The sequence below is a fragment of the Salmo salar genome, chromosome 02, assembly GCF_965601325.2.
Source record: "Salmo salar chromosome 02, fSalSal1, whole genome shotgun sequence".
Lineage (NCBI taxonomy): Eukaryota > Metazoa > Chordata > Actinopteri > Salmoniformes > Salmonidae > Salmo > Salmo salar.
This window is the reverse complement of record NC_138292.1, coordinates 61,767,268-62,055,625: the sequence shown is the minus strand read 5'-3', so window position 1 is coordinate 62,055,625 and position 288,358 is coordinate 61,767,268. Positions and strand designations below refer to the sequence as shown.

The window sequence follows — 288,358 nt, the reverse complement described above, 5'->3', positions numbered from 1 at the left end:
GACAAGGCTTCATCTCTTCTAGTGAGCCTATGGGTCAAAGTGCTAGGAGTCCACACACACACCTACCTACCCAGCCATCACCCACCTCTACAGACATCTGGGGCATCATACTGCAATTAATCAATTGGTCCTTCTAGCTTCCTAAGGGTATCACACACACACACACACACACACACACACACACACACACACACACACACACACACACACACACACACACACACACACACACACACACACACACACACACACACACACACACACACACACACACACACACACACACACAGTTCAGAGGGAACCCTAATTAAGTCATGGCCAAAACAGATAGTGTGTGCTGAAGACTGAACGCCTCCGGGAGCAGACCCCTTGAGAGAGCAGCCTCATACACGGGCTGGGGTCCCCTCTGCAGCAGCAGTGTGTGTGTTCTCATTTTATCGTGGCATACGGTATCATATAGTCACGCAGTTATTGAGAACGTTATCGGTTAAGTCTAGACTTTGTGCATGTGGAATTGTCTCCAGTATCCTATTGAAGGACAGGAGAACTTAAAGAATTAGTTATAAAAGAGAAGCCGTTTTCAATCATGTCATGTTTAAAATATCATGTTTAAAATCGAAGGATGAGTTGAAAAACCAAGTGCTAATGAAAACACATGTTTGATGACTAGAACAAGGTCTAGATCTAAGAATATCCTTTTGTGTTGTTTTATTACAAACTGTACATGTCTGAATATCTCACAGCAGTAAATCAAAGGCCATGAAAGCGTTTTATAAACCCACACAACCTTTGGGTCTCTCTCTCTTTGTCTGTCACCTATTCTTGAACTGCATAGCCCTATCAGCAATCTCACACATCTCTTCTCTTCCCTTTTCTGGCCAGATGCTGAGTGAAAATAGCCTACATAGCAGAGGAGGCTGGTGGGAGGCGCTAAAGGAGGATGGGCTCATTGTAAAGGCTGGAATGGAATATATGAAACGGTATCAAACATATGGAAAACACGTTTGACTCCGTTCCATTTATTCCATTCCAGCCATTACAATGAGCCCATCCTCCTATACCTCCTCACACCAGCCTCCTCTGTTACATAACCCTATGCCCTACAAGTGCATAGGGCTAACTCCTCTACCTACAAACAACAGAGCACCAAATCCATCTCCTTAAAACCTAACACTCCTCATCGGAATTTTCTCCAGTCCCTGAGGACCCATCTACCAACACCACCAGAAGAGTGAGAACACCCATCTACCTACACTACCAGAAGAGTGAGAACACCCATCTACCTACACTACCAGAAGAGTGAGAACACCCATCTACCTACACCACCAGAAGAGTGAGAACACCCATCTACCTACACTACCAGAAGAGTGAGAACACCCATCTACCTACACCACCAGAAGAGTGAGAACACCCATCTACCTACACTACCAGAAGAAGAGTGAGAACACCCATCTACCTACACAATGAGAAGAAGAGTGAGAACACCCATCTACCTACACTACCAGAAGAAGAGTGAGAACACCCATCTACCTACACTACCAGAAGAAGAGTGAGAACACCCATCTACCTACACTACCAGAAGAAGAGTGAGAACACCCATCTACCTACACTACCAGAAGAAGAGTGAGAACACCCATCTACCTACACTACCAGAAGAGTGAGAACACCCATCTACCTACACTACCACAAGAAGAGTGAGAACACCCATCTACCTACACTACCAGAAGAAGAGTGAGAACACCCATCTACCTACACTACCAGAAGAAGAGTGAGAACACCCATCTACCTACACTACCACAAGAAGAGTGAGAACACCCATCTACCTACACTACCAGAAGAGTGACAACACCCATCTACCAACACCACCAGAAGAAGAGTGAGAACACCCATCTACCTACACTACCAGAAGAAGAGTGAGAACACCCATCTACCTACACTACCAGAAGAAGAGTGAGAACACCCATCTACCTACACTACCAGAAGAAGAGTGAGAACACCCATCTACCTACACTACCAGAAGAAGAGTGAGAACACCCATCTACCTACACTACCAGAAGAAGAGTGAGAACACCCATCTACCTACACTACCAGAAGAAGCGTGAGAACACCCATCTACCTACACTACCAGAAGAAGAGTGAGAACACCCATCTACCTACACTACCAGAAGAAGAGTGAGAACACCCATCTACCTACACTACCAGAAGAAGAGTGAGAACACCCATCTACCTACACAATCAGAATAAGTGTGAGAACACCCATCTACCATCACTACCAGAAGAAGAGTGAGAACACCCATCTACCAACACTACCAGAAGAAGAGTGAGAACACCCATCTACCTACACTACCAGAAGAAGAGTGAGAACACCCATCTACCTACACTACCAGAAGAAGAGTGAGAACACCCATCTACCTACACTACCAGAAGAAGAGTGAGAACACCCATCTACCTACACCCATCTACCTATCTTTTCTCCCCTCCCCTCCACTCCCATTTCCCCTCCCCTCCTTTCCCCTCCCCTTCTTTACTCCCCCCTCTCCTCTCCCCTCCCCTGCTCTTTCTTCCCTCCCCTCTCCTTTCCCCTTCCCTCCTTTCCATTTCTCTCTCCTTTCCTTTCCTCTCCTCTCTCCTTCCACTCCCTTCCTTTCCTCTCCTCTCCCCTTCCCTCCTCTGCTCTTTTCTCCCCTCCCCTCTTTTCCCCTCCCCTCCTTTCCTTTCCTCTCCACTCCTCCCTCTTCTTCTCTCCCCTCCTCTGCTTTTTTCTCCCCTCCCTTCTCCTCTCTCCTTTCCCCTTCCCTCCTTTCCTCTCCTCATCTTTCCTTGCCTCTCTCCTTCCCCTCCCTTCCTTCCCTCTCCGCTCTCCTTTCCTTTCCTCTCCTCTCTCCTCCCCTCCTTTCCTCTCCTCCTCTGCTCTTTTCTCCCCTCCTCTCCCCTCCTATGATCTTTTCTCCCCTCCCTCCTCTCCTCTGCTCTCTCATTTCCCCTCCTCTCCCCTCTGCTCTGTCCTCCCCTCCTCTGCTCCTCTCTCCTTTCCCCTCCTCTCCTTTCCTCTCCTCATCTTTCCTCTCCTGTCTTCTTCCCCTTCCTTCCTTTCCTTTCCTTTCCTCTCTCCCCTCCCCTGATTTCCTCTCCCCTCCTCTCTGCTCTTTTCTCCCCTCCTTTCCTTTCCTCTCCTCTCCTTTCCTCTCCTCTCCTTTCCTTTCCTCTCCTCTCTCTTCCTTTCCCCTCCCTTCCTTTCCTCTCCTCTCCTCTCTTCTCTCCTCGCTCCCCTCCCCTGATTTCCTCTCTTCTCCCCTCCCCTTTTCTCCCCTCCTTTCCTCTCCTCTCCCCTTTTATCTCGCCTCCCCTCTCCTCTCCCCTCCCCTCCCCTCCTCTCCTCTCCTCTCCTCTGATCTTTTCTCCCCTCCTCTCCTCTCTCATTTCCCCTCCCCTCCTTTCCCCTCCTTTCCTCTCCCCTTCCCCCCTCTTCTCCTCTCCTCTGCTCTTTTCTCGCCTCCTCTGCTCCTCTCTCCTTTCCCATCCCCTCCTTTCCTCTCATCTCTCCTTTCACCTCACTTCCTTTCCTCTCCTCTCTCCTTTCCTTTCCTCTCCTCTCCTTTCCCCAAGCATCAGAAATCAGAAATAAACTCACCCAGCGGGGTCCCCGCAATTAAAATCATGGAAGGTGGGCGTAATGGGTAATTTCATGTCTTTCTGGCGGCATGTGTGTGTGTATGTTTGTCTGTGTGTGTGTGTAACGTGTGTGTTCTTGTGTGTGTGGGCACACACGTGTGTGTGTGTGTGTGTGTGTTAGTGAAATGAGGGGTTCCGTCTGAAGTGGAGGAGCAGCAGGACGTTGGTGGAAGGAACAGAACAATCAGAGAAGTCTTCTGCAGGTACTTCAGGAGAGCTCACGCCGAGCGTCATCAAGGCCTGCACTGTACACATGTCCATCTCTACTGCTGGGGCAGCAGGGGTACCGGTACTGCACTGTACTGTACATATCTCCACTGCTGGGGCAGCAGGGGTACCGGTACTGCACTGTACACATGTCCATCTCTACTGCTGGGGCAGCAGGGGTACCAGTACTGCACTGTACTGTACATATCTCCACTGCTGGGGCAGCAGGGGTACCGGTACTGCACTGTACTGTACACATCTCTACTGCTGGGGCAGCAGGGGTACCGGTACTGCACTGTACTGTACACATCTCCACTGCTGAGGCAGCAGGGGTACCGGTACTGCACTGTACACATCTCTACTGCTGGGGCAGCAGGGGTACCGGTACTGCACTGTACTGTACACATCTCCACTGCTGGGGCAGCAGGGGTACCGGTACTGCACTGTACTGTACACATCTCTACTGCTGGGGCAGCAGGGGTACCGGTACTGCACTGTACTGTACACATCTCCACTGCTGAGGCAGCAGGGGTACCGGTACTGCACTGTACTGTACACATCTCCACTGCTGGGGCAGCAGGGGTACCGGTACTGCACTGTACTGTACACATCTCTACTGCTGGGGCAGCAGGGGTACCGGTACTGCACTGTACACATGTCCATATCTACTGCTGGGGCAGCAGGGGTACCGGTACTGCACTGTACTGTACACATCTCCACTGCTGGGGCAGCAGGGGTACCGGTACTGCACTGTACTGTACACATCTCTACTGCTGGGGCAGCAGGGGTACCGGTACTGCACTGTAATGTACACATCTCCACTGCTGGGGCAGCAGGGGTACCGGTACTGCACTGTACACATCTCCACTGCTGGGGCAGCAGGGGCACCGGTACTGCACTGTACTGTACACAGCTCTACTGCTGGGGCAGCAGGGGTACCAGTACTGCACTGTACTGTACACATCTCTACTGCTGAGGCAGCAGGGGTACCGGTACTGCACTGTACTGTACACATCTCTACTGCTGGGGCAGCAGGGGTACCGGTACTGCACTGTACTGTACACATCTCCACTGCTGGGGCAGCAGGGGTACCGGTACTGCACTGTACTGTACACAGCCATACTGCTGGGGCAGCATGGGTACCGGTACTGCACTGCACTGTACACATCTCTACTGCTGGGGCAGCAGGGTACCGGTACTGCACTGTACACATCTCCACTGCTGGGGCAGCAGGGGTACCGGTACTGCACTGTACTGTACACAGCTCTACTGCTGGGGCAGCAGGGGTACCGGTACTGCACTGTACACATCTCTACTGCTGGGGCAGCAGGGGTACCGGTACTGCACTGTACTGTACACAGCTCTACTGCTGGGGCAGCAGGGGTACCGGTACTGCACTGCACTGTACACATCTCTACTGCTGGGGCAGCAGGGGTACCGGTACTGCACTGTACACATCTCCACTGCTGGGGCAGCAGGGGTACCGGTACTGTACTGTACACATCTCTACTGCTGCGGCAGCAGGGGTACCGGTACTGCACTGTACTGTACACATCTCTACTGCTGGGGCAGCAGTGGTACCGGTACTGCAGTGTACTGTACACATCTCCACTGCTGGGGCAGCAGGGGTACCGGTACTGCACTGTACTGTACACATCTCCACTGCTGGGGCAGCAGGGGTACCGGTACTGCACTGTACTGTACACATCTCTACTGCTGGGGCAGCAGGGGTACCGGTACTGCACTGTACTGTACACATCTCTACTGCTGAGGCAGCAGGGGTACCGGTACTGCACTGCACTGTACACATCTCCACTGCTGAGGCAGCAGGGGTACCGGTACTGCACTGTACTGTACACATCTCTACTGCTGCGGCAGCAGGGGTACCGGTACTGCACTGTACTGTACACATCTCTACTGCTGGGGCAGCAGTGGTACCGGTACTGCACTGTACTGTACACATCTCCACTGCTGGGGCAGCAGGGGTACCGGTACTGCAGTGTACTGTACACATCTCCACTGCTGGGGCAGCAGGGGTACCGGTACTGCACTGTACTGTACACATCTCCACTGCTGGGGCAGCAGGGGTACCGGTACTGCACTGTACTGTACACATCTCTACTGCTGGGGCAGCAGGGGTACCGGTACTGCACTGTACTGTACACATCTCTACTGCTGAGGCAGCAGGGGTACCGGTACTGCACTGCACTGCACTGTACAAATCTCCACTGCTGGGGCAGCAGGGGTACCGGTACTGCACTGTACTGTACACAGCTCTACTGCTGGGGCAGCAGGGGTACCGGTACTGCACTGCACTGTACACATCTCTACTGCTGGGGCAGCAGGGGTACCGGTACTGCACTGTACTGTACACAGCTCTACTGCTGGGGCAGCAGGGGTACCGGTACTGCACTGCACTGTACACATCTCTACTGCTGGGGCAGCAGGGGTACCGGTACTGCACTGTACACATCTCCACTGCTGGGGCAGCAGGGGTACCGGTACTGTACTGTACACATCTCTACTGCTGCGGCAGCAGGGGTACCGGTACTGCACTGTACACATCTCTACTGCTGGGGCAGCAGGGGTACCGGTACTGCACTGTACTGTACACATCTCCACTGCTGGGGCAGCAGGGGTACCGGTACTGCACTGTACTGTACACAGCTCTACTGCTGGGGCAGCAGGGGTACCGGTACTGCACTGTACTGTACACATCTCTACTGCTGAGGCAGCAGGGGTACCGGTACTGCACTGCACTGCACTGTACAAATCTCCACTGCTGGGGCAGCAGGGGTACCGGTACTGCACTGTACTGTACACATCTCTACTGCTGAGGCAGCAGGGGTATCGGTACTGCACTGTACACATCTCTACTGCTGGGGCAGCAGGGGTACCGGTACTGCACTGTACACATCTCCACTGCTGGGGCAGCAGGGGTACCGGTACTGCACTGTACTGTACACATCTCCACTGCTGGGGCAGCAGGGGTACCGGTACTGCACTGTACTGTACACATCTCTACTGCTGGGGCAGCAGGGGTACCGGTACTGCACTGTACTGTACACATCTCTACTGCTGAGGCAGCAGGGGTACCGGTACTGCACTGCACTGCACTGTACAAATCTCCACTGCTGGGGCAGCAAGGGTACCGGTACTGCACTGTACTGTACACATCTCTACTGCTGAGGCAGCAGGGGTACCGGTACTGCACTGTACTGTACACATCTCTACTGCTGAGGCAGCAGGGGTACCGGTACTGCACTGTACTGTACACATCTCTACTGCTGGGGCAGCAGGGGTACCGGTACTCAGACACAGACACGCATACAGGGTGCTCTCTCTCACACGGACAATAACACACACAGACAGACAAGAAAATATTTGCACACACTGTAAATGTAGACTAACACACACAGACACACGCAATCATACACCCCCCCCCCCAAAACCTCAAATCAACAGGACTCACTCTTAACACGAACACACACTACATCTATTTTTACCAGGAACAGGACTCACAAATTAAATTAGGAAAAGGGGTGAAAGAAGGTACACTTTCGAGAGAGGTTAGTCCAAACTGTGTGAGTGTGTGTGTGTGTGTGTGTGTGCGTGTGCATATTTAAAGGAGAGGTTATTATATAGTCCAACCTCTACCTTTATGCCACCCGTCACTGGAGTCACCCCAGAGTCCTGGCCTCTTAAACGCTCGCTTTCATTTTAACAAGGAGAAGGAGAGGTGAACTATAATAGGCAGGGAAAGGAGAATAACTTGACCTCTGACCCCTATCTCCCTTTTATAGACCGCAAGGGTGACCTTGAGGGAGGAGGATGAGATGGGAGATTGATTGTGGCCATTTTGCTTAATTAGCATACCAGAAAGTGGGGGAAAGGAGAGGGAATGTGGTGGGGGATATGACTGCGTGTGTGTGTGTCATCATTATGTCATAGCTCAAGGTAAGAAAGCAAAACGTCAATGCACTCGTTCAGTGAAACCCTCTCCATCCCCTCTTCCCCTCCCTCCTTCTCCCAAGCTTCAATTCAACCCACCATTACAACAGAGTTGAATGTCAAATTTCCTCCATCCATATGGGGCTATAAATAGACACTGGGCTAGATGATGCAGGATAGGCCGGTCTGGATGATGATGGTGATGAAAGTCCATAAATGCAGCTGACCAATAAGAACACAGAAGCAGCTGTGGTTCATATGGGGAAGGATGTGGGATTTTGAAGACGAGAAACATATAAGAGACCTGCTTCAAATTCGCTCAGTTTTAGCCTAAGATTTTAGTCACTTTATTAACTCTGCAGGGCTATGCACTTCTAATGTCCATTGCTCATGTTTCTTGGCCCAAGTAAGTCTCTTCTTATTATTGGTGTCCTTTCTTTGCAGCAATTTCACCATGAAGGCCTGATTCAAGAAGTCTCCTCTGGACAGTTGATGTTGAGATGTGTCTGTTACTTGAACTCCGTGAAGCATTTATTTGGGTTGCAATCTGAGGCTGGTAACTCTAATGAACTTATTCTCTGCAGCAGAGGTAACTCTGGGTCTTCCTTTCCTGTGGCGGTCCTCTTGAGAGCCAGGTTCATCATAGCGCTTGATGGTTTTTGCGACTGCACTTGAAGAAACTTTCAAAGTTCTTCAAATTTTCCAGATTGACTGACCTTCATGTCTTAAAGTAATGATGAGCTGTTGTTTCTCTTTGCTTATTTGAGCTGTTCTTGCCATAATATGGACCCCTACCTGGTCACAACACAACTGATTGGCTTAAACGCATTAAGAAGGAAAGAAATTCGAAATGCATTCCAGGTGACTACTTCATGAAGCTGGTTGAGAGAATGCCAAGAGTGTGCAAAGCTGTCATCAAGGCAAAGGGTGGCTACTTTGAAGAATCTCAAATATAAAATATATTTTGATTTGTTTAACACTTTTTTGGTTACTACATGATTCTATGTGTTATTTCATAGTTTTGATGTCTTCACTATTATTCTACAATGTAGAAAATAGTAAAAAATAAAGAAAAATCCTTGAATGAGTAGGTGTGTCAAAACTTTTGACCGGCACTAATATATATATATAGTTTTGTCTATTTGAGGGATTTAACCCTTTTTGGTTCTATACAGCACCATTCCATCTAGCAGTGTGTAGCCTAGTGGTTAGAGCATTGGACTAGTAACCGAAAGATTGCAAGATCGAATCCCCAAGGTAAAAAATCTGTCGTTCTGCCCCTGAACAAGGCAGTTAACCAACTGTTCCTAGGCTGTCATTGAAAATAAGAATTTGTTCTTATTAACTGACTTGCCTAGTTAAATAAAGGTAAAATAAAAACATGTAACTCAAGCATTCTTACACACCATTCATCCATCGACGAGTGCCGGCTTGAACAGTCAAGCCCAAGGCGCTCGTTGATGATCAGATAAGAGGTCGCCATGGAAACTGGGGACATTCACTTTTCAGAAAAGCTACAGGGGTCCCAGAATGTGACCGAGAATAAGTGTGAAAAGTGCTGAAACACCCAGAAAGAACACTACCGTGTGTGTGTGTGATGTACTGTAGGCTCATGGGAGCCTATCTGACCCAAGTCTATTTTACCCCAGATTGGTAAGACAAGGAGAGATGGGAATAACGGGTGGAGGGAGGGAGAATACGGGGTGCTCTCTTTCTTCCTTCTTTCTCTCTTACCTGGAGCGGGGGCAAGAGAGGAAGGAATATTAGAGGTTTAATTTCTTTCTTTCATTTTGTTACCTGGCTCGGTGCAGTTTTTCTTTTCCTCGTCCTCTTCCAAGCTGCTATTACTGTCCAATGTGTCCACCTCCTGCAGTAGCTTCCTGCCTCCCCATCGCTCATCATCATACGTGGTGGGGCTGGATGTGTCATAACCTACGAGACACAGGTAGAGGAGGCTTGAAAAGAGGTAACCAGGGCATGTTCATTAGGGCACATTGATCAAAATTCTTTGCAACACAAAATGAAAACGAGCATTTGTTATTGGACCAGTTCAGTAATACCTCCCGGTTTCTCTCTGTTTTATTCTGTTTTGTCCCTACCTAACACAACAACCATGCTCTACTTTGAAATCAACAAAAGTTATTTTGTCAGTGTTGAAGTTATATTTGTCAAGTTATTATGCACTGAGAAATGAAACGAAGGGAAAGGACTGTGGGCAGAATACATTGTATTGAATCACACAAAATGCCACTTGAATCATGAGTGCACTCTGAATAAATAACACACCTAGAGGCAAAAACGGGGTACAGGATTCATTCATTTTCTTCTTTGGACAACCCTAAACCCACTCTAACCTTTTCAGCTGGCTGACCACACGTCTGACAGACACAAAAGAGAAATGCTTCGAATCAAAATCAGAAGCAGAGGTATTCAATTGTCCTATAGTCAGACCTAGAGTCATGGCTGAACTTTCCACCTGGCATCATCACCTTTGATTCTGTACTCACAAGGCAGGCAGCGGGCAAAGGGCATCGCGTGCCAACATTCAATGTGTATTTACCTCCTCTCACAGCACACACACACATGCACACACACAGGCCATCCATACACACACATACATACACGCACACACACAGAAATAACAAGCATATCGCACCGGTGATTAATGTGTCACTGCCTGCAAGGCGTTGAGTGCTCCTCCATTAAGCTCAGAGAACATAACACACACACACGCACGCACGCACTTCATGAAGTGGATCATAAATAATCAACAGAATTAATATATATTCGGCACGTTGTTTAATAGTTTCGCAGACAGGCACACAATGGGAAGAGGAGAAATGCATTAGCTGGAGTGTCATTGTTGGTTTGAACACACACACACACACACACACACACACAGTAGTGTGTGTCCCTGTTGCATTGCGTTGTTCCGTTACCAGGATACGTACACTGACATAGCAGTGATGCACAAATCATGAGTATGAAATATGCATATTCATATACAAGCACCAAGCCTTCTGTTCCTGTTCTGTAATGGATTCAATGGGATATAAGTGACAGCTCATGAAAAGCAAATGTCGACCTCGAATAGCAAGCTGGGTGTTTTAAAGTTAAAGTGCTTTGTAGAGTAGTAGAGGAAGAGAGTAGGAGTGGACAGCTTTTGTCTCTCTGTAACCTGGAGAAGTGTTTTTAGTATACCCCTGGGTACTCTGCCCTGATTTCATTTTAGCTGCAGTATAAAACACCTGAGCTTTACAGCAGTTGTACAGGCAATGCTTCTCTGACACCTACTCATTTAAGGGATTTTCTTTATTGTTACTATTTTCTCCATTGAAGAATAATAGTGAAGACATCAAAACCACGAAATAACACATATGGAATCATGTAGTAACCAAAAAAGTGTTAAACATATTTTTTATATTTGAGATTCTTCAAAGTAGCCACCTTTTGCCCTGATGACAGCTTTGCACACTCTTGGCATTCTCAACCAGCTTCATGAGGAATGCTTTCCAACAGTTTTGAAGGAGTTCCCACATATGCACTTGTTGGCTGCTTTTCCTTCACTCTGCTCATCCAAAGCCATCTCAATGGGGTTGAGGTCTGGTAATTGTGGAGGCCAGGTCATTTGATGCAGTACTCCATCACTCTCACTGGTCAAATAGCCCTTACACAGCCTAGGGGTGTTTTGGTCATTGTACTGTTGAAAAACAAATGATTGTTCCACAAAGCGGAAACCAGATGGGATATCACTGCAGAATGCTGTGGTAGCCATGCTGGTTAAGTGTGCCTTGAATTCTAAATATATCACAGACAGTGTCACCAGCAAAGCACCCCCACACCATCATACCACCTCCTCCATGCTTCACGGTGGGAACCACACATGCGGAGATCATCCGTTCACCTACTCCGCATCTTACGGTTGGAACCAAAAATCTCAAATTTGGAGTCATCATACCAAAGGACAGATTTCCACCTGTCTAATGTCCATTGCTCATGTTTCTTGGCCCAAGCAGTCTTCTTATTATTGATGTCCTTAAGTAGTGGTTTCTTTGCAGCAATTCAACCATGAAGGCCTGATTCATGCAGTCTTCTCTGAACAGTTGATGTTGAGATGTGTTTGTTACTTGAACTCTGTGAAGCATTTCTTTGGGCTGCAATTTCTGAGGCTGGTAACTCTAATGAACTTATCCTCTGCAGCAGAGGTAACTCTTTCCTGCGGCAGAGGTCTTCCTTTCCTGTTGCGGTCCTCATGAGAGACAGTTTCATCATAGTGCTTGATGGCTTTTGAGACTGCACTTGAAGAAACGTTCAAAGTTTTGACTGACCTTCATGTCTTAAAGTAATGATGGACTGTAATTTATCTTTGCTTATTTGAGCTGTTCTTGCCATAATATGGACTTGGTATTTAACCAAATAGGGCTATCTTCTGTATACCACCCCTAAATTGTCACAACACAACTGATTGGCTCAAACGCATTAATTAAGAAGGAAAGAAATTCCACAAATTAACTTTTAACAAGGCACACCTATTCATTGAAATGCAATCCAGGTGACTACCTCATGAAGCTGGTATGAGAGAATGCCAAGAGTATTCAAAACACTTTTTTGGTTACTATATGATTCCATATGTCTTATTTAATAGTTATTATGTCTTCACTATTAAAAGAAAACCCTAGAATGAGTAGGTGTGTCCAAACCTTTGACTGGTACTGTAAATATATACAGTTAAAGTAAGAAGTTTACATACACCTTAGCCAAATACATTTAGACTCAGTTTTTGGGAGCAATTTCCAAATGCCTGAAGGTACCACATTCATCTGTACAAACAATAGTACGGAAGTATAAACACCATGGGACCACACAGCCGTCATACCGCTCAGGAAGGAGACGCGTTCTGTCTCCTAAAGATGAATGTACTTTGGTGCGAAAAGTGCAGTGCAAATCAATCCCAGAACAACAGCAAAGGACCTTGTGAAGATGCTGGAGGAAACAGGTACAAAAGTATCTATATCCACAGTAAAATTAGTCCTATATCGACATAACCTGAAAGGCCGCTCGGCAAGGAAGAAGCCACTGCTCCAAAACCGCCATAAAAAAGCCAGACTATGGTTTGCAACTGCACATGGGGACAAAGATCATACTTTTTGGAGAAATGTCCTCTGGTCTGATGAAACAAAAATAGAACTGTTTGGCCATAATGACCATCTTTATGTTTAGAGGAAAAAGGGGGAGGCTTGCAAGCTGAAGAACACCATCCCAACTGTGAAGCACGGGGGTGGCAGCATCATGATGTAGGGGTGCTTTGCTGCAGGGGTGGATGGACATTCAATGCTAGTTAAGGATACTATAGTTGTCACATTGGATTTATTAACTACAAAAAAGTTAAGACGTGTTTTTATTCTAGTGCTGCTCTGCACACACAAGCTTGTTAGCTACCTAGCTAACGTTTGAAGTGGTCCAACGTTAAACCAACTCGGAAGTTCAATGACATTAAAAGTTTCTTTGCAGAAGCCACTCCTCCATAGGTATAATTCTGTGTGCCTAATTCAGATAATGCATGTAATAACAAGATGCCCACCGCTTCAAGCCAAACTTCCTCCTCAGAATATTGCGCTCTACACTGTGACTGGCAGCAGAGTGTGTGTGTGTTTGTCTTTCATTATGATTAAACCATGCTGTTACGGCAAAATACAATTGGCTAAATTTCCTATACAGATTAAATCGCTTACCCACTCCATAGAAAACTGCTCTATGCGCATTGATTGGTGAAGTCATTTATTGTCGAGCTAAATGTAAAAATATATATATATTTCAGAGGTTTAAAAAGGAACGCCATAAACTGTTACTTTTTTGGGGTCGAACTGGTTCAGAACTTTATTTTGCTGGTTGGAATAGTGGAATGGAACGAAAGAAGAATGGTTCTGTTCAGAACGAAACCATTGGAAAATAAACTTGGTTCCAACCCGTGCTGTACATTGCAGGAAAAAACTGTTTCAGCTGTTTGAAAAATGAAAAAATCTCCAACTTCAGGACAAGGGCCCTAGCCCCCCTCTTGACCACACACACACCAGCCATCCTCACATACTTTGTGCCCCCCCAGATTTTTAAGGGTGCATGACACCCCTGAGCACACTCCAGTCCAGTTCAGAACTGTGCAAAACGAGTACTCAAAAGTAGCCTACAGTTAAAACCCAATTTGCATGATGTGCAAAATCAATGTAACATTGTATTGTTACAAAACATGGTAACAAAACAATGGACTCTATGGGCTACATAACAGCCATTATGGAACTCCCACTTCAGCATTCCATCCCCCAACAGGGGGTAAGTTGATAGGCCTACCCTCACCTGCATTTTCTGTTAGGTAGGAGAACCCCTTGACGACGAGAAGCATCCCTCCCAACAAGCATATTTGGATCAAAACCAACTCTTTTCGCTTTTTCCGTCTCGCTTTGATCTTTTTCTGGTTCAGCATCACTTGCGGCGGGCGATTCCGGGGTCGGACGCCGGCTGGAGGCATCCTTTCCGCGGCTTCTTCCTCGTCCATGTAGCCGCCGGAGTTAAATGAGCAGCAAAGCTCTCCGAGGGAATTTTACACGAACGGATACAAAGTGGGTGAACGGTGTGTGTGTGGAGGGGAGGGGGGGGGGGGGGGGGGGGGGGCTTGTAAAAGTTTCAAGTCGGTATCGTTGGATAGTCGCGAGTGTTGAGGTGTGGACTGCAGGGTTTGTTTTCCTTTTGAAGTGCCAGGGCTTCTTGCTTCTATTTCATATTACACTTTCATTTCATGCAATAGTAGGACAGGCGGCAGGAGCGCTCCCTTGATGCGACTGTGGCGTCTCGTGAGCGCAACGCCGGATTGCTCACTGATGTGTATGGTGATGTTATTGTAGGATGCTGTGTCCGACAAGAGAGAGCGAGAGAGAGAAAGATAGATCAAATGTGCAAGCTGTTTGACGTAGAAATTGCCTAGAGACAGTGAGAGAGTATAGCATAATTTTTTTTCGAGGCTCGGTACACTGCCTATCACTACCCTCTTCGAAATTTTTTTTTTGCATGATGTTGGAATTAATACATGATAGCTGAATTACATAAAGATATCTTCAAAAGTTTTTTGTGCCCAGGCCACCTTAAAGAATATTTGAGTAGGCTATGCTATTATGCATACGTTACATAATAGATCAATGAATGCATTGCTCATGAATTTCACATTAATGTCTGTCATCACATAAGATGGACTGTGATTACTTTACAGTGGGAAATATAACTAGCTTAACGTTATTTACTATCATTAGACATGCATGCTTTGAATTAAACAGGCCTAACCCAGTGAAAGGCTTCACATAATGTAAATGATATGAAATGAGGCAACTTTTCCTCCAAAGAAATTGTATTAAGCTATTCACATACAATTATGAAGAAAAAAATTATAGGTTTCTAGGATATTTATAATTTCAGGATAATATTTTAATTCTGACAAACAGTCACTCTTGATTGTTTGCGTTTTCTTAGAAATAGCACTGGAAAGTTTCCAGCAAGAGTGGAAAAAGTGGTTAGGGCTCTTAGCAACTAGGTTTCATTGTGCCTCCTTTAACCCTTTGAGTCAAGGACTGGGGGGAGGGAGAGAGAGAATCAGAGAATTGAAAGAGAAAAAAAGTAAAAAGAAGTGGCAAAAGCTGGTGTAATTGAAAAAAAAGTTGCATAATAATGCATCAAACAAGATGGTGCTTTATGTCTCAAAAGGTTTGTCCTCTCACACTAGTATCATATAAGCTACCTGACTACAGGAGGAAGTATGCCATTGTACTGTCATGAGAAAATACATGAGAAACAAAAGCCACACATCACACACAACCAAACTGTCCGTTGCGACCCAGATGTGGTTTTGTGCATAAAACCACACCTGAAATGGACGATTGCCAATAACCTGTAGAGAGGAATCCTACACTCAACCCAGGCATGGAGTTATTTAGTATACTATATAAGATGAATTCCCAAAGTCTCAGAGGTGCACAAAAGAAAAGAAAGAGGAAGAGGGAGGGAAGTGGGGTGGGGGGGCAACAAATTAAATCCAGTTAAATTGTTTTTCCATAGCCAGTGGGGTTTGGCAAGAGACTGGCTCACACATGAGAGGCAAGATAAAGCCTCCGAAAGAAAGACAATCCCAAACACTGTAGCAGTCTCAGATGTAGCAGAATGCCTGGAATTTAACCCACTTTCCCATGTCCAACTGAACTGACACCGCACCCAGACACAGCTCCAAAGGCCTGGAAGTTGATACACACACGGAAGTGCACACTTGTAGTACAGTACTGAGATCCACAATGAAACACTATCAAAGACGGAACAACTCACACACAAACTGTAGAATACCCCCCCCCCAATGAGTCATTGCCAGTAGGGACCCCAATATACATGTGGAACCACACAGTCTCAACTATGCAACACTAAAATCAAAATGGCTTTCATCACTTCTGCTGTACTGTCTTGGTTGGTATCTACATCCATAATCCAGCAGGCACTTTCCCTGTTGTGCTGAAACATAGGTCGGGGCTGTCTACTGTCTGGAGCGTAGAGCCCCCTAAATACCACAGTAGATCCAGACATATTTGGGTCATGTCTTGTCTTCTCCTCATATGATATCTCCAGAGCCTGACGTTGTTTCTCCGTTTCCTCCTGTTCTCAACCAGAAATAAACACGGAGAGAAATCTCATCCCAGCACAACGTCACGCTGCGAGGACACAGCAGCTCCTGTAGGCCAGGAATAGATGCTCTGTCAACTAAATACTGGAGTTTTGAAGGTATTTGTGTTCAATGGGAAGGTAGGTGTGTTCCTCCCTCAGACCATCCAAGGATAGCGCATGTACGCACTCACACACAGACAACAAACACAGTATTCGTCCACACACCATGTTTTCTTTTATAAAATGACAACATTTACATTGAAATCCACTAAACAGCAGTATAGCATATCATGTTCACAACATTCATAAATATCAAATATGTTGTCCTTATTATGACAAGAACTACAAAAGTAAGGTGAGAGAATGTCCTACATCTCCATCTTGTGATGCCACTAGCCCTCTCTGTCATTGGTGTCTTTGGATTTTGGGTGGAAGGTCCCATGTCTTTGAGTAGAGGATACAGTGGCAGAGAGGGTACAAGGCAGAGACTGCCAATGTTGTAGAGAAAGATGGAGAGGAAGAGGCCCACACGTTCTTCCAGGAGGACAGTCCAGAGTCACGTCTCACAGTCTCTGCAGATGAAGTCCATTTTGGCAGACTGGGCTCCTCCCATCATCAATATGGTAAATCTATAAGAAGCAACGCACATCGTTATCAGTATATTCATATATAGAACATCAATTAGCAGGTGCCATTATCCAGAGCAACTTGTCTAGGCTGTTAGTAGTATTAAGGCATAGTACCATTAGACATAGTAGCATTGGACACAGCAGCATTGGACACAGTAGTACATTTAAACATTTAACATTTAAGTCATTTAGCAGACGCTCTTATCCAGAGCGACTTACAAATTGGAGATAATGTAAATGATATGAAATGAGGCATTAGCATTAGTAGGAGTGGTGGCCGTGTAAAGAGCAGTAGTTGTGGTATTGAGAGCAGTGGGAGTCTTGCAGTAACAGAACCACAAGAACATTTCATTTAAATAGAACATTGCAGGAAGGAAGTGAGGGAAGATAGGACGAAGACTTGTCACAAAATGACTCTAATCATTCTGAGACACACACACAGTGGTGCACACTGCTCATGTTTAAGTCATAGTAAGCAAACCTCAGGGAGACAAAGTTCCCCTTTAAAAAAAATGAAGCGACAAAACTGAGGAAGCGAGAGAGGAGGAAGAGATGAGGAGGAGAGTGAGCATTTCTCTACCTTCAAGTTCAAGTCTGAGCTCGCTTATCACACAGAGAACTGCTGCCTTTGCTTTCCCCCCCGAAAGTGAAAAATGAAAACAACTCTCAATCGCTCTCTTCCCTTCCCTCCCTCTCCCCCTCCTCCCCCTATCCCTCCCTCGGCTTTCGCTCTCTGTCAGACAAAGTGGCCTTATGCAACCATCTCGGGGAGGCCTTACTGATGTCTTGCAGCATATTTACCCAACCTGCCCCCCTCTCTCCCGTCTCCTTCTCTCTTTTTTGTCTCGTAAAGTGAGGGGAGTACAGTGTCCTCCCCACCAGGGAGTCTGGGATACCACCGGAGGCTGAGTACGAAGAGCCATGAGGAACATGGAGTGTGTGTGTAGTATCTCTAAATGACATATATTGTATGTACCGTGGATGTGTGTGTGTATAATGCGTGTGCGTATGCATGATGTGTGTAAGTGTGAGGGTATGGGCATGGTTATGAAAGAGAGGATACGTCACCCAGTGATGACATCGTGTGGTGGTGTGTTCGCTCCGATGCCACACCAACTCCACCACGGGTCACTGCGTTTTGACCCCAACACGGTAAGGCATAGTCGCGAACACACCACACCACAGGCTCGCTCGCACGAGCAAGCAGGGGCGGGCTGGCGGACTAACGCAGTGACTCCACTTCTCTGTTTTTAGTAAACAAACGCTAGGGATGAATAAGAGCAAAGCCCTCTAATCCAGAGATCTGAACACTTCTATAAGAAACAGCCTCTTGGATTTCACTACAATGTCAACAATAACATGGAGCGACCAAGGACCATGTGCAGTACAACATACACCAATGTGGATTGAAGTGGTTCTATTTCATCCATGTATGTGTGCAAGAAATACAAAGAGGAAATCCAGAAGCTGGAATAAAGGACCAGTGACGTAAAGCGTTTTGTAGCAGATGCATACAGCACTAGATACCACTACTTTGACCTGACATCAACCCTCCAAAACAGAGGACAACTTTATTGGTTATTTATTAGTACATTTTTAGTGTAATTAATACAGCACTACCAGTACAGCAGGTTGGGTAACTCCAGGCTCACCGTGCTGCCCTAGGTCTCCCTCTCTGACGACACGTCTCCGTCTGCTCCACTGCTGGCGTTAGGGTCCTGTGCTCTGGGGCGCGGGGCGGCCCTCTCCCTGCCTGACTCCAAGGGTCCTTTAGAGCGCGGCTTCTCTTTCCTCTGCTGCTGTTTCTCCTGTTTAGCGAGCTGAGGGGGAAAAAAGGCCGGGGGTAAAGGGTTAAAAAGAGAAGGACAAAACTTGGATTGATCTAATGCGTTAGTAGGGACCTGAGTTGTTCGTGGTCACGTGACCTGTTTTTACTGGTCAAGTCACGTGTCCAAGAAAAACACAGGGACCTAGCTACGTATAACTGTACCAAATACTTGGCTACATAAAAACAAGAGAAGAGAAGATGAAAAGGGCAGAACAAGAAAGAGAAATAAACATCAGAGCTTTGTTTCACTGTGCTGCTATTCCCGGAAGCCATGACCATTTCGATGTAGCATTAACTGTCACACTCAGAAAGAGCCGAGTCATCTTCCCATTCACTCACCAGCTACGGTTTAGCTGCGAGGCTTATCTATTGAACTCCTCTCTGAGGAATCTACTGTTGCAGCTATCTCTGTTCTGCTCAATGAAGATTAAACAACAATCCTACACTAAAAGGTACACAACTATCCCTGAAAAGGTTTGTAAACATACATGCTAAAACTTTCATGGGCACCACAGGAAATATTTATGACTTAAATGTCATGCTAAAGCCACAACATCCCACAAACTCTTAATTATTTAAAGAGAATAAGACAAAAAAAACCACCATGTATCTAGTTATCCCTGTACAAATTCCATCGGGGTTAGCTAGCTAGCAAGCAATGATACCATCTTACCCAGGGTGTTGTGTTGCTTTGAAGACCCCCAATAAAAATGATCACATGACATTTCAGTGATTAAGACCACTGTTTCGTGTTCAAAATTACTTTCACAGAACAATAGAAACAGGATAACTTGACTTAATGGTATTGTTTGCCAGGCTCTGTTGTCCCTCTCCTACGATCCGATAAAGCTTCTGATTCATGGAAAGGAAGTGTCTGTATGTGTTTAAGCTGCTCCCCCAGTTGACTGGTGATCCTCTCAGTCTTGGCATACACCCCTCTAACTGCACAACAACATCCCAAACATCCAAAACAGACAGGATTAAAATTCGGAGGACTGCCGCTTACATCCATTGGACCAAACAGTCAGCCAAGTTTACACACACAAAGACCACGCATGCACACACAGAAGTGACTGGAATCACATTCAGGAAGTCTTCAACAATTCACAAATAACTAAAACACCACAATTTCAAATTACTAACTGTACCCCCAAACATGACTCGATACCGGTACCCCCTGTATATAGCCTCGATATTGTTATTTTATTGTGTTACTTTCTATTATTTTTTACTTTAGTTTATTTCGTACATATTTTCTTAACTCTTCTTGAACTGCACTGTTGGTTAAGGGCTTGTAAGTAAGCACTTCGCGATAAGGTCTACACTTGTATTCGGCGCATGTGACAAATAAAGTTTGATTTGATTTGAATAAAATACAATGTGAAGCGGACGGTTTAGGAGAAGCAGGGAGGGATGTCCCTACTCCCTCATGGCTGCTGCTATTTGGAGTGGACCTGACTGCTTTCTGCTAAGTTTGGATCATAGCGCGATGTCTTAAAGTAGATGTGGTGGTGTAACACATTCATCAAGGCTTTTGGTCCTTCAAATCCCTCTGTGTTACACAACAGGACTGGGAGATACTGTGGAATCAGCAGTGTTACCCAACGGTTATCCATTTGTCATGTTTAAAGATGAATACATTGCCTAAAATACACTTAAAATGACGTGAAATGACTTTTAACATAGTTTACCATTCAAAAACAGATGCCCAGTAATACATTAAGGGCCGGTTTCTTGGATCAGGATTAAGCCTAGCCCTGAAAGCATGTTCAAAGGAGAATTTAGAATGAGCATGCTTTATAGTCCAGGACAGAGCTTAATCTAGGGCCAGGAAACTGGCCCTAAGAGAGGACATCCATTATTAATATAACATTGTGGGTGAACTTATCACTACTTAGGCTACACATCAGAACTCATAAATCATTATTCCACATTCAAATATATTTCTTAGCCAGCATGGCATGAGTCGGCCCTGCAGAGGCCGTCATCATGGTAACAGAGTGCACAGTGACTCAGGAGTCAACCGATCCCTGTGGGGAGAGCGGGGGCACCCATGCGGTGGCGACCCCCACGTCGCCCTGGCCTGCCAATCATATGTTATGTCGCCCCCACACACACACACACACTTCTGACACATGACAACTCAAACCTTTCAGAGTGTGTTTTGGTCAATCAGTGGTCTTTCAGCTAGGCCAGAGGGGTGCTGGGACAGAGCAGGACAGATTCATGGGATAATCAGTACACATCTACAGTATCAGGATTGGTTTTTGTATCACGGACCAGCAAATCTATGGTTCACCTCCTTGAAGCCAGGGACTAAAATTACAACAGAAAACTGACCAACTAAATGTCTGACAGCTATCCCAGGGACCAGTAAGCCACATCTCAGGGAGCGGTGCCGGTCCACGGACTAGAGGTTGACTAACACTGCACTAAGAAAAGCAATAGTGCAGCTTTGCATGTTGATCATGGTCCGTTCTCCATCTGTTACTACAAGGAGAAGTTAGGCCTGCAGCACCACCTGCTGGAGGATAGCAGGATAGACAGTGAGTGTTGAGAGAAAGTCTGAACCACTTAGAACAAATATAGTCTAGCAATACATAGCCTAATAAAGGGAGACTCCGCAATATGACACCATCATACAACTCCCTGCTTGCAGAAATCAACAGCATCAACTGTACCTGTTTGGGGTCCATGGGAGCAGAAGGAGACACCAGTTCGATGGTGACTGGTCCGTCATTCTGAATGTGAACCTGCATGTAGGCCCCAAACTGCCCGTCTAAAAACACAAGACAAAAGGAAAATGTAAAGGTTGACCTTAATACATCTAAATGAGTCTAAAACAGTTAGAAGAACTAGGATCCTCCTTTGTTTCCCCGCCTTCCTCTATAGGCCAATATAAATGACACCACTCAACGTTTCCATCCAGTAACAGCCACTGCAGTTTGCTTATTGTGCATATTAATCTATATCAATGATTTATAAGCAGGTGGCATCTCAGTACAACAGGGACATGGGGGTAGAGGGTGTTAAGATACAATAAGACAGGAAGTTTATACTTAAAATGTTCCCCTTTGGTCCAGGTATGCGTCGATTTATTACATCATCTGCCCATGAAACCGGTGGCTGGGTGGTGTGTTCTAAAAAGCGCTGAATCATCTCGTTTCTTCCACTCAGGGGATTGGGCCTTGGCAGTGAGAAGACTAATTAGAGAGCTTGCGTCCCACTACAAGCAGGGACACAGAGTTCCTCCACTACACCTTCTCCCCAGTGGCTTGAACCAATTCCCCACCAAACACCATCACCAACTACGACCCGATAAAAGAAAACCACCCCAATGTGGAACCGCCATAACCCTTGCCCTGTGACCCATATAATTCAATATAACACTGTTTATTTCTATGCTGTGACCAACGACCGTATAGACCCAATTCACCACTAAACATGGCCTGACAAACCCACCCCCTATGTAGATGTGTGAAACCACCATAACCTTTGCACTGTGAACTATGACCTTAAAGACCGATGTATGTAACCTCTGTTTCAACAGGAAAGCAGGCGTTCCAACTGATTCCGAGCCTTTCAGGTCAGGAGTCAAGTCTTGAGTGGCCTTAAGGATAAAAGCTACTGCATGTGACCCTGTAGTCTAGGCTGTTTCACTTAGGAATGCATTGGCTTATCAACCCTAACCCTGGTCAAGCCTTAAGCTAGTGTCTCAATCCCCCAAGCTGTGAACAGCAACCCTTCTATTCACTATAGTTCTCCAGGTGTTTGTGATATTGACCTTAGGCTATCAATTAGACTGAACAAAAATAAAATGTAAAGTGTTGGTCCCATGTTTCATGAGCTGAAATAAAAATATCCCTGAGATTTTCCATGCGCACAAAAATCTTATTTCTCTCAAATGTTCTTCACAAATTTCTTTGCATTCCTGTTAGTGAGCATTTCTCCTTCGCCAATATAATCTATCCACCTGACAGGTGTGGCATATCAAGAAGCTGATTAAACGGCATGATCATTACACAGGTGCACCTTGTGCTGCGGACAATAAAAGGCCTCTTTAAAATTGTCACACAACACAATGCCACAGATGTCTCAAGTTTTAAGGGAGCGTGCAATTGGCATGCACACTGCAGAAATGTCCACCAGAGCTGTTGCCAGATAATTGAATGTTCATTTCTCTAAATCCATAGATTAGGGCCTAATGAATTTATTTTAATTGACTGATTTCCTTATATGAACTGTAACTCAGTAAAATCTTTGAAATTGTTGCATGTTGCGTTTAGATTTTTGTTCAGTTTAGCTTCACCTCTTTGCTTGAACAAATTACCTTTCGCAATCCATCATAACCCTGATTGAGCAAAACATTGACCCAATGCTATTAAATACTAAAACCACACACTTAGCAGAATGCCAATCCTTTTACCATCTATTAAATAACCAAGATAATAGTGACTATTTGGTATCAAAATTATCTCTTCATTTAGGCTTTTCCTATCTAGAGTGTCTTATGAGAGTTAATTTCTCTCCGCCCACAAACTGCCTACACAGCAAAGTGTCCTTGACACTTTTGGGTCACTGGATGTGAAATTCTGTACAATAGCAGTCTATTTTAAAAACTCTATATACGACTCATCTTGCAGTGTCTCGCTCACCCAGCCCAACTCAGCCCTGTAGATAGATATAGTGATATTGCAATATATACTGAGTATAACAAACATTAGGAACACCCTCTCCCCTTTCCCACAGAACAGCCTTTGTCAGGGTATGGATTCTATAAGGTGTTGAAAGCATTCCACAGGGATGCTGGCCAATGTTGACTCCAATGCTTCCCACAGTTGTGTCAAGTTGGTTGGATGTCCTTTGGGTGGTGGACCATTCTTGATACGCACAGGAAACAGGTGAGCGTGAAAAACACATCAGCGTTGCAGTTCTTGACACAAACCAGTGCGCCTGGCACCTACTACCATACCCCGTTCAAAGACACTTGAATCTTTGTCTTGCCCGTTCACCCTCTGAATGGCACACATACACAATCCATGTCTCAATTGTCTCAAGGGTTTAAAATCCTTCTCTAACTTGTCTCCTTCCCTTCATCTACACTGATTGAAGTGGATTTAAGAAGTGACATCAATAAGGGATCATAGCTTTCACCTGGATTCAGCTGGTCAGTATGTCATGGAAAGAGATGTTTTGTACACTCTGTGTATAGGCCTAGTGCTTGTGTAGCCTACTGTATTCTTGTACTCTTTTCACACTATCACGCTGACCTGACCTATAGTGCTGGCTCTGATATTATCTGTTCACATGGTCCTTTCCAGCATGGTTCCAGCAACTAAAGTGGAAGTGGAACCAGGTTAGCACAGCACGCATCTCCGCTTGGTTCAACTCAATAGTGAGGAAAGGAAATGGGATACCTAGCAATGTCCCCTCAAATTCTCCGGGGCACTGAGCAAATTTAAGGTCTGCTGAGCGCAAACTTGAAGGTTGTGAGAATTCTGTGCAACTTCCGGCGCGCGTTTACTGTGAACACGGAGGTTGTACCTGCTTTAAGTTACAGTTGTAAGAGTGGTCAAGTAGTCTACTGTGGCTATTTGATCATAATGTAGGCCTACCCGAGTGACCTACCATCAAAAACAATGGAGAAAATGCATCCAATAACATTTGAACATGGAAATAGCTGTTCTATCATTCAGCCTACAGTAGCAGCCAATGTGTGGTGTTCAATGTAGGCCTACATTCCATGAGACTTTTGAAAAAAAAAAACACATGCAGGGCTTGACATTAACCTGTTCATACACCTGTCATTCAGACAAGGAAGTGACTGAAAATGTTAGTTTTTTTTATGCAAGAAACCACTTTTCAAAATAAAATACATTATTTTTCCCATACCATTTATTACAGAGAATCAGTCAAATTAAGATATGCTCTGCGTATTGGCACCTTAACTTATTCAAGCTATTTACCTGACACGTTTTCAAAGATGTCTAGAAATGTACACGTTTTGTGCTCTTGTAGGAAGCAAACACTCCCCCATTGTTGACTAGAAATTAGCTATAACTGGGCTAATAACTCACTAACTAGAAAAGAATATGAACTAAAGTGCATCTATTCACGACCGCTCATACTGTAGCCTAAATACGGTCCAGCTCAAAGTGAAAGACACAGATCCATATATGGCAATGGTTATTTGCATATAGGCCTACTGCAGCTCTGATTAGTTATGGCGCACTGGTCTGTGTAGAGTATCTGCCTGTCAATACTATAGTCTTGTCTGTCAATACTATAGAAACCTACTCCAATGCGCTCTGCCTACAAGAAAATATCTTGCACAGTTAGTTTTGCATACCAAGTCTTGAATAGTTTGTTTTATGTCGGTATGTTACATTGAAATTGGATAATTAACATTGCGTTGATTCGATCACAATTCCCACAGTAGAGCGAAATGTTGATAGTGTTAACCTAAGGGGAAAACTCAAGAAAGGTGAGTGAAGTTCAAACTCATGCTTCTCTGGCTGGACGGATATTTTGTCTGCGCGGCAGTCTGATGGGAGCTGTACGCAGCTTAGAGGGAAAACTGATACCTAGTCAGTTGTACAACTCAATGCATTCAACTGAAATGTGTCTTCCGCATTTAACCCAACCCCTCTGAATCAGAGAGGTGAGGGGGGCTGTCTTAAATCGACATCATCAGCACCCGAGGAGCAGTTGTAGTTAACTGCCTTGCTCAAGGGCAGAACGGACATTTTTTTTTATACCTTGCCAGCTCTGGGATTCGAACAAGGAACCTGTCGGTTACTGTATCAACGCTCTAACCGCTAGGCTACCCACCTTTGATCATCTCAGGCTTGTTTATTAGCTCGTAATATAGTTATAGCAGCTGATATAGGCCTAGCGCGTATTTAGCAGACTGTACGCCTGCTGTGTCAGTCAGTGATGTTCACCCATAGTAACATCGTTTTCTATTTAGTCCTGTGTGTTCACCCACCTTTGATCATCTCAGGCTTGTAGGTGCTCCTCAGGTGTTCCAGGATGTTATTATAGAAGGGCTGGGACAGCTCTGCAGGCATGGCAGCATGGAAGTCTGGCTTGTTACCCTTTAATATGCACTGCAGAGTGAACTGACTGACACACAGGACTTCATATTCCTTGTCCATGACGCTTTTGCTCCACGCCCGGCCGTTCTCATCGTCAAACAGACGCAGGTTGAGGATCTTACGAACCCTGAGAAGCAGAGAAATGAACGTTGGGGCATAGAATTGATTGAAATATAGAATGAATTTATTAGAATCTTTGTGTGTTGGGGTCACAAAGGAGATGGCTATAGGAGTGAGCAAGTATTTTGTGCAGATGTTCCAACCTTTTTGGGCTAAATACAAAAGAATAGCTCTAAGTGAATGCTACGGTTGTCTTACAAATTCCTATTACAGATATGAACCTGACCTGGCCCTTATGCCCTGCCTATGTAGGAGAAGGGCTACAGTACCGTAGTGCAAAGACAATGTTTTGTGACTGAATGAAGCCACACTCACATGTAGTCAACATCCTTCTGTGTGTCCTCCATGGATATACCCAGCAACACACACAGTCCTCTGCCTATTGAGCTGATGGGCACCTCTCCCACTGTGACAACACAGGACAGAATTATCAAATCAATAAAATAATTGTCATTTTCATTATTCAGTGTCAGACACATCCTACTCAAAAAGTGTGGTTAATCTAGCACACACTGACAGTCTTGCAAGTAGTAGTAGGCTGCTACAGTACAGTATCTGGGAGATTCAATGATTGAGATAGCGTTGAGGATTATCACTAGTTACCACAGCTACAAAGTCAAAATTGTCTATATCATAAAAATTCCTGAAAACACAAATGTGTTTTGGGGTCTTAATTTCAGATTAGGCATAAGGTTAACGGTGTGGTTAAGGTTAGGTTTCAAATCACATTTGATGCAGAGAAATTGTGGAAATAAGCGGGGTTTGGGATGTTGTCGCTGTGGTAACTAGTAACAACCACTTTTAGTGTGAACCCACTTAGAGCGATTACCATAATGCCAGCATTTGGAATAGTCATTGGACATGTCAGTGCACACATCATTACATATTGGGGCAATTCAGCATGGCATACATCTACAGCTCTTTAGCCAGGTTCTCAAAAAGTGGGTTTGATATTTACAGGTGCTGACCTGTTGTACCCTGTGTGTGTGTGTGTGTGTGTGTGTGTGTGTGTGTGTGTGTGTGTGTGTGTGTGTGTGTTGTCATCTATGAAAGTTTGAACATCTTGAAGAATGATCTAGACTTAATGGCCATGTACTCTTATAATCTCCATCCGGCACAGACAGAAGAGGACTGGCCACCCCTCATAGCCTGGTTCCCCTCTAGGTTTCTTCCTAGGTTCCGGCCTTTCTAGGGTGTTTTTTTTCCTAGCCACCGTGCTTCTACATCTACATTGCTTGGTCTTTGATGTTTTAGGCTGGGCTTCTGTATAAGCACTTTGTGACATCTGCTGATGTAAAATGGGCAGTGGTGGAAAAAGTACCCGATTGTCATACTTGAGCAAATGTAAAGATACTTGAATAATTTTCTAGTAAAGTAGCAGTAAAAGTCTCCCAGTAAAATACTATTTGAGTAAAAGTCTAAAAGTATGTGGTTTTAAATATACTTAAGTATCAAAAGTAAAAGGAATTGCTCAAATATAGTTAAGTATCAAAAGTGAAAGTATCAATAATTTCAAATTCCTTATATTAAGCAAACCACACGGCACAATTTTCTTGTTTTATGTTATTTACGGATAGCCATGGGCACACTCCAACACTCAGACATAATTTACAAAAGAAACATTTGTGTTTACAGTAGTGAGTCAGAGGCAGTACAGTAGAGATGACCAGGGATGTTCTCTTGATAAGTGTTTGAATTGGGCCATTTTCCTGACAAAATGTAACGACTGCTTTTGGGTGTCAAATTGTACATAATCTTTCTTTAGGAATGTAGAAGTGAAAGTAAAACTTGTCAAAAATATAAATAGTATGGAGTAAATTGTATATAATATTTCTTTAGGAATATAGAAGTGAAAGTAAAACTTGTCAAAAATATAAATAGTAAAGTACAGATACCCCCCAAAACGACTTAAGTATTAGTTTAAAGTGTTTTTACTTAAGTAAGTTACTTTACACCACTGAAAAAGTGTTTAATAAATACATTTGATTGGATAGCCGTGCGGCTACCAAACTACTGTAGCTAACGTTAGCAATCCTCTGTGCTGCCTGCAACATGCCTACCGGTGAAGAACTGTCATTCTTTGACACTATGAGCGATATAGAAATAAAATAATAATAAGTAGATAGCGTTACTCACCTGACACGCTCGCTGTTGTCACTCTTTGAATGATTGCCTTCATTGTTTTGATTAGCTCGCTCGCCAGAATGAATCAGATTGAAGTGGTGCACGTCATACTTCCCATGAAACCTTGCTGCGTTGTCAGAGGCATCTAGCGGCAGCAGTTGGGAGTACAGTAGATCACGTTTGCTACCATATCAGACAGAATCAAAGGGCTAAAAATACCTTCTGTACTGATTGCTGGAGTTAAATTGGTGTTTTGAACATCTGTCCCAAAAACCTACGGTACTGTCATTATGAGCATTTTCAAAGGGAAGGGAGAACTGTCACAACCTCGCTCTCCACACCAAGGTGCATGAATTGTGGAGCAAAATGAAGAGCACATTCAGCAACTCCTGGAGGGCAGTGTAATACCCATTTCAGACAGAAAATCTGGTATATTACCTGTAACAAATAAAATATATAAAAGGCAATGTTGACCCCCTTTCAAACAGCGCCTTATTTACTGTTTTCTTGCAGACAGTATACTGTACCCCTTTCATACAATTGAAGTCGGAAGTTTACATACACTTAGGTTGGAGTCATTAAAACTCGTTTTTCAACCACTCCACACATTTCTTGATTACAAACTATAGTTTTGACAAGTCGGTTAGGACATCTACCTTGTGCATGACACAAGTAATTTTTCCATCAATTCTTTACAGACAGATTATTTCACTTATAATTCACTGTATCACACAATTCCAGTGGGTCAGAAGTTTACATACACTAAGTTGACTGTGCCTTTAAACAGCTTGGAAAATTCCAGAAAATTATGTAATTGCTTTAGAAGTTTCTGATAGGCTAATTGACATAATTTGAGTCAATTGGAGGTGTATCTGTGGATGTATTTCACTGCCTACCTTCAAACTCAGTGCCTCTTCGCTCAACATCATGGGAAAATCAAAAGAAATCAGCCAAGATCTCAGAAAATAAATGTAGACCTCCACAAGTCTGGTTCATCCTTGGGAGAAATTTCCAAACGCCTGAAGGTACCACGTTCATCTGTACAAACAATAGTATGCAAGTATAAACACCATGGTAACACGCAGCCGTCATACCGCTCAGGAAGGAGACGCGTTCTGTCTCCTAGAGATGAACGTACTTTGGTGCGAAAAGTGCAAATAAATTCCAGAACAACAGCAAAGGACCTTGTGAAGATGCTGGAGGAAACAGGTACAAAAGTATCTATATCCAGAGTAAAACGAGTCCTGTATCGACATAACCTGAAAGGCCGCTCAGCAAAGAGAAGCCACTGCTCCAAAACCGCCATAAAAAAGCCAGACCACGGTTTACAACTGCACATGGGGACAAAGATCGTAATTTTTGGATAAATGTCCTCTGGTCTGATGAAACAAAAATAGAACTTTGGCCATAATGACCATCGTTATGCTTGGAGGAAAAAGGGGGAGGCTTGTAAGCCGAAGAACACCATCCCAACCGTGAAGCACGGGGCTGGCAGCAACATGTTGTGCGGGTGCTTTGCTGCAGGAGGGGCTGGTGCACTTCACAAAATAGATGGCATCACGAGGAAGGGAAATTATGTCAATATATTGAAGCAACATCTCAAGACATCAGTCAGGAAGTTAAAGCTTGGTCGCAAATGGGTCTTCCAAATGGACAATGACCCCAAGCATACTTCTAAAGTTGTGGAAAAATGGCTTAAGGACAATAAAGTTAAGGTATTAGAGTGGCCATCACAAAGCCGACCTCAATCCTATAGAACATTTGTGGGCAGAACTGAAAGAGCGTGTGCGAGCAAGGAGGCCTACAAACCTGACTCAGTTACACCAGCTCTCTCAGGAGGAATGGGCCAAAATTCACCCAACTTATTGTGGGAAGCTTGTGGAAGGCCACCCAAAACATTTGACCCAAGTTAAACAATTTAAAGGCAATGCTACCAAATACTAATTGAGTGTATGTAAACTTCTGACCCACTGGGAAAGTGATGAAAGAAATAATTCTCTCTACTATTATTCTGACATTCCACATTCTTAAAATAAAGTGGTGATCCTAACTGACCTAAGGCAGGGAATTTTTACAAGGATTAAAAGTCAGGAATTGTGAAAAACGGAGTTTAAATGTATTTGCCTAAGGTGTATGTAAACTTCTGACTTCAACTGTACATATCAATTGGTAACTGGCACATTGGAAGGGTGAGGGGTTGTTAAACCATTAGGGCTGTTAAATTAGGGAGATGTTAAACAATGGAAGTGTTAATGAATTTACCTGAACAAAAGCAGAGCACCACTCACACAGACCCCGATACCTGTATTTTGGTTACCGGGTCTGTGAAAATGGAGGAATCATGACCAGGTCTTCAGGTGGCTTTTAATTTACCATGTTATTTTACCCCTTTCAGATATACAAAAAAGCTGGTACAAAAAAGCATGTATGGGAAATTAGTGTGATTTTGGTCTGTGTATGAAAGGGATATATAGCCAGGACCAAACTTATTGGCAGAAATTCAGACTGTATGAAATAAATAACTACCGTATATTGTATGCTCAAGTTAAAAAAATATATTTTATACTAATACAATTGAGGAAACTATTTTGCTTAAAATTAACAAGTAATAATATAAAAGATTGGGGTCAAAATGGCACCCTTGTTTTCAATTCTCCAGCACCCTCTTGCAAGGATAACGACACTAAGCCTATTTTCATGTCATCTGACCATAGCACCACCTGGAGTTTGCTAAACTTGGATTGGATTGGAACTGGTGCTATGGTCAGATGACATGAAAATAGACCTATTTGGTCACGCACACCAGTGGTGGTGTTGGCATTGAAACATGGAAACGTATGCAGAAAAGTAACTCAGAACTAGTGTAAAATATGGTGGTGGATCTTGGATGTTATGGGGCTATTTTGGTTCCACTGGTCTAGAGGCACTTGTTAACGTCAACGGTATCATGAACTTTACCAAATACCAGGACATTTTCGCCAAAAACCTGGTTGCCTCTGTCAGGAGGCTGAAACTTGGCCGCAAATGGATCTTCCAGCAAGACAATAACCCCAAGCACACAAGGATATCAAGGATTTGGAAAGATTTTGTATGGAGGAATGGTCAAAGATCCCTCCAAAAGTGTTCTCCAATCTCATAATTAACTTTAAGGCTCAGTGTCATTATCCTCACAGGGGGAGGGTGCTGCAGAATTGACATGGGTGAAATTAATAAAAATGTAATAAAACGCATCTTTATTAATCAGCCTTTAACCTTGATCAGGGATTAAAATATAGTAGTAGTAGTAGTTACTCTTGGTGGTATGGCTCAAGAAGCATCTGCTTTATCCAGTGCTTCATTTGTAAATCAGGAACACAATGCTGGAACACAAAACGAGCGCTAGTGCAGGGTGACCTGGGGGGGATCTGAGGTACCGCTGTGGTGATACTGATGGCTTCTCTGGAATGGATGGCTTCTATGGTTGTGGCTAGATGGAGTTCAGCTACAGACAGAAGTGACTTTGCGTAGCAGGCAAGGAGAACTAACGCAGCAGGCAAGGAGAACTAACGCAGCAGGTTAAGAGAACTAACACAGCTGGCAAGGAGAACTAACACAGCTGGCAAGGAGAAATAACGCAGCAGGCAAGGAGAACTAACACAGCTGGCAAGGAGAAATAACGCAGCAGGCAAGGAGAACTAACGCAGCAGGTAAGGAGAACTAACACAGCTGGCAAGGAGAAATAACGCAGCAGGCAAGGAGAACTAACGCAGCAGGTAAGGAGAACTAACACAGCTGGCAAGGAGAAATAACGCAGCAGGCAAGGAGAACTAACACAGCTGGCAAGGAGAAATAACGCAGCAGGCAAGGAGAACTAACGCAGCAGGTAAGGAGAACTAACACAGCTGGCAAGGAGAAATAACGCAGCAGGCAAGGAGAACTAACGCAGCAGGTAAGGAGAACTAACACAGCTGGCAAGGAGAAATAACGTAGCAGGCAAGGAGAACTAACGCAGCAGGTAAGGAGAACTAACGCAGCAGTTAAGGAGAACTAACGCAGCAGGTTAGGGGAACTAACGCAGCAGGTAAGGAGAACTAACGCTGCAGGTAAGGAGAACTAACGCAGCAGGTTAGGAGAACTAACGCAGCAGACAAGGAGAACAAACGCAGCAGGTTAGGGGAACTAACGCAGCAGGTAAGGAGAACTAACACAGCAGGTAAGGAGAACTAACGCAGCAGGTTAGGAGAACTAACGCAGCAGGCTAGGAGAACTAACGCAGCAGGTAAGGAGAAATAATGCAGCAGGTTAGGAGAACTAACGCAGCAGGTAAGGAGAACTAACGCAGCAGGCAAGGAAAACTAACGCAGCAGGTTAGGAGAACTAACACAGCAGCCTAGGAGAACTAATGCAGCAGGCGAGGGGTACAAACACAGCAGGTTAGGATAACTAACGCTGCAGGTAAGGAGAACTAACGCAGCAGTATGGGGAACTAACGCAGCAGGTAAGGAGAACTAACGCTGCAGCAGGCAAGGAAAACTAACGCGGCAGGTTAGGAAAACTAACGCGGCAAGTAAGATCTCGCGACGTGACAACTAGATGGCGCTGTACTCCATTTAGCCACAACAGTAGAAGCCATCAGTTCAGAGAAAGCATGGGGTGAAAAACATTTTACCATAATAAAGCATTGCAAGGATCTATCATCACATTTGAGTAGCGGCATAGTGTAGCCACTGCTTCGTGCTCGGGTTAGTTTTATAGTCAGATGAAAAATTGATGAAGGCTTTTATATATTTCAAAATGGTTTAGGGATGGAAACAATCAGAATGGGAATTTAAAACCATTTACATGAGAACCAACATTTTGTTTTGTATCTAGATTGTGATTGGTCACTGAATCCATACGTGGCCGTTTTGAAAATGCATTTCTATTTATTTTTCTAAAGCCTCCAACATTTTACCCTCTGTAAAACCAATCCAATCAAGCGTTAAGAAATGGACAGAGAAGAGCTGACTGAGCTAAAGGCAGAGACACGTTGATTTTATCCGGTCTTTTTTTCAATAGAGGTCTTTTTTTTAAATCAACTTTCACTACCCTCCAAGAGTTGTTGAATTCTCTCTTCACATCATAACATTTTCAACTGTCAAATATTTTACTGCTAACAGTTGCCTCCAACTAAAAAATGGTGAGTGGTACTCCCCCAATTTTATCATCCAGACACAATCCACAGGTCATAACAGGCAAACATACAAATCATTAAATCCAGACGGAAAATATTTACACAAGAAGCAACCTAATATCACACAGTCAAGCTCTCAGTCATTTAGTAAGTTCACCATTCTGCCATTCTCACTGGACATCCTCAGATAAATGGATATTACATTACTGTGATCAACACAGACGACAGCAAACATTTAATTTGCAGTTGCACCTCATTTACAAATTAAGTTAATTTGACAGAAGTTTTATTGATTTATCTTGAAGTGATGAAAATCATGCATAGGCCAGCTGTCAGACACTCTCGGATTGGACTGAATGTAATACAGCAGCAATGCACAGGACAGGTTATCACTGCCACATCTTGAAGGTCAACAGCCAGAGGTTGTCTACACTTTGCATTGAGAACGTGTGCAGTGTAGGTAGAGAGTGTTTCTGGGCTTGCAAAGGGGTTCTCAAACTGAGGGATACTGTTTTATTTCAATTCATTGTACAAGTGACAAATAATTTCAGTCAGTGTATTTTACACAGAGATATATTCAATGGACAATTTACAGTGTTAATTCCTAAGTATTTTGCTTCACACATCTCAAATGTGGTAGCCTAGGCAGGCAATGGCATCAGTTCACGTCAGCTTTCACTTTTTCACCATTACTTTGTATTGTCTTGGCTGTCAGCAGATGCAGAGTCCCGACTGAGCGAGCTGACAAAATTGTAGACCCTTGTAGAATAAGGAACAAAGTTTTCCTTGTAGACGATGGTGGTTTTCATGTGTGCACTCTGGATAGTCACTTCTCTAGGATTTGGAGGTAGTTCCTCCTTCTCTTTGACTGCAGGATGATAAGATGACGAAACACAGAATTTTCGAAACATGCAATTTTGTAAAGGTAAAGTTACATTTGTGCTGACTGCTGATACAAGTCTAGCTTGAGTTTATCAACAATTACAAGGTCAAGGACATGTAATATTGTCAACCTTTGGAAGCACTTCCATTAGAAATCATTAGCAGCTTAGTTCAATAACAGTCCATAATATAATGTGATCTGTAGCTATGGCATTGATATTTAGATAAATAGCTACCTAGACAAGTTGTGACTGATAGCTAGTTAGTTAGCTAACGTTAGCTGAGCTGCTGTGAAGCGAATAGCCTACCAGGCTTTTCTTCATTGCGCCCCATGTACTGATAATATCCGTATGTGCCAAGCATTGTCCATATTCCCAAAGCATACAGCATAGACACCCGTACATTCCACTTTATTACTTCTTTTATTTGCATGTTTAATTTTTTGGGGGAGCTTGACTGTACATGTATCGTAAATCACAAGGACGCGGCCATCTGGATTAATCCGGGGAAAAAACGAGTTGGACGATAACTTCCGGGTTAAAATAAATAAATAGATAACATAAAGAATGGAAATGTAAAACAGTAACTTAACTTAATAATATAATTACATAGGCATTTTGATATTATGGTGCGACTGATTAATAAATTCTAATAGCTATGCAATTAATGGAAAATAAAACGTATTAGATATGTATTCAACTCCCAATATTAGTCATCCTATAACTAAAGAACAGAGACTCCTGTTGCCAGGAAATCCACTAACTGCTAATGGTATAAAAACTACACAATTGTCATACTTGAGTACAAGTAAAGATACCTTAATATAAATTAACTCAAGTAAAAGTGAAAGACACCCAGTAAAATACAAAGTAAAAGTCTAAAAGTATTTGGTTTTAAATATACGTAAGTATCAAAAGTAAATGTATGTGGACACCTGCTCGTCGAACATCTCATTCCAAAATCATGGGCATTAATATGGAGTTTGTCCCCCCTTTGCTGCTATAACAGCCTCCCTCTGTTCGAGAACCCCTCTGCATTTTTGGAACATTGCTGTGGAGATTTGCTTCCATTCAGCCACAAGAGCATTAATGAGGTCAGACACTGATGTTGGGCTGTTAGGCCTGGCTTGCAGTCAGCGTTCCAATTCATCCTAAAGGTGTTCAAAGGGGTTGAGGTCAGGGCTCTGTGCAGGCCAGTCAAGTTCTTCCACACTGATCTCGACAAACCATTTCTGTATGGACCTCGCTTTGTGCACAGGGGCATTGTCATGCTGAAACAAGAAAGGGTCTTCCCAAAACTGTTGCCACAAAGTTGGAAGCACAGAATCATCTACAATGTAATTGTATGCTGTAGCGTCAAAATTTCCTTCACTGGGGGGGCCTAGCCCGAACCATGAAAAACAGCCCCAGACCATTATTCCTTCACCAAACTTTACAGTTGGCAGTATACATTGGGGCAGGTAGCATTCTCCTGGCATCCGCCAAACCAATATTTGTCCGTTGGACTGCCAGAGGGTGAAGCGTGATTCATCACTCCAGAGAACGCGTTTCCACTGCTCCAGACTCCAATGGCGGTGAGCTTTACACCACTCCAGCCGATGCTTGGCATTGCGCATGGTGATATTAGGCTTGTGTGCGGCTGCTCGGCCATGGCAATCCATTTCATGAAGCTCCCGACAAACAGTTCTTGTGCAGACGTTCGGGGCACCCGAGTGGCGCAGCGGTCTAAGGCACTGCATCTCAGTGCTAGAGGCATCATTACAGACACCCTGGTTCGAATCAAATCAAATCAAATTTTATTTGTCACATGGTTAGCAGATGTTAATGTGAGTGTAGCGAAATGCTTGTGTTTCTAGTTCCGACCATGCAGTAATATCTAACAAGTAATCTAACCTAACAATTTCACAACAACTAACTTATACACACAACTGTAAAGGAATGAATCCAGGCTGTATCACAACCGGCCATGATTGGGAGTCCCATAGGGACACAATTGGCCCGGGTTTGGCCGGTGTAGGCCGTCATTGTAAATAATAATTTGTTCTTAACTGACATGCCTAGTTAAATAAAGGTTAAATAAAAAATTTAAAATCCAAAGGTAGTTTGGAACTTGGTAGTGAGTGTCGCAACTGAGGACAGACAATTTTTACGAGCTAAGTGCTTCAGCACTCGGCGGTCCCGTGTTGTGAACTTGTGTGGCCTACCACACTTTGTGGCTGAGCCATTGTTGCTCCTAGACATTTCCACTTCACAATAACCGCACTTACAGTAGTAGGGCAGAAATTTGATGAACTGACTTGTTGGAAAGGTGGCATCCGATGACAGTGCCACGTTGAAAGTCACTGAGCTCTTCAGTAAGGCCATTCTACTGCCAGTGTTTGTCTACAGAGATTGTGCATGGCTGTGTGCTTGATTTTATACACCTGTCAGCAATGGGTGTGGCTGAAATAGCCACTAATTTCAAGGGGTGTCCACATACCTTTGTATACATTGTGTATATAGCCTTCTGTAATCATTGCATCTAAATGGTCTCTATCCTGTGAGTCCTCATGTGTACTTCAAACATACAGTATGTCACAGATGATATCTATTGTCCGCTGTGTGGGACCTCATGTATCTTTTGATGTCCAATTGGATTGAAGCCTTTGCCACAATCAGGGCAAACATACGTTTCTTCACTTTCTGAATTGTAGGATATTTTTTCAGAATCTCTTGCAACTGCAATGCTAAGAACTGAGAACAGTTTTTGGACGAAAGGGTTCTTTGATGATTATTTGGAAGGCAAGAAGGGTTCTACATAGTGTTCATCACTTAATAGGCCTAGTAAAAAGTTTAAATTAACTTATAGATTACATTAATTATTAATACTTTTTATTGTTAATGCAACTGATTCATATGTTATTATATTCATGCAATTTTGCATCACTATTGTATAAAGTATAAAGTTCTATAAAAGAAAAAAAAAATTGTATTACATTTTTTTTTATTTTTACTGGAAGAAAGATAAAGCTCCACCAAAACTCCTTCCCTAACACGTCCCGGAATGGATCCCACTCTGCTAAATGACTAAAATGTAAAAATTGTAATAAACAGGGTCAGGTCATAAGTGAGTCATATGTACCTCTGTCGACCTCATGAGATTTATACCCTTCAGAATTCAATCACATGAATGAAATACCATGCAAGCCTCAACATCACAAGTCAAAACCCCCTGGCATATTCCTTGTAATTTCCCCTTTTGATATAGTCTCTTCGTTTTCACAGAAAGATGTGTAACGCTTGGACGTCGTGGGTGTGGAGTCAGGCGCAGAAGGCAGAAAAATGTTTGGTACAATATATATTTAATAAGTACCCCAAAAGAGAAATATGCCCAAACACAACAGGGCATAACAAAAACCCAAAGTCCAACAACACGATGACCTACACAAACACAGTGAAAACACGTAACAAGCCCGCACACAGAACAGGTGGAGAGGCGGGCTTAAATAACACCACAAATTACCTAAATGAACACAGGTGCAACTAATAAAGACATAACTAACAGAAAAACGAAAAGGGGATCGATGGCAGCTAGTAGGCCGGTGACGACGAGCGCCACCCAAACAGGGAGAGGAACCACCCTCGGCAGTAGTCGTGACAGTACCCCCCCCGACGCACGGCTCCCGCAGCGCGCCGACACCGGCCTCGGGGTCGACCCAGAGGACGAGGCGCAGGGCGATCCGGATGGAGGCGTTGGAAATCCTCTAACAGTGATGGATCCAGTATGTCCCCCACCGGCAACCAGCACCTCTCCGGACCGTACCCCTCCCAATCCATGAGGTACTGTAGGCCCCCCACCCGGCGTCTTGAGTCCAGAATGGTGCGTACTGTATACGCCGGGGACCCCTCGATGTCTAGAGGGGGCGGAGGGACCTCCGGCACCTCACCTTCTTGAAGGGGACCAGCTACCACTGGCCTGAGGAGAGACACATGAAACGAGGGGTTAATACGATAATAAGAAGGGAGTTTTAATCTACACTGCTCAAAAAAATATAGGGAACACTTAAACAACACATCCTAGATCTGAATGAAATAAATAATCTTATTAAATACTTTTTTCTTTACATAGTTGAATGTGCTGACAACAAAATCACACAAAAATAATCAATGGAAATCCAATTTATCAACCTATGGAGGTGATTTGGAGTCACACTCAAAATTAAAGTGGAAAACCACACTACAGGCTGATCCAACGTTGATGTAATGTCCTTAAAAGAAGTCAAAATGAGGCTCAGTAGTGTGTGTGGCCTCCACGTGCCTGTATGACCTCACTACAACTCCTGGGCATGCTCCTGATGAGGTGGCGGATGGTCTCCTGAGGGATCTCCTCCCAGACCTGGACTAAAGCATCCGCCAACTCCTGGACATTCTGTGGTGCAACGTGGCGTTGGTGGATGGAGCGAGACATGATGTCCCAGATGTGCTCAATTGGATTCAGGTCTGGGGAACGGGCGGGCCAGTCCATAGCATCAATGCCTTCCTCTTGCAGGAACTGCTGACACACTCCAGCCACATGAGGTCTAGCATTGTCTTGCATTAGGAGGAACCCAGGGCCAACCGCACCAGCATATGGTCTCACAATGGGTCTGAGGATCTCATCTCGGTACCTAATGGCAGTCAGGCTACCTCTGGCGAGCACATGGAGGGCTGTGTGGCCCCCCAAAGAAATGCCACCCCACACCATGACTGACCCACCGCCAAACCGGTCATGCTGGAGGATGTTGCAGGCTGCAGAACGTTCTCCACGGCATCTCCAGACTCTGTCACGTCTGTCACGTGCTCAGTGTGAACCTGCTTTCATCTGTGAAGAGCACAGGGCGCCAGTGGGGAATTTGCCAATCTTGTTGTTCTCTGGCAAATGCCAAACGTCCTGCACGGTGTTGGGCTGTAAGCACAACCCCCACCTGTGGACGTCGGGCCCTCATACCACCCTCATGGAGTCTGTTTCTGACCGTTTGAGTAGACACATGCACATTTGTGGCCTGCTGGAGGTAATTTTGCAGGGCTCTGGCAGTGCTCCTCCTGCTCCTCCTTGCACAAAGGCGGAGGTAGCGGTCCTGCTGCTGGGTTGTTGCCCTTCTACGGCCTCCTCCACGTCTCCTGATGTACTGGTCTGTCTCCTGGTAGCGCCTCCATGCTCTGGACACTACGCTGACAGACACAGCAAACCTTCTTGCCACAGCTCGCATTGATGTGCCATCCTGGATGAGCTGCACTACCTGAGCCACTTGTGTGGGTTTTAGACTCCGTCTCATGCTACCACTAGAGTGAAAGCACCGCCAGCATTCAAAAGTGACCAAAACATCAGCCAGGAAGCATAGGAACTGAGAAGTGGTCTGTGGTCACCACCTGCTGAACCACTCCTTTATTGGGGGTGTCTTGCTTATTGCCTATAATTTCCACCTGTTGTCTATTCCATTTGCACAACAGCATGTGAAATGTATTGTCAATCAGTGTTGCTTCCTAAGTGGACAGTTTGATTTCACAGAAGTGTGATTGACTTGGAGTTACATTGTGTTGTTTAAGTGTTCCCTTTATTTTTTTGAGCAGTATATAACACACCTCGTTTATTCTCCTCAGGACTTTGAAGGGCCCTACACGCTGCGGACCCAGCTTCCGGCAGGGCAAGCGGAGGGGTAGGTTTCGGGTCGAGAGCCAGACCCTGTCTCCCGGTGTGAATATGGGGGCCTCACTGCGGTGGAGGTCAGCGCTACTCTTCTGCCGTCTTCCGGCTTGCTTCAGGGATTCCTAGACAGCCCTCCAGGTGTCCTTGGAGCGCTGCACCCAATCCTCCACCGCAGGAGCCTCGGTCTGACTGATGCCATGGTGCCAGGACCGGCTGGTAGCCTAACACACTGGAAAGGCGATATGTTAGTGGATGAGTGAGTTTTGCGCCAACTCAGCCCATGGTAAGTACCTCGACCACTCACCTGGCCGGTCCTGGCAGTACGACCGCAGAAACCTACCCACCTCCTGGTTCACTCTCCACCTGCCCATTGCTCTCAGGGTGATAACCGGAGGTCAAGCTGACCGAGACCCCCAGACGCTCCATAAACGCCCTCCATACACGGGATGTGAACTGGGGACCCCGATCAGAGACGATGTCCTCCGGCACCCCGTAATGCCGGAAGACATGGGTGAATAGAGCCTCCGCAGTCTGTAGGGCTGTAGGGAGACCGGGCAACGGGAGGAGACGGCAGGACTTAGAAAACCGATCCACAACTACCAGAACCGTGGTATTCCCCTGAGACGGGGGAAGATCGGTAAGAAAGTCCACCAACAGGTGAGACCACGGCCTTTGTGGAACGGGGAGGGGTTGTAACTTCCCTCTAGGAAGGTGCCTAGGAGCCTTGGGTATGCTCTGGGTGCATACCGAACAGGAAGAGACATAAAACCTCACGTCCTTAGCCAAGGTGGGCCACCAGTACCTCCCCCTAAGGCCTTGCACTGTCCTCCCCACCCCAGGATGACCAGACGAGGGTAGCGTATGAGCCCATCGAATCAATTGAGCACGGACACCAAGCGGAACGTACCTACGACCTGTAGGACAATTAGAAGGCGCAGGCTCCATCTGTAACGCCCGCTCAATGTCCGCGTCCACCTCCCATACCACTGGTGCTACCAGCTTAGAAGCTGGAAGGATGGGAGTAGGATCGATGGGTCTATCCTCAGTGTCAGAGGTGGGACAGCGCGTCAGCCTTGGTGTTCATGGAGCCTGGTCTATATGAAATCCTGAACTGAAATCGGGTGAAAAACATGGCCCACCGTGCCTGACGCGGATTCAGTCTCCGGACTGCCCGGATATACTCCAGGATCCAGTGGTCAGTCCAGATGAGAAAAGGGTGTCTAGCCCCCTCAAGCCAATGTCTCCACACGGTCAGAGCCTTGACCACAGCTAACAACTCATGGTCCCCCACATCATAGTTCCGCTTCGCCGGACTGAGCTTCCTAGAGAAGAAAGTGCAGGGGCGGAGTGTCGGTGGCGTACCCGAGCGCTGTGATAGAACGGCACCCACCCCCAACCTCGGATGCGTCCACCTCCACTATGAACGGCAAAGAGGGGTCCGGGTGCGCCAACACGGAAGCATCAGTGAACAGCGCCTTCAACTGCTTGAAGGCTCTGTCCGCCTCTGTTGACCACCGTAAACGCACCGGTCCCCCCTTCAATAGTGAGGTAATGGGAGCCGCCACCTGGCCAAAACCCCGGATAAACCTCCGGTAGTAATTGGCAAAACCCAAAACCCGCTGCACTTCCTTCACCGTGGTTGGAGTCGGCGAATTACGCACGGCATTAATGCGGTGACACTCCATCACCATCCCTGAGGTGTAAATGTGATAACCCAGGAAGGAGACGGCTTTTTATGAAGAACTCACACTTTTCAGCCTTGACGTATAGATCATGCTCCAGCAGTCTACCAATCACCTTGCGCACTAGAGACACATGCTCGTGTGGAGGAGTAAATCAAGATATCGTCAATATACACAATCACTCTCTGCCTGTGCAGGTCCCTGAGAATCTCATCGACAAAAGATTGAAAGATGGCTGGAGCATTCTTCAACCCATACGGCATGACGAGGTACTCATAGTGGCCCGATGTGGTACTAAGTGCAGATTTCCACTCGTCTCCTTTCCGAATACGCACCAGATTATACGCGCTCCTGAGATCCAGTTTCGTGAAAAAAAGCGCTCCGTGAAATGATTCCACCGCCGTAGCAATGAGAGGTAGCAGGTAACTGAACCCCACTGTAATGGAATTGAGACCTCTATAACCAATGCACGGATGCAAACCTCCCCCCTTTTTCTTCACAAAAAAGAAACTTGAGGAGACGGGTGAAATGGAGGGCCGAATGTACCCCTGCCCCAGAGATTCCGTGACATATGTCTCCATAGCCAACGTCTCCTCCTGGGACAATGGGTACACATGACTCTTGGGAAGCGCAGCGTTACCCTGGAGGTCTATCGCACAATCCCCCTGTCGATGAGGTGGTAATTTAGTCGCCTTCTTCTTACAGAAGGTGAGAGCCAAATCGGCATACTCAGGGGGAATGCGCACAGTGGAAACCTGGTCTGGACTCTCCAACGTGGCACCGATGGAAACACCCAGACACCTACCTGAACACTCCTCTGACCATCCCTGGAGAATCCCCTGTTTCCACAAAATCTTGGGATTGTGACTGGCTAGCCAGGGCACCCCCAGCACCACTGGAAACGCAGGTGAATCGATAAGAAGGAAACTAATTAGTTCCTTATGATTCCCCTGCGTTACCATGTCCAGTGGCACCGGGGCCTCCCTGACCAGCCCTGACCCTAATGGTCGGCTATCTAAGGAGTGCACGGGGAAAGGGGAATCTAACGGTACCAGCGGAATTCCCAACTTAAGGGCGAGTCCGCTATCCATAAAGTTCCCAGCTGCGCCTGAATCGACTAGCGCCTTATGCTGGGAAAAGGGAGCAAAATCAAGGAAAAAAATTAAGACAAACATGTGACCAACAGAGGATTCTGGGTGAGTGTGGTTCTGACTCACCTGGGATGAACGAGGAGTGTTCTGCCTGTCTTCGACTCCCAGAGGGACCCCCCCCCAGCACCGGTCAGCCGTGTGTCCTCGTCGACCACAATTGGTGCAGGAGAGGCGCCCTCCTCCGGTTCCCCTTGACGCGGTTCCCCCTAGCTCCATAGGAATGGGCGCAGGCAGGCTAGGAGATGGAACTGACAGGACCCTTTCTGAACGCCTGCGGGCAGCCAGCAGATTGTCCAGTCGTATAGACATGTCGATTAGTTCATCTAGGGAGAGTGTAGTATCCCGACACGCTAACTCCCTGCGGACGTCCTCCCAGACACTACACCTGTAGTGGTCCATTAGGGCCCTGTCGTTCCACCCAGCCCCAGCAGCCAAGGTCCGGAACTTTAGGGCAAAGTCTTGCGCGCTCCTCATCTCCTGTCTAAGATGAAACAGTCGTTCACCCGCCGCTCGTCCTTCTGGGGGGTGATCGAATACGGCCCTGAAACGGCGGGTGAACTCAGGGTAGTTATTCCTCAATGAGTCTGGTCCATTCCAAACAGCGTTGGCCCACTCCAATGCTCGACCCGTCAGGCAGGAGATGAGGAGGCTCACACTCTCCTCCCCCAAGGGAGTCGGCCTCAAGGTCGCCAGGTATAACTCTAGTTGTAATAGAAATCCCTGGCACCCTGCCGCTGCTCCAGCGTACTCCCTCAGAGGCGAAAGACGCAGTGCCCCAGATCCAGACGGGGAAGGGAGTGGAGGAGGTGGACTCGTCGGGTGAGCCGGAGGTGAAGGGAGAAGACCACTCCTCTCCCATCGATCCATCCTCTCCATCATCTGGTCCATGGCTGACCCAATCCGATGGAGGACGGTGGTGTGATGGAGGACCCGTTCTTTCATCAATGGTAGAGGAGTGGTGGCTGCTTCTGCTGACTCCATGTCGTAGGTGCGGGCTTCTGTAACGCTTGGACGTCGTGGGTGTGGAGTCAGGCGCAGGAAGCAGAAAAATGTTTGGTACAATATATATTTAATAAGTACCACAAAAGAGAAATATGCCCAAACACAACAGGGCGTAACAAAAACCCAAAGTCCAACAACACGATGACCTACACAAACACAGTGAAAACACGTAACAAGCCCGCACACAGAACAGGTGGAGAGGCGAGCTTAAATAACACCGCAAATTACCTAAATGAACACAGGTGCAACTAATAAAGACATAACTAACAGAAAAACGAAAAGGGGATCGATGGCAGCTAGTAGGCCGGTGACGACGAGCGCCGAGCGCCACCCGAACAGGGAGAGGAACCACCCTCGGCAGTAGTTGTGACAATATGTCCCAAAACTGTGGGTTAGTAGCATAGACTTACAGTACTAGTCAAAAGTTTGGACACACCTACTCATTCAAGGGTTCTTCTTTATTTATACTATTTTGTAGAATACATTTACATTTACATTTAAGTCATTTAGCAGACGCTCTTATCCAGAGCGACTTACAAATTAGAATAATAGTGAAGACATGAAAACTATGAAATAACACATATGGAATCATGTATTAACCAAAAAAGTGTTAAATAAATCCAAATATACTTTTTATTTTAGATTTTTAAACGTTGCCACACTTTGCCTTAATGACAGCTTTGCACACGCTTGGCATTCTCTCAACCAGCTTCACCTGGAATGCTTTTCCAAAAGTCTTGAAGGAGTTCCCACATATGCTTAGCACTTGTTGGCTACTTTTTCTTTTTCCACTTGTTGGCTGCACTCTGCGGTCCAACTCATCCCAAACCATCTCAATTGGGTTGAGGTCGGGTGATTGTAGAGGCCAGGTCATCTGATACAGCACTCCACCACTCTCCTTCTTGGTCAAATAGCCCTTACACAGACTGGAGGTGTGTTTTCGGTCATTGTCCTGTTGAAAAACAATGATAGTCCCACTAAGCGTAAACCAGATGGAATGGCATATCGCTGCAGAATGCTGTGGTAGCCATGCTGGTTAAGTGTGCCTTGAATTCTAAATAAATCTCAGACAGTGTCACCAGCAAAGCACCCCCACACCATCACACCTCCTTCTCCATGCTTCACAGTGGGAACCATACAAATCGGAGATCATCCGTTCACCTACTCTGCGACTCACAAAGACAACGGTTGGAACCAAAATCTCAAATGTGGACTCATCAGACCAAAAGACAGATTTCCACCCATCTAATATCCATTGCTCGTGTTTCTTGGCCCAAGCAAGTCTCTTCTTCTTATTGATGTCCTTTAGTAGTGATTTCTTGCAGCAATTCGATGTGTCTGTTACTTGAACTCTGTGGAGCATTTATTTGGGCTGCAATTTCTGAGGCAGGTAAATCTAATGAACTTTTACTCTGCAGCAGAGGTAACTCTGGGTCTTCCTTTCCTGTGGCAGTCCTCATGAAAGCCAGTTTCATCATAGTGCTTGATGGTTTTTGCGACTGCACTTGAAGAAACTTTCAAAGTTCTTGAAATTTTCCGGATGGACTGACCTTTATGTCTTAAAGTAATGATGGACTGTCATTTCTCTTTGCTTATTTGAGCTGTTCTTGCCATAATATGGACTTAGTCTTTTATCAAATAGGGCTATCTTCTGTATACCACTCCTACCTTGTCACAACACAACTGATTGGCTCAAATGCATTAAGAAGGAAAGAAATTCCACAAATAAATGTTTACAAGGCACACCTGTTAATTTAAATGCATTCCAGGTGACTCCCTCATTAAGCTGGTTGAGAGAATGCCAAAATTGTGCAAAGCTGTCATCGAGGCAAAGGGTGGCTACTTTGAATGAATCTCAAATATAAAACATATTTTGATTTGTTTAACACATTTTTGGTTACTACATGATTCCATATGTATTCTTTCATAGTTATGTCTTCACTATTATTCTACAATGTAGAAAATAGTAAAAATAAAGAAAAACCCTTGAATGAGTAGGTGCTTTTGACTGGTACTGTATACACTTAATACACAAAACATTAGGAACACCTGCTCTTTCCATGACATAGACTGACCAGTTGAATCGAGGTGAAAGCTATGATTCCTTATTGATGTCACTTGTTAACTCCACTTCAATCAGTGTAGTTGAAGGAGAGGAGACAGGTTAAATAAGGATTTTAAAGTCTTGAAACAATTGAGACATAGATTGTTTTTGTGTGCCATTCAGAGGGTGAATGGGCAAGTGCCTTTGAATGGGGTATGGTGGTAGGTGCCAGGCGCACCTGTTCATGCAAGAACTGCAACGCTGCTGGGTTTTTCACTCTCATCAGTTTCCTGTGTGTATGAAGAATGGTCCACCACCCAAAGGACATCCAGCCAACTTGACACAACTGTGGGAAGCATTGGAGTCAACATGGGTCAGCATCCCTGTCGAACGCTTTCGACACCTTGTAGAGTCCATGCTCCGACAAATTGAGGCTGTTCTGATGGAAAAGGGGGTGCCACTCAATGTTAGGAAGGTGTTCCTAATGATTTGTCCGCTCAGTGTAGTTAGGTTAGTAGAGATAGGCCTACCTGCTCCTCAGGGACATGCTATAAGGTTCACCCTTGCATGGTTGTCTGTCTGTGGAGGTCGTAACATTTAGGCTAATGTCACAATGACTGCAGGGTAAGATACTAGAGGATCCCAAAGGTAAGCTGCCTGCTGCTGCTCTCTGACACAACTTTAAATCCCTGTCTGTGGTGCATTGTGGTTTTCAGGATCTTGTACCCAATTTGTTACAAGGTGTGACTCAACCAGTCAGTCTTTTCTTGAGGCACTGCAAAACAAAAACGGATTAAGACTATGCGTTGTTTCAGTTTATTGTCCACTTCTATAAGGCTTGACCCATACAACCACATAACAAAGATGGAACTTCACAATGCATTACCTTGAAATGTTTAGAAGAAGCCTATAGGCCTAATCTGAAAACACATATTTATTTTGTAAATGTTAAAAGACGATTCATATAAATAAATAACTAAAAAAGATGTAGCCAAATGAATGCTATAGGACAGGTGTTCAGTGGGACCTACTTTCAACATCACCCAGAGGCCAAATGACTAACCATAGTGCATTGTGGGAGAAGATTCATAGCAGTCCTACTAAGGCTATCCTAAGGCATTTAGTATTCAACGCTATTAAAACCCGTGATTCATTAAAGAAATCAGAACATGTAGCCCCTTACCTTACCTTCATACACACACAGTTACGTACTGTATAGCTTGGATTGAACCACAAAATACATGAAAAATGTTTGTGAAGATAATTTCCTTCTCGGAGGACTAACTATTATAGTTTACTGTTTGTTTTTTTTTAAAAACAAGGACTACAAGTACGATGAGGACCTGGCACAATGTCACGGTTGTTGTCGGTGAAGGAGGACCAATACGCAGCAGGTACGTGTATGCTCATCTTGATTTTTATTAACTACAAAAACGAACATACAAAATCACAAAACGAACGAACAACTACAAACAGTCTGGTAAAGCATACGGCTTACACACAGAACAATCACCCACCAATAACACATACAAACACACCCTAATATATGGGACTCTCAATCAAAGGCAGATAGACAACACCTGCCTTCAACTGAGAGTCCCAACCCCAATCAACCAAACATAGAAACACACACACTAGACTAACCATAGAATTAACTAAACATAAACCAAAACCCGGAAATACTAAATCAAACACCCTTTACACAAACACACCACCCCGAACCACATAAAACAAATACCCCCTGCCACGCCCTGACCAAACTACAAAACAATTAACCTTATATACTGGCCAGGACGTGACAGTACCCCCCCCTAAAGGTGCTACCCCAGAAGCACCTTAACAAAAATAACTCCAAGCAACACCAACAAAAAGTCCCCTTTTCTAAAGGGAAGGAAGGGAGGGTGGCTGCCGTCAACGACGGCACTGTGCGACACCCCCCCTCCCCAACCCACCTATTTCTGGAGGTGGCTCTGGTTCCGGCCGTTCCAGGCTGTCGGGCCACTCTGGCATCGCCGGGGGGCAGTCGGGCATCGCCGGGGTGCAGTCGGGCCACTCTGGCATCGCCGGGGGGCAGTCGGGTCACTCTGGCATCGCCGGGGGGCAGTCGGGCATCGCCGGGGGGCAGTCGGGCATCGCCGGGGGGCAGTCGGGCCACTCTGGCATCGCCGGGGGGCAGTCGGGCATCGCCGGGGGGCAGTCGGGCCACTCTGGCATCGCCGGGGGGCAGTCGGGCATCGCCGGGGGGCAGTCGGCATCGCCGGGGGGCAGTCGGGCATCGCCGGGGGGGCAGTCGGGCATCGCCGGGGGGGCAGTTCAGGGCAGTCTGGCCACTCGGGGCAGTTCAGGGCAGTCTGGCCACTCGGGCCAGTTCAGGGCAGTCTGGCCACTCGGGCCAGTTCAGGGCAGTCTGGCCACTCGGGCCAGTTCAGGGCAGTCTGGCCACTCGGGCCAGTTCAGGGCAGTCTGGCCACTCGGGCCAGTTCAGGGCAGTCTGGCCACTCGGGCCAGTTCAGGGCAGTCTGGCCACTCGGGCCAGTTCAGGGCAGTCTGGCCACTCGGGCCAGTTCAGGGCAGTCTGGCCACTCGGGCCAGTTCAGGGCAGTCTGGCGATGACTGTTGACTGGCGGGCAGCTCTGACGATGACTGGCGGGCAGCTCTGACGATGACTGGCGGGCAGCTCTGACGATGACTGGCGGGCAGCTCTGACGATGACTGGCGGGCAGCTCTGACGATGACTGGCGGGCAGTTCTGACGATGACTGTTGACTGGCGGGCTGACGCACTATAATCCTGGTGCGTGGTGCTGGTACCGGATATACCAGCTTATGAACACGTACCTCCAGGCTAGTGCGGGAACAGGACGAGTCGGACTGGGTTGACGCACTTCCGGGTCCGCACGAGAGACAGGAGCTGGAAACCCAGGGCTATGGAGGCGCACAGTCGGTCTAGATCTTACCTCCTGCACAACCCACCTTGGCTGGATGGAACTAGTAACCCTGTACGAGCGGGGTGCTCGTACAGGGCAGACTGGGCTGTGCAGGGGCCTGATGGTAGCCGTGCGTAGAGCGGGAGTTGGGTAGCCTGGTCCTCGGAGGCGTACCGGCGACCAGATGCGCTGCGCAGGCATCCTCCTACCAGGCTGGATGCCCGCTCTAGCACGGCACCTGCGAGGGGCTGGAATAACACGCACCGGACTGTGCGTGCGTATGGGTGAGATAGTGCGCTCCTCAGCGAAACATAGCGCTCTCCACCCCATACGCTCCTCCATATAACCACGGGTAGCTGGCTTCCGGCTCTTCTTACGCCTAGCCAAACTACCCGTGTGCCCCCCCCCAAAATTCTTGGGGGTGCCTCTCGTGCATCTCCTTCAGCGCGTCCACTCTGGCCTCGTACCACCGCCTCTCTGCCTTGGCTGCCTCAATTTCCCACTGCGGGCGGCGATAATCCCCAGCCTGATGCCAGGGTCCGGCCCCGTCCAGAACTTCCTCCCAAGTCCACTTCTCCCGCCAGTCCAACTCGAACTCCGTCTGCTCCTTCCTCTGCTGCTTGGTCCTTTGGTGGTGGGTGATTCTGTCACGGTTGTTGTCGGTGAAGGAGGACCAATACGCAGCAGGTACGTGTATGCTCATCTTGATTTTTATTAACTACAAAAATGAACATACAAAATAACAAAACGAACGAACAACTACAAACAGTCTGGTAAAGCATACGGCTTACACACAGAACAATCACCCACCAATAACACATACAAACACACCCTAATATATGGGACTCTCAATCAAAGGCAGATAGACAACACCTGCCTTCAACTGAGAGTCCCAACCCCAATCAACCAAACATAGAAACACACGCACTAGACTAACCATAGAATTAACTAAACATAAACCAAAACCCGGAAATACTAAATCAAACACCCTTTACACAAACACACCACCCCGAACCACATAAAACAAATACCCCCTGCCACGCCCTGACCAAACTACAAAACAATTAACTTTATATACTGGCCAGGACGTGACACACAAAGCTACATGGATTTCTTAAGATACACGCAACATGTAGGTAGAATATGTATTATCTCTCAGGCTTTTCCCAAACATTGTTTACAACCACATGTCTTCAGAAGCAGCCAGGGGAACATAGTTTCTGTCTTGTCTATGCCAAGAGACAGAGTCATATGTGATTCATAGGCTACAACCCACTGTTTGTTTGTGAAGGAATATCCTTATGCACTAAATCAACACCATTAAGCATTATTTGACTATTGCCATGGAATTCATTAGAATCCCCAAAGCAATGTATTTTTCCTAGCTGGAAATGCAGTGTTTGAAGATCCCCTTTGCCAGCCAAAGTAATACCGCCGAGTGATGTTGGCACCTTGGCACCATACTTCACGCAACCTTAGTAGCTCCCAGATTTGGAGAGGGCCTATAACTGTCACCTGCTTAACACCTCAGTAGTTTTCTTAACAACTAATTGCGACTGCCAGAGAGATGATGGGAGACGGTTGAAAACATTGTGGCATGTCTCAGAATTCATGTACTATATGTCTTTTTCTGTTGGGTAACCTAACCGTTACATCCACTCCCATGTTTAAAACTAGTATTCAACTACATATCTATACTATTTTTTATCCTTCTATGCACATAGAATATATATCCCAAATGGCACCCTATTCCCAATATAGTGCACTACGCCTGACCACAACCCTGGTCAAAAGTAGTGCACTGTAGGGAATAGTCTGCCATTTGGGATACAAACATAGACACTCTTTATCCTCTCTCTATAATGTAATAGCAGCAAGGAGTGGGTTGAAATCCACAATCCATGCCTGCCTAGACTCGAACATGCCATTCTGATTTTTCTTTGCCTTCAGGTTAAGAGTTTGGGATTTTTAATACCGTCACTAAATGCACGCTAGGCCTGGGCTATAAGTTAAGACATGGTAAATCTTCATATTACGGCTGCTGAAGTGACAGCTCAGTTTAGCCCAACCAGGCTAACACGTCAAAAGAACTCTGCTAGCCATCCAACTGTCACGTATACTTGTCACGTCCTGGCCAGTATAAGGGTTAATTGTTATTGTAGTTTGGTCAGGACGTGGCAGAGGGTATTTGTTTTATGTGGTTCAGTGTGGTGTGTTAGTTAGGAGGGTGTTTGATTTATTATTTCCGGGTTTTGAGTTATGGTCTATGTTTATGTATTTCTATGTGTAGTCTAGTGAGTGTGTTTCTATGTTGAGTTAATTGGGGTGGACTTCCAATTGAAGGCAGCTGTTTGGTGTTGCCTTTGATTGGAAGTCCTATATTAGTTGGGTGTGTTTGTCTTGTATTTGTGGGAGATTGTTTTTGCATTGCGTGTTTTTGTGAGCCTGCAAAACTGTCATTGGTCGTGCTTATTGTTTTCTTGTTTTTCGTGTTCAACGTTCGTTAATAAATTAAGAAAATGAACACCAACTCTGCTGCATATTGGTCCACCTTTTCAGACGACGATTTCGCTATATCGTCCTCCGACGAAGAAAGCCGTGACAATACTCCCTCTCTGGCCTCCAGGTCACCAGACTGCTGATGATTACGCACACCTGTCACCATCGTCAGGCGCACCAGCTCTTATTGACACTCACCTGGACTCCATCACCTCTTTGATTACCTGCCCTATTTATGTCTCCTTTCCCCAGGCGTTATTGTTTCTGTGTCTGTTTTATGTCGGTGTGCTGTTCGTGTTTCTTGTTTTGTACGTGTTCGTTTATTTACGAAATGTATTCACTCCCTGAACTTGCTTCCCGACTCTCAGCGTACATCGTTACACCAACCAGTTTTTGTTGTTAGAGTCAATAAAGAGGACTAACATATAGGCCTAGATAGGATTGCAAAGAATGTAGAAAAAAAGGAAATAAATCATTGGAGGCTACTGTATATATTTCTGCAGTCCAGAGAACTCCATGAGTGTTGAATGATCAAAATGGACGCTTAACTGTCACTAAAGAATTTGACAACCCATTTCACTCAGGATGTTTCACTCAGACTTGTTCAGACAACGACACTGTCTTGTTGAAGGTACTAAAGTACAAAATCTTACAAAATTCATAGAAAGACTTGACTAAACAACAAATGAATCTTCTGGGAATCGAACAACTTGAGAGATAAGTGGGTTGCAGAAACAGGGTCGGAGTCAGACAGCTTTAGTGGTTTTAAACATCATGGAAATGGCTGTATTGGCATAAATGTCTTGCTCTCAGCCATTTTTCTTACAGTTAGGGAAAGATAAATGCATTTTTGTCAGTAATTCATGCACAGCCAATAACAACAGTCTAAACGTTAGGAGAAAAACAGGTGGGTGTGTACATGGTCGTATTAAAATCCTTTCACTGTAGAATCTCAAATCACTCCAACCTTTAAATATACATTTTTGTCTAATCACTGTAAGATCCGGATGCTTGAGGAGGGAAAACAGTGCAAATATTTCTTGTTTTTCTCAGCTACACTGGATATAAATAGAGGCCATAGTGCATTCCTGGTTCAGGTGGGAGTCTGACACCATGTGGATGTAATACACTTAAACAACAGGCCTCACTGACTCTCCTAGATTCAAGCATGCCAACAAACTCATCCGTGCAAATATACACCCTCACCTGTGTCTTATATTCAGAAGCTTTCTCTTTAGTTCATTTGTGTGATTACATGATAGATAGCCTTATGACGAGCAAGGAAGTCACTGCCCAACCAAATAAAAAAAACAAATGGCCATTTGGATACACAGTGTGGAATTTGATGCTACTTTATGATTCCCACGCAACTCAAAATAAAACACCCCATCACAGTAGCCTAGGCTTTGCACATGGACTATAAGTAGACTATGTCATATTTTTTACATTTCCAGATTTAAAAGAATGAAGTTATTTTCCTCTCTCAACTTTGCAACTCGATAGGCCTAGACTACTCACTGTCTTAACTAGGCCTAAATAAACAAAGCAAGTCCATGTTAACATTCAGAATTATCTAGGTATGTTTTAATTGTATTTTTCACCTTTTTCAACTTCAAGTTCAAATTCAACTGCATCATAGGCCATGCAGTGCAAAATGCAGAAATGTATTTACTTCCTTGCTATAGAACATGTAAATATCCCAACTGGACTAGAATAGCCTATGTCTCTTATTTAGAAAAATACTACTAATTACGCAAATCCATCCATATTTTATCCACTCATTTACAGTATTTCATCCACCCATCTACTTTTCCTTTCCCTGGACATCCCCCCCCCCCCTATCCAAACGCAGTGTCTGTCACCGGCTGAAGTCACAGTACCGTTCCAGCTGTTTTGTTCCAACATGTTGGTACGGTAGAAGCAATGAGTCAGAAAAGACTCATACATAAACGGGCCAGGCACATACAGCGCATGAACACCGCGGACCGTATCCATAACGCACCTGGAGATACTGCAGAAGAACATAGGATCGCTGGTGCCATCAAATCATTTTCTGTGGAACTAGAGGAGAGAGGAAAACGGAGGTAGGCATAATCCTTTTTTGTTTTTTTTGTTTTTACAAACCAAATAGAGGCAGTACTAATCTATCCCCTGTTTATGTCTCACCTGTGTATACATAATAACACGTTCATTACACATTTTGGGGAGGAACGCTGATTTATTGTTTTGGATCACATTCACATGTTCATCCCTCCAAATTCAAGTGCCGATTGGAATAATTGTGTTGCTGTCTGCATAATTAAGCTCTTTGAGATATTATGCCTAATTGTTGCCAAATTATGCCTTCCGGTAATTATGCCTACCCTTAATTATAATTTCCTCATTTAATTGCAAATCCAAATCCAATGTGCCAGTTAGGTAGTATAGCAGTATATTGCACCATATCAAGACTGTGATGGATTCAGTGCTTAGAATGTCAGTGTTTTTTTCATATACATCAAAGAGGTAAACGGATACATCTGCAGCTGTAAGAGGTCTCCTCTCACCAATATGTGGCTGTGGAAGGGAGAGTGTTGCAAATAGCCTGTAACTGAAGGGGTGATACACAGGTGTGATATACATGTACACACAGCCTATGGCAACTGATACTTCCTTCTCTCAACCTCAACATCTTCCTCCGCTTTTCTTGAGGGCAAAAAACAAGTAATTGAACTGTGTTTGACGGTCATTACCACCACATACTGATGATTTCATCGGTATCTATTTGTATAGATAATCCTATTTGCCTCAAGTATTTGTGTGTTAAGTGTCTGAATTGGCACCCTAGAGTAAATAGTCATTACAAAGTGCACTACTTTTGACCAGGGTCCATAGAGCTCTGGATTGCCTATAGGAATAGGGTGCCATTTTGGACGCAGACATAGACTGCCCTCCTGACCTGGTGATGCTAGTTAGAGGTCATAGGTCATCTACTATGTAACATGACACCGTTGTGTACCATGTGGGGGTAGCTATAAAGCATTCTTTACTTTACAAGTGGTCATATTTCATATTCAATAGTGTATATGAATTTCTGAATGACAGTGATTCAAGTAGTAGCCTATTCAGTATTTATAATACATCATCATTTCACATAGAATTCAGTATTCAAGTATGTGTCAAATGATTCAAGTAATCAATTAAAAAAATCTACATGGAAATTGTAAGTTCAGGCTTATTTGGATGATGAGAATAATTGAGGCAGCCAATAAGGAATCCACACAGGTCTGGCCTTGTTCATGTTAGCGTCCACAATAAATAACACTGACGAGTTAGAGAGAGGATTACATTTTTGTTCTTTAATAAGGAGATGAGCTTACGTTAGAATAATATACACAGTATTTTCCCAATTTTTATATCCATTAGCATCCATTTGTGGCCAGTGTATTTGTACATTTTTACAGTTTTATCCTTCCTAGTGTAGGCTAAATCCTGACCATGGTTTTGTTGTAGAACCTGTCCACACTACATCCATCAGACAATGCTATTGAAACAACCCGTCCAAGAGATGCTGTTGTGTCAGATATATGTTAAGTCATGTTATGCTATGTTATGCTATGGTATGTTATGTCATGTTATATCATGTTATGTTATTAGACAGGAGCCTTTGGCCATGACTGAAATCTTGTATCAGTGGTATAGTGAACTTAACTTCTAAATGATTTCAACACCCAGATCTGATTTCAGTCTGAGTCCCTTTCAGTTTCACCGGAAAATCTATAGGCACCGCCAGTAAATCACTGCTCCTTATAAATAGAGCTCTCATTTATCAGGTGAATACAATACACAGTACACACCTTGGCTTGCCCAAGGCTAGGGTCTCCGCTTAAATCAACAACACATTCTCAATCAGGGAACTGTGGAATGTTTATAGCAGAGAGAGGGAGAGTGTGAGAGCAAGAGAAACAGAGAGAGAGAGAGAGATAGAAAGAGAGTACTAGTAGTACATAATGCCAAATATGGAGAACTACTTTGTAAGAATTCCCTAAAAAATACAAATTCTGACAAATCTATATAGTTTGAAGTCCTGTTAGTTATTTTGATTTTTCCATACAGTAACTTCCTTTGATTTTTCTGCATGCATCAGTGTGATAAATGTGATGTAAAAATAAATACATGTTCTGTTTTGAAACAGTTAATATGGGATGGACAATCTAACGACAACCAAGATTGTAAATGCTGGTGCCGGTGGCAAGGGTAAGAAGTCACTGAATATTCTAGAGAAAATAGATGTTATATTTTGCTTTGCTGTTTTGGCTTTATAGAAGCTTGTTTTGATTTTGATACAGACTGAAGGTTTGGAATGACACACACAAATACAAATGTGTCTTTTTGAAGTCGTTCTCAATGACCAAATATGGTCTATAGATGTCACCTATCGGCCACAAGACATTATTGCAGTTTACCATGATATTGAACCTGGTACTCTTCAAATAGATTATTACAGGTGTTGTTGGCCAGGAATACATTTTAACATGAAACCTATATCTGAATTGTCAATGTATCTTTTTTTTCCCATAGTTGTCAAAGAAACAGTAACCACAACAACCCGGTTGACATCACTGCCGCCAAGTGAGTTGTGTCCTTTCTGAAGGTTTTCATAATTTATACACACTACATGTACCTGTGAATATAATATCCCATAAATATGAATTTATCCTCTGTCCATCCAAACGTTGAGTTTCTATAATTCGTAAAAAAATATATTTTCATACTATCATTATTGGTAGTGATTATAATTCATGATAATTTTCAGCAGTCTGGGGCCTTGTTCGATTACTTCAGAAATGCATCCTTCCTTCCTACCTTCCTTGATGTAATCACAGATCTGAATGGTTGGATTGGTGAAGTAAACGGGTGGTAACCTTGCTTGCACCTATTCAATCACTCATAGATCTGTGCTTCCCTCAAGGGAAAAAAAAGGAGGATGCGTTTCTAAAGTATTCAAACAGGACCAATGGTGTAAAGTACTTAAGTAAAAATACTTGAAAGTACTACTTAAGTAGTTTTTTGGGGGTATTTGTACTTTACTTTACTATTTATATTTTTGACAACTTTTACTTCTACTTTACTACATTCCTAAAGGAAATCATGTACTTTTTACTCCATACATTTTACCTGACACCGAATAGTATTTGTTACATTTTTAATGCTCAGCAGGACAGAACATGATTTAAATTCACACCCTTATCAAGAGAACATCCCTGGTCATCCCTACTGCCTTTAATCTGGTAGAATCACTAAACACACATACTTCATTTGCAAATGATGTCTGAGTGCTGGAGTGTGTCCCTGGCTATCCGTACATTTAAAAAACAAGAAAATGGTGCTCTCTGGCTTGCTTAATGAAAGGAATTTGAAATTATTTATACTTTCTCTTTTGATACTTAAGTATATTTAAAACCAAATACTTTCAGACTTTTACAAGTAGTATTTTACTGGGTGACTTTCACTTTTACTTGAGTAATTTTCTATTAAGGTATCTTTACTTTTACTCAAGTATGGCTTTTGGGTACCTTTTCCATCACTGAACAGGACCCAAGTCCTCATCATTGGTCTCTGACTGTACCTCATTTCTCCACAAGAGGGAATCACTAACTCTGTCGTCTCCAACCAGAAGAGTGTGTCCTCCAGCATTTCTAGTGGAGTTTCAGTTGTGGAGAGGAAGGTCATCTCTCAGAGCAGTGGTAGCAGCAGCAGTAGCTATGCCATAACATGTTCAAGACATGCTCAGACAGAGCGCCAGTGGAAAAAGTCTACATTTAAAAAAAATCTAGATCCAAAAAAACATCTGTGTTATTTTTCTTTTTTGGCACAGTGTGCCAGTTTTTTAACACCTGCTCGTTTGGACTGCAGTCAGAATCCTGTAAAAGACCGTTTTTCTTGTACTGTCAATCACAGCCTAAACTATTCCAATGAAAGAGCTTAGATGCTCCTATAGAACTCTTATGGTAACTGATATATAATCCATTACTTATAGGATTCAATAGATATATAGACAGCTAAGCTACATTCAGAGGCATCATGCCCATAGGGGACACAGGGGCAAGTGCCCCCTGAGATTTGTCCTATATAAAAAAAATTTATATACTTTTTTGGTGATTGTTTGTTTATTGTCTTTAATACCACTAGCCACTTAGCAATTTTATGAAGTTGGCTTCAGCTAGCTCAGATAGGTTCCCAATCTCCCAACCTCGTAACTAGCTACCATGAAGCAATTTCAGGCTATCAATCAAGTTAGAGTAGTCCCCTTCCATACTCCCCCCCAACCATCCTCAGGTACTTTGTGCCCCCTCAGATTTTGGGGGTGCATGAACCCCCTGGCTACGTTGTTATATGTCAGGCTACTGTATAAGAAAAAGTCACTCTCTCTCCGCTCTGTATAAGTCCTAATCATTATTTTTCTCCATTCATCCTCTAGCCTCAGGTGGTCTCTCTTCGAGGAGTGGGCTGCTCTCTACTGGAGGAGGAGAGTCTACCAGTAGAGCCATCACAGGAGGCAGTAGCTCAGTGCTAGTATCCTCCTCTGCTGCAGCCGGGTCTGGGGGTGGAGCTAAGTCTGGGTACGGAGGGGGATCCGTCAGCAAATCAACCACCATTACCACTATAGAGTCCCCCTCTTTATCCTCCGGTGCTTCAGGGGCCTCTGGCGCAGCTTTTCGGTCTTCAGGGGCCTCGGGGGCATCGTTTGGGGCTAGCAAAACCAGCGGCTCCCTCTCCAATTCTGGAGGGGGTCTTATGTCAAGCTCCAGTTCCAGTCTTACTGGTGGTTCCAGTTCTGGTTTTGTCTCTAGTTCCAAAGGAGCAGGAGCAGGAGGAGGCAGCTTTGTCACTGGTTCCAGTTCTGGTTCTAGTTCTGGTTTTGCCTTTAGTTCTGGTACCGGAACTGGAGGAGGGGATTCTTCTAGTGCCAAAATGTCGGCCGGCGGCTTGGGCTCTGTGACCGTTTCCACGGTTACCAGGTCCAACTACAGCTCCTCGGCAGAGGCGGGTTCAGGTGGCGTGAAGAGGGGCGGGGCACAGGGGTCTGCATCCTCTGCTGTCAGCTTCTCCCCCACCCCCATGGAGAGAAAGAGCATGACCACCACTATGATCGCCCGCTCCATGGGCTACGAAGGTCAGTGACAAGGTCAGAGGTTAACCCTATTCATATGCTGTGTTCATAACCAAGTGGGAAGGTGGTAATTACCAGTTGTGAAGTCGTAAATACCAGTTGGATGCATTCAAGTGCTCTGAACTCATTGAGAGACACAGATTGGCTAATGGCCAACAAGCTGTGTCAAACATAAACTAAACGTACAGCTATCATGCTTGTAAACTAATTATAGGGTTCAAAAAACATATTAATAGATTGCTTTTTTGAAATAATGTTTTGTTGTTGCATTTAACTGCTGAAAATGCTCTCATCAAGGTAATTTCCTTAGTAGATGTCAGAGGTCAGCATGTGGGAGAAGTCGAAGCTCAGGGATAATAGACGAGGTTCCCACTAGTAATTACCAGTTGGAGGGGCATTCAAGTGGACTTTTCCCAGTCATATGTGGTAAATACCACCGTCCCACTTGGTTATGAACGTAGCCCTATATCCAGGGCTAGGATTTCTTTCCTGACCACATGACCACTGGAGCCTAAGATCAGATATCGGGCGCTTTCCTCTGCCTAGGTGTTGCTGATGCCTGCCAGATCTTACAATGCCTGGATAGGTATTTTACGTATTAGCTAACCACATCATATGTTATAGCAATCTGTCAGTCAATGACACAGTCGATGACGTGGCAAATAACCATTGGCTGATGAATGAAACGTCTGAGCGAGGGAGCGCAACCATTTCTTAGTCTTGTCATGTGGTCAGGAAACTACTGGCCCTACCTAAGGTCCTCTGATGCTCTTTAGTACAGGTGCAGATATCAATAATAATGTCATTAAGAATATCATTAGGAAGTTGAAGTATAACTTCAGTTATGACAGGAAGAAGGAAAAGTAATCAATAGTGGTGTTTTTCTTACGTGTATTCAGGAAGATCCAGTGGAAACTCATCTCCGGAATACACAAGGAGAGAATATGGTAACTACCAATCTTAAATGTGACTTCAAAATGTATTTCGTTCCTATGTTTAATAAAAGTGGATATTAAAAATGACATAATTGATTTTTGATAATTGATTGTTTCAGCTGCAGCAAATGCAACTGCCAATACACCCACCAGAGGGCGGAGCCACAGCAGAGGTACTAGCTGTTAGCAGCACAGCACCATCAATCAGACCACACACTACCGCCGAATGCACTTATTCTTTTTTAGCAATTTTAAGTGGCTGTATTTGAATAAAATAGAACACATCTGATTACACTATTCTATTCTAATCTATTCTATTCTATTCTATTCTATTCTATTCTATTCTATTCTATTCTGTGTGTCCTGTTCCAGAGAGTGAGATCAGATGCAGACTGCAGAGTGCCTCCCCCACAGCCAAAAGATGTGAGTTGCCTAATACCACATGAGCTCTTATCGCTAACCTATGACTCACCCGACCTGCCCTGGAAAATACACGTGGACCAAGATGATATTAGTTTGACTTCAACAAATAGGGAGACAATAAGACTCAGTCAGAAAACGTGGAAAGGAAATGGAACGTGGATGCTTGAAGATAAGCTGAATATGGAAGATAAATTCAGTTTGATAAAAAAATCGGTCTTTATAATTAAAAAACAGTTGAAAAGCCTGCACACTGCACGTTTCCTAAGTGACGTTAGATGACACCAGAGTCTGTTCCTCCGTGGCGTGTAGGGACGGAGCTGGATGATGTGAAGCGGCTGCTGAAGGGGAGCCGCTCCAGCAGCATCAGCCCCCCTCGCTCCCCCACCAGCACCCTCCCTATCCCCAGGAAGGCCAGCGTAGAGACCAGAACCAGGCCGAACAGCTCCCAGTCAGGTACACACTCTCACCAGTATAATCATGATAAATGAATATGGTAAATGAATAAATGCACTCTGAAATAAATGAACAGGTACATAAGTAGTAATTACACAAGTGTATAAGTACATAAATAATCACTGATGCGTTAGATGGCCTGAATATGTTCTTAACTGACTCACCTGGTTAAGTAAAGGTTAAATAAAGGTTAAATAAACATACATAAAACCAGTTAACCCGTTCCCTCTCTCCCAGGCCAGTACAACAGCGCCACCCTGGACTTAGGAATGCCTTCCTACGTGTGGTCAGGCCCCACGGCTGGAGGCTATGGTTACCACAGCAACGCCATCAACCGGTCCCCCAGCTCCACCCTCCAACACTCACCCACCACACTCACAGGTCAGCAATAGACATCACCAAATATACAGTCACAATTACTACTACTAGGCAGCGTAGCCTAGTGGTTAGAGCATTGGATTAGTAACTGAAAGGATGCAAGTTCAAATCCTTGAGCTGACAAGGTACAAATCTGTCATTCTGCCCCTGAACAAGGCACCCACTCTTCCTAGGCTGTCATTGAAAGTAAGAATTTGTTCTTAACTGACTTTCCTAGTTAAATAAGGGTAAAAAAATAATAAGATTGAAGCATGATACGGAGTGATAATTGTGCCAACAGAAATGTATTCTGAATTTAATCATTCACACCATCAATGTTCATTTATATAAATGAACAGAGTTAATCCAAGAGATAAAAAGGACATGATTAAAATTAACTAGATTTGTGTATGACATAAAAATCATAAAAAAGAAAATGTCTCCTAATTTTTTCATTGTCAATGAGTACTGTATATGTTACTGTGGGTGTGACTCACTCGATGTGGGTGTTTATCAATGTTTCTACAGCCACAGGGCTTCAGAACAACCTGGCCCTCAGCTCTATGTCCATGAACTCTGGACTCTCTGCCTCTAGCACTGGTAAACATCTCCCTCAACATCTATTGTCTCTCTATCGGTGCGTCCCAATAATCTTTCCTTTCTCCCAAAGTGTTCACATGTTCCCTTCACAGATTTGAAAGTAAGTGACTGGTATGCAGAGATGGGCAGTGTTTGTATTACATGTATTTGAAATATGTATTTAAATTATTTCTGAGTATTTAGTCGTTTGTATTACACTGGGCTGAACTTCACTCCAGTGTATTTTGTAATAAGATACTTTCGAGAGCGGTAATTTGTATTTTCAAAATACAAAATACTTTTCTATACCATTTTCAGTGGTGTAAAGTACTTCAGTAAAAATACTTTAAAGTACTACTTAAGTCGTTTTTTGGGGTATCTGTACTTTATTTTACTTTTAATATTTTTGGTAACTTTTACTTTTACTTCGGTACATTTCTAAAGAAAATAAAGCACTTTTTACTCCATACATTTTCCCTGACACCCATTTTGACAGGAACATGGTCCAATTCACACACTCATCCTTACTGCCTCTGACCTGGTGGACTCACTAAACGCAAATGCTTTGTTCGTAAATTATGTCCGAGTGTTGGAGTGTGCCCCCTGGCTATCCGTCAATAAAAAAAATTGTATATAAAATTGTGCCGTCTGGTTTGCTTAATATAAGGAATTTGAAATGATTTATACTTTTACTTTTGATACTTAAGTACATTTTAGCAATTCCATTTACTTTTGATACTTAAGTATATTTAAAACCAAATACTTTTAGACTTTTACTCAAGTAGTATTTTACTGGGTGACTTTCACTTTTATTTGAGTAATTTTCCATGAAGGTATCTTTACTTTTACTCAAGTATGACAATTGAGTACTTTTCCCACAACTGCCATTTTTTATATCATTCACAATTTTGTGGCTTCCATGTCACCCTGCCCTGGTATCAGATGTCTGATGGCACTATGGTGTCATAAGGGCATCTGCTAAATTAACTAAATATAAATGTATATGTAATAATGAACAATTGCAAAGCATTCTGAGTAGTATTCTAATGAGCTCTACCCCAGAACAAGGCCAATAATAATACCCAGTATGTTCACATAATTTACATTTTGGTCATTTAGCAGACACTCTTTTCCAGAGTGACTTAGAGTCAGTGTATTCAACTAAGGTAGATAAACAACAACATATCACAGTCATAGCAAGTGAAACGTTTCTGTAACCATTACTGAGAATATTGTTGCTGTTTGTGCTGTTTACTTGCAAACGTATTTTTGTATTTTAAAATACAAATACATGTATTTTAATTAAACATATTTAAAAATGTTGATACATTGAGCTTTATAGTATTTTGTCATTTTTGACAATCCATACCAGCCTATATAACCCCCCCCCCCCCCCAGGTAAAGCTCCGCCTTATCTCAACTCACTGGTCACGATAACAACTCCAACCCGTAGCACGCGCTCCAGCAGGTATATCTCACTGATCATCCCCAAAGCCAACACGTCCTTTGGCCACCTTTCCCTCCAGTTCACCGCTGCCCGTGACTGGAACGAATTGCAAAAATCGCTGAAGCTGGAGACGTACATTTCCCTCACTAACTTTAAACATCAGCATTCTGAGCAACCGATCGCTGCAGATGTACATAGTCCATCTGTAAATAGCACACCCAATCTACCTACCTCATCCTCATATTGTTTTAATTTATTTTTATGCTCTTTTGCACACCAGTATTACTACTTGCACATCATCATCTGCTCATCTATCACTCCAGTGTTAATCTGCTAAATTGTAATTACTTCGCTACTATGGCATATTTATTGCCTTACCTCCTCACGCCATTTGCACACACTGTATATAGACTTTCTTTTTTTTCTATTGTGTTATTGACTGTACACTTGTTTACTCCATGTGTAACTCTGTGTTGTTGTTTGTGTCGCACTGCTTTGCTTTATCTTGGCCAGGTCGCAGTTGAAAATGAGAACTTGTTCTTAATTAGCTTACCTGGTTAAATAAAGGTGAAATAAAATAAAAAATAAAAAGTATTGACTGTTTTCTCTCCTTTGTCCAACTCTAGTTCACGGTATGCAGAAGAACCTGGCCACCACCACTGGCGGTATCCTGACAGCTAATGGAATCAACACACAAACAGGTATGGATGGAGTGTTGAGTGTTCAGAAATCCACTGGGATCAAGAGAATAATGCCCATGTTCATTGTGGGAGTTATATTTCACACGTTTAAATCATGTTAAATTCACCCTGCATGTCTTTCTATTTTTGGCAGTCTATGGTGTGCAGAAAAATGTCACAAGCACAGGGGTGTCCACAAACACAGGTGAGTCCAAAATACTTTGTTTTGCATAGATAACAATTAGGCAACCATAGACATAAAACATTTGATTCGATGTATATATGTACAAGCAGCGGCAGCACGAAGACAAGTATAGCGCTGTCCTGCAGTCAAATTACCAAATCGCCCTCTAGTTGCCTCATGGGTGGAATGTTATTCATATTTTTCCTCTTGTTTGATGTATATGAAGTGTAATATTGGGATGCAAACACAAAATGTGATCATTTAAATTCTATATCTAACATGGTACAGGTGTCTTCTGTTTTTAAGCCCATAACCTTGTGTGTGAGGTGTCTACTTTTGTCTCAAAGTAGATTTGTTTAAGACTAACAAGAAACAATCTGTGTGAGCCTGATTTAGCCCACTGCAGTAAAAGGATATCCTCTCCTACTCTATCTTATCATGTATTCATGACACTTACCAGTTTATACTGAATGTTTTTGCTGCCTATTTCTCAGTGGCGCCCAGCAGTCCTACCGGTGAAGAGGCCAAAGAATACAAATTCATGCTGCTGGAGAAAGAGAACGCTCCCGTCAAAAAGGAGACGGAAAGACTCATCATGGCCAAAGATACTGGCAAACAGTTCTCCTCTGCTGCCACTGCTATTGGTAGGCAACACTCGAATCAAATCAAATGTTATTGGTCACATGCTACATAAACAGCAGATGTAGACTAACAGTGAAATGCTTACGGGCCCTTCCCAAGAATGCAGAGAGAAAGAAAATAGAAAAATAATAGAAAAATGTATAATACGTAATAATAAAAGTAATAATAAATACACAATGGTTATATATACAGGGTACCAGGACTAAGTCGATGTGCAGGGGTACGAGGTAATTGATGGAGATATGTCCATATAACTAAGAATAAAGTGACTAGTCAACAGGATAGATGATAAACAGTAGCAGCAGCGTATGTGATGAGTCAAAAAAAAAAGTCTGAATCCAGATAGCCGGGTAGCTATTTGGCTAAATATTTAACCAACAATTTAGCAGTTTAATGTTTTGGGGGTTGAAGCTGTTCAGGGTCCTGTTGGTTGCAGACTTGGTGCATCAGTACCACTTGCCATGCTGTAGCAGAGAGAACAGTTTATGACTTGGGTGGCTGGAGTTTTTGACAATTGGTATAGAGGTCCTGGTTGGCAGGGAGCTCGGGAGTACTGGGTCGCTCTACACTCTGTAGCGCCTTGTTGTTGGATGCCAAGTAGTTGCCATACCAGGCGGTGATGCAGCCTGTCAAGATGCTCTTAATGGTGCACCTGTAAAACGTTTTTAGGATCTGAGGGCCCGTGCCAAATATTTTCAGCCTTCTGAGGGGTAAGAAGCGTTGCATTGCCCTCTTCACGACTGCGTTGGTGTGTATGGACCATGATAGATCCTTAGTGATGTGGACGCCGAGGAACTTGAAGCTCTCGACCCACTAAACTACAGCCCCATCGATGTGTATGGTGGCGTGCTCGGCCCTCCATTTCCTGTAGTCCATGATCAGCTCCTTTGTCTTGCTGACGTTGAGGGAGAGGTTGTTGTAAGAGCAATATGTTTGCAAAATTCCGGTAACTTTCCCAAAATTCCCAGGTTTTCCTGAAATCTTGGTTGGAGGATTCCAGATTCCCTGCTTATTCTGGGAATCTTCAAAGCATGATTTCTAGAAACATGGGAATTGGGGGAAAGATACCGGAATATTGCAATCCAGTACGTGAGAATACCAGAAATGTACACATAGAGGAGGGTTTTCACTAAATACATAATATTTACTAAATATTCAATTGTGTGCTCAATGAGAATAACCTTCTGAGGGAAAATGGTACCAGTCCTATCAGATCTTAAATGTTTCCATGCCCAATAACATACTCCAGTCCCACTGTCTTAGTGTTAGCCGTTGTCTGTGAGTTATGCTGAAGTTTACTTCTCTTTTCACATTTTCTAGCCTATTCTGAGGACTCACTGAAGAAGGAGAAGAAGAAGGTGTCCGGCTTTGTGGAGACAGCTACAGCCAGAACCACAGAAACAAACGGTAGATAATGGAAGTGAATAGACATTTTCACCACACCTTGACTTGTGTTACCAACAAACTGTTCTTCCACTGCTGTTTTTTAAAGCTGGATCCTTGATGAAAGTGTCAACGAAAGACAAAGCAACCTATGCAGGTATAGTCTAACTATACTTTGAAATTGAAATGGCTGAATCCCAATGTAACAATCTTCAGCCCTAAATGCCTACTCTTATGCATTCTTCATGATACTCTACTGATGCTGGTTCTTGACCCCCGTGTCCTCTACCTCTCTCTTCGATCAGAGATACGCAAGGACGAGTCTGGAGGAGGTCGGGGCTTCTGGTCCTGCTGCTCCTGGTGGAAGTGGCTGTTGGGCCTCCTGCTGGGTCTTCTGCTCCTCCTGGGGCTCCTCCTGGGACTCATCGCCCTGGGTAAGAGAGGAGGAGTGGAGCTGTAGGGCACTGGGGTGATTGGATTTATGTGGCTGTCTCTGTCATAGAGAGCTAGAGTTACATCCGTGTCTAAATAAATCTCTCTCTGTTTTTTTCTCTGTTCTTTCTCCCCTGTATTTCTCTCTGTTTCTCGCTTCTCTCACTCGATCTTTGTCCTTGTTTCTCTCTGTTTCCCTCTCAATTTTCTTCCCCTCCCTCTCTTTCTCTTCCAACCACTTACAGCCGAAGAAGTCAAACGTCTTAAAGCTCGTGTGGATGCCTTGGAACAAGCCTCCAGCTCTTCCTCAGCCCATTCCAGTCGCCTCTCCTCCTCCTCAGCCATCAACATCATAGACCCTTTGGAGTCTGCATACATAGACAAGACCTCCTCTCCCTCCTCTACCACACTGCTCCGCTCTGATAATGGTATCAATCTGGGAGTGGCAGCAGGAGCAGGTCCAGGATCAGCTAATGGACCAGGCCAAGACCCTGTAGCTCTGCAAAGGGCAGTTCAGCAGATAGTCAGGACTGAGCTGCAGTCCGATACTGTACGAGGTACAGAACCAGAACCAGAACTTACACTGTGCACCAGCCTTGTGTTTTGTGGGTATATGTTGAGCTTTTCAACTATTAAAACAAAGGAATGATTCAGTCACAAATCCAAAATCATGCAAACTTGTGAATTGTATGAATATTTTTGAAAGATGTTATACATGTGTCGTTTTTATTGGATTCTATATATTGACAACATTTTTTATTTATTTGTTACAGCAACACTTGCACATTCAATGAAAGGAGCGAGAGGAGAGCCTGGGACCAAAGGTACTGTAGGGCATCCACTGCATGGACATGGAAACATACATAGATGGATCCATCCATCCATAGATGGAAACAAACTGTATTGGCAGAGCAAGTTTTGGCTGTGTCTGTTGATGAACATTTCAGCTGTTTTATTTCAGGTGACCAAGGTGGTCCAGGAGTCAAAGGTCAGTGAGCCTTAGACCTACATTTCATTTCAATGACGTCACACAGCAAATACTGTACATGTTAGAGTTATACTGTACAAATGGAATTAATTCATTCATTTCAGGTGATAATGGATTCCCTGGCCTACCAGGTAGGAACACAAACTACTAGTTTTATTCTGTAGTGGCTACAGTAAATAATCATCTGCTGAATGATAGCAGACTGATGTCCGGCTTCTCTTCCTTAGGTCCTCCAGGTCAGATGGGCCACAGTGGACAGGAGGGCCCGAGGGGACCTAAAGGAAATGCAGGTAATGCTTAAGGACACAATTTGACTTAAAATTACAAGATCTCAATCTTGCAACAAATGAGAAATGTACTGTATAGACTCTCACTCTGTTATGTGAATTTCGTTATCACTGTTCATAAACTTCAATTCATCTACTCAGTCTGCAACCCAGAGTTTGTAAGATTCTGGTTGAATGAAACAGACGAGAGTCCCAGCTTACAATAGTCAAAATGTTTATTCACGAGGGTACTCTGAAGTTCATTATACAAAGACATCCTTTTTATAGTTCACTTCCTACCTACGCACATACATCCACACAAACAGTAGATATCCTACGCACATACATACACACGAACAGTAGGTGAGTTGTGTGCTTCTCCAGAGTTCTCACCACTGTGTATCACTACCCAGCGCTGTCCGTTCCATTCCCCCGAGATTAGAGAAACCTTGAGAAGTACTCCCTGTCCTATCATAAGTTTCTCAGAGTTGTAGCCAGGTCGAGCCAAACACCGTTTTAATTGTTCTCGGTATTTTCTTCGGCACACACATACACACATTTATCTCCCTCCCAGTCCAACCTAGTTGGACTTATGTTTAATACTTTAATTATTCATTATACATGCTACATAAACAACTAATTACTAATTAGTTACGTTTCAGGGTAGAATTATTTAATCATTATCTTTTAAACATATAAATTATTTTATCACACTCCCACAATGCATCTCTTCTCATCTGTGAATAGGTGAAGCTGGTGCAGAGGGCCCCCCAGGCCAGAGGGGCCGAGAAGGACCAACGGGATCACGTGGAGAGCCTGGTCCTCCAGGGTTTGGAGAGAAAGGGGACAAAGGTATGTTCATAAGTGTATTTGATGGCGTCACAGTATATCTTCAGAGAAAAAAATCCATAAAATGTATATATTTAAATTATGGGTTCCTGTTCAAGCTCTTATGTAATGTTATGTGATGCCATAGGTTCTCCTGGTGAACCCGGAGGCACCGGACCTGCTGGCACTGCTGGGCCTGTTGGGCCTAAAGGTAAGGCCAAAGGTCATCATTAATGCAGGAAATACATCTAAATTGATGAGATACATTAAACTATCCCAAATTGTAAATCACTCTGGATTAGAGCGTCTGCTAAATTACTAAAATGTAAACGCAATTCATCAACACTGAGACTGTAACTGTTGGCCGCCATTGTTAAAGTGTATTTATTTTTGTTTTCCAGGGTCAGCGGGTGGTCAGGGTGCTACAGGTATCCCAGGTGAGTGCTCTTTGCCCTTTTCATGTACCATTGTATTGGAAGAAGACACAACCATGTGATTTCTAAAGTTGTGTATTTGTCACTTTTCTTTAGGAACTCCTGGTCCACAGGGTTTCCGAGGTGAAGCAGGCGCTCCAGGACCGAAAGGTATTCTAGACCAACATGTTGAGATGTGTTGTATGCAGGCCTATTTGCTTGATTTAGATTCACTAAGAGAAAGCCACAAATATAGCTAGAAACCTTAGTTGATACATCCATTTTTTCACTTAAACATTTATGATAGCCATTGATTGTTGAAGAGTATAACTTATTAATGCCTCATGAGCTTAGTTTAATTGTCATACTCCATCAGAACCCCAAAAATAAGCTTGCTTTACTAACATTTTAGTAAAGAATGCAAATGTAAACAAAGACTGTATAGCCTCAAAATGTGGTGAAACCTATACATTTGATACCATGGATGGTCAGTCCTTGCATCTGTAACCGGTGTGAAATGGCTAGCTGGTTAGCGGTGCGCACTGGTAGCGTTTCAATTGGTGACGTCACTCGGTCTGAGACCTTGAAGTAGTTGTTTCCCTTGCTCTGCAAGGACCATGGCTTTTGTGGAGTGATAGGTAGCGATGCTTCGATGGTGACTGTTGTCAATGTGTGCAGAGGGTTCCTGGTTCAAGCCCAGGTTGGGGCGAAGAGAGGGACGGAAGTAATACTGTTCTCTATGAATTTGAGAATGGTTACATTTCTCCAGGCCCCATTCCTTTGTTTTTTTTCTAGTGAAAGAGGGGCAGGGAGGTGGATTTGTTATTTTGTCAATGGAGGATTCTAGCTTTAAAGTTGTAATATGCAGAAGTCGCTCTGCCATTTCCTGGTTGCAAAACATCTAATAGTTCACCTAATTTCAGTTTGTGACAAAACAAGCAATTCTGTAGAGAATCATTGTGCCATCTAAACCTCTGTGAAATACTGTATCTTTTCAATAGCTGTTTGAAAAACTGAAAGTAAAAGACGCAAAAACTGAATTTAAGAATGGAAACATAGAAATTGTGCACATAGACAAATCACCCACTTCTTAGACTTACGTTCAATGAGAATGACAGATCTATAAATCACATTTCTATGTGAATTTGGTCAGGTTGCCCAAAAAGTTACATATTGCAGCATCAAACAAAGATCATATCAGTAAGCCTATTGTTTCTCTCCTCTTCCAGGAGAGAAGGGACCAGCTGGACCTCCAGGAAATAAGGGCGAGCCAGGAGAGAAAGGACCCCGCGGAACATCAGGTGTGTATCTGTCTGCCCTGAATAGTTAGAATCACATGGGATTCAGAACTTTGTGTCTCCTCTTTATTTCTTCTCTCCTCCTTCTCTAGGATAACACATCATTGAGAGAAATATGCACTACATATGTAAACTGGTGTGAAAATGGGTTGTAAGCACATTTCATAGTGGTTATGTACCCTCTCCGTCATCATAGGTGACCCAGGTCAAAGAGGACTTCCAGGACCAGACGGAACAAAGGGATCCAAAGGACCCACAGGTAAGTGAACAGAGTAGTGAAGAAAAGATTGTGCTGCTAGAATAATCTCAGGCTGTCCGAATATAGATACTGTAACAGTTAAATTCTTCACTCTTATCAATTCTGTATGTGTGGGTGTTATTCAACAGGTGCTCCCGGGGCTGACGGTGAAAAAGGCTCTAGAGGTAAGAACAACAACATCCTTTGGTAGATAGAAACCACAACAATATATTTTGGTTGAAATATCAAGTTGTCCATATAACAACTTTTAGTTTTTACAGGATAATTGATACCTGTATCATTCCAGGTGACAAGGGATTGGATGGGTTGCCAGGTCCCAGAGGACCAGCAGGACCTCCAGGAGATACAGGCCTCCCAGGTAAAATCAATGAATCCATTTATTAATCCATATATCCATCCATCCATCAATGCTTAGTATTCACTATTTAAAATTCAATAACATACATTTTCCACTTGTTTCCGCTGTAGGCATTCCCGGGCTTCAAGGTCCACCAGGTATGACTCTTTGATGCAAAATCATTCCTTGATTTACATTTCAGATGCATGGTTCCTCAAATATTGTACAGCAGGCTATAACATTTTTGTAACCCTCCCCCTCTACCCCGTATAGGTATACCAGGTAATCCAGGTCAGCCTGGAGGTAAAGGTAATGTACCTATTACATTCTTCCTCTATATCTTTAGTCAAACAGGATTATGCTTTCATTCAATCTATCATCATGTTATCTTCTAGGCGAAGCTGGAGAACCTGGTAGAATCATCAATGCAGGTAAGTAAGAGGAAACGACAAGGCAAATTAGAGACATCGCTACACTGGTCGATAGGCACTGTACATCTACAGCTGTAAATATTTCTTGAGATGACTTTATAGTACAGTGTCCACAGTAGGACAGCATCACATATCCTTAAGTAATGGATGGTCATTGGTCAATCCAGCTGGTTCCAGTTCGGTTGCCATCCCCGGACCTCCAGGCAGCCCCGGACCCGCTGGTGTTGCTGGATCCCCTGGACTCTCAGGTTGGTACTGAAGCTCTAAATTCTAAAATGTTCTAAGACAGGTATTCCTGGGGTATGCGCAATGCTGTTGGGGGTACGCCAAATAAATGTCTTCACATTTTCAAATAGTATATTTATATTTTCCAATGGGGCTATACATTTGGGTGAGTTTTGTTTCTCGCCTGAGTAGCCTCATTTCACTGCCCAAAATAAAATTAAACCATCTAGTGTTCAGCGAAATAACAACACAATGTCAAATACAGGTAGCCTTGTCAAATAATTAACATCCAATCACATGAACCGTTACTCTCTCGCGGGAAACCTTCACTCTTGCGCAGACATTTAGAAACGAGACATGACAATTTGAAAAATAAGCCACGGGAGTTTTTTGAGCAAGAATAAAGACAACTTTCGAGTAGTAAGACATGCATAAAAGCAACAGATATCATTACTAAGAAGGGGCTAGAAGCGTCTTATATGGTGAGCTACCGAGTGGCTAGGACAGACAAGTCCCATACTATTGTGGAGGACTTCATTCTTCCTGCTGCTGCAGATATGGCTGGGACAATGCTGGGGGGAAAGGCCAAAACAAAACATACAGCCAATGTCTTCATCAAACAACACTGTTTCACGACGCGTCAGTGACATGGCAGGAGATGTTTTGAAACAATTACTGCTTCACATACAAGTCAGTGAATTATATGCGTTACAGCTGGATGCGTCAACAGTCGTGGCGGGGCTGGCACAGCTCCTGGTATATGTCCGTTACGTTTATGGGGGGTCAATTAAGGAAGACATCCTCTTCTGCAAACCACTGGAAACCAGAACAACATGAGTGGATATTTTTAAAGTACTGGACAGCTTTGTGACATCAAATGGACTTTGGTGGTCAAAATGTGTTGGTATCTGTACTGATGGTGCAAAAGCCATGACAGGGAGACCTATTGGAGTGGTAACGAGTGTGCAAGCAGTTGCTCCCGACGCCACTTGGGTACACTGCAGCATCCACTGAGAGGCTCTTGCTGCCAAGGGAATGCCTGACAGTTTGAAAAACATTTTGGACACTACAGTGAAAATGGTTAACTTTGTTAAAGCATCGCCCCTGAACTCTCGTGTATTTTCTACATTATGCAATGATACGGGCAGCAACTATGTAACACTTTTACAACAGGGAGAGGAAGTGCGCTGGTTATCAAGGGGCAAAGTATTGAGACGTTTTTTTAAATTGAGAGACGAGCTTAAAGTTTTCTTTACTAACCATAATTTCCACATGTCTGACCGCTTGCATGATGACGGGTTTCTCACACGACTGGCCTATCTGGGTGATGTTGTTTCTCACCTGAATGATCTGAATCTAGGATTACAGGGACTCTCCGCAACTATATTCAATGTGCAGGACAAAATTGAGGCTATGATTAAGAAGTTGGAGCTCTTCTCTGTCTGCATTAACAAGGACAACACACAGGTCTTTCCATCATTGTATTGTTTTTTTGTGTGCAAATGAACTCAAGCTTACAGACAATGTCAAATGTGATATAGCGAAGCACTTGATTGAGCTGGGTGCGCAATTACGCAGGTACTTTCCCGAAACGGACGACACAAACAACTGGATTTGTTATCCCTTTCATGCCCTGCCTCCAGTCCACTTACCGATATCTGAACAAGAGAGCCTCATCGAAATTGCAACAAGCGGTTCTGTGAAAATGGAATTTAATCAGAAGCCACTGCCAGATTTCTGAATCGGGCTGCTCTCAGAGTTTCTTGTCTTGACAAATCATGTTGTTCAGACACTGATGCCCTTTGCAACCACGTACCTATGTGAGAGTGGATTCTCGACTCTCACTAGCATGAAAACGAAATACAGGCACACACTGTGTGTGGACAATTATTTAAGACTGAGACTCTCTCCAACACAACCCAACATTGCAAAGTTATGTGCGTCCTTTCAAGCACAACCTTCTCATTAACCTGTGGTGAGTTATTCACAATTTTTGATGAACAAAGAAGGTTTTATATGTAAGATGGTTAAATAAAGAGCAAAATGATTGATTATTATTACATTATTATTTGTGCCCTGGTCCTATAAGAGCTCTTTGTCATTTGCCACGAGCCGGGTTGTGACAAAAACTCACACTCATTCTTATGTTTAATAAATGTATCGTATAGTGTGTGTGTGGCAGGCTTACAATGATGGCAAAAAACAACATTTGAGAGTGCGCTGACCCTGGTGCTAGAGGGGGTACGCGGCTGGAGGTTGAATGTTTGAAGGGGTACAGGACTATAAAAAGTTTGGGAACCACTGTTCTAAGACATTGTTCTACAGTTTGAGTAAACACTGTATCGCCTTGACCAGATCTGGATGAAGATCTAGATGTTGGAGATCTTCATGAAGTTCCTCATAGACTTTCAGGTACAGTAAGCTGTAAGCTCAGTGCTTCTGTTGTGTCTCCTCAGGTCCTGTTGGCCCTGCTGGTCTTCCTGGAACGCCTGGTAAGACTTATTTCTCAGATATCCAATGAGACATCAGGGTCCATATTCTGTACGTACTTTCCCTTTGATTGTTCATTGGCTCTGTCTCTATAGGTCCCAGGGGAGAAAAGGGAGAGGAAGGAGAGAAGGGAGACCAGGGAAAGCCTGGTATTACTGTACAGACTGTGGAAACCACAGAGAGTGAGTATGTTTGGCTGAAAATATGTTCTTGTTTTAGACTCGTTATAGTGTATGACTTTCTTATTACCTCTACACTTACCTTACCCCTTACAACAGAACGTGCACCTGTGGCTAGTCTTCCTGGCCCACCTGGCCCTCCAGGGCCCCCAGGAGAACCAGGTGCCCAGGGTCTTCTAGGTAAGCCATGTGGTTCATTCTCCATGCACTTCAATGTATTTTTGGACGGATAGCTGTTTTATTTTATTTTGTTCTGATCCCTTTTTCTTATGGATTCTGTCCTTTTTATAAAGCTAATTCTTACCTTATTCCTTCTCAGGTAAGGGTCCCCCAGGTCCTGAAGGTCCTAAAGGAGAGCCAGGTGTACCAGGTAAACCATAACATTTCTACCTGAGAAGAATGTACAATATTATATACAAATTATATTGTAAAATAATTAAGCTATTGTAAGAACTGGTTTGCGTCATCTGTTGCAAAGTTCCTTTTCAAACCATTTTGATGAATTTCAACTCAACCTGACCCATTCCTCTCACAGGTGTTGGTGTGCCCGGCCCCCGAGGAGATAAGGGAGAGCCAGGTAGCTTTGTGCCCAACTCAGGTAGGTGGCCCTAACCAAAACTACACTACACTCTCCATACTGTTACCATCTGATCACTCAACACAATCACAATGACTCTACTGTCAAAGATAGAAGCTGTTGATCAGTATATATTTTACCTTTATTTAACTAGGCAAGTCAGTTAAGAACAAATTTTTATTTTCAATGACAGCCTAGGAACAGTGGGTTAACTGCCTTGTTCAGAACAACAGATTTTTACCTTGTCAGCTCGGGGATTCGATCTGGCAACCTTTCAGTTACTAGTCCAACGCTCTTGCAACCTTTCAGTTACTAGTCCAACGCTTTAACCACTAGGCTACCTGCCACCCCATATGATATGGTATGATATGGAAGGTCACGTAATGTAACGCAATGTAATGTTGTAGTGTAATGCTGTGTTGCCTTTCAGGAACCTTCTTCGCTGGACCACCAGGACCTGCTGGCCCAACTGGTCTTCCGGGATCACCAGGTACAGAGGGGTCCAACTCACTGTCTCTACCATTTGTGTTTTTATCATAGTCAATTTGGTCGAAACAGAAGTTATGTGCACTCATCTTGTAAATCATTTTATTGTTTCCTAATGTAAACCAGGACCCCAGGGTTACCAAGGTAAGCAATTTTAAAGGCATCTCCATGTCAAAGGGCTGGATTGATATCATAGTAGGCTATGAACTGTACAGCACTTTGAGATATCAGCTGATGTAAGAAGGGCTATATAAATACATTTGATTTGATTTGAACTGGCTCAGTCACATACTATTTACATGGCAGACTTAGTGATAGACTTAAAATGTCGACCTTAACGCAATTTGATCTATGTTTCAGGTGACCCAGGTCAGCCCGGTTTACCAGGAGTTCCCGGAGATCCCGGTGTCGGTGGGTGGATCAAATATTTATCAGAAGCATAGTTAAACTGTCGCTTGGGTTACAACCAACATTTACTTCTGAATTTACTTAATCCTTGTGGGTATATGTTGTATTGTTCATTGTATTGTTTTCTCCCCAGGTTTCCCTGGACCCCAGGGACAACCTGGAGGTCCAGGACCAGAAGGTGACAGTGGACTTCCAGGGCCCCAAGGTCCAGAGGGCCCCGAGGGGCAACCGGGTCCAAAAGGTACACCCTTACACCCCTTTAAAGATGCAGTCTGGGATCTTAAGTACTTATACATTCGTAACATATCATACGAATTGCAAAAAATAATTAAAACTGGGACCTGTTTTGGCTCATGAGCACTATTTTCAAATCTACTGGCTAAAATTATACAAAATCTCTGGAACATCACTTTAACAATGTTTATCACCCAATGTGGATCATTTGTGTAAGTTAATTAAGCCTACTTATATTTTTATTAGGTGAGGCTGGCGTTCCAGGTGCTCCAGGAATCCCTGGCTACTCCAGTGGTGGATCATCCAGGAGTTCCCCTGGAGCACCAGGTCCACCTGGACCTCCCGGGGAACCCGGCCGTGATGGGCTACCTGGGTCTGGGGATGGAACACCGGACGTCCGTCAATACATCACAGAATACCTCAAGAGTGAGTGAGATTATCTGCTTTTTCTTCTTACCTCCAATGAAAAGGATTGGGGCTAAACTACGTCCATCCAAAGACTGTTACAATATATTTTTTATTTTTTTTATTTCACCTTTATTTAACCGGGTAGGCTAGTTGAGAACAAGTTCTCATTTCAACTGCGAACTGGCCAAGATAAAGCAAAGCAGTGTGACACAGATAACAACACAGAGTTACACATGGAGTAAACAATAAACAAGCCAATAACACAATAAACAAGTCAATGACACAGTAGAAAAAAAGAAAGTCTATATACAGTGTGTGCAAAAGGCATGAGGAGGTAGGCAATAAATAGGCCATAGGAGCAAATAATTACAATTTAGCAGATTAACACTGGAGTGATAAATGAGCATATGATGATGTGTAAGTAGAAATACTGGTGTGCAAAAGAGCAGAAAAGTAAATAAAATAAAAACAGTAATGGGATGAGGTAGGTAGATTGGGTGGGCAATTTACAGATGGACTATGTACAGCTGCAGCGATCGGTTAGCAGCTCAGGTAGCTGATGTTTAAAGTTGGTGAGGGAAATAAAAGTCTCCAACTTCAGCGATTTTTGCAATTCGTTCCAGTCACTGGCAGCAGAGAACTGGAAGGAAAGGCGGCCAAATGGGGTGTTGGCTTTGGGGATGATCAGTGAGATATACCTCCTGATAGCATATTTGACAGCATACGTGACCTCCGTGGGACAATATGGTCGACAAATATGATTTAGATGTTGTTTGCGTAGTTGATGCTAACTAAAAGGGTGCCTAATGATCTAAAACCTTTTTTACGCTACTGTTTAGCAGTGCAGTAACTTGTGTATTGTGTTGTCCTTCATGTAGGCGATGGTGTCAGGGAGTACATGTCGGGTCCTCCGGGTCCTCCGGGCGTACCGGGGCCCCCTGGTGGTGGATCAGTGGAGTCAGTGGATGACCTTGCTAGTCGCGTCATCGCATACATCCAGAGTGAGTCCAGACAAACCAACATCTTATCAAAAGCATTACATATATAAACTATATCATATTGTATGTTTACCTGGATCTAATACTTCTGTTGACATTTCAGGTGGAGGTATTGCTAGTGGGGTGCCTGGACCTCCAGGCCCGCCTGGCGCTCCAGGTGGAGGCAGTACATCGCTAAATGACATCATCAGCCTTCTACAGAGTAAGTCAGATGTTTGAGCACAAATGTTGATAATCGGGACGAAAATAAAGAGATAACATTGTGTCATGAGACAGTCAATGGTCAGTGAAGTGCCCTTGCCTGATCCGTACCTCTCTCAGGGGAGGAAGTGCGACACTACATCGTCGGTCCTCCTGGCCCTGCTGGACCTCCTGGCATCCCAGGGATCCCATGGAGAGGAGGCTATGGCTTTAATACCAATGAGGTGGCTGGACGAGTCCTCAATCTAATGAATGGTAAGGAATCACTGTGACACAGCCATGTCAGATTCACATTTCGATTCATACACACACCATTAGCTTCTTTAACCATAGTGTGTGCAAGTGTTTCCCAAATGGTTGGCCGGAACCTACAGGTGGATCTTGGTAAGTAGTTCAATTGATTTAAAATAGTCACATGATAAGAATTCAGGATTGTGATTGGTTGTGGCATCCGTCTGTCATCAGAGCAGGGTATGGTGGGCATGCTCGGACCCCCTGGACCTCCCGGCCCACCGGGCCTACCTGGGTCCCACAGTGACATCTCTTATCTTCTGCAAAGTAAGCGCTCTGACTAGAGTTCCACAATTCTGGGAACTTTCAATAAATTCAATTTTTTTTCCAAAATCCCGGCTGGAGGATTTCCGGAATCAGAAGGGAATAGCAGGAAATCTGGAATCCTCCAACCGGGACATCAGAAAAACCTGGAAAGGAATTGAAAGTTCCTGGAATTTTGCAACCCTAGCTCTGACTACGGACTTTATACCGACATTAGCGTTTAGCACATGTTTTTTCTGCAAGACCTAAAGGACACGGTTTTGGCCACACATTATATTCCAATCATCTATCATACAGTGCATTCAGAAAGTAGTCAAACCCCTTGACTTTTTCCACATTTTGTTACATTACAGCCTTATTCTAAAATTGATTAAATAGATTTTTTCCATCATCAATCTACACACAATATCCCATAAAGACAAAGATTTTTTTTTTGTTGTTGACATTTTGGCTAATTAATTACAAATAAAAACCTGAAATATCACATTTACATAAGTATTCAGACCCTTTACTCATACTTTGTTGAAGCACCTTTGGCAGCGAGCACAGCCTCAACTGTTCTTGGGTATGACGCTACAAGCTTGGCACTAGGGCTGGGCGATATGGCAAATAAATTATCACGATATCTATATATTTTTTCATTCGATAACGATAATTATCACGATATTAATCAAATGATGTTTAAAAGGTGCATATCTGCTTCAGACTCAAGAATGCCTGAACAAACCAAGGGCTTTGGGGCGGCAGGTAGCCTAGTGGTTAGAGCGTTGGGCCAGTAACCGAAAGGTTGCTAGATTGAATCCCTGAGCTGACAAGGTAAAAATCTGTCTTTCTACCCCTGAACAAGGCACTTAAACCACTGTTCCCCGATAGGCCGTCATTGTAAATAAGAAGTTGTTCTTAACTGACTTTCCTAGTTAAATAAAGGTAAAAAAAAATGTGTTATGTGAGCTACACATAAAATTATATTTAAGGAAAATTGTTCCATGTTTGCGGCCAGGGAGCACGTACCTGGGGTCAATTAAATTGATAAGCCTCTTGAAACCTTCCTTTTCGACTGTGCTAATTGGCAGCATGTCTTTAGTAATGCAATGCATAATAGCATTTGTGATGTCTTTGTCTTTTCGATGTTTGCTTGTAGGGCATAAACGCTGTCAGTATTGACTGCTTCGGGCAAACATCCCTAGATTGGCTGGTGCTTGAGGAGGCGTATACAATACCGTGGCGCAAACTCAAACTTCCTGCATGTTCCAAAGAGTGATTTTGCTTCAGATGTTGAAAAAGGTTTGTCGTATTACCAGACTTGGTAGCCACCAATCTACGGCACAATTTGCACCAAACATTGCTCTGCTCTGAGTTGGACTTCAAAAAGCCAAACCACTTCCAAATTACTGAAACAGTTTAACCCTGTTTATCAATAATTTCTTCATTGGAAGCTGCTCCTTCTCCATGGCTATCAATGCCACTGTTTTCGCCTACATGACTAATTTTTCGTGGTTAACAGTGGCTACTCCATCACTCGAGGTGCTAAGTGGTTTTTAGTGGGCGTGTACCTCTCCACGTGCATATTGTCACTTCTCTGCACGTTCCTGCTGCGTCATAGAGGTGAAATGGACTGCTGTACCTAATTATTCTATATCGACATTATCAAAAATGAATCTAAACGTTTTTATATCGTTATTGAGGGAACTAATTACCTTGATAATTATTGATATTGATTTATCGCCCAGCCCTACTTGGCACACCTGTATTTGGGGAGTTTCTCTCATTCTTCTCTGCAGATCCTCTCAAGCTCTGTCAGGTTGGATGGGGAGCATCGCTGCACAGCTATTTTCAGGTCTTTCCAAAGATGTTCGATTAGGTTCAAGTCCAGGATCTGGCTGGGCCACTCAAGGACATTCAGAGACTGGTCCCAAAACCAATCCTGTGCTGTCTTGGCTGCATGCTTAGGGTTGTTGTCCTGTTGGAAGGTCACCCCAGTCTGAGGTCTTGAGCACTTTGGAGAAGGTTTTCATCAAGGATTTTTTTTATTTAACTAGGCAAGTCAGTTAAGAGCAAATTCTTATTTACAATGACGGCCTATCGGGGAACAGTGGCTTAACTGCCTTGTTCAGGGGCAGAACGACAGATTTTTACCTTGTCAGCTGGGGGATTCGATCCAGCAACCTTTCAGTTACTGGCCCAATGCTCTAACTAGTAAGCTACCTGATGTCCCAAGGATCTTTCTGTACTTTGCTCCGTTCTTTCCCTCGATCCTGACTAGTCTACCTGTCCATGCCAATGAAAAACATCCCCACAACATGATGCTGCCAGCACCATGGTGCCAGGTTTCCTCCAGACGTGACGCTTGGCATTCAGGCCAAAGAGTTCAATCTTGATATCATCAGACCAGAGGATCTTGTTTCTCATGTTCTGAGAGTCTTTAGGTGCCTTTTGGCAAACTCCAAGTGGGCTGTCATGTGCCTTTTACTAAGGAGTGACTTCCGTCTGGCCACTCTACCATAAAGGCCTGATTGGTGCAGTGCTGCAGAGATAGTTGTCAGAGTGGCCATTGGGTTCTTGGTCACATCCCTGACCTAGGCCCTTCTCCCCCGATTGCTCAGCTTGGCTGTGCGGCCAGCTCTAGGAAGAGTCTTCGTGGTTCTAAACTTCTTCCATTTAAGAATGATGGAGGCCACTGTGTTCTTGTTGGACCTTCAATGCTGCAATTTTTTTTGGTACCGTTCCCCAGATCTGTGCCTTGACACAATCCTGTCTTGGAGCTTTACGGACAATTCCTTTGACCTCATGGCTTGGTTTTTGCTCTGACATGCACTGTCAACTGTGACACCTTAAATAGACAGGTCATTGCCTTTCCAAATCATGTACAATCAATTGAATTTACCATAGATGAACTCCAATTAAGTTGTAGAAACATCTCAAGGATGATAATTGGAAACAGGATGCACCTGAGCTGAATTTCGAGTCCCATAGCAAAGGGTCTGAATACTCATGTAAATAAGGTATTTCTGTTTTTTATATTTGTAATAAATTGCACACATTTTTTAAAACCTGTTTTCTCATTGTCATTGTGGGGTATTGTGTGTAGATTGATGAGACATTTTTTTATTTTTGTTTTTTAATCCATTTTATAATAAGGCTGTAACGTAACAAAGTCAAGGGATCTGAATACTTTCCAAATGCACTGTAGGTCTAGAGCCAGAATGACTTACTGGACAGTCTGCATATTTATTCCTATTAACAGTTTGACTGATGTCACTTCTGCCTGTCCTTTCTAGATGCTGAATACAAAGGCGTCTTGGGCGCTCAGGGGCCTCCTGGTCCACCTGGTGTCCCAGGCCCTGCTGGCCCTCAAGGCCCCACCGGTCCTTCAGGACAGGCCCCCTACAGCAGCTCTGGATACAGGCTGGAGGAGGTCAAGGACTACATACAGAGTATGGTCAAATCAATAAGGGTTTCATAAATTGTTTTCTACTGAGTGGATAAAGATATGGTTTTACAGTACTATCCAAAGACTCCTAGAGTTACAACAGTACAGAAAGAGTTAGTTTGCCATTATCCACCCTGTAGGTCTAAACCAGGAAATAAAAGTTAATAGATTACTTGAAATGCATTGAGCCTGTACAATAGGTTACCCTAATTACATCACTTTATAGATGTCCTCCCCAAGATAAAAAGGTTACTTATTAAAATGAAAAATAGACATTGATAGGGGATTATACGGACTCCCATTCATTTCAAAGCAATAATTTACCCTTGGCATTGAGTTACTGTCCCAGAGCAGTGGGTATCAGTGGGTATAACTGGCAAATTGTATTATCCTTACCAGGTGATGGTACAAGAGGGGGAATGTTTGGGCCTCCAGGCCCCCCAGGTCCCCCTGGACCCCAGGGACATAAGGGAGAGCAGGGTAGCTCTGGGTACGGCCACGCCTTCGACCACAGGACCAGCGAGGGAAGAAGGCTGGCTGAGACTGAGACTGAGACAGACTACTCCAATATAGCGGTCCGAGTGACTGACTACATCAAGTGTAAGTGAAACTGAATACACAACACTGTCATCGCAGTGCTACAATATACTTTTCAGAGCTAGACACATTTAACTCAACATTTAAATGCAATTCTTCAAAGCTTATTTGTTTCCAATGACAATGGATCAAAGGAATGGCACATTGACTTGAATTGGGATGGCAGTTCTAGTAATTCAATTTCTATGCCAATGGGACACAGATGTTGATAAGTAAAGATAGCGACCATCGACAATGAATGAAGAGTCCTACTTTTGCTGGTCATTGGATGTAAATGCATATGCTATCTCTGATCTTGATTGTTTCCCATCCCGTAGACCATGGTCTGTTGAGGGATGTGGTTGAGAACCAGTCTCAGCTGGAGAAGTCACAGGTTGTTCAAGGACCCCCAGGACCCCCTGGCCCTCCCGGTGCGCCAGGATTCAGCCGTGTGTTTGGTTCCCATAGTAACGCCACTGACCTTGTGGAATACATCAGAGGTGAGAATAATACAGTATAAATGTAATTCATTAACGTACAGCACCAGTCAAAAGTTTGGACACACCTACACACCTAAGGGTTTTTCTTTATGTTTACTATTTTCTACATTGTAGAATAATAGTGAAGACATCAAAATGATGAAATAACACATATGGAATCATGTAATAACCAAAAAAGTGTTAAACAAATCAAAATATATTTTAGATTTTAGATTCTTCAAAGTAGCCACCTTATGCCTTGATGACAGCTTTGCACACTCTTGGCATTCTCTCAACCAGCTTCACCTGGAATGCTTTTCCAACAGGCTTGAAGGAGTTCCCACATATGTTGAGCACTTGTTGGCTGCTTTTCCTCAACTCTGCAGTCCAACTCATCCCAAACCATCTCAATTGGGTTGAGGTCGGGTGATTGTGGAGGTCAGGTCATCTGATGCAGCACTCCATCACTCTCCTTCTTAGTCAAATAGCCCTTACACAGCCTGGAGGTGTGTTTTGGGTCATTGTTCTGTTGAAAAACAAATAATAGTCCCACCAAACACAAACCAGATGGGATGGCGTATCGCTGCAGAATGCTGTGGTAGCCATGCTGGTTAAGTGTGCCTTGAATTCTAAATTAATCACAGATAGTGTCACTAGCAAAGCACCCCCACACCATCACACCTCCTCCTCCATTCTTCACGGTGGGAACCACACATACAGAGAGCATTCGTTCACCTATTCTTCATCTCACAAAGACATGGCGGTTGGAACCAAAAATCTAAAATTTAGACTCATCAGACCAAAGGACAGATTTCCACCGGTCTGATGTCCATTGCTTGTGTTTCTTGGACCAAGCAAGTCTCTTCTTCTTATTGGTGTCCTTTAGTAGTGGTTTCTTTGCAGCAATTCGACCATGAATGCCTGATTACACGCAGTCTCTTCTGAACAGTTGATGTTGAGATGTGTCTGTTACTTGAAGCATTTAATTGGGCAGCAATCAGAGGTGCAGTTAATTGCTGATTTCTGAGGCTGTTAACTCTAATGAACTTGTCCTCTGCAGCAGAGGTATCTCTGGGTCTTCCTTTCCTGTGGCGGTCCTCATGAGAGCCAGTTTCATCATAGCACTTGATGGTTTTTGCGACTGCACTTAAAAAAAACTTTCAAAGTTCTTGAAAATTTCTGGATTGACTGACCTTCATGTGTTAAAGTAATGATGGAAAGTCATTTCTCTTTGCTTATTTGAGCTGTTCTTGACATAATATGGACTTTTACCAAATAGGGCTATCTTCTGTATACCACCCCTATCTTGTCACAACACAACTGATTGGCTCAAACGCATTAAGAAGGAAAGAAATTCCACAAATTAACAAATTAACCTGTTAATTGAAATGCATTCCAGGTGACTCCCTGATTAAGCTGGTTGAGAGAATGCCAAGAGTGTGCAAAGCTGTCGTCAAGGCAAAGAGTGGCTTTTTGAAGAATCTCAAAAATAAAATAAATAACACTTTTTTGTTAACTACAGTACACTACATACGTTATTTCATAGTTTTGATGTCTTCACTATTATTCTACAATGTAGAAAATAGTAAAAATAAAGAAAAAGCCTTGAATAAATAGGTGTCCAAACTTTTGACTAGTACTTTATTTCACATTATAGATTTTAATTAAGAACAGTACCAAGTGTGAAGTCCAATTTGTCACGATTGAACATTGGTGGGGCTTTGCCAAAATGCTGATTGCAGCTTTAACTTTATATGAAATAACCTTATGCATCCTCCATAGCCCATGGAAACATTGTGGGACCCCCTGGAAGGCCAGGACAGAAAGGGGACATAGGACATACAGGTCACAAAGGCGAGAGAGGTACTTTTTGAACCATTACGCCTTTTAAATCTTTAGAGTTGCGCTCTTGATCATTTGCCAGGTCTTTGTAAACCATTGTATTAAGCTACTCAGGCAAGACAAACTCATAAAATCAGTCCCATTGTGACACTTTCACTCTGAATTCTGGTTAACCAGGACTAGATGGCATCCCAGGAAGGACAGGCCTCAATGGTCTGGAGTGGAAAAGGGGGGGAAAGGGGGAGAAAGGTACGTCATGATAATCACAGGGAACCTATTCACGTAGGATCCATTCTAGGGATACTATATGTAATTCTAGGATGGTAGTACCCTCAATAGAAGGGTCCCTGCTATGCATGATGTGTCGATCTGACCTAGTTAAGCAAACCAGATATGGTTTCATTAAGATTTCACATTTGTCCACAGGAGAATACACACTTGTGACGCACAGAAGAAAGAGGAATGTTGGTGTTTCAGAAACAAATGATTGATAAATACTCATTAAAATTTGAATGAAAGTCCTATGAAATATGTCATGACTCATGAGCATACATGTCTGGGCCCTAATGCCTTGGAGACATTACTGATGTAAATATATTGTTTTCTATTGGAGAAACTGTTGAACAGTACAGTATTCCATGCGCTGATGTATTGTGTTGTGTCAAAGATGTCTTTATGATCTATTTTTACTAGTGTTTGAGCTGGAGTATCTTTCCAATTCACCTCCTTACATGTTGATAGCAGGGATTGTTCAACTATGTGGTGAAAAATAGGGTGTGCCATTTTTATTCAATAGCTTTTGTACTATTATTGTTATTGTAGTTTTGTACTTGAGGAAAAACACATTTCGTATCGAACAAAACTCAAACCATTGTCAAAATCTCCTTTCAATGTACTGATATCACTTTATAAAAATAAAGCTTTATTTAATCAAAGTGGAACGTAAGGTTCACATTGTTCCTATAGACTCACTGAAGAAACAAACAGGTACACGATATTGTATACAGGAAATTGTTTATTTACAGAACAATGCAAATCTACAGTACATAGGCATTCTATAAACTATAAAGTAAACATTATTTTTTTAATGGTAGTTCAATTTCAAACAACATTCTGAAATCAATCAATCATGATACAATTTGAAAATCAGAAGGAAATCATGAAACTAATAACATAACACATATTGACATGATTGGTATTTAATTATATTTTCAATTCAGTTTAAATTTCAGATTAGAAATGAACTATTTGACAATTGAGGAAACTACAATACTGTACCGTAAAGATACATTTCCACATAAATAACTACTGGCAGAGTATCTTCATTTTGTGTAAGGTGCACAGCACTCCTTCATTGTGTATCATGTTTTGTTTTTGTTTGCCACTATTACAGACCAATTATAAAATAGCATCGACTGATTGTTGTTCCTGCAGCCAATCAAAAAAGGGTGAGATAACAAATGGATCAATCAGAAGCCATGATGGCCTAAACCAGTCAGGTCCAACAGTTCCTTTTTAACAAATGATTTTTAACTGTATTGAAGGTTATAGGCTACCACCACTTTAGAGTAGATCATGCATATCTATGATAAAATAAGCTAAAACTATAGTTCTGAAAATGTTATCAAAACTGTTCAACTCATGATAACGTCATATTAATTTCCCTCAGATTAAATAAGTAACGAACAAAACATTTGACTATGATACAGTAGGCTATACGAATATAAAGATCACTTGGGGCGGGACTTGAACTAAGTCTGATTAAAATAACTACACAGAGGGCCACAACATGAATACCGTATCTTCATACATTTTGTTGAAAACATTAAGGCTATTAGCTAGTATGAATGATAATAAAACAGTATCATAGTTTACTTACAAACAAACCCAAAAGCCATGCAGGTCAACTGATGAATATGGTAATGCAATAATACCTTATTAATGGGAGGCAATTTCATAAACAATACACAGACATACCAAACATTTGCATGAAATTCTAACAAAACAGACCTTCATATAGGTCCTCACAGATTTCTAGCGAATTATTTAACAACGCCATTTGAGTAACCACAGTGAAAACCTTGTCTCTGTCTGGATATATAAACAAACACCATTTTAATACCCCCTCCTTAGTATGCTAAAACAAAATGTCCACTCGCCGACTACACCAAATTACAAAAAGGGAGAAACAAATCCCAAGAGTTGTGCTGAAGATGAAAGGCATGCTCATGAAACCTGAAGAAAGATACCAGCCTGGGAATCTCAACCGTTTCACAAATGTTCAAGTAAAACAACAGTGAAAGTAGTGATTCAGTTTGGATTCCAGGCTAGAAGAAAGGAACCATTTCCGACAGAAAAATATAAATCCCAAACTGTTGTTAATAAGCTCCAAAAAATAACATTTGATACCATAATTATAACATAAGAAGTCAAACTTGCATTGAAACCCATGCACAACTACAGGCAGTCACTCCCTAGTCCATTGAAAACTAAATTCAATATCTTGTCAAGATGTGTGTGATTGCATATAAAATATATCATGCCTTTGTCAAGATTCATTATAAAAAAATGTGCTTTTCATCCTTTACCAAAAGTAAATTCTTATCAGATCATTAGCTCTCTCAAACATCACCAAAGATATTGAATATATAAGTTAATTATATTGGACTTCTGGTACAAAATGTTACTTCATCCTTTTTATTTAGTGCAGGGCTGCTCAACCCTCTTCCTGGAGATCTACCGTCCTGTGGGTTTTCAGTCCAACCCTAATTTAACACACCTGATTCTACTAATTAGCTGCTCAACAAGACCTTAACTAGCTGAATCAGGAAGAGGGTTGGGCAGCCCTGATTTAGTGCAAATAACTAAATGGGATAAAAATTGAGCAGCAATAGTTATTTTTTTTCAGAGGAAGCTTAAATTTGACAAGCCAGCCCATTGAAATAAAAGTATACAGGCACTAGATTCTTCAAGAAAAAAAAAGATTCACAAATGAAAAAGAATCATCAATAAAAAATGTAATCTGCCTGAGACACTTTAGTGACTTGGAGGCTAGGATTTGAGGAACACAGTGCCAAAGTATCAAATTTGAAAATGCATAATGTCAAGAATCTCCTTCATAACTCATTTCAAAAGAGGAAGCTATAAGAAATAAAACTGGGTTTTGTTCAGTCAGTGGAAAATGATTTGAAATGGAGTGAAACGGGGAGGTACTACTTCTACAATAAGAACACAAATTGAAACTCTTGCTACGGTGTGCCCGACTGAACACGACCCTATACAATGAAAAAGGGGTCAATTATGTATAACAGATCACCATTAAAAGGGTCTTCATGATTAACACAGTCTGTAGCTTGAGGGCTACTGTCCCATCCTCGTCCAGAAACCGATAGAGGGGTACACTCACCCTTAGAGGGGTACAAACACACCCCTCGGAGATATCGCCCCTTCGTCCCCCTGATTGTCATCAGTGGAGACGGGACAAGGCAGCAGAGGCTCAGTCTTATTAGTGTGTGTGTGTGTGTGTGTGTGTGTGTGTGTGTGTGTGTGTGTGTGTGTGTGTGTGTGTGTGTGTGTGTGTGGTGTGTGTGTGTGTATCCATCCGGAGTGTGTATATCTATTCATTGTGTATGCCTTCAATATGTGGGTGTGGATATATGTCCATGTCCATCCGGAGTGTCATGAATGGGTTAACCCCTAGAAGCCAGTGGAGTGGACACTGGGGATGGGGTAGAACTTAGAGATGCGGCTCTGGGCTGAGGGGTTAAGGCACTCTGACTCTCCACTCATCTTAAAGAAGACCTCCTGCTCCTGAAGCTTCCTGGCAAACTCTTCCTCCAGAGCCTAAGAACAACAGACAAATTGTTGGTGAGCGGATCACAAGCAAGTGATTACATAATAATCATTTGGCGCTTGCTTATATTTGTACTGTTTTACATATCCCCCTGAGACACCCTCAGAGAGTGGGGTCAGGGTCAGGCATTATCAGCAATTAGGGTTAAGTGTCTTGCTCAAGGACACATGGACAAATGTTTCACCTTGTCAGCTCTGGGATTCAAACTAGCGGATTTCGGTTACTAGCCCAACACTCGAACCGTTAGGCTACCTCCCACCCTACCTGCCACCATGTGTTTCAACTACAAGTATCTCATCTCCGAAACAAAATATGTGCCAAATATTCAATAGAAAAATTAATCATTTCCTGTCAAGCGTTAACTGGTGTAATGTTACCTTCTTCCTGGGTCGTAGTTTCTCCCTCCACTCCTTCAGCTCCTGGCTGTGCTCCTCATCCAGCTCCTTCAGCTTCTGGGTCTCGTGCTCTATCAGGATGTGGCACTTCTCGTTCTGAAACACACAACACACACATTGGGTGTTACATGGTATACTGAATCACAGATGAATCAAAGTGTGTTGGTGTGCTTATGTGTGTGTTTTCTATTGCACCTTGTGCAATTGCAGATTCCCTGATATGCATGTGTGCGTGCGCGTGCTAAATATTTTATTCCATACACTCTTAGAAATAAGGGTACGGTATTGTTCCCTGGAGTACAAAAATGTCAAAATACGTATAATGTTGCTTCAGAGGTAAACATAATGATCTCACATGGTACTGTTTCGTACCTTTTAGGATACATGTGCAGACAAAGAGTATAATGGTACATTTTTGTAATTTTGTTACCCATATTATGAATATAAAAAGGTACAATCATCACACTCAAAAAAGGGGTACAACGTGAAGGTTATTTTCCCAGGTTACAAATGTATTTTTTTTACCCTCAATACCCACCATACAATGCTAACTTTTTGCCACCTAAAAGGAACTAACGGCTTTGTCACTGGGGTGGTATCCCAAAAAGCCACATTTGTACCATAATTATTATCTTCATATTTCCCAGCATGCTCAACTGCAAGTTTATTTTTAAAGAATTGTTTTTAATATCTGTTTTTGCATGTACATTGATTGATTAATCTTATGCTACACAAAGATAAATAATATAAATGTTTGTAAACTAATCCAATCAGTTAGTTCGATTTTTTTCTCCCATTACTGAAATGGTTGTTCCAATTTAAATGGCTTAGGTAGTCTCCTCAAAATGTTCCTAACTCTGGAAGTCATTATGAACGCAGGTTGCAGGTGAATACAATTCCAACAGTTGGATATCTTAACTCTGTCTGGATTCCAATAGGAATTACAAATCACTTTGCAAACCAGCATAAAATGACTTGCAGGTAGACTTGCAAAATTCTGGTGAATTTCCCAGGTTTTCTAGAAATCACAGTCTGAAGATTCCTGGAAACAGGAGGGAATAAGGACGAAATGCTTCAAACAGAATTTTCCAAAAATCTGGGAATTTTGGAAGCAGGCCTGATGTGTCCTATAAACCATGAGTTTCATGACACTGTATTAGGGTAAAACTAGGCCTCAAAATAAGGCCTCATGAGATATATAATGTATTGTCATAAAGAGTTTAATTGGAATGGTAATATATGCTTAGGAACTCACTTGGTGAAGGCCACATGACTGAAAATGAAAGAATTTAACAACAATGTTTCTGTTACTAACAAATACAGTCATGGGTGGTAACTCTACAATTCAATCAAAAAGCAAATTGGGGAAATGTATTGGAGGCTTGGCACAGCGGTGTGCCTTTCAGATAGTTATTTTTGGCCACCCGTGAGTGGAAATATTGTACAAGTTTAAGTGGTCTATGGTAGAGGTCCATTTTTGCCACTTACAAGGAACAAATGGCTTTGTCACTGTGATGGTTCGATTCCCACGGGGGGACAGTTCAAAAAAAAAAAATGCATGAAAATGAAATGTATGTATTCACTACTGTAAGTCACTCTGGATAAGAGCGTCTGCTAAATGACTAAAATGTAAATGTAAATATACTATGTACTATAAAAGCACAAAGCATGCTTTTGTACCTGTGGAGAAAGGTACTATCTGAGGTATGAACTTGGGTACAAAATATGTACCCATAACTAAAAGTATAAAGGAGGACCCTACAGGGTACAACCCCAGTGACAAGAAGTTGTACTCTTTTAGGAACAAATCTACACCTTTATTTCTGAGAGTGTACCTGTAACTGCTGCAGCTCCCTGATGTTGGCGTCACACTGCAGTTGCAGGTCTCTCATCTGGTTCTCATGTTTCTGGTGCTGGTGGAGCCTCTCATTCTTCTGCCTCTTCTCCTCCTGGGCTGCAAACTGACAAACACACAAAAACATCTCAGTTATTCAACTCACACGAGTATTAAAATAGGCCCAATTACAGTTGGAACTTGATACATGCTTAATTTGCACTGGGAGTCTCAAGCTTGACATAGCATTGCCTAAAGTACTGTAAATCCTTCAGTGCCTGGGAAAGTCCCTTTGACTTGGATCAACAAGTTCTGAGACTTTACTTCTTTCTCCACTGAACGCAATGTCTATAATCCCTCATTAGCTGGCAGCATTGGTGCAAAACTGAAAGCGCGAACCACCGCATTTAACCATGGCAAGGTGACTTGGAATATGGTCAAATAGAAACAGTGTAGTTATTCCCTCCATAAGGCAATCAAACAAGCAAAACGTCAGTACAGAGACAAAGTGGAGTTGCAATTCAACAGCTCATACATGAGATGTATGTGGCAGGGTCAACAGGCAATCACGGATTACAAAGGGAAAACCAGCCACATCACGGACACCGACGTCTTGCTCCCGGACAAGCTAAACACTTTCTTCGCCTGCTTTGAGGAAAACACAGAGCCACTGACGCAGCCCGCTCCCAAGGACTGTGGGCTCTCGTTCATCATGGCCGATGTGAGTAAAACATTTAAGCGTGTTAACCATCGCAAGGCTGCCGACTAAGACGGCATCCCTAGCCGCGTCCTCAGAGCATGCGCAGACCAGCTGGCTGGAGTGTTTACGGACATATTCAATCTCTCCCTATCCCAGTCTGCTGTCCCCACTTGCTTCAAGATGTCCACCATTGTCCCTGTACCCAAGAAAGAAAAGATAACTAAACTAAATGACTCACTTCTGTCATCATGAAATGCTTTGAGAGACTAGTCAAGGTTCATATTACCTCTACCTTACCTGACACATTAGACCCACTTCAATTTTCTTACCGCCCTAATAGATCCACAGACGATGCAATTGCCATCGCACTGCCCTATCCCATCTGGACAAGAGGAATATCTATGTAAGAATGCTGTTCATTGACTATAGCTCAGCCTTCAACACCATAGTACCCTCCAAGCTCATCATTAAGCTTGGGGCCCTGGGTCTAAACCCTGCCCTGTGCAACTGGGTCCTGGACTTCCTGACGGGCTGCCCCCAGGTGGTGAAGGTAGGAAAAAACACAGGGGCGTGCTCAGCCCCCTCCTGTACTCCCTGTTCACCCATGACTGCACGTTTTTCCATATTGTAGATCAGTTTTGTTTGAGATCTAGTAGCTAGTGAGTTTTAGGAAGGAGTTCTAGAGGCTAGTGAGTTTTATTATTTTTTTATTTTTTATTTAGAAATGTGTGTTTTCTTGTTTTTAATTGTTGACAGCCAGTAGACACCATGTTTATATTGTAGAAGGTGAAGCATTGTAGTTGATTATAATGTGAAGTGGAAGTTGTTTTCTGTTGGTGGTGAGCAAACTCGTCCAACAAAAATTAGGATATATTTGTTGTCTTAAGGGGGAAGGTGTTACAGGCTTTGGTTTTTCCATTTATGTTTTGAGGTTGGACTTTAGCACGTATAGCTCGTTAGCACGTAGGGCGCACTGATTGGTGTCACCTCGTTAGTCAATGTGTTACACCTGTGCTGGCTTGTCCATCTCGTTAGTGGGAAGGTGTTTCACCTGAGCTGGTCCAGGTTCTATTTAAGAGTGTCTGGCCCAGTGCTCCAGTTGTCTTGATAGATGTGGTGCGAGCGATTCCAGCCCCTCGCAAGTGCCGTGCTAGAGTGGGCATCCAGTCAGGTAGGAGTATGCCTGCGCAGTACATCTGGCCACCACGTCTTCAACTCAATCATCAAGTTTGCAGATGACAACAGTAGTAGGCCTGATTACCAACAATGACGAGAAAGCCTACAGGGAGGAGGTGAGGACCCTGGTGGAGTGGTGCCAGGAAAATAACCTCTCCCGCAACGTCAACAAAACAAAGGAGCTGATCGTGGACTTCAGGAAACAGCAGAGGAAGCATGCCCCTATCCACAGACAGAACCGCAGTGGAGAAGGTGGAAAGCTTCAAGTTCCTCGGCGTACACATCACTGACAATCTAAAATGGTCCACCCACACAGACAGTGTGGTGAAGAAGGCACAACAGCGCCTCTTCAACCTCAGGAGGCTGAAAAAAAGTTGGCTTGGCCCCTAAGACCCTGACAAACTTTTACAGATAAACAATTGAGAGCATCCTGTTGGGCTGTATCACCACCTGGTACGGCAACTGCACCGCCCGCAACCGCAAGGCTCTCCAGGGTGGTGCGGTCTGCCCAACGCACCACCGGGGGCACACTGCCTGCCCTCCAGGATACCTACAGCACCCGATGTCACAGGGAGGCCAAAAATATCATCAAGGACATCAACCACCGGAGTCACGGCCTGTTCACCCTGCTATCGTTCAGAAGACGAGGTCAGTACAGGTGCATCAAAGCCGGGACCGAGAGACTGAAAAACAGCTTCTGTCTCAAGGCCATCAGACTGTTAAATAGCTATCACTAGCCAGCTACCACCTGGTTACTCAACCCGGCATCATAGAGGCTGCTGCCCTATGTACATAGAATCACTGGTCACTTTAATAATGGAACACTAGTCACTTTAATAATGTTTGCATACTGCTTCACTCATCTCATATGTATACACTGTATTCTATGCTACTGTATTTATTCAATGCCACGCCAACATTGCTCGTCCTAATTCCATTCTTTCACTTTTAGATTGTGTGTATTATTGTGAATTGTTAGATACTACTGCTCTGTTGGAGCTAGGAACACAAGCATTTCGCTACACCCACAATAACATCTGCTAAATATGTGCATGTGTCCAATAAAATTTGATTTGATTATACTTTGAAAATAACATCTAAATATATAGGTTTCCACTCTCAGTTATGTGTCCTTTGACCTTTATCTCTCACCTGTTTGACCTTCTCCCTCTCCTGCTCGGGTGTGATGGGGCCCCCAGTGATTCGGAGGCTCTTCTTGAACATGGCCATGCGCGTCTTGGCATCGCTGCGCTGGATCTTGGGTAAGCGGGCCCTCTCCTGTGTCTGCCTGTTCTTCATCTCCTCAATCAGACGCTGGTTGTAGCGCTGCATCTGCTCCATCTCCTACAGAGAGAGAGGGAGGGAGAGAGAAAGGGAGAGAGAGCGGGAGAGAGGGAAAGGGAGAGAGGGAGAGAGGGAAAGGGGACAGAGACAGACGGACAGACGGAGGAAGATAGGGAAGGAAAGAGGGAGGGAGGAAGGAAGATAGGGAAGGAGGGAGGGAGGGAAGGAGGGATAGAGAGACAGAGAGGGGGAGGGAGGGAAATTATGTAGGGAGGGGAGGGAGAGGGAGGTAGGGGGGCAGAAACACATCATTAGCTTCCATAGAAATTAGATATTTGAGATATTAGAAGGGTTGCCAAAGTGTTAGCCATGTAGTTGTCTTGTCAACGTTACGCAGTCCGCATTTGGCAAAACAATGACGCATCATTGTTGAATGCAGAAACAGATATACCCAGGCATATTTCCAATCTGATTTAAGATGTTATTAGTTTTGACTCATCATTCAGTATTATGCCTCACTCTATTCCCCAAACTGTTCAGGTATTTTGCTCCTAGTGGTTCTGTTCAGGACTAGGCTTATGAGATCTGATCCTGAATCAGCTGTTGTTTGTCTATCTGGAAGCCTCACTGTACCTTCTCATGTCTCTTGAGCAGCTGGTGTCTCTGCATGAAGTACTGGTCTTTCAGCTGTTGTTTAAACAACTGGTGTTTCTCCTGTAGGTGGCGCTCTTCCAGCTCCCACATTGCTGCTTCCCGTGCTGCAAGGACCAAAGACACAAACTCAGTACAAGGAAACACTGCATTACACAGAAGTTCAGCATATTATTACCAGATACAATACCCCACCATTGTAATCAGATCTTTCATCTGTATTCCTTTGTATTTGATGTTGACGAATCTTGGCACCCAAAAAAAACCATGTCACTAGATTTGACTAACTGGTTAGCTTGGAATGCGTTTGTGAGACACTTGCTTCAGACGTCCATTTTCTTTCCCTTTCTAACATGGTTCATACTATTCAATCAGCAAGTCATCAAGGCCTACAGCTTGTGAACATTTCTGTAAGCTGATGTGTATAGGATGACTGGAATCTGACCAGGCAGGGTTAGAAGGCTGCTGTTCATGTTAGGTTCTCAGCATTAATAGGTATTATCAGACGGGTGGTTCGAACCCTGAATGCTGATTGGCTGAAAGCCGTGGTATATCAGACGGGTATGTATACGACGGGTATGACAAAACATGTATTTTTACATTGGTAACCAGTTTATAATAGCAATAAGGCAGCTCAGGGTTTATGGTATATGGCCAATATACCACGGCTAAGGGTTGTCTCCAGGCACTCCGTGTTGCGTCGTGCTTAATATTGGCCACATACCACCCCCCCCCCGTGCCTTATGGCTCAACTAGTGTCAAGGCCTGACGGGCCTTAGGTTGAACTCTGTAGCACTTCTGTTTTCAGTTATATACTGTGTCACTGTGGGTTTACGGTTTCCATCTCACACACAAACAGTAAGGTTTACCGTATTTCCTTTAAGTATGCTGGTGATAGCGGCTAGGGTAGACTGTGCTTCTATGTGGTGACTCTGACCTTTGTAAGGTAGTGTATCTATCCTACTACAATGTGCATCTGTGCTACTTGCATCTCACACAGAGCTATGCATCTTCTGTTTGTGGTTAAGGCAGGTTTCTCCCCTCTGAAAGGTGCTATGACTGAGTACCTATCTATAGTTTATGTATCACGCTGAGAGATGCATCTTCACCTCTGAGGAGCTGTTGTTTGTGGTTGAGACAGTCTCTCTCGATGGTGGCCAGCTCGTGTTTGTGTTGCTGGATGATCTTCTTCAGGGCACAGTCCAGCTCCTGCTGCTGTTTCTGCAGGAACTCCTGCTCCTGAGGAGGAAGAGGGAAAGACAGCTGGATAAGTAAAGAATCTCTATATGCCCCTCAGACTACACTCTGGACCTCCAAGCCAGTTCCACTGCATTTTTTCATTGTTCCCCTCTAATCGGGGACTGATTTAGACCTGGGACACCAGGTGTTTGCAATTCATTATCAAGTAAAACAGAAAACCAGCAGGCTCCGGACCTCTTAGGGTAGAAGTTGAGTACCTCTGCTATACACTGTGATCCAGACAGAAGAAGAGAGAGAAAGAGAGTGATATTAGTCAAATGACAAGGCCATTAGCAGGCCAACTGAGACCAAATTCACCGAACCAAAACACACCAGGAGTCACAGAACACAGTGTCATTTCTTAGTTAGAAGATAAGTTGTTACACTTACTCAGATTGCCAATACACCCCTAAAACCAGGCCTACAATGTCACTTGAGTAAATTAAGAAACACCAGGAGAGAACTGTGTCGGTACAGTTTAAGAGATGAACAGAAGAGAGGTTCAAACCAACCGTAATAGCACGGCAAACAAAAACCACAGGCTGACGATGCCAAACAACACGCGTCTGTCCGTCAATTTGGAATGGCTGTCTTCACCTCACCTCAACTGCTCTAGTTCCCCCAGTCGACTCCAACAGCACGAGAGAGAGTCACCTTAGAGTATCGAGGCTGGCAGACAGGTCTAGCTTGTTGATGTTACCCCCCCCCCCCCCTCCCCTCCCCCCTCCCATCAGGACAGACGCGTAATCTGACCAACCCTACTGTATGGGGTCTGGGCTATGTGTTTCCATAAACATTTAAAAAAAAAAATGTTTAAATGGTTTACCTGGGGATAAGTATGGCTTGAGTTAATGGACCACACTGTGGAAGCTGGCAACAATGTGGCGACAGGACGAAGACTAGACGTGCCGGGTCATCGAAAACATAGAGCACCGGATGTCGACTGGTGGACTTGATTCGTTTATGGGCAATGCTCTGTGAATGTTGTTTTTCCATTGCTAAGTTCCAGGTTGATTGAAATGCTATGTTCAGGGTTGATGACATTTCCTCTATAGAAACGTGTCGGCCAAATCCCAAAATAGAATACGGCTGCATTCCCTTTAAACCAGCCCTCCACATATTGATCAGTCCAGGTTTTAAGGAAAGGAGAACACCCACAAAGCATTCCACTCACACACACGCACCAATATAAACCCTGCCATCTCAAAGTCAGTGAGTGAATCTACTGCCATGTGAGAGAGCAAGAAGAGGACACATTTCAAACCAAGGGGGGGAATCTTACAACTTACATCCTGCATGGGGGCGTTGAAGAGAGTGCAGGAGGACAACTGAAAAGATTGAATCATGCCCTGGACCACTCCCTGTAGATCACAACAGATTAGACCTGTACTCTACTAACTCATAACATGTAGCCTGAACACCAGTCTGTTTGTTGCATTACTGCCAACACTCCTTATCATGCATGACCGTAAGGGAAAAGGAGTTGGCAATAGTGCACAAGCAGACTGGCACTCAGGGTAGACCAGAACAGATAACACTCTACTAATCATCAGCCACTCATCCATAAACATTGCTGGCTAAGTTAACCATTACACTGACACACTGTTACACCCCCGTAATATACAGGCAATGTGTTCCACAGTGATTCACAGGTGGGTGGATTGTTAGAAAACACATCAATAGTGTTGGACTATACTGTAACTTGTGCTGGAAGATACTGTAAGCCTACTTGATTAGTTTTGAATTAAAATGATCTACTGTAGAATAATACATACACAAACTCTATTTTTAACCAAAAACAAACCACACAAAAGACAAGTTTTGGAAAAAAATGATTAGCCCAAAAATTCCCAAAGGGGCTAAATGACAGTGATCTTGAAAGCAGTCAACAGAAGAATTGCAGACTGACATTGAAGGGACAGTCCAAGTAGGAAAGCCACACCAGACGTTTTCCACAACAAACTACCTCTTCACGTGGAGTCGTGATTATATCCTTTTTTTCCCGTTTCACGATAGCGTTTCTCTTGTGCCTGGGCGCGAGTCGCATTTCCTGTTTGAACTATGGCATGAAGCAGCCCACCAACAAACACACGACAGTGACAGCAGAAACAACACAGACACAACAACAAGGCTTTGATATGGATTTGTGTTTCAACTCATTAGCCAAAGTCTATGAGAAGTAGCCTGATGCCAGATTTGTATGTATGCGTGGCATAAGCCAACATCTCGGACTATAGCGTAGTCAGAATCATTTGGATACAGCGCATAGGCTACAGATCTGGGATCAGGTGACGAGAAGTGACCGTTTCAGACTGATTTAGACACAGGTTATATAAACCCTATGAGAGAGATCTACTGTAACCACAGGTGTGTCAGTAAAACGCTAGCTGCTATAAATAGCCATGGGATTGTCATGCTGATTGGGCTATCCTCTTACGATGGCACACAATGGGATTAATACTGAGGACGAACTGGGGTGCACATGGATAAACATCTAAACATTCACATGACTGTCAATGCTAAACAAGGGAAACCCTTCCAAACAAGATTGAGAATATATCATCTTTGTCAGCTGGGCTAAACTACCCTGTGAAACGTAAGATATTGAAAATAAGACTAGTTATTAGAATTTCTTGTGGCATGATGTCACCAATACATGCATATTAAAACCTCTTTTAGTGATCCAGTTCAACAGTACATCATGCATATTAAAACCACTTTTAGTGATCCAGTTCAACAGTACATCATGCATATTAAAACCACTTTAGTGATCCAGTTCAACAGTACATCATGCATTTTAAAACCACTCTTAGTGATCCAGTTCAACATGTATATTAAAACCACTTTAGTGATCCAGTTCAACAGTACATCATGCATATTAAAACCACTTTTAGTGATCCAGTTCAACAGTACATCATGCATTTTAAAACCACTCTTAGTGATCCAGTTCAACATGTATTTTAAAACCACTCTTAGTGATCCAGTTCAACATGTATATTAAAACCACTCTTAGTGATCCAGTTCAACATGTATATTAAAACCACTCTTAGAGATCCAGTTCAACATGTATATTAAAACCACTCTTAGTGATCCAGTTCAACATGTATATTAAAACCACTCTTAGTGATCCAGTTCAACATGTATATTAAAACCACTCTTAGTGATCCAGTTCAACAGTACATCATGCATATTAAAACCACTTTTAGTGATCCAGTTCAACAGTACATCATGCATATTAAAACCTCTTTTAGTGATCCAGTTCAACAGTACATCATGCATATTAAAACCACTTTTAGTGATCCAGTTCAACAGTACATCATGCATATTAAAACCACTCTTAGTGATCCAGTTCAACAGTACATCATGCATATTAAAACCACTCTTAGTGATCCAGTTCAACAGAGCTCATCGATAGCCTGGGAAAACAACTAATCTCTGCAAGAGTAGCTTAGTATATTTCTGTCTTTCAATAAATGTTGTTGTTGTTGAAAAGACAACTATTGCTTGTCGTCTTTTCCTACCAGCACTGACTTTGCTGATAGCTTCTTTACTGAGGAAAAAAGTACTTGCGACAACGGTGATATGTGGTGACAACGGTGATATTCTCACCAATCTATCTTAAGGTGACTAAGTTGCTCTGGATAAGAGAGTCTGCTAAATGACTAAAATGTCAAACGTAACAGCAAGACATTGTAGTGAAAACAATCCTGCAAATCGCAGACAGCCAATGAGAGTCCAATCGCTGCTTAGCCTAATCTAAGACGCATCAGCATGTTTATCTTCCACAAATGTACTGTACACCGCAAGCACACACACAGCCAGACCTTTACAGTATCAGTTACAACGTTCACATACCACACACACTAGTGTTGTCATGACACCAAAAATGTGACTTTGATAACGATACCAGGATTAGTATCATGGTACTTGATACCATCACGATACTCAATATCAAAAACGATACCACGGCTTAAAAAGGCGCATCGGCCAAATGTACAGAATGGCACTTGATCCAGATAGCCATGTACGTGTTAATGAATCAATTATACAATTTGACTTAGTTTTTACTAATCTAAATACATAACATAATGGGACTCATTTATTTGAATGGTAAATCTCTACTGATAAACTGGGTAAATCAAGATGTAGCCTAGGTCTATTCACAATACAGATGAATGCATATTCAATAGGAGCAGGGCCGGATTAAGACATCATAGCCCCGCCCCGCCCCCCCCCCCCATATATATATTTTTTAAATGGCTCTGCCTTTTGGGCCCCTTATGTGCTTGGGCTCCGAGGATTCAGCCTCTGTAAGCACCTGCATTAATCAGGCCCTGGGAGTGTGTGCAGGCTTGTCTTGGCTGATTTAATGTGGTAACAGATTAAAAACAATCCATTTCCCTTCCATTTGTGGCCTTGTTTTATTGTACTGAACAACAACATTTGCATAGCAGAAGTAATATCTTCTTTTATCAAAGTGTGCGCTGTGTCTAACTCTTAATGATGTCATTCAAACACAGTGACAGAGACAGGAGAGACCTGAGGCGAGGGAGACCAAGTGAATGAATAACGTTTTTGGGAATGACTGTATGGTTATTGGTGACAGTCAGCTTTGAAATCAGCATATTTTCCATTATGGTTTGCATTATTATCACAAACAAAGTACTAGGGTAGAGAATTTATGTTAGCTTCAGCTGTAAGCTAGCAAGGAAAGTTAGCCTACAAAGCTGGAAGCTAAAAAGTTATCTTATTACATTGTTCTAGCCTGTAATGAACATTGTTTTGCGGACAGTAATTAACAGTTGCACAATTTCTACGTGCTGTGTTGCATTATTCAAGTGTGTTAACTTCTGTGCAGCATGAGTGGGGAGCTAACACGATGCAGCCCAGACTCCCAGTGGTTCTTCAGGACAGACTAGAGCCAGTATGAGAGGGGAGCTAACACGATGCAGCCCAGACTCCCAGTGGTTCTTCAGGACAGACTAGAGCCAGTATGAGAGGGGAGCTAACACGATGCAGCCCAGACTCCCAGTGGTTCTTCAGGACAGACTAGAGCCAGTATGAGAGGGGAGCTAACACGATGCAGCCCAGACTCCCAGTGGTTCTTCAGGACAGACTAGAGCCAGTATGAGAGGGGAGCTAACACGATGCAGCCCAGACTCCCAGTGGTTCTTCAGGACAGACTAGAGCCAGTATGAGAGGGGAGCTAACACGATGCAGCCCAGACTCCCAGTGTGAGCAGTGGTTCCTCAGGACAGGCTACAGCTAGCAATGGGTAAGTGAAGCAGGCACGGTGCTCTCGCGCTATAAGTGGACATTGGCTGTGCTGATAGACTTTATCCTCTCTCAATCAGTAAACGACGTGAGATACATTTGACAGAAGAACCGAAAGTACCAAAAATTCTAGCACTGAACCGTTTTTCATGTTCTAGTATAGAAAAAGTCCTGAAGTTTGGGTATACCGTGCAACACTAACACACACTGCCCTCTACTTCCTTACCTCTTTCTTGCGGTTCTTGAGCATGTTCTGGAACTTGGACAGCTCCTTGTCCTGCTCGGCCTTGATGCGCTTGGCCTCGTCCCTCAGCCGGTTGGTGTGCTCCTGCTCCAGCCTCTCGATGGTCTGCTTCTGCTGTCTCTCCAGGTTCTCCACTTCCTGGTCGTAATGGCGCTTCTTACTCTGTAGAATGAGGATGTCATTTTGATTCGGTGTCAGTTCGTCCCTTTCACTAGAAATAGAACTAGTATCCCAACACTGGTCATCAATGAATGACTGGCATATTACAGAAAGCCATGGCATTTCAACGGCATCCAGTTTGCCTTGGATTTACTAGCTGGCTAGTGGATTCAGTCTCTGTCTAAACTGTGAGTGGTAGTTTGACTGACATACAGAAGGATTTACCTAGTCCAGAAATAAGTAATGATGTAACAGGAGCAAAAGGCACATGGAAGCTGTGGTGTGGTATGGACGGGGCATACCTCTGTAATACTAGGCAGAGACGAACTGGTTTTACTGGGTTAATTCAGCTTACTGTTTCACAGTCATGTGTGGTTTAGCATGCTCCTTCAGGATTGGTTGTGATCACACCAGTAGGCAATCTTCTGTCACTGTGCTAGGTTGGACACAGTATGACTGGGGCCAGGGTCACGAATAGGCAATTAAAGTACTACTGCACTACATGCAATTACAGTACTACACGGTATCTTTCTATAGGTCTCAAAGCACCTCCCATTGAGGCTTTGACAAAATGGATAGTGACTCACGGTCGTCTCCTGTTCGAAACGGCGGAATATCTGTTCTTTCTGCTGCTGCAGTTTATTGCTGAGCTGCTGCTGGGCCCTCTGTTCCTCTTTTTGCAGGAGACGCAGCTCCCTCAGCTCCTGACGCCTGGGAGAGGAGGGGGAGGAGGAAAAAAACATGAGAGAGGATCATCTTTTTCTCCAAAAGGAGATTAACCAACCCAAAGCAATGGAGAAGGGTCTCTCAAGAGACCAATGAAAACGTTATATAACAAGATATCTCTATGCGTACGACTCAGTAGCACTTTGATATGCAAATGAACTGAGGGCAAAAGGGGGTGCAACTCAATATTAGGAAGGTGTTTCTAATGTTTTGCACACTCAATATACTAAAATACCTACATTTGCTAGTTCATTCAGTTCAGTTAGAGGCTAAGCTTGAGCTTATACTGCAGGAGAGATGGATTATATCCTTGCATAGTATTGGCATATATGCATATATTTCAATGCATAATGCTCAAAATGCTAATTCCTGCAAACAAATCTTTACCTGAGGAACCTCATCTCCTCGTTCTTGGTGTCATTGTCGGTGACGATCTTCGACGTCGTCACGCTAACCTCGACTCCATCCACCACGAACCTACGGGTCTTCTTCAGTGTCTTCTTCTGGCGCTTGGTGTCCTGAAAAACAAAATGGTGGCAATAAATATACCATCAATACACTGTAGTTGGACTACTTTATGAGATAAAGCGGTCATAATAAACATTACAATTCATAAGCATTTATAACACCGATAATAATGTATGAAGCATTTATAATGGTGTATTCATGAGGGTTACTATTGGATTACTTAGCTATTACCAATGGATTTGATCAAAGACATTCTCTAAAGAGAGTGTATTGTGATGCCGTACCTGTATGGAGAGGGTTCCTGGCTCCTTGGTTTTGGTCAGGAAGCTGGAGATGGACAGGTTCATGTCTATACTGCCGTTATCTGCAGCAGAACTACTCCCAGAGTCCGAATCCCTCTCCTTCTCATCCTTAGACTTCACTGGAGTTCCTGTCTCCACAGTTGGCTTATACTCCACTCTCTCTTTCTCTCCTTCCTCCTCTTTCCAGACCGCTGAAGATGAAGGTGTGAGTTTGTCGTCCACCTTAGTCTCCTCTGGGGTTGTCACGGTAACCTTTGCTTCCCGGTTGGCTGGTTCCTCCTCAACTTCCATCTTGTCTTCTGTTTGCTCTTCCTTGGCCTCTGACCCTTCTGCGGTGATCTCATTCGTCTGGACCTCAGCTGTGTCCACTTCCTTTTCATCTTGATTGGATATGGCCAGTTGTTCCATCTCCTTGTCGGCTATGGTGACTTCAGCATTGGAAACGGTTCCTTCTGGTTGGGGCTCTGCTGGTTTCTCAGCTGGTTCTGAAGAAGCTATCTCACTGGGTTCTGTTGGGGAAACCTCTGTTGTTTCTGGAACCTTCTCCTCCTCTTCCTTCACCTCTACTGGTTTCTCACTGGCTTCTGTTGTCTCTCCATTTATTGGAACACCAAGGGTCTCATCCATTTTCTCCACTTCTGCAGGGACAGCAGGCTCCTCGACGAAGCTAGTGTCCACAACCAGGTTCTCCTCTGGCTTGACAACACTTGGTTCAGGGATCTTTTCAACAATCTGTGGTGTTGTGATAACCGGTTCAGCCTTCTCCGGTAAAGACTCCAAGATGGAGGCTGAGGGAGACTGAGGGAGTTTCTCATCCTCCGAGCTGGCAACACTGGCATCGGACGGTGCACGTTTGTGACCCTGAAGAAGACGTGATGAAAATCAAAATGTAGGTTAAAAATAATCAGATAATAAACAGATAATGTCTAGATTAGCATTCAAATAATAGAAGATTGTAAATATATCCTTCTAACCAATAGTCAATCACTGTCCTTATTTTTGTCAAGTCAGTACAGACTGTAGCCTGTTCTTTATAATGAAGGATGAAGACCACAGATGAATACACACTGTCCATCTATAGCGTTTCACACTCATCTGGTTCTTTTTCTAACTGAGCTGTCTGTGGTGTGACATACCCGTTGTGTCTCTCCATCCTCCTCCTCCTCTTCCTCCTTGTGATCCTCAATCTCCTCGTAAACCTCAGCCTTTGCTTCAGCGATCAGCTCCCTCAACGGTCTGCTGTCTGTCACAGTACTCAAAAATGGATGCTGCAACGATTAAAAAAAAAAGATGCATAATATTGAGAACCCTTTTAGATATAAAGACTATTATGTCCCCTTGAAGTGTACTACTTACACTGCACCTGAAAAGAGAACATAAATATTTGTGCGATTTCAATATTGCAGTCACAGAGGTGCAATAGAGACGTCACACAAATCAAGATTTAAAGAAAAATGTGTACAAAACCTGTGTACAAAACCTGACAGACTGACCAGGTGAATCCAGCTGGAAGCTATGATCCCTTATTGATGTCACCTGTTAAATCCACTTCAATTAGTGTCAATGAAGGAGAGGAGACGGGTTAAAGAATGATTTTGAAGCCTTGAGACAATTGAGACATGGATTCTGTATATCTGCCATTCAGAGGGTGAATGGGTAAGAGAAAAGATTTAAGTGCCTTTGAACAGGGTATGGTAGTAGGTGCCAGGCACACCAGTTTGAGTGTCAAGAACTGCAACACTGCTGGGTTTTTCACACTCAACAGTGAATAAAGAATGGTCCACCACTCAAAGGCCATCCAGACAACTTGACATAACTGTGGGAAGCATTGGAGTCAACATAATGCATCCCTTTTCCAAACACCAAAACCAAAGTCTTACCTTGTTCTTCTTTTGCTAGGACACCTGCTGAACAGCCTAAGAATATGAAGTTTCTTCGCTATCAACACGTTCGTCGGTGGTAGACTACTGTTCTGTATTTTCACGCCCATTTGGCCATTTGGTAAAAGATACCAACAACACTCCCGTTGCACTGTCCCACACTGAGCTCCAGCGTGTTTATGTCCTCCGTACGCCATATCTTCTTACTGTCTGTCTGGAAGTCATTCTGTCTAGCTTGGCGGTCGCTCTTTAAACCCTTTTGGAAAGAAAAGCCTGTTGTGCTAACGAAGACGCAGTGGGGATAAGTAAGTGTTGTTAGCGCGCTAACTAGCACACCAGGTACCTGGCTGTCACATATGTACCTTAGATGCACCGGCTGAGCAGCTATTGGATCATGATCAGGGCCAATATCGCCATGTATTTAATTTGACAGGTGGCCGTGGGATGGATTGGGGCGGAGTGCTGTGCTAGGGGGCGGAGGGGAAGAGGGAAAAAACAGGACAATGTGGGGTGAGGAGGAGAGGAGGTGGGCTGAGGGGAAGAGGTGGTGGGCTGAGGGGAAGAGGAGGTGGGGTGAGGGAACAAGGGGGAAAGTGAGGGCAAAAGGGGGAAAGTGAGGGCAAAAGGGGGCAACAGGTGTGTCACCATTACCTGTAGAAGTTGTGCCACATTCCATCTGTTGTCCACATTCTTATCGAGACACTTTCTTAGGAAATCACTGAACTCTGGAGACCTGAAGAGAGTGAATGGAGATCACTTGTAATAACTACAACATTGAAAATGGGCTACAATTAAACAGTGTCATGTATTCCTCTCAAAGGCATTGAGGTAAATTAGAGTAGGTAGAACCATCTGAAACAGATATGGCAGGTGCAGAGAGGAGTGAATTAGTGATACAATCTCTCTAGGCAAGAAAGTGCAAGAAAAGGAACATTGTGCAGAATGACAGCGTATCAAAGGGGCATTTCTTCCTTCCCATTTAATTGAGGGCTCCTGAAGCCAAATCTAGACAGAAATAACTTGTCTGCCAGGCTGCCACATCACTGACTGACATGCCAGACTTACCAGCGTGACGGCTGCATCAGGGTAGGAGGATCGGCCTTGGCTATTTTCAGCAGGACTCTCATAGGGTTCATCTCGTGGTTGGGAGGCTCAATCTGGGCCATCTCGATCAGAGTCACCCCCAGGGACCAGATGTCAGCCTTGTAGTCGTACGGACGGTCCTTAAACGTCTCACACATCACCACCTCCGGGGCCATCCTGGGAAGAACGGATAAAAAAAGAACCAATCAGAGGATATGAAATGTTTCAGTGAAATATGAATTACCAATGAAAAAGGGACTAAATATATTAGGTGAAATGTAAATGACAATGAAACGAATTGTGTGGAAATGTGGAATTGTATCATTCTTGTACAGTAATATTGGGATTTTGTAGGCTATACATTAAGGTTTCTATAGATTGAAATGCAAGTCAATATTTTTGGGGGGAATACATTAAAAAGTAAATCATGATGACTGGCCAATTTAGAAGAATGGGGAGAAATAGTAATTTTATGAATTACAACATTATGACAGGTTTTCATGTTTGACTCACCAGTATGGCGTCCCGATGAAAGAGTCTCTCCTCTGTAGTGTTTTGGTATTTTTGGCCGACACACCAAAGTCAGCTGAAACACCGATGGGAAACAGTGCTGCTGTTAGCAACTAGGGTACAACATGTTGTTGTTGTTCATAAGAATTAACCTAAGCCAGGGGTATTCACCCTGGGGTCCACGACCCCCTAGAGGTACTGCAGGGGGTCCGCAAAAATATACACGGTATATATTGAAGTGATTTTGTTTTACTTAAATGTTTTTATTAATATTGCTAGCATCAACAGAATATTTGTTAAATGACATACACTACAGTTCAAATGTCCTTGTTTTTGAAAGAAACGCACATTTTTTTTGTCCATTAAAATAACATCAAATTGATCAGAAATACAGTGTAGACATTGTTCATGCTGTAAATGACTATTTTAGTTGAAAACGGCAGATTTTTTATGGAATATCTACATAGGCGTACAGAGGCCCATTATCAGCAACCATCACTCCTGTGTTCCAATGGCACGTTGTGTTAGCTAATCCAAGTTTATCATTATAAAAGACTAATTTATCATTAGAAAACCCTTTTGCAATTATGTTAGCACAGCTGAAAACGGTTGTTCTGATTAAAGAAGCAATAAAACTGGCCTTCTTTAGACTAGTTGAGTATCTGGAGCATCAGCATTTGTGGGTTCAATTACATGCTCAAAATGGCCAGAAAGAAAGAACATTCTTCTGAAACTCGTCAGTCTATTCTTGTTCTGAGAAATGAAGGCTATTCCATGCGAGAAATTTCCAAGAAACTGAAGATCTCGTACGCTGTGTACTACTCCCTTCACAGAACTGCGCAAACTGGCTCTAACCAGAATAGAAAGAGGAGTGGGAGGCCCCGGTGCATATCTGAGCAAGAGGACAAGTACATTAGAATGTCTAGTTTGAAAAACAGACACCTCACAAATCCTCAACTGGCAGCTTCATTAAAATGTACCCGCAAAACACCAGTCTCAACATCAACAGTGAAGAGGCAACTCCGGGATGCTGGCCTTCTAGGCAGAGTTCCTCTGTCCAGTGTCTGTGTTCTTTTGCCCATCTTAATCTTTTCTTTTTATTGGCCAGTCTGAGATATGGCTTTTTCTTTTCAACTCTGCCTAGAAGGCCAGCATCCATCCTTCACTGTTAATGTTGAGACTGGTGTTTTGTGGGTACTATTTAATGAAGCTTCCAGCCTGTAATCGAACCCACAAATGCTGATGCTCCAGATACTCAACTAGTCTAAAGGCCAGTTTTATTGCTTCTTTAATCAGGACAACAGTTTTCAGCTGTGCTAACATAATTGCAAAAGGGTTTTCTAATGATCAATTAGCCTTTTAAAATGATAAACATAATGTGCCATTGGAACACGAGTGATGGTTGCTGATAATGGGCCTCTGTACGCCTATGTAGATATTCCATTAAAAATCAGCCGTTTCCAGCTACAATAGTCATTTACAACATTAACAATGTCTACACTGTATTTCTGACAAATTTGATGTTATTTTAATGGACAATTTTTTTATTTCAAGAACATTTCTAAGTGACCCCAAACTTTTCAACAGTAGTGTACCTACACATGGCTAACCTTTGTTTAACCAGATAAACAGATGCTCTTAGCGAAAATGTGTTTGGTGTTACCGTTCTAGCTAATAGGCTATGTTCAGAACTACAATGGAAATAAGTCCCAGACTTTATCGTGTGTTATCCTCTATGATTTCACTCATGTGCATGTACGTCTTTCTCAAGTGTGCTTGTTTTTTTAATATGGTCGAATTAATAAAAAATTGGGCTCTGAGTGACGCAGCGGTCTAAGGCACTGCATCTCAGTGCAAGAGGCGTCACTACAATCCCTGGTTCGAATCCAGGCTATATCACATCCGGCCATGATTGGGAGTCCCATAGGGCGGCGTACAATTGGCCCAGCTTCGTCCGCGTTTGGCCGGGGTAGGCCGTCATTGTAAATAAGAATTTGTTCTTAACTGACTTGCCTAGTTAAATAAAGGTTAAATTAAAAAAATAATAAACCAAACAATTATGTGAGAGTTCCTGTTCCAATTATAACACAGCTAGAAGAAGGAGTCAGATGTCTCACCGGATGTATAAATCTGAAGCATCCGCTTAAAACTACCAAATATAATGATGAGAGGAAGTCCAGTGGCGAGAAGTGGGAAAAGCTGAAGCTAGATGAAACTTGCCGACATTCGACTCATTTACTCATCGATTAAACATTACAGTTCTCTTCCAAAAACGACAATAACTGTTACGAACAGAGTGCACTAAGTTTTGTAGACTTGACCCTTTAGAACATTTTTGAAAAAATGGCATTGTTTAGGAGTGCAAGGGCGAATTGAGTTATTGCACATCCTCAGTTCACAGACTAGGCGTTCCCCAACAGCAATATGCAAACGCATGCTAGAACGAGCCAATAGGATTGCGCTACCTGGTGCTTGGCTCTGCCCAAACCTTGCTTGTTCTGCCCACTAAGCTTACTTTTCTCCCATTGGGAACAACACTGTTGGTGTATCTTGGGTTAGTTTACCAGTATCTTTGATTATGATGTGGGGAGGTCAAAATAATGAAAAAACTATTTACCAAATCTATTCATTTTAACATGTTATTTACTTCTCCTTGCCAGTATCATTCACCTGATGATAAGACAAGAAGTGACATTGTTTTTTTGCTAACGTATGATTGTGGTCCCAGGGTCGCTGGCTTTCCTGGGAGCGGGTCCCTGGCCAAGAAAATGTTGAAGACCCCTGGCCTAAGCCAATCTATACAAGTTAGACAATTGTTTCTGAAATACATATAGGCCTTCAGCCAAATCCAGGCTTATTCAAAAGCATAACAGTATTCATGTTAGCGACATGAAAAACATGCAACAACAAAACATATTTTTACGTAACGTGTGCATCTGGACAATGACATCATGTGTTGTTTATAACAAAGTGTGTGTGTGTGTATGTGTTTTTGTGTGCGTTTGTGATTAATCTCTCACACAAAGTCTCTCACTGCCTGTCACTGACATGCAAACAGGCACTTTCACAGCCACCTTTGTTATGTCACTGTACTGATACAAACCCTACTCTGTACTGCATTATCACATCAAGCCTGTTACATGCACAACGTTATGACTCATCCTAATACACAACCTACTGCATGATGAGTCTGGAGCTTACTGTGTGGAGCACCCCTCACTGTGTACCAATATGACAGAACAATGATGACATGCAGGCTTTCCTAACCCGCAATCGATTTGTAGGCAGTTATAGCATTGCCATAATTGAGTGACAACTGATTCGTAGATGACGGCTACAATATTATGTGATGGATTTTTTATTTATTTTACCTTTATTTAACTAGGCAAGTCAGTTAAGAACAGATTCTTATTTTCAATGACGGCCTAGGAACGTGGGTTAACTGCCTTGTTCAGGGGCAGAACGACAGATTTGTACCTTGTCAGCTCTGTAAATTGTGTTAGAAATGTTATGATTAACCTAACAAATAAATACCACCTTATTCCTCTTTTTTTTCTTCCACATCTGCGCTAAACATGTTTGGTGTTTCAGAGCGGTGATATTATGCGTTTATTTTGACTAAATGCACCAACAGATGCACCTCTCTAACATCCAAGAACGCACTTCTATGGTGTATCCAAAAACTCCCCCTGACCCTATTAAAAGTTGCAATATGTAACTTTTTGGTGAACCAACCAAATTCACATAGAAATGTGAGTTATAAATCTGTCGTTCTCATTGAAAGCAAGTCTAAGAAGCGGTAGATCTGTTCTGTGTGTGCTATTTCTATGATTCCCGTTCTTATGTTTCATTTTTGTGTCTTTTACTTTTGCTTTTGTACACCAGCTTCAAATGCTGAAAATATGGTTGGAGTCATTGCAGCTAAAAGTGGCACAACCAGTTATTGAGTGTAAGGGGGCAATTACTTTTTCACACAGGTGAATTGTTTGTTGCATAACTTTGTTAATTAAAGAAATAAAATAACTATACATTTTATTGGTTATTTGTAAACTCAGGTTCCCTTTATCTAATATTAGATTTTGGTTGAAGATCATAACATTCAGCATAAAAAAATATGCAAAAATAGAGAAAATCAGAAAGGGGGAAAATACTTTTTCAAGGCACTGTACAATATTTTGGATTATTGAAAATATATTTCACAGCAGTTTAGATGGTACAATGATTCTCTACACGATACTTGCTTGTTTTGTCACAAACTGAAATTAGGCTAACTATTAGAATTTTAGCAACCAGGAAATGGTGGAGCGACAGCCGAATAACCTTTTTTTCTAAGAGTGTATGATAATGCATTCTACCTTAGTGGTGTGCATTGACTGTAAAAGTGTCTTCTACAAAAGGACTAAATGTACATGTTAAGCATGGATAGTTGGTTAGGCCAGTGGTTTTCAAACCTCTCCTCGGGGACCCCTGGACGTTTCACAATTTTGTTGTAGCCCTGAACTACATCACCTGAAACACCTATCCAAGGGTTTTGATTGTTGACAAGTTGAATCAGGTGTGCTAGCTGTGGAATAGTTCTAATACATGGAACGGCTGCGGGTCCCCGGGGAGAGGTTTGTGAAACACTGGGTTAGGTAACTCCCAGCCCCTCTTCCCCAGTCTCTTACCCAGTTTGACGTCGCCGTTCAGGGATAGCAGGATGTTCCCAGCCTTCAGGTCTCTGTGGATCACCTTGTTGTCATGGAGGTAGAGGAGGGCCTGGAGGGTCTGCTTACACACCACCCGGATCTGGGGCTCCGTCAGGGGCCTCTCAAGCTCTGAGGTACCGGGGCCACATAAACACATACTTAGCATTCCTCCTCACACACTGGGTTTCACTCACGCAGTCACACACACACACGCAGTCTCACACACGCAGTCTCACACACACACACACACACACACACAACACACACACACACACACACAGGACTGAGCTGGCTTACGGCTGTATCAATGAAGAATGTTAATACTGATACCTTATCAATGTAGTATGAGGGTGGTCTACATCGTGTTGGTGCTAATCACTGGTAGTTCAATATCAGTTAACTGTTACTATACTGTTATATCCATCACATTTCAGTCACATAATAATGTTAAATACATTACCATTGTTACCAATGATTTATCACTCATCTGCTTATCATATTCTTTAGAAGTAGGATGTAGGAAGGCTGACTCACCCAGCATGACGGCATCCACCGCTCCACCTGCACAGAACTCTATCAGGATCTACAAAATAAGAGAAGAATGTTACAGTAGATCCAGTACAGTGGAAGAAAGAAAACTAACAGCATTCATCTAATAAGGTAAAAATACCATAACAGCTTAAATACCATAGTAACAGGTAAACACACCATACATTTACAACAAACAATAGTACTTTGAGTGTTTACAGCTATACAAAGTAAGCCCCTTTTCCATTGTACTATAGGCCAACAAGTCACTGTGTCATGTGGTCTTTGTCAATGGAGCCCTGCCTGGACCCAGTAGCCTTACAATTCAATGCAAAGGGTCTTAAGGGGTCTCAAGTTCAATGATATCAAGACGCAACACACTTAACTCTACCTATCCATCACTTAGGCCTAAGTTGTTACACTATGGACCCCCCCCCCCCCCCCCCCCAGGTCTCCTGCTTCAGACCCACACAACACTTTAAAAAGTCTCCTTCTTTTAAAGACCAAACTCCCCGGTCTGTCGCCGTATTCTCAGAGTGTCTCAGAGTAGGAGTTCTAATCTAGGATCAGTTCTCTCTTTTAGATCAATGAATGAATTTGATTATATGGACATTAGAGAGGACCTGATCCTAGATCAGAACTCCTACTGAGACATTTTGTGTATACAGGCCCTGCTGTGTAAAACAATTTGAAAGTGAGTTGAACAGTGAACCTCCTCCTGCCCAGGTTCAGTGAATGGAACCTGCTGAGCCTTAAATGGTTTCAAGGAGCTCTCAATATGGCTGCCTTGCGCCGCTGAGGTAAGAGGATTGGCCAGAGGGGCTATTCTGTTGCTTTGCTCTGAAGGCTTTCTCAGAGTATACACATGCAGCCTAGCCTAGTGTAGCTAGCCGGAACTTAGCCCTTTCCCCAAATAGGATTAGGAGTTTCCATGCACGCCTCAAGTGGGAGGGGGCTAGCTTTAGCTGCAGCAGCGATGAACCTAGGTATTTGGAGGAGAGAGAAACCTAGCCATTCACTGTAGGGAGGTAGTATTGTTAGACTAGCATAGTCCTGATATGTCAATAGACTTTGGACTGTATCAGGGATATAACCTAGCCTAGCATGCTGCTAACACTACGGATACAACAGAGAAACAATTAGGCTAACAAAAACAAAATAACAAGCTAAAGTGATCCACGGCCCTACTGTGCTCAATACAGTAAAAATGTAGTTAGTTAGGGCTGAGTAGAATAGAGAAATGCTACTGACAGTGAAAAATTGGACGACATATTTGGTGAGAGGTGCCAAGAAGAGGAAGCCAAAACACACTTCCTCAATGTAACACAGTCAATGAGAAATTTTAGGTACTCTCTATTCTCCTCTTGGCTAGTATTTAGAGGGAAGTTGACCTGTTCACCTATTGCGGTTTAGAGTCAAACATAATTATTGCAACAATGACCCGTGTGACCTTTCGAAGATGAGGGGGTAGATCATCTTTAATATTGCAGATAGATTGTGGCTTCAATCAATGTAATTGTCTGCATCATTTCCAATCCCCCATATTTTGTGTGTATGTATGTATGTACACACACAGAAGTCAGAAGTTTACATACACCTTAGCCAAATACATTTAAACTCAGTTTTCACAATTCCTGACATTTAATCCTAGTAAAAATTCCCTGTCTTAGGTCAGTTAGGATCACCACTTTATTTGAAGAATGTGAAATGTCAGAATAATAGTAGAGAGAATGATTTATTTCAGCTTTTATTTCTTTCATCACATTACCAGTGGGTCAGAAGTTTACATAGACTCAATTAGTATTTGGTAGCATTGCCTTTAAATTGTTTAACTTGGGTCAAACGTTGCAGGTAGACTTCCACAAGCTTCCCACAATAAGTTGGGTGAATTTTGGGCCATTCCTCCTGACAGAGCTGGTGTAACTGAGTCAGGTTTGTAGGCCTCCTTGCTCGCACACTCTTTTTCAGTTCTGCCCACAAATTTTCTATGGGATTGAGGTCAGGGCTTTCTGATGGCCACTCCAATACCTTGACTTTGTTGTCCTTAAGCCATTTTGCCACAACTTTGGAAGTATGCTTGGGGTCATTGTCCATTTGGAAGACTCATTTGCGACCAAGCTTTAACTTACTGACTGATGTCTTGAGATGTTGCTTCAATATATCCACCTAATTTTCCTTCCACATGAAGTCATCTATTCCACCCCCGTGCTTCACGGTTGGAATAGTGTTCTTCAGCTTGCAAGCCTCCCCCTTTTTCCTCCAAACATAACGATGGTCATTATGGCCAAACAGTTCTATTTCTGTTTCATCAGACCAGAGGACATTTCTCCAAAAAGTACGATCTTTGTCCCCATGTGAAGTAGCAAACCATAGTCTGGCATTTTAATGGCGGTTTTGGAGCAGTGGCTTCTTACTTGCTGAGCGGCCTTTCAGGTTATGTCGATGTAAGACTCGTTTTACTGTGGATATAGATAATTCTGTACCTGTTTCCTCCAGCATCTTCACAAGATCCTTTGCTGTTGTTCTGGGATTGATTTGCACTTTTAGCACCAAAGTACGTTCATCTCTAGGAGACAGAACGCATCTCCTTCCTGAGCGGTATGACGGCTGCGTGGTCCCATGGTGTTTATACTTGCGTACAGATGTACAGATGAACATGGTACCTTCAGCTGTTTGGAAATTGCTCCCAAGGATGAACCAGACTTGTGGAGGTCTACAATTATTTTTTCTGAGGTCTTGGCTGATTTCTTTAGATTTTCCCATGATGTCAAGCAAAGAGTCACTGAGTTTGAAGGTAGGCCTTGAAATACATCCACAGGCACACCTCCAATTGACTCAAATGATATCAATTAGCCTATCAGAAGCTTCTAAAGCCATTACATCATTTTCTGGAATTTTCCAAGCTGTTTGAAAGGCACAGTCAACTTAGTGTATGTTAACTTCTGACCCACTGGAATAGTGATACAGTTAACTATAAGTGATGCACAAAGTAGATGTCCTAACCGACTTGCCAAAACTATAGTTTGTTAACAAGAAATTTGTGGAGTGGTTGAAAAGTTTTAATGACTCCAACCTAAGTGTATGTAAACTTCCGACTTCAACTGTATGTATGTATGTATGTATAACAACAAAAAAAATCCTTTATTATGTTCCCCTACCCCTTCCATCCCTCCCCCAATTGGAGTAAATTAATGGACAACAACTCTTGGGCTTCTACTTCCAGCTTATACATACATTTTATGGACACAGTATATTTTACAATAGTTATCTTTTTGTTTGTTTTTAATCCCATCCTTCAGCTCCACTCAACCCCTCCCATCTATCTCTGAACACCATCCAGTTGATTTCTATTTGCCATATATTTTTCAACTGGGCTGTGATGTTTTACAAAAAAAGAACCAATTCTTAGTTTAGCCTTATTACAACCATATCAAACATAAAATTCAACAAAAACCTATCATTCTACCCAACAAAACTCTTGTAAAATAAGACAGTATGCTCCGCCTAGCCTAAGCCTTGAAACAGTCTTGTCATTCATACAGGCCCTTGTAGTGTTGTTTCACTGGTAGGCGAGCTGTTGTTTTAGTCCAGCTGCATGTACAATAGGCCAAACAGTGGATCTTTACAGTGGCAGGCGGGTAGAGAGGAACTACAGGGCTGGCACCATTACTTCCTCTCCCAGCACACACACAGCCCTCTGAGGAGCCATTCATGTGGTGTAGAGAGAGACAGAGGACACAACTCTGAGATAGCAGCTGTGTGGCTAAGATCTTAACCAAAGGTTAAAGGTCAGGTAAATTGTGGTTTGTGAGACAAAGATATGCAACGTATGAAAAAAATAGGCATATGATCTGACTCATGATTAGGCCTAACAGTCTAAGGTCAAGTACATTGTGGTTCGGATAGGAAATTAGAATGGCTGAGACTGCGGATCCGTAGGAAACAGCCTGGTCCCTTTTCCCCAGAGCTGAAGATCTGAATCACGTACTGCACACGTTTCTTTACTTTTACGCAAATAATGTTGTGGTCACCCTCCATTCACATTTCTCACTGTCAATCGTTAATGATAATTCTTTAAGTTTTACCAGTGAAAAGTCCATGAAGCATCTGCATACCAACCATTTGATCTCAATCAGTTTCATGGGGATATGCATTTACAGTGCCTTCGGAAAGTATTCAGGCCCCTTGACTTTTTCCACATTTTGTTACATTACAGCCTTATTCTAAAATGGATTAAATATATATTTCTCAGAAATCTACACACAATACCCCATAATGATAAAGCGAAAAACAGGTTTGTAGAATTTTTTGCAAATTAAAAATTGGTTTAAAAAAATTGGTTATAGATTATTACTATTCAGACCCTTTGCTATGAGACTCGAAATTGAGCTCAGGTTCATCCTGTTTCCATTGATCATCCTTGAGATGTTTCTACAACTTGATTGGAGTCCTCCTGTGGTAAATTCAATTGATTGGACATGATTTGGATAGGCACACACCTGTCTATATAAGGTCCCACAGTTGACAGTGTATGTCAGAGCAAAAATCAAGCCATGAGGTCAAAATTATTGTCCGTAGAGCTCCGAGACAGGATTGTGTAGAGGCACAGATCTGGGGAAGGGTACCAAAACATTTTTGCAGCATTGAAGGTCCCCAAGAACACAGTGGCCTCCATCATCTTAAATGAAAGAAGTTTGGAACCACCATGACTCTTTCTAGGAGCTGGCCGCCCGGCCAAATTGAGCAATCGGGGGAGAAGGGACGATGGTCACCCCGATGGTCACTCTGACAGAGCTCTAGAGTTCCTCTGTGGAGATGGGAGAACCATCCAGAAGGACAGCCATCTCTGCAGCCCTCCACCAACAAGATTCTCTGGTCTGATGAAACCAAGATTGAACTATTTGGCTTGAATGTCAAGCGTCACGTCTGGAGGAAACCTGGCACCATCCCTACGGTGAAGCATGGTGGTGGTGGCAGCATCATGCTGTGGGTATGTTTTTCAGTGGCAGGGACTGGGAGACTAGTCAGGATCGAGGCAAAGATAAACGGCGCAAAGTACAGGAGAGATCCTTGATGAAAACCGTCTCCAGAGCGCTCAGGACCTCAGACTGGGACGAAGGTTCACCTTCCAACAGGACAACGACCCTAAGCACACAGTCAAGACAACGCAGGAGTGGCTTCGGGACAAGCCTCTGAATGTCCTTGAGCGGCCCAGCCAAAGCCCGAACTTGAACCTGATCGAACATCTCTGGAGACACCTGAAAATAGCTGTGCAGCAATGCTCCCCATCCAACCTGACAGCGCTTGAGAGGATCTGCAGAGAAGAATGGGAGAAACTCTCCAAATACAGGTGTGCCAAGCTTGTAGCGTCATACCCAAGAAGGCTCAAGGCTGTAATCGCTGCCAAAGATGCTTCAACAAAGTACTGAGTAAAGGGTCTGAATGTGATATTTATGTTTTTTTATTTTAAAAACCTGTTTTTGATTTGTCATTATGGGGTATTGCGTGTAGATTGATGAAGGGGAAAAAAATATTTAATCAATTTTAGAATAAGGCTGTAGCCAACAAAATGTGGAAAAAGTCAACGGGTCTGAATACTTCCTGAAGGCACCGTAGATTTTTTTAATTCACCTTTATTTAACCAGGTAGACAATTTGAGAACAAGTTCTCATTTACAATTGCGACCTGGCCAAGATAAAGCAAAGCAGTTTGACAACATACAACAACACAGAGTTACACATGGAGTAAAACAAACATACAGTCAATAATACAGTAGAAAGATAAGTCTATATACAATGTGAGCAAATGAGGTGAGATAAGGGAGGTAAAGGCAAAAAGGCTATGGTGGCAAAGTAAATACAATATAGTAAGTAAAACACTGGAATGGTAGATTTGTAATAGAAGAAAGTGCAAAGTAGAAATATAAATAATGGGGTGCAAAGGAGCAAAATAAATAAATAAATACAGTAGGGGAAGAGGTAGTTGTTTGGGCTAAATTATAGATGGGCTATGTACAGGTGCAGTGATCTGTGAGCTGCTATGACAGCTGGTGCTTAAAGCTAGTGAGGGAGATAAGTGTTTCCAGTTTCAGAGATTTTTGTAGTTCGTTCCAGTCATTGGCAGCAGAAAACTGGAAGGAGAGACGGCCAAAGGAGGAATTGGCTTTGGTGGTGACCAGAGAGATATACCTGCTGGAGCGCGTGCCACAGGTGGGTGCTGCTATGGTGACCAGTGAGCGGAGATAAGGGGGGACTTTACCTAGCAGGGTCTTGTAGATGACCTGGAGCCAGTGGGTTTGGCGACGAGTATGAAGCGTGGGCCAGCCAACGAGAGCGTACAGGTCACAGTGGTGGGTAGTATATGGGGCTTTGGTGACAAAATGGATGGCACTGTGATACCCTACTCAACAAACTGGATGCAGTCTATTGGAGGCTATTTTGTAAATGACATCGCCGAAGTCGAGGATCGGTAGGATGGTCAGTTTTACGAGGGTATGTTTGGCAGCATGAGTGAAGGATGCTTTGTTGCAAAATAGGAAACCAATTCTAGATTTAACTTTGGATTGGAGATGTTTGATGTGAGTCTGGAAGGAGAGTTTACAGTCTAACCAGACACCTAGGTATTTGTAGTTGTCCACATATTCTAAGTCAGAACCGTCCAGAGTAGTGATGCTGGACAGGCGGGCAGGTGCAGGCAGCGATCGGTTGAAGAGCATGCATTTAGTTTTACTTGTATTTAAGAGCAGTTGGAGGCCACGGTAGGAAGGTTGTATGGCATTGAAGCTCGTCTGGAGGGTTGTTAACACAGTGTCCAAAGAAGGGCCAGAAGTACACAGAATGGTGTCGTCTGCGTAGAGGTGGATCAGAGACTCACCAGCAGCAAGAGCGACATCATTGATGTATACAGAGAAAAGAGTTGGCCCAAGAATTGAACCCTGTGGCACCCCCATAGAGACTGCCAGAGGTCCGGACAACAGGCCCTCCGATTTGACACACTGAACTCTGTCTGAGAAGTAGTTGGTGAACCAGGCGAGGCAATCATTTGAGAAACCAAGACTATTGAGTCTGCCGATGAGGATGTGGTGATTGACAGAGTCGAAAGCTTTGGCCAGGTCAATGAATACGGCAGCACAGTATTGTTTCTTATCGATGGCGGTTACAATATCGTTTAGGACCTTGAGCGTGGCTGAGGTGCACCCATGACCAGCTCTGAAACCAGATTGCATAGTGGAGAAGGTGCGGTGGGATTCGAAATTGTCGGTAATCTGTTTGTTGACTTGGCTTTCGAAGACCTTAGAAAGGCAGGGTAGGATAGATATAGGTCTGTAGCAGTTTGGGTCAAGAGTGTCCCCTCCTTTGAAGAGGGGGATGACAGCAGCTGCTTTCCAATCTTTGGGAATCTCAGACGACATGAAAGAGAGGTTGAAAAGGCTAGTAATAGGGGTTGCAACAATTTCGGCAGATCATTTTAGAAAGAAAGGGTCCAGATTGTCTAGCCCGGCTGATTTGTAGGGTCCAGATTTTGCAGCTCTTTCAGAACATCAGCTGAATGGATTTTGGAGAAGGAGAAATGGGGAAGGCTTGGGCGAATAGCTGTGGGGGGTGCAGTGCTGTTGACTGTGGTAGGGGTAGCCAGGTGGAAAGCATGGCCAGCCGTAGAAAAATGCTTATCTGTGGTGATAGAGTTTCCTATCCTCAGTGCAGTGGGCAGTTGGGAGGGGGTGTTCTTATTCTCCATGGACTTTACAGTGTCCCATAACTTTTTTGAGTTTGTGTTGCAGGAAGCAAATTTCTGCTTGAAAAAGCTAGCCTTGGCTTTTCTAACTGCCTGTGTATATTGGTTTCTAACTTCCCTGAAAAGTTGCATATCATGGGGGCTGTTCGATGCTAATGCAGAACGCCACAGGATGTTTTTGTGTTGGTTACGGGCAGTCAGATCTGGAGAGAAGCAAGGGCTATATCTGTTCCTGGTTCTAAATTTCTTGAATGGGGCATGCTTATTTAAGATGGAGAGGAAGGCATTTAAAAAAAATAACCAGGCATCCTCTACTGACGGGATGAGGTCAATATCCTTCCAGGATATCCGGGCCAGGTCGATTAGAAAGGACTGCTCGCTGAAGTGTTTCAGGGAGCGTTTGACAGTGATGAGTGGAGGTCGTTTGACCGCTGACCCATTACGGATGCAGGCAATGAGGCAGTGATCGCTGAGATCTTGGTTGAAAACAGCAGAGGTGTATTTAGAGGGCAAGTTGGTTAGGATGATGTCTATGAGGGTGCCCGTGTTTACGGCTTTGGGGTGGTACCTGGTGGGTTCATTAATAATTTGTGTGAGATTGAGGGCATCAAGCTTGGATTGTAGGATGGCTGGGGTGTTAAGCATGTCCCAGTTTAGGTCACCTAGCAGCACTAGCTCTGAAGATAGATGGGGGGCAATCAGTTCACATATGGTGTCCAGAGCACAGCTGGGGGCCGAGGGTGGTCTATAGCAGGCGGCAACGGTGAGAGACTTGTTTTTAGAGAGATGGATTTTTAAAAGTATGAGTTCAAATTGTTTGGGTACAGACCTGGATAGTAGGACAGAAGTCTGCAGGCTATCTCTGCAGTAGATTGCAACACCGCCCCCTTTGGCTGTTCTATCTTGTCTGAAAATTTTGTAGTTAGGGATGAAGATTTCAGAGTTTTTGGTGGACTTCCTAAGCCAGGATTCAGACACGGCTAGGACATCCGGGTTGGCAGAGTGTGCTAAAGCAGTGAATAAAACAAACTTTGGGAGGAGGCTTCTAATGTTAACATGCATGAAACCAAGGCTATTATGGTTACAGAAGTCATCAAAAGAGAGCGCCTGGGGAATAGGAGTGGAGCTAGGCACTGCAGGGCCTGGATTCACCTCTACATTTACATTTAAGTCATTTAGCAGACGCTCTTATCCAGAGCGACTTACAAATTGGTGCATTCACCTTATGATATCCAGTGGAACAACCACTTTACAATAGTGCATCTATATCTTTTTTTGGGGGGGGGGGGGGGGGTTTAGAAGGATTACTTAATCCTATCCCAGGTATTCCTTAAAGAGGTGGGGTTTCAGGTGTCTCCGGGAAGGTGGTGATTGACTCCGCTGTCCTGGCGTCGTGAGGGAGCTTGTTCCACCATAGGGGGGCCAGAGCAGCGAACAGTTTTGACTGGGCTGAGCGGGAACTGTGCTTCCTCTACATCACCAGAGGATCAGAGGAGGAGGAGGAGGATAAGGGTACGGCTAAAAGCTATGAGGATTGGTCGTCTGTGATGTGCGGAATAGAGAGTATAATGAGCAGGTTTCTGGGTGTGATAAAATAGCTTCAAGGTATAATGTACAGACAAAGGTATGGTAGGATGTGAATACAGTGGAGGTAAACCTAGGCATTGAGTGAGATCTTCTTGAGTTATACAGTGTTGTTTCGAGGTAGCCTACAGTGTTGTTTTGAATGATGTACAGTGAGCGCATTTTAGAGCAGATGGTGTTAACAAACTGTAGCCTACATGTGCTTAGTTTCAATCAAATCACGTTTTGCCTAGTGGCGCGTTCTGTTATGTAGAATACTATCATTATGTGATCTTGCAGACATTGATTGAGCTTTGATCTAACTTTATTAAACGAGCACCGTTCGCCAGAGTAGCCTGTTTTCTACGAGTAGAGCAGAGACTGTGGGCAAAGTAGAGAATCCTGAACATGTGCAGAAGCTTCGGGACCTTTAGCTGGCGGGAAGATGGGGCCAGAAAAGTGGATTCCACAGCCACTACATAGGGCTAACTCGAGTCTATCCATTAACTTGCAAAGTGGGCACGTACATGGTAAAATAGTTAGGTTTCCACAATGTGAGACTGAAGCTAAGTGAAATTGAGGAAAGATAAAATGGCTACGGTCACTAATCTAACCCTTAAAAACCATAATGTGGTTACCACATTGTTATTAGAGCCATATCAAATGAGGAAGACAACATAAATCACTCTCCTCAGACTTGACTTCTACACAACCTTTAAGAACGTCTAGTCTTTCATCTACAGTAAGAGCTCCTGTGCTAATGTCTTGCTCTCTCTATTTACACACCAGCTACCATGTAAGCTTCATGTAGGGGCGGCAGGTAGCCTAGTGGTTAGAGCGTTGGGCCAGTAACCAAAAGGTTGTTAGATCAAATCCCCGAGCTGACAAGGTAAAAATCTGTCATTCTGCCCCTGAACAAGGCACTGTTCCTAGGCCGTCATTGTAAATAAGAATTTGTTCTTAACTGACTTGCCTAGTTAAATAAAATACAAATACAAATAAAAAGCCTAGATAATAATCCATACACAACCACCATTGGGCTAGAAGCCATTGTTTGACAGAGAGGAAAGGGCCGAGCACTCAACAGAGCTGCAGTGTAACCAAATATTCCAGGTAATCAATCACAGCTTTTGATGAGTCTGATTACTGATAATATGTCTATGTGGATGTTTCTATGTCAGCAGGGAGGGAGACACAGGGAGCCACCGTGTCATACCACTTATTATTTCCCAGCTTGAAAAAGGCAATGGAGCTTTTGTCTCGTTCTCCTTTGGAGCTCTTGGGAGGCTAGGGTATGTAACCCATCATGTAGCACCTTAGAAGAACTGACCTTGTGGATTTAGATGTCATATTATGTATTATTTGTTGAATCCATTTTTCCTGATTGAAAGGCGGAAATGCCTTTGTTTTATAGGTATTCTTTTGTATGATATTCCTATATAGCTTGTTTCACTTTAGGTGTCCTATGCCAAGAAGACCAAAACAAAACAGATGGGCCCTTATTTACTAGCTAGTTAGATATGATTGAACTACTCCTTGCAATCCCTGAGTGCACAAATGTCCTAATATATGCATGACCACTTTCCCAATGCAATTATTTCCTCGTTATCTTCGGACACAGGGGTGCCCCGGGAACATCATCTGAAACTAGATCCCCAAATCCAATCAAAATTCACAGGAAGTGACCACCATCCTGAAGGTGAGGACTAGAACAATGTGTACACAAAGAGAGGGTTATATGGATGGACTCTAGTTATTTTGAGAGGTGACAGAAAGACACAACATCACTCAGTGATATCGTGAAGACGAAAAAGGCAATATAATAATACACTGTAACACAAAAACGAATTTCCATATCAAATACGGCAATAAACTACAATAAATGCTGCTAGTATCTGTGCTAGTTTGAACTTTGACCTGGGAAGACGATAACCGAGGTAGAGTAGGTGTGAGACGAGGATGAACATTCCAATGTACTGATAGCCATGACACAGGTCAGTCCTCACAACTCATAGCAGCCTAGTTAAGAGGCCCCAACAAAGGACGACACCGCAGCACACTGCTGGTCTTCGCTGATTCTCCATAAGCCATTCCATCTCACTACCAATGTTTCGGTGAATAGACCTTCAGAGTTTGTGCTATTACTAGCATCAATACACTATTACAGCAGCACCGCTAACAAAGCACAGCCTCCGCTGAGAACGCCACTTCCTACTCACCCATAGCTTGCTGTCGTAGTAGAAGGCGTCCAGCAGCTTCACTATGTTGTGATGGTCGCAGGAGGCCAGGATATCGATCTCTACCATATAGTCCTCCAGCTCCTCCTCCGTCTTGGTATCGATCACTTTAGCTGCAGCCAGAATGCCTGTTTGCTTGTTCTGGGCCTAAGAGACACACAGGCAGAAGTGAGAGGGTTATTATGGTGGCTTCTGACAATGGAATAGACTTGAGTTCTGTTGACATTAGCAGAAGACCCACCAAGGTTAAGCGAGTGTGCTATTTTGGGGGCTTCATGACAATGGAAATGATACAACAGAATGGGTCCCGTTGTTGCTCCCATAATAGGAGTCAAGAGAGAGTTGATATCAGATTTCACATGACGTCCACAAAAAGCAGCCAACTGACACTTTTTTCAAATGTATTTTTCACATCTTTGATGAAAACCCTCACAGCATAAGTCTCAAATCCATTTGAAATTGAACTGTCTGCCGTTTGGTTTGGTTGTGTCTCATAGCAGGATGTGTTGGATGCGGTCTGCGGTGATATGGGATATGGCACTTCCTCTTAACCTGGGTGTGCTCTTCAGGTCACGTCTGCCATTGAAATGATTTTAATACATTATCCTGTATTATCACATTACACATGATCACATTCAACACACACACACAAACAGACTCTTCTCTTTCACTATGAATCGATGGGGTGTTTGGAGGCCGGTTCAAATAGGGCGACTCATCATGAGATTGCAGCATATTATAGTTGGTATTGTAGAGATGGTTCTAAGCCCAGGACGTTACTGGGAAATGTACTTCCCACAGATGTGCTTCGATTGGCCTGTTGTGGCTCTAGTAATACCAGAAAGGTCCATTATTTACTATTGTTAGGAGTAGTCTTATAGTAAATGTTGTTATACTTTGTTCATGGAGCAGCCAACAGTTTGGTTGTAGTAGTCGTCAACTTCACATGGCGTCTGTTACTAAACTGACTAAGGCATATGGATTCTCTACAACAAGTAATAGTTAGATTTGGAAACCATAACTGACCACACACAGTCCTATTAATAGATCAGAAATAAATTAAAAACAGAGCACAATCATGGTAGGGATCCAGATAGCTATTATTATACCATTACACCATGTCCCAAAAATAGGCTAGTGGCTACAGAAAAACAAACACGCTAATTGGAATAGCGTCGACAAAGCACCCTGGTACTGGTTTTGGCCCGCCACTCACGGGTGATCACATTCAATGTCACTCATGTAAACAATGTTTTTTGCTCTGCCCATGCATTGAGGTCGGTGAAAACAATGCCACAATTGATTGGGACTCATCTAACATGGTTTAGGGCTGCTGTGAATGGCCTAACAATCAGAGATCGGGAAGAAATGGCTGTGCGTGCGTGCGTGTGGACTGGAGGCAGTGTAGTTGTCATTGTTGACCAAAATGAAAAGAATGGCAGTCATTAATCAAATGTTGGGCTCAGTCCTAAACAGAGGAAGAAGTAACATTTCCAGTTATTGCCTAAGGGAAGAATTCCAAGGAACACCATATAGGATATATTGGTTACAGCAGAGTGGACTGAGATGAACACACATATGACATGATCGATGATTCTTGAAACATGGTTTCAAACCTGTAAAATGTAACGTGTTCACAATGTCATCATCATTGCTACAATGAATCAGAAGAGATCTACAATGACCCAAAAGGACCTATCCTACCTTATAGACTTTTCCAAAAGCTCCATCCCCCAGTTCGCCAATGATCTCCCATATCTCCTCTGGGTTCTCATCTCTGTGGACATGCTCATACTGTTTCTTCTTCTTCTCTGCACCCAATTTAAAGATTTTACGGAAATTGAAAAAGGATGCCATTTTCAAGCCTGCCTTCTTCAGATAAGACAGTTGACAAAGGAATGAATATCCAGCAATACGAAGATCATCAGTGCATTCTACCGCATAGGACTTGAATTGTTGTGTTTACTTAGGTCCCTTGGTGTGTTCTTCTGAGTCAAGCAGACTCTGAGGTGGCATACTCAATATGTTACAGTATTATAACAATTCAGAATTATTTCAAATACTGTTACACTGAAATCATTGATGATCAACCCGTTATTATGGCAACGATATCACAGTTATCCCATAACAAAATGAAATTCCACCGACATCATGGCCTATTGTTGATTGTTACTCCAACAATATTCACTTTGCTGTCTCCTGGCATTGTATTTCCGTCCAACGAATAGACTTTCACAGTGCAAAGTAAGCACGGGAAGCTATTGCTGTTTCTCAGAACAACCAACACTGGCCTGACAACGCAAGCGGCTGGGCTCTTTCCTCAACCAAAGAGCAGACAGAGAAGGTACAGAAACGACCCTTCCAAAGAATTCTATTCCATGAAATGTTATATTCGATCCCCCAAAGTCCCTTGAATTTATATATAGCGAATAAAAACACCGTTGGTATGGTAAGACAATCTTCTTTCCCTTGGCGAGGCACGGGATCCAGTAATCTAGAGGATTTGGTGTCAAATGCGCGTTCATGAGCCAGCAACTGTAGTTCTTTCACTTCTTCACGCTTGATTGATGGTGGAGGAAAGAGCATCTAGAGCGCGTTGCTTCCACCCTCAGCACTGGAGGCCAGCATTATGTGTTAGAAATTATTCATAAATTAAAGACAACTTTTAAATAATATTTTAAGGAGTACGACATTTTGTAGAAGCCTATTCAATACCTTTGTAGCCTAGGCCTATTGTTCAGCCCTGCAACATTTTGTAAATCCTAAGTAAAATTGAACGAGAAAAAAAAGCCATATAGCCTCATTAAAAAGGATAGCACATTTCCCCCAATATTGAAAATGTTCAATTCGGATAATTGCATCAATATGAGAGATAATACAGTCTCTGATACAAGGATGGGTTTCTTTCGTCTCTCATTCAGTAGCTTAAAACGACATGTCCCAGATACCCATGCGAGACGTGCACTCGCACGCACAGCCGAAAACTTTTCAACTTTTGATGTCTTTACCACATTTACATCTATTAATAATCGTCCTTCACGATTAAAAGATGTTTACATAAATGCATGGTTTATTTAATCTGTTCTATTTTCATCTATTTTCTAATTCACGTGACCGGAAACTCGGACTTTTGCGGAAGTTGTGCAAATATTTGCTCAAATTTCAAAACATTTCCCGGGAAATCGAAGCAAAACAAACTAACCAAGCGAGGGAGAGACGAGTAAGCTTTCTTAAGTAGGTTAGCTTGCTACTTTTGGTTGTCTTTGATCGCGTGTGGTGAGTCGCCTATGATGGTATGCAGCCTGAAGCAAAGGAACCAGAGGAGGATAGTGTATGGGAGGAACCACCTTCTGTGCTGTGGGGACTGGACCCGATGTTCAACGCTTTCAACAGGCTCTATGTCAAAGACATCCTACGGATGAGAGAGTCCTGTCTAGTGTCAGGTATTGTTACCTTCCGTTTTGACAACATGAATGCTACTGTCATGTTTATTCAACTTTACCAGCTAACACGTTTCATTTCCCCTAACCTAGGGATATACTTCTACAACTCTCACCCGATATTCAAAGTTGATGTGCTTGGGACTGTGGTGTACAAGCGAGAGCGAGAAGACTTCTTCTGTTACGGAGGTAATGATGAAGCTCAAGTGATTCCTTTGAAATATTCCTACTTTGTCTCTTCATATCAAACAATTATCCACATGCAAATATTGAGTCCATGTAAATCCAATATGGTTGCTGTTATAATTGCTTTACAGTTGATGATGGTACTGGTGTTATAAACAGCCTTTGCTGGAAAGATGAACAGTGGAGGTATCAAGGTGACCCTGCTACATGTAAGTGCAGATATTCTCATTATAACTGTGTGTCAGCCCTGTTCATATTCACGGTTGGCTGTATTATCTTCAGCAGGAGCAAGGTCTTTCGGTAGCAGCGCACGTGGAGACTTCAACCCAGCCAACGAGCTGAAGAAACTACGGCAAGCCCAACACAGCAGCTCCCACCTGGAGATAGGAGAACTGCTCAGGGTGCGAGGGCCCGTCAAGACCTCCAGACAACAGAGAGAGATAATGGCCTCTACTTACTGTGAGTGGAGAGGTGACACATATGACTGGTCACACAGACATGCACGGTCATGCAGATATGGACACACACACAATTCTGCATTTCGCAACTATACAGCATTTATTAAACCTGACTTATTGTTGTCCATACAATCCCTAATGCCTCCCCCCCCCCCCCCCAATTCGTTGGTTGTAGATAAAGTGTCAGACCCGGTGATGGCGGTCCAGATATCCTGGATGATGGAGGTTCCTCAGCTCTACAGACAGTGCTATGATAAACCATTCCAACTGGACAGCAGTGCACAGAACCCTAACATTCAAGGGTAGGTCTAATAATCTCTTTAGCTATATTCAATTGCTGGTCAGTGAGGAGCAGCATCATTTTGGCTATTATGTATGATATTTACTTTAAACTTTGATTTTGTGATTTTGTGAATATCTTTATGGTTTATTTTGTATTCCTACAGTGGTTCTGCTTCCTACCTACTTGGCAGAGCCACTCATATCCTGAAGGACTTCCTGAAAGAGAAAGAAGTCACCAGCTTCAGACCCTCTGATGTCCAGGACCTTTTACAGCGTCTCGTCTTCAGACAACCTCAGAAGACAGCATCAGAACAGGTAGAACATCTATGAACATCTATGTAGGCCTTATAGGCCTACACACACACCTTATATATGCTTCCAAACATACCCTCGTAAAACTGACCATCCTACCGATCCTTGACTTCGGCGATGTCGTTTACAAAATAGCCTCCAACACTCTACTCAACAAATTGGATGCAGTCTATCACAGTGCCATCTGTTTTGTCACCAAAGCCCCATATACTACCCACCACTGTGACCTGTATGCTCTCGTTGGCTGCCCCTCGCTTCATACTCGTCGCCAAACCCACTGCCTCCAGGTCATCTACAAGTCTCTGCTAGGTAAAGCCCCGCCTTATCTCAGCTCACTGGTCACCATAGGTCACCATAGCAGCACCCTCCCGTAGCACGTGCTCCAGCAGGTATATCTCACTGGTCACCCCGCAAAGCCAATTCTTCCTCTGGCCGCCTCTCCTTCCAGTTCTCTGCTGCCAATGACTGGAACGAACTGCAAAAATCTCTGAAGCTGGAGACTTTTACCTCCCTCACTAGCTTTAAGCACCAGCTGTCAGAGCCGCTCACAGATCACTGCACCTGTACATAGCTCATCTGTAAATAGCCCATCCAATCTACCTCATCCCCATACTGTATTTATTTATTTATCTTGCTCCTTTGCACCCCAGCATCTCTACTTGCACTTTCACCTTCTGCACACCCTACCATTCCAGTGTTTAATTGCTATATTGTAATTACTTTGCCACCATGGCCTATTTATTGCCTTACCTCTCTTATCCTACCTCATTTGCACATGCTGTATATAGATTTTTCTACTGTATTATTGCTTGTATGTTTGTTTATTACATGTGTAACTGTTGTTGTATGTGTCGAACTGCTTTGCTTTATCTTGGGCAGGCCTACCTAGTTAAATGAAGGTGAAATAAATAAAGGGTTTGAAGGCATCATTAAGTTGTTCATTTTAAAATGGGACTGTATTTTTAAAAAAAAATCTGATTTGATGCTAGGAGCCTGAGGCTGGTCCATCATCGGGTCTACCAACATCTTTCAAACAGCTCGGGGAGCTCCTCCAGAAGAGCCTTCAGATCCTGCAGGACGAAGGCTTGGTGTTCCGGAAGGTCAAATCTCAGGATGAAGTCTACCATGTAAGCAGCAGCAGCACATGAATATAGATATCACAGAGGAACTGAGTGCTATGTGAAGCTCATCAAACACATTGACCCTGAGGCTCATGGGATGTGGGACACAAGCAAAGTGCTCAGCATACAAGAATGAAAGATTTTGAGACTGATCTTTCATTGTATTACTGTGGTGACTGAAGGTTATATTGGAGTGACACAAGTAAGTATTAATTCTACTGTATTTCTCCCCTTTAGGTAACGGAACGGGACAAGGATCTTCTCATGGCAGTCAGAGACATTCTTCTGGAAGATTGCAGACGAGAGAAATGTAAGGGCATTTCCCCTCTTCTTACTCCTTTAGAGTACTTTACAATACACTGCTCCACCAGTGCTATACCAGTGTATTATAATATGCATTGATGGTCTTTCTCTCGCGTTGCCAGATGCGGAAAAGGGTTGCCACATCCTGCACGTCCTGTCCAGTGTGAGACAGAGGTACAGTCGCAACGTGAGCAAGGCAGCCTTGGAGCTGGTCCTCAAAGCTCTGGAGTGTAATAGTGACATTATCAGCACCAGCGACAGTCATTACACTATCCTCTGACGCTGACTTAGACATTCTGGGACATTCCACAAACTGTCTGAAATGGAGTGAAACGGGGAGGTACCATCCGACCTTGTCCAATAAGAAACGCATGTTTTTGTTTTCCGTTGGGAAAAAATATATATAACGTGTGTCCTAATAAATATGACCCTTTATACATTTGATTATTACTTAACATAGCCATCTTGACGATATCAGTTGCTAGCAATCATGCTAGAGCTATGTACATTTGTATGAATGTATATTTAAAGAGTACAGGACAAGCTGTTTTGTGCAATTATATATATTTTTAAATGTGCAAAAGTTTTGTAAATGATGTCTATAATACCTGGATTTAGAATTCAATTTGGAGCATATGCTCATTTTGCACACGGGGGCAGTATTTCGTCGTTTAATATGCACCGCGATGCAGCCCGTCGCTGATTGGTCCACTTTGAAACATCTGTATCCATACGTCCAAGCTATTGATGAGGGCAGCCTATAGCGTCTTATGACTCAGTTGCCACCGCTGTCAAAGAAACTGCAGGGCATAAGAAGCAATATATGGAATAGTTTATTGCTCTCTAGGCCTATGGAACAAATAGGTTGTTATAGCTTTTTGTAGCCTTTTTAATGGTTATTTAACCATAAATGCTTTTGATAATGGAGATAATTGAATTGTTATGCTGAAACCAATCACATTCATAAAAAGTATCCTTACATGGTCCAAGCGCAGTGTGATGTTCACATTTTTCTTGTCATTAGCTACATTGTAGCCACTCTTGGGAGCACTTTAAGGAAACGTTACAGCTTGTAAAGATTATTACAGTGATTACGCGTCTTTTCCAACATCATATCTAAGTGTTTACAAACATATAGACATTGCCGAGATACTCAGTACTACATGCAAGTATTCCATAAACTATGAGTTGGAATGGGACTTCAACCTTCTAGCACAGTTTACCCCAAGTGCTTTCTCCCATTGGAGGACGCACCACCAGCAAGCCCATCCCACTAGGACCCCCCCCCCCCCCCCCACAAAAAAAAGAATTGCTCTGCTTGCTTCTGGAGGCATTTGGCGGTGAATTCGGTGGCTTTTTTTTGCCTACCCCAACCCTATATAGCCTACAGGTATGCATCCCTCGCCAAAGATATTGTGGTCCACACAAAGGAACTCGCTCCACTTTCCTCTTTGAGGTGACCTCCTCAGCAGGCGACCGCTGGCCAGCCTGCCTTGTTGTCCAACGTGAAGATCTCTCCTTTTGGATTTCGGGCAGAATGTTTTAGCCGTATGAAGATAGGGACTAGCATATATTCTGCATTTGGGTATATTACGCATAGTCAAGGCAAGACATTTGATTCCTTGCGCCTGAACATTAGCTAGAATCGACAACCCAATCAATGAATGTCCTTATTGAATTCTTCTTCAACGTTTCTTGAACTGCAGAGGCTATAGCCTACTACAGAAACTGGAATATTGTATTTATTGTGTGTGTACGCTGTAGCCATTTCCAACGTCAAGATGCAGTTTCGGACAGTGTTGGATGTAAAAGTCGTGGACGTGGAGAAGCGGCGCAATCCGTCCAAACATTACGTGAGTAGGATACCCCCCTCACCATGTATCTACCTACCTGGGTCCATTCAAAATCCGAACTACAATGACTACCTAATATATTCTGTATCTAATTTATGAATATAATACACGGTGAAGGGTTTCACCACTTATAGCCTATACCAGTCATCGCAGCTCATCACAGTTTTGATTAAACTAGCCAATGATTCATGAGTTATTCATTCAGTCTGCCAATCAATATCTCCGTTTATCAAATTGTGTTGGAGATGATATATTCTGTGTATGGCACTGGCCTCTTAGAACATATATGTCATTCTTTGTCATTCATTTGAATGTGTTATAGCCTAACCAACGAATATAAAGAAGGGTTATAACTAGTGACAATACAGACACTATAAGTAATGACAGGTTACAACTGTGGCGTATGTTTTTCAATAACATGGGAACCCGAACTGTAATGCATTATTCAACTGGAACTAATATAGCCTAGTTTTGTATTTCAATGGAGTCTCTTAGAATGCCACATATGTTCACATGTCATGAGAACGATAACAGCCTTTGTCATAAATGGTGGTATGACATACTACTTATGACGTAAGTTGTCCAGTGTGGCTCAGTTGGTAGAGCATGGCGCTTGCACCGCCAGGGTTGTGGGTTTGATTCCCGGGGCCACCCGTTCCTAAAATGTACGCGCGCATGACTGTAAGTCGCTTTGGATAAAAGCATCTGCCAAATGACACATATTATATTATAAATCACAAGACCTGACATAGTTTATTGCCAATTCAAGCTAAAACAAATTTAATTAGACGGATTCATTGTTGGTACAGTACTTCCTGTCTAGAATCATGCAGGCATTAGGCAAAGTGAATGATTGGATAGACTACCCTTAAATGTTTATCATAAACCCATCAATTAGTTTAGTAGTCATCCTCGGTGTTGTACAATTGAACACAGAGCTACTGTAGTCTACCTATGGGTCCCTCAAGGCAGCTTACTGTACTCTTGGGAAAGTGATATTTTTTAACTTTGCCTACAGCAGGCATAAGAATCAATATCTCATTACACTCCAGACTCGTGGGACCTCTATACATCGCTAACAAACAAGTTATTATAAATCTCATTAAATATGATCATACTAGATGTTGTCAACTCAAACACTCCATGTTGCTGTTGAAATAATCATGCACTCAGGCAAATGTATTATATTTTCAGAATTTGCCTGTAGTGTGCTTATACATCAATATCTCTTTTAAGATTTACACACATGCAGGCTTTTGGGATGTCATAGCTTACAGACCATATATTATACCTAACCTGCAAAGAACATCATGCACCAACAGCCATCAGATCCACATAGACGTACTCAACCATTAGAGTACTAAATGTATTGGACGTTGTTAGTTGTTGCTGGTGATTCCCAGGCCAGTGTTGTGTTCAGTTGTGTTTTGGGGCTGTGCAGTCTCATAGGCCTCTCTCTGGCCTAGTTTCCGTTGCTACCATGCCCCTGGGATCACCGCTAGCTAGTCACTGTGAGAAGAAACTGGAGGGAGTAATCCCCAGACTGTGTGTGTGTGTGTGTGTGTGTGTTGTGTGTGTGTGTGTGTGTGTGTACGCGAGCAAGCGAGAGGCAGAGAGAAAGATTCTGTCCCTCCACCAGCGAGAGGCAGAGAGAGAAAGATTCTGTTCCTCCACCAATCTCAACACTCTGTTGGTGAAAACAGCTGGAAACGCTTATCCTATGAGAACAGAGTTAGAGAGAGAAGGGGAATGAGACACAAGTCTTTGTCAGGGGTGAAGTGGTCATTTGACCCAGGGGGACACATCTGCTTAGACACAGAAAATATTACAACACCGCTTTTTTCTTGTTCAGGTGAGATGAGTGTTAAAAGAGCTGGTAGCAATCCAGCAGTATTTGCTTTTCAAATGAAGCCACCGCTACTCATTCAAGCCAACAACATTTGGAAACCTTTTGGACGACCCTTTAGTGAGAACCAGCAGTGCTAGTTGTTGTTTAGCATCATAAAACAGGCCTTCAGGAGGTTGTTTCCTACTCGAATATTTATTGAGTCATCAAAAACAGAATGATGGCCTGAGTGAAAAGGTCTCTGTTTTCAAATGGTTACTGCTCGCTGAGAGAATCACATTCAAGGGTTTTTATTTGGCTGGGCTTTAGGCTTGGCCCATTGTTTTCCTCAGTTTGACGACGATAGAGTCCAGCAGGAAAGAGAGTGGTGTCTGTATGTGTGTGAGTCAGGGTGATGTGCTGACGTCTGTCGTCAGTGAAGTCCTTGTTCTCTGTTCACTTCACACAGGTTCGCCCTGTCACTGAACAAGAGGCCTTGGAAGTGTGTGTATGTGTGTGCGTTACATTTCATTGTGTGTGCCATTTTATCTATCCTCTCTTCTAGCTCGAAATGAGAACTCATACAAGCTCGGATCTCAATCTTGTTTTATGCAAACTGTTCCGAAAATTTGAACAGAGCGTGGAAAAAGGTCCTTTCATTACTCAGCCCCCTGGTCTGGTATTCCCTCCAAGCCAACCTAAAACTACAGGACCTGGTGTCCCTGGAGGAGTTCAAAGGACAAATAGATGAACAGGTTGTTGAGACATGTAGCTGTTTCTAATTGTCTCCCGATGTCACTAGTTTGCGTTGCCTTGTAAGGAAGCGTGTGGTTTTAAATGACACACACATACATCTACTGTTTGTATTTGTGCTGTTGCCAGTGTCTTCTGTCTGTGTTGTCCGTTTTGTATTACATAGTCTTTAATCATTGTTTTATCCCCTGTCCCCACATGAAGCGTTTTGCCTCGTCAGGCCGTTATTGTATACTGAACAAAAATATAAACGCAAAATGTAAAGTGTTTGTTTCATGAGCCAAATTTAAAGATCCCAGAAATGTCCATGAACACAAAAAGCTTATTTCTCTAAAATGGTGTGGACAAATTTGTTTACATCCCTGTTAGTGAGCATTTCTGCTTTTCCAAGATAATCCATCCACCTGACAGGTGTGGCATATCAAGAAGCTGATTAAACAGCATTATTATTATACAGGTGCACCTTGCGCTGGGGACAATAAAAGTCCACTCGGAAATGTGCAGTTTTGTTACACAACACAATGCCACAGATGTCTCAGGTTTTGAGGGAGCATGCAACTGGCATGCTGACTGCAGTTATGTCCACCATAGCTCTTGCCGTAGAATTGAATGTTCTGAAACAAATCTGTAAATGTTCCAGTTCTTCCATAGCCTTCATCACCAGACATGTCACCCATTGAGCATGTTTGGGATGCTCTGGATGGAGGTATATGACAACGTGTTTTTAGTTCCGCCAATATCCAGCAACTTCGCACAGCAAGGCCACAATCAACAGCCTGATAAACTCCATGCAAGCAGATGTGTTGCGCTGCATGAGGCAAATGGTTGTCACACCAGATTCTAACGGGTTTTCTGATCCATGCCCCCACCTTTTTTTTATAAGGTGTCTTTGACCAACAAATGCATATCTGTATTCCCAGTTATATGAAATCCATAGATTAGGGCATAATTAATTTATTTCAATTGACTGATTTCCTTATATGAACTGTAACGCAGTAAAATCTTTGAAATTGTTGAATGTTGTGTTTATAATTTTGTTCAGTATAAATAAGAATGTGTTATTAATTGACTTGCCTGGTTAAATAAAGGTTAAATAAATCAAATTAAAAGGAGGGATTAGTGGATGTTATTACTGGAGCCCTGAACACATGTTGCTGAATGTCTCAACAACAGACAGATGTTGTCTAGTCACTTTGGAGAACTTTATTTGTCTGGAACAGTGGGAAGTCTTTTTCAACCTAAGTCTTTATGATTACTATAAAACTAACAGATTATTACAAGATGGGATGTGTATTAGGCAACACGTCTTAATCATCACCAACATGTACAAACAGTTATTTTTATATATATTTCTTTACAATATAAAATATGTTTGCCTCTGGCTCCATGTCATTTCTTTATGTCGACACATTCAGGAATCACGATGCGAAGACGGACTTGCAATGGTAGCCCTTGCCCTTACTGTGAGAAATTGCCAATACAGTATACTGCAACTGTACCTCACTGTGTGTGTAGTCTAGCAATGTGGCAATTTGAAAGTGAGGCCTCTGAGATTGCGTAATCGAGCTGTACTGATTGAAACAGGATACAATGAACAACTCTGTGTGGATTGTTCTGATGTACATGACAAGACTGAAAGCAGGGAGTGAGCGAGAGGAGGAAATAACAGCTGAATCAATACTTTTCCGCTTTTTCCTTATCCCTCTCAGAAAAACTTCTGTTTGCCTGGTCTAGGTCTTCTCTTCCTGTTTCCTGTTGGCTGCTGCACTCTTAGAAAAAAGGGTTCCAAAAGGGTTCTTCGGCTGTCCCGATAGGAGAACCCTTTTTGGTTCCAGATAGAACCCTTTTGGTTTCCAGGTGGGACCCTTTTGGATGCCATTTAGAACCTTCTGTGGAAAGGGTTCTACATGGAACCACAAAGAGATTTACATGGAACCAAAAGGGTTCTACCTGGAACCAAAAAGGGTTCTTCAAGGGGTTATCCTATGGGGACAGCTGAAGAACCCTTTTAGGTTCTAGATGGCACCTTTTTTTCAAAGGGTGTGGTTAGGGAGAGGAAGAGAGAGAGAAAGGAGGCATGCACTTCCTATGCCCTGGGTAGAGAATGTGGAGAGAGGCGAAGGATGTGAAAACTGATAAGGACCACAGTTTTAGGAGGGGTGGTTGGGTTGGTGGGTGATCAAGGGCAGTACATTGACAGAGCTTATGCAAACCTGTATTAAAGGGGTTTCCCACCATAGAGCCACTGCCAAACCAAGCCCTTGGTCTAGTTAAAGTTAGACTTGGAAGGCAGGCTGTTTTTGTTCTCTTGGTACAGTATGACCTGGTGAATGAGTAGAGGAGATACACACACATGGACCACAGGAAGCTGCTGAGTGAGGCTTATAATAATGTCTGTCAATCCCCACGCATAATCCATATGAAAGTCATCTGGTTAGCAGTATGTAATGCCTTTCTGTTTTATACGTTAGGTTAAGTATAGTGTTTTAGGCGTGGTTCAGTGTCATTTTGTGGCTAGGCCCACAGTCTATGCTCTACCAAGCCCTCTGCTCAGCCTTCCTCACTCTTAAACTGGGAAACTGGCGAACACAAGGGTTCTACAGAGACAGTAAGTAATTTTCTCCATTCGTAGACACAAACCTTTGTAGTTTGGTTTATTTAGAGGATTATATTGTGGTTGCTAGTCACTATATGTGGTGGAAAGGTGAGTAATTTGTGAAAAGCTGAATAAAAGCTGTCAAACTATAACTAAGTTAATCATAGCAATGTGTAGCCTATGATTCCTGGTTGATTCATTGAAGTAGTCAGAGATCTAATTTTCTCTTATTAATCTTTCTCCGAAATGCCGGACATGAATGAGACTTCTGTCTCCCAAGCTGAAACCATCTGCATCACAGCAAGAGATGATGACGAACAAGGTTTTTCTCTAGCTAGATCTGGGTGTCTGGGACACAAACTTGTTTGATTTATTTGTATTTGTCCATGCATGTACTTTCCCTCTTTGTTTTTGAATGTCTCATCAAACCCATTTGGCTGTTGACATGAGTGCAGAAGAATAGAATTGAAGAAAAATTGAATAGAACAGAATATAATATATATTTGCTGTATTTCTTTTGGTTGCTGATGTCACAGGATATCCAGAGAGTAATACATGTAATTATATTATAATAAACTATTATAAATAATTAAAATAACAGTAATAAACTGAATTACCATTTATATCCCAACTAATTACCTTAGCCTCCTATTTATATGATATATTATGTAGTCTGCTACAGTGATTTACGATTTAGGTTGGGCCCATTGTTTCCATAAATCTCCCCCACCCATCTAGCTGTTAAATGTTCCGGTTGCCAAACCAAGAAGTGTGTCTGATGGTAACAGGTGATCTTTAGAAGCTAGGGCTAGCGTGCCAGCCAGTACAGGTTTACGACTGGATTGCCAAGAGTGATTATGCAGGAAATATTTAATGGTGTTAAATCTGGCTTCTCTGTGTACTGTAAGTACAAACCAAATCAAATTTGATTTGTCATATGCGCCGAATACAACAGGTTCACCTTACAGGGAAATGCTTACTTACAAGCCCTAAACCAACAATGCAGTTTTAAAAATACCCCCCCCCCCCCCCCCCCAAAATAAATAAAAGTAACAAATAGTTAAAGAGCAGCTGTAAAATAACAATAGCGAGGCTGTGTACATGGGGTTCCGGTTAGTCGAGTTAATTGAGGTAATATGTACATGTAGGTAGAGTTATTAAAGTGACTATGCATAGATAACAACAGAAAGTAGCAGCAGCATAAAAGAGGGGGGGCATTGCAAATAGTCTGGGTAGCCATTTGCATTACATTTTAGTCATTTAGCAGACGCTCTTATCCAGAGCGACTTACAGTAGTGAATGCATACATTTCATGCATTTCATTTCATGCATTTTTCTTTATTTTATTTTTTTTCGTACTGGTCCCCCGTGGGAATCAAACCCACAAGCCTGGCGTTGCACACACCATGCTGGCGTAAACACCATGCTCTACCAACTGAGCCACAGGGAAGCTGACTTTACACAGCTGTTCAGGAGTCTTATGGCTTGGGGGAAGAAGCTGTTTAGAAGCCTCTTGGACCTAGACTTGGCACTCCGGTACCGCTTGCCATGCGGTAGCAAAGAGAACAGTCTATGACTAGGGTGGCTGGGGTCTTTGACAATTTTTAGGGCCTTCCTCTGACACCGCCTGGTATAGAGGTCCTGGATGGCAGGCAGCTTGGCCCCAATGATGTACTGGGCCGTACGCACTACCCTCTGTAATGCCTTGCGGTCGGAGGCCTAGCAGTTGCCATACCAGGCAGTGATGCAACCCGTCAGGATGCTCTCGATGGTGCAGTTGGTTTTGTCGTTCCCTCTTCATGACTGTCTTGGTGTGCTTGGACCATGTTAGTTTGTTGGTGATGTGGACACCAAGAAACTACAGTGTAGTAGAATAGAAGGTGTTATGCAGTAAAGGTAATGTTGGGTAATGTATAAACTTATTTATAAATGTTGTAAACTTTTTGTTTTGTCTACATTGTCTCTTTTGTTTTCAGTTTTCGAATTGCAACATTGTTTGATTTGCCCAGACATGCATACTATTCAAGAATGTCTAACCGTATGGCAAGGCCAGGATTTTATCTTGATTTGAACGGTGCAGCAACACTTGACTACACACCATCTGGGATTCCATCAGCACACCTTCTGTTGCTGTGAAGACAACTCACTCTTATAACACTGTGTTGTTCAAATGTGTTAAACCTTTGTAAAATTAGAAAACAAATCTAACTCCCTCTAACTGACAGTTAGTGAGTAACTTTGTGTGTGTGTGTGTGTTTGGTCCCCTAAAATAATGATTAAGAGTGTTTTGGCTGTGTGGACCAACAGCCGCTCACGACTGGCTGTACTTGAACCGTGAGTCAACCTGCAACGCATCTACATGCTATTTTAAAATGTTGCTGGAATTTTTTACCCTCATCTGAGAGTCGATGGAAAAAAAAAAGACTTTTCAAGCTGTCAAACAGCACTACTTTTCACAGTCAATCCTATATCAATCCAGAAATATAATTGAGGTGACACCTACAGTGTAGGTTTGTTTTGCTTTCAGGTAGTGATGGGCTGTACTAGGCTGTTAACTCACATTCAATCCCATTCACTCCCTGAGGGATGATATAGTCTATTTTAGGTTGGACGAAGGCATTAGGTTTAAGCTTGATATTTTGGGCGTGGGTTGTGTGTGGTGTGGATATAGACTAGTTCTGTTTTCCATTGTGGTTTCTATGAGGACAGATCCATCTGTTCTGCTGGTTGGGACGGGACCCGTTTTAACTGAGTCCGTGTCTTCCTTCCTCTTCCCTCTCTCTCTCCCTCCCTCCGTTGGCCCATCCCAGAGAGGTTTTGCTCCACGGTCAAATTAAGCGGCCAAGTGGCATCGGGTGGTGGAGGAGGGAGGATGACAACATGCCATTCAGGTCAAAAGCATTTATAGAACAACACACCCACTCGCTGGAAGTCAGGGCAAGCCCACACACTTGCTTGGGGCGTACGCACGCACGCACGCACACACACACGCACACACCAGTACAAGTGCAGGCGGGCTTGCAGCTCTTCCAGACCCTCCAAGGGAAATGGTGTCAGATAAAGTCCATATCTATGTGGATTGCTATGCTCTAACAGCATGAAGATATTTTGGGTATTTGGGGTAAGGTCTTTACTCAGTATCAGACTCATTGCTGAGGCCTCATTCATTCACCAGTTTCTTCATTCATCTAACCTCCCTTAGTTTTGGCTTTCCGTTTTGATTCATTACTCAGTTTCTGGTTCGGCCTTGAGCTGTAAAAATATGTTTTAATGTTTGGTGATGTATAGTGTTTCTGATCAAGGATAGCCTACTTCACTGAAGGTGGAACACAACATGTGAAGTCCTTACAGAATAACTTAACTGTCTGACTACAGACTCTGTAAAGACTCCAGTAAATAAATTCACCAACCCTCCAGTACCACTGACTTTGGCAGCAGCAATGCAAACCAAGCCACGCCATTGAAAGTGTGATCCTATGGAGTCACTAACACATCATTAGCTAGCATAGCATAGCATGACAGACTTCCAGTGGCCATCGCCATAGGAGTCGCTAACAGGTCCTTAGCATAACATAACAGACTTCCAGTGGCCATCGCCATAGGAGTCGCTAACAGGTCCTTAGCATAACATAACAGACTTCCAGTGGCCATCGCATAGGAGTCGCTAACAGGTCCTTAGCATAACATAACAGACTTCCAGTGGCCATCGCCATAGGAGTCGCTAACAGGTCCTTAGCATAACATAACAGACTTCCAGTGGCCATCGCCATAGGAGTCGCTAACAGGTCCTTAGCATAACATAACAGACTTCCAGTGGCCATCGCCATAGGAGTCGCTAACAGGTCCTTAGCATAACATAACAGACTTCCAGTGGCCATCGCCATAGGAGTGGCTAACAGGTCCTTAGCATAACATAACAGACTTTCAGTGGCCGTTGCCATAGGAGTCGCTAACAGGTCCTTAGCATAACATAACATACTTTCAGTGACTTTGATGTTAGCATAACATTTCCATGGGAGTGAAAAGGCTAGTGCTGGAGCCGCTACTCGCTAACACAATACAAATCAAACCAAGCCGCTGACACTAACCCTATGTAGTCACTATCACGTCATTAGCTTACATACTTCCAGTGGCTTGGATGTTAGCATAACATTTCCATGGGCGAGAATTGTGAAAACACTAGCGTTGGAAGCTAGCCAGCAATAGCTGGTGTCATTCCAGCAGCAACAAGGCCTTTTAACACAGAGCTTGGTTCTTGGAAGTGTATTTTGTTTCAAGTGGCTGATTCTCTTAGGTCAGGTCTCTTTCGTTTGGGATAATTCTTCTAAGGCTAGCTGTTATGACTGTTCTTGGCAGGTTGCTGCAGGGACCAGTGTGTAAGATGTATTAGGACGAGGGTTAGCTGTGCTAGTAGACCAGGGGATTAGGGATACGCCTGTGTCTGACACATCACAAGGGGAACTTGATTTTCAATGGCCAACATATCATGAGGTGATTTTCCTCTATAGGCATAGTAAAGATGCCGATATTTCATGAGGTGAATTGTTCCTATATTGACAAGTCGACGACATTTAGTTCTCAAAGTGCAACCATAGGCCTACACAGTACTGTAGCTTCATTTAGCCTATTTGGATGGCTGACAAAATCTTATTTGATTCTCAATTATTTGACAAAGGCTGTTTTTGTTAGCAATCTTTGCCCTGATTTTGAGTGAACGCTAGATGGAAACATGTTTGACATGCTTTATGATTATGAAGTATATGGAAACTCTATGAACTTAAACAAATGGTGTGTTTTTGTTGTAGAGATTGGGCTGAGAACAATGAAGCCAAATAGCCAATGGTATAGGTTTGTGACTTAACCTCAATGTCCTCAGTACTATAGCATATTAGAACTGTGAAAGGCTATGTTCAGTAGCAGTTAGCCTTGATTTTAACAGTCAAGTTTCAACGTTATGTTTGTCGCTTGCTATTTTGTGACTTCAAATAGCCATTTCACCAGATATCCTACTGTATATTGGCACAACACTTCCTCTGTAGATACCCATCATAAACCCGAGGTCCAACCCATTCAACCCTCCTGACTGACCTCTCTTATGGGAATTTTCCAGACTCCTTGATATCCTATGTTTCCCTATGTTCGATTAAAGCGGAGATGATATCAGCATCAATTACATTACCAACCCTCCGGGTCTGGAACAAAACGGTCGGTTTCTATACGTCATCTATCATATAAATATAGTTACTGGAAGGAACAAAGTGCCTCAGACAAAGCCCCATCCACTTGAATGGGAATGGCTGTTGTAATTATTACTGGTGGCTGGGGCAGGAAGTGCAGAGGGTAAATGTGTAGAGAAGGTGAAGGAGATCACCATTATGTTAACCTGTTATTACACCTTGACAGATATATGTGCGTGTCACAGACCTTTGAAGTGCCGGGGTTGTTGCCTTGGTATGCCGTGTGTCGGGTCCACAGTGTTAACCATGCGCTTTCTCTCATTGCAGGTGTATCTCATCAATGTCACATACTCTGACAACACCTCCCACATAATCTACAGGAGATACAGCAAATTCTTTGACCTTCAGGTAATGTTGACTCTCTCCTTATTCTCTATTATTCTCTAAAAACATGTCTGCACTACTATTCTCCACACATGGTTGAGTCAATGAATCAATGTGAGTTTTAGTAATTAGTCTGGGAGTGGGGGAGAGGTACGGTCTGTATCTCTTGTAGCCTCAGAGACGCAGTAGTGCTACAGCACGTACGCACACGCACGCGCACACACACACACACACACACACACACACACACACACACACACACACACACACACACACACACACACACACGCACACATCTCTGCCTTGGCCCCAAAACATCAAGGAGCTGACAGGCTGTTTTAAAGTACAAGAGAAATCCACATGGAAGTCAATTTAATGTACTGTAGCATGTGTTATAGCGGCCTGCCGAGGAACTCTCAGGTGATGGGTGTGTGCGTGTGTGTGTGTGTGTGGTGACTGTTGGAGCATTTCACATATAAGCTTACATGACTCTTATGTTTAACATGCCAAAACTACCCTTCAGTTTAGACCTGTATTTTCTTTGGAATGGGAGCTGGGCTGCTGCAGTAAAAACCAAGCAGGTTGAGCAGATTGTGTGTGTGTGTGTGTGTGTGTGTGTGTGTGTGTGTGTGTGTGTGTGTGTGTGTGTGTGTGTGTGTGTGTGTGTGTGTGTGTGTGTGTGTGTGTGTGTGTGTGTGTGTGTGTGTGTGTGTGTGTGTGTGTGTACATACACTCTCTACACCCCAGCTCTTTGCAAGCTGATAGGCAGAGTAGCAGCATAGGTCTTAGGGTCTCCCGGTCACTCTGGTCAATAAGAGCCATACATAGAGAAAGACTTGGGTTGATCTCAATAGCTTTAGTGTGCAGCCTGACAGGAAATGATGTTTCAATCAGGGGAGGAAGGTTCCTACCCTCAAAGGTCCCATTGATAACCAGTGGGTGCATCGGAAAATAGCCTCCCCCTTGGAAGTGATTACTCCCAATGTGTAATAAAGAAAAGGTAGAACAATAAACAGGGTTGACTGAGGAAGTTTGTATCTTGGTTCCACTGCTGAAATGTAGATTATGAGGAGATATAGGTGAGCACACACACGCCGCACGCGCACACACGCACGCACGCACGCACACACACACACACGAGGGGTTCAAATTGCTGCATGGGAGTTAATGGCCTCTAATGGGTTGTGGATGGTTTCACACAGAACCACTCAGTCACCAACAGAAAGATTGATTTTGTTAGCTTTTCTGATTGAGAGGGCAGAGGTCCTCAGACTAGGTGGAGAGGCTAAACATCCACTAGACTAAGGCTATAGTTTATTGTGTTGTCAAAGAAAGCAGCATTCACAACCAAATGCATTTATTTATTTATTCAACCTTTGTTTATGCAGGTTTCTCTCACTGACATACAATGTTTTGCAGGAGAGACCTGTTAAAACCTTGATTTAGGCTAATAATGATGAGTTTTAAGTCTAGCAGTCTGGCTATGCAACTGTTAATATAGCAGGCTTTGAGGATCTCTTAATGCCGTTGATAGACACAAGAGTAGGTCAAGTTGGCCCTAACCACTAGTCCAGGGTCAGATGTTTCTTTAAATCCTCCTGAAGGTTAGGTGTTTGGGATATGATACTCTGATCCTAGACCTGTGCTTAATTAAGGGCACAACTTCTACCTCAAAGCTGAGACACACGGCTGTAGTCAGAGAGACTAGCATTGGCAACAACCATTGGTCTTCTCTTAATACCCTCACACAAGGGGATGTTATTAACTATTAACGAAGCCCTTATGCCAGGAGAAAGGAAATACACTGGAAACGTCTGTCTTTCATCTCTCCATCTCTTTCATCTGTCTGTTCCATCCCACTTTTTCACCCTGTTGTTTTTAGACAGACCTGGAGCCTCTCTTGTGTAAACATGTATCTGGTCCAAAGAGACCCCGCTGCTCCCAGCAGCCTTTGCAAACCCTGAATGGGCAGCACCTCGCTATATCCACAGGCAGGAGCTGCACAACTCTTACTCACAACAGCTGACGTAATGGTTTTAGAGGGATGGGGCTAGTTGACTTTGTCCTGATGGCTCAGAGGGTTACAGTGTGATGTGGAGAAGGACAACGTTGTGGGTTCAGTTCCAGCTCGGGCCACATGCACGGACTGTGTGCTCACTGTAATTTGCTTTGGATGAATGCGTCCTCCAAAATGACCAACTACTGTGAGGGTGGAGAGTTCCAAGCCGTGTAGGTAGACAAAAGCACCAGAAGTAGTTAGCTCTCTGTACACGTGCAGAATATCCTGTGACCTTTGACCTCTGACCTCTCTTTAAGGTTAAGGGTTTTGTGTATTGGTGACACAGGACTAGAGTGTAGCATAAATAACGATATTTGCCCTCGGTTGAATGAGTACGGTAATACAACCCTTAATTGCATTTAGAGTACACTGTAATGTGTTTTCTAACTCAGTGAGTTTATGAATGCATTAAGGCACTGGTAACAGGATATATATTAGTGCTAGTAGGTGCCCACTGTAGTCTTTGTGTGTGTGTGCCTGTGTGTGTGTGTGTCGCCAATGCAGAGAAGAAGCTATTAACTGGTAATGGAGAGACCATTCATTTCCAATGATACTAGAATCTCACAACAGGGAACCATCCTCCTACTTAATCATTTGAATTATTTCCCCCCAATTTCTCAGCTTCAATGAAAGGGTTGGTCATTTTTGACAGGGTAGAGGAGAGTATTCTCTCTCTCTCTTTCTTTCTTTCTTTCTTTCTTTCTTTCTTTCTTTCTTTCTTTCTTTCTTTCTTTCTTTCTTTCTTTCTTTCTTTCTTTCTTTCTTTCTTTCTTTCTTTCTTTAATTCTCTCACCTCTCCTCTCTCATCTCTTCTCTCTGTCTTTTTTCTCTTTTATTTATCTCTCTCGCTCTCTCTCTCGCTTTCTCTCTCGCGCTTTCTCTCGCTCTCGCTCTCTCGCTTTTTTTCTCTTTTATTTATCGCTCTCTCTCTCAATTTAAGGGGCTTTATTGGCATGTAAACATATGTTTACATTGCCAAAGCAATTGAAATAGATAACAAACAAAAGTTAAATAAACAATGAAAAATTAACAGTTAACATTACGCTCACAAAAGTTCCAAAAGAATAAAGACGTTTCAAATGTCAAATTATGTCTATATACAGTGTTGCAACAATGTGCAAATAGTTAAAGTACAAAAGGGAAAATAAATAAACATAAATATGGGTTGTATTTACAATGGTGTTTGTTCTTCACTGGCTGCTCTTTTCTTGTGGAAATAGGTCACAAATCTTGCTGCTGTGATGGCACACTGTGGTATTTCACCCAATAGATATGGGAGTTTATCAAAATTGGATTTAAAAAAAAATCTTTGTGTAATTTGAGGGAAACTTGTGTCTCTAATATGGTCATACATTTGGCAGGAGGTTAGGAAGTGCAGCTCAGTTTCCACCTCATTTTGTGGGCAGTGTGCACATAGTCTGTCTTCTCTTGAGAGCCAGGTCTACCTACAGTGGCCTTTCTCAATAGCAAGGCTATGGTCACTGAGTCTGTACATAGTCAAAGCTTTCCTTAATTTTGGGTCAGTCACAGTGGTCAGGTATTCTGCCACTGTGTACTCTCTGTTTAAGGCCAAATAGCATTCTAGTTTGCTCCGTTTTTTTGTTAATTCTTTCCAATGTGTCAAGTAATTATCTTTTTGTTTTCTCATGATTTGGTTGGGTCTAATTGTGTTGCTGTCCTGTTCACAAACACAGACCCAACAGAGCCCCAGGACCAGCTTGCTGAAGGGACTCTTCTCCAGGATCATCCCTCTGTAGGTGATGACTTTGTTATGGAAGGTCTGGGAATCGCTTCCTTTTAGGTGGTTGTAGAATTTAACGGCTCTTTTCTGGATTTTGATAATTAGCATGTATCGGCCTAATTCTGCTCCGCATGCATTATTTGGTGTTTTACATTGTACACACAGGATATTTTTGCTAGAGGTCGACCGATTAATCGGAATGGCCGATTAATTAGGGCCGATTTCAAGTTTTCATAACAATCGGTAATCAGTATTTTTGGCCACCGATTTGCCGATTTATTTTATGAATTTTTTTTGTGTCTTTTTTTTTTTTACACCTTTATTTAACTAGGCAAGTCAGTTAAAGAACACATTCTTATTTTCAATGACGGCCTAGGAACGGTGGGTTAACTGCCTTGTTCAGGGGCAGAACGACTGATTTTTACCTTGTCAGCTTGGGGACAACCTTACGTTAACTAGCCCAACGCTCTAACCACCTGCTTTACGTTGCCAAGGTAAGTTGCTAGCTAGCATTAAACTTATCTTATAAAAAAACAATCAATCAATCATAAACACTAGTTAACTACACATGGTTGATGATATTACTAGTTTATCTAGCCTGTCCTGCTTTGCATATAATCGATGTGGTGCGCATTCGCGAAAAAAGGACTGTCTTTGCTCTGACGTGTACCTGACCATAAACATCAATGTCTTTCTTAAAATCAATACACAAGTATATATTTTTAAACCTGCATATTTAGTTAATATTGCCTGCTAACATTAATTTCTTTTAACTAGGGAAAATGTGTCACTTGTCTTGCAAACAGAGTCAGGGTATATGCAGCAGTTTGGGCCGCCTGGCTCGTTGCGAACTGTGAAGACTATTTCTTCCTAACAAAGACAGCAGACTTCGCCAAACGGGGATGATTTAACAAAAGCGCATTTGTGAAAAAAAAGCACAATCGTTGCACGACTGTACCTAACCATAAACATCAATGCCTTTCTTAAAATCAATACACAGAAGTATATATTTTTAAACCTGCATATTTAGCTAAAAGAAATCCAGGTTAGCAGGCAATATTAACCAGGTGAAATTGTGTCAGTTCTCTTGCGTTCGTTGCACGCAGAATCAGGGTATACAGAATCTGGCTCGTTGCGAACTAATTTGCCAGAATTTTACGGAACTATGAAATAACATTGTAGGTTGTGCGATGAAACAGGAATATTTAGACTTATGGATGCCACCCGTTAGATAAAATACGGAACGGTTCCATATGTCACTGAAAGAATAATATTTTCGAGATGATAGTTTCCGGATTTGACCATATTAATGACCTAAGGTTTATTATATTATAGTTAAGTCTATGATTTGATATTTGGTAGAGCAGTCTGACTGAGCGGTGGTAGGCAGCAGCAGGCTCATAATAGTCAAAGGTATATGGTTTAGAGAGAAATAGTCGACGCGTCATAATTCCTGTAATAACTTGCGGCTGAACTTGAAAGGGGTTCCTTCGCTATTTTACCGTTCATGTCTTCCATAGAGAATGTCTTGTTCTACTTCAAATAAGGTCTGTGTTTTGTGCTTAACCCGCCTCGGCGTTTTGATACCCGTGTAAATCTCACTAGGTAACGTTTGTCAACATATTTTCATAAATCCACTCTACAAAAAAATTTATCTTCGCTTATATTGATCAGAGTTATATCCTATGGATATCTACACAGTTATAAAATTGGCAAGGTGGTGTAAGCCTAAACCAAACACAGACCTTATTTTAAGTTAATCTAAAAATATCCTATGGAATAAATGAAGGAACAGCTTTTCAGATTTTGCTAGAAAGTGTCATGGGAATTATGACTCGCACTTTGGTAGTCAATTCTTACCATGCCCATTATTAAAATAGGATTTCCTGCATATAGAAATTACAGTTTTTGTTTTCAGCATTCATCACAGGTAACTTAAACTCTATTTTTATTATTCAAACAGTTGAGAGTATTTGTCTCCTAAGCAGACTCTTCAGTATCGTTGTCACTTCAGAGCTGTGTGTGTGTGTGTGTGTGTATATATATATACATATAAAAAAAATCATAATAATAACCGACCGATTAATCGGTAGCGGCTTTTTTTTGGTCCTCCAATAATCGGTATCGGTATCGGCGTTGAAAAAGCATAATCGGTCGACCTCTAATTTTCGCAGAGTTCTGCACGCAGTCTCAATTTGGTGTTTTTTCCATTTTGTGAATTCTTGGTTGGTGAGCAGACCCTAGACCTCACAACTATAAAGGGCAATGGGTTCTATAACTGTATCAAGTATTTTTAGCCAGATCCTAATTGGTATGTCGAATTCTATGTTCCTTTTGATGACATAGAAGACCCTTCTTGCCTTGGCTCTCAGATTGTTCACATATTTGTGGAAGTTACCTCTCTCTCTCTCTCTCTCTCTCTCTCTCTCTCTCTCTCTCTCTCTCCTCTCCCCCCCCCCCATTTCTCTCTCTATCTATCTCCTTCTTTGTCTGTCTTTTCTCTATCGTTCCTTTTCAGTAGTTCAGTTTGGGTTATGTGAGGCCAGAATTGAAAGATCGATTTTTCTCTCACTTCACCTGAGAAGTGGACAGGCCCTATCTACCAACAGGGCACGGGATGGAAAGAGAGGGATGAAATTAGGTGGAAAGAAAGAAAGAAAGGAAGAGGGACTGTTGTGGGGTGAGTGTGAATGAAACGACACAATCAGTTGCAAGAGGAAGAAAATACTTCTTTTCAGAAAAAACACACTCACTCCCGCACTTTATACTTACCTCAGCTTGACTTGATATATTTAGAGTAAAACACTTCTAACTACTTAACATGTAGTGTAAATACGTCTCCTCTAGTCTGTGGGAAATTGTACCTTCAATTGCTCTCAAACTCATTTCTGTACCTTCCCACATCCTGTTGATTACAAAACAACTCATCCTAGTCATTAGTACTAGTCAGGCACATGACTGGACCGTCCTGGCTTGTCTACAGTCACGTTAATATAGTGACTCTCCACTTATGTTCGAGTTATGACCAGCTAGTCAACTACTCTGTTTCCAGGCGTCTGAAAGGAAACCTTTTGGAACAGGAACTAAGTTTGCCCATGGGCACTGGGAAGGCTTCTATTCCTTCTTATACCAGCTTTATAGTAATAGTGACACTGAAAACCACTCACAAGTTTATTTTAGGTTGTGATTAGTACGTGGAGTTTTTCCCAGTTAGGAAAAAGTCCCTTCCCTAATGATGAGTAGCCTTGTCATTTGAGGAACCTCTGAGGCATCTGTGAATGGGCCTGTGTCCTTCAGTCTGGCACAAGGCTGGTATTTTTTTAAAACCCTTCTGAAGGAGGGAACTAACAGACTGACTGATGGTTTTATGAGGCTCTCCTCCGGTTTGTATTCCTCTCCACATCCCTCTCTTTCCTCTGTTAGCAAGTCTCTCTGACTGACCATGGCTTCTGACGGAATATTTAGGTTTCGGAATGTTAATGCCAGGACTGAAGTTTGAAAAATCTTTCTCAGTTCAATATTTGAGATTGCGTATTGATAAAAACATATGGATATTCACATATTTTGCCATGCATTCCACTTACGTAGTCAAATTCCACTTGCATAGTTGATATATTTTATGCCCTTTGAAAAACGTTCACAAAGGCCTACTGTACAGCCAGGACCAAGGCAGCCCATATTCAATTCAACTCCGCTCAGTAAATTATACAGTATCCCTCTGCCAGAGCTTTCAAAACGAAGGTCGCCCAAAGTAGAATCCCTTACTCTCGGACCGAGGACTGTTTGATTGAAACACATATAGACCACAAAGCATTATTGATATGCCATCTCCAAGGATGGATGGCTGAATAGCTTCAGCGCCCTCGGCTCCCTCGTTCCTCTCGGCCCTCTCGTCCTTGTGGGTGTTCTTTGGATGTTCTGTACTGTACTGCTGCGCTAGGCAAGGCTAGGATGGGCTATAAGGGTTCCCATTGTCTGGGGTCAGGAATAAAGGACTACTTTATGAGCCCAGAGTGGAGAAAGAGGGAGGGAGGGAGAGAGAAAGAGAGAGAGAGAGACATAGGGAGATAGAGCGAGATGGAGAGGGATCAAATCGAATTGTATTTGTCACATGCTTCATAAACAACAGGTGTAGGCTGACAGTGAAATGCTTACGTACAGGTCCTTTTCCAACAATGCAGAGTTAAAGAAAAAAGGAAATATAAATAGTGACACTAAAAACACTGTGAATAACGAATAACAATAACGAGTAAAAATAACAAATCAAATCAAATGTTATTGGTCACATACACATGGTTAGTAGATGTTAATGCGAGTGTAGCGAAATGCTTGTGCTTCTAGTTCCAACAGTGCAGTAATATCTAACAAGTAATCTAACAATTCCCCAACAACTAACTAATACACACAAATCTAAAGTGATGGAATAAGAATATGTACATATAAATATATAAACATGACTATATACAGGGAGTACCAGTACCGAGTCAATGTGTAGGGGTACGAGGTAATTGAGGTAGCTATGTACACTACCGGTCAAAAGTTTTAGAACACCTGCTCATTCAAGGGTTTTTCTTTATTTTTACTATTTTCTACATTGTAGAATAATAGTGAAGACATCAAAACTATGAAATAACACATATGGAATCATGTAGTAACCAAAAAAGTGCTAAACGAATCAAAATATATTTTATATTTGAGATTCTTCAAATAGCCACCCTTTGTCTTGATGACAGCTTTGGACACTCTTGGCATTCTCTCAACCAGCTTCATGAGGTAGTCACCTGGAATGCATTTCAATTAACAGGTGTGCCTTCTTAAATGTTAATTTGTGGAATTTCTTTCCTTAGTCCGTTTGAGCCAATCAATTGTGTTGTGACAAGGTAGGGATGGTATACAGAAGATATATTTGGTAAAAGACCAAGTCCATATTATGGCAATAACAGCTCAAATAAGCAATGAGCAACGACAGTCCATCATTACTTTAAGACACGAAGGTCAGTCAATATGGATAATTTGCAGTTGCAAAAACCATCAAGTGCTATGATGAAACTGGCTCTCATGAGGACCGCCACAGGAATGGAAGACCCAGAGTTACCTCTGCTGCAGAGGATATGTTCATTAGAGTTACCAGCCTCAGAAATTGCAGCCCAAATAAATGCTTCACAGAGTTCAAGTAACAGACATATCTCAACATCAACTGTTCAGAGGAGACTGTGTAAATCAGGCCTTCATGGTCGAATTTCTGCAAAGAAACCACTACTGAATGACACCAATAAGAGAGACTTGCTTGGGCCAAGAAACACGAGCAATGGACATTAGACCACTGGAAATTTGACATTTTTGGTTCCAACCGCCGTGTCTTTGTGAGACGCGGTGTGGGTGAATGGATAATATCCGCATGTGTATTTCCCACCGTAAAGCATGGAGGAGGAGGTGTTATGGTGTGGGGGTGCTTTGCTGGTGGCACTGTCTGTGATTTATTTAGAATTCAAGGCACACTTAACCAGCATGGCTACCACAGCATTCTTCAGCGATACGCCATCCATCTGGTTTATACTTAGTGGGACTATCATTTGTTTTTCAACAGAGAAGGAGAGTGATGGAGTGCTGCATCAGATGACCTGGCCTCCACAATCCTCCGACCTCAACCAAATTGAGATGGTTTGGGATGAGTCGGACTGCAGAGTGAAGGAAAAGCAGCCAACAAGTGCTCAGCACATGTGGGAACTCTATTAGAAAAGCATTCCAGGTGAAGCTGGTTGAGAGAATGCCAAGAGTGTGCAAAGCTGTCATCAAGGCAAAGGGTGGCTAGTTGAAGAATCTGAAGTATAAAATATATTTTGATTTGTTTAACACTTTTTGAGTTACTACATGATTCCATATGTGTTATTTCATAGTTGTGATGTCTTCAGTATTATTCTACAATGTAGAAAATAGTAAAAATAAAGAAAAACCCTTGAATGAGCAGGTGTTCTAAAACGTTTGACCAGTAGTGTACATATAGGTAGGGGTAATGTGACTAGGCAATAGGATAGATAATAGACAGTAGCAGCAGCGTATGTGGTGAGCGTGAAAGTGTGTGTGTGTGTGTGTGTGTGTGCCATCAGTATGTATGTGTGTGTTGGAGTGTCCACTGTATGTGTGTGGCTAGAGTCCACTGTGTGTGCATAGAGTCAGTGCAAGAGAGTTAGTGCAGAAAATGGTCAATACAGGTAGTGTGGGTAGCTATTTGATTAGCTATTTAGCAGTCTTGTTTAGTCTTTTGGCTTGGGGGTAGGAGCTGTCGTGCCTTCTTCACAACTGTGTGGGTGTGTACGGACCATGATAGATCCTTAGCGATGTGGACACCAAGGAACTTGAAGCTCTCGACCCGCTCCACTACAGCCCCATCGATGTGGATGGGGGCGTGTTCGGCCCTCCATTTCCTGGAGTCCACGATCAGCTCCTTTGTCTTGCTGACGTTGAGGGAGAGGTTGTTGTCCTGGCACCACGCTGCCAGGTGTCTGCCCTCCTCCCTATAGGCTGCCTCATCGTCGTCGTGTCGTCAGCAAACTTGAGGATGGTGTTGGAGTCTTGCGCGGCCACGATGGTGGAGAGAGAGGGAGGGAGAGAGAGAGGCCCAGATTGGAGTGTTTTTCACCCGCGGGACAGGAAAGACACCTACACGTCAGACACAGGCGCTATTCTTGTGCTTCGTGCTTTGCGCCGCTGGCGTACAATCGGGCACTTCACAGGACAGACTGGCTCGGGTCTTCGCTTAGGTCAGGACGGAGGGGGAAATATGTAGCCGTTGACCACAGCCTTGGCGCAAGGGCTTAGGAGAGCGAGCTAAATTTAGGATGAATGAACGGAGTTCAGTCCGTTTGTGGGATGTTTCATCATGGCCCGAAGCTCACACTGGCTGGGCTGAGGTGCGTTTAGGGGGAGGGAGAGAGAGCGAGAGGGAGCGCTGGAGGGAAAGAAAGAGAGAGGAGAGAGAGACCCACTTAGCCTTCGTTGTTTAGGTTAGCAGCACTAGTGTTTCACTACTCTGTGGGTGTGTGGAGGAGAAGGAGACTTCTGTGTGACTGCTTTGTGTTCTCTGTGAAGAGGTTGAGAGCCCCTTGTCAAGGACTGGAAGTCATTGTGTGTGTGTGTGTGTGTGTGTGTGTGTGTGTGTGTGTGTGTACATACGTGCGTGCACACACAAAATAGCAGTAGTTGGAGACAGTCAATCCAGAAATGTGATATTAGCAAATGGAGGATCCCCTTTGACAGTTTTGACAGTTACATTTTCAGCAGCTGCCAATTGAGAAATGCCAGGAATAAGATTGTGTGTGTGTGTGTGTGTGTGTGTGTGTGTGCGCATATCTGTGTGGCAGAGAGAATCCTTGCCTGTTTGCATGTCTCTATCTTGATACAGTATAGGTGTGTGTGTGTGTGTGTGTGTGTGTGTACCACTGTGTGTGCCTGTCTGTCAGTTTCACACTCCAGTCTCTCATTGCCCTCCAACACTCTTTTGATCTAGTCATATATTTCCAATGCCTTGCACCGGTCCAACAGCTCTATCCTGTTTACTTCCCAATCGAACCACCTGTTATCAGAAGATATATGGCCGCTGAAATACTTTGTCTGTAGCTGCCTGGCTAGCTCTCTCAGTCTGTCTCTTTCTCTCAGTCTGTCTCTTTCTCTCTGTCTTTCTCTCTTTGTCTCTCTCTTCCACCCTCTTTTTCCCTTCTTATCTCTCTCCCTCTGTCGCTCTCTCTTTATCTCTCTCTCTCTCCCTCTTCTCACTTCTCTCTCTCTCTCTCTCTCTCTCTCTCTCTCTCTCTCTCTCTCTCTCTCTCTCTCTCTCTCCCTTTCTCTCTCTCTCTGTCCCTCCCTCCCTCTTTCTCCCTTCTTCTCTCTCTCTCTCTCTCTCTCTCTCTCTCTCTCTCTTTTTCCCTCATTCTCTCTCTCTCTCTCTCTCTCTCTCTCTCTCTCTCCCTCTTTTTCCCTTATTCTCTCTCTCTCTCTCTCTCTCTCTCTCCCTCTTTTTCCCTTATTCTCTCTCTCTCTCTCTCTCTCTCTCCCTCTTTTTCCCTTATTCTCTCTCTCTCTCTCTCTCTCTTGCTCTCTCTCTTTTTCCCTTATTCTCTCTCTCTCTCTCTCTCTCTCTCTCTCTCTCTCTTTTTCCCTTATTCTCTCTCTCTCGCTCTATATATATATATATATATATATATATATATATAATTACAGGCCTCCTGTTCAACTCAAGGTCTTCTCAGGCTGAGGGGGAGTCTCAGTCCATAAAAACACTTTAAAGGTTTTTGCCTTAAACATCAATAGCTAGTGCTATGGCTTATTTTGCACAATGGCTTGCAGAGTGAAGACTGTCAAGGTTTCATATAAATGTCCTTTGGATTTGATAAATAATACGCTTCTTTGTCCGAGAACACAATGTCTAAACTGTTTTTAGTTTGCAGCGTGGTCGCAGTGGATAGACATTATACAGAATTGAAGGTTGTTTGGAGAAATTGTGTTGTTGTGGCAGTGACCTCTGAGTATAGTATGAAATAGCAGGGTTACATTTACAGCTACACCTCAGATAATGTGGCTTACAGGATATAGAATACATACCCATACATTAATAGGGTTCTGTGTTTTTCCTGATCAGGTCAAAGGTTCCTGAACCCATACCCATATAGGCTACAGGTACAATACTCTAGAGCAGCGATCATTAACTAGATTCAGCCACGGGCCGATTTTGTCTTGAGCAGATGGTCGGGGGGCCTGAACATAATTACGAATCATTTGTAGACAGCAAATTGACCGCAAGAAGCCCAAACATATATAATATTTGACTAAAATATATTCATTTCAAACCTGGCTTAGATTTGATTAGGATCACATATACTGAGTGTACAAAACATTAGGAACAGCGTCCTAATACACCCCCCCCCCCCCCTTTGCCCTCAGAACAGCCTCAATTCGTCAGGGCATGGACTCAGGTGTCGGAAGCGTTCCACAGGGATGCTGGCTCATGTTGACTCCAATGCTTCCCAAAGTTGTCAAGTTGGATGGTGTCCTTTGGGTGGTGGACCATTCTTAATACACACGAGAAACTGTTGAGAGTGAAAAACCCAGCAGTGTTGCAGTTCTTGACACAAACCGGTGCTCCTGGCACCTACTACCACACCCCTTTTAAAGGCACTTCAATCTTTTGTCTTGCCCGTTCACCCTCTGAATGGCACACATACACAATCCATGTCTCAAATGTCTCCAGGCTTAAAAATCCTTCTCTAACTTGTCTCCTTCCCTTCATCTACACTGATTGAAGTGGATTTAACAAGTGACATCAATAAGGGATCATAGCTTTCACCTGGATTCACCCGGTCAGTCTATGTCATGGAGAGAGCAGGTGATCTTAATGTTTTGTACACTCAGTGTTTATCTCTCTATTATGCGTGGGAATACTTTGGAACAGATTTCCAAAATTAAAATCCCTTATATATATATATATATATATATATATAATCACATATATGAATGTTTTTTGCTCAGAAACCTTGGAGGGACAAATAAAATCACCCGCAGGCCAAGTTCGGCAGGTGGGGAACCCTAGTTAACTGGTCTGACATATAAAACCACCAACGACCTCTGTATGACGTGTCTCATACCACTTCCCTGGTATCCTATCCTCCTTTGCTATAGGTAGCATTGGTTAGCGGACCAGGTGTCCTTCTATGCCATTGTAATAGCAAAAGCTCCTCTCCAGCCGAACCCTTGGTTAGTGTTAATGAACAACGGTTCAGTAAACAGCAGTCCTGTCTGTCTGTCAGTACACGGCTTCTCATCACTACCTCGTCAGCCTGGTACGGCCCTGAACCTGGCTTCTCACACAGTGGTTCACACCGTTAATTATAATCCGGCTGTCTCTCTCTCTCTGTCTTTCTTCCTCGTTTCTGTCTCTTTCCTTTCTTGTTTTGCTCTTAATGGAGAGCGAATTTTCAGCTAATCCGAGGCCCACTCCACCTACAGGTCAAATGCATTAGCTTTACGCACAGCTAGGGGCTAGAGACTTTTGAGGATGGTGGTCTTGTGAGGATGTGTGTGTGTGTGTGTGTGTGATGTACGGCTGGTGCTCATCCCAATTACCCAGCCAGTCTTTCTATTAAAGATGATCCAATTTCACCCTCTCTCCTCTCTCTCTGGCTTTCCCCCTCAAATCGGATTATATCTGATGGGGATAGGCAGGAAGAGCTTTGACGAACAATCTTCAGTTCAGGTACAATATCCCTTTCAGAAATATACTGACAAAAACACTACTTTCCATTAAACCTTCATTTATTAAGGTTTGCCTCAGAAGTATTTTGCAGGAGATACATGTTCAAGATAGCAGCTGGCATTCTCAACCGTGTCCTATGACCAGATTCTCAACTCTGCCCCACTTTTCATTTGAACTATATTGTATCATAATAAAATAGACCTGAAATAACCCTGTTTTTTTTGTGGAAAGGAGAAAAATGCAATATCTGTCAGGAGTTTCATTTCCCCTCCACGCCCTTGGGCGTGTGGGCAGAGCGTACGGGGCACACACCAGGGGCGCTGGCATCCCTTCCTGCTGCCTCTCTCCCTGGGCTTGTGGTCTGGCCACGTGGCTCAAAGTTTGTCCTGATTCCAAGCATGGAAACTCTGAGAATGTTGGCTGAGCGCTAGGCTAATTTAGGTACCGTTACAGGGCTGAGGGCTCTCTCTCTCTCTCTCTCTCTGCACTCTACTGTAAGATGGCTGGCCTATTTTTCTACCTTTAGCTGAAGCAGAAAGCTGCAGTTGGTAACCTGAAGCCATGTTCTTTGTACATTGGTGGGGTTTGTGCCCGCTGGCCACAGAAGTAGAAGATGTTCTGAATCAAGGGTAGAGTTAGTTGTGGTCAGAAAGAGGGTGGCAGGGTTACTGGAAAACTACCGTCAAAGCTTTCAGGATTGACAGCAACATTTACTGCCATAACTACATTGATTTCACACCCATTGTCTAGAGTGCCAACCTTCTCACACTAAGAGAGTGAAAGGTGATACTGGTTTTGTTTCTCACAGTATTTAAGTAATGTACTATGATAGGAAGGGTTGCCTTGGTTTCATTGCAGTAGTTACACACGACAACTAAATAGTTATTCCTCGACTTACTGCCTTTAAATTAGGAGCGGAGATGCAGAGAAACTCAAACCACTGCACTTTTTCCCCTTCTCTACTTCAGTGTTTATTTTCAGAGTTTCTCTCGCGTTCTTTCATCCCATGGGCTCATGCGTTCTTGAGCACTGCCTGCAAGTAGAACAACCGCAAGATAGGGTTCACCTGTGTGTTATAATGTACAGATCTAGACCCAAAGATCCATTGGTCTTTCCAGTTCCCACGGTTGTGTAATAAAGCCTACAAAAGCGTGTCAATGACTAGCCCCAAAACTACAGCACCAAGCCTTGGGATACAGTAAACTTGAAATTCCAATCCCTGGATCCCATTTCCGTTCCAATCCATGGAATGATGATGGTGGGCCTCCTAAGACTTCCATAGCCTTTCCCTGGAGTCTTGTTCCAGGCCAAGGCCAGATCTGGAGTCTGGAAGCTGGAAGAGGAGACCTGGAGCTGGGAGTGACAGACGTTACCACATCCCAGCACCTGTTGCCTTGGGACTGGGGAGCTTCAAGTGGAACCTACAGGGTTACAACCTAACAACACTCCCCATTGACTTTAACAGAATATAGCCAATTTCTCCAGCAACTCGAATCCATACGTCACCTCACCCCCTTCTGAAATGGGTTAATACATGTTCCATCAAGATACCTGGAGGCATTTGTGATTTGTCGAGATCGAATGCCAAGGTTCCAATTTATATATAGAGCCGCAACTGTGAGTGATTGTGGTTGGAGGGAGCACTAGCTCACTATTCGCTAACCCCTGTTCCCCGGATCCAGACATCTGTCTCTAGAAACTCGATACCCCGGGCCACTAATGCGTGTCCAGACTTGATTCATGTTGTCCATTCGTTTCCTCAGTCGCTCTGTCTTTTGTGTGGTAGCGCTGGAGTGGTATAGCCTGGTCCCAGATCTGTTTGTGCTGTCTTGCCTAACTCATATGGTCAATATCACAAGATAGCACAAACAGATCTGGGACCAGGCTAGTAGTAGTAGGATTAAGAAGGAATAATGGAAGAACCTGTGTTCTGTTCTGGCAATACTAGACAGGCAAAATATAAATTACTTTTAACCCTTCCCTTCCTCCCCCTTCAGCCCCCTTTTATTTCCGGTCGTGTTTACACCAACATGTCTTGTAATTAGTGGATTAAAGTGAGTTGCTAGAGAGAGAGAGTCCAGGGCTGCATCTCACATGGCACCCTATTCCCTTTATAGTGCACCACGTTTGACCAGGTCCCAAAAGGCTCTGGTCAAAAGTAGTGCCATGTATAGTATAGGGAGTAGTGTACCATTTGGGCTGCAGCCCAGGAAATAAATGACTTTGCCTCCGCCCACCATTTCAAGCTACAAAGACTCACTATGTTGACATTACACTCAGTAAATCTGACTGCTGTTGATTGTTTAGAGTTCATTTGATTCTCAGTGGAACCATGTGATCCCACCATTACCGTGGAAATGGTGGGATCACATGGTTCTTCAGTGTTATGTGGGTCATGAGTTTGTTTCATAAGTGGGGAGCTGCTAAGTGTGTGTGTGTGTGTGTGTGTGTGTGTGTGTGTGTGTGTGTGTGTGTGTGTGTGTGTGTGTGTGTGTGTGTGTGTGTCTGTGTGCTTGTGCGTCTATCTGTGTGTGACTGTGTGTTCTGTCACTGAGCTCTGTCATCTGTGTGGTTCAACCAAGGGTAGCTCCTCTTGAGTCACTCTTCACAGGTCACATGATCGTCAACAGGAAGAGATGCATGTCCATGCATGCGCTCTCTCTTCTCTCTCTCTCTCTCTCTCTCCCTCTTTTTCTCACCCTCTTTTTCTCTCTCGCCTCTCTCTCTCTCTCTCTCTCTCGCTCTCTCTCTCTCTTTATCTCTCTCTCTCTCCAAAACAAAGCGGACTCTTTAACTTAAATCCCAACTCATTCCCACAAGTCCATATATGGCGTGCCTATTATAAGCCACTGTGCATGATATGAAGAGGGGCCTGCTGCAGCTGTGGGCCGTAGCCTACAATGTTTTCCATATTCAAAGCACATTTCCAACACCAACGCCTTGTTATACTGCACCTCGGATTTCGCAAACAGTGCCGGGTTCACCTGCTAGTTGGAACTTTTGGAGCTAGGGTTCTAAATATCTTTATGCGACCAATAACATTTGATTTGATTTGACTAGGAAACTCCGAAATGTATGTGTTTGCTAACTGGTTGTAGTTATACACGTTCAACCAGTTAGCAAGTCGGACATTTCGGAGTTTCCGTTTTTTCCCGACTGGCATGTGAATGCAGCAATAATGCTAAGTCCTCATAGCAGAGTTGGTGTAGGGATAGAATTCGTAGAGATACTCACTGACAATAGAGGAAAAGAAACATGTTCTGTGTGTCTCTTTTTTTCCGACCCGACTCCTCTAATAGTGGTCCAGAGCCTCACAGCCTTATCCAATCAGAACGCTTCAGAACACTCACACTCATTCTCTCTAGGCTGGTTACCAAGGAGACAGAGAGAGGTCTGAGAAGTAGTAGCTACAGCCATAGTCCCAGTCAGTATGAGATAGAACGTTGCGTCCCTGCTCGTCTGTGGGGAGAACAACCTGTGGTTACCTAGGTTACCCCATTGGCTCACAGCAAATACTTGACCTTTTTCAGATGCAATTTTCTCGTTGTCTGCTTGTTTTAGTCAATTACAAAACTACATTTTAGAAAAGTACAAGATGTCTAAAGATGACTTTTCAACATTGCCTGCTCCCGAACGTTCTCACTACTAAGAAAAACATAATGTTGTAGGGTTTCCCTCTCGCCAGTTTTCGTGATGGTGCTAGCAGCCACGTGAGTGAGTGGACTATACAGCTACAAGTAATGAGTGGAGTTACAAACTGACTTCATCAAGCAAGTTAAATGTCTTCCCTGTGATGAAATGTTTCCCACAGACATAGGTACGTGTAGCCTACTTGGACACGAGGATCCCAACTTTCCAACGCCAATTAGCCTGAAGCCACAGCACAGAGCTCTTATAGCAGGCTCTATTTCCTTACATGGGAGCATTGCGAACCGTAGGTCGGAATTTTTTTACCTGGTGACATTTAACAGCGCAGCTGCTTTTCTGCTTTTCTGCATGTTTTGTTATTTCTGTATAACAAACAAATCGATAACAAGGTTGCCTCCTATATAATGGGGGTAAATTGTTCGGCGTGGGCGGGGAGAATTTCTTATTATTACGTGAATACTGACTGGGACTATTGTTCTGAATGAGGCTGCGTTTTTGTATTATTTCTTATTCTCCACCCCATATCGTCCTGGGATTTGTATTCCCACCTGTTTTGGTGGTGCCGGAATTAGCACCCTCGCACCTGTTTGGAGAGACAACATTTTTCTGTGGTCGCACATTTCCCCATGGGATGGGGAAAATGCATCTCCGAGAGCCAGGTGTCTGTCCAGGGGGAGGAGGAGAGATGGGGAGAAGAAAGGGAGAGTTCTGGGTATTTTGGGGTGAGGGAAGAGGAACAGCAATCGGCTGCAATTTTTAAAAACATTTACAAGTTTTGAATTTGGTTCAACTAGGCCAACTAGGATCATTTGGATCGAACCACTAATAAACAGAGTGGAGATAGTTAACTTGATTCAGTATGTTGAATGAGGAAATTAGGCAACTCAGTAAACTCTTTGTTCAATTGAAGCAGACAACAGCTGGATTATGTTTTGTACGGTCTCCGCGAGTGTTTTAGTGATTCTAACCCTCAATTTATAACGCCTACACAGCAGCACAGTAACTTCACAGTAACTGTCAAAGTATCTCTTACGTTTCTTCTTCCTCCTTACCTCTTTAGGCTTTGTTTACATACTTTTACTGCGAGACAGTAACTCCTAGTTGTAAGATACTAACTCCCATTGCTACCTATTAGCTACCGCTACCTACTTCTCCCTTGCAGCTACATTTTGGTCAGAAAAAGATGAAGCCCACCCTTTATGTTAAGCTAGTCTCCGTTGTTTGGCTCAAGCATTCAAACCACCAACATTGCTTTCAGTTCAGAGTGGACCACACTCAGCAGCTTACCCACCGGAAGACCAACCCCTCCACTGGGACAAGGCATATAGAGTTTTTCCCTGTGAGAGCAAAACAAGACTGAACTGAGCTGCGATCCCAGACAGGGAAGACAAAGCATACAAATAGAATACTGCCGGCCCACCCGTCACTGTTTTACTGAAGCTGGAGACTCATATCTCCCTCTGTAACTTTAAGCACCAGCTGTCAGAGGAGCTCACAGATCACTGCACCTGTACGTAGCCCATCTGTAAATAGCCCATCCAACTACCTCATCCCCATAATGTCATAATTTTTTTGCTCCTTTGCACCCCAGTATCTCTACTCTTGCACAGTCATCTTCTGCACATCTATCACTCCAGTGTTTAATTGCCAAATTGTAATTGTTTTGCCACTATGGCCTATTTATTGCCTTACCTCCCTTATCTTACCTCATTTGCACACACTGTATATATATACTTTTCTATTGTGTTATTGACTGTATGTTTGTTTATTCCATGTGTAACTCTGTGTTGTTGATTGTGTCGCACTGCTTTGCTTTATCTTGACCAGGTCGCAGTTGTAAATGAGAACTTGTTCTCAACTGGCCTACCTGGTTAAATAAAGGTGGGCAAAAAAAGAAGAAAAAAGAAGAATCACAGATCCATTGATTTGAATGGGAATTTCTGTTCAATTATAATCTATTTCTATGAGAAAGAGAACCCCAGTGGAGTTTCTGGAAAAACCCAGTCAACATGGGGCTGTGTGTATACGCATGCTGACCCAGACACAGAGAGAGAACTGGGTTTGGAACAGTCCCTCGTCCCCATTCTGCTAGATTGTTTATTCGCCTGGTTCCTCTGGGTCTTTACCCTGCCCTGATGCACACCAGATTTATGGTGTGTGGTCTCTCTCTTTCTCTCTCTGTTTTTCTGTGTCTCTTTCTCTGTCACACACACCTGCATACATAAGCACGCAGGAACACAAAAAAGTTTCCAAACATTTCAAAGGTTCCTGTATGCATGGCACTACAGACAGCACCTCCTTCTCCAAACAGCTAGGCTTTCCAGGACCGTTGAAACAGAGCAGTACCTAGCCTACTGCTTTGCCCTAGTTTTTGTCAGGCCTGCAATCTGGAGTCCGCACACTGCAAGGCTGTGTACGTGGCAGAGACTGCCAAATATAAGTGTCACCAGCTTGCACCTCCACCCGAGGCTGTCCAAGTGTGCCGTGAGGGGCTGGAATTTAAGCAGCTTGTCGGCAAAGTCCTGTTCCATGTAGCTGTCAAATGAGCAGCCCACTTACAAACACACATGCACGCGCGCACACACACACACACACACACACATTTCCCTTATCTTTTTCTTTCTATCTTTTCTCTCTCATTCTCTCTCTTCTCTTCTTACAGTACATATGCTGCAGATAGTATAGGCTTCTTCACCCACAGCCCCATTTACATTTCCTAATCCCCACCCCCTTGCATGATTTATTTAGGGGTTGAAATTGGATAAACACAATATGGCCGACACTGCCTGGCATCTCTGACCTCTGCAGTGTGTGTGTGTGTGTGTGTGGAAAAAGTCCCCCTGTGTGTATGGGTGTGTGTGTACGTGCAGTTCCCTCTAACCCCGGGGTCAGCACTTCTCCTCCCTTAGTACCAGGGCGTCTTTATGAATAAATCGACTCACATTAACTCCTCTCCACCACGAGCAGCAAAACACCATGCAGCGTTTGTCCTTGTCCGACTGGGAATTTAAAATGTGTCCGAGCTTTGATATGATATAATCTCTGATGCTGTGATCGGAGTGGCGGGGAATTTTAAATACTGAGCCCAGCTGTTTCTTTCAATGAAATTCAATGAAATGAAACACTATTGAATTCCTCAGTGAGCTGTATTGAGAAGAAGTACATTTGTAAATGTTTGCCAAATATTTCTCTCCCTCTTAAATTAATAAAAAAAATGCTCTGTGTGTTGCTCTTTACAGATGCAGATTCTTGACAAGTTCCCAATCGAGGGAGGGCAGAAAGATCCCAAGAAGAGAATCATCCCATTTCTCCCAGGTGAGTCTCCATCATTTCTCCCTGTCCAGTCTCCATCATTTCTCCCTGTCCGGTCTCCATCATTTCTCCCTGTCCGGTCTCCATCATTTCTCCCTGTCCGGTCTCCATCATTTCTCCCTGTCCAGTCTCCATCATTTCTCCCTGTCCGGTCTCCATCATTTCTCCCTGTCCGGTCTCCATCATTTCTCCCTGTCCGGTCTCCGTCATTTCTCCCTGTCCGGTCTCCGTCATTTCTCCCTGTCCGGTCTCCGTCATTTCTCCCTGTCCGGTCTCCGTCATTTCTCCCTGTCCGGTCTCCATCATTTCTCCCTGTCCGGTCTCCATCATTTCTCCCTGTCCGGTCTCCATCATTTCTCCCTGTCCGGTCTCCATCATTTCTCCCTGTCCGGTCTCCATCATTTCTCCCTGTCCGGTCTCCATCATTTCTCCCTGTCCGGTCTCCATCATTTCTCCCTGTCCGGTCTCCATCATTTCTCCCTGTCCGGTCTCCATCATTTCTCCCTGTCCGGTCTCCATCATTTCTCCCAGGTCAGTCTCCATCATTTTCCTCTCCCTCTCTCCTTTCCTTCTTTTCTTCACACGTATAAAGTCTTTCACACGACGATAAGCAATGCCTCTGTCAACCCCATTTCCCTTAACATCGAACCCGACCGACAGTCTAATCGATCCCTTGCCATAGATGGCCATAAGATCTAATGACATGACATTATCCATAGGGACTTATTGGGGTTTATAAGGAAGTACAGTCTGACTTGAGGCAGACAGACACCACCATGACAGTAAAGTCACCGATAGCGCTAACTCGGCAAGAAGTTACACCGCGTCAGTATCCTGTGTGTGTCAGTATCCTGCTCGTATCGACGCCCCTCCTAGTGTCGTTCATACATTATTCATCTGTCGGTCTATCCAGTTGACTGTCTCTCTGAGGTGCAGCAGCAGGCGGGTGCTGACAGTGTGTGTTTGTCTGATGTGGGAGTGAAAGACATAAAATGGAAAAAGAGATTGAGGAAGAGATGGTAGAACAGAGAGAGAGACAACACTCCTGCTGTGCGAGTGAGAGGCTTCTGTCTGTTTACTGTTTATGTTGGTTAGGCTGTCTTAAAGCCTAATGGAGACCGCATGCTCTCTTAGAGCCTGATGGAGACCACATGCTCTCTTAGAGCCTGATGGAGACCACATGCTCTCTTAGAGCCTGATGGAGACCACATGCTCTCTTAAAGCCTGATGGAGACCACATGCTCTCTTAGAGCCTGATGGAGACCACATTATATCTCAGAGCCTGATGGAGACCACATTATCTCTTAGAGCCTGATGGAGACCACATTATCTCTTAGAGCCTGATGGAGACCACATGCTCTCTTAAAGCCTGATGGAGACCCCATGCTCTCTTAGAGCCTGATGGAGACCACATGCTCTCTTAGAGCCTGATGGAGACCACATGCTCTCTTAGAGCCTGATGGAGACCACATTATCTCTTAGAGCCTGATGGAGTCCACATGCTCTCTTAGAGCCTGATGGAGTCCACATTATCTCTTAGAGCCTGATGGAGACCACATGCTCTCTTAGAGCCTGATGGAGACCACATTATCTCTCAGAGCCTGATGGAGACCACATTATCTCTTAGAGCCTGATGGAGACCACATTATTTCTTAGAGCCTGATAGAGACCACATTATCTCTTAGAGCCTGATGGAGACCACATTATCTCTCAGAGCCTGATGGAGACCACATGCTCTCTTAGAGCCTGATGGAGACCACATGCTCTCTTAGAGCCTGATGGAGACCACATGCTCTCTTAGCCTGATGGAGACCACATGCTCTCTTAGAGCCTGATGGAGACCACATGCTCTCTTAGCCTGATGGAGACCACATGCTCTCTTAAAGCATGATGGAGACCACATGCTCTCTTAGAGCCTGATGGAGACCACATTATCTCTCAGAGCATGATGGAGACCACATTATCTCTTAGAGCCTGATGGAGACCACATTATTTCTTAGAGCCTGATGGAGACCACATGCTCTCTTAGCCTGATGGAGACCACATGCTCTCTTAGCCTGATGGAGACCACATGCTCTCTTAGAGCCTGATGGAGACCACATGCTCTCTTAGCCTGATGGAGACCACATGCTCTCTTAAAGCATGATGGAGACCACATGCTCTCTTAGAGCCTGATGGAGACCACATTATCTCTCAGAGCCTGATGGAGACCACATTATCTCTTAGAGCCTGATGGAGACCACATTATTTCTTAGAGCCTGATGGAGACCACATTATCTCTTAGAGCCTGATGGAGACCACATTATCTCTCAGAGCCTGATGGAGACCACATGCTCTCTTAGAGCTTGATGGAGACCACATGCTCTCTTAACCTGATGGAGACCACATGCTCTCTTAGAGCCTGATGGAGACCACATGCTCTCTTAGCCTGATGGAGACCACATGCTCTCTTAAAGCCTGATGGAGACCACATGCTCTCTTAGAGCCTGATGGAGACCACATGCTCTCTTAGAGCCTGATGGAGACCACATGCTCTCTTAGAGCCTGATGGAGAACACATGCTCTCTTAGAGCCTGATGGAGACCACATGCTCTCTTAGAGCCTGATGGAGACCACATTATCTCTTAGAGCCTGATGGAGACCACATTATCTCTTAGAGCCTGATGGAGACCACATTATCTCTTAGAGCCTGATGGAGACCACATTATCTCTCAGAGCCTGATGGAGACCACATGCTCTCTTAAAGCCTGATGGAGACCCCATGCTCTTTTAAAGCCTGATGGAGACAACATGGTCTCAGCCCTCTCCCTACCCATGCCTGGCTACCCAGACTCATTGCTCCGGCCAAACGCTACACCCCGAATGTTTGTTTCTTCTCCACAATGAGTCTGGTATTGACTTCCTCCACGACCCTTCTAGAACGTGAACACATTCGGACCGTCTGATTGGTCCTGCGTCAACCCAGGGGAGACTGCTTTGCGGTGCACAAACCAAAGTTGTGTTTTAATAAAGGTTGGGGAGAACGGGGAAGGGAAAAAAACAACTGAAAGGTCTCTCCGGTAACGGGTGGCTCACGGTGTCTGGCGGGGCGGCTCCTTGGACCGCCTGTGTTAATGAACAAAAGAGAGAGAGAGAGAGAACGATGAGTCCGGGGTTTCAGTACATGCTCTCAACTTGCGCCGGGTGGCGTGCTGCCCGGGAATGGGTCCTCTTCCTTTGGGGCCAAAGAAAAGGAAGAGAGAGAGTCGAACATCACCTAGTATCTTCTTAGGCGTCTGATTGAGGTGCTTCTCATTCTCACTCCGGTTCTTCTGAGGACTAGGCGTACCCTCTGCCTGTCTGCCCAAGCCCCCGAGTGACTGCACCTCCACTTATACCCATTTGGAGTAACGAGGGACAGGTGGGACCAATTCCAGGTGCCAATTGGTTGCAGCACCTGGACTGGGTAGTGTTGGTGTTGATTCACCAGCCCCAGTTGGTGCCTATAGAGCTGTCCATGGCAAGCCCTCTGGAGGTGACCACGGTCTTGCTCCTTCCTTTGTAGCTCCCTGCTGGCCCCCTTGGTTATCACAGTCCCAGAAACCGATGGGTTGGGCACGAGCCAGAACACATGTAGGTAAAGCGATGTTTTGAATATTGGTCATTGGTTTTAATACTCTGGTTAGAGATTATCCATTTGCTGATGACTTTGTTTTGTACAACACCTCTCGAAGCCGCAAACGACTTCTATGATGGCAGATTCAAGCTGAGGTATGTAGCCAGCACGTAGCATTGGGAGAATTCAGAGTCGTCAGGCAATCCCCACCCCGCCAACCCACCTCACATTAAGCCACCTGGATGTCAACCAAAACATCCACCTCTATCTGTTTACATACCTTTTGTAACATTTATTTTGACCGGATAGTCTCATTGAGATAACATCTCTTTTGCAAGAGATACCTGTTCAAGAGGGCAGTAGTCAGCAGCGTTACAAAATTAGTCGCACCAAAAACAATATCTTCGTCTAAGTCCAGATGTGGAAATGTGTCCATGGCAACTTCTTTGAAATGGTACCCATAGGATTCACTCAATTACACACAATGCTAGCAGCTGGCCATCAAAGACTTGGGTTAGGTATTGCAAGTCAGAGTTATGGTTGAAGATTGCCTGTTGTTTACATGATGGTCTCTGATCTAAGAAACTCCAGTACTGCACTATTACCCCTCTACTATTCATCATTCGATGTATTGCTGGCAATCAGAACGCACACAGTCTGTCCCCAGCTCTTCCTCTCTTCCTCTGTGTCTTCAGTTCACAGGAAGGGTAATATGATCACTTCCTGTGGGACTGTAGTGACCGTGGCATACCCTGTAGTAGGGGGTGTTCTGATTGGCTGGTGCCATTTTTCTTTGAAGTCACTGAGTTAGACTAGATACATAACCTCCAAGCGCTTAAATCCCATTTGATATGTTAAGAGGGCAAGACACAGTTAGAGGTCCACGCAGGACAAGACCGTTCAGTATGAGAGTATGAGAGTGAGATTGTAGTGGTTCAGAAGTCTTTCATGTGTGACTGACATCTAGTGTTAGCCTGTGGTAATACACAAACAAACCCACTGCTACGAGACAGGATTGTACTGGTCTTTAATTTATTACGGTTTTACACTCTCTACCATCTAAAATGTGTCCCTTCTCATCTATTCTCTCTCCCTCTCCCTCTCCCTCCCTCCCTCCCTCCCTCAGGTAAAATCCTGTTCAGGCGGAGTCATGTGCGTGATGTGGCCATGAAGAGGCTACGTTTCATCGATGACTACTGCAGGGTGAGCGAGGAGGCATTACGGTCAAAACACACACACACACACACACACACGCTGTAAACATCCTGTCCCACTTGGGGTCCCCCCTGTCACATGTTAGGGGTCAGAGGTGACAGATGGTAACCTGACACACAATAAGATGGTGTTGTTGTTTTCACATTTCTGTGCAAATACGTGATGCAATACAGTCTTGTCTCTTAACTCATCTTGTTGCAGAGTTTTAAAAGTATATACGTTTTTGCTATGTTCAGGGGCAGTTACCAAGCTAGCAAACCTACAACGGCCCATCTGAGGAAATGTTTTTCAAATACTTAGCTCGTCTGAAAACACATTGTCATACTTACTGGTCTCTAAGGCTTTGGTTTATTCTGGTCATGAAGTTTTAGAAAGAGATTTGACCTAGTTCTGTTTAGTTTAGAGCACACAAGAACACTTCTGAGTGCCCAACAAAAGATAGACTTTAAAAAGCTACCCACTCTTTCAAAAGCTAGATGAAGGCTATGCCCTCGGTTGAGTATTTAATTTAACGAAGGTTTTCTACAAAGTTTTCCCCCCAAAATTAAGCCTTTGGTCATTCAACAGTCTAACTTCAAAAAAGCTGGTATCGTTTCCCCTTTGTTAAGCTTCTCTCTCTCTCGCTCTCTCTCGCTCTCTCTCGCTCTCTCTCTCTCTCTCGCTCTCTCTCGCTCTCTCTCGCTCTCTCTCTCTGGCTCTCTCTCTAAAAAGTGAACAGGAAATATTACACTCACACAAGTTCCAAAAGAATAAAGACATTTCAAATGCCATATTATCTCTATATGCAGTGTTGTAACGATGGGCAAATAGATAAAGTAAAAGTTTGTTCTTCACTGGTTGCCCTTTTCTTTTGGCAACAGGTCACACATCTTGCTGCGGTGATTGCACAGATAGATATGAGAGTTTATCTAAATTGGATTTGTTTTCAAATTCTTTGTGGGTCTGTGTAATTTGAGGGAAATATGTGTCTCTAGTATGGTCATACATTTTGCAGGAGGTTAGTAAGTGCAGCTCAGTTTCCACCTCATTTTGTGGGCAGTGTGCACATAGTCTTTCTTCCCTTTTTTTTACCCTTTTTTCTCCCCAATTTCCTGGTGTCTAATTGGTAGTTACAGTCTTGTCTCATCGCTGCAACTCCCGTACGGACTCAGGAGAGGCGAAGCTCGAGAGCAGGTGCGTCCTCCGGAACACAACCCAACCAAGCCGCACTGCTTCTTGACACAATGCCTGCTTAACCAGGAAGCTACCCGCACCAACGTGTCGGAGGAAACACCGTACACCTGGTGACCGTGTCAGCATGCACTGTTCCCGGCCCGCCACAGGAGTCGCTAGTGCTCGATGGGACAAGGACATCCCTGCCGGCCAAACCCTCCCCTAACACGGACGACGCTGGGCCAATTGTGCGCCACCCCATGGGTCTCCTGGTCGCGGCTGGCTGCGACAGAGCCTGGACTCGAACCCAGAATCTCTACTGGCCTTAGACCACTGCCCCACTCGGGAGGCCCCTTGCCTGTCTTCTCTTGAGAGCCAGGTCTGCCTACGGCAACCTTTCTCAATAGCAAGGCTTCTTTCTCTCTCTCTCTCTCTCTCTCTCTCTCTCTCTCTCTCGCTCTCTCTCTCGCTCTCGCTCTCTCGCTCTCTCTCTCTAGGGAGACAAGGTGTCCAGTTTTCTGCCTTGAAACACAGATAAAAGGGTGGACTTTATTGTCCAAGGCCACATCTAATAATCAGTGAAATCCAACATTTTGAAAGACTTTCTCTCAACTTTGATGCTAAGTTTTGATAACCTCCAGATACTAGTGCCTAGTCTTTATATAAATGCCCAAACACAACTTAAAGATGCAGTCAGTCCTGTCAGAAGCTAGCAGGTTCATTATTTACCTAAAACAGCAGCAAATTCCAGTAAAGTTACATCACGTTTTGAAATTAACTTTCCTTGCTTTGTGTAATAACACATCCAGGAAATACGTTTTGTGTGTCAGAGTGCAGTATGTTTTTAATTTCATAGCACAAACATTTGTTAGCATGTTTCTCACACTGGTTTTAGCCACGGAGGGAGCAGGCTTGGCCCGGCAAGGGCAGGGCAGGGAGGTTGCCTAGAAACAAATACCTCGGAGGGAGTCAACGTCTGCATAGCACGGCAAATTCCCATGATTTGTGAATCTGTTCGGACTGACAAAATAACTACATTATTGCAATCGTTAACCATAAACTATTTACATAATAGAAATGTTGGTACATTTGTGGACAAAATTCTTGCTTACTCAACTTTTAAAGGTTTGAAAATAGCTCATTTTCTTTTTACTTAATATGTCTTAAAATGTGTTTATTTTTGGAGATGTTAAGAGATTGTTCTGCCTGTCTATCACTCATCATCTTCTGATGTGAACTTTACTGTTTACTGACTACTTCCTGTTTGTTGTCACAAGACAAACAACAGAAGGATAGTGATTACACAGAAGGCCCTCTCAAGGGATTGTAAGAGGTTGGAGCCAAACCATCTGTATCACTAGCTGTCTTTTAATATAGTATACACTTCCTCAATAACACATGACCAGAAAATGATCATATGAGTACGGACGGGTATTTGCTGTTATTGTGAACAATGGAATATTCATTCATTTAAAGTTGTGCACTGTCCCTGTGAAATAAATTCCATGAATATGATATGGATATTGTTCAACATAAATCTCAAATATAGTACCATATGCCCACTATGTCTACCTTGTCATTGGCTCCTACTGATCTGTTCCTATAGTAGTGTGACTTAGCATGACCATTACAAATGGATGTCCATCCTCAGTGGAATAGGCTGACATATGATCTTCCATTGAATTGGAGCCAAACTGTGGGCTAAGGATTATACTGTTATGTATTGTAAAGGTAGAACATAAAATGGATGTAGGAATGCATCCTCCGTAGTTCATCATTCCAAGAGTTACTTTGTGTGGTGCATCGTTGTTCTGCATCTTACAGAGGATGATCTCCCTCCCCTCTCTCTCTCTCTTTCCCCCTCTGCCCCCTCTCTCCTTCCCTCCTTCCCCTGTTCCTCCTCTCCCTCTCTTTCCTCCCTCTTTCTCTCTCTCTCTCAGGCTCTGGTCCGTCTCCCTCCTCAGTTGTCTCAGAGTGAGGAGGTGCTGCGCTTCTTTGAGACCAAAGCTGATGACCTCAACCCCCCAGTAGAGTGAGTATCTAACGCGCACGCACACACACACGCACACGCACATGCGCGCGCGCACACACACACACACACACACACCACACACACACACACACACACACACACACACACACACACACACACACACACACACACACACACACACACACACACACACACACACACACACACACAGTCTTGTACAACTAACCTTGTGGGGACACAATTCAGTCACATGAAAAATCCTATTTTCCCTATCCTCTAACCTTAACCCGGACACCTAACCTTAACCTTAACTCTAACCTAACCCTAGCTCTTAACCCTAAAACGAACCCTAGCTCCTAACCCTAAACCAAATTCTAACCCTAACACTAATTCTAACCTTAACCCTAAACCCCCTGGAAATAGAATTTGATTATATGGGGACCAACAAAATATCCCCAGTTGGTCAAATTTTTGATCGTTGACTATTCTTGTGTGGACTTGTGGTCCACACAAGTATAGTTAACACACACACACACACGCACACACACACACGCGCGCACGCACACACGCACTCGCACACATACTTACACGCACTCACACACATACTTACACACACTCTCAGTGCAATTCAATTCAATGGGCTTTATTAGCATGGGAAAGCAAGTGAAATGGATAAACAAAAGTAAATTAAATATAAGTGAAATGGATAAACAAAAGTACATTAAATATAAGTCATATCAATCTATAATTCTATTTTTTGCTGAAGAACTCAGGAGCCCATGAGCTCATGATCTCTATCTCTCTCTCTCTCTCACTAACTCTCTCTCTCTCTCTCTAAATCTCTCTCTCCCTCTCTCTCTAACTCTCTCTCCAACAATGTGTGTCCTCCCCAAACTGGGTCAATATTTCGCCCTGTCTCTTTTTCAAGACTTTCTCATCCTGCTGTGCGGTGTGTCTCAGAGAGACTCAGAGAGGCTGAGGACTCATTGTTTACAGTGTGGGTCCTTTTGAACAGAGGAAGTGGAGGCCAGGCTTTGATGCCACCAGCAGGAGGGTAGAGGGTTCACACACTGATCCATGGACAGAGTTTGTACGGCTTGTAGGGCGGCCATGTTCCAAACACTAACAGGGAACTATGGGGGTGTATACTGAGAAGAAGAGCTACAAATGTCCTGTATATGTGGTAGATAGTGGGCTGTCTATGGGGGCTTGTGTGTCTGTGCGTGTGTGTGTGCGTGCGTGTGTGTGTGTTTGTGATACTATATCGCTCAATGTCTTCCTACCTTCTACACCTTTCCCATGAACTGTTGGTCCTATTGGGAAGTACTCATGGCATGATTAACAATGTGTAAAAAAAAAAGTGGCTTTGAACAGGGTATGGTAGTAGGTGCCAGGCGCACCGGTTTGAGTCAAGAACTTTTTCTTTTCACGCTTAACAGTTCCCAGTGTGTTTCAAGAATGGTCCACCACCCAAAGGACATCCAGCCAACTTGACACAACTATGGGAAGCATTGGAGTCAACATGGGCCAGCATCCCTGTGGAATGTTTTCAACACCTTGTAGGGTCCATTCCCTGACGAATTGAGGCTGTTCTGAGGGCAAAAGGTGGTGGTGGGGGGGTGCAGCTCAATATTAGGAAGGTTTTCTTAATGTTTTGTACACTCACTGTACGTGACCAGGTTCCAAAGTACCCTCTTTAGAATGTTTTGGTGTGTTCCCTACTCAGCTCTTTTTCCAAGCTACAAAAAGTTCTAGCAAGCCTCTACACATTTGGGAAAAGGGAGAGAGAAGGTAGGAGTTGGTATGTGTGTGTGTGTGTGTGTGTGGACAACAGTATGTGTGTGTGTGTTGGGAGGACGACAAGTTTCATACTTCTTGGAGATGTTCCTTTCCCCTCTGGGTACTTTTTAATTAGGGGAACGAAAACTGTGCTCTCCAAATTCACATTCGAAAGCTCCAAATCAGTTGTAATAGACTGGTAACACACACACAGGCAAACACACACACCTGAGGCACAGACTCCCTTGTTCGACGCTGACAGTTTTTCTCATCCATGTTTCAATTACTCCTCTCATTATTTTCCTCCCTGCCTTGCTTCTCTGCCTCTCCTCTGCCTTGCTTCTCTGCCTCTCCTCTGCCTTGCTTCTCTGCCTCTCCTCTGCCTTGCTACTCTGCATCTCCTCTGCCTCGCTTCTCTGCCTCTCCTCTGCCTCGCTTCTCTGCCTCTCCTCTGCCTAGCTTCTCTTCCTCTCCTTTGCCTAGCTTCTCTGCCTCTCCTCTGCCTAGCTTCTCTGCCTCTCCTCTGCCTAGCTTCACTGCCTCTCCTCTGCCTAGCTTCTCTGCCTCTCCTCCTCCTAGCTTCACTGCCTCGCCTCTGCCTAGCTTCACTGCCTCTCCTCTTCCTAGCTTCACTGCCTCTCCTCTGTCTAGCTTCACTGCCTCTCCCTTGCCTCGCTTCTCTGCCTCTCCTCTGCCTAGCTTCACTGCCTCTCCTCTGCCTCGCTTCTCTGCCTCTCCTCTGCTTCGCTTCTCTGCCTCTCCTCTGCCTCGCTTCTCTGCCTCTCCTCTGCCTAGCTTCTCTGCCTCTCATCTGCCTAGCTTCTCTGCCTCTCCTCTGCCTAGCTTCACTGCCTCTCCTCTGCCTAGCTTCACTGCCTCGCTTCTCTGCCTCTCCTCTGCCTCGCTTCACTGCCTCTCCTCTGCCTCGCTTCTCTGCTTCTCCTCCGCCTAGCTTCACTGCCTCTCCTCTGCCTAGCTTCACTGCCTCTCCTCTGCCTAGCGTCTCTGCCTCTCCTCTGCCTCGCTTCACTGCCTCTCCTCTGCCTCGCTTCACTGCCTCTCCTCTGCCTCGCTTCACTGCCTCTCCTCTGCCTAGCTTCACTGCCTCTCCTCTGCCTAGCTTCACTGCCTCTCCTCTGCCTAGCGTCTCTGCCTCTCCTCTGCCTCGCTTCACTGCCTCTCCTCTGCCTCGCTTCACTGCCTCTCCTCTGCCTCGCTTCACTGCCTCTCCTCTGCCTAGCTTCTCTGCCTCTCCTCTGCCTAGCGTCTCTGCCTCTCCTCTGCCTCGCTTCACTGCCTCTCCTCTGCCTAGCTTCACTGCCTCGCTTCTCTGCCTCTCGTCTGCCTAGCTTCACTGCCTCTCCTCGGCCTAGCTTCACTGCCTCGCTTCTCTGCCTCTCCTCTGCCTCGCTTCACTGCCTCTCCTCTGCCTCACTTCTCTGCTTCTCCTCTGCCTAGCTTCACTGCCTCTCCTCTGCCTAGCGTCACTGCCTCTCCTCTGCCTCGCTTCACTGCCTCTCCTCTGCCTCGCTTCACTGCCTCACCTCTGCCTAGCTTCACTGCCTCTCCTCTGCCTCGCTTCTCTGCCTCTCGTCTGCCTAGCTTCACTGCCTCTCCTCGGCCTAGCTTCACTGCCTCGCTTCTCTGCCTCTCCTCTGCCTCGCTTCTCTGCCTCTCCTCTGCCTAGCTTCTCTTCCTCTCCTTCGCCTAGCTTCTCTGCCTCTCCTCTGCCTAGCTTCTCTGCCTCTCCTCTGCCTAGCTTCACTGCCTCTCCTCTGCCTAGCTTCTCTGCCTCTCCTCCTCCTAGCTTCACTGCCTCGCCTCTGCCTAGCTTCACTGCCTCTCCTCTTCCTAGCTTCACTGCCTCTCCTCTGTCTAGCTTCACTGCCTCTCCCTTGCCTCGCTTCTCTGCCTCTCCTCTGCCTAGCTTCACTGCCTCTCCTCTGCCTCGCTTCTCTGCCTCTCCTCTGCTTCGCTTCTCTGCCTCTCCTCTGCCTCGCTTCTCTGCCTCTCCTCTGCCTAGCTTCTCTGCCTCTCATCTGCCTAGCTTCTCTGCCTCTCCTCTGCCTAGCTTCACTGCCTCTCCTCTGCCTAGCTTCACTGCCTCACTTCTCTGCCTCTCCTCTGCCTCGCTTCACTGCCTCTCCTCTGCCTCGCTTCTCTGCTTCTCCTCCGCCTAGCTTCACTGCCTCTCCTCTGCCTAGCTTCACTGCCTCTCCTCTGCCTAGCGTCTCTGCCTCTCCTCTGCCTCGCTTCACTGCCTCTCCTCTGCCTCGCTTCACTGCCTCTCCTCTGCCTCGCTTCACTGCTTCTCCTCCGCCTAGCTTCACTGCCTCTCCTCTGCCTAGCTTCACTGCCTCTCCTCTGCCTAGCGTCTCTGCCTCTCCTCTGCCTCGCTTCACTGCCTCTCCTCTGCCTCGCTTCACTGCCTCTCCTCTGCCTCGCTTCACTGCCTCTCCTCTGCTTCGCTTCACTGCTTCTCCTCCGCCTAGCTTCACTGCCTCTCCTCGGCCTAGCTTCACTGCCTCGCTTCTCTGCCTCTCCTCTGCCTCGCTTCACTGCCTCTCCTCTGCCTCACTTCTCTGCTTCTCCTCTGCCTCGCTTCACTGCCTCTCCTCTGCCTCGCTTCACTGCCTCTCCTCTGCCTAGCGTCTCTGCCTCTCCTCTGCCTCACTTCACTGCCTCTCCTCTGCCTAGCTTCACTGCCTCGCTTCTCTGCCTCTCGTCTGCCTAGCGTCACTGCCTCTCCTCGGCCTAGCTTCACTGCCTCGCTTCTCTGCCTCTCCTCTGCCTCGCTTCACTGCCTCTCCTCTGCCTCACTTCTCTGCTTCTCCTCTGCCTAGCTTCACTGCCTCTCCTCTGCCTAGCGTTACTGCCTATCCTCTGCCTCGCTTCACTGCCTCACCTCTGCCTAGCTTCACTGCCTCTCCTCTGGCTCGCTTCTCTGCCTCTCGTCCGCCTAGCTTCACTGCCTCTCCTCGGCCTAGCTTCACTGCCTCGCTTCTCTGCCTCTCCTCTGCCTCGCTTCACTGCCTCTCCTCTGCCTCGCTTCTCTGCTTCTCCTCTGCCTAGCTTCACTGCCTCTCCTCTGCCTAGCGTCTCTGCCTCTCCTCTGCCTAGCGTCTCTGCCTCTCCTCTGCCTAGCGTCTCTGCCTCTCCTCTGCCTAGCTTCACTGCCTCTCCTCTGCCTCGCTTCTCTGCCTCTCCTCTGCCTCGCTTCTCTGCCTCTCCCCTGCCTAGCTTCACTGCCTCTCCTCTGCCTAGCTTCACTGCCTCGCTTCTCTGCCTCTCCTCTGCCTCGCTTCACTGCCTCTCCTCTGCCTCGCTTCACTGCCTCTCCTCTGCCTAGCTTCACTGCCTCTCCTCTGCCTCGCTTCACTGCCTCTCCTCTGCCTAGCTTCACTGCCTCGCTTCTCTGCCTCTCGTCTGCCTAGCTTCACTGCCTCTCCTCGCCTAGCTTCACTGCCTCGCTTCTCTGCCTCTCCTCTGCCTCGCTTCACTGCCTCTCCTCTGCCTCACTTCTCTGCTTCTCCTCTGCCTAGCTTCACTGCCTCTCCTCTGCCTAGCGTCTCTGCCTCTCCTCTGCCTCGCTTCACTGCCTCTCCTCTGCCTCGCTTCACTGCCTCTCCTCTGCCTAGCTTTACTGCCTCTCCTCTGCCTCGCTTCTCTGCCTCTTGTCTGCCTAGCTTCACTGCCTCTCCTCGGCCTAGCTTCACTGCCTCGCTTCTCTGCCTCTCCTCTGCCTCGCTTCACTGCCTCTCCTCTGCCTCGCTTCTCTGCTTCTCCTCTGCCTAGCTTCACTGCCTCTCCTCTGCCTAGCGTCTCTGCCTCTCCTCTGCCTAGCGTCTATGCCTGTCCTCTGCCTAGCGTCTCTGCCTCTCCTCTGCCTAGCTTCACTGCCTCTTCTCTGCCTCGCTTCTCTGCCTCTCCTCTGCCTCGCTTCTCTGCCTCTCCCCTGCCTAGCTTCACTGCCTCTCCTCTGCCTAGCTTCACTGCCTCGCTTCTCTGCCTCTCCTCTGCCTCGCTTCACTGCCTCTCCTCTGCCTCGCTTCACTGCCTCTCCTCTGCCTAGCTTCACTACCTCTCCTCTGCCTCGCTTCTCTGCCTCTCCTCTGCCTCGCTTCTCTGCCTCTCCTCTGCCTCGCTTCACTGCCTCTCCTCTGCCTAGCTTCACTGCCTCTCCTCTGCCTAGCTTCACTGCCTCTCCTCTGCCTAGCTTCACTGCCTCTCCTCTGCCTAGCTTCACTGCCTCTCCTCTGCCTCGCTTCTCTGCCTCTCCTCTGCCTCACTTCTCTGCCTCTCCTCTGCCTCGCTTCTCTGCCTCTCCTCTGCCTCGCTTCTCTGCCTCTCCTCTGCCTAGCTTCACTGCCTCTCCTCTGCCTAGCTTGTTTAAATCCTTGCTTCTTTCACTGGAGTGAAGAAAATATGCGAGGAGAAAAGAGATGAGGAGAAGACAGCAGATATAGTGACCTCTGTCTCACGGTGATTTCCTGCTGAGGCTTAATAGAGTGTCTTTCCCCTCCTCCGCCCTCTTCCCTCCTCTTTTCTCTCATTCTGTCCATCCCCAGCTCATAAATTCAAGTCTGCTTTAATTGACATGACAGCTCAAGGTTAGAATCACTATTGCCAAAGTGGTTAGGATTCGATCAACAGCCTCTCTCTCTCTTTCTCCCTCTCCCTCCCTCATTCCTCCCCTCCCTAGCTGTATCTCTCACTGTCTTCCTATAGCTCCATTCATTGCTCTCTACATCTTTCTCTCACTTCATTGTCTCTCTCTTTCTCTCTCTCTCTCTCTCTCTCTCTCTCTCTCTCTCTCTCTCTCACACTCTCTTGCTCTCTCTCTCTCGCGCTCTCTCTCTCTCTCCCTATGCTACCTCCCTCCTTCTTTGTATTCTCTATGACATGAGTGGTGCGGTCTATTTTGGTATGTAAAGACAACACATTAATCATGTAGTCCAGAAACTAGTCGGAGAAGATGAAGTCACATATCTCCATCAATAATACACACATGCACCCTGTGCCCTCAGTGCTCTCGCTCTCTCTCTCCCTCTCTTTCTTTTTCTCTCTCTCGCACGCGCGCGCACACACACACTCATTACATTGCATTGCTCTTGGCCAGTCCTCATCTCTAAAGCCTGGCAAAGATTGTGACTCCATTATAGCATCAATATGTATGATAATGGACATGGAAAGTGGGTTAGACTAAATGGACATACTAAGCTTGTTCCTGTCTATTGTAACAATGGAAAGTAATGGTGGAGGTGCATTTTATCCATCTCTCATGTACTATTCTAGCACTAACACATTACATAGTCGTGGTGCATTGCATCCAGAAAGTCTGCATCCTAAATGGCACCTTATTCCTTATCGCCTCCGCAGAAAATGTGTGCACTATATAGGGAATAGGGTGACATTTGAGATGCAGACATGGACTATTCTAGCAGTTACACATCATGATTCAGAAGTAGATTTCTGTCTGGGGGGAAATTGGATGGGCTTTCATCTTGGTTCCTTCCCTTCACATCCGCTAAATGGAAACGAATTAGAGGACATTTAGCAGTGAGATTGGCCACTGATTTACTACCATGATTAGTGTGTGTGTGGTCGGGGGGAGGGGGCAGTGTGTGTGTGTGTGTGTGTGTGTGTGTGTGTGTGTGTGTGTGTGTGTGTGTGTGTGTGTGTGTGTGTGTGTGTGTGTGTGTGTGGTGTGTGTGTGTGTGTGTGTGTGTGTGTGTGACTATACTCCAGAGTAATCTGCAAGAGGAAAACTAATTTGAAACACGTTAATCATGGAATTATAGGAGGCAGTTTGACCTGTTCCAAACAGGTGTGTGTGTGCATGTTTATAGAGTTGCAATTTCCCGAATAGAACTCTTCAGATATTTTATTATCTTATCAATTACAGTCTTCTATTAATGTAGTATTACCTCATCAGTCTCATTCCTGAACGTCGCAAACCCTTGGATATCTGCACGAACCCTAGCATCATAAATCATGAATCAGCGATATACAAATTGGCTTAATTATTTATTTACTAACTAATCACAGAATTGCATAAAAACACACACAATAGGTCATACATTGGTTACTAACATGATACCAAGAAAAGGTCCCTAGTGGACGAAACCGATATGATGGCTTGGTAGACAAAGGAAAGGGGTGGGGACAGATAAGAAAGAGCGGGAGAACAGAATGGACCCACGAAGTACATACAATACGTTCATCGTAAATATGGACCCTAACAACCGCTCATTTGGATTTTAGAAATGCAATTTACAGGTGTATGCCTTTGTCGTCCCTCTCTGTGACCGCCGGTCCGTCTGCTGGATAGATTGTCGACAGAAAGTCTCTGGTTTGTCCACCAGAGAGCAAAGTCTTACATAGTTGTAGGTTTTTATAATGGATACGTCAGAGTACTATTCAGAAATGTTCTTAGAGCGGATGCGTTTACCAGACTAAAGTATTTAAACAGCTGCAGCCTGGTCTTTAGTTTGTAGATTTCTTCACCATTTCAGCGTGGGGATGATCTCCACGTTCTCTGGTCTTGTCCTTTTGTAGAGTTGTAGTTTAAACCATTTTGCAACATCCGGCTCACACCTTAGTCTACTTGGTCTATAGAGTGATAGCCATTCCAATGCGGGGACCTCGTCCCTGTGTTCTCTTGACTATATTTAAATTGCCAACGTTTCAACATGTTACGACAGCGCCATGTTTTCTGATCTCAATGGTTGATTATTCAGGTCACAGCTAGAACCACTTCACACACCGGCAGCAACCGGGCATGTTTTGGTCTAATGTACATTTTGTCGGAAGTGGTTATTATACTGGAGTAGAAAAGGGGGCGTTCCATGACGCCGATGTAAATGTCTCTGCTCACGGGGTGTGGTCACTGACTAGTTAAAACTGTATATGAAAAACCATTCTCTCATTTAGAAGGCTAACATCACATTTCATCTTCTCACAAATAGTTTCATATTTAATCATATACATTCCACAATATTTAGAATATACACATTCAGAGAAACAGTTATGATGTTCTGCTGTGGTAGTTACATTACAAATTAGTAAGGAATTCAACATGATTGGTTTTAAGTACCCACAGACAATTTCAATTGTTTGGAATAGAGAAATATTGTTACATTATTCAACCTTTTGAGGTTACCGTACTGCAAAGTCTTTCTCTGTGGTAAGAAAGGGATTCTCATTCTCATTTTGGGAGAGTGGGGAAAAGAGTTTGGTATTTATGACTGCCATAAACCTGTGGTGGGAGAGAGAGAGAGAGAGGGGGGGGGGGGGGGGGGGGGGGCTATATGATCCTCACCCAAAAGGGGCACGTTATGACAGTGTGTTGTGTGTCCATTTTTCCATTGTCCTCATCTGTTCCAAAAGAGAGAGAGAAAGACCCATGGAGAAATAGGTAAATAAAATAAAATTATTTGTCACATGCGCCAAATACAACAGCAACCTTACAGTGAAATGCTTACTTACAAGCCCTTAACCAACAATGCTTTAAGAAGTTAAGAAAAAAAAGTGTTATGTAAAAAATAGAAAATAAAGTAACAAATAATTAAACAGCAGCAGTAAAATAACAATAGCGAGGCTATATACAAGGGGTACTGGTACAGAGTCGATGTGCGGGGGCACTGGTTAGTCGAGGTAATTGAGGTAATATATTCATGTTCATGTAGGTAGAGTTAAAGTGACTATGCATAGATTATAAACAGAGAGTAGCAGCAGCGTAAAAGAGAGGTCAGGGTAGCCCTTTGATTAGCTGTTCAGGAGTGTTATGGCTTGGGGGTAGAAGCTTTTAAGAAGCCTTTTGGACCTAGACTTGGCGCTCCGGCACCGCTTGCCGTGCGGTAGCAGAGAGAACAGTCTATGACTACGGTGGCTGGAGTCTTTGACAATTTGTAGGGCCTTCCACCTGGTATAGGGGTCCTGGATGGCAGGAAGCTTAGCCCCAGTGATGTACTTAGCCGTACGCACTACACTCCATATGCACACTCACTATACTCTACTGACCTGCGGTCGGAGGCCGAGCAGTTGCCATACCAGGCAGTGATGCAACCAGTCAGGATGCTCTCGATGGTGCAGCTGTAGAAACTTTTGAGGATCTAAGGACCCACGGCAAATCTTTTCAGTCTCCTGAGGGGAAATAGGCTTTGTCGTGCCCTCTTCACGATTGCCTTAGTGTGTTTGGACTTCTTGACACAATGCCCACTTAACCCGGAAGCCACCCGCACCAATGTGTTGGAGGAAACACCGTACACCTGGCGACTGTGTCTGCGTGCACTGTTCCCGGCCCGCCACAGGAGTCACTTGTGTGCGATGGGACAAGGACATCCATGCCAGCCAAACCCTCCCCTAACCCGGATGACGCTGGACCAATTGTGCGCCACCCCATGGGTCTCGGCCGGCTGCGACAGAGCCTGGACTCGAACCAAGAATCTCTAGTGGCACAGCTAGCACTGCGATGCAGTGCCTTAGACGACTCTGCCACTCGGGAGGCTTGGAAAGGGCAGTGTTGAGTGCAATATTGATTGCATCGTCTGTGGATCTGTTGGGGCGGTATGCACATTGGAGTGTGTCTAGGGTTTCTAAGATAATGGTGTTGATGTGAGCCATGACCAGCCTTTCAAAGCACTTCATGACTACAGACGTGAGTGCTACGGTCGTTAATCATTTAGGCAGGTTACCTTAGTGTTCTTGGGCACAGGTACTATGGTGGTCTGCTTGAAACATGCTGGTATTACAGACTCAGTCAGGGACAGGTTGAAAATGTTAGTGAAGACACTTGCCAGTTGGTCAGCGCATGCTCGGAGTACACGTCCTGGTAATCTGTCTGGCCGTGCGACCTTGTGAATGTTGACCTGTTCAAAGGTCTTACTCACATTGGCTATGGAGAGCGTGATCACACAGTTGTCCGGAACAGCTGATGCTCTCATGCGTGCTTCAGTGTTACTTACCTCAAAGCGAGTGTCACGGTTGTCGTAGGGTAAAGTGGACCAAGACGCAGCGGGGAAATGTGCACTCATCTTCTTTTATTTAAACGGACGAAGAAGGTAAACCAAAATAAATACGTACACCAAAAAAAACACAACGACAAATAACAGGCCGGTAAGGCACAGAGCTATACACAGCACAATCTCCCTCAAATACTAGAACAACACATACCTATTTATAGAACCCTCAATCAGAGGCAACGAGAAAACACCTGCCTCCAATTGAGGGTACAACCCCCAATTAACTAAACAAAGAAACACAAATAACTAGACTGAACATAGAAATACATAAACATAGAACAGTGCCCAAAACCCGGAATACTAAATCAAACACCCTACAACTAACATATCCAGCCCGAACCACATAAAACAAATACCCCCTGCCACGTCCTGACCAAACTACAATAACAAATGGTCAGGACGTGACAGCGAGTATAGAAGTAATTTAGCTCGTCTGGTAGGCTCGTGTCACTGGGCAGCTCGCGGCTATTCCTTCCTTTGTAGTCTGTAATAGTTTGCAAGCCCTGCCACATCCGACGAGCGTCGGAGCCGGTGTAGTACGATTCAATCTTAGTCCTCTATTGAAGCTTTGTCTGTTTGATGGTTTGTCGGGGGGCATAGCGGGATTTCTTATAAGCTTCCGAGTTAGAGTCCCGCTCCTTGAAAGAGGCAGCTCTACCCTTTAGCTCAGTGTGGATGTTGCCTGTAATCCATGGCTTCTGGTTGGGGTATGTACGTACAGTCACTGTGGGGACGACGTCATCAATGCACTTATTGATGAAGCCATTGACTGATGTGGTGTACTCCTCAATGCCATCGGAAGAATCCCAGAACATATTCCAGTCGGTGCTAGCAAAACAGTCCTGTAGCTTAGCATCTGTTTCATCTTTCCCTTTTCTTATTGACCGAGTCACTGGTGCTTCCTGCTTTAGTTTTTGCTTGTAAGCAGGAATCAGGAGGATAGAATTATGGTCAGATAGTGTGGTCTGAAGCTTATCATGAGATACTCTACCTCAGGCGAGCAAAACCTTGAGACTTCCTTAGATTTCGTGCACCAGCTGTTGTTTACAAATATACAGTGGGGGGAAAAAATATTTGATCCCCTGCTGATTTTGTACGTTTGCCCACTTACAAAGAAATGATCAGTCTATAATTTTAATGGTAGGTTTATTTGAACAGTGAGACAGAATAACAACAAAAAAATCCTGAAAAACGCATGTCAAAAATGTTATAAAATGATTTACATTTTAATGAGGGAAATAAGTATTTGACCCCTCTGCAAAACATGACTTAGTACTTGGTGGCAAAACCCTTGTTGGCAATTACAGAGGTCAGACGTTTCTTGTAGTTGGCCACCAGGTTTGCACACATCTCAGGAGTGATTTTGTCCCACTCCTCTTTGCAGATCTTCTCCAAGTCATTAAGGTTTTGAGGCTGACGTTTGGCAACTCGAACCTTCAGCTCCCTCCACAGATTGACTGGCTAGGGCACTCCAGGACCTTAATGTGCTTCTTCTTGAGCCACCCCTTTGTTGCCTTGGCTGTGTGTTTTGGGTCATTGTCATGCTGGAATACCCATCCACGACCCATTTTCAATGCCCTGGCTGAGGGAAGGATGTTCTCACCCAAGATTTGACGGTACATAGCCCCGTCCATCGTCCCTTTTATGCGGTGAAGCTGTCCTGTCCCCTTAGCAGAAAACACCCCCAAAGCATAATGTTTCCACCTCCATGTTTGACGGTGGAGATGGTGTTCTTGGGGTCATAGGCAGCATTCCTCCTCCTCCAAAGAGCTCCATTTTGGTCTCATCTGACAACAACACTTTCACCAGTTGTCCTCTGAATCATTCAGATGTTCATTGGCAAACTTTAGACGGGCATGAATATGTATTCTTGAGCAATCTTGTCCCTGACATCCTTGGAGAGCTCTTTGGTCTTGGCCATGCTGGAGAGTTTGGAATCTGATTGATTGATTGCTTCTGTGGACAGGTGTCTTTTTTACAGGTAACAAACTGTGGTTAGGAGCACTCCCTTTAAGAGTGCGCTCCTAATCTCAGCTCGTTACCTGTATAAAAGACACCTGGGAGCTGTAACGGCCATCGTAGGAAGTGGACCAAAATGCAGCGGGTACGTGAATGCTCATCTTTATTTTATGACGCACACTATACAAAAAAATAAAAAAAATAAATGAACGACAGCTAAACAGTAATGCAGGCTAAACATAGCAGTGCACAAACAACCTCCCACAATACCCATAACAAACACACCCCTATATATAGGACCTTCAATCAGAGGCAACGAGAAACAGCTGCCTCCAATTGAAGGCCCAATCTTAATAAACTAAACATAGAACTAAACACCCTAGATCAGACATAGAAATACACAACATAGAACCTAACCAAAAACCCCGGACTAATCTAAACAAACACCCCTCTACAAATCACATAAACCAACAAACCCCGAACCACATAAAACAAACACCCCCTGCCACATCCTGACCAAACTATAATAACAAATAACCCCTTTACTCCCTGGAGTCTGGAGTTACCAGACTGGAGACACGCGCCTCAGGGCTAGTGCGAGGAGCAGGAACAGGATGAGTTGGACAGGGCTGACGCACTGGAAGCCTGATGCGTGGTGCTGGCTTAGGATGTGCCAGACTGGAAACACGCACCTCAGGGCTAGTGCGAGGAGCGGGAACAGGATGAGTTGGACTGGGCTGACGCACTGGAAGCCTGATGCGTGGTGCTGGCTTAGGATGTGCCAGACTGGAAACACGCACCTCAGGGCTAGTGCGAGGAGCGGGAACAGGATACACTGGGCCGTGAAGGCGCACTGGCGGACTCGAGCACAGTACTGGCACCACCCTTACTGGCTGGATGCCCGCTTCCCCCTGGCAAATGCGGGGTGCTGGCACCTCGCACACCGGCTTGAGACTGCTCGGCCTCGATGCCGTGCGTATCACTCCATAGCACAGGACCTGACCAATAACAGGCTGCTTCCGATAAGCACGGGGAGTTGGCTTGGGGCTTAACCCTGGCCCAGCCAAACTACCCGTGTGCCCCCCAAAAAAAATGTCCTTGGGGCTGCCTCTCAGGCTTAAATGCCAACCTTGTGTATAGAGCTTCATACCGGCATCGCTCCGCCTTGGCTGCCTCTATCTCCTCCGGTGGGCGACAATATTCCCCAGCCTGGTGCCACGGTCCAGCCCCGTCCAGGATCTCCTCCCATGTCCAAGTTTCCAAATAGTCCACATAATTCCTCTGTCGCTCCTTCCCCCGCTGCTTGGTCCGTTGTTGGTGGGAGGTTCTGTAACGGCCGTAGTAGGAAGTGGACCAAAATGCAGCGGGTACGTGAATGCTCATCTTTATTTTATGACGCACACTATACAAAAACAACAAAACGAAAAAAAACAAACGACAGCTAAACAGTAATGCAGTCTAAACATAGCAGTGCACAAACAACCTCCCACAATACCCATAACAAACACACCCCTATGTATAGGACCTTCAATCAGAGGCAACGAGAAACAGCTGCCTCAAATTGAAGGCCCAATTCCAATAAACTAAACATAGAACTAAACACCCTAGATCAGACATAGAAATACACAACATAGAACCTAACCAAAAACCCCGGACTAATCTAAACAAACACCCCTCTACAAAACACATAAACCAACAAACCCCGAACCACATAAAACAAACACCCCCTGCCACGTCCTGACCAAACTATAATAACAAATAACCCCTTTACAGGTCAAGACGTGACAGGAGCCAGAAATCTTTCTGATTGAGAGGGGGTCAAATACTTATTTCCCTCATTAAAATGCAAATCAATTTATAACATTTTTGACATGCGTTTTTCTGGATATTTTTGTTGTTATTCTGTCTCTCACTGTTCAAATAAACCTACCATTAAAATTATAGACTGATCCTTTCTTTGTCAGTGGGCAAACGTACAAAATCAGCAGGGGATCAAATACTTTCCCCCCCACTGTACATAGACCGCCACCGCTTGTCTTACCAGAGGTCGCTGTTCTAGATAGAGCTTGTATGTATGTGTACTTTTGTACCTGTGTATAATATGGTAGCAGTCTGTCTCTGACTGTGACTACCAGACCATACAACATATCCTCCCTCCCTCCTCCTGCTCCATTGTCCCAACTTCCTCTCTTACCTCAGTCAGTGATCTCTCCACCTCTCTCCACCTCCCCCTGTGTCTCCCTCAGGGCTGCCTGTGTAACAGATAGGCCAGTTGTAGCAGCAGGCTAACAGCTCCAGCTAACAGCTTTAGCCACTCAACCCTGATGGAAAAGCTACTACTCCCTGCCCCCTGTAATCAATACTGGTCTACCCAGAGTATTGGGAGGCCCATAGCATTGTATCCAAAGTGATATGCTCTGTTTCAGCTTTCGAATCAGTGGCAAAACCACTTTGAACCTAGCCTGGCATACAAACTGATATATGTGTGTGTGTCGGAGCGTAGGGCCCTCCTAATGTGTGTGTTGATTTTCAAACGGAACACACACACACACACACAAACACAGACAGAACGGCAGCTCACTCCATTTGGACACGGAATTATATTTTGAAATGCTGCTTTGTGTGTGTTCATTTCAAAACTGAACGGATCAATGGAAGAATAGAAGTTGAGTAATTGTTTTGCAATGGTGTAACAAGTCAGATTGCTAGTGTTGGGGTTTTGATGTTATCTGTGTTGTTAGGTTTGGCAGTTGGGGGAATTAGTTTATCAGTATTATTTGCTGACATGTCATCCTAATACTGAGGGTTGGGCTCAGTAACAGTACAGTTCAGCACTGGGACATACGGTGTCTGTGTGTGTTAGCACAGATGTGTGTGTGTGTGTGTGTGTGTGTGTGTGTGTGTGTGTGTGTGTGTGTGTGTGTGTGTGTGTGTGTGGTGTGTGTGTGTGTGTGTGTGGTGTGTGTGTGTGTGTGTGTGTGTGTGTGTGTGTGTGTGTGTGTGTGTGTGTGTGTGTGTGTGTGTGTGTGTGTACATGAGTATGATGAATAGTCTCAGTCAGTGCAGCAGTCAGTGTGGTGAAAAGTGTCCACCTCATCAGTTACTGTAAAAGGAGGAGAGGAAAGGATGAGGAGGAGGGTTAGGAGTGGAGGCGAAGAGGGACCCTAGGGAGAGTATGGGGCTTAGGGGTGGAAGATTGATGATGTAGAGTTAGCTCTTGAGCTTGACAGTCTAGACAAGAACACTGTCTCACATTGTTGTCGAGCACCCCCTTTCCTTTGTTTGCTGAAGCGTGGAGGCCCACCTGAACACTGTCTCACATTGTCTCATAAAGACCCTAACAAAAATAGGCAAACTGCTGTTAGAATGCACAGTAAAACACAAATACATCCTTTTTATGCTCAATAGGGTAACACTGTATAGTAACTTTCATTAACAAGCCATTAATAATATCATTGATGAGGCATGTGTTGGTTATTAGTAACACCAGATTGAATGGCACACTTTATATACTGTACTTTCCCTCCTATAGATACTCCTATAGTACCCTCTGCTACTCCTGTAGTACCCTCTGTTACTCCTACAGTACCCTCTGTTACTCCTATAGTATCCTCTGCTACTCCTATAGTACCCTCTGCTACTCCTATAGTACCCTCTGCGACTCCTATGGTACCCTCTGTTACTCCTATAATACCCTCTGTGACTCCTATAGTACCCTATGTTACTCCTATAGTACAGTATGTTACTCCTACAGTATCCTCTGCTACTCCTATAGTACCCTTTGTTGTTCCTTAAGTACCATCTTCTACTCCTATAGTACCCTCTGCTACTCCTATAGTACCCTCTGCTACTACTATAGTACCCTCTGTTGCTCCTTTAGTACCATCTTCTACTCCTATAGTACCCTCTGCTACTCCTATAGTACCCTCTGCGACTCCTATGGTACCCTCTGCGACTCCTATGGTACCCTCTGTTACTCCTATAATACCCTCTGTGACTCCTGTAGTACCCTATGTTACTCCTATAGTACAGTATGTTACTCCTACAGTATCCTCTGCTACTCCTATAGTACCCTCTGTTGTTCCTTTAGTACCCTCTGCTACTCCTATAGTACCCTCTGCTACTCCTATAGTACCCTCTGTTGCTCCTTTAGTACCATCTTCTACTCCTATAGTACCCTCTGCTACTCCTATAGTACCCTCTGCTACTACTATAGTACCCTCTGCGACTGCTATGGTACCGTCTGTTACTCCTATAATACCCTCTGTGACTCCTATAGTACCCTATGTTACTCCTATAGTACAGTATGTTACTCCTACAGTATCCTCTGCTACTCCTATAGTACCCTCTGTTGCTCCTTTAGTACCCTCTGCTACTCCTATAGTACCCTCTGCTACTCCTGCCGTACCCTCTGTTACTCCTTTAAATACCCTCTGCTACTCCTATAGTAAGCTCTGTTACTCCTACTGTACCCTCTGTTACTCCTATAGTATCCTCTGCTACTCTTACAGTACTCTCTGTTACTCTTATAATACCCTCTGCTACTCCTATAGTACCCTATGTTACTCCTATAGTACCCTCTGTTGCTCCTATATTACTGTCTGCTACTCCTATAGTACACTATGTTACTCCTATTGTACCCTCTGTGACTTCTACAGTACAGTCTGTTACTCCTATAGTATCCTCTGCTGCTCCTATAGTATCCTCTATTACTCCTACAGTACCCTCTGTTACTCCTATAATACCCAATTGTACTCCTATAGTACCCTCTGATACTCCTATAGTACCCTCTGTTACTCCTATAGTATCCTCTGCTACTCCTTTAGTACCCTATGTTACTCCTATAATACCCTATGTTACTCCTATAATACCCTGTGTTACTCCTATTGTACCCTCTGCTACTCCTATAGTACCCTCTGTTAGTCCTATAGTATCCTCTGCTACTCCTTTAGGACCCTCTGTTACTCCTGCCGTACCCTCTGTTACTCCTTTAAATACCCTCTGCTACTCCTATAGTACCCTCTGTTACTCCTACTGTACCCTCTGTTACTCCTATAGTACCATCTGTTACTCCTATAGTACCCTCTGCTACTCCTATAGTATCCTCTGCTACTCCTACAGTATCCTCTGCTACTCCTATAGTACCCTCTGTTGCTCCTTTAGTACCCTCTGCTACTCCTATAGTACCCGTTGCTACTCCTATAGTACCCTATGTTACTCCTATAATACCCTCTGTTACTCCTACAGTACCTTCTGTTACTCCTATAGTACCCTCTGTTACTCCTATAGTACCCTCTGCTACTCTTACAGTACCCTCTGTTACTCCTGTAGTACCCTCTGCTACTCCTATAGTACCCTCTGCTACTCCTATAGTACCCTATGTTACTCCTATAATACCCTCTGCGACTCCTATAGTACAGTATGTTACTCCTATAGTATCCTCTGCTACTCCTATAGTACCCTATGTTACTCCTGTAACACCTTCTGTTACTCCTACAGTACCCTCTGTTACTCCTACACTACCCTCTGCTACTCCTATAGTACCCTATGTTACTCCTATAGTATCCTCTGCTGCTCCTATAGTACAGTCTGTTACTCCTATAGTATCCTCTGCTGCTCCTATAGTATCCTCTGCTACTCCTACAGTACCCTCTGCTACTCCTATAGTACCCTATGTTACTCCTATAATACCCTCTGCTACTCATATAGTACCCTCTGCTACTCCTATAGTACCCTCTGTTAGTCCTATAGTATCCTCTGCTACTCCTATAGTACCCCATGTTACTCCTGTAACACCTTCTGTTACTCCTACAGTACCCTCTGTTGCTCCTATATTACTGTCTGCTACTCCTATAGTACCCTATGTTACTCCTATTGTACCCTCTGCGACTCCTACAGTACAGTCTGTTACTCCTATAGTATCCTCTGCTGCTCCTATAGTATCCTCTGCTGCTCCTATAGTACCCTCTGCTACTCCTATAGTACCCTATGTTACTCCTATAATACCCTCTGCTACTCATATAGTACCCTCTGATACTCCTATAGTACCCTCTGTTAGTCCTATAGTATCCTCTGCTACTCCTATAGTACCCTCTGCTACTCCTATAGTACCCTATGTTACTCCTATAATACCCTCTGCTACTCCTATAGTACCCTCTGTTAGTCCTATAGTATCCTCTGCTGCTCCTATAGTACCCTCTGTTACTCCTATAGTACCATCTGTTACTCCTATAATACCCTCTGCTACTCCTATAGTACCCTTTGCTACTCCTATAATACCCTCTGTTACTCCTACAGTACCTTCTGTTACTTCTATAGTACCCTCTGTTACTCCTATAGTACCCCCTGCTACTCTTACTGTACCCTCTGTTACTTCTACAGTACCCTCTGCTACTCCTATAGTACCCTATGTTACTTCTATAGTATCCTCTGCTACTCCTATAGTACCCTCTGCTACTCCTATAGTATCCTCTGCTACTCCTACAGTACTCTCTGTTACTCCTATAATATCCTCTGCTACTCCTATAGTACCCTCTGCTACTCCTATAGTACCCTATGTTACTCCTATAATACCCTCTGTTACTCCTGCAATACCTTCTGTTACTCCTATAGTACCCTCTGGTACTCCTGTAGTACCCTCTGCTACTCTTACAGTACCCTCTGTTACTTCTACAGTACCCTCTGCTACTCCTATAGTACCCTATGTTACTTCTATAGTATCCTCTGCTACTCCTATAGTACCCTCTGCTACTCCTACAGTACCCTCTGATACTCCTGTAGTACCCTCTGCTACTCCTATAGTACCCACTGCTACTCCTATAGTACCCTCTGCTACTCCTATAGTACCCTCTGTTAGTCATCCCGTACCCTCTGTTACTCCTGTAGTACCCTCTGCTACCCCTATAGTACCCTCTGTTACTCCTACAGTAGCCTCTGCTACTCCTTTAGTACCTTGCCTACCAGACTGGTAGTGTTAGGACTGGAACAAGACTACTCCTATAGCTGTTCAGTCAAGAGAATGAGTCAAAACTTTCCAAAGGGCACGGCTGCTAAGGTAGATTGAATTCTCAGACCATGATCTGATTCCACTAGGGCCATGTGTCTCTGTACAGTAAAAATCAATCCCACCAATCACATCTTGAAAAGGTCAGACCTTGAGGGATCCAGATCAGTTATAGTCTGTGTGTGAGGTGCAGGGATATAACACCATTGTAAATACAACCTATATTTATGTTTATTTATTTTCCCTTTTGTATTTTATTGGCATGGGAAACATATGTTTACATTGCCAAAGCAAGTGAAATAGATAATAAACAAAAGTGAAATAAACAATAAAAATTAACAGTAAACGTTACACTTACAAAAGTTCTAAAAGAATAAAGACATTACAAATGTCATATTAAGTCTATATACAGTGTTGTAATGATGTGCAAATAGTTAAAATGACATTGAAATTGATATTAGGGACATCTGCCTGTGAATGGGAGTACTGCAACAGAGAGACAAATTCAAGGCTGATGTCATTGATGTACCTTAGAATAGCTCAACTTGGTTTTCAAATGAGAGTTCTTCATCTTTTATGTCTTAAATGAGATGTACATTCTTTGTATGTCAAGTCTTTCTCGGTGTAGCGTCAGCCTATCTTTCAGTCTTTACCTATTACACACAGCAGTGTCAAAGCCTCAAAACATGTGCAATTCATTTGTTGATCCTTCTCTGCACAAATTAGCTTGAAATATATGCTTGTGAGCTTGTGTTTCACCTGGAATCAACAATCAACACATTAAAGACATCTTGAATCTTCCCTTTTAAGCATTTCCCTCAAGTACAGCAGCATGGTCATGTTCATTCCAAAAACTCACCACGAGGTGGCGTTCTCCTCGATGTAAATGGCCCTATGTGGAAACAGCTGTCTAGACCCAGATCAGCTGGAATACAGTGCAGACTGCAGGGCTGCAGCCAGTGACCCTGTGGCTCCGAACTACAGTAGGGAGAAAAGTGTCCCAGGGGGCTTTCCATCAGAGATAAATGTGTCCACTGTCTGGTATTTTTCTGTCAGTTTTTTTTCTCTGTCATTATTTATGTACATTTTGGCCCCGGGCTGTTCCTGTGAGAGATAGATTTCCAGACAAGATTCCTTGTCTTTCTGGTCGTTTTTAAGACTCTCGCTCTTTTCCTCTGTCTGACATGGGAATTTTCACACTTTCTTTTAGCTGTGATTTAAATTGTGGATGAATTTGAATGGAATGGCCATTTCCACAGCACCTGTATCAGTGCTCAAACTAGGCTAGACAGTACAGTATTGTTCATTAATAGATGCACTTAGAATATTGTATTATAATCCCTCTCTGACTGAATGAAGGATGAACATTTTTATACTCTTCAGTTGAATGTCAAGACAATTATCATACTATCAAATCAAATCAAATTTGGTTGGTCACATACACATATTTAGCAGATGTTATTGCGGGTGTAGCGAAATACTTGTACAAAGTTGCTTTGGAGCTAAATATGCTAAATATGTCGGCGCTATCTGACGTCATCGATGCTCAGAACTCACATTGTTCACCACCTTCTTGTAAATAACAACTACAATTCCCTTTGAGTGACAGTGGTTCCAGTCTTCAGTCTTCTTATCAGATTATAACTGCGATAAGTCATGGACTCAAGTGATTGGTCAGCTGTTGGGGCCTCTCCGCTGGCTATGAGCAAAGTAGCATTGTGTTGTCCCTAGTGATGGTGTAAGTCTCCAATCAACAGACTGGGCTTTTTTTTGGCTAATTAGAAACAAGGGATGGGGTGTGTGTTAGGGGAGGGGGGTAATTGTATGTGTGTGTGTTTGTGGGGGGTAATTGATTCTCTGTACCATTTTAAGGGAGGGTTGCTAGTGGGCAGAAGGAGCTTGAGCCTTGGCCCAATAATTAGGTGGGCGGGGAGGGGAGAGTTGAGGGGTGGTGATATGGTACTCCTCAGGGATTTAGAGTTCAGGTTAGGGGGGGTTGGCTAAGGGGCCTGATGTTCAGATTGGGTTTACTTAGGGAGGGAGGGAGAGAGAGAGAGACAGACAGAGTAAGAGAGAGAGAGAGAGAGAGAGAGAGAGATACTTTAATGCTGTACATAGACATTTGAAATGTCTCTATTCCTTTGAAACTTTTGTGAGTGTAACGTTTACTGTTCATTTTTGATTGTTCATTTCACTTTTGTTTATGATCTATTTAACTTGCTTTGGCAATGTAAACATATGTTTCCCATGCCAATAAAGCCCTTTGAATTGAATTGAGAAGGCAAGAGAGAGGGAGGGAGGGGGAGAGAGAGAGAGGAAGGAGGGACAGATTAATTTGGAGAAGTGCACATTCACATTCAAACCACCGGGCCAAACTCTGGGGGCCATTGGGTGTAATTAGTGCACAACCATCATGTTACTACTGTAGCTAAAGACCCCCACAGCCTTTATCTCTCAATCTGTTCCAGTTCATACACTGTCAATAAGAAACAGATTGCCTGGTTTGGATAGTAGCTCACAGGATTTAAAGCCGGTCCCAAATAGTTCCTTAACCCTCCTTTTTGCCCTAACCCTTCAATGTTTGTAGATCTGTAAGGTAGAAGCAATATGGTGGAAGCCCCTCCACTACACTGCTTATACCCAGACCTTTGAGATCTGAAAACATTGAAGGGTTAGGGCCAAGGGGAGGGTTCGGGAGTGATTTGGGACCGGCTGGTACAGAACATAAAAGAGGAATGGAAGGTCTCCATTCACAGGGGTTCAGGAATGGCTTGACTAACCTAGTGTCCTCGCTACTGACCTATATCACAGAAGGTCAGAGGTCACATTTGTTTGACCTGCTAATCAATCAGTCAGTAGATCTGTTTAGCTGGCCTCACGGCTTCCTAAATGTGCGTTCAGTGATTGAGCGGAGTGATGACATGCTCATGTTTGTGTACGTGTGTAGGCCTACGGACAGATCAGTTTGTCACACACACATTCTTACTGTAATCAGTCGGATTTCACTTTTCTCCCTGGAATCTTCGAGTGACAGGACTTCCTAGACATATAAAGGTCATTGACCTTTAACTTCTGCTGCCATGTGTGATCAGTCTTCTAAATTTAGCATGGTTGTACAGAAAGAACAAATATTTATTTTGAAATGGAGACAGCATTTTGATTCCCACTGCCTGTAAAGGGGGAACACTAGCCCTCAGAAACCACACACACACCCTCTTGAAATATTCAACAATATACTTACATATTTCCCCCCTCCTTTTCACCTTCCTCTTTCCCTCTGTCCTTAAAATATTTCTCTCATTACAATACATAGGAAGAGAGCTATCGGCCAGAACTCACGCCTCACCCCCGGGGGAACAGTATTATTTCAGGCTCGAGTAAACTGGTCACTAGCCAGAGGGCCCCCCCATAAATGTCTTTCAGATGCCTCCCAAAAAACCCGGGACTCAAAACTGCCAAAAATAACCATCCCTGGTCCCATTGACCACAAGCCTAACCTGGATGCGACCTAGCTATTAGCGTAGCGGCTAGGCTAGGCTAACTCCGCTAATGGGCTAATTTAGGTCAATGTTTACTTGTATTTAACACTAGCTAGAGGTTAGTGCTACTGTAGGCTAATGCTAGGTTAATGGGATAATTTATGTCAATGTTTACACATACTTAACAGTTTGTTGAGTAGATGTATGTAGCCCACTCTGTTGTTAAGGGTTTAATGAAATTCCTGAATGCTTAGCTAAGCTCAGGACCATCATATGATGATAATCAGGGGCACAACTTTGGTTTTAGAAGTGGGGGGGAGCATAATATATATATACAACGGGTGGGTCTAATCCTGAGTGCTGATTGGTTAAAAGCGCTTTCCTGCCGGTGTCTATTCCACAAGTTACCATCGGCTAAATCTATGACGTTAAAATGCTTATTTACTCTGTTCCATCTGACTGTGCAATCCACTGTCTCATCAACCCAACCAGGCACTTTATAAACTTGAACTCCACTATAAAAAGCATCTAGACATTTATCTCACATTTCCTTTAGACTGACATTTAGTTTTCAACAGTGGAGATTTGTATAAACCTTGCTGTCTGTCTCTCCATCATTTGCAACATTGTTTCAATAGTCAAATTCCATCTCCAACTGTCCCATAGTAATGAATGTGTTGGGAGTCAGGACGAGACAGACAGGCAGGCAGCGTTTCTCAGCCAGTCGAAATCATGAATGAGCTGGCATCATTTTTATGGATATATACGAACAAATATAAATTGAAAAAAGGTAAAACCAAACGCAGCTAATTTGCTGTATTTCCAGCTTCAGTTTGAAGTGATTGTATTACTCTAGCTGTGTTGTTGGCTAGCTCCTCTGAACAGCAGTGTTGTGACGAGTGAGCACCGTTTCTATGCCAGGCGAAATCGCGACTCATTAGCTTCTTGTTATGGATGTATCCAAATAAATGTCACATGTCCACCCCCGTCCCCAGTGAAAGTTGCGCCCCTGAAGATAATACACCTCAAAGCGTTTTTGGTTTGACCTTTATCAGGGTCCTATTCATTAGGCACCAAATAGAGGACAACAGACTAAAAGAGGGAGCGATTATAACTTGTCTAATAACAAAGGCTTGTTCGTTTCCCATTGCAAAACTGTACACGTTGTACTCTAATGAATACTGTACAACCCAGTTTACCAGGACATAGTTAATAACTGAATCGAAACACACACAGTATCGATTTAACCAGGAGACTGTTCTTGTTCTCAAGTATGAAGGGTTATTAGTTAGCTACTGTGAGTCTGTCATTGTTGATCCATCCATATAATAGTCATTCTATTTTCGTGGATCTATCTATCTCACTCAACACGATGACGATGCACAGTATTGCTAATAGAAAGAACTAGACAGACATTCCAAAGCTGAAGTTGCTGGTTGTGGTTGATGCACAACATTTACAGTTGGACGAAAAAGTGCTTACGCAGTTGACTTTTCTTGATTTTGAATTCTTTATAAGATGTTCAGGACAGGTTTGCCATGTAAATGAAGCTCAGCAGGCATTGTTTAACAGTCTCCAGGGTAGAGGAGTACAATTAAGTACTTTTCAGCCTGCTGCGGTGTTCGGCCAAACAAGCCCTTTCCTTACTACACAGCGTGAAACATGGAAGGCAGTTTACTTGTACTATCTGTGCAAGTTAAGTATTGATTGAGTTAGTATTTTAGTGTTTTAAGTGCTTAAAAAGATATTCAACTTGAAAATATGTCCCTGATTCTCCTCTCCTCTCCTCTCCTCTCCTCTCCTCTCCTCTCCTCTCCTCTCCTCTCCTCTCCTCTCCTCTCCTCTCCTCCACTATTTAGGTTTTGACTGTCAACCTGGGAGCTATCCCTCTGTGTCTGTGTAGTTTTAAAGGCCCTGGTAGCCCACTACCCCTAGCTCAGGTCACATTGTGTTGTAAACTCTGTAAGTGAGACCTCTTCTCCTGTTAACTCTCCAACACTGGGGACTGGCATAGCTAGGTGGGCCTTTGTTATGGGGTTATAGGTTGACAGCACTGACATTACACTAGTGTAGAGTAGTGTTAAGGTGTGTTCAATACAAAACAGACGTTTGTGATTGGAGTTGAATTGTGAGATTTTTGTAGAAATATGTACCAAATAATCATAGAACTACAGAATATAGAATCATAGAATTCTATCATGTAAAATTATAGAAATATATAGAATTGGTGTTGTTGTTCTATGTGGGTATATCTATATGGACATATATATCTGGATGTCTATAGAAGCGTAGCAGTGGATCCTAAGAAAGGGAACATAAAATGTTGAAAATCCTGGAAATCTCTATCACCCATAAAGAAGAGGATATTGGCAGCATTGCCAACACTGCAGCAGGCAGGACCAAGGACAGAAAAAGCAAATATCCTGCTAGCTGGTGCAAGAATTCTCCTTCCACAGATTATTTCCATTAAAATCCCATCTCTAACTATAGTCTCACTGTCAGCTGAATACAATAGCTTCAGTTGTTTCTCTTTAGCTGGAGGGTCATCTGCCCAGAGCGGCTGACCACTGATGACACCAGGGTAGGAGCTAGAGTCCGTCTGGTCACAATGGACAGTATTCTGACCTGACTTGGCTGGCCATTAGAACAATATAAGGGCATTATTCATGATCCTCTGTGGAGAGCTACAAAGAGGCTAATTGAGGCAGGGCATTGACTCTGAAAGGGTAGAGAGAGATGGCTACAGACCTTGGATTGGTCTTTTGGTCTCGGGTGAAGTGTGTGTGTGTGTGTGTTCATTCACAGCGACAGCCCAGGAGAATAATTTCCTTAACCTCATTAAAAAGACCACTAACTTCATCGTCATCCTGATGAAACACCAAGCTATTCCAAGCATCATTCTGCCCTCTGCAGTTAACACACACACACACACACACACACACACACACACACACACACACACACACCTACACACACACACACACTCTCTCTCTCTCCATCAGCAGTCACAGCATAGCATAGCACAGCACATCACAACACACACCCATTCAGCAGGGCTAGTTCCGCTCCGCAGTTCGCATATCCTTAATTTAGCCGTAGTTTAGCTAGCAACATAATCCAATAATAATCCATTAAGAAGACTTAAACAGATCCTCCCTCTCTTTCTCTCTGATGGAGGACATGAGGAAAGGGGAGTTGAAGAGGAGGAGGGAGGGAGGGAGGGCGGATGGTGGTGCCGTTTCAAACGTCACATGATCAGGTTGTCAGTTGGCCCTACTCATTCAACTCTCTCTCTCTCTCTCTCTCTCTCTCTCTCTCTCTCTCTCTCATACTCTCATAATTGCTCACTCACTCACTCCTCTCAGACACACACACACACACGCCTCTCTCTGTCTCTGCGTGCGGGCTGAGCTGTGTGTGTGTACGTGTGTGTGTATGTTAATGAGGTCAAGGAGTGACAGACACCGTACGTGTGTCTCCTCTGTGCTGCTGTCCTTCCCTTGACTCTCATCATGTCCCTCTGTTGTTGCTTCTTTTTTAGGGACTATGGATCATCCAAGCGCAAATCAGGTAAGGCACCTGTCTTTCCACTGCCCTATTGATTTAAAGTGTCTTCATGTTTTCTACAGTATGTATGTTGTAAGACATTGTAATTCTGTCAGCAGACTATCCTCTATAGAGTAATTGATTGACTTAGGTAGATGGAGGGAAAACTTACCCCCCCCCCCCCCCCCCCCTTCTTCTTCAACCTGTAGCACTGAATGATTTGTCATCCTGGTGAATGATACTTGTCACACAGCGTGATCTATCTTTCCCTTTAACTGTCGCTTTCATGTCTATCTGTCAATGTGGGTTTTGTTTACTTGTCCGCTAACGGAACAGAACAGTGACAGACTGTTGACCAGTGTTTTTGGGATGCGTTCCAACTGAACAAACCCTTTGTATAGCCTCGTCTTGCCTTCAGCCTTGGGTGGGGTCGATTAAAGTATTGAAACTCCTGGGGATGTCTCAGCAAGGATAGCCGTTGATGTTCCTGTTCTGTCTGCCAGGATTAATTATTTTCTGTTGTGGGGAGAGACAGATTGCATCCTAAATGACAACGAATTCCCTATATAGTGCATTACTTTTGTCCAGAGCCCTATGGTCAAAAATAGTGCACTATAAAGGGAATAGGGAGCCATTTAGGGCACAGCCATGGTCAAAACCGTTAAAATATTTCTTGGCTGTGGGCTTTGGTTTAAGGAATAGAAATTGCTTTGTATGACATACACCTTAGCCAAATACACCTTAGCCAAATACATTTAAACTCAGTTTTTCACAATTCCTGACATTTAATCCTAGTAAAATTCCCTGTGTTAGGTCAGTTAGGATCACCACTTTATTTTAAGAATGTGAAATGTCAGAATAATAGTTGAGAAAATGATTTATTTCAGCTTTTATTTATTTTCAGTTTACATCCACTCAATTAGTATTTGGTAGCATTGCCTTTAAATTGTTTTGGGTAGTCTTCTACAAGATTCCCACAATAAGTTGGGTGAATTTTGGCCCATTCCTCCTGACAGAGCTGGTGTAACTGAGTCAGGTTTGTAGACCTCCTTGCTCGCACATGCTTTTTCAGTTCTGCCCACAAATTTTCTATAGGATTGAGGTCAGGGCTTTGTGATGGCCACTTCAATACCTTGACTTTGTTGTCCTTAAGCCATTTTGCCACAACTTTGGAAGTATGCTTGGGGTCATTGTCCATTTGGAAGACCCATTTGCGACCAATCTTTAACTTCCTGACTGATGTCTTGAGATGTTCCTTCAATATATCCACCTAATTTTCCTCCCTTGTGATGCCATCTATTTTGTGAAGTGCACCAGTCCCTCCTGCAGAAAAGCACCCCCACAAGATGATGCTGCCACCCCCGTGCTTCACGGTTGGGATGGTGTTCTTCGGCTTGCAAGCATCCCCCTTTTTCCACCAAACATAATGATGGTCATTATGGCCCAACAGTTCTATTTTTGTTTCATCAGAACAGATGATATTTCTCCAAAAAGTATGATCTTTGTCCCCATGTGCAGTTGCAAACCGTAATCTGGCTTTTTTATGGCGGTTTTGGAGCAGTGCCTTCTTCCTTGCTGAGCGGCCTTTCAGGTTATGTCGATATAGGACTCGTTTTACTGTGGATATAAATACTTTTGTGCCTGTTTCCTCCAGCATCTTCACAAGGTTCTTTGCTGTTGTTCTGGGATTGATTTGCACTTTTCGCACCAAAGTACGTTCATCTCTAGGAGACTGCATCTCCTTCCTGAGCGGTATGACAGCTGCGTAGTCCCATGGTGTTTATCCTTGCGTACTATTGTTTGTAGGGATGAACGTGGTAACTTCAGGCATTTGGAAATTGCTCCCAAGGATGAACCTGACTTATGGAGGTCTACCATTTTTTTTCTGAGGTCTTGGCTGATTTCTTTTGATTTTCCCATGATGTCAAGCGAAGAGGCACTGAGTTTGAAGGTAGGCCTTGAAATACATCCACAGGTACACCTCCAATTGACTCAAATGATGTCAATTAGCCTTTCAGAAGCTTCTAAAGCCATGACATACTTTTCTGGAAGTTTCCAAGCTTTTTAAAGGCACAGTCAACTTAGTGTATGTTAACTTCTGACCCACTGGAATCGTGATACAGTGAATTTTAAGTGAAATAATCTGTCTGTAAACAATTGCACAAGGTAGATGTCCTAACCGACTTTCCAAAACTATTGTTTGTTAACAAGAAATTTGTGGAGTGGTTGAAAAACGAGTTGTAATGACTCCAACCTAAGTGTATGTAAACTTCCGACTTCAACTGTACATTAAATTAATGTAGAGTGTGAAGGATGCTGGGGCAGATTCTAGAGGGAGACACCAATGTGTATAATGTATCACTACTGTATTGGAAAGTGGGTGGGTTAGCCTGGTTCCAGATCTGTTTGTGCTGTCTTGCCAACCCCCATGGTCAAAGACCTGGCAGGACTTGGCTGGATGGGTGTATGTGTGTGGTAGAACATATGAAGAACATATGACTTCCTCTTATTGTATACTAGGCTATTCAATATGACTGACCTATGGAATATGAACATTTTCAGTGGGTCAAATATATGCTGTGACTAAGCTGTTTATCCATACATTCATACTTAAAAAGGTTTTGAGGTCGACATTAGTCATCTTAACGTGTTAGCATGGTGATGATATAGAAATAGTTGCTTAGCCATAGCATAAGATGTACGTGCGTGAGTCACCATTATCAAATCAAAGTTTATTGGTTGCCTACACAGATTTGCACATGTTATCGTAGGTGTAGCGAAATGCTTATTGCGAAGTTAGCTAGGAGCTAGAAACAAGGGTGATCATGTCTATCAGAGCCATCTTATCTGTGCTATGTTGTATCTTAAAGGGATAGCTCAACAAATATGTGCATCTCAAAGGGATAGCTCAACCAATATGTGCATCTTAAAGGGATAGCTCAAACAATATGTGCATCTTAAAGCGATAGCTCAACCAATATGTGCATCTTAAAGCGATAGCTCAACCAATATGTGCATCTTAAAGGGATAGCTCAACCAATATGTGCATCTTAAAGCGAAAGCTCAACCAATATGTGCATCTCAAAGGGATAGCTCAACCAATATGTGCATCTTAAAGGGATAGCTCAACCAATATGTGCATCTTAAAGGGATAGCTCAACCAATATGTGCATCTTAAAGGGATAGCTCAACCAATATGTGCTTCTTAAAGGGATAGTTCAGCCGAAACCATGGTAATATTGGACTTCTATGGGTTTAGAAAATACTAGCTAGCTAGCTAAGTAAGCGGTTGGTGACAGTGGCTAAATAAACAAAACAAAAGCATGGATGGCCCTCTGTTCTTGTCCACGGACTGCTTTCAGGGTAAGACCAATAAGACCAATAAGTAGATTTGGTCATTTAGGTGAACTATCCCTTTTAATATTTCTCTTTCCCCACACACATAGGTTGGGAGAGTGAAGGGAGAAGCACAAGTCAGACTTTTGCATGAATTTTTAAATAGAAAACAGCAGGAAATGCTTTGTGGTTAATGATCAATGACATTTCCGTCCGTTCTGAAGCCAAAAAGGCAACTTTTTGATAGTTTAGTAGTGGCTGACTGCCCATATCTACAAGCCAATATGATTTTCAGATTGTTTGTTATATTGCATGGTGATATCAGGGTGCTTTGCAGTAATATTATACTGTAATAATTTACCTTCAACTTGTTTTCCTTCTAACTTTGGTCTTACTTTCTTTCAATCTGTTTTTAAAATCAGTTCCAACATGCTTGAAAAACATTGAGTTTAATCAGAATGACTAATAGCAGTTAGTCAAAGTCAATCATAATTTGCTAAATGTAAGTTGTTTGGAGCATAGAATACGAACCCAACACACTTCCTTAAACTATCAGGTTCACCAATGCCCCGAATGAGATCACATCTATTCGATTAAATCCTTCTTTTTTTTTACCAGAACCCTCATTTAATTTCTTTAGAAACTGACTGCTTTAAATGAGATACAAGACATTGGTGCCTTTTCCTCATCCTCTTCCTGAGTGCTGATCTAGGATCAATTTAGCCTTTTAGATCATACTGAATGAGATTACATGGACGGCGAGGACCTAGTTCACCTATCTGGTTTATTGAGATCCCCATTAGCTTTTGCTGAAGCAGCAGCTATTCTTCCTGGCGTCCACACAAAAACATCACACATGACAATAACACGGATACACTGATAGACAAGAACAGTCACGCAAATGGGAAATACAAACAATACAACTGAAGAATAATGTGTGTGTGTGTGTGTGTGTGTGTGTGTGTGTGTGTGTGTGTGTGTGTGTGTGTGTGTGTGTGTGTGTGTGTGTGTGTGTGTGTGTGTGTGTGTGTGTGTGTGTGTGTGTGTGTGTGTGTGTGTGTGTGTGTGTGTGTGTGTGTGTCATGACCTGACAAGGGGAAACTCTGGAGCCCAGTTATAGCCTCAGGGTAATGTTTATTTCTGGTCAGGTCAAGTGGGCAGCAAAAGTCCTAGCCTGCCCATTATGTGTGAAGGGAGGCTGGGGCTTCAGGAATCCCATGATAGGCTGGTGCTGCTACATGTCTAATGGATATCGACCAATAATGGTATCTCTTTGCATATGAAAGATAGTCTCGCCACATCTTCCCGACCCAGCATGTGAACTCGAAACCCTCTACATAAGAACACAGCATATAGGTTCCCTGAACTTTAGACCCCATCACTGTCGTTCGTTCCTCAGCAGGAATCACCATAGGAGGGAGTGACTCTCTTAGCTGTATGTTAGAACCAGTAGTTAACATGAGGGACAGGGTTATAGTAGCACGCTACTGTAGTTTGTGGTGCGTTTTATTTGGGTCTTAGCTGCAGTATAAGTCTAGAGATGACATAGTGTTAGCCTTCCCATAGACTCTGTTTACAGTATGGTCTGCATGGCTCCATGTCTGCAATGCCACAAAATTGCATGGAGTTAGTTACAGCACATAGGCTACACCACTAACTGATTATGTGACCTTTTCCAAGTTAATACTGATTCCTCTATTAACTTTAGATGTTTCATTCAGCTTTTACACAATATCAGCTTAATCTACAGTACATAGTGGTGGAATAATCGTCATATAAAAACCGAAACCTCCTCAGTCCAGATGAAGACCTCCGAGGTAATAAAGGCTGTGAGGAAAATAAAGGTCAGAAGTGGATTGGAGGAGGTCCCTCCTTCCCTCCCTGTCAGTCCTAGAGAGTTTCTGCCTTGCATGTGAAGGCCAGATGCAGTGAACAGAGGTCTGCTTCCCAAATGGCATCCTATTCCCTTTATAGTGCACTACTTTTAAGCAGGACTTATAGGGCACTGGACAAAAGTAGTTCACTACAGAGAATAGGGTGCCATTTGGGACGCACACAGAGTGAATGTGGAGGCCACGGGTTGAAAGAGAATGTCAGTCTGAATTCAGGCCCTGGTCTAGTGTTTACATGGCATGGCGCTTAAGATTCCAGCGTGACGTAGAAATGCCTAATAGGGTTGACGTGGGGCCTGCCGGGCTGGGGAGAGGAGGAGTGTGGGCGTTTGATTGTGCATGTGTGTGTGTGTATGCGTGTGTTTATATGTGTGTGTGGTTGGTGTGCGCGAGCCTGTGTTTGTTTTGTTAGGAATGGTAAGAGGGGTGGTGATTCTTTTTTTTGGCGTAACACAAGGAAGAAGACAACACCACATGGTTATGACAGCTCATCCTCCCAAGAAACAACAAATGTAGTCATTCTTCCTGCCTCACTAGGACCTTGTCATTCTCTGCATTGAACCTCATCAGGCAGCGAGCTCTTTAAATGTCAACGCTACATCCTTTGCTATTAGGCATCACTACAGACCCGGGTTTGATCCCAGGCTTTGTCTCCCGGTCCGCGACCAGGACACCCATGAGGCGGCGCACAAATGGCCCAGTGTCATCCGGGTTAGGGGAGGTTTTGGCCGGTCGGGATGTGCTTGTCCCATCGCGCTCTAGCGACTCCTTTTGGCGGGCACAGCGCATGCACGCTGACTTCGGTCGCCAGTTGTGCAGTGTTTCCTCCGACACGTTGGTGCGGCTGGCTTCCGGGTTAAATGGGCAGTGTGTCAAGAAGCAGTGTGGCTTGGCAGGGTTGTGTTTTTTGGAGGACTCACGGCTCTCGAACTTCGCCTTTCCCGAGTCCATACCGGAGTTACAGCGATGGGACAACACTGTAACTACCAATTGGATATCACGGATAAAGGGGTTAAAAAGTACAAAACAAATGATTAAATAAAAGTAAGAACACCCATAGCTCTTTCACCCAACATTGGCTGCAGTGAGTGCAGTCATAAACCACTGCAGTGACAATACAAGCAGACAGTCCAACAATGCCCAACACTAAGAGATATTTGCTCTCTATTGTAATGGTTGGCTTGGAGAGAGTGTAGCTGCGTTTGCCTAGCTCTTGTATCGTCCGAGGTCTCTCCCAAAGAGAAATGAGAAAGATAAATGTTTTAGCAGCCAGATCCCACTGTGACTGAGTGACGTGACTCAAAACAAAAGGAGAGAGAGATGGGAGGGATGGCGAGAGAGTGAAAAATGGAGAGAGAGAACCAAACACAGTCACAGTCTAAATAGAAAGAGGGTGGAGAAAGAGAAAGAGAAAGAAAGAAAGAAAGAAAGAAAGAAAGAAAGAAAGAAAGAAAGAAAGAAAGAAAGAAAGAAAGAAAGAGGAGGGAACAGACCAGACTGCGAAACAGATGTAGCTTGCGCTATTTGGCCTCACCCCTCACTCTGTCCACCGACACTCTGTGACTCCCAGCTGGGTGCGTTAGCGACTATTTTGTCACCGCTCATGGCCGTTCCACGCCAGTATTTTGTCATCGCCACCGCCAGTGGTTGTCATTGCTAATGGTTAGCATCACTCTCGGTTTGCGATTGTCATTGTGATCAATGTGAGTGGTTGGTTCACATTTGGGTGACTCAATAATGGTTCGTAGTTATGTGTTGTTTCTAGCTGTAGTCTTGTCGTTGGCAATGGTTGTCTTGTCTGTGATCCTCGTTTGTCATTGTGAATGGTTGTCTCACCGTTGGATACTGGGTCTTCACTGTTAACTTCTGTCATCTCAATATTGGTTGTTTCTAGCTGTTTTTCTAGTCTTGGCATTGGTTGACAAGTGGTTGTAACTTCTTTCCGGACACATCCTGATGTGTGCCGACAGCTAGCTCTGTGAGGTACCGTCACTAGGCCCAGCATGCTAGAGTCTCTCTTTGCTTTGACTCACATGCTTTTATGTTATGAAGACATCTTGGAAATGGGACTTGTTATTTTGCCAACAAAATCCACCAGACAGATTCCAACACTTAATGTGTTGTGACATCTGTTGTGAAATGTATTGTAATGTTTTTAAAATGGTCTATCTGTCTTAACTTTGCTGGAGCCCAGGACGAGTAGCTGCTGCCCTTGCAGCAGCTAATGGGGGATCCATAATAAATACATTTCCAACTGAACTTCGACCAGACAAGCTGTCTCAATTTCTTTCAGTCAAAACATATTTCACAATTTCTCTTCTCTGCTTGAAAGCTTATAGTATAGAGTGATTGTAGGCGGGGGGATGAGGTATTATGGGGGGGATGGATGAAAGAGACAGAGAGAAGGCGGGAGTGGAGAGAGAGAGAGAGAGAGACAGACAGACAGCAACTAGCTTTTCCGAACATAATCTACTAAATCGATGAAATTACGGAGCGGATGGCTAATAAGCCGTTCCAAACGAAACCAGGAAATTAGTGACCTTAGAAAAGCTATTTGTCACTTCCACAAGTCCCTTAATTGCTGGGTAATGTGGACGTTTTGGGGTTGGTGGAAGGAGGAAAATGACCCACACCATACCAGCAGGAGGGAAAAAGAAAACACAGTGACTGGAGTCTGCTCGGGTTAGTGGGCCATCATCAGAGAACCCTGAAAGGAATTAAGCAGTCAGTGTGTGTGTGTGTGTGTGTGTGCGTGCGTGTGGGTCTTTCTGTGTGCGCATGCAGCAGCGGGTCTCCACTCTCCAGTTAATATCAATCATATGTTGAGTGCTGCGCTGAAAGAAACGTCTCATCTCTCGCTAGCTGGGTTTAGTTTGGAGGGTGCATGTTAACTGGGGTTGACCCGGCTGACCCGGGACACTCTACAAGCCTCCCTGGGGGGACCAGCATCAATCTCCTCAGCTCCGTGCGACTCTGGAGAGAAAGAGAGAGAGAAACAGCGAGAGAGAGGCTCTGACCTTTATTATATCATTTGAAAACTGAAATGGATGGATGTGGATTTTCCCTCACAGCGGGGGAGTGTGAGGGAATGGGGTGAAGGTGTGGTAGGGGTCGAGGGTCACAGGGTGGGGTAGAGGGACCTCCTGTGGTGTTCTGGCTCGGATGGATTCCTTCCTGAAATTATTTCAAGGAGAATGTCCCACAATGTTTTCAAGATAATGATATCCTACTATGCATTCGGTTGGGACATTTTCCTTGTTCTCTGCAGGCCGCTGGTTCCATGCTGTCGTTGTTTCCCAACCCTTCATATTGGTTATGGTTGGGGTTTATGGCCGTCCCAGACAGCTCTAGTTTTGTCTGCGTGCCCAGGTGAAAGATGATTTCAGACAGCGCTTCCGAGAAGAGAAGGACAGTTTGGACAGGAAATTTGAAAATGTAAAACCTCATTGATGACGACAGACACCCCTGCCTTGTCCCCCTCCTCTACCTTTTTTCTAATACCCAGTTTTCACAGATTTTGATATAATGGACACACACACACTGACACACACACACCCTGCTGACGTGTGGCATTTAATTTCCTGACGAGATGGGGATGTCTGAGCTGTGTTTGTAGAGGGGAGCCTGGGAGGGGAGAGCCTTCGAATGGAGCCGACGCGCTCCCTCTGACAATCCAGGACTGGATTGAGGGAGAGAGCGGGATGAAGGGAGGGGTGTGCCACGAAAAATGTGTGTCAGCCCAGGATCATGCGAGGCTATTTCAATTCTGTTGTTACACTCTCAATTGCTACAATATGTGTCGCTGAAGAAAGACAGCAGACGTTTCTGCAATAGCAGTCTTCTGTGATGGTCATATGCAGTGTATCACAACCACATGAACACGGACTGAAGTACTTTCTGCAAAACACTGTGTTTTGATGTAAATCAGTGCTCTCTACAATGGCAAAGATATTATATTTGGTTTGCACCGTAGAGACTGTTCAGATCCTGCTGTTTGTGATCAGGAGGGAATAACAGGAACAATATGATGTTGATGAGATGTTTGTGTGCTGAGCATCATGGACTGAATAACATCCCCTTTCCTCTCTTCCTCCCTTTCTTCTTCTCTTCTTTGGGCCTACAGTATGGATGTACGGCTTTACCGACAGTCCAAGGAAAGAGGCCTCAGGTAGTCCTACTTGTGTGCGTGGCACAGGAGGTTGGTGGTACCTTAATTTGGGAGAATGGGGCTTGTGGTAATGGTGGGAGCGGAATCAGTGGAATGGGATCAAACACATGGTTTCCATGTGTTCGATGCCCTTCCATTTGCTCCATTCCCAGACATTATTAACAGCTGTCCTCCCTTCAGCAGCCTCCTGTGGTGCGTGGGTGGGGTGCATACGCTTGTGCCTGTGTGATATGTCGCAACGCTGGTGTGTGTGTGTTGTGGTGGCTATGCTTTCTATAACCACATGCCCAATGGCTTTTCCATGTTTGTCCATTTTTGTTGGGGGTTTCACTTATTTTGCTTCGCATGCATTCACTGACTGTCACTGGTTTCTGTTTATTTTCTTACCCATCTGCTCAAGATCAACCGTTCACGTTCTGTCTTACTTTACTGACTTTAATCTCTGCATCCCTATGGACCTGCCTGACTGGATGGCTGTCAAACATTCAATGCACTTTAAACATAGTTACTTAGGCACCTTGCCAGACTGTTGCTGCCTGGCCATAGTGTGTTATACAGTACAGTTGAAACCAGGAGTCTGGTTCTTTACGCTTGAGTTCAACATGTAGATCTAAGATCATGATGGTCAATCAACGAGAGAGAGAGAGAGAGAGAGAGAGAGAGAGAGAGAGAGAGAGAGAAAAACACATCTGCAGCTCTGCAAATAAACATCTCAGCAATGAATGTGTTTTTCTCCAGAAATAAACACATCACATCAAGCTTTTAACAGGAATAGAAAGGGCCTGATTCCCCCCAGCATCTGGGGAGCATTTTCCAAATGTTGTCCCAGTCAACTTAGGTGTAATTGGTGCAACATTTAGAGAGAAAAAAGCTTTGTTTCCTTGTATTAGCACTTTAGAAGTGTCAATGTGAGTTTTGAAGAAAAAATGATCCGGCCATGGCCTAAACTATTATGAGATTGACACCAACATATAAGCAACTGTTATGATTCATGATGTTTCCCGGTTGTACACACAACAGTTGACCGTATCCATAGAGACAGCATGCCGCATGTGGAGGGTTGATCTGGTGTAATTTTATAACTAAGTTTGACCCCATTTTCACCCTGTAGCGCCTTGTTAATTTGCCTGCATGTGCTTTGGCCATATCTCAAATTACACCCTATGCCCTATATAGTGCACTACCTTTGCCCCGAGCCCACATAGGGGTTGGCTATATAGTAATAGTGAACTCACTGTAGGGAATCAGAGTAATATTATGCTGTCATAAGGGTTAAGAGAAAGGAAATGTCATGACTTCCGCCGAAGTTGGTGCCTCTCCTTGTTCGGGCGGTGTTCGGCGGTCATCGTCACCGGCTTTCTAGCCAACACCAATCCACGTTTCTTTTTACATTTGTTATGTCTTGATTGTTCACACCTGGTTCCCATCTCGTTATGATTATTTCCCTGTTTAACCCTCTGGTTCTCATTATGTTTTGTGCGTGATTGTTTTGTTGTCGTCGTGTTAGTTGTTTATTGCCAGTATTGTTTATCCCTGCGTGGATTTTGACTTATGAGTTTTCCTAGAGTAAAGTACGTTATTTTACTCAGTTCTGTGTCCTGCGCTTGACTCTATCCTCACCTCCGCAATACTGACACTGACAGGAAAATACTTTCCGTTCTCAAACAGCATGATTAGAGGGAGGAGTAAGGGAATAGGAAATAGGAGATCGAAATATAAGGCCCATCAAAGATTTGAGACTCAATCTTTGTCTTTATTTGACCATATTAAGCAGTCACAGACAGGGGAATCTCCGATGAGGAGTGAAGACTGATAGCGTTACCTTGTGTTGTTGGCTAGCCATTTTGTTTATGTAGGCCCATGTGGAGATACTTAACTGTGTTCTATTCCAATGAAGCGTCTTGAGCTTGACCGTTAAAACGCTGCATTTCTTAATCCCTTTCCTCTTCCTTGCAACATCGCAACGTTAGGATGTCGCAACGCTCGTTTTATAACACTTAGGTTTGTTAGCTGTTGTTTATTTGACCGTAGTAATTGAATTTCACCATGTTCTAAATGATAAACGCTTGACAGACATCTTGTGTCAAAGGATTGGGAAATAACCTGTCTTTAATTCCCATTGAATTATTCAATCCCAATCATTTTAATAGGCTTATAGCACAGATAGTTTCTTAGTCCCAAATTGCACCCTGTTCCCTATTTAGTGCAATACTTTTGACCAAGGGCCATATTAGTCTTTAGCCAAGGTGTTGCTTTGAAATTAGAGGCTTGCTCCCAGATCTGTTTGTGCTCTATAGCCAACTCTGTCTATGGTCTGTGATGGCAATGACAATAGGATTTGACAAGACAGCACAAACAGACCTATGACCAGGCTATAGCAAATACACAGGCGGAATGATAGAATGATACAATAGCGGGCAACAAATCATACAGTATAATCATATTCACATTGATACAGCAATTGGGTGGGTGTAGAATTATGCTGATGGGGCACTGTCTTCATTTTCCCACTTACAGTACTTGTTATGCACTCATATTTGTAATGATTTTTCTTTTAGATAATTATTGGACTAGAGTAGACTAGAAAATAATAAAATCGAATAGAATTGAGATCTACATGCAGTAGCCACTAGCCAGGTGCTGTGCAGCAATATTATGACTGTTACCCAGAGCCTTTCACTCAGCAGTAACACACACACACACACACACACACACACACACACACACACACACACACACACACACACACACACACACACACAGTAGTGCGTTTTAGGATCATCTGCCTCCTGCATGTTCTTCTGTTTTGACCATTTCTCTTACTTCACTACCTTTATGTCTGCTCACAAATCAATGTCCACAAGAACAGAATGCATGTCCGTGTGTGTGTGTGTGTGTGTGTGTGTGTGTGTGTGTGTGTGTGTGTGTGTGTGTGTGTGTGTGTGTGTGTGTGTGTGTGTGTGTGTGTTCAATGTTTGGTTTCCACATTCGTTCGCATAGAAAGGTCCTTGGACCTTGCTAGGTGCCTAGAAAACAAAGATGGCTGCCAGTGTTTGGGGTTTTTCCTCGTGATGTTTGGAAATGCTCCTGGAAAAGAGACATGTCATAAAGGGACTCGCATGTTGACATGGTGCTATTTACTGGGCAACGGATCGCGTCCTTGTCTAATGAATCCTAGACAAAGAGTTAGTGGTGGAGGGTAATTCACTTTACTGGAGTGCTGTGATATCAATTTAGGAATACATGTAATGTATATTTAAACTCTTCAAACTCTGGTTAGATAAGACATCATTGTATTTATGAATAAGGACGAAGAGAAATCAAGTAGAGCCTTTTAGAGGGCAGGAAATGAGTTACAATTTGAAGGAAAATCCCAAAGCGTTGGTACAATCATACCAATGCGTAGAAAAACGTCACCAAACAGTGCTTGTGACTTAAATCAAACACACACCACGTGAACTTTGTGAATGAAGTCATTGCTGGCACTCAAGAGTTTATCATTGGGAGCTACAATGAGAAGAAGAGAGAGGTGAAAAAAGGAGAAAGAGACAGATGCTGGGCCTATGTTTATGTGAAACACAAGAAGAAAGCGTTTCAACTTGGGTTATGCCACACTCTTGTTTTCTTCCCCCTCTCTCTCTCTCTCTCTCTCTCTCTCTGTCTCTCTCTCTGTCTCTCTCTCTCTCTCTCTCTCTCTCTCTCTCTCTCTCTCTCTCTCTCTCCGTCCCACTCATATGTTTCTATTTAAGGTCCTGTAGGCCTGACTGCCTTGATTGGCGTGGTACAGCCCCCTACTCCTCGTCCAACGGCAGGCTCCCAAACAGAGAGAGAGAGGAGGGGAGAGAGAGAGAGCAAGCCACACTACTGATTTTCCAGAGGAAAACTTTTTCTATTCTTCCAGTCCCGACTCGAGTCTGTCTCCAACTCCAACCGTTCAGCAATTCTCCCTGTCCTCTCCTCCTTTTCTCTTTCTTTTATCCTCTCTTCCCTTCATCTCTCTTTCCTTCGGACGTTTGTTTCGATTATGGAGGCCCCGTAACGGAGAACACGTTTTTCTCTCTCTTTATTTCATCCCTCGTTTTTCATTTTGACTTCTTTCAAATGCTTCCTGGTCCGTTAGTGTGGGCCGGGGGAAGGTTCCGCTATATGGCCAGACGTTTGGGAATAAAATGCAGCGATAATATACTGAGCGAGCGTTCTGATTGGCTGGGGAGGAGCAACGGTGCGGATTCGGCCTATGGCGGCATACCGTTACCGGGCGCACGGTGGCGGCGGGCGCTTGCGCCCACCACGGGGTAGGGGTGCCATGGTGGGGACTGGGAGCTGGCTGACGGCGTGTTTCTTCCCGTCCTCCCGTGCAGGCATTGACAGCTCGGACCCTATGGTGCTGGAGCAGTACGTGGTGGTGGCCAACTACGAGAGGCAGGAGAACTCTGAGATCAGCCTGCAGGCTGGGGAGACGGTGGACGTGATCGAGAAGAGCGAGAGTGGTGAGTAGTGTGTTTACATGCTGTATATGCTGCTTTGTGTTGTATTTTACTTATCTTTCTCTCTCACAGACACACGCACACACACACGCACACACACACCCGCACGCACACACACGCACACACACGCGCGCGCGCACACATGCACACGCGCACACGCGCACGCACACGCACGCACGCACGCACGCACGCACGCACGCACACACACACACACACACACACACACACACACACACACACACACACACACGCACACCAACTTATGCACAGTCAGCACCTCGTTCCTTCTTTCCTCTCATGGTGTCACTCCATGTTCTGTTTCCTTCCGTCTGCCCCTCTTTGTCCTCAAGAATCCCCCCTTTTCTCCCCCTCCTCCCTCTCTACCTCTGTCGCTCCCTTAAGCGTTCTCTCTGTCTTCTAACTGGGGCTTGGCTCCACCTGGAGGCTTGCCGTTTGGCCAGCAGTCCGGTGTGTGTGTGTGTGTGTGTTGTGAGTAGAGGTGTGTTTGTCTGCGCTTGCATGCTTGGGTTTGTGTGAAGGTGTGCGTGTGTGTTTGTGTGTGTGCATGTGGCTGCGTTTGGCTGGAGGCCAATCTATTGCCTTGTGCAGCAGGAATGTGGACTTATAATTAATAGTCCACTTTACTTTAGTGGGGAGTGAGATGTGTTACGAGTTCCATCTCGGAAAGGCGAAGGTCGACGAGCAAAGTTTTGAGGGGAGGAAGAGCCAGGGTGACAGAGGCAGAGAGATCAATTCTGCCTCACCAGCTTTATTCCTCACTTGTTATTTGGAAGCCTTGGGATAACTGGCTGCGTGTACTATTTTCACCCTTAGGTTTGCCTCCATTTTCATTGTACTTTACAATGTTATCAAAAACCAAGGACATGGCAGTTGAGTTGTTGAATTAGTAATAGTTTGCTATGTATAAACCCTGAATAAAATCGGGTGAGTGAAAAGTCAACGTGAGTATGTTGCCCTTATGTTTTGTTTTCGTCTCTCCAAACTCGATTTAGCAACACGAGAGCTGGATCTAACTTGCCATGGTAACAAGCCATTGACAGCTTTCACAACTCAAGATTAACAACCACAACAGCCTAACAGTCTACCATCAGCAGAAACCCCTTTGGCAGTGATACATCCACACACATCTTCCTTTCACATATTGGTGTGTGTGTGTGTGTGTGTGTGTGTGTGTGTGTGTGTGTGTGTGTGTGTGTGTGTGTGTGTGTGTGTGTGTGTGTGTGTGTGTGTGTGTGTGTGTGTGTGTGTGTGTGTGTGTGTGTGTGTGTGTGTGTGTGTGTGTGTGTGTGTGTGTGTGTGTGTGTGTGTGTGCGCGCGCGCGCGCGAGGTGTTTTCTCACAATGTCTTTGAGTCGTTATGCAAGTTAATGAATCTCTCTTTTTCTTTAGTTTTACAATCGACCCAGCAACCCACTATCCTTCAACGCTTGACATTCCCCCCCACACTCTTTCAGCCCCATGTGTTTTTGACATCAGGTTGTTTGAACAGCTTTTTGCTGTATTTCCCATTCCATTCATTGTCAGTACAGTGAGACAATTGTCCGCGCTAGCCAAAGCGGCAGTTCAGCCAAACTCCGTATGGGAATAGAGGTGTAGGTGTTTTTGCAATGCTGATCTTCTTTTGTGAGTATTCAATGTGTTCAAGGTCATACATGGCGAAGGGGAAACCTAATGTCATCAGAAAATGTGAACGCTGGGAAGTGCCAGTACTGCAATGATTGTGAGATGTGGTTGTTTTTACCTATCTTAGTTAAATGAACTGATCGGCCAAAGTCCCTTTAGCGAAGATTGTCCGCTAAATGACTAAAATGTAAATGTGAAATGTCATGTTTTTTTTTTTTCAGTCTCTCTTCTCAGTCTCTTTTGTGAGGTTTCGTACCGTCAGCCTTCAAGCTGCATTGAGTTACGTTTCGAGAGATATGTGAGAGGATGAGGCTTCGATTCCCAGAGATTTTGTAAGAGTCACACGCTAGAGTGAGAGTCACTATATGTTTTGTTTAATGAATATTCAAAAGTGAATTACCTGTGCGTATGCCAAAACCACGCCATAATTATAAAATGATTGGTGGCACTGACACACTGCATTGGAAACCCCAGTTACCCCCACGATCGGGCACATTAAAACGAAACTAGGACAAGATCTATAAATACTCAGTACTCGGACAGTTTCAATACAAAAATATAAAAACAAATAAGAAAACAAGCTGTGCTTTCACTGGAGCTGAACGTACTCAAACTAGACTAAACCTGAAAAAGATCCAGAACATCTCAGACAGTATCAGTACAAAAGTTCAAGAAAAACAAACAAAATATCATTCATAGGGAAACAAGCTGTACAATGACTGTCATTGGACTTGAAGGTTACTGTAAACATGCTCAAACGTCTCCATTAGGCCAAAGAACTAGAGCGACAATCTACGATGACATCATTCGCAGGCTATGCCAAACCAAAAAAGTCCCAATGCCTTGTATATCCCAGAAACCCTTTCACCTTTTTCAGCGCTTTATTGCGACCTTGGAGTCTCCACAGCTCTGCTTGTTTATGTCCTTTGACATTTTGATCGCAGAAACACAGACGGTAATTTAACATTGCAATCTCCCAATTCACTAGACCCCCTATTTCTTTAATGTTATTTTAATGTTGCTTTAATGTTCCTCTCCCCATGCATCTCGGCATTATGACAACATATGCTTTTAAGTTAGCTTCTACCAATCTTATCCAGACTCTGTGCTTTTTATTCTCCTCTCCATACAATCTCCATACAGTATATCATATGCAGTTGTCACGTCCTGGCCAGTATAAAGGTTAATTAGTATTGTAGTTTGGTCAGGACGTGGCAGAGGGTATTCGTTTTATGTGGTTCGGGGTGGTGTGTTTTGTAAGAAGGGTGTTTGATTTAGTATTTCCGGGTTTTGGTTTATGTTTAGGTATTTCTATGTTTAGTCTAGTGTGTCTGGTTCTATGTTGAGTTAATTGGGGTTGGACTTCCAATTGAAGGCAGCTGTTTGGTGTTGCCTTTGATTGGAAGTCCTATATTAGTTGGGTGTGTTTGTCTTGTATTTTGTGGGTGATTGTTCTGTGTTGAGCCTATGCTTTGCAGACTGTCAGTTTATCGTTTTTTTTCTTGTTTGTTGTTTTTGTATTCGTTTTGATTTAATTAAATGTTCAAAATGAACAACTGCACACCTGCTGCGTATTGGTCTACCTTTCCCAGACAGCAGTTAGGAATGGTTTGGGTCAAGCAACAGCCAATGAAAAAAACATCCACTGCAGTAAACCACTTGACTGTAGCATCAGTTTTTTCGTTTCATGCACTGCTTACCTCGATAGTCCCGGGTTCCTAATCCCGAGTCGGATGTTATTGTTATAACCTACCCCTACTGCGAGAAGTTATCGGCCGCGTGCGCTCTACTTCAACGCCAGCTGTTTCACTGTATAGTGTCAACAAGACGCCAGTATCGCTACGTGAGACTGTACTGTGTGTGTGTGGTGTGTGTGTGTGTGTGTGTGTGTGTGTGTGTGTGTGTGTGTGTGTGTGTGTGTGTGTGTGTGTGTTTGGTGGGTGGGTGTGTGCTGATGTCATGAGTTTTGGCTGTGAGATATGTGTCTGACTGTCTGTCCAGAGATTTATGAGCTACTATCTAGTAAAGAGAGATTTATGGAAGGGCAAGTAGGTGGACACGCCAGAGTCCTCATGAAAGGAGGGAAAGAGGAGGAGAAAAGGAGGAGTGGAGGCTATGTATGGGCCAGTGTCCTGGTTTTCTCCCACCCCGGTCATTCCTTGGACATGGGAAATCACAGAGAGTCTGGAGGGAAGAGGCCTCAGATTGGGAAAAACATCACTTGCATGTGTGACCAGAAGTTATATTGAGCAATCAGTTTATTGTGCTTCCTGCAAAGTTGTTATCATCATGATATACAGTTGAAGTCGGAGGTTGGCATCACTAAAACTAGTTTTTCAACCACTCCACACATTTCTTGTTAACAAACTATAGTTTTGGCAAGTCGGTTAGGACATCTACTTTGTGCATGACACAAGTAATTTTTCCAACAATTGTTTACAGACAGATTATTTCACTTCATTATGTTTGGAGGAATAAGGGGGAGGCTTGTAAGCCAAAGAACACCATCCCAACTGTGAAGCACGGGGGTGGCAGCATCATGCTCTGGGGGTGCTTTGCTGCAGGAGGGACTGGTGCACTTCACAAAATAGATGGCATCACGAGGAAGGGAAATTATGTGGATATATTGAAGCAACATCTCAAGACATCAGTCAGGAAGTTGAAGCTTGGTCGCAAATGGGTCTTCCAAATGGACAATGACCCCAAGCATACTTCCAAAGTTGTGGCAAAATGGCTTAAGGACAACAAAGTCAAGGTATTGGAGTGGCCATCACAAATCCCTGACCCCAATCCCATAGAAAATTTGTGCGCAGAACTGAAAAAGCGTGTGCGTGCATATAGGCTTACAAACCTGACTCAGTTACACCAGCTCTGTCAGCAGGAATGGGCCAAAATTCACGCAACTTATTGTGGGAAGCTTGTGGAAGGCTACCCAAAACATGTGACCCAAGTTAAACAATTTAAAGGCAATGTTACCAAATACTAATTGAGTGTACGTAAACTTCTGACACACTGGGAATGTGATGAAAGAAATTAAAGCTGAAATAAATCATTCTCTCCACTATTATTCTGTCATTTCACATTCTTCAAATAAAGTGGTGATCCTAACTGACCTAAGACAGGGAAGTTTTACTAGGATTAAATGTCAGGAATTGTGAAAACTGAGTTTAAATGTATTTGGCTAAGGTGTATGTAAACATCCGACTTCAACTGTAGGTGAGTGATATCAAATGTATATTTTATAGAATAGTCTTTGAAGACTGGTAGGTCGGTCTTTATTTGTTCAGTTTTGTCTCTGTTAGAGATGACCGTACGCTAACAAATCTGATGCCATAGTTGCACAAAAATGACTGGTTAATCAATGCAACTGGGCCTCCTTTCTGTGGCTCCATACTGTGGCTGAATATGGAAAATTCCCCTATTTTCTGTGTGCTTACCCCGGCCTAATGGATCTTGCAGGAGGACTGTGATGCTATGCAGCAAACAAGATCCCTTTGGGTTACTGTGCCGCTCACTCAGCCCACAAGCCCAGCCGGAGAAGACATTTGCCCCTCGCCTCTCTCGCTCTATGCGATCTTTGCCAGGTTGAAGAGGGAATTTGTCACCATAGTCCTAAAGAGCTTAGGCACGCTTACCGTACAAAACCCGCCTAAACACACATTCACACACATGGTCACGTACTCACACACATGCGTGAAATGATGTATACACATGCAAACACGCATGCATAGACACACACAGGGTCAAACGCACACACACACCACCCCCACCTCCCCTCTCTCGCTGCCTGCTGTGCCCACGGCGGAGAAAGTTAGGTTGGCATAGCCCCCACTAACCCACATATTCTTTCCTGAAATCTACCCAGTTTTGGCTGAGTTTGGGCTGGGCTGGGATGTGGTTGTTGTTTGCCTTGGCCTGGGGCCCTGTGTAGATCAGCTTTAGTAGGGGAAAGCACTGGGCCAAGTTATACTTAGGGAAGAACACCATTTGTGTCAAATCTTACACTCCATCACTCAGGCTACAGCTAGCTTAGCTCTAGTTTCACCTTGAGGCTACATTTGAAACGGACAGCCTAGCATGCTCTTCTGTCTTCAGTCATGCCGATAAGGTTGTAAACCATCAGAATCTTGGCCAGAGGGCTGCTGAAGACAGGCCTCACACACAAGAGGCCATACAGATGTAGGATATGAATTTGATCACCCTGTTGCAGGAGCTTGTATTGTATTTGAGGTTTAAAAAGGTTTCTGAAGTTTGTTCCACTTTGACATTTCAGACTTGATTTTCCCTTACGAAAAATGTATCAACCCATACAAAATGTCAATTTATTATATTACTTATAATCCACATACTAATTCTAATTTCCTGTTGCTGCATGATTATTTTCCTGCTGTAGCAAACTCGCTGAAATTAAGATCCTACATCTGTAGTCTCACATAGCCTATACAGTGATTCTTCCTTTAAAAGTTGTGTCGCCTCACCTCTAGGCAATCAAATCGACAGACAGCTTCAATCAAAGAGTGTTTAGCGCTAGAGAGGTTAGCTTAAAGGATGTCCTGGTCAGGCTGTAAAAATAGATAGCCAGCTTCAATCAGGAAGTAATACTTATAAGCCAAGAGATAGCGTAGCTGGCTATTAGTCATGCTATACATGCTACCCGTAGCCTTAGCGTAGCTTTTCACCCAGAGGCACAAGAGTTGCTAATCTATGTTAATCGACTCAACAGAGAGGTTACCTATAAACCCTTTAGAATCTCCTGTATAGATAGGGTCACATGAAAGGCCATAGCTGGTTTTAAAATAGAGCGTGTTGCCATTAGCATGATTACTGAGGTGATATGCATGGGTAAAGCTAGCTTAGTGTTAGCCGCACCTCCCATGCTTTGAAATGGCCAGCCTGTTTCAATAAGCGTGACACAGGGGGTACTTAGCTGGAAGGAAGCTTTGAGATGGGTCTCTCTCACACACACACACACACACACACACACACACACACACACACGTTATGTTCTTCTATCCTCGTGGGGACCTAAAATGTATTTAAATTCAAAATCCTACTTTCCTTAACCTAACCCTTACCATAATCCTAACCTTTACCCGCAACCCAAACACACACACACACACACACACACACACACACACACACACACACACACACACACACACACACACACACACACACACACCACACACACACGCACACACACACAGCGGTTCAAGTTCAAGGCCTGGGGACTTAGCCCAGGCATGCTGAGCGTGATATTTAGTCAACACGGTCTAATGAACTTCCTTCCACCACGCTATCCCCTTACACTTGTAACACAGCTAACAGTAACCAAACCCCCATGTTTTATGTTTTATGAAAACTTAAAGCAAGGTAACACAATCTCCACAGTGGGATGTGAGTTCCTCTGTCTACCGTCCTGTTAGACATTGTCAATAAAGATTTGGGGCCTCGAAATAAACTGTGACTTTCTTGGAAGGAAATGACCAGCTTGAGGATTCGGGTATCCTCATAACTTCCCCTCAGTTAGAATGATCAGACGATGCTTTGATGTATCCCGTCTTGGGTGATTTTTATACATGGGATGTTTTATGTCTCTTTACATTTCCAATTTGCTACACCATCTTTTCAAACAAAGTTCACACTAAAGGGAACGAAAATGTGTTCAAAGGTACTTGTTATTAAAAGACTCTGATGTCATTAGAGGGATTTTGTATGTTCTTCGTTTGATCCCATCCAACAAAATCATATCTCTAAGGCCTAACTAGGCGTTTATCATATCATATCATATACTGTATCGACTTGGAGGTCTTGATGGGATTTCAATCCAATTTCCCTAATTAAATAATCTCGTTCAGGCCTCCCGAGTGGCGCAGCCGTCTAAGGCATTTTATTGCAGTGCTTCAGGCATCACTACAGACCTGGGTTCGATCCCAGGCTGTGTCACAACTGGCCCGTGACCGGGAGTCCCATAGTGCGGCGCACGATTGGACCAGCATCGTCCAGGTTAGTGGAGGGTTTGGCCTGGGGGACTTTACTTGGCTCATCGCGCTTTAGTGACTCCTTGTGGAGTGCCGGGCACCTGCAGGCTGACTAAGCGGGCGGGTTTGGCGGGTCATGTTTCGGAGGACGCATGACTCGACCTTCGCCTCTCCCGAGCCCGTTGGGGAGTTGCAGCGATGAGACAAGATCGTAGTTGGATCGCAATTGGATATCACGCAATTGGGGAGAAAAAGGGGGTCAAATACAAACAAACGTAATAAAAAATGGTATAATCTCGTTCTGTATTAGCTTTAGATTTGATTACGTATATACTTTCCTGCAACCTATACCTTTATCTTGCTCACCCACAGGGTTTGTGTGATTAGATATAAGGATGAGAAAAGTCTCTGCCTTCCAGGCCTGATTCTCCAGTCTCGGGTTTAGACCTCCTGAGCTTCCGTAATTATTATGTTTCTATTTTAAGCCTCAGCTTTCTGTGTCCCTTAGTTCTGCTTACTCTGCAGAAAGCGTACGTTGTGGTTCAATTCAATATTCTGTCTTCCTGACTCGGGCTCAGCCGCATCCAACACAGAGCTCATATCACATATCAGATCTGTTGTTCATTATGGCAAAGCAATGAAATGAGTAACACAATCGCGTCACGGGATCCCTTGGTTTCCTCAAAGGCACGTTTGAAATAAGTGTCGTTGACGAAACGTTTTGATAGCCCCGTCCCGTTTCTCCGTTCCATCAGGCCAAATAAAGAAAGTGAAAGGAAAGGTTCTGTGGTGGTTTTGGATGGGGAAGTGTGTGGAATACTCCCCGCTTTGAAGCCCTGGCCAAACATCTGCTCTCTCTTTCTCTCTTTCCATCTCTCTCGCTCTCTCTCCGCATATCCCTCACTTTAGCTCCCTACTGCTCTCTCTCTCTCTCTCTTTTTCATTCCAGCGCTCCATCTCTTTCTCACCTTCACCCCCGCTCTCTCCCTTTTTCAATTCTCACCCTCAGTCTCTCTCTCTCTGTCTCTGACTCTCTCTCTATCTCTCTCTGTCACCCACTCTCTCTATCACCGTCTTTCTCTCCCTACTAGGCGTTTACCAGCCAATGATGAGTATGTTCTGCGCAATTACTGTAGCATTTGATTTCCACGTGACCTTATTCTCACTGAGCAAAAGCCTAAGCACGGTTTCTAGTCTGGCATGTGGGAACCCAGTGGACACACACACACACACCACACACACACACACACACACACACACACACACACACACACACACACACACACATATACATATACACACACACACACACACCCTGCAACCAATAACACTGCCATGATGACTGAAACCTGTTGAAACAACAGCCCTTCCCCTTTACTTTCTACTCTACTGTCTGTTCATATGGTGGTCAATATGCAGTTCATTAGATGACCCGCCTTTTATATGTCTTGTTTTAGCTTGTTTCATTTTTACAGCTGCCCCCAACCCCCCTTACTGCCCTGCCCCCCTGCCCGCGTCCCACCCCTGCTGGAGAATGACACTTGTTTTTCCACTTTTCCATGTTCTATGATTCATAACCTTTCGAGGAAAACATGGTCTATTTGTTGCTGTTTGAATCCCAGATTGCCCCTTTAGTCTCTCTCTAGTCCACCTGCACTGTAATGTATTCCATACACGTTCAGTACAGTCAAGCAAGAAATATAGCTATTTTAGAACATATAGTCATTTAAAATAACTGACCGTCAGCAAAGGTTATTGCATTCATAGTTGATGTAATATGGTAATGTTAGCCACTGTAATCAAACAAGACATGTATGCTTCCAAAAACAGCTCTTGTAGCATATTATGATTAACTTATCGTTTAGGTGGTGTGGCCGTCCCACTACAGAAAATCAACATATTTTCTTTGTTTATTGGACAGGATAGATAGAAAGAAGTTTATAGGAGGAGAGAAATTCCTAAAGTGGTGGGTCAGATTTGAACCCATGCTCGCAGCGTTAGTACTTGTTATCCAGAGGCAGTAGCGTCGACCGCTCGAACACCCCAGGCTACGTGAAACATTTTCTTGATTTTTCACACACAAAACACGACAAACCCCGCCAACAAACAGAAAAGACACAACAAACATGGTCAACATCAGACAATGCCACGTAAACAGCTCAATCCTATGATAAATCTCTTGGAGCCTAATTGAGCCGCCAAGCCAATTGGCTTCCACTGTGTGAATGGGAAAACCCTGACTCGAGTCTTCTCCAAGGGGGATGTCTTCTCTCTTCTCTGGGAAAACAGCGTTTATAGTCTGTCTGTCTGGAGGCTAAATGGCATGGCCAGAAAGAGGGAACGCCAACTAACTTCCTACTAACAACTGTCCTGAAAGAGAGAGAGAAGAGAAAAGAGAAAGAACCAGCTTCTGTCCATATTGCAGTTGGACAGAGTGAGTTTCCTGGAAAATGTTGACACACGGACAGTAGTTGGTTGAAACATATGAGAACGTTCCCCCGCTTTCTCTCTCTGGTCTCTCTCTCTCTCTCTCTTCCTCCACTGTCTCTCTCCACTCTGGTAACTGCCTATGTGTGATGAGATCCAGCAGCCTTTCTGTTTCTAATTTCTCTGCTCTTTTACCGCATCTGACTTTCTCCAGAACTGAATTTATAGGCGAACTGGGCCTTGTCAAAGCCATATGGTGTCTGCCAGCCTGGGAGCTGAATGTATAGGGGAGCTGGGCCTTGTCAAAGCCATGTGGTGTCTGTCAGCCTGGGAGCTGAATGTATAGGCGAACTGGGCCTTGTCAAAGCCATGTGGTGTCTGCCAGCCTGGGAGCTGAATGTATAGGGGAGCTGGGCCTTGTCAAAGCCATGTGGTGTCTGTCAGCCTGGGAGCTGAATGTATAGGGGAGCTGGGCCTTGTCAAAGCCATGTGGTGTCTGTCAGCCTGGGAGAGAGAGACCAGGGCTAAACTAGTTTTTCTCATTTGCCTTTTCACAGCACACGCAAGTACATACACATACAAGTGCAAGCAGGCATGTTCGTGGATCCCTATATAGACACGCGCCCATGCTTGTATGCATACACTTTCACACAAACACACACGTTTGTGTACTCAGGCACACTCTTTCCACGCACACAGCCGTGACCTATTTTTATCAGCCCCAACTAGGTAGGCAGTGATATACAGCCGTGGCAGCTCACACATGCAGCTGATAATGGCAGTCGCTCACCAGGACCCTGCCACATAGGGATTTAGGAGACTGTTTATCCTCCGCTTGTCAAGTCAGGTGACCTTTTGAAGAAAATGGCTCCTGAATTGTCTCTTTGCTAAACTATGGCCAAATTCCATAAAGGTGGATGGGTTGGATTATTTCCTTTTGAACAGTTGCGGTAACTTGATCTATAAAGTTTCTTTGCTAAAACTATGGCCAACTTCCATTGAGTAATAAAATAATAACAAAATAACACATAAAAGTGAATGTGTTTCGTATGGTATTGGCACATGGAATGAAGGACTTTAAAAAAGAAAGGAGAGCCCTAGCGTACTGCCTCTCTCTACTATATGTGTTGAATGCCGTTCATCAAAACATATTTTCAGTCTAGGATCTAGCTAGCCTACAGTAGCATAATAATTAATTAGCATAGCATCAATGTCACAATGTCAAATTCATGTTGGCAGTTAGCACTGAGGGAAACCTATGCCTCTACATTCAGTCCAACGTTAGCGTTTTCCCTAGGCTAATCATTAGCATAGCATCGTTTGTATAGCATTATTAGCATTTTGTGAAGCCAACCGATTCTGACAGGTTTCCAAACTCACTGTACTGTGTGCTATCAGACCCCAGACTCTGCTGTAATGTCTACAGTGGGACCTACTTTGAACTTCAATGCCGTTTAGACAATGCCTATGGGTTGAAGCCTCAAACACCGTGGTGGACCATGCAGAGCTTCAAACATAGTATTGCTATAGTAGTCTTGTGTTATGAGTGACTTCTAACCTGGATTTATGGAAAACCAAGGAATGTTTGGGAAGTTACTGGAATTTCGCAACCCTACCAATGACCAACGTTCTTTTTTTCCAATGAAGAAACTGTTGTACACAGACATAATTTCCATATGGGTCAAATAGGTCTCATTTCCCAATGTGACTTGGCGTGTCTTGCAGGGACATAAAATGGGGCGTGTGAGGACTTGATTTACTGAAGCCTCTGTGTGTGTGTGTGTGTGTGTGTGTGTGTGTGTGTGTGGTGTGTGTGTGTGTGTGTGTGTGTGTGTGTGTGTGTGTGTGTGTGTGTGTGTGTGTGTGTGTGTGTGGGGGGGGGGGAGTATCAAACCACATTATAGGACCTCACCATATAACTGTTAATACAGTCAAGAGCTGTTTGTTGGACTCCAATGTAGAGAAAATAATTGTTGTGCTCGTTGCCTCGCTCTCTTCTCTTTCATATTGTCAGAGCGTGTGAGCCATCCGTCAAGAGTGTGCCTGTGTGTGTTAGCATATGGCGTACGTCTGGGTGCGTTACAGGCTGCAGAAAGTCATAAATTATCCTGTATCTTTGAGGTTCACTGAAAGGCAGCTTCCCTACTATTTACGACTCTGAATAGTCCACTTTGAACCCAAATGTTACGGATGAAATGCTTGGGGAGCCTCCGAACTCTGAATAGACAGTCGGAGAATCTGGATTCGTGCTACCACTGCAGAACTAAAACACAAAGACACATGCTAACTGTCAGGGAGGGATCGATGGCTTCTTTTCCTCTCTCTTTTTGTGAGTTTCGGTTTGGTTTGGTTCCCGATTCGACATGTGTTTTTGCATTCAATCAGGTCTAGGTAGAGGCGAGTCAATTCGAATCAAAAAGATGTATTGTCCCACAAACACCTCTCGAAATACCTGACTAGGATTTTTTTGTTGTTGAGACTAAGTTCAAGTCAATCCTTAACTATTGCACTGATACAGGGTCAGCTCTTATTTAATCCCCTTGATGGTTTCAGGTTAAAACTCAGTTATGGTCATCTGATCCTAGATCTGTGGTTCAGGGACAACTTCTACCTCCTTGAGCCTTAGTGTCCTCTGCACTCTGGGCACATCAAATAAAAAAACCCTAGAGTGCTGATCTAGGATCAGGTTCTCCCTGTCCATATAATGTCAATTATTATGATTCAAAATGAAAAACTGATCCATGATCAGTACCGCTACTCTGAAACGTCTGGTGGTTTTGTAATGATAGCAGCTTTCCAAGCAGGTGAAAAGTTCCCTGGTTACATCACTTCACTACTCTCCATGTAGCAGATATAAATGAAATCCTGGACCAAGACAAACCTTAACACCCGATCAGTTCTGCAGTTCTTTGTGAATGTAGAACAGTTATTGTAATTTATAGCCTTAGCAAACTGCTGCGGATGAAGGAACTAGAACGATGACATATTTCCATTATTGAATGTAAATCAAAATGTGTAAGTGTGTTTGGAGTCCTAGCACAGCTATTAGTTGTCATGCCTAAGGCCTTAGTAACGATGGTAGTGATATTTAGCAGGGTGAATGGCTGGTGTGGGTTACCTAAGGCCTTAGTAACGATGGTAGTGATATTTAGCAGGGAGAATGGCTGGTGTGTGTTACCTAAGGCCTTAGTAACGATGGTAGTGATATTTAGCAGGGAGAATGGCTGGTGTGTGTTACCTAAGGCCTTAGTAACGATGGTAGTGATATTTAGCAGGGAGAATGGCTGGTGTGTGTTACCTAAGGCCTTAGTAACGATGGTAGTGATATTTAGCAGGGAGAATGGCTGGTGTGTGTTACCTAAGGACTTAGTAACGATGGTAGTGATATTTAGCAGGGAGAATGGCTGGTGTGTGTTACCTAAGGACTTAGTAACGATGGTAGTGATATTTAGCAGGGAGAATGGCTGGTGTGTGTTACCTAAGGACTTAGTAACGATGGTAGTGATATTTAGCAGGGAGAATGGCTGGTGTGTGTGCGTGTGTGTGTGTGTGTGTGTCTGTCTATTTTCTTTCTGTGTCATAGTGTATAAAGAATGTGTGTGTGTCTCCATGTGGCTCTGCACAAACTAATGTGTGTGTGTGTCTTTGTTATAGGTTGGTGGTTCGTCAGTACAGCCGAGGAGCAGGGTTGGGTGCCGGCCACATACCTGGACTCACAGAACGGCACTAGAGACGACCTGGAACTTAGCACCGTCAGGACAGGAGAAGGTAACACACACACACACACACACCAGCCATTCTCCCTGCTAAATATCACTACCATCATTACTAAGGCCTTAGGCATGACAACTAATAGTTGTGCTTGGACAGCAGGAACCTGTCACGCCCTGACCTGAGAGAACCGTTTTTCTCTGTTTGGTTAGGTCAGGGTGTGACATGGGGTGGGCATTCTATGTGTCATATTTCTATGTTTGTTTTTTTTCTTTGATTGGCCTAGTATGGTTTCCAATCAGAGGCAGCTGTCTATCGTTGTCTCTGATTGGGAATCATACTTAGGCAGCCCTTTTTCCCTCCTTCAGTGTGGGATCTTGTTTTTGTCAGCTAAGTAAGCCTGCAGAACGTGACGTTCGTTTTTTCTTTGTTTGTTATTTTGTTTGAGTGTTCTGAGTTACAATAAATATAAATATGAGCACTTTCCACACTGCACCTTGGTCTACTCCTTTTGACGATCGTCACAGAAGATCCCATCACCAAAGGACCAAGCAGCGTGATCAGGAGTGGACCTGGGAGGACATTCTGAACGGCAAGGGATCCTGGACGTGGGAGGAGATCCAGGCTGGATGGGATCGCCTCCCATGGGAACAGGGCGAGGCAGCGAGAGCAGAGCGGCGACGAGAAGAGGAAGTAGCCCGGCAATGAGGCAAGCACAAGAGGCAGCCCCAAAAGACATTTGGGGGGGGGGGGGGGCACATGGGGAGATTGGCAGACCTGAGCCAATTCCCCGTGCTTACCGTGGGGAGCGAGTGACCGAGCAAGCACCGTGTTATGCGGGGATGCGCACTGTGTCGCCAGTGCGCAGCTACAGCCCGGTGCGCTCGGTGCAAGCTTCCCGCAGTTGCCGTGCTAGAGTTGGCATTCAGCCAGGAAGGATTGTGCCGGCTCAGCGTTCCTGGTCTCCAGTACGTCTCTTTGGCCCAGGTTATCCTACGCCAGCTCTACGCACAGTACCCCCAGTTCGCCAGCACAAACCTGTGCGACCTGTTCCAACGCCCCGCGCTTGCCGGGCTACGGGGGGTATCCAGCCAGGACGGGTTGTGCCAGTCATAAGCTCCAGACCTCCAGTGCGCCTCCAAGGCCCAGTGTATCCTGCGCCAGTTCTACGCACTGTGTCGCCAGTGCGCCTGCACAGCCCAGTTCGTCCTGTGCCAGCGCCCCGCACTTGCCGGGCTAAAGTAAGCATACAGCCAGGACGGGTTGTGCCAGCCATAAGCTCCAGACCTCCAGTGCGCCTACACGGCCCAGTATACCCTGTGCCTGCTCTGCGCACCCGGCCTCCAGCGACGTTCCCTAGTCCAGAGCTCCCAGTTACAATAAATATAAATATGAGCACTTTCCACGCCGCACCTTGGTCTACTCCTTTTGACGATCGTCACAGAACCTCGAGGACCAGGGTCAGAGCAGGAAACAGACACTGTAACGAACCCAGTGTCTGTTTCCGAAGGAGTCTCGTTTTGTCATGACCTCTGTTTTTTGCAATACTGTTTAGTCTGACTGTTTGGAGGGCATATTTCATCACTAGAGAATAAGCTCCCTTCCCTTTTGGTGCTTTGGGATGACACTGTAGCGCCTTAGCTGTGTGTTACACCCAGGCAGGCAGACATGCACACACAGACATACACACACACACAGACATACACACATACATACACTCGCCCACCATTAAAGTCATATTACCTCTGTTTTCCATCGGTTTTAGTAAACCATGGAAACTACCTGGTATAGTGTAGTCATTATGCCGTAATGCTTTGTGTGTCATAGACTGCCACCAAGGTATGCGAGGCTCTCTCCCTGTCCCTCATTAAGACACATTGCTTTATGATCCTCGCGCTGGCCCATGGCACTGTTACACTGTAAACTGGCACGCCACATCCCCGCATGTGATGACAGGTCCTCTGCAGCTGCCGTGGCCCCCAGCTCCCCTTAATGCAGACTGCAGTCACTCCACAGAGAGAGAAAGAGAGAGAGAGACGTACTGGGCTGGTAGTGAAAGTCTGTGATAGCCTTTAAGGAAAAATAATTTAATGTAGCTGGAGCCTGGAAATACCTAGGGATCTGAGTCAGGCACACACACAAAGAGGGAATACAGACGCACACACACACCCCACACATATTACATCCCTCCCATCCCGCAAAACCCCTCCTTTATCAACACCTTCCCCATTAGAGCCTGCCGACTCAGTTTTCACACACCACTGCATATCTCATATCTCAAGTAACTATCCTGTCTCCCCTACCCTCCCAACCCCCCCTCATACTCATTAAGCCCCAGTCTGCTGTCATATAAACCAATAGCAGACTGTAGCTAGCTCACTGAGGAGGAACGACAGGGCCTGGTAGGTCTGGTCTATTGGAATTACCCTGAAATAACGTCTGCCTTTGTGGCTGTCTCCAATCGGATATTTCAATTAGGAGGTCAATGGGAGAGAGAGAGAGAGAGATGAGAGTAATTTGATTCTGTCCTCCTCTCCCCACTCCTCCGTTTCTCCCTCCTCCTCTTCCCTCCACTATGAAGGGAGCGATGACAGTAATTTCATTCTGTCCTCCCTCCTCGTCACTCGTTCCTCCATTCTGAAAGTCTGGTTTATTTCCCACTAGGGAATGCATTAAGGAAGGGAGGACAATGACGAGTCATCACCAGAAAGCAACGAGTTGGACAGTATCATAAAGGGCTGTTTTACTTTACCTTGAGTCAGTGGTGTTGCAAGAGTGGTCCCTGCGTATAAGGGGGACTGGAATGGAACAGTTTACCAGAGGACGTAGCAAGCTGTTACGGTAGGCTAACAGGCTAACATGAAGATTTACCCTTATCTATTTTCTCCAATACAGTTGCTAGAAAACCCATTAGCAACACATTGGACAACATATGTACTTTGCTGGGTAATCTTAAACCATGTGTACAGTACGCTAGGGGCTAGTATGATACTATGCCACACATATGTAGCATGTCTGTGACCATTTGAAAGGTCCCAGATACACAAAACGTTATGTAGAATACAGTTGTGGTGAGAACCTTGAAGACCAACAGATTTCAGTATTCCAGACACACTAGATTGGATGATACTGTATCATATCATGTCATCAGTGCCATAGAAATAGAATGAATAGAACAGGCTTGGAAGCTCTAACCCTGGCATTTTGTAATGAATGGAGACGCCCTTTCAATTCATTATATTTCTATGATACATCATGTCATCATTGCCATAGAGATAGAATGAATAGAACAGGCTTTTCAAGCTCTAACCCTGGCATTTTGTAATGAATGGAGACGCCCTTTCTATGCATTCTATTTCTATGATTACTACTTCCTATTTTAATGTGGGGCTTGTTCTTTTGATGACAGACGATATGGAGGATAGTTTCTCTCTCGTAAGGAAATATCTCTGTATTTATGACCTAGCTGTCACTGTCCTCAGGATGCCTGTGGTTCCACTCTTCCTTTACAATGTCAGTATAACTCAGTCCCCAGAAATACACACCCTTTAAGAAGTTTAGCTGCTTGACTGTGAAACGTGCGCGTGAACTCTGAAGACAGATATGATAAATACCATAGGAGTGATTATCATGACAGCAATGAATATAAATTCTTTCTAAAAAATAGCATTTGCTACTACACTATTACAAATCATGTTATTTACTATGCATAGCTTAAAATGGACACCATTTATTTGCTGGCTTTCCATGTAATGTTTTCACCATCCTACTAACTAACGACAGCTTTTTGCCTTCTTTCAGTTTATAATACGCTTCTTAAGTTCATGTTTCTTTGTTTTTCTTTGGTTTCTCCATCCGTCCCTTCATCAGTTACTAAGAGACGCAAGGCTCATCTGAAGAGACTGGACCGCAGATGGACCTTGGGGGGCATAGTGAACCGCCAGCAGAGTCGAGGTGAACACACACACACACACACACACACACACACACACACACACACACACACACACACACACACACACACACACACACACACACACACACACACACACACACACACACACACACACACAAACAAACACACAGGCACTCTCAAGTGGCCTCTCTCAGAACCACACACACACACACACACACACACACGCACACAAACAGGCACTCTCAAGGGGCCTCTCTCAGAACCACACACACTCATTCCTTCATCGTAAGAAAACTCATTTACATCCATGACAGTCAGCCAACAACAACTCCAGCTTAACCCCAACATCACAAACAGCACATTGGGTGGTCGTGTAGATTTCAGCTCCCCGAGTTACATTTACCACACTTTTCTCTACTTTTAGAAAGATAATTATTTCTTCATTTTGCTCAGCATAACAGAATAATGTACTAACATTAAACAGATTAGATAATGAGGGGTATTTGATTCAGACAGCACAACACTAACAACCTTGTTGGATTATAACTGCTCTAAACATTGCTGTGTGTAGTGCTACTTCATGTACTTATACAACTCCCTCCAGGTTCAAAACCATTAGATTTTAATGACTGTGTTTTTAGTGAACATTTATTGGTAAAGATATGTTCTCACACTCTTGAATGTATCACATTGCCAAGCTCCCCTGGGCACTGCAATACTGGAATATGTCTCAATGGAGAGTTGCTGTTGAGTCATAATAAATTCTCTTTGATAGGCTCATGTCTGTCTGGGTCTATGTCTCATATTGTGTAGTATCTAATCAAAACTGGTCCAAGGTCAGCTTTGCATTTATCCTCTAATGGTTTTGGTTAGAATCCGGGGAAGGTATGATCCTAGATCTGTGGCTATTAAAAAGCTACTTCTACCCATATTTGATCAAAAAAGTAGTCACTATATTGAAGGATGAAGTTGTTATATACGCTGATTGAAGGTCAGTTAGATGTTCTCTGTCATTGATATAGATAGGATTTGGGGAGGCTGATCCTAGATCTGTGTCTGTGGCCTACTTCTACCTAGAGCCAGAGTAATTTCTCATCCCTCTAATAAGACCAGGAGAGATCAGCCATCTGGTTTTAGGATTAGTTTTCACCCACTCACCCCACCTGGCTCTGTCTTTTGTCTATTTGTCTATTTGTTTACTGAAACTGACCTGGGACTCATAACTTCTCAGGCTACCAATAACATACATGGGGTGTGACTCACCTGGTGTAGGTTAACTCTGATCCCAGACCAGTCAAAGAGACAATAAACATAAGTGATTCAACAGAGCTCATCCAACACAGGGGGAACTTGTGTCAGATGGTATGAGTTAGTGCCTGTGTTGATGAATTTTATACAGGCCTATGATGACCTATATACTTCATGGCCAGGCGTTTTTCCTAACCACATGACCTGACCAGGAAAAACTCCACTTCCTAGTTGTAGTCTTACTAATCTATAACTTGGGACATCGTTTTTAGATGCTCAGGAAAAACCCCAGGTCCTATTTATACTGCACAGGAGAAAAAATACTAGTTCAATATCCAGCCAACGATTTCCATGTGATGACTACATCCAGCACTTCTGGATACTTCTGGATAATATTTGGTAAATGTACTAATATGGGCTGCCAGAGCCTTGCCATAGTCTCCAGCCAGAGCTGAGCGAAGCATGTACAGTTACAGTGGGGGAAAAAGTATTTGATCCCCTGCTGATTTTGTACGTTTGCCCACTTACAAAGAAATTATCAGTCTATAATTTTAATAGTAGGTTTATTTGAACAGTGAGTGACAGAATAACAACAAAACAATCCAGAAAAACACATGTCAAAAATGTTATAAAATGATTCGCATTTTAATGAGGGAAATAAGTATTTGACCCCTCTGCAAAACATGACTTAGTACTTGGTGGCAAAACCCTTGTTGGCAATCACAGAGGTCAGACGTTTCTTGTAGTTGGCCACCAGGTTTGCACACATCTCAGGAGGGATTTTGTCCCACTCCTCTTTGCAGATCTTCTCCAAGTCATTATTAAGGTTTCGAGGCTGACGTTTGGCAACTCGAACCTTCAGCTCCCTCTACAGATTTTCTATGGGATTAAGGTCTGGCGACTGGCTAGGCCACTCCAGGACCTTAATGTGCTTCTTCTTGAGCCACTCCTTTGTTGCCTTGGCCGTGTGTTTTGGGTCATTGTCATGCTGGAATACCCATCCACGACCCATTTTCAATGCCCTGGCTGAGGGAAGGAGGTTCTCACCCAAGATTTGACGGTACATGGCCCCGTCCATCGTCCCTTTGATGCGGTGAAGTTGTCCTGTCCCCTTAGCAGAAAAACACCCCCAAAGCATAATGTTTCCACCTCAATGTTTGATGGTGGAGATGGTGTTCTTGTGGTCATAGGCAGCATTCCTCCTCCTCCAAACACGGCGAGTTGAGTTGATGTCAAAGAGCTCCATTTTGGTCTCATCTGACCACAACACTTTCACCAGTTGTCCTCTGAGTCATTCAGATGTTCATTGGCAGACTTCAGATGGGGCTGTATATGTATTCTTGAGCAGGGGGACCTTGCAGGATTTCAGTCCTTCACGGCGTAGTGTGTTACCAATTGTTTTCTTGGTGACTATGGTCCCAGCTGCCTTGAGATCATTGACAAGATCCTCCCGTGTAGTTCTGGGCTGATTCCTCACCGTTCTCATGATCATTGCAACTCCACGAGGTGAGATCTTGCATGGAGCCCCAGGCCGAGGGATATTGACAGTTCTTTTGTGTTTCTTCCATTTGCGAATAATCGCACCAAATGTTGTCACCTTCTCACCAAGCTGCTTGGCGATGGTCTTGTAGCCCATTCCAGCCTTGTGTAGGTCTACAATCTTGTCCCTGACATCCTTGGAGAGCTCTTTGGTCTTGGCCATGGTGGAGAGTTTGGAATCTGATTGATTGATTGCTTCTGTGGACAGGTGTCTTTTATACAGGTAACAAGCTGCGGTTAGGAGCACTCCCTTTAAGAGTGTGCTCCTAATCTCAGCTCGTTACCTGTATAAAAGACACCTGGGAGCCAGAAATCTTTCTGATTGAGAGGGGGTCAAATACTTATTTTCCTCATTAAAATGCAAATCAATTTATAACATTTTTGACATGTGTTTTTCTGGATATTTTTGTTGTTATTCTGTCTCTCACTGTTCAAATAAACCTACCATTAAAATTATAGACTGATCCTTTCTTTGTCAGTGGGCAAACGTACAAAATCAGCAAGGGATCAAATACTTTTTTCCCCCACTGTAGGTTGCTAGCTCTTTCAGAGGAGTAACAGCAGGAGGAATGGGCTGGCTGGAATAGGCTGGTGGGAAGTGTGAATGTGGGACAGTAGCCCGTACTGAAGCCTTGCTTTAATCACAGACAGGAGCCTATAACAGTGGATGTAACCACTTTTGTGTCTGTCAGCCACTGATGTAACTGTTGCTATGAAGGACTCAGGACAATCATTGCGTGAGGCATAATTAGAAGGCATTGTCATATCATGTATTTTTTGTAGTACTACTGATATTGATTACTGCGTTGTCGGGAAAGAGCAGACAAGAAAGGCATTTCACTGTACCAAAAACCTGATATCAATATTCTATACCAATATCATATCCAATATCCCAGATGACTTCACTTGAGACTCTGGGTCAACGTACTGTACATGCCTGTGTAAGGATGTTGTACTAGAGACATCGACCAGCAAAAACAGATAGTAGTGATATATTGTCCCCTGTTGCGGCTGACACATTTTAACAGCCAGGTTTTCAGGTCATTTGGCAGACCAGTGTTGCTTTCAGCTGGCACCATCAGAAGCACTGCTGCATGCTAACTAATTTATGACTTCTGGATTAGAGGCCTTGTTTCCACCCTACAAAATGATCCCTCCATGAAAATACTGCTGACTGTGGTCGGAAACTTTGTTTTTGAATTTGTTCCTTTTTCCACGTATCTAATTCTCCTATTCTCCTCTCCTCTCTCTCTCTCTCATATGTATCTTTTTCTCTCTCTCTCTCTCGCTCTCTCTCTCTCTCGCTCCCCATCTTTGCCTGGCCTTCCTCTTTACTCATTCCTTTTGTCGCTGTTCTGAAGTGGTAATGAGTGTTATGAATGCCAGGCGAGGCATGTTTGTATCAGGCAGCACATATAGGGCGCCTTGAGGCAGCATGCACAGACCATTTCAAGTGTGCTGAGTGATTAGTGCTTTTTGGGGTCGGTTCGGTTTCGGTTCGATTATAAAAAAACAAACGGCGGTTTTCGATACATTTTTTTAAACATTAAATTCTTTGTGAAATAATCAAATCAAATCAAATTTATTTATATAGCCCTTCGTACATCAGCTGATATCTCAAAGTGCTGTACAGAAACCCAGCCTAAAACCCCAAACAGCAAGCAAAGCATGTGAAAGAAGCACGGTGGCTAGGAAAAACTCCCTAGGAAAAACTCCCTAGAAAGGCCAAAAACCTAGGAAGAAACCTAGAGAGGAACCAGGCTATGAGGGGTGGCCAGTCCTCTTCTGGCTGTGCCGGGTGGATATTATAACAGAACATGGTCAAGATGTTAAAAATGTTCATAAATGACCAGCATGGTCAAATAATAATAATCATAGTAGTTGTCGAGGGTGCAACAAGCACGTCCGGTGAACAGGTCAGGGTTCCATAGCCGCAGGCAGAACAGTTGAAACTGGAGCAGCAGCGCGGCCAGGTGGACTGGGGACAGCAAGGAGTCATCATACCAGGTAGTCCTGAGGCATGGTCCTAGGGCTCAGGTCCTCCGAAAGAAAGAAAGAGAGAAAGAGAGAATTAGAGAGAGCATATTTAAATTCACACAGGACACCGGATAAGACAAGAGAAATACTCCAGATGTAACAGACTGACCCTAGCCCCCCGACACATAAATTACTGCAGCATAAATACTGGAGGCGGAGACAGGAGGGATCAGAAGACACTGTGGCCCCATCCGATGATACCCCCGGACAGGGCCAAACAGGCAGGATATAACCCCACCCACTTTGCCAAAACACAGCCCCCACACCACTAGAGGATGTCTCCAACCACCAACTTACCGTCCTAAGACAAGGCCGAGTATAGCCTACAAAGATCTCCGCCACGGCACAACCCAAGGGGGTTGTGGCATTAAAATGATTTTAATAGAAATTCCAAAGCCAAAAATAGTGAACATCCAATTGCCCAAACATTGAAAATATTCCATTGTCTCTGTCAGGTCCACATTGGGTAGACATCAATAGGAAAAGAAAAAATCACTGTGAAAGAATATTTCACTTGTGTATATTACTTGGTTTTTATTTGATGACTTTATTATCTTGAATTCCTTAAAGTCATCATCTCATCTCTGCTCAGGCAGTAACAGCCAAACAACGTTATCTCTGTTCTCCCCACATTGTGCTGTCTTTAGTCACCCTATTTAGCTAAGCTAGCTTGACTTAGTATGCTGCAGAGCTGTCTGACAAAATAATTTGACTAGTCCTTCAAAGTTGATAAGGCACACTTTGACAAACTGTCTCTATCCCTCTCTCTCATCATTGAGTACATTCCTCTCTCATGCAGTCTATGCAGTCTGTGTATAGTAAAAGTGTATCCATCTCTGTCTGCACAAAAAAGAACAGGTGCAATGGATTATGGTCATTGTAGTTAATTACCTAATTTCTGCACTGAACTAGATTGAATATTTGCTTAGCCAGGCATCCCACATGGTTCTTGACTTGATTTATTATTATTTGATTTCTCACTGGAGAAATGGAGTGTTGGGCTCATAAAAAAACTAAATGGAATTCAAGTAATTGAACCAACGTCGGATAATCGCTCAGCACTAGTTTCTAGGAAGCTAAAAGTAGAGTTAAGCGTATCAGGGACATGATCATTGACCATAAAGAATACTTAGAATTACTCTACCCTGAGTGTTCTCTCCATAGACATAAATAATGGATAAATACCATATCTCATGGTTCGCTCTATGAAGATGCACTCTTGTCATTAGACACGGACTCTTTCTTAATGTATCTTTCCACGATTACATAAATACTCTACCCACCTCCTGCTCAACCTTATTGCAAGAATTTTGAGAAAGAGGTGAGCAGAGAAGATGGAAGGAATTAAGGAAAGATTCACTGAGAAAGAAGCATGCCTGAGTTAAAGAGAGGAAAGTAGGGAGTCTAACCTTACAATATTAATGAATTGTCTTCTTAACAACGTATCTGAAACTACCCAGAAACACTCTTTACTAATGGAATACTTGACCCATTTGCTAAGAAATATAATATTTTTCCCAGTAGTCAAGGTTTTAGTTACCGTGGAAACGAGATAGTAAACAAGATAAGGAGGGAAGATAAGTGCCAGGTGCTAAATCTTATGGATTAACACCACAGAGGAGGAAGAAAAATGGATTACTTTGTTGTTGTTCCTTCCCTACATCAGGTCAATGGGTCTAAAGTTGTTAACTTTATCGCCAAAATACTCCCAAAGAAGACAAAGGAGGAAGCTAAATGGATCGCTTTGTCATTGTTTTATAGTTCACTTACTCTGACCCTACCTCAGGTCAATGGGCCTGCCTTTGGTAACTTTATCTGCAAAAATACTCCCAAGAAAAACAAATGGATCCCTTGTTATTGCATTGTTCGGTCAAACCCACAAATTCTTCTCACCCAATGTTAGGTCAGTACAGTCTGATTGGTTGGTCCGATGAAATCCATAGTTGTTAATTGGCTAGTGACAGCAGGATGACCTCATCTCATTGATTACCTCATGTGTTGTTGACAGGGCAAGTCGTTGGGTCAAACACTCTATTCAGTCTCCTCCACCCTGTTCCTCTGTCTGTATGTCTAGAGAGCGGGATCAGTTACAGCAGAGTCTAATGTGATTTATGGCAGTGTGCTGATAACCTCCTTCTCAACTCACTGTTTGGGGCTTTGGGCCCAGTTGACTGGTCAAACACACACTAAGACGGTGTGAGACGCAGATACACATACAGTACATGTCCGGAGAGCATGCTCACAAACATGATATGTATATTTGAATACACACGCACACTCACAGGCATGCAAGCGCGCACGCACGCACGCACGCACACACACACACACACACACACACAAACCCACACTCGCACCATATTCCCTCTCCACCTGTAAGTACTCAGACATCCTCAACCACACACACACACACACACACACACACACACACACACACACACCCCTAACCTACACACACTCCCTGTGCTACCCAGTCCCAAAGCCCCTAGACATTCCTTACAGCTCTCTATAATTGACCCAAGCCCCTCAGCTCCCTCTGGAATGACAGGCAGCAGTAGAATGTGTTCCCACTAAAACCTCACCTCACCCCACCCATTGTAAACAAACTGACACACACACATTCACACCTCTGAAATTCCTCTCCTGTTTCTCCTTTTTCACTTCCCCATCCCACCCAGGGACACATTGGATGTGTCCCAAATGACACTATAGTCATCCTATAGTGCACTATTTATTGCATATTGCACTGCTATTGACATAGTCAAAGGTAGTGCACTATATGGGGTAATATAGGGGATCATTTGAGTCACAAGCCATTCTCACTGGACCAACTCCGATTCTCTCCCTGTCTTTATCCCCATTCCCTCCCATGCCCCTGTATATCCAACCCATTGAAGCAACAGCTGCTTAAAGTGGCCCTATCTATCTACCCCCCACTACTACCCCTCATACTTACACTTGGCTTTTCCCACAGTAGTTGAATCCCCCTACGGATCATCCCACTCTAGAGTGGCCGCGGGGATTTCCCTTGTCTCCAAGTGGAGCCAGATACAGATCTGAGAGCTTCCACAGGTTCCTTATCTCCAACAGGGAGGCTCCGGCTCCATACTGCAGCTCTGGAGCTCTGCAGCCATTTCAAAGGGATCCAGTCTGCAGTGTTGTTCACTCAGCAGTGTTTACAGTGGCTTGTGAAAGTACTCACCCCCCTTGGCATTTTTTTATTTTGTTGCCTTACAACCTGGAATTAAAATTGATTTTTGGGGGTTTGTATAATTTGATTTACACAACATGCCTACCACTTTGAAGATGCAAAATATTTTTTTATTGTGAAACAAACAAAAAAACAGAAAACTTGAACGTGCATAACTATTCACCTTTTTCAGCAATTACAGCTGCAAGTCTCTAGGGGTATGTCTCTATAAGCTTGGCACATCTAGCCACTGGGATTTTTGCCCATTCTTCAAGGCAAAACTGCTCCAGCTCCTTCAAGTTAGATGGGTTGCGCTGATGTACAGCAATCTGTAAGTCATACCACAGATTATCAATTGGATTAAGGTCTGGGCTTTGACTAGGCCATTCCAAGACATTTAAATGTTTCCCCTTAAACCACTTGATTGTTGCTTTAGCAGTATGCTTAGGGTCATTGTCCTGCTGGAAGGTGAACCTCTGTCCCAGTCTCAAATCTCTGGAAGACTGAAACAGGTTTCCCTCAAGAATTTCCCTGTATTTAGTGCCATCAATCATTCCTTCAATTCTGACCAGTTTCCCAGTCCCTGCCGATGAAAAACATCCCCACAGCATGATGCTGCCACCACCATGCTTCAAACGCAATGGCTTTTTTTCTGGCCACTCTTCCGTAAAGCCCAGCTCTATGTAGTGTACGGCTTAAAGTGGTCCTATGGACAGATACTCCAATCTCCGCTATGGAGCTTTGCAGATCCTTCAGGGTTATCTTTGGTCTCTTTGTTGCCTCTGATTAATGCCCTCCTTGCCTGGTATATGAGTTTTGGTGGGCGGCCCTCTCTTGGCAGGTTTGTTGTGGTGCCATATTCTTTCCATTTTTTAATAATGGATTTAATGGTGCTTCGTGGGATGTTAAAAATTTGGGATATTTTTTTATAACTCAACCCTGATCTGTACTTCTCCACAACTGTCCCTGACCTGTTTGGAGAGCTCCTTGGTCTTCATGGTGCCCCTTGCTTGGTGGTGCCCCTTGCTTAGTGGTGTTGCAGAATCTGGGGCCTTTCAGAACAGCTGTATATATACTGAGATCATGTGACAGATCATGTGACACTTAGATTGCACACAGGTGGACTGTATTTAAATAATTATGTGACTTCTGAAGGTAATTGGTTGCACCAGATCTTATTTAGGGGCTTCATAGCAAAGGGGGTGAAAACATATGCACGCACCACTTTTCCATTTTTATTTTTCATAATTTTTTTAAACAAGTAATTTTTTTCATTTCACTTCACCAATTTGGACTATTTTGTGTATGTCCATTACATTAAATCCCCAGAAAAATCAATTTAAATTACAGGTTGTAATGCAACAAAATAGGAAAAATGCCAAGGGGGTGAATACTTTTGCAAGGCACTATATTATGGGTCCACAGTGGGTCCTGGCTGGGTTGCCTCTGTCACATTCTAGCTGTGATAAGGAAGGGTTTGAGTGTTGTGGGTGTGATGAGAGGTTTGGCCAGTAGAGGGTGCTGTTTTGTGTTTGTATTGGAGGATACATTTGGAATGGAAACAATAAGGGTATGCATACTGGCTTGAACAAATAAAACAGATAAAATGTCTAACTGGGTGATTCCCGATACTTTTACCTCTGTGTTGCTTTCTAAGAGAACATGAATTGATTTAAATACTTTGCTTGTTGCAGTAGATATCTCTTGACTGGGAAATTCAAGGGGAGTTTTCCAAGGGGTTCATTACTGGGATTTACTGAACAGAAATGTTGATTCTCTCCTTTTTTTCTGTCCTTCCTTCCATCAACCTGTGTAGAAGAGAAGTACATGACGGTGCAGCCGTACGCCAGCCAGGGGAAGGACGAGATCGGCTTTGAGAAAGGGGTCACCGTGGAGGTCATCCAAAAGAACCTGGAGGGCTGGTGGTACATCAGGTGAGCATCACCTCCTCCCATTTGTCCTTACTGTGGAGGGCTTCCTCGATTGGTCCTCACCATGGAGTGACAGGCACCTTAGCCAATGGAAAACATTGCTCCGGTTAGGAATTCACACCTATTTGTGATTTTATGTTGGATGGGCCCAGTTCCAAATACAATTAAATCCTTCACTCCCTTCAACAAGACCTATAGGCTAGGGAAGTGAGTGAATGATCATATTGGAATCGGACCAAAAGTTAATGTACATTTTCTCACACTCTAATGAAATGAGTCCCCAGAGAGAGCATTTCTATCATTATTTTCGGAGATGTGATCAAGGCAGAGGTACATCTCATCTGGTGAATGGTATTGTAAACCATTAACATATGTGGCTCGTTGGAGATCCTGTGAATGCGTTGTGTGTGACCTGTTCGGTGGAAGAGCGACAGAGTGTGTTGTATACTCAGTAAATGTGCATTTCCTGGCCTGTTGTTTGTAGCTTCCTCATGGCCCCGAAGGCCTTGTGAGCTCCACTCTCCACTCTCCAGCTGATGATTACCACATGCTACTCTGGACTCTGCTCTGGCTTAAAGAACAGTCCTGTTACATCTCTTATATATTATCTACAGACCACAGGCAGCCGGAGGCACCTTGATAGGGCAGGACGGGCTCATAGTAATGGCTGGGACGGAATCAATGGAATGGTATCGCACACATCAAACGCATGGTTACCTTGTGTTTGATAACATTCCACTGACTCCATTCCAGCAATTAATATGAGCTGTCACGTCCCCCCCCCCCCCAGCAGCCTACTGGCTTACACACCCCGCAGTGTTCTACTGCTCTGCTCAGAATCAGGCTCTGTTCTTCTATGTGTATGAGGACATCTAGTGGTCGTACACAGTCAGTGGGAGAATAAACAAAATAAAGACTCCCTTTGACATCGTAAATAATTATTGCATACTTGTCAACCTTGGCTGAAGATGATGTAAGATGTCATGTTTTACTGCTGATGTACCAGTGGTATTACTGACGGACATAAAGTGGAAGGATTACAGTGTATTGCTTGTAATGACTTTGTAGTCAACACAAGATGCACTTTTTGACCGGTAAGGGTTACTATTTGACCGGTAAGGGTTACTGTTTGACCGGTAAGGGTTACTATTTGACCGGTAAGGGTTACTATTTGACCGGTAAGGGTTACTGTTTGACCGGTAAGGGTTACTGTTTGACCGGTAAGGGTTACTATTTGACCGTTAAGGGTTACTGTTTGACCGGTAAGGGTTACTATTTGACCGGTAAGGGTTACTGTTTGACCGGTAAGGGTTACTGTTTGACCGGTAAGGGTTACTATTTGACCGGTAAGGGTTACTGTTTGACCGGTAAGGGTTACTGTTTGACCGGTGAGTAAACTTCCATTCTCCTTCCCTATTCTGCTGCTAGGTACCTGGGGAAGGAGGGCTGGGCCCCGGCCTCATACCTGAAGAAGATGAAGGAGGACTTCTCATCCCCAGGCAGGAAGAAGACCCTGACAGGCCCTGTGGAGATCATCGGCAACATCATGGAGATCAGCAACCTGCTCCAGAAGAAGTCCAGCAGTGAGAAGGTAAGGTTTTAAGATTTCACTTTTAACTTAAGATTTCATTTGATTTAACTTTTCGCTTTTTAGTTTTTAAGCATTTTTTTCTATTTTATTAGCTTTTGTTTGATTTATGTCTCGTATTGTACAGTTTTGTTTTACTGTAAAGTGCGTTGCTATTTTAAATACATTTTAAATAAAGTTTGATTTGATTCAAAGGATATCCAAACGGATGGAGATTCCACCAGTCCTGACCGCCACATCTCCAAGAGTGAGATCAGCCTTCCCATGCCCTATGCCCCAGGTTACAACCCCAGCCCCGACCACGGCCCAGGTCCGAGTCCCAGTCCTGGGCTGAGTTCTGGATCTGGGATGGGTACCTCCAGTCCTAGCCTGGGCCCTGGTGCTAGTGGCCCTCTACAGGACAGCAAGGGGAAGACGGAGCCTGGTTCCCCTGCTGTAGCACGTGTCGCTCCACACAGAGTGTCGATAGGTGAGTGTCATCGATTATGGAGTTGTATGGTGATTCAAATTAGACTATTTACTCGACTGAAGTAAAATATTGTTTTCTTTTTGCATAGGCTTTGAGGCTATAGGTAAGACATGGAAAGACGAAGGTGTATAGTGTGAATCTAATATTAGACTAATGTTTGGGTGCTAATATATATCTATTAGACTAATATTTGGGTGCTGGGATATATTTGTGTGACTAATATTTGGGTGTAATAAAATGCAATTAAAATATATATAGTGCTGGGTGATATAACATTTTGATTGGGGTTTACGGATATACTAAGGTTTGTACTCGTCTGTTATGTGTTTTTGCAGTGTGTACAGTAGACTACTAATTGCACTTCTATAATTTCTTCATTTGACAGTAAATGAGGCTAATCTATGATTCCATTCATTAGGCTCTCCCAACCTCCGACAAAAACCCCCTCCTAGAAGAGAAACGAATCTGGTAAGTCACTCTCAAATACAGTATGTATCAGAAAACGTTTTTACACATAAACATAGAACATTGAACTCAAGATTGCTTATTTTCTATTCCTCTTGTTTGTGCAGGGCTTCCAGTTACCCAAGCCACCAGAACCCCCTACTGTGGAAGCGGAGTACTACACCATCGCAGAGTTCCAGTCCTGCATCTCTGATGGCATCAGTTTCCGTGGAGGACAAAAAGCTGACGTAAGCACCCAGAATCATAGAGATACAGTATCTATACAGATATTTAGTTTCTGGATAGATGGATAGGCTACTGTCTATATGATCTATCTCTATGCTCAGAACTGCTGTACATATGTCGGTATTGAAATCTGTCTGAGCACATTAAATATTAATGACAACTGACAGCTCACCGGAGACACAACTGCTGAAGCTGCATAGATATGGCCTTGATGGTCTGTTCATTTTGATGATGCTGCCAAAATACTGTATAGAGGCCAACGATGTCAGGGTGGACATTTGAAGTTAGAAGAAGGGAGCTTTTGTTTTGATTTCTCTAACCATCGCACCAAGAATGATACCCAGAATATGTAGGATGTAGGATCTTAATTTGAGCCAGTTTGTACAGCAGGAAAATAATCCTGCAACAACAGGAAATTGGGATTATTATGTGGATTATAATTAATATACATTTTTGTAAATTTCAAATTTCAAAGTGGAAATTTCACTTCAGAAGCCTTTTAAAATCTCAAATACACTACAAGTTTTAAATGTCTTGCGTTGCAGGAAAGTTTTCCTGCAACGGAGTGATCAAATAAAGGTCCTACATCTGTAAATGGGGAGAATGATGGTGTGATAGTGGAGGAGATGTCAGAGGGCGGGAGAGAACAGCAGTAGAGAAATAGGACACTATTACTCTGACCCTCTCCCTATGCATTCTAGATTCCAAGGTCTCCTGCAGCAGGGTGATCAAATTAAGATCCTACATCTGTATAACCGCAACACTCAAGAGATCTACATGTATGAGAAACATTGCTTCCACAATGGCACCCTAGTCCCTTTATTGGGCACTACTTTTAACCAGGACCCATTGTTAAAAGTACTATTGTCATCAGTGTGAAGTTCAAGTGAGACTGAATGTTTATTGTAAAGCGATAGTTCCATCAAGTGTGTATCTGACTGTTGGTTATCTTCCCACCTGTCTTCTTTGTAGGTCATAGAGAAGAACTCCGGGGGCTGGTGGTATGTACAGATCGGGGAGACGGAGGGTTGGGCCCCCTGCTCCTACATCGACAAACGCAAGAAGCCCAACCTCAGCCGACGAACCAGCACGCTTACACGCCCCAAAGTCCCGCCCCCAGCTCCACCCGCCAAAAAGCAAGACTCAGAGGAGACGCCCTCACCTTCACCCAGTCACTCCATCTCCTCATCGTCCAAAGCCCCAGAATCCCCTAGTCGGCCCGCAGTATACGAGGAACCGGAATACGACATTCCCGCCGTTGGATGTGAGGGCGAGTTGGACACGGATTCCCTGAAGGGAGAGACAATACATCGCCCCCTGGAGGTGAAAATCAACAGTGTGGTCTGTGAGAAGTACCGTAGTTCTCCTCCGGTCTGCAAGACCTCCCCTGTTATTATCAGTTATAGAAGAAGGTCCTTCAGGTCCGTTGAAGAGATTGCCAAGGAGGAATGTATCTATGAGAACGATGGCTTCAGGCGCAGTAGCGGTGATGAAGGGGCTTTGGCCAAAGGCTGCGGCGGTTCCAACTCCCCAAGGATCTACCACTCCTCAACTGTACCCCGCAAACCCTCAGGGTCTTCACCTCTAGCAGGGGGAAAGCCATTGAAGAAGATCGCCCCGGAGCTGAGCCGGAGCCAGTCCCTAGCCAAAGCTGACACCAGCCCCAGGTCGTCCTCAGACGAATCAGGTAGAGGTTCCAGGAGACCTCCAGGCATCAGGACGGTGGAGCAAAGGATAGGCCAGAGCCCCTGCACCAAGCTCAAGCCCTCGGTGAGGCCTAAACCTCTCCTCACCACCAAGTCAGAGCCACAGTGCTCCGAGAGGATGGACATCACTTCCCTGAGACGCCAGTTGAGGCCCACGGGTCAACTCCGGCATACGGTCCATGGGCTCAAAGACTCAGAGACGTCCTCTGTCATCTCGTCGGAGGACTCCCATTCTTCCCGCAACAGCACCTCAGACCTCTCCTCCATCTACTCCAAGGGGAGCCGGGGAGATTCTGATCTGGAGGGGTTCAACCTATACCGGACCACAGACGCCTACGACAAAGTCCAGGAGTCAGAGCTGAGCTTTCCATCTGGGGTGGAGGTGGAGGTCCTGGAGAGGCAGGAGAGCGGCTGGTGGTACATCCGTTGGCGGGACGAGGAAGGCTGGGCGCCCACTTTCTACTTGGAGCCCATCCGCCAAGGGAGGGACGGCGGTGGGTCCGAGTCTGACGGGCAGCGCTCTGGGTCGGGCAGCGGTACTGGGAGCAAGTCCAACAGCCTGGAGAAGAATGAGCAGCGCGTGCTGGCGCTCAACGACATCAACCTCCAGGGACTCACCAACCACCACCAGGTACATCACACGCCAGGGGGTCTGAGATCGAGGAACACTCCCCCCATCCCCTCCAAGCCTCCGGGGGGCTTCTCCAAGCCGGCTGTGCTGGCTAACGGAGCCGTGAGAATGAGGAACGGTGGGGTGAGACCACAGTCCGCTGTCAGACCCCAGTCCGTGTTCGTGTCTGTGCCACAGTCCGCCATGGACAGTCAACACTACTTGACGAGTTCCCTGAGGCGGAACGAGTCATTGGCTGCCCACAACCAGTACCGTACCGACCAGTACCGCTCCGGTTCCGCTACCCTCGGCGTACGCCGTAACTCCTCTTTCAACGCAGTGCGTGCGCAACCCGTCACAGTCGAGACCCGATCGAGACCCTCAGAGCGCTCTATCACCACCAGGGGGTCTTCGGCGGAACGATTTGGCGCCGGTGGCGGGACGGACGCCTTGAGCAGGGTTGGGGTTGTTGTGCAGCGTAATGGTATCCCCGTCTCCACAGTCAGGCCCAAGCCTATCGAGAAGAGCCAGCTGATCCATAACAACCTGGGAAGGGAGGTATATGTTTCCATTGCTGACTACCGGGGGGACGATGAGACCATGGGCTTCCCTGAGGGCACCTGCCTGGAGGTTCTAGACAGGAACCCCAATGGGTGGTGGTACTGCCAGGTCCAAGATGCCCTGCACCCCCGCAAGGGCTGGGTCCCCTCCAACTACCTAGAGAGGAAGAAGTAATGGCCTAATAATAATAACCATGTCCCCCTTTGATGATGTCACTAAGAATATTGACGATGACGTCACTCCATAAGAATGTTACCCCACAAGAGCTACCACAAGCAATATGCTCCAAATATGTAAACAGATGATTGATTCTGAAAGACTTTATGTAAAAAAAAAAATGTTTTAACCTTATAATGAGAAAGAGACACTTTTATTTCTGGTTTACTAAAGTGTACACATAAAAGACTATAAGTCCAGATTTGTGCGTGCGATATAGGATGTAACGAGAGACTGAAAATGGGGTTGGCCACCCCAAGTGTTAGAAACACAAAGATGTTTTTGGAACTTTGGAACGATGTGATTTGACACGACACCTTCTAGAAGGGGTTTACATTAGAAAGAGAAGATATCTGGGCAATGATGGCAAGCCTTATACCTGCCCTTGTGACTATGCCAAATAGGTGCCTTTCGTAGATGATCAACTGAATGGGGGTTCGAAGAAGTGGACGGAACACATCAGTGAATCAACGTCATTACCAAATGTATTACTGTGCCATAGGCCTATGAGCATGAATACCACCAAAATTATTTTTGTAACCTTCAAGAGAATCACTTGAGTAGGAGTGTTTAGAAGCGTTACCGAGCGAATATGATCAATCTAGAGTGTTGTAGTAGAATGTTCAGAATCAAATAAGAAAAAAACAAGAGAACAGGAGAGATATCAGCGACTCTCAGTGAGTCACAATTGACTCCCAGTGAGTCACAATTGATTCTCAGTGAGTCACAATTGACTCACTGAAAATGACTAATCCTTTGATTATGTTTTTTAGACATTACTGTATGTTTTGTTTTATAATGTCTTTGTGTGTCTTTTTGTCTGTCCTTAGAGATGTATTTCTGCTTTCTTGTGTAACACTCCACCGTCAGCCCAGAATTGGAAAGAGTCAAAGTTTCCTCTCTCGGATATTCGATTCTCTGAAGTTTAACTGACGGAATATCTATGTTGAGGTACACGTAATTAGACGAACTTTGTAGTTTCACCCCATTTTTGGAGTCCCGCTTCTTATTCTATATTTTCAACCAAGCCTACAGAATCTTGCACACAAATAAAGCCGAAACTTGTCAAGCTTGAAATCTAATGAAAGTATACTTATTGGGAAATAAATTCCAATTGAAGGTGCTTTTCAGTTTAAAAGAAATTACCTACCACCAAGATATTACTTTACACAATAAGTTTTAGTATTGTCTGTCTGTATTAGTCCCAGACAAATATATTTGTATATATGCCTTACTGTATACAGTATAGCAACCGCAGTTGTAGTTGCATAGAAAATAAGTACTGGAAATATGGCTTAATAATGATCTTTGAATCCCAGGGATATATTTCCATAGCCTCGAGCCCACAATGTGATCAAACCAAAGAGGAATATCATTTCATTGGCTATTTTGTAGCTTTATTATTGTAACGAGTGCGCTGGGAGTCAGGAAGCAAGTTCAGGGAGTGTGTTTTAATAAATAAATGTAACATAATACAAAACACAAACAACGCACCTACAAGAAACAGAAAGAATGACGCCTGGGGAAGGAACCAAAGGGTGTGACATATATAGGGCAGGTAATCAAGGAGGTGATGGAGTCCAGGTGAGTGTCTTAATGCGCGTAACGATGGTGGCAGGTGTGCGCCTTAACGAGCAGCCTGGTGACTTAGAGGCCAGAGAGGGATCACACGTGACAACTAGTTATTTAGGGATACAAATAGCCTAATACAGTGTATTCTAAAAAATACCTAAAACGAAGTTTAAAAACTGAAGAATAAAAAAAAATGTTTTGATAACATCTGGACTCAGTTAATATTCTGAACCCAAATTAAAGTATGTTGAAACATGCGGATATTGCTGTGCAGTATTGGTTTATGTGGTATGCAATAAAGTCTATGTTCGCTTCCTTGCTTTAAAAGTAGTTTGGTATCTACTGGATTTAGAATAGTACTACAGGACTATTTTGAGTAATTACTATTTACTTATATGTTTTCCCCAAACACAATACTGATATTACTTCAAAACAATCCCCAATTGAAAATCCAAATGAAGTACTATTTCAACTGGCTGGTGTTCAAGACTGCTGAAATATTTTTCTAACAGTGTGTGACATTTTTCATGACATTTTCTGCTGGACAGTATTATAGTATTAAACAAAGTATTGTACCTGCTAGATCGCAGTTATATCTGTTTTAGCCAACCATAGTTGTTTTTTGTTGTTACAGTGTGATCACACATAGACAATAATGAAGATTGAAGTTCCGTTTTTTGTGAATTAATGCACTTTAACACTTGTTTACAGTGCATTAATGTAAAGATGCAGTTGAAATACTCAGCATATTATTTATTGATTTAAAAAAAAAAAGATTTAATAAGAGTATTTTTTTACCTCAAGTTTTTCAACTCCTGTCTTTACACAGGAGTTGCAAAACATCTTAGTCATTGGAGGATGCCAAAGCTCCTCACAATATAATAATTGGATACTGTACATGGTACTCTCTTGTGGGAGACGAATGCTACTGCAACATACTTTTTTCATGTTGCCCAACAAACCGGCAGTTACAATGCAATACCAAATGCACTGCTGGTCAGTGAAACTACCAACTACACAATGCCTGTACATAATTGAATGTTTTCAAATATTAATGCAGCTAAGAGTCTTTTTTTGTTCACTTTATTGTATTTGGCTATCTTTTTTTTCAACCTTCTAAATGACTTTTTTCCCCCCATGCTGTGTGCTGCAACTAGCAAAATCATGGACACTTCCTTTCTCCTTATTGGTCTGTACGTAATGCCTGATTCAAATCGTATTTATTTCGAACTAATGTTTATACCTCCCATTTGTGGTTTGACAATCAAATAGGTATCCACTGCCTCACTAGACTGGACTAGACCTGTCAACCAAGTACAAAAGTCAATAATGTGTGATATACTGTATAATTCTTTTGACATTTCTACAGTCTATTTGGTATGAATTTCAAGCCGTTGCATACAGATCTATAGAAGCTGAAGTTAGTTCTGCTTCACAAATGGAGGGTAAAATGCTCTTTATCTCACCCATCATATCCTATCTAAATCAATGGAAATCAATAATTGGGTCTATGTCAAGTACAACTACAGTTGATACAGAACCCCTAACCAATCTCACTCTCTCCCCTCGACGAAGGCATTATGTAAACGTGTTGAATCACCCATAACATTTCGCTTCAGCACATATTAATGCATATCGCCATTGTTTAATTGACTACAATTTACATGGCTTCTCTGCCTGCGCCTGCAAATTACAAGGGAATTGTAATGTGTCAAGCTTGACTTTTTCATATTTAGTATTATGTCTTTTTTTATAATTTGTTCAATGTTTTGGTAAAATGATAATTTTTGTGTTATTTGTTTTTCGTTTTCACCCCATTGTATTTGAACATCTTTCAGAAATGTAATAATGAGGAAATGTGCAATAGAAATAGCCATCTTTAAAAAGCATAGCTATAGAAAAACATGATCAACATTACCTCCTCTTTCAACATGTCTAAGGATATATGATACAAAAATATTTTGTATATCCCTTAATCCATTCAAGTCATCATCGGTCATGTAAACACCTTTAGGTCATGACTCATTTCAGGTCCACTGCTTTTTTCATATTAGCCTTTTTCAAAACAGCAACAGTTGCTAATGGCACTAAACATACTCCAATCCCATTGGAGATGCTTACTTCCATTGAGCTATAGCACAACATGTTGTGACATGATGGACAGGATTTTTAACCAATGGCCACGTATGAATCCCTTCTAGTCCTTCCTCCTGGCTAGGGTGTGTGGCTAGTGGACTGTGAATGGCACCGGCAGAACCCAATGACCCGGGTTCCGACCTCGTTAACATCTAGCTGTTCTCTACCACAGATCCACAGAGGTAAGAGTTGTGTCAGCATCGAGGGCCTCTAGGTACTCACCAGACTGCCTTCGAGCTGTCACGTTTGTGCCTGAACAAAATGTTTTTGTTCTTGGAATATCTCTATACTCCACCTACAATACGCAGATGCCTCCATGCCATTTGAACACAAGCCATGCCGGCCTCTTCAACCCCGTAGCCATGGCAAAAGTGACATTAGGAATCATCACAGATGTCAACCGCGTAATGTCAACTGGGAGACTGTTAACCGGTAGTCTTGTCGGGAAACAGTGATGTGTACTACAGAGCCATCGTAGTTTAATCCATCCTATACCTACCACCAAATATAAGAAAACACTTTTTTATGTATCTCCATCTCCTCGATTAAGCCCCATGGGAATTCATTTCAGACTTGACCATGTTCAGAATGTTTAGAATCTTCTGAGGAGAAAGAGAGAAAATACTACATGGGTTTGGTTCTTTGTCCACAGATTACAACAGTGATGTTCTGGAGGTCCACTAAAGCTGGTTAGTTTAAAAGTTTCCTCTACGGGTGATTTTTTTCACTTATCCCCACATAACAGTTAAGGTGCTCCCCGGCTTTGGAAGGTCTCGGTTCATTTCTTTTCCCCTCCAGTAGGTTTGATAGGGAAGAAACACACACACCCTTGAGTTTTAACTTTGGTGGAGGGTGCCACAGATTTGTGGTAAAGTAGCACCCATGCAGGGGCGACACACACACACACAAACACACCCACCGTCGAGGGATGCCATTCCTGTCAGAGGGAATAGATTAGAGCCTCTGCCATATTTGAGAATTCAGCCAAGTGAGACCGTCCCTACTGACGCCACACTGCCTCGACTCTCTGCCCCCGCCTCCTTTCTCTCTTTTTATTTTAACAAATTGGCGGGCCGTCTCGAGCGTGACGTTCCCTTAAGCCTAGTAATCCTAGATAGCACCAGCCGGAATGTCCTTTTTTTCTACTCTTCCTTTACGAGTGCCTCCTCGCTCACTCTTTGGCCTTTTCCACCATACTTCTGCCATGTTCTTTTTCTTTCTTTCGCCTCAACCAAAGCTAGTAGTTCCCAGTGCCGAAAGCTTGTCACTTGAAGTAGGAAGAAAGAAGAGATTGGATATGTTGAGTGTATCTAGTGAATGAGGTTTGGGTCGTAGGAGCATGTGATGTGAGATATTGTGTGTTGGTGTGTTTGAGAGAGGACGTGTGCACTGTGATGAGATGATTGCGTGCAGGTGAGGTCAGGAGAAAGATAGGAGGAGGTCGGGGATGAGGTTGCTTGTGTGTGGGATGCGTCGGGAAACCTGAGATGGATCAGATTGTGGATTGTAGATGACATGGCAAGAACGAGAGAACGAGACAGAGATAGTGAACAAGAGAGAGTGAGAATGAGAGAGAGAGAGAGAAAGAGAGACAGGAGCTGGATACAGTTGTGGACATTGTGCTCCTCTGTTCATGCTGACTAGACTTCCATTAAAACCAGCAGCAACAGCTTCCATCAGAGACAATGAATAACACTGCATCATACTTCCTCCTCTTCTCCCATCTCCCATGGCTTGGGCTAATGAACTATTCATGTACGATGCGTGGCTGTGAAATCTCATTATCAAAACACCATTTTAATTGTGGTAGTTAAAGGTTTGAAGGCCAGTAATTCTCGTGCCGGTGGCGCCCTGATTGCGGGGCAGCACAGCCACGAGGGGCTAATCTAAAACGAATGAGATTGCGGCTGTCGAAGATGGATAGATGCTCTCACTCTTTGTCGCCCTCGTTCTGTCTCTCTCCAGCTTTTTAGTGGGTGGCATATTAATCATGTGTCTGATTTATTCAGCTTTATATAATTTGCTGTGGTGAAGCTTCAACTTCTGTCTGATGGCTTATGCTGTCCTGGTCTGAAGGGAGAGGCTGGAGAGCCAGGTTAATGAGAGAAAGGGTAGGTTAGGGGGGTAGGGGATGTGATGTTTTGAGAAAGTTAGTAGTAAGTGTTTGTGAAAGGGTTGTGAGGTGTTTAACCTAAGGGTTGTTTTTAGTAGGTATTTTTTACATAACTTTTTAGAGTGAATTTTCTATGTTGTTTGCTCATGAAAGAAGTCAATGAATGAAAGAAAAGAAGAAGAAAAGGAGAGGGATGAAAGCTTACTCAGTGCTAGAACTGATGGTATCGCTTCAGACAGGTAGAATGGGACTGCCGACTACGCCAAGTGTTACTTAACACAATTACTTAACACAAAAGGTGGCGTTGGGGCATTGTTTAGAATGCTAATGTGTTGCATGGCTGAGGAATAGAGCATGCTGGTTCTTTTTTGTGTTTCCTGCTGTGCTGAGACTCTCATGGTTTGACTTCCTGTTCTTATTACTACTTTATACTCTCTTGAATTAACCCTCAGACAGATACATCATGTCACATGACTCTTAGCAATAACTGCTCACACTGCTTAAAACAACCTTCCTTTTTTGTATGGGTACCAATTTGGACCATATTTATTGCCACATCCATATTTTCTGGAGGGAGGATTTGTCAGATAAAGATGTGTGTCATTTGAGGGGTCACCAAATACATTTTAGTTGGCATAGTCAAAAGTCTTGTTATTACCTAAGATAAGGCCTTCATGAGCATTCTCTGATGCCAGTTATAGTCTAATTCCTATTTACAGTAGAAAGTAGTGTGGCAAATCTCCAACACTGTCACAAAAACCTAATTTGTAGACAAGGCCTCAAACCAAAGTTATACTCTCTAAACCTATGCCCTGTAAACCATGTAGGTCCTTATGCCCAAACTTGAAACAATAATGACCCACTACCAGTATGTCAACTCTGTTACATCATTCCACCAATGCTTCGAGTTGGACCAAAGGAGTTGCTATAATATTTGTTTTTCTCTCTTTTTTTATTTGCTATATTCTTATGCAACATTTGTGTTCAACTCTATAGAGACAACTATAGAGACTAGTCCTGTTTTCAAAAGAAAGGTGTCATGGGAGGATGGAGCTCAAGAGAAACGTGTTTTCTGATTCCTTTTGTAAATGTCACTGACCTGAGTCATTCGGTGTGACAAAATATAATGTTGTGTGACAAGGCGATAAAGAAGCAGGACATGTCATGATATTACAATTTTGCATCAGTGAGTCAATAAGTGTATGTGAAAGTACAGCAAATGTACAAATAATCAAATCGGTCTACTCTTCAACGGAAAACATAACAATTGGTCTGTGTGCTAGCGGTTGTTTTTGAAAACAGGGCTGTCCCTTTTTACCGTTTTCATTTTGAAAACCTTTTTTTGTTGTTGTATCTTGTTCATGTTTACATTGTATCTTGCATTGCCCTAAAGAGAAACACTATTAAATGTATTATCTTTCTTTAATTAATGTTGCCTCTCTGTTTTCATTTGTTAGCCTGAACACTCACATGCCATACATTATGAAACAGAATATTTACAGTATTATTAAATGTTTCAGTCATTTAGCAGACATTTTTATCCAAGCAACTTACAAGTTCATACTTTTTCCCTATACTGGTCCCCCGTGGGAATAGAACCCACAACCCTATCATTGCAAGCACCATGCTCTACCAGCTGAGCCACATGGGACCAACTGAGCTGATATGACTCATACGTTCCTATTTAGATTTATTTATAACTTTTACATACAATTGTAGGCGACAGTCATTTTATTGAACGATACATATATCTTCATTTGTTGTATGGTATAAATCAGAATAAGTATATTTAGACTTGGATTGTACAATTGAACAACCCTGTTTTAGATGTATATTGCATGAGTTATGAGAGAAAATTGTCAAAATTGTAAGGGCAGCAAATGAAGATGAACTAGGATGGTAGAGCCCTCCCTACCGCTAAAGAGAAAGATAGAGGAAAATAACACCTAAAAGAACACGAAAAATGTGCACACCTACCTCCCCTTAGGACAACCACCCAACCCCCATAGAAACCCCACCGGTTACGAAACGCTCGCTTTCATCAGAACATGTGCAAGTTACCCTCAGCATCTAAAGGTCAGAGCATTCATCACATTTATCATGGGTGGTTATGGGAGGTGTAAAGAGAATGTAACACTCAGGCTAACAGCTGTGAGAGGAGAAATACATAGAGACATCATGTCCAACATAAAGACTGTATTGGAGTATTTCAAGAAGGTTCTAGAATGAAAGATGTAACAAACACTTAGGCCGACAGTGTTTCTGCCACCTTTTGGTTGCACGTAGACCATTTGGGAATACTTCAGAGAGGTATTGAAGTAAAGGTCATAGTGTTTCTGTTCATTCCATGTCACTGTCATCTTCAGGTGTGACGGTGATGGCATATTTAAGTGTGACAGTGTCGACAGCTGAGGAAAGCTCCCATAGGACGACCATTCACTAAAACAGATTCTCATTGGTCAGTGGAACTATTTATATATATCCACTAGATGGCAATCTTGAACTAGTCTGTTCTCCTCAGCATTAGCTGGAGGACTCAGAAGGGAGTTTGAGCTCATGGTTTGCGGTTTTTGGCTGTTTATTTGTAAAGGTCTTACCTCAAGGGTCTTTGTAATGCAGGACTGCATGTATTCAAAATTATTATTATTTTTAAACACATGAAGGTTTAATCCATCATCACAGAGTATTACCTATGAATATTAACTATGACCCATCAGGGTATAACAGTGTTACGGGATACTAATACATCTTGTTGACAGATTTGATATATATCGTGTAGATTATTATCAGACCTCATACCTGCTCCTAGATATGACCATGTCTTACATGCTATTAATCCACTGCTGACAGACATATGGGGACATCAGAGGGATATTTGGATGAGGTGGTAGCTGCCTGCAGTGTTTGGAGCCCCTGACCCTAAGCCTAGTGTCCCCTGGAGGACCCCGGTTGAACATAAACCACCTAGGCAGCTGAGGCCGTCCAAAACACATAATGTAACAGGTGCCACAAATCACATACCACTGAAAGCACCAAGCTCCACTGGACCACAGAAGGTCAGGGTTGTGTATGTCTGGGTTAGCAACTCAATTTGGATTCCTGTGTGTTTTATGACTATGCTGACACAAACTGTGTACATGATCCATGCAATCACTGTGGCTGGGGGATGATAGTAATCTTAATCAATGGATTGTGCAATTATTTGAAACCCTTGTTAGTGAACAGCTAAAAAAAAAAAGATATGCTAACTATTTTATCAATGTACCAATTCGGCTTCAGGAAGAAGCATAGCACAATAACAGCAGCCATGAAGGTTTTAAATGATATCACTCAAGCCCTTGACAAAAAACAGCACCGTGTCTCAATTTTTATAGATCTCTCTAAGGCTTTTGATACAGTTGATCATGTTATACTTAAGCAGAGATTGTCGCACGTTGGTCTTTCGGTGCATGCAGTTGCATGGTTTGCTAACTACAGTTGAAGTCGCCAGTTTACATATACCTTAGCCAAATACATTTAAACTCAGTTTTTCACAATTCCTGACATTTAATCCTAGTAAAAAATCTCTGTTTTAGGTCAGTTAGGATCACCACTTTATTTTAAGAATGTGAAATGTCAGACTAATTGTAGAGAGAATGATTTATTTCAGCTTTTATTTCTTTCATCACATTCCCAGTGGGTCAGAAGTTTACATACACTCAATTTGTATTTGGTAGCATTGCCTTTAAATTGTTTATCTTGGTTCAAACGTTTCGGGTAGCCTTCCACAAGCTTCCCACAATAAGTTGGGTGAATTTTGGCCCATTCCTCCTGACAGAGCAGGTGTAACTGAGTCAGGTTTGTAGGCCTCCTTGCTCGCACACTCTTTTTCAGTTCTGCCCACAGATTTTCTAAAGGATTGAGGTCAGGCCTTTGTGATGGCCACTCCAATACCTTGACTTTGTTGTCCTTAGCCATTTTGTCACAACTTTGGAAGTATGATTGAGGTCATTTTCCATTTGGAAGACCCATTTGCGACCAAGCTTTAACTTCCTGACTGATGTCTTGAGATGTTGCTTCAATATAGCCACCTAATTTTCCTCCCTCATGATGTCATCTATTTTGTGAAGTGCACCAGTCCCTCCTGCAGCAAAGCACCCCCACAACATGATGCTGCCACCCCCGTGCTTCACGGGTTGGGATGGTGTTCTTTGGCTTGCAAGCCTCTCCCTTTTTTCTCCAAACATAACGATGGTCATTATGGCCAAACAGTTCTATTTGTTTCATCAGACCAGAGGACATTTCTCCAAAAAGTATGATCTTTGTCCCCATGTGCAGTTGCAAACCGTAGTCTGGCTTTTTTATGGTGGTTTTGGAGCAGTGGCTTCTTTTTTGCTGAGCGGCCTTTCAGGTTATGTCGATATAGGGCTCGTTTAACTGTGGATATATATACCTTTGTGCCTGTTTCCTCCAGCATCTTCACAAGGTCCTTTGCTGTTGTTCTGGGATTGATTTGCACTTTTTGCACCAAAGTACGTTCATCTCTAGGAGACAGAACACGTCTCCTTCCTGAGCGATATGACGGCTGCGTGGTCCCATGGTGTTTATACTTGCATACTATTGTTTGTACAGATGAACGTGGTACCTTCAGGCATTTGGAAATTGCTCCCAAGGATGAACTAGACTTGTGGAGGTCTACAATTTTTTTTCTGAGGTCTTGGCTGATTTCTTTTGATTTTCCCATGATGTCAAGCAAAGAGGCACTGAGTTTGAAGGTAGGCCTTGAAATACATCCACAGGTACACCTCCAATTGGATCAAATTATGTCAATTAGCCTATCAGAAGCTTCTAAAGCCATGACATCATTTTCTGAAATTTTCCAAGCTGTTTAAAGGCACAGTCAACTTAATGTGTGTAAACTTCTGACCCACTGGAATTGTGATACAGTGAATTATAAGTGAAATAATCTGTCTGTAAACAATTGTTGGAAAAATGACTTGTGCCATGCACAAAGTAGATGTCCTAACCGACTTGCCAAAACTATAGTTTGCTAACAAGACATTTGTGGAATGGTTGAAAAACTAGTTTTAATGACTCCAACCTAAGTGTATTTAAACTTCCAACTTCAACTGTATCTGTCTGATAGAACTCAGTGCACTCATTTTGATGGGCTCATGTCTGTTAAATTGTCTGTCTGTAATGGTGTGCCCCATGGCTCTGTACTTGGTCCCATCTTACTCACTATTCATATAATTAATTTAGACAAAAATTTGCAAAATGCGCAACTTCACTTTTATGCTGATGATACTGTTATTTATTGTTGTGCCTCGTCTCTCACAAAAGCAATCCAGAACTTGCAAACTGCTTTTTATCCTGTTCAATATACCTTGTGTCAATTGAAGCTTATCCTCAATACTGACAAAACTAAACCTATGGTGTTTCCTTTTTTCTTTTTTTTTACACGTTTTTCTCCCCAATTTCGTGGTATCCAATTGGTAGTTACAGGCTTGTCTCATTGCTGCAACTCCCGTACGGACTAGGGAGAGGCCAAGGTCGAGAGCCGTGCATCCTCCGAAACACAACCCAACCAAGCCACACTGCTTCTTGACACAATGCCCACTTAACCAGGAAGCCACCAGCACCAATGTGCCGGAGGAAACACGTTATACCTGGCAACCGTGTCAGCATGCACTGCGCCCGGCCCGCCACAGGAATTGCTAGTGCGTGATGGGACAAGGACGTCCCTCCCGGCTAAACCCTCCCCTATCCCGGCGATCCTGGGCCAATTGTTCGACGCCCCATGGTCTCCCGGTCGCAGCCGGCTGCGACAGAGCCTGGACTCGTACCGAGAATCTCTAGTGGCACAGTTTTCTAAAGCAAGAAATAGACCTCTGAACCTTTCACCTATTACTACCTGTCAGGGCAATGAGATTGAAACTGTAACCTCATATAAATATCTTGTAATTTTAATTGATGACGGCCTCTCTTTTAAATTGTATATTCAACAATTTACAAAAAAATTGAAACTGAAGTTGGGATTTTATTTTAGGAATAAGGCCTGTTTTTCTTGTGAAGCCAGAAGGAGGCTAGTATCAGCTACATTTATGCCTATACTAGACTATGGGGATATTCTATATATGAATGCTTCCGCTCAGTGTTTGAGATCAATTGACACCCTTTACCATGGAGCGTTGAGATTTATTTTAAACTGCAAAACCCTTACCCACCACTGCACTTTATATACCAGGGTTGGCTGGCCTTCTCTAGTCACTCATAGGCTCAGTCACTGCTATACTTTTATTTACAAAGCCATTTTGGGTTTACTGCCATTTTATTTGGGCATTTTTATTGTCCAGAAGGCTGATTTGAGGCTGATTCCCTGACCTGTCAATGTTTTTAATTTTATGATTTTGTTGTATTCTTATGAATTCCATGTTTTTTTACTAGATTACCTGTAGTTTGGCCAGGGTGCTCTTGAAAAAGAGACTTCAAATCTCAATGAGCCCTTCCTGGTTAAATAAAGGTAAAAAAAAAAGAAGACATTTACGGGATGAACTAAAATCAAGAGTGTGGATATAATAAATAAGAATTTGTCATCAAGTTTTTGTTATAGTTGGATATGTATGGGAGATAATCCAATCATATTAAGATGGATATTGGAGATGTGATAGAAAATATAGAATTAGTTTGTAATCAAATGTATGTAATTTATGTTCTATTCAAGTTTTATGAGAAAAGCAGGCACAGACACTTCTTTGAAACACGTCTGGAAAGTTTATTGACACAATCGTCCGACTCACAAACAGATCACTTGGAAACTAGTTCTCAAATAAAGACAGGTTTTGCAAAGTATCTTAAACAATGTATGAGTCACAACATAGAACATATATTCTTCTATATCATGGAAAATAGGAGCAATCGTGTTTGACCTAGCCTATGTTACATTTCTATGTGTAGCGTTCTGATCAACCCCTGAACTCTATCTAAATGATAGCCTAGGAGATTTATTTTTTACATTTATTTTTCAGCTTGTCTTCTATTGGTCCCAAAGTTCACTAACTAGGACGGAGTGAACAAACAACTCAAACAACTAAAAGATAAGAAAATAAAGTGTATTTCCCAGGTGTAACCTGTCTAGTGATATCTGAAGAAGGGGTTTTCTAAAATGGAGGATAGTAGAAGAAAAAGCAAACACCCAAGTACAGTAGGATCTGAGATCAAAACACTTCAATGGAAGATAGATACAATACAGGGTCGACAAACAATCAGGAGCGATACCAAAAATGTATTTTTTTGGTAAATTGGTATGACACCGCAACTGGTTGGTGTTATAGTTAGGGCCCTGAGTTTTCCAGGTCACTAGGTCAGGAACAATTCTGGGCCCTAGTCATAGTGTCTGTGTGGAGGGCTGAACTTTAAGCCACCGAGTACTGACATGAGTCAGACCACTTCAATTAATCCTGTATGTAACTCAATAAATACGATAGGCAGCAATTTAGGTGCCTTGTTGATTTTGCATGATATTTAACTTTTACATTATTATAGGTTGTCAATGTACGGTATGCCATTTATGACATGACCGTATGTCCAATGACTATTGTTTACATTAGAGGTTGTGGGTTAAATTCCTTGATTTAAGGGTCAGTAAAAAAAACAGTAAAAACAATGTTTCAAGCAAGGGGAAATGACGCGTGTTTAGCACAGACTTTGCAAATTACGAGGTGGTTTAACACATTCATTTTTTTATTGGATTTCGGATTTCGTCGGACACTTAGTATCAGCACAAATTGTACTGTGATAGAATATGCCAGAGATTACCTATAGACTAGACCATTTAAAAAGTACAATCAGGATTCTTATAAAGTGACATTTAACATTGCCATACAATGACGGCCTTTAAACTATATACTTGGTAAGAGCTATAAAAACAAACCTGGTTTGGGCTCGAAAGGAGGCATGAACAACAACGTATAAATTACAAAAGAATTCAGCGTCTGAATATTCAGGGTTTGTAAAATTATTAATCTGTGCTTATCTTGTACCCAAAGCAACAAGGTGTTATGATTGTATACTGCAGGGAGTCCCAGGTATTGGTGGAAGGTACAAGATAATATCTTTCCTGGCTTTAGGATACACCGTAGAAGTAGAAATAGGTGATTATTTCATGGTTTCAGTCAACCAGAAAACAAACATTACAATCATGACTATCAATCAATAACAAAAAAAAGCTGACAAAATATGTTTTTCTCTCTGGATACTACCAACCACACCAATAAAACGATTTGCCTCATTTTAAAACATCAATTAACATTCAAAATGTGAATTAACACGTCAAGCAGTAGCGTATAATATCATAAAAACACAAAGTTCTGTTCGTGAGTGTAAAGAGGATGTATACGAAACATCTGTCAGTATTTGCCCCAAAAACAGAGAGCTGGCAAATACTGTCGCAGCATTACATTCCAGATTCATTTGTCGATTATCTATTAATTACACCAAGATGCAAGATAAACGTGTTAAAAAAACTGCCTTTTCAGCTCTCGGCAGAAAGCTATGGCATATAGCTCCAGTACACACAAGCGTGATGGGAATTTCAATGGGATATATGACACATACTGATCATAAAGGGGAAAATTCTTACTTTTACAAAATCACATTTTCAGGTAGTCTTGCATTGATGTCAATGGGAGACTGAGTGAAAATTTGACTTAAGTGTAAATTAGGATTCTCCCCAAAGTGATAAAAGTCATATGGGGTAAGTGACAACACCTGTAACCGACTGTATATCAACTTGCAACATTGAGGAACTCCCATCTACCTCTCATAACCCTACATTAATGTGTGTAACTGTGAAGGGTATTTGTTGCTAGTTGAAGCACAATGCAGATGTTAGAATAGTACCGTGATAGGGTTAGGGTTGTGTACATATTACTGACTGTCTGACCAGTAAGTATTTTGAGTTATAAAAATAAGTTGGGGTCAATTCAGTTTTGTTTCATGTGCTTTTTATCCTCTGAGTTTCTGAAGTCCTGTTTCGGAAGCTTTTCTTCGGACACACAACATCATATTTGGTATTTAGTAAGGGGTCTTGGTGAAAAATATGGATAGAAACAAAGCATTATTTATCACACATCCGCATGTAACAAATTAACTGTTCATGAATTAAGGCAGGGGGCTGTGTCGGATCGACGGTGAACGCTATTACCATGGCAACAATCACAGTGCATAGGGCTGGTGTTTGCGTAAACTGTCACCATTTTGGGGCGTTAACAGCTGGACCTGAGGAACACCCAATAAATGTACTTTCACTTCCTGCTTCCAGTCACATGATGTGGGTACAAATTCTGGGATTGGATTGGGAGCTGAGGCTGCCAGTGACATTGTTTTGATGGTTGTTTAAATTTATTGTGTAAAATAATCTGTTTCTTCTCCTTTCTTGATGGGGCATTTCTGAGAGCGCAGTACTGACTTCAGTGCAACATACAACACTGCAGAGCAAGCAGATAGCTAGCTAGCGCAACAGCACAGCTACCACCAATGAATGTGCTATAGAACTACCACACAAATACATTTGGTTGAGAATATATGACTTACTGTATAGGAGCAAGAGGTGATACGTCATATACTTACGTCCCTATACTTCACAACTTTATACAACTGTAGTCATCTTCCTATTGATGAATCCTATGACGACTACAGAAATGCATCCCTTTCCGGTCACGACACTCAGCAACAAATAAATCCACTCTTTAATCTGCAGTTTGCCTAAGTAACACACAGACAGAAGTTGTGCCATACTGAGACGTTATGTTAATAAAGAACTATCTATGTTGCCTGTTGTTTTTTTTTACAGACAAAGTTGAGTCAAGTTAAGAAGCAAATGTTGGAACTTAACAGTCCTTCTGCTCTTCAACATGAATAGATCATCTCAAGACCAAAAACGTTGAATTGAAACTACCTCGTTTGCTTCCATGCACATGAGCAAACTCGCGGCAGTCATCTGGAAGTGGCTTCAACAACAAAATAAAAAGTTGTTTCACGTCTTCTCTTTCCTCAAAGTCTGAAACTTCCTGAATCCTTGGAGAGAGCAAGAAGAATGAAAACTTCTAGTTGAGAGAGGAAGTTCTCGCCGCGGTTGCAAACCCCCCGCCACTTCAAAAGCCATCACACACTGTGTCAGAGAGGGAAAGTGGAAATGCAAGAGACCTTTGCAGTGCAGGTCTCCTAACTGTACCAGCCAAAAAAAATTGGGTATTTGAAACAAAAACCAAGATTCTTCCTCAAAATCCATCACATAAAAGTACCAGAGTGAACTGTCCATTGTCCATTTCCCTGATCTTAAAAGTTTATCAAAGTCTTTCCTCAACGTCTTCCTCCTCTCCCCATTAACTTATGCTTGTGGCCCTAAGTTTTGAGGTCCTTAGCTTCAAAGGCCCCCTACGTGCTACGGTAGGTCTTAATGATGTCTTTGATTTGTCTCCTGCAGATGGGGCAGCAGGCGTTGGACATCTTCTTGAGTTTGACGCCGCAGGTGTAGCAGAGACACATGTGACCGCATGCGTAGATGACCGTGTCCACGTGGTTCTCATAGCAGATGGAACACTCATCGCCAGTCGGCCACCCGGGCCCTCTCCCGCTTCCTGATGGGAAGGTGGGCGACTTGGGGAGGCTGACGGGCGAGCTGGGGGTCGTTCCTGTTAGGGGGGAGGTAGTGACGGAGGGAGGGAAGGAGGGAGAGGGCGAAAGAGAGAGACATTCTGCATGTACACTACAGGTCAAAAGTTTTAGAACACCTACTCATTCAATGGTCTTTCTTTATTTTTACTATTTTCTACATTGTAGAATAATGAAGACATCAAAACTATGAAATAACACATATGGAATCATGTAGTAACCAAAAAAGTGTTAACCTGTTATGGCTAGGGGGCAGTATTTTCACGGCTGGATAAAAAACGTACCCGATTTAATCTGGTTACCACTCCTACCCAGTAACTAGAATATGCATATACTTATTACATATGGATAGAAAACACCCTAAAGTTTCTAAAACTGTTTGAATGGTGTCTGTGAGTATAACAGAACTCATTTGGCAGGCAAAAACCTGACAAGGTTTCAGGCAGGAAGTGGCCTGTCTGACAAGGTGTCGTTCTTCTTGTCTCTGTTTATTGAAGAGTGAGGACCTTAGCTGTCCCGTGACACTTCCTACGGCTGCCATAGGGTCTCAGAAGGCGGTAAAAAGCTGAATCGTGGCTTTGCAGGCTCTGGCTGAAAAAAAGTAGCGCGTTTGGGTAGTGGCTGGTTACAGTACTGTGAGACTCAGGCTCGTGCCCGCGTCGACCGAAAGCTTTGTTTACTTTCCTCTGTTTAGCTAAAAGGAGATTCCCGGTCGGAATATTATCGCTTTTTTACCAGAAAAGTGGCATAAAAATGGATTTTAAACAGCTTCGAAGTACGGTAATGGAATATTTAGATTTTTTTTGTCACGAATTGCGCCATGCGAGCGACCCTGATTTACCATTTCAGATAGTGTCTGGGACGCACGAACAAAACGCCGCTATTCGGATATAACGATGGATTATTTTGGACCAAACCAACATTTGTTATTGAAGTAGCAGTCCTGGGAGTGCATTCTGACGAAGACAACAAAAGGTAATCAAACTTTTATAATAGTAAACCTGATATTGGTGAGTGCTAAACTTGCCGGGTGTCTAAATAGCTAGCCCGTGATGCCTGGGCTATGTACTTAGAATATTGCAAAATGTGCTTTCACCAAAAAGCTATTTTAAAAATCGGACATATCGAGTGCATAGAGGAGTTCTGTATCTATAATTCTTAAAATAATTGTTATGCTTTTTGTGAACGTTTATCGTGAGTAATTTAGTAAATTCTTAGTGAATTCGCCGGAAGTTTGCGGGGGGTATGCTAGTTCTGAACGTCACATGCTAATGTAAAAAGCTGTTTTTTGATATAAATATGAACTTGATTGAACAAAACATGCATGTATTGTATAACATAATGTCCTAGGGTTGTCATCTGATGAAGATCATCAAAGGTTAGTGCTGCATTTAGCTGTCTTCTGGGTTTTTGTGACATTATATGCTAGCTTGAAAAATGGGTTTCTGATTATTTCTGGCTTGGTACTCTGCTGACATAATCGAATGTTTTGCTTTCGTTGTAAAGCCTTTTTGAAATCGGACAGTGTGGTTAGATAAAGGAGAGTCTTATCTTTAAAATGCTGTGAAATAGTCATATGTTTGAAAAATTGAAGTTTTTGTATTTTTGAGGAATTTGTAATTCGCGCCACGCCCTATCATTGGATATTGGAGCAGGTGTTCCGCTAGCGGAACGTCTAGATGTAAGAGGTTAAACAAATCAAAATATACGTATTCAAATAGCCACCCTTTGCCTTGATGACAGCTTTGCACACTCTTGGCATTCTCTCAACCAGCTTCGCCTGGAATGCTTTTCCAACAGTCTTGAAGGAGTTCAACTGAGCACTTGTTGGCTGCTGAGCACTTGTTGGCTGCTTTTCCTTCACTCTACGGTCCGACTCATCCCAAACCATCTCAAGTTGTTTGAGGTCGGGGGATTGTGAAGGCCAGGTAATCTGATGCAGCACTCCATCACTCTCCTTCTTGGTAAAATAGCCCTTACACAGCCCGGAGGTGAGTTGGGTCATTGTCCTGATGAAAAACAAATTATAGTCCCAATAAGCCCAAACCACATGCAGTATTGCTGTGGTAGCCATGCTGGTTGTGTGCCTTGAATTCTAAATAAATCACAGTGTCATCAGCAAAGCACCCCCACACCATTACACCTCCTCCTCCATGCTTTATGGTGGGAACCACACATATGGAGATCATCCGTTCACCTATTCTGCGTCTCAAAAAAACACAGCAGTTGGAACCAAAAATCTTCAAATTGGACTCCAGACCAAAGGACAAATTTCCACCGGTGTAATGTCCATTGTTCGTGTTTCTTGGCCCAAGCAAGTCTCTTGTTCTTATTGGTGTCCTTTAGTAGTGGTTTCTTTGCAGCAATTCGACCATGAAGACCTGGTTCACACAGTCCCCTCTGAACTGTTGATGTTGAGATGTGTCTGTTACCTCAAGTCTTCGAAGCATTTATTTGTCTGCAATTTCTGAGGCTGGTAACTCTAATGAACTTATCCTCTGCAGCAGAGGTAACTCTTGGTCTTCCATTCCTGTGGCGGTTCTCATGAGAGCCAGTTTTATCATAGAGCCTGATGGTTTTTGCGACTGCCCTTGAAGAAACTAAGTTCTAAGTTCTTGAAATGTTCCGTATTGACTGACCTTCATGTCTTAAAGTAATGATGGATTGTTTCTATTTGCTTATTTGAGCTGTTCTTGCCATAATATGGACTTGGTCTTTTACCAAATAGGGCTAACTACCACCCCTACCTTGTCACAACACAACTGATTGGCTGAAACGTATTAAGAAGGAAAGACATTCCACAAATTCACTTTGAAGAAGGCACACCTGTTAATTGAAATGCATTCCAGGTGACTACCTCATGAAGCTGGTTGAGAGAATGCCAAGAGTGTGCAAAGCTGTCACCAAGGCAAAGGGTGGCTATTTGAAGAATCTCAAAAATAAAATACATTTTGATTTGTTTAACACTTTTTTGCTTACTACATGATTCCATATGTGTTATTTCATAGTTTTGATATCTTCACTATTATTCTACAATGTAGAAAATAGTAAAAATGAAGAAAAATCCTTGAATGAGTAGTTCTAAAACTTTTGACCAGTAGTGTATGTACTGATGTAATGGATCTAATCTACAGTGTTGATCAATACATTCCTTACAATAAATACAGTACAAACCCATTTTACCACTGTTGTGGACGAGACATTGTGTCCTCTCGCTGCACAGCACGAGAAGCAATGTACCGAACAGACTCACCACCCAGGACATCTGCTACCTAGTGTCCCCCTCTCCTCTCTTAACCCCCTGCAGTGGGTTTGATAGTTTGATTAACAGAGTGGCTCTGAAAGGTACAGACCTCCTGCAGAGCCACCACAGTAGGCACCGGAGCAGGGGCCTCCCAGGCCTCCGTTAAGGACAGGGTCAGAGCTTCCACTACCCAGGGCCAGGGCCAGGGCGCTGGGGGTATGGGGGGAGGAGGAGGGAGAGCTGGGGTTGGAGGGAGCCCGCACCGGCTGGTCCCCGAGATGTGTGGAACCTGGAGCCAGAGAACAGACAGAAAGAAAAGAGATGGTTATGAAAGCATAAAATGTTCAAATATAGGCACCTCAACTGTAGCCACCTCAAATATAGGCATTTCAACTATAGGCACCTCAAATATAGGCACCTCAACTATAGCCACCTCAAATATAGCTACCTCAACTATAGCCACCTCAAATATAGGCACCTCAAATATAGCCACCTCAACTACTGTATAGGCACCTCAACTATAGTCACCTCAAACATAGGCACCTCAACTATAGCCACCTCAACTATAGCCTCCTCAACTATAGCCACCTCAACTATAGGCACCTCAACTATAGCCACCTCAAATATAGCCTCCTCAACTATAGCCACCTCAACTATAGGCACCTCAACTATAGGCACCTCAACTATAGGCACCTCAACTATAGGCACCTCAACTATAGGCACCTCAAATATAGCCACCTCCAATATAAGCGCCTCAAATATAGACACCTCAACTATAGGCACCTCAACTATAGTCACCTCAACTATAGTCACCTCAACTATAGCCACCTCAACTCTAGCCTCCTCAACTATAGCCACCTCAACTATAGCCACCTCAACTATAGGCACCTCAACTATAGGCACCTCAACTATAGGCACCTCAACTATAGGCACCTCAAATATAGGCACCTCAACTATAGGCACCTCAACTATAGGCACCTCAAATATAGGCACCTCAACTATAGGCACCTCAACTATAGGCACCTCAAATATAGGCACCTCAACTATAGGCACCTCAACTATAGGCACCTCAAATATAGGCACCTCAAATATAGCCACCTCCAATATAGCCGCCTCAAATATAAGCGCCTCAAATATAGGCACCTCAACTATAGCCACCTCAACTATAGCCGCCTCAAATATAGGCACCTCAACTATAGCCACCTCAACTATAGCCACCTCAACTACTGTATAGGCACCTCAACTATAGGCACCTCAACTATAGGCACCTCAAATATAGGCACCTCAAATATAGCCACCTCCAATATAGCCACCTCAAATATAAGCGCCTCAAATATAGGCACCTCAACTATAGCCACCTCAACTATAGCCACCTCAAATATAGCCACCTCAACTACTGTATAGGCACCTCAACTATAGTCACCTCAACTATAGTCACCTCAAATATAGGCACCTCAACTATAGCCACCTCAATTATAGCCACCTCAACTATAGGCACCTCAACTATAGGCACCTCAAATATAGCCACCTCCAATATAGCCACCTCAAATATAAGCGCCTCAAATATAGGCACCTCAACTATAGGCACCTCAACTATAGCCAACTCAACTATAGGCAACTCAACTATAGGCAACTCAACTATAGGCAACTCAAATATAGCCACCTCAAATATAGGCACCTCTAGTACTGTAAGTGGACTATCCAGTAGGTTCTACATTGACAAATAATCCTATATGATAAAGAACCGAGAGAAAGAAAGATTATTATTACTATTTTGATGTATTTATTTTATTCATATTCATTTAATATGGTAATGGTAATATTTATTATATATATATATATATATATATTTTAAATTTTTTTCCCCTTTCTCTAATCACCATTTGTCACGTCCTGACCAGTAAAAGGGGTTGTTTGTTATTGTAGTGTGGTCAGGGCATGGCAGGGGGTGTTTGTTTAGTGTGTTTCGGGGTTTTGGTTTATATTCTATGTTTTCTATTTCTATGTGGGTTTTCTAGTTTTTCTATATCTATGTTAGTTTTGGGAACTACCTCCAATTAGAGGCAGCTGGTTGTTGTTGCTTCTAATTGGAGGCCATATTTAAGTGGGTTTATTTTCTCTTGTGTTTGTGGGTGGTTGTTTCCGTGTATAGTCTGAGCACCTTACAGGACTGTTTTCGTCGTTTGTTTTGTTTAAGTGTTTTGTTTGGTTTTTCTTCTATAAAAGGAAGATGAGCATTCACATACCTGCTGCGTTTTGGTCTACATACAACGACGCTTGTAACACCATTACAATACTTTTTTTTTTTACTGTTATTATTGGTGTCATTTTCTTACCTGGTTTTAGCAACAGTGGCCATGTTCATTCATGCTAATAAAGCTTATTTGCATCTGAAAGAAGAGTTGGTATGTTATGAAGACATAGGCCTACAAAGATCAGAGGGGGTTTTCTCTAAGTGTGCTATACAGTACATTGGTAGACAGACGAATGATCTTATGATCCTATTGAAGTGAATGGCTTTTCAATAACCTTTGGGGATTTCTAGCGTGAAGTTTAGGGAGATATATGGGGGGGTTTGTCACGTTCCACTCTTTTTTTTTTACATCCCCTGTTTCTGTGGTGAAGGCAGGGAAACAAATGGAAATTCCAAGTCCACATTTAAGAAGCACATATTAGGATGCCAGTGATGCCTATGGTGAGGGGTCATGTTTCAGAGACCCCAGCCCCAGTGTGATTAACATGACATATTGGGTTCAAAGGTCACGGACATGGACAGATTACGTAAGTCGGAATGCGACCCTGGCTACGTCAGACATACAGTACATGCCTGTACATCGATGAAAGAGGATACGTCAGAAAAATGATGCTTGAAGTATCTGAGGACGAAGTGGTTCCTTAACATTGGTTTGACGGTTGTTTTTTTTATATAGACTGGGGAAGATTGAGTGTCGCTATTGATTTTATAAAGGGGATCCCCTAATCAAAAGTGATACTACACCAAAAACAAACGTCATTTTTTCCTAGACTGTATTTATGGAGGTAGACATATTGTACGCATCCAGACATTGTTAGTCCAGCGCTGACCCGCAGTAGTAGTAATATGAGGCCAATTGTTTTATTTTTGGTTTAAGTACTAACAGAATGACTATTTAATGTTTAGTAAATTACTATGAAAATTGTCTGTCTTGTTGAGTGTACGTGTCATAATTAAAAAAAGAAAAATTATTAAAAGCTTCGCTAATTCGCATGGAACAATAGAAATGCCTAAAGTCACCATTCGGCCCGAAAGCCACACCATCCAAAAACAGGGACATCATCAGCAACAACAGCAACAAACAAGCCACAACGAACTACAATGAACCCTTGAACATTTCAATAACATGTTATTTTAAGACACGAGGGATGAGAGGAGGAATAGTTCATCAAAGCCTATGGGGATTGTGGTAACTGGGAGTGACCTCCATGGTCTTTCTCAGCATGCTATGTCTGTTTTTCTGGATGGCATGATGGAAGAATGTGAAATATGAGTCGTCTGGTGTGTGGCCCATGGTCCATCATTAAGACTGCCATCAGCTGACAACATGGCGACCGGCCACCGTTTCTGGCATCTCTCTGGGAGCGATTGATCTATGGCCAGATCCAAAATGGCTGCCCAGCTGCAGTCTTTCTATGCTCACGAACACTGGAGAGGCTGTCGACTAGGCCAGTGGTTGCCAAACCTTTTCGCTTACTGTACCACCAACTCAATTTACCCACTCGTGCATTTTATCAGTCGGCCTATGGTCTCATCAGTCTTCTCAAGTACACCCTGTGGATAGGCCAAGTACCCCCAGGGGTCCTAGTACCCCTGGTTGGGAACCACTGGACAAGGTGGCCATTTTGGTTCTGCGATAATGCTAACATGTTGGCTGTAATAGTGATCTCTGTTACCTGATGACTGACTGACATGGTGCATTACATCATGTGGTAAGCTGTACTGTACAAGTCTTGTGGAGTCTTTGAGGTTTTCTAAATGGGGCTGTATGTGCTGGTATAGTTGGAGATGAGGGTTAAGACCTGGGCTGTTTGTTTGTGTAGAGGGTTGCTCTGGTGCCCCTAGGCTCTTGGTGCCTCAGTGTGTGTGTGTATGTCTAAGTGTGTGTGTGTGCTATGTGTGTGTGTTCGTGCGGTGTGTTTTTAGATGGTCATTTGTAGAATGTCTATGTATAACGCACACTCCCATAACTATCCTTAGTTCGTACGTACACACCCGTATCCTCCTTATAAACTACCAGTACAACTACTATTCAGAGTCCTCCTACGATCACATTACTACTACGCTGACAGGTCCCCCTATGGACTCTAACCCAGAGGTGTGGTGGTGGTGCCGAGCCTCTCTCTGTCCTCCATCTCTCCCATTTTAATCCCCTATCTGGCTTGTCCTCAGCAGCTGACCTAGGATCAGTGGAGCCCAGCCCTGATCCTCCTGTTCACTCCCAGATTAATTTAGAGAGGGACTGTGGACAGCTGTGGCGGCTCACTCCCCCCCTGCCTCCCAAATTGCACCCTATTCCCTACGTGGTGCACTACTTTTGACTGCACTACTTTTGACCGGAGATCTATGGGCCCTAGTAAAAAGTTGTGCACTATATAGGGAATAGGGTGCCATTTGGGACACAGCGGGTTTATTAAGAAGAGTATGTTTGTCCAGATCCTCTAAAGCAGTCTGCTATGGGAGGATTCTGAGGAATGTGGGCTATGTGACACTGAGACTGGGACTGGCCTACTTTGACTCAACAACACTGGGTCACACACTGTCGCAGCACCTCGATGGGGTTGTGGCTTCAAAATGGCCGCTTGGCCCTACAGTCATGGTTGTGACTGAGGATGACCTTTGTGGTCATACAGTGCCCTTAGGTCATCATAGGTCTCTACATCTTAGAAGAGGAGTGTGGGATATCCTTCTAGGGATCTGTTTAGTGGTAGACTGATGAATAGGAGGAGGGGAAGATGGGAGGAGGAAAAGAGGAGAGTGGGGTTGTAAAGTGGTTGCTAATCTTTCTACATCCATTGAGCTTTCTGAAACACGATATCCAAAGAAACTTTAAGAGCTTTGAGAGGTTTGGCGACTGTATATGGGTGGTCTTTAAGTTTGTTGTCAGCACCATTTTCTACATTTAGGCTCTCAATAGTAATTTGTCAAATCTATATATAGGTTAGTATATACTGTATATATAGTTAAAGCTGTAATATGTAACTTTTCGGGCGACCTGACCAAATTCACATAGAAATGTGAGTTATAGATCTGTCATTCTCATTGAAAACAAGCAGTAGATCAGATGTGGTAGATCAGTTCTATGTGTGATATTTCTATGCTGTCACGACTTCTACCGAAGTCGATGCCCCTCCTTGTTCGGGTGGTGCTCGGCGATCGACGTCACCGGTCTTTCTAGCCATCACTGATCCATTTTTCATTTTCCATTGGTTTTGTCTTGTTTTCCTACACACCTGGTTCCAATCCCATTCATTACAAGTTGTGTATTTAACCCTCTGTTTTCCCTCATGTCCTTGTCTGAGATTGTTTTGTTTGTTATTGGTTTCGTGTATTTTTTATTTGGTGAGCTACGGGTATTTTTACCCATGTTATTTTTATGTACGTTGGTTTTGGAGTTCGTGTTTGTTTATTATTGATTAAACAACTCCAGTTATACCAAGTTGGTTTCTCCTGCGCCTGACTTCCTTGCCACCTACACACACAACGATGACATATGCTTCCTGTGCTTTTTTCCGTTTTTTTCATCTATTACTCACACCAGTTTCAATCAGCTGAAAACACAATATTTTTGTTTATGGAAACGATACTTCACAGCGGTTTAAATGGTACAATGATTCTCTACACTATACATACTTGCAGGCGTGTGTGAGAGACAGGATATTATCTGGCCCGACATGAATTGAGTGATTTTATCAGTGCTCTGGTGCTGGAAAATGTTTTGCAACATCCAGGTGTTTATAGCCCTGACATCTTAACATCCCTGCTATCAGATGTTAGTATCTGTAGGGCGGTGTGTGTATATGTGTGTGTGTGTGTGTGTACGTGTACATTAAGGCCCCTTTCATAATAGACTTGCACCCCCCCTTGACCTCAGAACAGCCTCAATTCGTTGGGGCATGGACTCAACAAGGTGTCGAAAGCGTTCCACAGGGACGCTGACCCATGTTGACTCCAATACTTCTCACAGTTGTGTCAAGTTGGGCTGGATGTCCTTTGGATGGTGAACCATTCTTGATACACACGGGAAACTGAGTGTGAAAACCCCAGCAGCGTTGCAGTTCTTGACACAAACCGGTGCGCCTGGCACCTACTACCACACCCCGTTCAAAGGAACTTAAATATTTTGTCTTGCCCATTCACCCTACATACACAATCACATAAACAATCCATGTCTCAATTGTCTCAAGGCTTGAAAAATATTATTTAACCTGTCTCCTCCCCTTCCTCTACACTGATTGAACTGGATTTAACAAGTGACATCAATAAGAGATCATAGCTTTCACCTGGATTCACTTGGTCAGTCTATGTCATGGAAAGAGCATGCGTCCTTAATGTTTTGTACACTCTCTCTCTGTGTGTGTGTATAGTAGTATGAGGCTAGAGAGATCATGTTTACTGTAAACACAGACCGCGCTGGATACTAACTCACATCATATGCTGCCCTTTATCGCTCATTTAAAGTCCAGTGGGGGGGGGGGGTGTAACTGCTAGGGAAGAGAAGGACATCAGAGTCACTAGACATGGAGAGTGAGAGAAGGTGAGAGAGGGAGGCAGAGAGAGAGAGAGAGAGGGAGAGCGAGGAAGAGAGAGCGAGAGAGCGACGTCAGGAAAGGTGAATAAACGGCCAACCATGCCAGACCCAAGGATGTTTCAATGTTTCAGTCTGAAGGAGGGAGAAAAGAACGAGGGAGAAAGAAAGAAAGATAGATAGAAAGAAAGAGAGAATTACAGTGGCTGGAGTAGCTGTGGGTGGCGGGCGAGACTGTTCACTTGAGCGTGAACGAGCTGACATTCTAATGGAATCTATAATGCATGGGGAGAGGGTCAGAGTAATAGTGTCCTATTTCTCTACTGCTGTTCTCTCCCTCCCTCTAACATCTCCTCCACTATCACACCATCCTCCTCCCCATTTACAGATGTAGGACCTTCATTTGATCACTCTGTTGCAGGATAGCTTTACACATTTAAAACGTGTAGTGTTGATTATAATCAACATTGATTTTAATCCACATAATAATTCACATTCATTTGTTAATTCGTTTATTCATTTGTTTATCCATTCATCCATTCATTCATTACACCTAATCATTCATTCGTTAACTGTTCAATCATGAATTCATTCATTCATTCATTCATTCGTTCATTAATTCTCTCCGAATATCATATTGTTGCTTCTTAGTGAGCATGCTAGCTAGGAGCCCTAATCTTGACCTTCAGTGTTCACTCACCCTACCAAGGGCACTCCCCCACTGGGGGAGCTCACAACACACACAGCTTAAGCCAGCTTAAAGGAGCACTCCCAAATGTACACGCAGCCCCACGGGCCAAATTCTGGTCAACCTGAAAGCCTAGAAAACTAATTCAGACCTGCCATCACATAAACAGATAAGACACTTCCTAATGTTGAAGAATTGGAACATAAAGGTGATTTACTGTCTATCAGGGTTAGAAGGAATTCCTAGATTTTTCAGATAAATGATTGTAGTGTCTCTCGTTTCATGTTGCCGTAAACTCCTCGTAAGGTGATCCGTACTAAAAGAAACACAGCAGTGTTCAGGCAGTTCTGTTGTCAACAAGAGAACTTCCATGAACTCCTTGAAAAAACCTGAAAAAGTAGCCGTAGTGCTCTAGCTAAATGTTTTTAAAAGCACGCGTAATGTACCAGTACAACAGACAGATCAGAACAAACCACAACACCATAACCATCTCCCTGTGCAGCTAATGAGTTCCTAGTAAAAAAACATGGTGAAAAGACTCATAGGGGTGCATTTCCTGTGCAGTTTTCATGTAGGCCCATAGTATTGACTGTTGGCTTAATGCCACTGTGGTTTCCCTATCTATCAATACCTCAGAGCCACACTCCAGCCTCAGAAAGTGTGTAGTGTGCGCTGCAGCCCTAAGTGTAATGTATTGATGTGGTTTTCATTGATCGCGCTGTCAGCCACCTGCCTGTGTGTCACCAGAGTGCCTAAAGGAGCAGACCAGATCCAAAATGGCGGCTGTGTAATGTAATATAATGAGACCAGTTCTAACAGGGTGGCATGAGTGCATGTCGATGCCTTGCTAACTGCTGTGACCTCCATGGCTGCATGGAGAATAAGCGTGTTAGCATGAGGGCAATTTACAGGTGGGCAAAATCTCTCTCTCTCTCTCTCTCTCTCTCTCTCTCTCCCTCTCCCTCTCTCCTCTTCCTTTACTTCACTGAGAGGAAAGAGGGATATATTTAGCCCGGAGCTTGATTCGTCCTAAGAAGCAAAACAATGATGACACGTTGATGAGGTTGTGCCTGATTTGGTCGTGTGGCTTCGTAATTGGACTGTTAAAATAAGACAGGCCATCAACTTCCCCAGTCTTTCTACATGATACACCTAACGAAGATGTGTCATTTTTTAATTTCCGCTTGTCCAATCTCCGAAACGCTCTGCCAAATTTTCATTTGCATGTAATTATGGCTCAATAAAAAAAAGCCATTATGTCATAGAAGGATAGAGGAGTGAACATTCGCTGTTTTTTTTAGTTTTGACGTTTGTCTGTCCTTTTCACAGACTATGTAAAGAGGGATCTTGTGCACCAGTTGGCTTGATAGCGGGCCTACAGATGTAGGATCTACATTTGATCACCCTGTTGCAGGAGGTTTGAGTTTTAAAAAAGGGTTCTGAAGTTTGTAATTTCCACTTTGAAATTTCTCACTAGATTTTCTTAGTATAACCCACATAATAATTCACATTTACTGTTGCTGCAGCTTTATTTTCCTCCGTAGCAAACTGGCTCAAACTAAGATCCTACATCTGTAAGTAAATAAATATAAAGAGCTCAGCAATTCACCTCTCAAAAAAGTCTAAAAGCACAGTTGTAGCTACTTTAGGCACACCTGCCTGCCACAGCGGAAATACAGTCTGTTTGGCATATTGCAAATGAAGCGTACGGCCTCCCGCCCACCCGCACATCTTTCCCACTTCGTGTTCATTATCTGTATTTAGAGTGTGTAATCAAGCATGGGGGCTCTCGGCATACTGCTGAGAGGTAGTGTGTGTCCCGTAGCGAAGACATGTTTCCCCCGCTGTGAGTAGGTCGCAAGCACATACACACACATGCAAGAACATGCAAACACACACACATACACATCATACAGACAGGAGAAGACGTGTTGTAGCCGCTAGGTTGCAGGGTCTGGCTCCCACACTCCTCCTTTCACTTGTTCCCTCTCTTCCTGTTATTATCGTGGCAGGTTGTGAGACAGCGTCGACTTTGCTCCCCATCAATACCTTTAGAAGTGCATTTGGATCTGACTTCCAGTGTCAAGACGCTGTATTGAAGCACATGACATAAGTGTACATCTCTGAGCTCTGTGATGCGGGCGGGGCCCTAAATCCCTGACTTACGATCGATCATAAATGGATAAATGAAAAAGTTTATACCGTTGTACACCATGTCAGATTCCATCCTCCTAGGGCCTGCAGTACTGTAGACACTGTAGTATTTAAGGCCAGGACCTGATCAGGAAAAGTCCCCTAGCCCCTACAGTCCATAGCTAGGGCCTGGAGTTTTCCCTAGTCAGGTAACATAAATAGGAAAAACTCCTGGCCCCACACAGAGCATACAAGTAATAGTAGAGAGAAGTACTCTAAGTACACGTAACTGCCAAATTAAAGGAAACACGCGTGGTGGCCCAACGGCCTATTAAGACAAGTTAGGTTAGTGTTTCCTTTATTTTGGCAGTTACCCGTATAACATAACAGTCATTCTGACTTACCCAGTATCCTGAGTTGAGTGACGGCTCCGTGCAGACCGAAGAACATCCACAGGGGCCGGGAGTTGTCCACACACACTTGCATCCCCACGTTGGTGCCATTGTGGCTCAAGATCACCTCCCCTTCCTGGTTGACCAGGAAGCCCAGTATATCACTGCTCTGGAGCAGCGTGGGCACTCGGCACACGGCCCAGAATTCCTTGCGGTCGACTAACGCCTCCGGGTTGTAGGGCAGGTCGCTAGGGCGCAGCACAGCGGGGTCGCATGATGTCACGCCGTAGGACAGCGATCCCGACCTAGCTGGGCTCGACTTGGTCACCTTGATAAACACGGTCTCGCCGGTACGCAGTGGCCGGTCAGTGAAGACGAGCGTTCGCTCCTCTCTGGCGTGCTCGGATCTCGCCACCGTCTGCTCGTCGAGCGTCTTGATGTGGGCACCGCGGAGGGCGTGGAAATGGAGGTCGCTTTCGAGGGAGTGCGGGAGGACAGAGGACTGCTGGGTGTTGAGGGAGTTCTGGGGGATGGGGCAGGAGGAAGAGGGAGGGGCCAGGTGGAGGTGGGCGTGAGCTGGGCCAGAGCCGTCCACTTGCTGCAGGTTGAGGTCACAGAGGCTGACAGAGAGGCGGGATTCATCTGCCTCGCGGCGGAGAGAAGAGGAGCGTACGGTGGTGAAGGAGCGTGGACGGAGGAAGTCGGGAGGCACGATCTCACTCTCTGGAAGAAAAGAAGAAGGGAGAGAGAGAGAGAGAGAGAGAGAGAGAGCGAGGGAGAGGCAATTTTAGTTTCTATAATCATTGTAAATTGTGTTGAAATATAAAGAGAGACCATTATATCTAAGAAAGAGACGAAGAGAGATAAAATGAGGGAGAGTCCACTAATAATAATACTATCGTGTTGCTGTGTTGTCATTTGTTAGTGTGAGAATTATTTGACAGTTTATAAAGCCATTTCTGTCGCAATGTATTGTTTTTCCAACCTTGGAATATTCCTTGAATTGAAAAGAGAGAGAAACAGAGGAACAGAGAGAGAATTAAAGGAAGAGAGACACAAGCCAAGCACTAAAGAAAAGGCCGAAATTGGCTGATGTTACAAACTTGTACGAGATGTAGGATATTGCTAATTAGCTGGTACAGCAGCAGAGGAACGTGTCATTTAGCTTGTTTAAAGATGTAGAAATTCATTTGAAAAAACTACAGATTTGGTTGAGTGCTTTAATATCAGTAGGGAGCAGAATCAGCTCATTTCACATGAGGAGGACAAAGTGCTTAATTAACTAGCCTCGGATGATACCAGGAAAGAAATTAGTGTTTGTGAGACAGTGTGTGTGTATGTGTGTGTGTGTGTGTGTGTATGTGGAGCTCCCTCCTTCTGCATTCCATAGTACAGTATCATCCTTCTACAGTGAGCCATTTATATCTGCCAACACATGTTCCCCTTCACACAGTAGGGCGGTTAGTAGTGGTGCACGCACGCACGCACGCGCGCGCGCACGCACGCACACACACACACACACACACACACACACACACACACACACACACACACACACACACACACACACACACACACACACACACACACACACACACACACACACAGAGAATGCCCTGCTTATAGTCTCCAAGATCCCCACTCCACCCCTGCTGGGCAGCTGCCTGCCTGAAAATAAGGTCTCTAAATGTGTAACCCCCCCCACTCCCCTTCAGCCCAGCGTTGGGAGAATTAGCCCTGGGGTGTATTCAATAGGAGCCAAACAGAACCAAAATGGAAGCAAATGGAAGGAAACGGGGAGGCTCCTACAGTACCTGAATTTGTCAAATAGAAACTCTCGTTTTTGTTGCGAAACGTTTTCCGTTTGCAACTGTTTGCTACGGTTTCGACTAATGATTACACTCCTGGCGGGGGGTTACACCCCTGAAGAGACATCCCCATCACTCAGACAGAGAGAGAAGCAGGAGGGAGAGAGGGAAGGGGGAGAGGGGAAGGGAGGGACAAAGAAGAGGGACAGTCATTGCTCAGAGTAAGAGGATAAGGAAAATGAGTGACCAGACTGACCACCTTTGTTGATGGACAGAGAGAGAGAGAGAGAGAGAGAGAGAGAGAGAGAGAGAGAGAGAGAGAGAGATTGGGGAGCAAGGTAAGCGGGGGAGGGAAAGAGAAAGAAAATGACATTGTTGACCACCTCCTCTGAGAGGGCAGAAGATAGAGAGAGAGCCCATCACTCAAAGAGCGAGAGAACGAGACAGAGAGAAAGCGGGACCACCAGAAAATGATAGCGAGTGACCACCTCTTTTGAGATAGGAGACCCCATCATTCAGAGCGAGGGAGCGACAGACTGACAGAAAGGAAGAGAGAGAGAGCGAGAGAGAGAGAGGATAAAAGCCAGCATCCACCAGTCCTCCCGGGAGAGGTCTAGTCTGCAGCCAGGCCCATTTCACCCACTGCTCCCTCTGAGGCCTGTCCCAGAAAGCCTTTTAAAGGACAGGGCCAGCTCTGGACATAGATAAACCTCTTACCCCTTAATTACTACTCTCACGAGGCCTGCCAGACAGCCTGCCTGAGTGTGTGTGTGTGTCTGTGTGTGTGTGTCTGCTAATAACAGCAGTGAAACCACAGAGATCTAACATCTCTTAGCCTGTCCCATCTGAAAGGGCTGAAAGGGACCCTGGCCAGAGTGGGATTATCTTCCACTCGGAAAGCATTAAAATGTATTTTGTCCTAATATGGACACCGTACAAATGATAATGCCTGGCAAGGCAATGCAGGGTATTTGAATGTGTGCCAGAAAACCAACTGCTGTCCATTTGTGAGCTATTCAGCATTTTGGTGTACATTCCTTGTCCACTTCACTGTGATGAACGGTATGACATTTAACAGCCAGAGAACCTATGCTGTCAAATGTGGTGAGGAGATTCTAATTGAGAACCGGTTGCGACCTGTCAGGCTGACCAAGCCGGCTAGATTATCAGAGCTTCGTCTTTCTTGTTGTTCACTAAGAAGATTATGTCCAGATTATGCCCAGATTGTACAGGGAAAAAGAGAGGTTTCTGTTTTAGTGCTGGCTGCAATAAATGTTAGAGTCAAACCAGGATCCAGGAACCAGCTCTAACTCTTACCCAATACCAGATCATTCAATCAAACCTCACTAAATCATTTCAAAGAAGCACTGTAAGGGAATATTTCAGTGGCCTACTGAAAGGCAACAACTGACTTCCTATACTAATTTTACATTTCAGCAAGAGCTCTTATCCTAAGTGACGTACAGTAGTGAATGCATACGTTTTCACACTTTTCCCCCATGGGAATCGAACCGATAACCCTGGCGTTGCAAGCGCCACACTCTACCAACTGAGCCACACTTGCTACCTTTACATACTATACTGTGCGGGATTGACGGATTACATAATTAGGGTTATAGGTGCTCATTTAGTCTATCAAAAGACCAGAGAACAAAGACACCTTACAGTGTGTTATCCTCCGTTTAGTAGTGCTGATTCAACGTCGATCATCCTCCAACTGCCATCCCTTTGACAAGTTCCCGCCTTTAAATCCAAGATGGCAGCCCAGTTTCCTCCAAGTCATGTCAAGTGTCAATTAGCATTAGCAGCTAATGCACAGACGGCTCTGGAAACTGACTGTATTAATGTTTCACGGGACTAAGGGACTTTAATCGTTAAACTAACAGCCCAAAAAGCACACAGTGCAGTAAGCACTGTTAGCGCCCGAGCCTAGCAGAGAGAGAGATGACTACCGCTAGCTTTTTATTCAATCTGATGCTTCCCACTTCCTCTATCCTCTCCTACTGTAGCGTCCAAGCCCTTAGTGGATGCCGCAGACAAGCTAATGTAAATGAAGAAAATTATCAAAATCCATTTCTATTTCATAAAACTTTTCATTTCCCAAACAGTCGAACGCAGAGGGGCTACCCTTCAATTAAGTATTTCCTAACGAGGTGAGGAGACAAAGCACTTGGCAACATACTTAAGCCAAATGATTGGGGAAGGAAAGGGATACTCCCTTGGCGGTGGGAGTATGTGTGCGTGATCGCATGTGTGTAGCTCAGGCATACTAACTTCTAACATCCCCAATGCCAGCCCTGATTCCAATGCTGGACGAACTCTCACTCTCTAGACCAGGGATGGGCACCTGGGGCCCGCAGACCAAAAATAAAGAAATATACAGTACCAGTCAAAAGTTTGGACACACCTACTCATTCAAGGATTTTTCTTTATTTTTACTATTTTCTACATTGTGGAATAGTGAAGACATCACAACTATGAAATAACACATATGGAATCATGTAGTAACCAAAAATATTATATTTGAGATTCTTCAAAGTAGCCACCCTTTGCCTTGATGACAGCTTTGCACACTCTTGGCATTCTCTCAACTAGTTTCATGAGGTAGTCACCTGGAATGCATTTCAATTAACAGGTGTGCCTTGTTAAAAGCTAATTTGTGGAATTTCTTTCCTTCTTAATGCGTTTGAGCCAATCAGTTGTGTTGTGACAAGGTAGGGTTGGTATACAGAAGATAGACATATTTGACAAAAAATCAAGTCCATATTATGTCAAGATCAGTTCAAATAAGCAAAGAGAAACGACACTCCTACCTATCTCTCCGATTTGGTCCAACCGTACATACATACACGTACGCTACGGTCACAAGACGCAGACCTCCTTACTGTCCCTAGAATTTCTAAACAAACAGCTGGATGTAGGGCTTTCTCCTATAGATATAAATATTTCTGGAATGATTTGCCTATCCATGCGAGAGACGCAGACTCGGTCTCGACCTTAAAGTCTTTACTGAAGACTCATCTCTTCAGTAGGTCCTATGATTGAGTGAAGTCTGGCCCCGGGGTGCGAAGGTGAACGGCAAGGCACTGGAGCGACGAACTGCCCTTGCTGTCTCTGCCTGGCCGGCTCCCCTCTCTCCACTGGGATTCTCTGCCTCTGACCCTATTCCATGCCGTCCCTAAGAGGGGTACGTCACTTGAGTGGGTTGAGTCACAGACGTGATCTTCCTGTCTGGTTTTGCGCCCCTCAGGCTCGTGCGGTGGAGGAGATCTTTGTGGGCTATACTCAGCCTTGTCTCATGGTAGTAAGTTGGTGGTCTGTTGATATCCCTCTAGTGGTGTGGGGGCTGTGCTTTGGCAAAGTGGGTGGGGTTATATCGTGCCTGGTTGGCCCTGTCCGGGGGTATCGTCAGACAGCCAGGCCACGTGTCCCCGTCTCAGTCTTCAGTAACTATGCTGCAATAGTCTATGTGCCGGGGGGCTAGGGTCAGGTTGTTATCTCTGGTGTAATTCTCCTGTCTTATCTTGTGTCCTGTATGAATGTAAGTATGCTCCCTCTAATTCTCTCTCTCTCTCCTTCTCTCTCCCCTCCCGGAGGACCTGAGCCCTAGGATCATGCCTCAGGACTACCTGGCCTGATTACTCCTTGTTGTCCCCAGTCCACCTGGTCGTGCTACTGCTCCAGTTTCAATTGTTCTGCTTGCGGCTATGGAACCCTGACCTGTTCACCAGACGTGCTACCTTGTCCCGGTCCTGCTGTTTTCGACTCGCTCTCTCTCTCTCTACCGCACCTGCTGTCTCGACCTCTGAATGCTCGGCTATGAAAAGCCAACTGACATTTACTCTTGAGGTGCTGACCTGTTGCACCCTGTACAATCACTGTGATTATTATTTGACCCTGCTGGTCATTTATGAACGTTTGAACAATCTGGCCTTAAATGGCCATGTACTCTTATAATCTCCACCCGGCACAGCCAGAAGAGGACTGGCCACCGCTCAGAGCCTGTTTCCTCTCTAGGTTTATTCCTAGGTTCCTGCCTTTCTAGGGAGTTTTTCCTAGCCACCGTGCTTCTACATCTGCATTGCTTGCTGTTTGGGGTTTTAGGCTGGGTTTCTGTACAGCACTTTGTGACATCTGCTAATGTAAAAAGGGCTTTATAAATACATTTGATTGAATGATTGATTAAATCGTTTTTTTCCTTCACCAATCTACACACACTACCCCATAATGAGTTAGAATAGTAGAACACAAAAGGTGCAATTTAGAAATGTGGTTGTGAATCAGCAGTCACTAAATTAGTCCACGTCAGCAAAACATTTTTTAGATTGATAAATGAACGGTCAGCTATCTAAATTTGTAGTAAGTATGATCGAATTACTGACTGGGGTGGGGCCCATTGATTATCAGATATCATATTAAAAACTGCAAACATTTGCCTCCACCCTATGACAAAATGTGTAGAATTTCAGGAAATTAGTTATAAAATTGCTAAATCTTCTCTCCGCCTCATGGAAAACAGTGTAACATTTAAGCAAACTTGCTTTACAACGGCAACAGGAAATGTTAAAACGTAATTTATTTCTCTTTGCTGTCACTAACTTTTTTCTGGCGGGGGGTGGATGTGTGGCTACGACCCCTCATGATGAGTTCTGTTATTTTGTGGCCCCACCCCCATCAAAGTTGCCCATCCCTGCTCTAGGCTCACTCAAATCAAATCACCAGGGTCTTTGAGAATGACAACATGACATCATCAAACGGAGCCGAGAGTGGCGTGTGGCTTTCTTTCATTACTGCAGAGCTCTGTCCTAAATTGGATTAGGGTTGGGGATAGACGTTTGGCACGACGAGGAATAGCTGAGGAACCCAGGGACACGAGGGAGGCACGGAGGAATGGAGTTTGGGAGGAGGGCATAATGATGACATGACTCAGGGGATAACAGGATTGAGGACAAGAGACGGAGGGATGTGAAAGGAGAGGGTGGGATAGGAGGAGAGGAGTTGTGACAATGTCAGATTAGGAATGCTGAGAAGAGGGGAGCAGCCCTCCTATTAATTCTCTCTCTCTCTCGCTTTCTTGCTCTCTCTCTCTCTTTCTCTCTCTCTCTCTCTCTCTCTCTCTCTCTCTCTCTTTCGCTCTCTCCCTCTCTCGCTTTCTTGCTCTCTCTCTCTCTCCCTCTTTCTCTCTCTCATGCTCTTTGTTTCCACACACTCACTAACACTCAGCAGAATGTACTGCTTGTACTGTAGCTTCCTGTTAAGTTCAGTGATGGTACATAGTGTGTCTACTGCGTACCATCTCTCCTGGTTTGAATCACTCTGTGAGTCAACAGTCTCCACTGAATGCAGAATTTGGTGCATGATCTGGTCTTACACTAGCTCTGGTCCAGGGCGTTCGCACGTTCCTCTACTTAGGGTAAAAATGTGTTAGTCGAGGAACTTGCTAGGGCCGCGGACAAGAGCTAGTCTTACAGTATAACAAATACAGCAACCATCATGAAGATGTACTATGAGATTCGACAATGATTCTTTTTTTCTGCCGAGCTGAATGTTGACATTCATGAACACAGTTTCAAGATGTTAGGCTTTAGCCCAATTCTTCATGAAAGGAGGTCTCTGTAGACCAGTTCTAAATGGCAGTCCATGTTTACCTTGTGCCCCTATTGAGACGGAGAGAGGGAGGAGAATATGAGAGGGAAGATAAAAGAGTGAAGGATGCTGTGCCTATGCTGAAAAAGTGGAGTGTGTGTTTGTGTGTGTTTGTGTGTGTTTGTGCGTGCGTGTGTGTAAGTTTGTGTATGTGTGAGTGTATGCGTGGAACTGCACCAGCTGCTGCCCACTCATCATGGTGCACCTGCTCTTTAAGCTAGAGACAAACCCCTTTGTCCCCATTGGTCCTTTTCAGATAGGCTGCCCACAGATGTTCGTTCTCATTGGCCGATTGGCCGAGGGCACAGATTTGCAATTGCATCTCTCTGAAAGAAGCTTCAAACAAAGTAGGCACTAAGGCCTCTCCCTGACACACACACACACACACACACACACACACACACACACACACACACACACACACACACACACACACACACACACACACACACACACACACACACACACACACCATCCCAATCTAACCCTGTTAAGGAAACTAACTGTGATGGAGACACAGAGCGAGGCAGCTGTAGTCAATACACAAGGAGAGAGAGAAAAAAACGTATTTAAAATCCAAACACATTTAATTGAGAACTAAATGCAGCACCTGTTGGGCTAAACCAACAAATAAACAAAATGGAGGAGTGGAGGGGGGTGTTTGGGCTCTTTCTCTGAGAATTTGATTGAGATTGGCAATGAAGCTAGCAGGCTACTAATGCTGTGTGTGTGCGGGGAAGAGGAGGGAGGAGAGGGAGAAGAAGGAGAGGGATAGGCTGGCTGGCTTAGAGGCTTTGCTAGCTTTCCACATGAATAAATACTATAGTATTTACTGTAGTATACAGTAGTATTTACAGGTAACTATAGTATAAATACTGTAGTAAAATAACTGTAGTATATACTATAGTAATTAATGTAGTGTTTTGACGGATTGTAGTATACTGTAGTATTTATTGTAGTTATTTTGTGGACTGTAGTATACTGTAGTGTTTTTGGGGACATTACTGTAGTTTTTACTATAGTGTTCTTGTTTTTTTTTATCTTTGACATATAAGTGGAGGCTTTCTCCTTGAGGAAACCTACTGGAGAAATACTAAGAGGACATTTTCTATAACCTGTAGGGAACACAATATATGGTATTTATGTGGCATGTAGGTTTCTTACTTATGGGTGGCATATATTGCAATATGGGGAAGGGGAATGGGCAGGGTATATGCAAATTAAATACTGTAGTATTTAGTATAGTTTAAAAAGTGTAGTGTTTTTGCAGACTGTAGTGTTTTTGTGGACATTTCTGTAGTATTTACTACAGTGTTTTTCTTGCAGATAATACTGTTGTATTTACTATAGTATTCTACACTATACTACAACATTCTATAGTAAGTACTACACATGATAGAGGGATTCTACAGTGTGTAGTATAGTATTCTACAGTATACTACAGTTTACTACATAACTCTATAGTAAGTATTATAGTGTTCTATAGTCAACTGTAGTATTTTTTACGTGGGTTTAGCAGAGCGAACGTGCCAGGGTTCGAGAGCCAACGTTGTGGCTCTCCCTGTGAGAGGGAGGATTTGCACAGTTATACATCTGGCTTCGCTCTCTCTCGTGCTCTCTCTCTCAGAGCTTGGCTTTATTTACAAACTCTCAGGGATTCATAAGATGTGAGAGACTGATGGGAGTGGAGGATTGGGACGGGACTGAAAGGAGGAGAGGAGAAGTGGAGTAGGGAGGAAGGAGAGAAGCTCACAGCTGTGTTCTTTTAGAAGTAGAGCTGCACAGCTGAGACGGGCGGGGATGGATGGGGAGAGACGCGGAGGGATGGGGAGGAGAGTGCTCATGTTTTGAGATGGTTCCCAGGAGAGACTAAGTGATAGAGAGATAAAGAGGGATGGAGAGAGGTGGAGAGAGAGAGTTGGAAAAAGAGAGAGGTGGGTGAGAGAGGTAAAGAAGGATAGTGTGTGTGAGAGGGATAGAAAGAGAGAGAGTGATTGAGTGAGAGAGAAAGAGAGAAGGATACAGTGAGTGCGTGGATAGAAAGAGAGAGAGAAAAGAGATGAAGTGGAGAGAGAGAGAGAGAGAGAGGCAGCGAGGGAGGGTTTGAGGGATGTTTGGGATGGTGCCGTATACCCTGATACTCCCTGGCTTTGGGCCAGTCGCTCCCTCCCCTCGCCGGCAGGTCGATTTCGATCCCCCAGGCTGGAAAGATCAACAGCCATTTGGGAGGCGACACACGCCACATGGCTCCAAAACAAAAGCCCAGGCACAAATGCTCTCCATAAGTCACAAAAGCCCCAGAAGCCCCGGTCCCTTAGGTCATCGGCAAAATTCAGCATGTGCAGCATCTCTTAACCAATCAGTGGTCGGGGCCTAAGCATTAATACATGAATAACTCCATCATAAGGTTCTTATATTAAAGCCCCTCTCAGTCAGTTTTCCTGCTGCTCGACTGTTCCAACCAGACCGTGGCAGGTCTGGGTTCAAGTACTATTTACAATTCTTCAAATACTTTTGAGTGTTTGCTCTAACTGCCTGGAGTGCAAGATGGGCAGTGTTTGCAGTTTTGAGGCTATTCTGTTGGTTCCATTAAGCCAGTCAAACTCAATTAAGCACAGATAAAGTATTTGAAGTTATTTTGAGTAGTATTTGAACCCAGGTCTGGACTGTGGTGGGGACAGAGCTGTTATTTGGCTAATCATTTATTGGGTCAAAAGGGGGGAATTAATTCCAGCCAATGTAAGGGACTGCCTTTGACTCAGATTGAATGTATTGTCTTGCAATCTTCTATGCATCACCTATATGTTTAGACAGGGCTATATAAATTGTGTTGTTTCCCACACTTCATAATAGGGGGTAGTCCATTGTACAGTGTCCATTTTAGGACGTGAAAGACATGAAGTACAACGTCAGGAAGGACAACATAAATCTTGGCATTACACCTCTGGTGTCTTCCCACTGGGCACAGACGACCAGATCAACATCTAGTTTGGATTTACATTTGGTTGAGATGTAACTAATGTGAATTCAACGTGAAAACAACAAAACATTTCACCATGTTATTGGATTTAGGTTAAAGGTTGGGTGAAAAAAAAGGACAACATTCCTTTACGTTGACGACTTTTTTTCAAATCCAATCAGTTTTCCAAGTTGATTCAACCTCAGCACATTGAATTATTTTGTTGAAATGACGTGGAAACAACATGGATTCAACCAGTTTTTGCCCAGTGGGTTTAATCTACTTCAAAATGTCCTATAAAATAGGAAATTAGTATTAAACTCAGTCAACATAATCTCAAATTGGTTTCACTGCCAAACCATACAGAATCTTTTTTCTCTGTCTATCCAAACCACTGACCAAACAATGACCTTGACTTCTACAGTACATTTGACATTTACGTCCATAACCACAGCCAGACAATTAACTAGTATTTTGAATGTGGAGACCGTTGTGACATTCAAACTGCTCTTTCTACAATACATATCTAGTTTGAACGCATAAAACCACAAAGTTACAACATAACTTATCCTAAACGTATTATGCTTGGATCTTCTGATTTGACCAGGGGACTTATAAGTGCACCTACAGTATTAGCTAGGAATTAGACAGTTCGGCCAAGTCAAACCTCAATGCCAGTCAAAACACTAAACTAATCAAATAACCATTTTACCGACAGGACTGTGTTTTCCCCTCAGTGGACCGTAACCAGTAACCTCCGTGGTCTGTGTCTATGGTTTTGGATAACGTTTGGATAACGTCCCTCAATGACTTCTAGTGTTCCAAATGACTTCATATTACCGCAGTCATAAGATTGGACCGAGAACATAGCGGACGATAGGTCCAAAACATGGCAAGGAACCAAGGGTCCAATAAGCTCTACTTCAGTATCCATCTTCTCTGTGCAATATCTTGATAATAACAATAATAGGAGATATTTTTCATCGGTTAAGAGGCTGAGGACATATTGCAGATATTCCTTTAGAAAGTCCTTACTCCAGTGACACGTGTCATCTATTTTTGCGTTTCAAACTTGGCCGACCTCTCAGCAGTTGTAAATCTTTTCTTGTTGCCATTAGAATCGTCATTAGTTTATATACAGATGTAGGATCTTAATTTGATCACCCTGTTGCAGGAGAACGTTCCTGAAATGTAAAACCTGTAGTGTATTTGAGGTTTAAAAAGGTTTCTGAAGTTTGTAATTTACACTTACAAATTTCAGACTTGATTTCCTCTAACGAAAAATGTATCAACCCCTACAGAAATGTCCATTCATTATAATCTGCATAATAATTCACATTTCCTGTTGCTGCAGGATTATTTTCCTGCTGTAGCAAATTGTCTCAAATTAAGATCCTACATCTCTCGGTAGTTACTCTCTCAGTATCCTTAGGGTAAAAGTAAGTGAGAAAACATTGTGAGTTTGCAGTGAGAGTAAAGCAAAATAGTGAATTAGCTTGCTTTGATGAATGTTCTTCTATGCTAATGCCTCTCTTCTCCCACTCATAAATTCTCTCTCTAGCTTCCGCCCCTTCTTTCCTTCTCCCTCTCTCTCACTTTCTCCCTCACTCCCACTTTTTCACTCATCCCATCATTCTCTGTTCCTTCTTCTCTCCGTCTCTCACTCCCTCCCTCCCACCAGCTCTCCTTCTAATCATTAGTTTGTGCCACTACACAGCTGCACCACGACATATCACATATGCATCTTGGTACTAGCCAGCAAAACCCAGCCCAAGCAGACTGGTTCCATCCAGATCTCATATGTCATTAATAATTACGTTAATAGAGTAATTCTCTACAGCTGGTCACAAAGGTTTAAACTGTGTTAACTCCAAACAGGGACACAGTCAACTACACTGCAAGAGCCTCTCTGCTTGTCTGTGATGGCTGAAATGATCTGTACTGTATATAAAAGTTCTGTCTTATTGGATTTATAGATAAGGACAGGTTTACAGTTGAAGTCGGTAGTTTACATACACTTAGGTTGGAGTCATTAAAACTTGTTTTTCAACCAATCCACAAATTTCTTGCTAACAAACTATAGTTTTGGCAAGTCGGTTAGGACATCTACTTTGTGCATGACACAAGTCATTTTTCCAACAATTGTTTACAGATAGATTTATTCACTTATAATTCACTGTATCACAATTCCAGTGGGTCAGAAGTTTACATACACTAAGTTGACTGTGCCTTTAAACAGCTTGGGAAATTCCAGAAAATTATGTCATGGCTTTAGAAGCTTCTGATAGGCTAATTGACATCATTTGAGTCAATTGGAGGTGTACCTGTGGATGTATTTCAAGGCCTACCTTCAAACACAGTGCCCCTTTGCTTGACATCATGGGAAAATCAAAAGAAATCAGCCAAGAACTCAGAAAACAATTGTAGACCTCCACAAGTCTGGTTCATCCTTGGGAGCAATTTCCAAACAGCTGAAGGTACCACGTTCATCTGTACAAACAATAGTACAAGTATAAACACCATGGGACCACGCAGCCATCATACCGCTCAGGAAGGAGATGCGTTCTCTCCTAGAGATCAACGTACTTTGGTGCTAAAAGTGCAAATCCATCCCAGAACAACAGCAAAGGTCCATGCAAAGATGCTGGAGGAAACAAGTACAAAAGTATCTATATCCACAGTAAAATGAGTCCTATATCGACATAACCTGAAAGGCCGCTCAGCAAGGAAGAAGTCACTGCTCCAAAACCGTCATAAAAAAGCCAGACTACGGTTTGCAACTGCACATGGGGAGAAATGTCCTCTGGTCTGATGAAAGAAAAATAGAACTTTGGCCATAATGACCATCGTTATGTTTGGAGGAAAAAGGGGGAGGCTTGCAAGCCAAAGAACACCATGCCAACCGTGAAGCACGGGGGTGGCAGCACCATGTTGTGGGGGGACTTTGCTGCAGGAGGGACTGGTGCACTTCACAAAATAGATAGCATCATGAGGGAGGACAATAATGTGGATATATTGAAGCAACATCTCAAGACATCAGTCAGGAAGTTAAAGCTTGGTCGCGAATGGGTCTTCCAAATGGACAATGACCCCAAGCATACTTCCAAAGTTGTGGCAAAATGGCTTAAGGACAACAAAGTCAAGGTATTGGAGAGGCCATCACAAAGCCCTGACCTCAATCCTTTAGAAAATGTGTGTGCAGAACTGAAAAAGCGTGTGCAAGCAAGGAGGCCTACAAACCTGACTCAGTTACACCAGCTCTGTCAGGAGGAATGGGACAAGATTCACCCCTTATTGTGGGAAGCTTGTGGAAGGCTACCTGAAACGTTTTACCAAAGTTAAACAATTTAAAGGCAATGCTACCAAATACTAATTGAGTGTATGTAAACTTCTGACCCGCTGGGAATGTGATGAAACAAATAAAAGCTGAAATAAATCATTCTCTCTCTCTACTATAATTCTGACATTTCACATTCTTCAAATAAAGTTGTAATCCTAACTCACCTAAGACAGACAATTTTTACTAGGATTGAATGTCAGGAATTGTGAAAAACTGTGTTTAAATGTATTTGGCTAAGGTGTATGTAAACCTCCGACTTCAACTGTATATATCACAAGCATTTCGCTACACCCGCAATAACATCTGCTAAACACGTGTATGTGACCAATCAAATTTGATTTGATACCTCTGCACAACAAATCATATGTGAAAGGTACTGTATGACCATGAAGAGACGTCAGGTTTCTAACCTGCTGCCAACCAGACAACAGATTTTAATATGTTTCCGTATCAGACCTGGCAGACACACACACACACACACACACACACACACACACACACACACACACACACACACACACACACACACACACACACACACACACACACACACACACACACACACACACACTCTCTACAAGGTTCGGACAACCTTATAGACCTTGTGACACCTTGTTAGAGATGAGTGACATTTCTCTGACACATTCGCGAAAGACATAAACAAAAGCACCCATTTTTCTCACAACCT

The 288,358-nt window shown here is 43.8% G+C and overlaps 7 protein-coding genes and 1 long non-coding RNA gene across 19 annotated transcripts in view; 3 read left to right on the top strand and 5 right to left on the bottom strand.

Annotated features, from left to right (window-relative positions):
- LOC106586478 (sodium/potassium/calcium exchanger 3) overlaps positions 1-14,429 on the bottom strand; it is a 69,533-nt gene extending 55,104 nt beyond the window's left edge. Inside the window, exons 1-2 of the mRNA XM_045707069.2 lie at positions 14,182-14,429; positions 9,628-9,762 (exon numbers count right to left, since the gene is read on the bottom strand). Of these exons, the coding sequence (XP_045563025.1) occupies positions 9,628-9,762; positions 14,182-14,380 (334 nt within the window). The 5' untranslated portion in view covers positions 14,381-14,429. The remainder of the gene's footprint in view (positions 1-9,627; positions 9,763-14,181) is intronic.
- A 2,349-nt stretch (positions 14,430-16,778) lies between these two features.
- On the bottom strand, positions 16,779-28,424 carry dtd1 (D-tyrosyl-tRNATyr deacylase 1). Its single transcript, NM_001140675.1, is given in 6 exon segments — positions 16,779-17,147; positions 18,800-18,967; positions 21,657-21,754; positions 25,964-26,199; positions 26,508-26,598; positions 28,329-28,424. Coding segments are annotated over 5 exon segments (627 nt in total). The 5' UTR covers positions 28,372-28,424; the 3' UTR covers positions 16,779-17,147; positions 18,800-18,808.
- A 5,543-nt stretch (positions 28,425-33,967) lies between these two features.
- Positions 33,968-34,865, bottom strand: LOC106586733 (uncharacterized). The gene is made up of 2 exons (XR_001324241.3): positions 34,659-34,865; positions 33,968-34,336 (listed from the first exon to the last, which is right to left on the bottom strand). It is a non-coding gene; the product is annotated as an uncharacterized LOC106586733 (long non-coding RNA).
- An 18,335-nt stretch (positions 34,866-53,200) lies between these two features.
- On the top strand, positions 53,201-84,411 carry LOC106586738 (uncharacterized). 4 transcript variants are annotated; one of them, XM_045707052.2, is made up of 54 exons: positions 53,202-53,401; positions 55,492-55,553; positions 55,878-55,928; positions 57,778-57,919; positions 58,229-58,473; positions 59,370-59,417; positions 59,525-59,578; positions 59,778-59,828; positions 60,138-60,281; positions 60,519-60,662; positions 61,167-61,238; positions 63,291-63,365; positions 63,499-63,549; positions 64,023-64,172; positions 65,491-65,577; positions 65,663-65,710; positions 65,859-65,987; positions 66,231-66,542; positions 66,759-66,809; positions 66,947-66,973; positions 67,078-67,104; positions 67,201-67,263; positions 67,987-68,091; positions 68,216-68,278; positions 68,469-68,504; positions 68,598-68,651; positions 69,710-69,781; positions 69,975-70,037; positions 70,166-70,201; positions 70,324-70,395; positions 70,506-70,532; positions 70,648-70,683; positions 70,770-70,805; positions 70,973-71,053; positions 73,487-73,522; positions 73,616-73,702; positions 73,799-73,879; positions 74,019-74,069; positions 74,235-74,297; positions 74,707-74,766; positions 74,889-74,906; positions 75,123-75,173; positions 75,304-75,411; positions 75,651-75,830; positions 76,691-76,813; positions 76,914-77,012; positions 77,132-77,266; positions 77,477-77,569; positions 80,845-81,000; positions 81,396-81,596; positions 81,911-82,072; positions 83,834-83,914; positions 84,071-84,142; positions 84,320-84,411. In XM_045707052.2, exons 2-54 carry the CDS (start codon positions 55,502-55,504, stop codon positions 84,382-84,384), a joined length of 4,626 nt encoding a protein of 1,541 aa, XP_045563008.2. In that variant the 5' UTR covers positions 53,202-53,401; positions 55,492-55,501; the 3' UTR covers positions 84,385-84,411. The 4 variants fall into 4 exon arrangements, with proteins under 4 accessions (XP_045563000.2, XP_014029800.2, XP_045563008.2 ...); XM_045707044.2 differs by having other exon boundaries at positions 53,201-53,401; positions 57,778-58,473; XM_045707045.2 differs by lacking the exon at positions 61,167-61,238 and having other exon boundaries at positions 57,778-58,473.
- A 479-nt stretch (positions 84,412-84,890) lies between these two features.
- Positions 84,891-124,951, bottom strand: LOC106586757 (STE20-like serine/threonine-protein kinase). Of its 3 annotated transcripts, XM_014174358.3 has the most exons (20): positions 124,126-124,951; positions 122,404-122,568; positions 110,894-110,942; positions 110,339-110,488; positions 105,675-105,747; positions 105,144-105,338; positions 104,730-104,811; positions 103,335-103,466; positions 102,181-103,059; positions 101,816-101,946; positions 101,290-101,413; positions 100,526-100,705; positions 96,992-97,084; positions 96,315-96,386; positions 94,896-95,025; positions 93,769-93,893; positions 93,004-93,195; positions 89,977-90,102; positions 88,124-88,237; positions 84,891-87,736 (listed from the first exon to the last, which is right to left on the bottom strand). In XM_014174358.3, exons 1-20 carry the CDS (start codon positions 124,276-124,278, stop codon positions 87,590-87,592), a joined length of 3,312 nt encoding a protein of 1,103 aa, XP_014029833.3. In that variant the 5' UTR covers positions 124,279-124,951; the 3' UTR covers positions 84,891-87,589. The 3 variants fall into 3 exon arrangements, with proteins under 3 accessions (XP_014029833.3, XP_045563019.2, XP_014029840.3); XM_045707063.2 differs by lacking the exon at positions 96,992-97,084 and having other exon boundaries at positions 124,126-124,950; XM_014174365.3 differs by lacking the exons at positions 96,315-96,386; positions 96,992-97,084 and having other exon boundaries at positions 124,126-124,950.
- A 570-nt stretch (positions 124,952-125,521) lies between these two features.
- Positions 125,522-128,960, top strand: LOC106586766 (CST complex subunit STN1). Of its 2 annotated transcripts, XM_014174376.3 has the most exons (9): positions 125,526-125,864; positions 125,955-126,050; positions 126,179-126,256; positions 126,330-126,506; positions 126,681-126,807; positions 126,952-127,102; positions 128,089-128,226; positions 128,458-128,530; positions 128,646-128,960. In XM_014174376.3, exons 1-9 carry the CDS (start codon positions 125,717-125,719, stop codon positions 128,801-128,803), a joined length of 1,146 nt encoding a protein of 381 aa, XP_014029851.3. In that variant the 5' UTR covers positions 125,526-125,716; the 3' UTR covers positions 128,804-128,960. The 2 variants fall into 2 exon arrangements, with proteins under 2 accessions (XP_014029860.3, XP_014029851.3); XM_014174385.3 differs by lacking the exon at positions 126,179-126,256 and having other exon boundaries at positions 125,522-125,864.
- An 875-nt stretch (positions 128,961-129,835) lies between these two features.
- On the top strand, positions 129,836-251,455 carry LOC106586780 (SH3 and PX domain-containing protein 2A). Of its 5 annotated transcripts, none has more exons than XM_014174398.3 (17): positions 129,836-130,376; positions 141,055-141,135; positions 162,045-162,120; positions 166,839-166,915; positions 170,020-170,111; positions 196,857-196,885; positions 206,213-206,257; positions 210,619-210,747; positions 224,450-224,563; positions 228,377-228,460; positions 238,250-238,367; positions 239,793-239,955; positions 240,148-240,421; positions 240,510-240,524; positions 240,840-240,889; positions 240,994-241,113; positions 242,084-251,455. In XM_014174398.3, exons 1-17 carry the CDS (start codon positions 130,305-130,307, stop codon positions 244,160-244,162), a joined length of 3,618 nt encoding a protein of 1,205 aa, XP_014029873.1. In that variant the 5' UTR covers positions 129,836-130,304; the 3' UTR covers positions 244,163-251,455. The 5 variants fall into 5 exon arrangements, with proteins under 5 accessions (XP_014029873.1, XP_014029889.1, XP_014029883.1 ...); XM_045707024.2 differs by lacking the exon at positions 129,836-130,376 and adding an exon at positions 150,499-150,660; XM_014174414.3 differs by lacking the exon at positions 206,213-206,257.
- A 5,300-nt stretch (positions 251,456-256,755) lies between these two features.
- LOC106586787 (E3 ubiquitin-protein ligase NEURL1) overlaps positions 256,756-288,358 on the bottom strand; it is a 97,616-nt gene continuing 66,013 nt past the window's right edge. For both annotated transcript variants that reach the window (XM_014174440.3, XM_014174449.3), the window contains exons 4-6: positions 273,930-274,640; positions 264,032-264,211; positions 256,756-260,698 (exon numbers count right to left, since the gene is read on the bottom strand). In XM_014174440.3, the coding sequence (XP_014029915.1) occupies positions 260,442-260,698; positions 264,032-264,211; positions 273,930-274,640 (1,148 nt within the window). In that variant the 3' untranslated portion in view covers positions 256,756-260,441. The remainder of the gene's footprint in view (positions 260,699-264,031; positions 264,212-273,929; positions 274,641-288,358) is intronic.

Coding starts and splice junctions, on each gene's coding strand:
- LOC106586738 (XM_045707044.2), top strand. CDS start 55,502: ATGGACAATCTAACGACAACCAAGATTGTAAATGCTGGTGCCGGTGGC. Junction 77,570..80,844: donor CATCTCTTATCTTCTGCAAA/GTAAGCGCTCTG, acceptor TGTCCTTTCTAG/ATGCTGAATACAAAGGCGTC. Junction 82,073..83,833: donor CCTTGTGGAATACATCAGAG/GTGAGAATAATA, acceptor CATCCTCCATAG/CCCATGGAAACATTGTGGGA.
- LOC106586757 (XM_014174358.3), bottom strand. CDS start 124,278: ATGGCATCCTTTTTCAATTTCCGTAAAATCTTTAAATTGGGTGCAGAG. Junction 110,943..122,403: donor ACTACGACAGCAAGCTATGG/GTGAGTAGGAAG, acceptor CTTATTTTGTAG/ATCCTGATAGAGTTCTGTGC. Junction 90,103..93,003: donor AGAGGGAGAAGGTCAAACAG/GTGAGAGATAAA, acceptor TGTGTTTGTCAG/TTTGCAGCCCAGGAGGAGAA.
- LOC106586766 (XM_014174376.3), top strand. CDS start 125,717: ATGCAGCCTGAAGCAAAGGAACCAGAGGAGGATAGTGTATGGGAGGAA. Junction 126,257..126,329: donor TCAAGGTGACCCTGCTACAT/GTAAGTGCAGAT, acceptor TATTATCTTCAG/CAGGAGCAAGGTCTTTCGGT. Junction 127,103..128,088: donor AGAAGACAGCATCAGAACAG/GTAGAACATCTA, acceptor ATTTGATGCTAG/GAGCCTGAGGCTGGTCCATC.
- LOC106586780 (XM_014174398.3), top strand. CDS start 130,305: ATGCAGTTTCGGACAGTGTTGGATGTAAAAGTCGTGGACGTGGAGAAG. Junction 196,886..206,212: donor ATCATCCAAGCGCAAATCAG/GTAAGGCACCTG, acceptor TTGGGCCTACAG/TATGGATGTACGGCTTTACC. Junction 240,890..240,993: donor CTAGAAGAGAAACGAATCTG/GTAAGTCACTCT, acceptor TTGTTTGTGCAG/GGCTTCCAGTTACCCAAGCC.